The sequence below is a fragment of the Chiroxiphia lanceolata genome, chromosome 7, assembly GCF_009829145.1.
Source record: "Chiroxiphia lanceolata isolate bChiLan1 chromosome 7, bChiLan1.pri, whole genome shotgun sequence".
Lineage (NCBI taxonomy): Eukaryota > Metazoa > Chordata > Aves > Passeriformes > Pipridae > Chiroxiphia > Chiroxiphia lanceolata.
Genome location: NC_045643.1, coordinates 19,742,287 through 19,946,341, shown reverse-complemented (window position 1 = coordinate 19,946,341; position 204,055 = coordinate 19,742,287). Strand labels below are relative to the sequence as shown.

The following is a 204,055-nucleotide window of genomic DNA, read 5'->3' as shown; positions in this document are numbered from 1 at the left end:
TAGTCCTGCCCCTTGACAGATTTTACATTGCCTACTCTTGTCAGCTGATTACCTTCTTAAGTAATTTCACAGAGCAGGATGCCAATCTGTGCTCAGATATAGGGGAGTCCAGGATGGTTGTCATATAGGCTCTTTTCCACAGAGTTCCCATGCTGAGGAATTTAAAAATGTGAACACAATATTAAAAGGTATGAATGACACCAAATTAACATTGGTATGTGTAATGGGAATGAAGCTAGAATGCACGCTGAGCAAACTTGCCTATCCTGACTTCTTACTGGTGACTGCTCTCCCAACTGAACTGTAAGATCAAGAGGTCACAGCTCTGCGAAAAGTTAATTCCAGTAATCCAAAACCTATTTGTACAAAGCAAATTAATAAACCAATAACTATGTATTAACTGAGCACAATAATGGTGTACCTAAGGCACGTGTCATGGCAGGCCTAACTGTGCAGAGCTCTGCCAGTAGAAGATAACAGTGGCCACAGGATGCCCTTCCACCATCTAGCGGAGCCAGGAGCAAGGGTAAAGCACACATGCCTACCAGCTTGTACCTTATAAGGCAGCTTTATAGGATAAAACATGTTTGAGGAAAGTGTTTTATACCAATCTTCTCCAGCCCTGAGTCTGCCAAGCCCATGATGATCCTTGTAGAGGCATTGCTTAAATGCAGAGTTGTGTGCAACACTGACATGTTCCTAAGGTTTTGACTTTCAAATGTAATTGTTTATGTGTGACACAGAGCTGTTAGCTTTTAGTGACTGGCAAGTGCAATACAAAATTAAGTATTAGAAGGTAGTTGAGTATTGTGAGTTTGATCTGTAAGAGCAGCATGATCTACTTGCAGTGTTCGTGCTATAGTTCACTTATATGAAAAGGTAACGTACTTTAAAGCTACTGGCAGGCAAAATATATATTAACATTCTCAAATCAATGTTCTGTCATAGGCATCTGAAAAACACCATTGTGGCATTTTTCATATTTTTTAAACACTTCCAAGTGTAGGGTACTCTCCCTAGAAAATACTACACAGGTTATTTTTCACTGTGTCCCAGAAAAAGAACCAAGCAAGGTTCCTGTACAATTGACATATTTTTGCCATATTTATGCAACTTTTTGCTATCTCCCCACATAGAAAGACAATCCTGATATCCACAGCTGGAATGTGATCCTTCCTTGTTTAAAATAGCATCAGCTTTCTCACATTAATCTAACAACTTTCTTTCCCACTTCTGAGCTTGTTTTAAAGATAATCCCACTTTTTAACTCACAGTAATGGTAATTTCAATTACTGTTGCTCTCCTAAAGTATTTTTGAAAGAGCTGCCTCCTTCCAGAAAGGCTTGCTATTTTACAGTTATATTTTTTTAGTCTATCATCTTAATTGAAACTTAATTCAGCCAAAGCATTTAGGTGTTACTGTATCTCATTTTTATATGGAGTTTCTCTCTGAGCAATCTCCAGGTGAGATCAGTGCCCACAGCTGTTACTTTATGGGACAAGCTAATCCATATTTCAGCTCCAGAAAAGGATTTGCATGTTAAAAGTCTAGATTGCTTAAAGGTCCAACATTTGGTCCTTCAGCAACGTTGAAGAAGTGATGACCCAAGTTGTGGTACCCCCTGGAACAGGTGGATGTAAAAAGCAGCCAGGAATGCTGTCCGGACTAGCAGCAGCTGCCTCTTCACATGAAATTCTTTAAGTAACTGTTCCCTTTTAATACCAATTTCCTACCAAATCTATTTGTGAAAGAATTTTTGTCAAATAAATAGCAAGTGAACCATTGGAGTTGCATATAGTTAAGCTATGATGGCCTATGCTACTCTTGCAACTTGACCAAGCATCCAGCCCAAACACAGCTGTTTCACGTGGGAGAATTCTCACATAAGAACTCATCTATAAGATTTGACAGGTAACGATTATAGAATGCTAACTATATTATTTGGAAGAGGAAAAATGGGTTGGTAACAATGAAGGGAAACTTCAGCAGGAGCAGCTGAGGACAGTAAACCATCCTCATGTAAATTGCATGCACACTGAGTGTGAATTTGGTATTTTGATTCATTGCAATGCCATTAGCAGAGCACTTAATAAAGGTGGTCCCTACTGTATTACAGTCCTAAGCAGAATTATGGACTAACCTTACAGAAGGCTGGAGCCTAAAATGACAGGTAATTGCTGCAGAGTTGCAGTTGACAGCATTGAGAATTGCATGTCAGAAGAGCTTTTCCCTCTTTCCTTTAGAAACATGAATTTATCAGGTGGCTTGCCTGCCTTTGCACCAAGTATAGGAAAATATAGGCCAGTTAGTCATGCTGGTACAACTAATATTAAAAAAACAGAACTACCAATTTGCTGCATTGTCTTTCCATTAATGGGGTTGTGTCAGACATGGAGTTAGACAAGCAAATTTATTTCTTGTTAGCTTCGTTTGGAAAGTTAACTATTAGTTGTTTGCCTGTTTTTAACCTATGAGGTAAGCATTTACATTAATGTATTGTGCTTTAACTTAGAGAGCTAGTACACCACCCATGAGGTCACCCCTCTATCTCTTCAACCTACTCCTCACTTAGCCAGAAAGTTAATGTGTGCAGCCTGCTGTTAAATGCCTGGATTCCTTTATGAGAATTGCCATCAGTATAAAGTAAGCGTAGCATGCTTCTAAATCAAACAATAATGATGCACAGCTGGTGTTTGTTCATCACACCTGTTTCTCTGCCCAGCCATTTATTCCAGCTGTAGCTGTGATGCGGAAGATACTGGATAGTGAAGAACCGAGCTCGTGATCAGTAGCCAGTGCAAAATAATCCATTTAGGCAAGTCAAAGACCATGCTTCCAGATAGAGTTACCCATCAGTCACAAAACAGGTGAGTCAGTAGCAATTTGCATTGTTCAACATGCTGTGACTAAAGAGGAAGAAAATCAAATTGACTAATTGCATCTTCTTTCAATTCATTATTTCAGTGCATAGCTACTTTAAAAAAAAATATATATAATGTCATATAAAAAAATACCACACACTTCTCTGATTAAACACTATTTTTAGCACAATCTGTCAGTCTCCCTAACAACTTTTGGACGTGTTGCTCACTTAGTCCAAATTTGAAAAGGAGATTGTGTTGCAGCTATATCTGATCTTATAACGTACTTAAACTCAGCAGCCAAGTAAAGGAGAGAACTGCTAGAAGAAGGGGAGGCAGGGTGCAACCAGCGTTCTGTGGCTTTAGCAGCAGCCAAGCAGGGGCTAAACTACCGTAACTCAGGAGTGGTTCTATGGCTCTCATCCATAGACTCTGAAGAGCTAAGATATTGCAGTGAAGAGAATGGCTCTGTTTAAGGACAAAATCAGATCTATAGGAAATCAGGCTTCATTGCCATTGCTTCTGCTGCAAAAAATTGTTTATAAGCTCAAGATTCTAAAGGGTTCTTTGTGTGTAATTGTCAGAGTGATTAGGGATAATAAGGATGAAAAGAATGGAGTCTCACTGTCTGGCAATCAGAGCCATTCCTCCCAACCCTTCAGGAATACAATGCTATTGATGTAATTGGATTGCAACTATTGCTTTCAAAAAGGTAAGAGCATTACCATAATTATTTAGTATTGTTTATTCATACAGTTAAAACATGTACAGTAATCTCCCTGTGGAACTGATTTCTGTGTGCATGTCTGTTAGATCATGTTCAGCAGGGCTTGTAAAAAGTTATAAATCACTCACAAATGAGTTCACAGCAATGTTAGAGTATTATAATGACGCAACTAATTTAGACCATTTCAAGGCACTGAATAAATTCAGTTTATTGAACCATCAAATAAGACAGTAATATAACACAGCTGGAACATGACTGAAGCACAGCATAACTTCCATGTCTGTCTTAATTTTCACAAGTGGAGCACTAACACTAGCTGGTTGTGTGTCATAGTCCCTAAGCTGCATATTGCTTTTGAACTCAAGAGCTTTTCCATATGCTCTTTGTGGCATTTCAGACTATTTGTGCACTGACCAGTACACTGGGGTCTGTTGAGTCAGTATTATATTGTATTATCCTATTTGTCCTATTATTGGATATCACTGTATTATATAGTTTCATAACAAATAGAAAATTCCAAACTACTTCAGATCCAGGTGTGTGAAATCCTATAAGCACCAAGTACCTTTATTAAAGCCACAAAGGTTTTAAAATTTTAAGACACATCTTCCACTACCATAAAGGCTGTTTCATGGGAGTCACAAGCCAGTTTTACTTCCTCTTTTTTAATAAGCAAAGAAACTTTTGTGTACACTTTCCTAGCCTTTACCCACTTTTGGAATGGCTGGCTATGTTTTAGTGGAAGTAAGATCTGCAGCTGATTTGCCTTGCCAAATATAAGCAGGTATATTATCCACACTCCAAAAGGAGTTGTAAAGGTTTATATTACACACAATAAATATTTCAAACTTTTACTTCTTGCTTTAGGCATATGCACAGAACATTTACAGCCAGGCACATCATATTTTCTAGGAAATAATTTCTATGAATGTATATTCCAATACAGTAGTTGTCCCATATTTTATGCTCTGTGCATAGTAATCTTGACAATTCATTTTTTCACCAACTACTCATGCCTGAGCTGAACAAGAAAAAAATATGGCACAAAGTTTGAGCATTTGTCTTTGTTACTCAAGGCGTTTCAACTTCTTTCTCCTGTGAAATTGATGATCAAATCAGATACGCTACAGGGTATCTGAGCAATAAGTACACCCATAATGAATAAACAGCTCCGTTTGAAATCATGAAAATGAGATGGTTGTGTTGTCAGTCTTTGTGCCTTCATACAACAGCTGTAAAATGGTTGAGCATCCTGAAGTTCAGAGCAGCTAAGAGTTGCTTGGCACAGATACGTAAAGAAGGGCAGGAGTACGCTTCAAAATTAATAGTCATTCTGGATATGAGGGCAATGCCATTAGTGAGAAGGGATAGGCTTTCTGACATGGAAGGCAAGAGCTTCTGTACAAGGAAGGGTTGCCAACAGCACCCATCATGCCTGGGAGAGAAGTGGGAAGTGCAGAGGTGGCTCAATGCATTTTTTTTTAACTCCTGACTACATAAAGTGCCTACATTGACCTACATAAAGTGCCTACAGCATGCTTTTGGTGGTAGAAGCAAGTAATTGAAATAAATACCTCCTATTTAAATATTCCTTTATTTAAATAAAAGGAAGCAAATCTGCAATGAACAAGACCCCATACTTGAAGGCAGGCTCCCAGCCTGTGCCTCTGTCTGTCCCATTGTCGGTTACAGAATTCTCAGAGAGTGCACAGGGTTTATGGACAAAACAGAAATTGAGGATTTGTTTAATTACAGATGTCATTATAAAAGCACTTACTAATCTCTGCTGCCATTCTGTTCTAAAATTGCAGTGTAATCAGCTGGCACCTTTACCCTCCTTACTGCTAGTTTTGTGTATAACTGGCTATAGCAAAAGAAAAAAAAAACAACAGGGAATACCAAGGAAAAGGATGCGTTATTTAGAAAATAGCAAATTATGCCTTATTGGGAAGAAGAAATGGAAGATCATCTCTCTGCTGGATCCAATAGGGATTACTTTTTTTTTTCTTAAGTTGCACTCAGAAGATTAAGGGTGTGGTGTATCCATCAAGCTGTACCGTTAAGTCTAGACAAACCAAATGAATTAAAACATAGTTCACATCTGACCAGGAAATAGTAAGAGTATCTTATAAGCATCTCCACATTTAAACATGCCTAAATGGCCAGGTCTCACATACTAGTTTTCAATTCAAGTGGTCTTTTACTTCACTAGAATTTCTGGGACTGAATTTAGTAAGATTTTATTTGAACTATGTTAAATTATCAAATGAAGCTCTTTCTTGTTACAGCTGTCCATTTAAATATTTTGTAATAAGGAAAACACTTTACAACCACAGAAACCTGAAAGACTCATCAATGTTTTTGGAAAAGAGAGAGAAACTCCAGAAGGTACTTTATTTTGCACATCTTCCTGGGGTAGCTAAATAGAGATCATCACATCTTTAAGCCACTTGCTACTGGATCAAAACTTACATGTCTGGAGGCATTCAGTTAAGGGAGCAGTTATTATATTGTTGTTTGAAGAATGATCCAAAATGTCTCTAGATGACAGCAGACTACAATACTGTTTTCATTATTTTTCTTTATTTAGAAAACAGAGTAAGACAGGGATAAATACACATTTTCACAATACAGGAAGGAAACAAGAGTGGCTCTACAGCTAGAAAGAGAGGTCTGAGCTAGTTTTATGCAGACTGTTTATACGATAAAGCAGTGAAAGCTTTTCTGATGTTGGCAACAAATGCAGGAAAATTGTTAGTTTCTCTCACTTTGAGCTGGAACTCTGCTATACAGTCCAGAGCAGGAGTACAGGAAGTCACTAAAATGACAAAAATTTCCAAAAGATGAGACTTATTAAAAAAAAATAATATTAGTGTTTTCCCATGCTTCTGAAATACTAATGTAGTTTGTTATCTTTTTATGTTTTAGCTTCCACAAGTATTATTTTTGAGTAGCTTCATTTTCTGTCAGCAAGGACAAAGCCTCAAAATCACAACAGTTTTTCTGTTTTCCTGACTTCCCACTCAGTGCTGTGCTCCTACGTGAATTGTTACAGCAATTCCAAGTAATCCATAGCCTGGTCAAAAACTGAAACACATTCCTAAATATTTTTATTGCTCTGCCAGCAAGCAGATTGTAAACTGATGTAACCCAGTATGTGATGTACTTTTAACTTCAAAAGTTTAAATTTGAATTAGTAAAACCAGAAATCTATTCAGTCCATACCTAAAAGCCCCAATAGCATCTATCTAGACGCACTGCAGCACAGCACTTAAATTCTTCATAACTGAAGTAAGATCCATATTGCAAAACAAGCTTTAAGATCTGAAATGCTGTATCCTTACGGAAATCCAGATTGCTGGATTTCAAGTTTTATTCTTTTACCTATGTCACCCTGTAAGGGTTTCTCTGCCCTCTAGGCTTCTCAAATGAAGCTGAAATATGCCTGTCAGCACAGACACTGACTCTAGCATAAACAAACTACAAAATGAAGCATCCTTATCTCTGTATATCCTCTTTCTCCTGCTTTGCTTGATAAGAAGTAAACAGCATCTCCAAAATGGAGAGTGAAGATAAGCAGTTATATTTTCATGTAAGTTAACAAACATAATTAAAGAAACTACATTACCATTGCAATATTTGTCACTCAAAAATTGGAAGATAAAGGTTACAACTAAACTGCACTTTGCTCCTCTCCACTTTTTTCAAATAGAGGCATCAGATTCAGTCCTCTTGTGTACATATTCAAAATTCACATACCTTCATAATCTCCTTGTTCATTTATGGAAAGGGTAAACGTGTATGGCTTGTCAGGATCTTTGTGGTCAATGTGTCTGAATATAAATTGTAATTGTTCATCTAAAATAAACACAAGCAGAATTAATTAACACCATTAACCTCCGCTGGAGAGTCACAATGAAAACTAAAAATCACAATATGAAGTTAGTTTCAATTAATATTCTTAGAACATTTATAAATTAGGGAACCCTGGTCTCTTTGAAAGACAAATGCATTTCAACATATTTTGCCATTTGAGAAACAATGGTAATGCCTGGGCTCAGACAATTCATCAGGTGTGTACGCTGGTTCTTCACTGCACAATCCAGCATTGACCACATTGGATCAGTGCACACGGGAACTACAGAAACTACAGCAACTTACTGTGAATTCTGCGTATCTCCAATCCAAGACACTCCTCAAACAACACTTTAGACTTGCACAGTCGTTCCATTTTCTCCTTGACAGCTTTGTCTTTAGAAGACGTTACTAGAATTTTAAAATCCACCATAAGTATCAAAGGCAAAACAAGCACATGAAAAATATTTAGAACAGTAGAAAAGCCCTAAAGAACAACTGTTGAAAACAATTCCTCCTTCAATTAAAAAAATTTCCTTATTATCTGTTGCTTACTTACTTTCCATTTGCTTCACCAACTCTTCTTTTAACTCTTGGATGCTGTCAGTCAAGTTCTTCTGTTGCTCTGCTTCTTGATTTAGCTTAATTTCTGCCAACTGCTCTTCCTTTTCTGATATACATTTGCTCTGCTGGAGAATCTCTGAAAGGAGGCAAGAAAATATGAACACATACAGTTGATTAAGTAGGCCCCTGCTATTTAATACTTAAGTAATTTGAGATGATTTATTTGAATAAAATGTTGTGAAATGCATCCTATCTCAGCTGCAAAGAGAAGTCAGCATAATTACACTAAGAGTATCAAATAAAGTTTAGAGTGAAAGTTACTCCTAAGAGAAGCTACAAAGTAGGGAGCTGTGATACTTCAATCAGATGCAATGTTTTCTGGTGCCAGCACTGTATACATCTTCACAGCCTGAAGATCCTCTCCACAAATAATTTGACAGAAAGCGAAGAATGGACACACTGACTGATATTAGAGTTGCAATAATATTTACCTGATATTCTGAAGTTTAACTACAAAATTCAGAGAAGTTGACCCTGAACTGATGAGGTGACAGTGTGCTCTTACTAATATGGAAAAGGCATAAGTAACCTCACAATATTTAACTTTACTAAGCAATTTAATTTACTTTTTCTATTGAAATCAGGAAGTTTTGGTACTTTGTTGTTTTAAATACTTAAGCACCAAAATCACTATGCAGAAAACTGACTTATCTTTTTATACTATCAATGAAGTTTTTCAACAAATTTCTTTTGAATTGAAATTTACATCCTGTAACCAACCAAATATGTTTGGTTTTAATTCTATCTTCATTCTGATGTTACTATTTACCTTTTGAAATGTGAAGTTAAATATACTATTCAGCTGTATTTAGGTAATTTTAGAAATGTTAAGACAATAAATAAAACACCGTACTGTACCATTGTTATACTCCTGAATTTTGTCAATCATCAGGTCTCCTTCTTTCAGCTTCTTGGACCATTTCGCTGTAATGGAAAGTTACTTCAGTTATCTGAAGAAGTTGATGATAACTTGCAAAACGTAGAGCTAAAAGGAACATAGAGCCTTTTTACCTGAAAGCACGTCTATAGACCCCTTGCACGAATCTCTCAGTGTTAAAGTCTGATTGATCTGTTCAGTGCCATAAACGCTTTTAAACTCTATCCAAAACTCTTTCATATCTCTTTCAAAGAGAGTTATTTCATCTTCTGTCTTTGCATTAGCCATGGCGCTGTAACACACCTGTCAGTGAACAGACACAGCGTCAGGACACGGGAGGCAGTGCCAGCGGGGGTAACTCACGGAATAAACCCTCGGAGCTGCTTTGGTCCCCTTGCCTTGTTGTTGAAACCTCTTCCCGCAAGTTGTTATTTTTTTGTCACCACTGGCTCAGCGGGAGCCGCGTTCCCCTCGCTCCTCTCCCAGCGCTCAGATGCTGCGCTAGGGGAGGCCCCGCCAGGGTTCCGGCGGCACCGCGGCCGCTGCAGCCGGGGCGCCCTCACCCCTTCGCCGTCCCCCCACGAGCTGGCACCGAGCCGGGGCCGGCTCCCCACGCCGGCAGCCCGGGCCAGGGGCCGGACCGAGCGCTCGCCCACTCTGGCCCCACCGAGCCCCGCACCCGCCCGAACCCACCGCGTTCAAACCGCGCCGCCTTCCCGCCGCCAACGGTCCGCACGGCCCGCCCCGCAACAACCGCGCCGCTCATTGGCCCAGCCCCGCCAGGGCCCGCCCGCGCCGTTGCTGCGGTAACGCCGCGCGCGCGGGGCGGGGCCGCCGGGAGCCGGGAGCGGGGAGCCGGGAGCCGGGAGCCGGGAGCGGGGAGCGGGGAGCGGGGAGCGGGGAGCGGGGAGCGGGGAGCCGGGAGCCGGGAGCGGGGAGCGGGGAGCGGGGAGCGGGGAGCGGGGAGCCGGGAGCCGGGAGCCGGGAGCCGGGAGCCGCCAGCCGCCGCGGGTCGCGGGCCTTACCCAGGGAAAGCCTGTGGAGATAAACGCGTTTCCTGAGGGCCCGCTAAGGGCGCTGCGGCCGGGTTGCCCGCGGGGCCGGGACGGGGGGACAGCCTGCTCCGTACTGAACAAACCGGGCTCGCTCTGGGCAGCGGGACGGTTCCCTTTCGCTCCTCTGAAGCCGCAAGTTATTTCCAGTGTCTGTTTTACTCACAGAACATGGTCCTAAGTTTTGTGAGGCTACTGAATTGCCTTTTAATTCACCAGGTCTGAATTCTCTTGAGTGTGGATAACAATTTACCCCTTAAGGTAGATCGCAGTGAGAGGAGTCCGACCTGCACCTCTTCGATGTGAACAAACCCACCACACAGTAGCGCTGCCCGCGCCCGGTCAAACACTTGCATAAGCCTCTGTCATAGCGAATGAGGTCCCTATGACACGGTGCCTGTTTTTTCTCCAGTTCTTTATATTCCCTTTTGGCTCTTGATAAGCACTAGTTTGTGATCCCAGGTAGCAGCCTTCAGTTTATCATAATCGCTACTTTTGATCATTTTGTTACCACAGCTAATTATTTTCTCCTAGCTTTACTTTTTGCCGGTGCTATTTAGATAGTCTCAGAATAATGTAAACTTATTAAAGCGATGAGAATTACTCTGAAAGAATTAATTACTGCCTTCCCCCCACCGGACCTAAAGCAAAGGCTGAGGTGAGACCATCAACTATTAGTTGTGTTACTCTTGTATAAACTCATATAAGCACTTCTATCCCATTGTATTCCTGTCTCACTTGACTTGGACATCTTTTCTCTAGATTTCACAGTTTCCTCAGCATTAGTCCTAAAACTAATAGACCTCTGTTTCTTATCTGCTTTACACTTAAATGTACAGAAGTTGGGCTGTTTCAAGAATGATTACGTAGCCAAGTATAAATCTGGGAGAAGGAAGGGAAAGGAAAGGAAAGAGCTTCTTGAAATATTCTTCTCTTCCTAATTAAAAAATTAATGTGTATCTTCTCAGTGTTCCACTTGCAAAATATTTATACCTAGGAAAATAGCTGTCAGCTGTTGTATATAGTGTCTGCTGGTGAATTTAGTAAATTACTCATTAATCCTTGTGGTCTAGTGACAGTGGAAACACTGATGTGGAAATTAATGCTATTGTTCAATTAACTAAGCATAATGTACCAGAAAGTTAGGCCCAGCACACAGGCCTCCATTAACAGATTTCAAAGAATGTTTGCTTTGATGGCTTTCCCTTCTCTTGCAAACATTTACTTAACAACATCTGATAACAGTTATGTAATATTTGCTCTAATATGTAGGTGCAAGGGAGCTGTAAACATTTTATCCTCCCTCCAATGGATCATCAGCATGATTCTTGTTTCTACGTTATTACCAAGAATATATAAAGTCTCTAGTTTTGTATGTCTTGGAAAATAAAATAAATTGAGAAATTATCAATAAATTAAAAACTCTTTATATGAGCAGATGGCATTTTAAAGGTTTTTGCTTTGTACTAGGAACTAATTTGATCATGTGAAAGCCAAACCTTGGTTCTACAATATCAAAACAGGACAAAAAAGGTAATTGCATACACTTTCTGACCATTTTGTATAGATCACTAGTTTTCCTTGCAGTTCCACATGCTAAGCTACAGCAACTAGTTTTATTTCGTATATTATCTCAAGTGACTTTGAAATATTAAGTGCATTACAGAAGCATTTTGCAGGTCTTTGCATAGAAAATGACCGGGGGAAAGTTTATGAAGGAAATATTTCTCTGTTAGTTTAAACAAGTTATTAAATATAGTATTTCAAGATGTGTTTTGCCATCTTTTCTGGTTATTAGAGCTTGGGAAGTCTTTAGTGTCTCAGACTTTCATTGGTTGTGAAGTACTACAGGCAGGACAAGAGATGACTGGCATGTGAGTTGTTGATTGCCTCTTGGATGGAGCAGGATCATGAGTGCTTCCAGCTACAATGAAAACTGTCTCTTTCACAGAAACCTGCTTACCTATTCCAAAAACTCCCTGCTTTCTGTCCTGCAGATTGTGGATTTGTTGCCATTTTTTAAACATCCTTTGTAAACATGACTCCTCTAGTATCTCTAAGGTGAGAATGCAGGAGCTTCTGAAACTCTCAGAAAGAATATAGGAGAAAATGAAAGCTTTTTAATGTTTGCTGTTAGCTGTTAGTCTTCATTAGGTCTTTATCTTCTACCTAAGCAGCATAAGAATCAGCAGGAAAATCTTGAAAACTATTATCAGGAGGCCTTCAACATGTAGACTAGAAGAGGTTACTTTACTGAAACAAGGCCAGGATATAACTTCAAACATTATATTGACAAAGTTTTTGGAGAACCAAAGTGTGCCTGAGTGGTTCTGTCTGAAGAAGAGTTCAGTCTGAGCAGATGCATCGTATCCCAGTGGATAGATAACATGGGCGGGTGGGTTTGTATTTGTAAATAAAACAAACATGCAAAAAGTTATTGCAATGGTTCTGCACATCCTGTGTCAGAGAGGCAACTTTTCTGATACTATTGAGTAACAGTGGTGCCATTAAAGAGGGACCATAAAGGGTTGGTTATTACTTGGTAGACACTCTTTAAAGGACTTGATGGAAACTGACTGACTTACTGCAAAATATTTTTTCTTATAAAACAATAGTTATTTCAACTTAGTTAAACCAGCAACTATGATGAGGTTAAGTACTAAAAGAAAGATTGTTGTTATTCATCTACCAACTGACTTGACATTTACACTCACGTTTACAGTTAATTATTGTTTCTAAACTAGATTGAAAAAGAGAGGAAAAACTTAGATTCTCCACAGTTTTCCATGCTAACCTCAGACATGTATAAAAGAGTGCTTTTTATTGTTGTTATTGTAAGTCTTATTTGTCTTTAAAGGCAAGATACTTTTGCAGTAAAGATATTTCTAAACAAGTACAATCTTGGAAAAGAACTGGGAGAGGGAAAATTAATTCCATCTGTTCTTTTATATGACGGTTGCTTTGCTGTACACTGTAAAAAGCAATAAACTATAAGGGTTAGCAAGAAACAAACCTTCTCAAATATTTTCAGCTAAAAAGCTAGGAAATATTTATTGTTGAAATATCCTTAAATTTTGCTTTTGGAACAGTTTTCCTTGAAATCAGATGATACCAGTTGAAGTGAGTAATTCAATCAATGTAGAGAAAAATACTGTAGTAATTCAGAAACAGTGCATAGAATTTTAAATCTGTTTTTAACTTTAAGGTTTTCTGTTAAGCTCAATGCGACTGGTAGCAATAAACATATAGGATTTAAAACTGCTAAAAAGTTTCTAAAACCATACTATTAATAGGTAAAATAAATGGGAGTAAAGTAAATGTGAGATTCTGTCAGGAGGAGAGGTCTTCTAAGTCCATTTAATTGTCATGCCTTATTTGTTGGACCTACTTGATGTTTCCATGTGACTTCCCCAAGGACATATCATAAAGCCCTGGTGAGCCATTAAGTCCTTCTTCAGCACAACCAGTTAAGTAGTTCATATCTTTATCTCCACAACTTCTACAGTTTAACTTGAAGTGCCATGGAGAGAGCAGTAGAGGAAGTGTGCAGTGCATATATAGAGCTGCTTTTGTCTTCAGATTCTAATTGTTTCAAATACATAAATAATCTTCAATAGAAGATATGAATATGCTGGAATATGAGTATGCCTGATAAAGAGCTTGAAATTTTCCTCTTGCTGCTCTGATAATATCAGAAGATGGTATCATCAGGCTTTTAGTATCCATTTAATATCTAGTGGAAAAAGTTTTTTCATCTAGCCACCTCACAAATTAACATAATCTTTTCCTGTTCTACACTTATTAGTACTAATATTGATAAATCTGATGTGCTAATATATTATCTGTTGTAATCTTTTAAAATCCTGCTATGTGGCAGAATCTGTTTCCTCTTGGCTGTTTGCCCGGGATGTTGCCCTGTGCTTCACTTGGGAATACTTCAGGAAAGTACTCATAATCATCTATTCCCAACCTTGCTCTGGTTTGCAAAGCAGGTCTCATTTCTGCAGGGCTGGGCGGTCAGAAGTGGGGCTGCAACTCCTTCTGGAAAAGCTGTGTAGGGCTTGCATCGTGTAAGCAATGCACAGGAATGGTGGTACCAAATGATGACTTGGAGACTAAGCTTCATCTGCGTTGTGCCCTGGATTAACAGGCCTCTAGTGTGAAGGAAACAATTGTTTTTCAGTGTTTTAAGAATACTGCTGCTTTAAAAATAAATCTATAGCTCAACAGCCTCATTGATGTATGGATGCTGGTTGTATTTTCCGTGACTGAAAAATGTGTTGTCAAAGTATTAGTAGCAGCATGGTAGCCAAGTTCTATTTCAAAGTGAAATGTACAGCTTTAATGACAGTTCTGCAAAGATCAGTTATTTGTGTATTCTTTCTATCCTTTATACAGGTAACACTTAATGAAGTACACACATTACTAATGTCCATCCTGCAGAGAAATGAACTGTGAAAAAATTTAAGCAAACATGTTCCAACTGTTCATACAAAGGATTACATAAGTTATACATTGTGTTTCCACAAAACTTTCCCCACAATTTGCTGCTGCTCAGCACGTACTTCACTTAGCTTCCTCTAATTAAAATTTGCAAACAGAAAAGCTTTCCAGGGCTAAGAGACTCATGTGCTTTCCCGGAGTTTTGGAGCCACGTGTTTCAAGAATGGCTGGGTACACCACACCAATATAATATAAAGGCAACGTCAATCACCTTCTCTCACTTTTTAATAGCTCCCCTCCACAGTTCTCATTCTCTGTTACTAGAAACTTAAGATTAAAGGAACTTTACTATATTTCAAGTACAGTTTAATCCATTAAGATGGATCTCCTCCATAGCAATGGCGTGCTTATCATTCAGCATTTACAGAGGGACTACAGGGCTTACCAGGATTTCCTTAATTTTATGTCACATGTTGGTGATCCGCGGAATATATTCTCAATTTATTTTCCTCTTTGGTTTCAGCTCAACCAAGTGGTTGGTACTAAAATGATATGGGTGGCAGTCATTGGTGATTGGTTCAACCTCATATTTAAATGGTAAGAAGTTGGATTTATTTTAAAATTTGCTATTTTTAATGATAGTTACTGTATGTGCCTCAAGGTTAGAAAAATTTCTGTGAATAATGTACCAGTAGACTTTCCCCTGTTATTATAAAAAAGGAATTCACAATGCAGGTATTTAAGATATGTTTGAAATGACACCGTGGTAAGATGAGAAAAACCTGTAGAACTATTATAGAATAGTTTTGGCAATATAGCTCTTCATATTCTTTATAGGATTATCATGAGGCCTTCTTACATAAAAATATTTTCATTCAGTTTCTGCTTTATTTTATTTTATTTTTTGTCAGGATTTTATTTGGCCATCGCCCATACTGGTGGGTGCAAGAAACAATGATTTATCCTAATCAATCAAGCCCATGCCTTGAACAGTTTCCTATAACGTGTGAAACTGGACCAGGTAAGAAATGTTGGAGATTACATTGGTACATTTCATAGGTATAGTGGCTTTGAGGGAGAGAGGATGTGACTTATGAAGGTCTTATATAATATACAAACCTCAGAGTTCATATATAAAATAGCACCAAAAAAAGGAAGAAATACAATGTGACTGGTGTTTGATTGCTATATGACAAAATGTTTACTTCATTGCCTTTAAATAGTGCAAGGGAGGGGGATTTACTTTAAAAATAACTACTAGTAGAATGAACCAGCATATTGGAAAGGAATTTTCACAAAACTTGTGAAATACATTGTTTAATATGTTCCAAAACAGAGCACAGGGCTGTTGAGTTTGTGGGCCAGTGCACTATTGCAAGAAATATTCAACCCCCAAAAACTAGTAGGTGGTTCAGTGTATATAACAATAGTATCAATAACTGTTGATGTAATGTATCATGAGTGGAAAATGTAACCCCTCTTCCCAGAACCAGACACTGACACTAAATGTGTATGTATGCAAATATATGGGGGAAAATTATTTTTAAAATGTACTTTCTCTATGTATTTTCACTTTTTTATGTCTCATTATCTTTTCTGTGGAACTCAAATGCAATACTCCTGAAGTCAAATGAACTTGTGCAACCCTAATATGTGAAATAAGATGAATTTGCTTTGAGCTGACTGACTGAATTTAGTTTAATTCATTGTGCGAGAAAATCCTGACTGAGGAAATTAATGTGCTTTGCACCTCATCAATGCCACTGCAAGCTTTAAAGCAGTTTGCATAGCTGAATTTGTTAACAATATCCTCCACTGTGATTGTTCCATTGTAATTGTGAACAAGAAGTTTAAGCCCTTGTATGAGGCAGGGTTAAATAATGCCTGGTCTATATGTGATCTGCAGTCTCCTTCAAGTGTATTCATTTGGGACCTAACCCAAACTATTAAAGTACTTCAGATCTTTTCAAAAGCCTTCAGAACTGAGCCCATTCAGTACCATGTAGTTCCAAGCCCTGGCTAAGGAGCCAGTCAGTGGGTTTCATTCTATTCATTGAACCAGAAGATCTTCCTTCTTGTTACTTTCTTGCTGAAGTAACAAGTCATTCCTATTTCTGTTCAGTGGATACAACTGCCATATTGATTCCTTCTTTGCACTTACAATGACCACATTTTCCCCACCTCCAGATTTGCTCTGAACCATTGACAATATCTGTCACTGACCTGCTCCTCATTAACAAGAGGAGGTGCAGTCAGTGCAGCTGTTAAGAGCACACAGTCGTTGCATGAGCTTACATCGTACTTCACACACTTTTAAAATATGCAAGTTATATTAAAAGAGCAGAGGAGCAGCCACAGACATGAGAAAAGCAGATCCAAATATTGCTAGGATAGCCTGAACCCCAGACTCCACAGCTCAGCAAGAGGGAAAGCTGTGGGAACTGTTTCTATGACTACATGGCAAGCAGGACTTGAATTTGGTTTGTACTTCTGGAATTAGCTGAAATAAAATCCTATTGCCATTTTTTTCTCTGGTATTTTTAAGGCTTTAAGAACATAAACCTTAAAGTGGAGCTTATGCTGTTTCTAGTAGGTAATTTGCAGATGAACTATGAAACATTATTCCTAGATGACATTTTCCTAAATGACAAGACAGAGGAGCTTTCCCAGTGCTGACAGACAACATTATGGTTTCCTTATCAGTGACGTTTGTTCTGTTGTGAGGTTTAGGAGTGCACATCTGTTAGGCAATTAACAAAAGAGCTGGTAGAGTGACTCTAAAGATGCTGGCAAGCAGAATAGCAAAAATGAGTGCAGCAAGTCAGAAATCATAGTGCTTGCCCTAGGCATTCCTGTTTTACTACTTCACTGAAATATCCTATTGCTCTACCCACTGCTATATAGTTCTGGATCATAACACTTTCTGGACCCAAAATTATTTCTTCTGACAGTGAAATAATCCTGTCCCTTTTACTTCACTTTGTCTCCACAGAAAGCCAAGCTGTAGAAATACGGGATTGACAGATTTCAGTTATCTAATTTTCTCTCTTTCCCTGTTTTATTTTGTTGAATGTAAACTTGGTGAACAGGGGAAAAGAAGTGGCCAAGTAATTTTAGGAATCATTTCCCTTGCATCATGCCAGCATACTTTGTTTTTTGGTGATTTTCACAGTTGTAGGAACTTTTCTGAGGCTTCATATTGTTTCCAGTGAAATTAAAATCTGATTTGTTAAATTAAAACAAATTACATTTATATTATTATAACCTGGGCTAAAAGGAAATTACTGTTGATCTCTACATGAGAGTATGTTCCCTGTTACAGCAATTGGTTGGATATGTTACAGTATCATTTCATGTGCCAATTTCACCGATACTCTATTTTCAAGCTAGTTGATATGTATGACACCTTAAAATTTATAACATAAATCAAACTAAAGTATAAAGACACAGTTCTTCCATCATGCTTGAGATACATTTCTAAATGTATTACAAAACCACCCAAAATGTTAATTATCTGGATTGTGATATTATTAATGAGACACAGATCCCAATTTTTCACATCATGATAATTGCAGAAGCAGATAAAAGGCAGTTTGGAAGGGCCATCTAAAGTTACACTGTTACTTTAGTTTAGTTACAAAGAGCTAAAGCTCTCTTGCTCCCCTTAGTTATGAGGAGGCCCATTCAAACCCTTTCTCATCTGATCCTCATACATAACTTCTACATTCCATGCTACAGTCCTAAGGGAGTCCTAGACACCTTTTTTTTTTTTTAAATCACAATCCAAATCTAAATAATAGGAAAATACTATGTTTTCCAATCAAGATTCCACCCCACACTAATATAAGATAGTTAAGCTGTTACCTACTTGATTTCAGACAAATATGGCTTCCCTATAGATGAGAAGTTCATATTGAGAAAATTAAATTTTGCGAAGCAGTTGACATTCTTTCAGCCTTTGTTAGCCATTTCCCTTCTAAATGATTGGGTGCCTGAGTAACTGCCAGTTGACATTTTCGATATGACAAATGCTACAGTCATCATTCTTAAGGTGAATATTTCCCTTTTGTTTTTACTAGGAAGCCCATCTGGACATGCCATGGGATCATCCTGCGTCTGGTATGTAATGGTCACTGCAGCACTTAGCTACACAGTTAGATGGAAAGATAAATTAGCTGTTACCCTTCACAGGTCAGTGTCTTTCCATTCCTCTAACTCATAAAGATAATTCTTTGTATACATGTTATGTTTTTAATGGACTTAATTTAAACAAATATTCATAGTCTGTTCTATCCAGTTCATAAAAAAAAAAACAGCCCTTTATTATGATCTGCCTCAGCTAAAGAAAAAGTATATTAAGAGGATTTAGCCATTTGTATAGGTTCTTATTTATTAAATTACTGTCATTGCATACAATATCTCTAAATCAGCTCCCGCTAAAGGTTGTGTCACCTCTTCAGTATTGGAAATTTTTGATTCTATTAATTGCCATTATTTATTGGATCTTTTGGTTAGAACATAAATTTACTTTGATGGTCATCCTTCTTAGCCCATTTTAAAGCAAATGCACATAATGTTGACATAGTTCACTGTAATGTGTTACTCAGCTCTGCGGAAAAGTCTCATAATTGCTGTCGACCCGACAAGGTTGTTCCCACACTATGTAAATTTTATCATGAAATAACTGAACTTTTACATTTAGGTATGACTTCATGAAGCTCAGGGTACTAGTGCTAATTTAACCTACTATGCATGACTTTCATCACTAAAGCCACAGTGGTGTCTTGGACCTGAAACTGCTGGGGTCTCTTCCTATAACCACTCTTGATAATGTTTTAGTACTGGCTTCCAGGTTTTAATCATCTGATTCTAAACTGCTCTACTTGGTAAATCTCTGGCTGGTAAAAATATGAGCCTGACATGATGGGGCTTGGGATAAATTAGTAGATGAAATAGTTTGTCTTAATTTTTAACCATTTTCCTTTTCTCTCTTAGACTGACATGGTCATTCCTCTGGAGTATTTTTTGGATTATCCAGATCAGTGTGTGCATTTCAAGAGTATTCATAGCAACACATTTTCCTCATCAAGTTATTCTTGGAGTATTTGCTGGTAATGCTTTTCTTTTTTCTTTTTAACATATTTGTAAAATCTCAAAAAAAAGAAGTATGAGAAAAGACAAGAGATTTTTCATAGTGCTACTCATCTTGCAGCCCCAGTGGTGCTCTCCACTCTCTGGAAGGTCAAGGATTTGATAATAGTCTAAAGGTAAAATTCGCAAGGTTAGAATGTGCCTGCTGCCTTTGTAATTCACAGAGTGAAGGGAGTGAGCCTTTGTCCACTTGCCAGTCGATGCTGACTGTGTTATATCCACACTGCCTCAGACTAGCTCTGACTGGTTTGTACTGGCTGCATCCAATCTTTGACTGCGCTGCCTGTGTGGAAGAGATCAGAGAGGAAGTTGTTCCTATATGGCTCTGACCTTTCACCTCAGGAGGAAGGTATTTGGGTCACTTCAAATGGTGTCCAGGTGCAAACTAGCATGTGTGCAATGTGGACAAGTATGGGGTCAGAGACCTGGGGCAAAATAGAGAAAAAGGTGAATCAGCAGTAAAAACTCCCCAGGGTGATTTAAGAAGCTGAAGTACATTTTTCAGAGTTACTTAAGCGTGTTGCCAATTGGTATTCAGGGAGTTCAAACTATGAATAATCTCTCTAGTATCTATCTGATTTTATGGAGAGTGACCAAAGCATTGAGCAGGGGCTGCCTGGTCCTGTTCTCTTTCATGGATGCAGCGCAGCCTGGGTAGCCATGGCTAACAGCTTTCCCTCTTCACAACCAGGATAAAATGAGTATGAGAGAAGATAAGTGTGTTCTGTGTCTTTTCCTTCAACACTCAAAGCCTGTGTGGGAACTGGTATTGAATTCTGCATTGCTGGAGCCAGTCTTTGAGTGAGGGACTCTTTTGGAAAAGGAATGTTCCAGTTTACATCTAATATTTGATAGGTTGTCATCTGGGCGATGCAGTCAGGCCTTAAGGTATGCCTCATATCAAAACCATGTAGTGCTTGGTATTTAATTTCTTTTTTCTAAATTGGCAGTTTTGAGTGGGAGAAAAGGTTTTGTAATGTACTACAGAAGTGGTAAATTGTGTGTGTGTATGTGTATATATACACATAGATATGAAAGACATATTCTTCTGTCTTCGAAAGTCAAATTCTACAGGCACACTGTAGAAAGTGCTTCTTCAAAGTACAAGTGCGTTGTTCCCTGTAACACTGAGTTTCTAATCCACAGGCATTCTTGTGGCAGAAGCATTTGAGCATACCCCTGCTATTCAGACTGCGAGCTTGAGAATGTACATCAAGACAAACTTGTTTCTTTTCATCTTTGCCCTTGGGTTTTATCTATCCCTCAAACTTCTTGATATTGACTTGTTATGGTCTGTTCCAAAGGCCAAGAAGTGGTGTGCCAACCCAGACTGGATAAACATTGACACAACTCCATTTGCTGGACTGGTGAGGAATTTAGGGGCACTCTTTGGTTTAGGTCTTGGAATTAATTCTGAAATGTTTGTCACAAGCTGCAAAGGTAAAAATAGCTGCAAGCTAAGTTTTCGCATATTGTGTATAGCTGCTTCTTTAGCTACACTGCAGCTGTATAATTTCATTAAGATACCTACTCATACTGAGTATTTGTTCTACATTCTCTCCTTCTGTAAGAGTGCAGCTATGCCTCTGACTGTAGTTGCCTTGGTTCCATACTGTGTCCACTCGTTAATGAAGACAACTGAAAAGAAACTTAATTGAGGTTCAAAATGATTAGCAATGTGGGGATGGATATGAGCTGCTCAAGAACCTTCCACAAAGGCAGTTTTGCTAACTCATTTTAACCAAAGGGATGCTACTGCATCTTTGATGTGCTCCTGGTAAGTAACCAGTACATCCAAAATCAGTACACTCTAGAATGACTTTGGCAGCTCATAAATATTATTAGTTGCTGATTCCTAGAAATATTGCAATCACAGTGCAGTATGGTTAGAAATGGCCCAATACTCTGGGTCATAACAAAGTTTTAAAGTACAATCAACTAGTTTTATTTAGCTATATGGTGGTCTTTAAGTTCTCTCCATCTCTAGCTAGATGATGCTTCAAGCATCAGTTGTACATAGTGATACTCGGTATTTAATTTTTTTATATATAGATACTGTGTGTTAAACTGCTACATAATGGTGTGACAGTATCACACCACCTACCACTGGACTGTACGGCTGTACCCAGGCACTGTGAAAAAGGCCAGCGTAGTTATAAGCAAGGCTTTACATTTAACTTATTGAGCTTCCTGAGCAAAACAGCTTCTGATTAAGTCAGATGAGAAAAAAAAAAAGTTTATTTCCATTATACTCTGCAGAATATATTTTTGCATTACTATGTGGGTTTTGTCATTCTTACTTTTTCAAAGTGGTCACATAAATCATGAATGATACAGATCACGCCTTTGAAAGCTGTCAGTGATGAAATTATCTCAGTATATGACCTCAAGAATATTGTTCATGCTCCTATATTGCAAAGATAACTCTCTGCTAATTCTCTCAGATCAAGAAACACAAGCCTGAATCACTGTTAGTAGTTGTGTAAATCATGAAAATGTGGTTGCAGACTGTCATCGCAACTTTATATTCTTGTCAGCTTTGTTTACCTAAGCACACAAATAGCTAGTATGTTAAATATGTTTGCTCTATAAAATGGATGTTCTAAATAGGCAAAGGTGGGTACTTTCCATTTTTACTCATTATTTGGCATCTACTGTTGTATATTCCCTTTCAGTACACAATTTTTAAGCAATATTTTGCTGATACCATCTCATAATACTTAGTATACAAGCTGTTTATACATAGCCTTAGTATACAAGGCCATAAGATGAGTAATGAGGGCTGTGTATGTATGATCTGAAAAAAATAAGGCTGAGAAGATGTAAACATGATATTGTTTCCAGACTTCCAGTTAGGTGTGGGATAATTCAAACTGAAAGAATCTTATTTAATTTGGGTAAACAAGGTGAATAGTTTTGCATTGGCCTTTAGGAATAAACATTATACAAATTACAGCAGCAAATCTGAAACAGGCATCCTTATTTAAGAGCCTAGTAAGACTACCTTGACTTAAAAAAATGAGTCATCTTGTTTTAACAATTTGAGGAGTATTTTACTTTGTGTATCTCCTCATATCTTCTGTAATGGATCTCTGAACTCTTTTTCCTGCAGCAGCTGACTTGAAACCAGTCTTTTCTATAATTGTAATTCCTTAAGCAAAATTACTAAACTAATGGGACTAGAAACAAATAACCAAGAACAAAGACAGCCAAGACAAAGATCAGCTGTGTTAAGTTGCTCTGTGCTTTGTTATTCCCTACCAGTGAGGTGACCTACAGAGGCATCACAGAACACTAGCAGGTTGGTCTAGCTGTCCTTCTGTTTCTGGCTCCTTCTGGCCAGCAGTAGGGGATGCTTTGTGCACAGCTGTCGGAGGCTTTCACAACAGCATTTGGATTTAGTGGCAATGTTGGCAATTTTAAGCTGGGAGTTATGGGTAGACATCACATTTTTAAGCTTCTACCACATGAAGGTCTCTGCTTCCGGGCCCTGGCAAAGAATCTTGGTGCCTCTGTTGGGATAGACACAACCACAAATGTAGAATGACAACTGGCATTTCTGCACAAGACAGCAAATGACACCATCTACTGTCAAGACTAACAATTCAGGCTTGAAAGATGTAAGCAAATGCCTTTGGGTTGGCTCAGGGACTTGTCACCAAGTTCCAGGGCTGGGACATCTTGCTGTGAGGCAGCCATGGCGGCACGACCAGTCCAGCTCTGCACCGAGCAGTCCATCAAGGCTTGTTGCTCATGCCCAGACATACTGTGTAGCTCCACTTGAAATTTAATCCCTTTGCACAGGTACCAAAGGTCTTTATAATCAACTGGTTGTCAGTAGCACATAGAAATTAAGTGGCAGGAGCTGGTACTCAGGAATGTGCAACTGTTTGTGTGTGCTGTGAGTGCCTGCATGCTTCTGGAAAGTACCAGCATACTTCCCAACACTCAGCTCTCGATATTCCCTAGCTGCTTGAAAACAGGATGATGTTACAATGAAGAGCAGTAGCAGTGCCACCTAGGTGGGGCTGTGTCCCTGTGCTCCTGCAAGGGGATGACAGGCAGGGGCTAGTGTTTTTGAGCTGGCCTTCTCTGCAGCTCTGTCCTGCACAGCAGCCCCTTGTCACAGACATGATCCAGTTACCCAGAAATACCTGTTAGCTGGTGCAAGATATTCATGCGCCTGTCTGAAGGGTAAGAGAAGTGCTAAGGCACAAGAGCAAGTGAAAAAATACAATTCATTGGTTTAATTTGGGTCATGAAAATGGTGTCCTTTTAGGCAAAAGAATTATGAAATAAGTACACACAGTCATGGTAGTTTCTAATAAAGAGTCATTATTTTTCCATGGCCTTAAATACTAATATAAATTAAATATCATATAGGTATGTCAGTAGCTTATTCATACTGATATTTATATTGATACTCTGTCGATATTTTCAGTCCTAAGCCATCAAACTAATTATTGCTCTGTAACATAAAAAGGCTGAAAATATTAAAGCAAATAATGCAGCTTTTTTTTAATTTCTAGTTAAGGTTTAAAATACAGACTTCCTTGAGAAAACAGCCATTTCAGTGCCAGCTGTGTGAGTTCAGTAGGGACTTTGGCAGCAATTCTATTAATGGATTTGTACAAAAGTTGAAATGAGGTTTTGCTGCCTGGAATTAAGGGATGTATTCTAATAAATTTTCGCCCTTCCAGCTCTATTCAATTACTGGTACTGTTACATAGTTTTATAAGAAGTGGTGTGATTTTTTTATAAAGTGAGTGGAACCGCCTCCTGCCCTGCAGATTTTAGGACATGGAGAATGACTTTTCTGGTTAATACTCTATTATTCAAAATCAATATTTAAATGTTGGAACTGTAATTTATACTTTCAGTCTATCTGCTTTGTCTCCAAGATCCTAGTCACTAAAGCAAAGAGTGCTGTTGTGCTACAGACAATAACATATTTCAGAGAAACCTGCAGTAGATCTTGTAATAAACTGTGGTAGATACAAGCTTCTGCCAAAAGAAGCTCCTTCTTGACCTTTGTCATATCTGAATGCATTGTTGGTGTTTATCAACTGTATTTAATGAAAACAGAGATCTAATTATGGGGTTTTTTCCACCTTTACTGATTATGATTTCTATAAAAATACACATTATTGTCTTCCAAAAAAAAAAAAAAGAACTGGTTTAAATAACTGATGATTAACTGTAGGATTTTACATTAATTTATCCAAAACATGTATTCCTATTCGAAAATCTATTTGACAGCTTTGATTAGAATGGTGAGTGCTAGGTGGAGAGTGGTGGGCTAGGAAATGATCCTCACCACCTTCTGTTCCTCGCCTTGATTGCTTTCCTTACTTTTGTGGAGCTGCCTTCTTTGTAAGTACTGCCTGGTTTTGTTGAAGGGGCACTGTGGTGTCAGTGCTGCGGCCACACACGGGGGAAGTGCAGCCTCCTCCTCAGCACAGCTGACCTGTGTGGTACGACGGGGTGAAAGGGTGGGGGTTCTGTACCCACAGGAAAGGGATCTGCTGTAATCCTCTGCAGACTGAACATTAGGAGAGATGTGATCCCTTCATATGTACAGCATCATTCTTGGGATTGTTTTCACTCATTCAGCTTACCTAGAGAAGGGGCAGTTTCCAGAACACTGGAGCAGAGTCTTCCTTGATTGCTAGTTGAGGTATGACAGGACTGTGCAGTCTGACTGCAGCTCATGGCAATTCCACAGATCATCAGAAAAGATCCTTCCCATTTTCAGGCTTGCTTTCCCCTATCAGTGGGGAAATGCATTCCTGAATGCATTAGCCTGTGCCTAGTCCCCTGCATGTGCTAGACAAATGTGCTTGATGCAGAGAGCTACATACCTTCAGTGTTCCACAGGCCTCACAGTATTGTAGAGCACTTCGTAGCAAATGGAGCACCAACATACACATACCTACCATAAAGAGTTTGTTTACAGAAATCTTTCTAATTTAGAATCACAGTAATTCAGCTAATAGGGGCTCCAGTAGTAACAAGTTTCCAATAGGCTCCCTCCATGGCCATCAGTTCATCATGAGTGCCCCTTTCAATGACGAGTCCCTGGGACATCACGGCAATGATGTCGGCGTTCTGGATGGTGGACAAGCGGTGGGCAATGACGATGCAGGTCCTCCCTTCTCTGGCCTTATCCAGCGCTGCCTGCACAGTCTAAAGGCAACAAAGTGTCAGAGTGAAAATATGCAAACCAAATCAGGGCTCAGAGCTGCAGGAACCCAATTGCTTCAGATAAATTGGCTTTTAAAATTGACAAGTGAATGAGGCTAAATCAAAGGTTATGATACTGGTGTGCTTAGCTGGGTCATGAACTCTGTTCACAAGAAGCACAAAGGAGGAACAGGTAAACACAGACAGCAATAGAAATTAATGAAGGCTTTTACTCAGGTAATGTGCTAAGTGTCAGCTCAGTGTGGATATGGTTTTAAATTCCACGATTTCTCTAATCTCTGCAAGTAACCAAGCTACACAAATTATCGCCCAAGTTCTTAGGCCCCTCACTGCTGTTTTTATTGGCTAGTCAGGATTATGATTTGTATGCATTAATACATTTTTATTTTGCTTGTTTTTTAACGTACAGTTACATTTATGAACTATTCCTATCTGAATGCTTTGAAACCCAGGCAATTAGTACCTACATTTCTGAAAAAGTGCTGCCTCTTATGGACAGTTTAGGAGCCCTTGGAGCTGACTACTTTTTTTTATAGCTGTGCCTCCTGCATCTTTTGGAAAGATCATTAAAGATGGAAGTGCTGTATTCACAATATGGAATAATGTGCGGTCCTGTAGTGGAGTATGTTGGGATGTCTCTATAGAACAGAAAGGCTTTCTACACCATAAGCCATTGTATTAACTTTCCCCTATTGCTCATCACTGCACATCTACCTTTTCGCTTTCCGTGTCTAAGGCAGAGGTAGCTTCATCCAGTAATAAAATTTTAGGATCTCGGATGATGGCCCTCGCTATGGCAATGCGTTGCTTTTGCCCACGAGACAGCTGGGATCCTTGTGCCCCAACATTAGTTTCATATTTCTGAAAAATATACAAAAGGAAGATTTTATTCAGTTGTAAGCCAACACAGCAGTACACAGCCTGAAGGAAGAGCAGGAGGAGAGAGGCAAGAATGCTGACCACAGCTGCCTCCTTACAGAAGCCAGGGATGCAGAAACACTGCATGTCTGAGGAGAGGTTTCCAAGCCATGCTTTGCCTGCACGTGCTCAGAGGCCCAGGCAGCACAGTGATGAGCCTGAAAGAAAACTGTGACAGCAAGATGCTGGCTGATTTGTCTGAGGCAAAAAGAAATCCCATGCCCTAGACTCGGGAGAAGATGCTAAGAGTGATTTCAGAGCTTGTTTTGTTTGGGTGCCTAAATTGTATCCGCATCTTTAATGTTCTTCTGATTTATGTTGATATGATTTCAGTGCATTTAAATACTTCTTAAGTGGACATAAGCAGCCAGCTTCAAATACTTTTTTCTAAATATCATGCCCTAGTCACAAGGCAAATCTCTCACAGCTGAGAACAAAATTTATATATTTGCCTACTGCGTAAGAAGCCAGTAGCACCTCACAACCACAGTCTCAGGAACATAAGGCATGGTCATGGCACCCTCTTTGCTCCTACAGCTGTAAAAGGACATAAAAGGTGTACGTGTGTAGCAACTTTAACTGGGTTTGGAGCAACCCCCACTGCATAAGCACTGAACAGCCTGTCTGTAGTTCCACAGCCAAGGCCTCACAGGTACTTACATTAGGCAAGGACATGACAAAATCATGCAGTTGAGCCTTCTGGGATGCTTCTATGACTTTTTCCATGGTCACCTCTTTCATGTTACTGCCATATTTGATATTATCAGCAATGCTGCAGTCAAATAGCACAGGCTCCTGTGACACTATTCCAATTTTTGATCTAAGAAACTGTACGTTTATGTTCTTAGAGTCGTGTCCATCTATTAACTATAAGGAAATGGGAGAAAACTTGAAACATCATTAGGAAACAACAGCCTGCTACACCCAAATAGTTTATAGCAAAACTAAATGGTTGAACCATATTATTAAAATGCAAACACAACTGATTTAAAGTGATTAGAAGAATTGCTTATATTTGTCCTTTGTGTATGATGTGTATTTTGTGTTATGGCTTTCATTCAGCCAAATGTTAGACCATTTGCTCAATATTAAGTCATAGTGAACTATCTAATTGCTTGAGGTTAGGCACATGCTTTATTGCCTTCCTGACATTGAGACCACCACAAGGATTTTTTCCAAAGAAAGAGAAATCAATCTAGATGGGTATTTACATTAGGAAAATATATAAAAGCTTACTAAGCTATCAGTAATCAAGTTAAATCTAGACAAATTCAACCTGCAAAGAGGCTGCATATTTAGGGATGTTCCAGGCTCTTTGTTGCTCCATTTAGACTTGATTTTTGCTTGTACTCCCACAACATACAGCACACATTATATGTTTCATACAGGAGCTACAAAGGCAAAAGCCTATAGGGTACATAATGCATGAGTGCACCTGAGGCTTGTAGTTCTCTTATCTTGCCTGAATACATCTGAGATGATATTTGGGAACTGTCCAAACAGTCCATATCTGTTTGAGAAGGAGCCAAAGCCCCAACCTGCACATGTACACGCCACCACTGTTAGGCTGCACAGGAGGACACAGGCAGAAGGGCCCTAGAGCAGTGCTGAAAACAACAGCACAGAAACCATGTTTTCTTTTCTTACCACACTTCCTTTGTCAGGGTCATAGAAACGCTCCAGAAGCTGGACACTGGTGCTCTTACCACAACCACTACTTCCAACAAATGCTAAGGTCTGTCCAGGCTTAACAGCGATAGAGAGTCCTTTCAGAACCTGAATATCAGGCCGAGAAGGGTATGTGAATTTACAACTAAGAAATTCAACGCTTCCCTTGAAATCCTCCTGGTGAAAAAAAGAGAGAGAAAGATGTTACAATGACCTAAAGCTCAAAACTGAGAGTTGTAAGGTACAAAATAAGTCTTCTTCAGATACCATTCTGGCATCTCTTGTTTAAAATACGACATTCATGCTTGTGAAATTAGCTGAGGAAAAGGGATAAAAACCACACTGGAGTAGCTGTCCTAGACATGAAGCTATTAGTCATAACACTATTTCTCTGCTTGTACTTCCCCACATGGCACTGGTCAGAGCCATCAATTGATGGGATTGCCTTGCAAAAGGGTAAGTTTTTAATTTTAATACAGACACTCTGTATAAAATAAACAATTTGAATTTTCTGGGTCTGACTTTTCAATGCACCAGAAATTGAGCATTTTCATTTTGTCTGACTCAGTGATGCTTTGCCTCCTCATGAACACCCCCACTAGTTTGATGTGAATGGAAAAAGCATCCATTGTAATTCAGTGATAGTCAGGTTTGTGCATGAACTGTAGAGCAGGAAATAAAAACTTGTTATTCTGTGAGTCATCCAAATCTGTTCCATTTCAATGTACAGGTATTTTACATGCCAAATTCCTAATGGCCCACTTTATACTACTCTTGCTGCCTAGTACAGAGCTCACTGCTTCTAAAAGAGCAAAGACAAGTAACAATTATACAACCAGCACAACCTTCTTGTAAAGCAGTGATCCTCATTGACTCCTGAATCATTAGTGCAACTTCCACGCTTATATTGAGCTGAATGATATCACAAATTACTCATCTCCACTCTTACCCATTTTTCCCCTTTTTCACTGTAAACACTGATTTTAGGAAGCCGATCGACCAGCTGGAAAAAGCGTGCAGCAGATGTTTTGGCTTTGGCATAGTTTGGGGTATAGGAAGAAGCTCTTCCCAAAGCAGTTCCACTGGTGACTATAGCAGAGATCACCCTGTGGGGAAGGGGGACATGGTCATTCTTGGGAAGCCATCAGGAAACTGAACACTAGACCAAGCCCAGCACTTCTGGAGACCTGTTTGTGGCTCCAAGCAGGCTCTCACCTGAACACAAAGCTGTAATGGAGTCCTTCGGAGTCAACTAGAAACCCCCCGTATCTGTAGGAGACAGAGTTGGCAATGAACACTATGCTCTGGGCAAAGCCAAAGCAGAGCCCATAAACATGTGCTTTTTTGATTGCAGCTCTATAGGGCATATCCAGGTGCTTCTCAAAATTGTTGATAAACATTTTCTCTTTTCCTATCCCAGCTACAGTCCTGATGTTAGAGACAGCTTCACTGGCAATCTGGAGGAGAAAAAGAAAAAAAAAAACGGGTAAAAGCTCCAAATTTTTGCTTGGAAAAAGTTGAGTGTGCTTTCACAAATGCATGAACACAGGACACTATTGCAATATATAAATTCATTCAAACATGATACAGACTGGCCCAAATATCAGCCAGCCTAAAAAGAACCTTTCCTACAAGCAATTATCTACTGACATCCTCAATAGCAATGCTCTGCGTGCTCCACTGGAGCTGAGTTACTGTAAGTGCACTGAGGGAATCGGGCACATGCTCTCACTTGTGATTTATTTCACATAATGTGAATAAATGCGACATCCACAAAAGGAAAAATGTTTTTAGGAACACTGTTATTCCTAACATTAGGAAAGGTGAACCAAACTACTAAGAGATCTGTGTCTACCACTTCAGTCCAATCACTTCTGAAAGGTCAGTCACACTCCATGCAGCAACTGCTTTTGCAGTTAGGGAGTTCCCAACAGCGTTTCAATGGTTTGACAAGCTGAAATATTGCACCTTATTTGCAAAACATTGCCAGTTTACATTTGAATTACTGAGGATTCCAAATGACCGATTTTTCAACTACCCATGACTGCAAATATGAATTAGTCTTTTAAACAGCATTACCCGTCCAGTAGCTTCCAATGCTTTCTTGTCCTGTGAGGCAAATCCCGTCAGCATTTTAGCCTGCAGAGCTCCAGATAAGGCCAAAAATGGCAGGAAACACAATATAACTAAGGTCAGTTTCCAGCTGAAGTAGAAAGAAATGATCATGGCCACACCAATGTTAGTCAAGGAATTGACAATCATTCCTATCTGTGATCCAGTTGCCTTCGAAGAAAAGAAAGAGATGACTGACATACTCCAATAGTAACTTCAACAACCTTAAAATAAATTTTCCTATAAAACTTTAGAAAACTCTAAATTACATTAAAATATCATAAGGCACTAAGAGCTGCTGACTGCACTGAAATTTAGCCAGTTTGGATAGTCTGTTTCCAATTAATTGTATCAAGAGGAAGCCTGCAAGTGCTCAATATTCCTTTCATCCACCAAATTTTCTATTGAGAGTTCAGAATATTATTTCTACTGATTGTGAGAGAGATAATCTAGTTATTGAAATTAGTTCCCTTGGTTCCCTGAGGAATCACTCATCTGAATACACTGTTTAGTCCTCACATTTACCATCTCTATATAAATAATAAACAGGACCCTTTTGTAACAAAGCCTCAGCTGTGCTAAAATCAGTAAGAAACATCACTGAAAAAGCATGAAACAAAGCTGCATTTCTGCCTATCTTTCCTTCATTAAGGAAAAATTTTAAATATAGCTTTGACATCACCTTTGTTGAATGCATTCATCTTCTCCTTATGCACTTCAACAACACTATTCTTTTTAATAAATTTGATTTGTTTACTTAAAAGTTACTTTCATAGCAGTAAACAGCAGCCTTAGATAGGAACTATGCTGCTATGTATTAGAATAAAAATGTACATTTGATATCCTTGATGACTTTCGGTCAAATCCATTTGCAGGATGTGAACTTGCAGCACAAAATGCTTTATCATCTGTTCTCTGACCTGCAGCAAGGTCTGTGTCAGTCAGGGAAAGGTGGAGGGCACTGCTGCCCAGGTAGCTCTGTTCCCCCATTCCAAGCTGTGGATTGGATGGCTGTGCCCCACTGCTCTGCCCACTACTCTGCATATGCTTTGAACAAAACTATCTATTAGGAGGCTATTATATGGTTCACTCAGTGTTTTACAGGTTTATTTATTTCAATTAAAATATGCCCTGTAAGTGCCTGTAAGGTTTGCAGCTAGTTTCTCTGATTCTGTAGAAATTGCTGCTGACAGGGGTTTTGGAAACCTCTTCTCTCATTTGTCTTTTACATTATTAAAACCCTCATTAACAGTTTTTCAAAACTAACCTACCATGTTCAGTCAAGTTGAAACAGGACAGTTTTTGTAACAAAGAAATCTGTACATCTCTTTCTTTCTTTCTAGAAAATTGCTTGCGTTGGAGCCAGGTAAAATGGCATCTGACTCACACTAATCAAAGGATCAATCCAGATAGGATATATATATAACAGTTATAGCTCAACATGGTTTAACCTTCATCCACTAAGGAACACTATGCATGAACTTAGTGTTTCATTTTCCCAAACACTGAAACTGGCTGCAGGATTCCTGGCTGGAATATCAGCCAGTATTGCAAAATGTTTTTTCAAGTGGGCTCTCAGTTTAAATTGAAACTTCCACAGCATACACAATACCACGCTGAACACTGGAAAACATGGTTAGTGATCAATGTCACTAAAATACTAGTTTGACATGTTTTGGAAATAAACACTGAAGCATTGTGGCAAAAAGCTAATTCATTTCCAGGAAAAAAAAAAAATCCAGACAGGAATAATGGGTCGTAAATTGTGACCCTATTGGTGCTTTTAGGAAATACCACTATAATAGTTCCACACTGATAGTCTATGATAAATAGAAATAGCTTAATTGGGTGACCAAGGACTGATCTACACTGACCAGGCTGGTTCCACTCTAGATAATTTCTGTAACAATGTGCCAAAACAGGCACATTGAAAATCAGTGCTTAACAGTAAAATAATTCATAAGCTACCAGGTCTTACCCCTTGGACCTGTGAGGCATCTGTTGCAAGTCTTGTAGTCAAAGCCCCAGGGCTGTTCTTCCGGTCATCAAACCAGCCAATGTCTTGCCCCAGCATAGCCTGGAAGCCAATTTTCCTTAAGCGCCTTGTAAGCAGCTCACCAGACTTGGCAAAGGTGTATCCCTGGGGTGATACAAATGAGATGAGAACAAATATAAATACTGTAAGAAAGAGATACCCACAGAGTAAGGGTTCAGAAACAAAATTTAAGTATATTGGACTGCTATTACCTGTAGAAACTGTGTGAAAAATGAAAGAACTCCCACCAAGACAAAGAGCACACAGACACCATTGATCTGGGTATTTTGTTCTTCTTCATCAAGAATGGAGAAGGTCTTTGAAAAAAAAAATGGTGACATTGTATTAGAAGTGTTAGTTTTTCTGTGTGTGAAGTTTGTTCTTGACTCCCTATTGCCAAGTGCAGAAGCCCACCCTAGAACCAAAGCCAGAACACAGAGCTCTCCCTCACCCACTGCAAAGGCACCATTCTTTATTTTTCTAAGGTGACCTTGGGTTAAAACATAATGGGGTTTTCTCCTGTTGAACAACAAGTTTATGACACTCAGTGTCTGCAAACACTACTATGACTTGTGGCCCATTCCCAGTTATAACTAACCAATCACCCCTTACTCTAAACACTGATAACCAGAGAATTGCCATGAAATAAATAGCATAGCAGCAAAGCAACAGTACAGCAGCATCTCACCTCCTCTGTGGTCTATGCCATTGCAACTTATTGGGCTGTACAAAATAAAGTCTGGGTAAGTAATTACACCTCAGCATGACTTCCTGCACATTAACAGATGCTATAATTACCATAAGTAGGCTCCAAGAGGAACCAAGTGTCTTTTACTTCTGGAGTGTGGATACAAGCCATTCACTTACTGCTGGGCACTTGAGAAAAAGCATTAGTGCTTAAAGTATAGCCCCTTCACCCCATTCAGCACCAGCCTCCACAGCGGTCTTCTCTCACTCTTAATATCTGTTCTTTTTCAACACCTGCCAATGTTATTGGCTGTTGCTGAAGTAGTGGTCCAAATCTAAGTAGCCATCCTTTAGCAATTCCTTTCAGTCAGAGCAGTTGATATGTAGGTCAGTGTATCAATCTGAAGCTGTTTATCTGAACTATTTCTGCTTGTTGCAGTCAGAGCATATCTTCTGGTTGAGTTTCACTGGAAAGGATCCATTTCCCATACTCTGAGACAATTCCACAAGGAGAACGAAAGCACAAGTAAGAAGAAACTACTGAGAAATTTGTTCAAAAGGTACATATCCAGGATTATCCACTTCTTCATTGACTTTTGGGATTAATTTCTGAAAACTTTTAGGGCAGGTTCAGCTTAATGTATCCTTTTACTTAACAGCTGTGGAGATTCCCCAGCCTATTTGTCCCAGAGTACAAGTCCAGATGTTTGACACAACAACATTGCAGATATTCAGACAGATTTAAAAGCGGATGCATATTGTACCTGCCTGACTGCCTTGACACCAGGTAGAAATATTTTAAATTTATTAATAATAAACCACAGATGTTGGACTTTGCTCATGTTCACCATGGATTGCTTTTTCTTGCAGCCTTTCTCATTCTCTGCTTCAGAGCTAAAATACACATTAAAATGTTACTATAACATACCCCAAGAATCTGACTGAATAACAAAGCATAGAGTGGATTGACTGCTCCATTCATAGCTGCTGCCAGAGATCCAAGCACCAGGTATGGCCATTCAGAGGCATTGTATTTCAAAATTCTGGTAAATGATACAGGCTTGGCGTCTTCCTCCACAACAGATTCCTAAAAAACAGGTTGGATTTATGAAGTGAATGCATTCCCCCAGTGATGCTCTCCCTTTGACAGTGAGATCAAATAGTTAGCCTAGTTTGTTAAATGACCATCTCATGCCCAAACAGCTGCTCTAGCTTTGTACAGGAGGGGGAAAGACGGCTGCTCTCTGGAGTTCTTTTGTAGGCCTGATGAGTCACAAGAGGGTTACATAAATGACTACCTTTACTGACCCTGGAGAAAAAGAGAGAGATTCATGCCTTGTGGAGCTCTAATGATTCCAACTGAAGAGGTTATTTGCAACCGGTTTAAGATTTTCTGTCACTGAAACTCAAGATGTTTCCTTTTATCTACCTCCAGATGAGGTCTGGTGCAAAACCTAAATTTCTTCCTCACAAGCAGCTTTTTGTGTCACTCATTAAATCTTCTTAAATATTACTTTTTAAGTATTGTGGATGAACACACTGATCAGACTCTGCATCAAATTAAGAGGTATGTGATATAATTAAAACGAGAGATCTCACAGTGATAGCCGGATTCAGGCTTTATACATGCTAAGTATGACTCCCTTCTGTGAAACATCCTCAGACTATATGTTGAATTCCCATAATTATGCCCAGTAAATGCAGAATATTCATCATCAAATTATAACTTGTCCTGCAGTTTGATATTTGCAGAATTTTTGTAACACTTACATGCTCAGCCCTGCTCATGTCCCTCAGTTCATACAACTAGAAATGCCCAGACAAAAGAGACACTGTGAAGACTTCTCTGTTGGAAAGGAGGCAAGGAGGAGTGGGTGGAAGCAAGCATCTTGTATTTTCTCTTGCTTCTGAGCTAGTGACACAGTGACAGCACTAAAGCACTCTATTTATCCACAGAATTGGCTTAGCAATAGCAAGAACAGTGACTTCCCACTGCTGTTCTCTGCACTGAACAACTGCAGCCATGAAAATTGGTGCAGAGAGCTTCATAAGCAATTTGGAAACCCACTGTGTATATTCCTGCATATTCTGTGTAATTTTAAGGCCTGCTGCCTTCATTTTCTACGCCAGCTGATTGCAGGACACTGACAGCAAAAGGACTCTGGGTTAGTTGCAGTGAGGGGGTCTCTCTGCTCAAGTCCCTGGATGATTTTGAGAAGAAAGTGAATTTACTCTTTATTGAACAAGAAGCAGTGCCATTTGTATCACTGAGTGGCTATTACATTTCACAGACCAAGCAGTTTGCTTTTTGTCAGTTAATTCAGCTTTTATGAATATGTTTCTCAACTAAATCTACAACATGTATCAATTTACCAATAAGTCATGCTCTGCTGGAGATTTTGTATGGACCAATAAGCATAACAGACATCAAAATGCAGCCTAGGGTTTACACAGAAATAAGAATTGAAGCTGTGGTTTTGTTTAAGCAGAGAAGAGGATCAAGCCAAGAAAACACCTGCCATCAACTCCTACAACACAGGCACCTATCTATAGGTGATCATTACCAAGGGATATAATCTGATTGGTTGAAAATTTCTTAATAAGCTATTGAACCTGACCTTTTCTGCTTTCCCATCATCTTCTCCATAAGAAGACGTAAGATACGTAGACTCTGCATGATCTCCTCCTATAGATAATGGAGGCTCAGGGACCATATTAGAGAGCTGAGATCTCGAGCGCTCCCGAAGTGAAGCTCTGCAAAGAGGACACAAATGGCCTGTTCTTCACAGCTCAGTAACACAATACTTGCTTGCAAAGCAGGTACAGTTTTTATATCAACTAAATCAGGATGCACTGAAGTAATTAGTCAGATTCCCACAGACCTTTTCTTTCTCTTCTATGGTCTTTCGACTTCTTGAGGAAAAAATATCTCACAACAGGGGCAAATAATTTTCAAAATCATATTCCACTCACACCACTCAGACATTGTCTTAAATACACCACGCACTCTGTATTTGTTGAGTAAAATTGTGGTGTGTCCTACTATATTTGGGCAAGTTAAGACACCAATTCAAACCACCATTACCACTATCAGTAATTCAATCCAGAAAAACAGGATGTTGAAACAACTCATCTCTATCTCTGATAAAACATAACTCTGTAATGTAGGACATGTATTTATTTGCATATGTCTGACATGGGCTTGCCTGAAAGAAATAATAAGCATCTAACTACAAGGCAGTCTGGCTTGTAAAATGCTTTAACTTCCATCAAGCAGAAGCCATGATAAAAATGTCCTTGTAGATTGCATTGATTTCCCAAGTAATTGCACAGCAAGTCATTTTTCAAGGGACTGGACTGCAAGTGCATTAGATATTACAAATGTGGCTGTATGTTAGCAATAATAAAAACAGAACATTAACACAGTAAATCAAAATTGGAGAGAAAGTACTATGGATAGAAAGAGGAGCAAAATTAAGAGCCTTGCTATTTATCCATGGAGTTCAATCAGTAACATTAATACTCAAGCTATTTCTTTCCAAGTGAACTCTATCTCAGTAAAATGCTTGCAGTCCTTCAACCCTCTTTTATGCAGCATACAGAAAAGTCATTTATTAGCACTATTGGTATTTTGGAATAGTAGGATGAACCACAGAGATCTGGAAACACATTTTTAAGACTCACCTCAAACTGGCCCGATAGCTTCCTCTGCTGAATGACTGGACTTTCTCAAGAGTTGGCTCAACCACATCATCCTCTGCTGCTGCAAAATATAGTATATAGAGCTCTCCAGTTAGTCCTAAAATTGAATACAACCTAAGTTCACTGTGGTTCTGCAAAAAAGTGCAGTGTCTCCAAGTCATAAATGGAATACCTTGTAGAAGGCAAAGAATGTAATACAACCATGCTACTCAACCTACATGTATCACAAGGTTTATATTTGTATTCAACAGGATGAATTTGACCAAATTTTAGCCCAAGGACCATCTCACTTGAGATGTGACTGCCAAAGGCTTTTTCTCTGTTTGAACTCCATAATTTCTCTCTTATTTTAAGATAATAATATCCAATGTATGACATTTCACAAAAATACAAGAGATCATTCTATTAGACCTTAATTTCCAGAAGCTTTGATTCAAATCTGCCTCTAGCAAAACAAATAGAGTGGTTTCAGCATACTCTGTAATTTGCTTGAATTTCAAATGCAATAGGACTGGACTGTTGGCACACAATGGAGCTATAAAATGATGGGTATTGAAGGTCAGGACTACTATTTCGGGGTAGATCTATATTAGGAAGGTCATTCAGTGCATATGCAGCAAAAACACTTTGGCCAGGACTATCAATGTGTTACTTCTATGAATGATAAAATTCAGCCATAAAAGTAGAAGAAAAAAAAGAAACAATTAGTCCTTATAAAAAAAAAATACTTAAAATATTTTAGATACTTAAAAAAATCCATTCTGTGGATTTTTACCTAATTCTATAAAAGAAAACAAAATGTTTACTTTCTGTTTCTTCTGTAGTAGGTGCTGGGTCTCCTTTGCTTTGCAAGGTCACCAACATGAAATAAACCCCTTTCCTCTTCAAGAGTTCCTCATGAGTTCCTCGCTCTACAGCCCTTCCGTGCTCAAACCCCACGATGACGTCGGCGGCTTTGACGGTTGACAGGCGGTGAGCTATCGAGATCGCTGTGCGGCCAAGGCGAGCCTGGCGGGAAACAACAACAGTCTTGTTCCCAGGACAGCACATGGAAATGCTTGGAACCTGAGCCATGGAATCTAATGTCTGGTCAAATTAACAGGAGTAGTTCCAGCTGACTTTGATTTAAGCTCCATCCATAGCCCACAGAGCAAAGAGAGCTATAGATTTCTGTCAGTGTCCCAAAGTAAGCAAAAATTATTCTCTGTCAATAATATCAAGGTTCCACTTGTGCATACGAAACAGTTATTAAGCAGAGCTTCTCACTGATTTGTTGAAATTCAGCAACACTCTCTGCAGAGTATATTAAAAATAATTTCTGTCCTTTCAAGTCTGATTTTTGCTATACTATAGCAAACCTTATGAAGTGCTTCTTGGACAATAGCTTCACTTTCATTATCGAGTGCTGACGTAGCCATATCCAGTAGCAGGATTTTGGGGTTTCGCACCAAAGCTCGAGCAATAGCTATCCTCTGTTTTTGACCTCCACTCATCTGGCTTCCACCCTCTCCAACATGAGTGTCAAATTTCTGTGTGAAGGAGAAACATGAAAATGAAACAGATAACCAAAAGGTCTGTTAGGCTTCTGGTGAAGATATTGGTAAAATGTGTCTCAGATCTGTCCTTGGAGTACTTTAAAAAAATTATTGTCTTTGAAAGACAAAACCATTGTTAGCGCAGCATATTCAAAGGACAACTGGTGAAATAATTTTCTTCATAATGTACAACATCATTTTGCCTGAACTGAGCTTCCAACCCCAAGCCAAAAGTATGCACTGGTAAAAAGGTGAAAGGTTCTGGCTTAATTCAAAACAACTATATGAGCAAAAGCTGAAATGGAGAGGAATCACCCACCCACTTTCCCTCAGATGACTCAGAAGCAAACTTTCCACAGAGCTGGATTTGTCTGCTGATGACCCGTGACTCACGGACACTGTGTCTGTGATTCATGGACATCACATTCTGGTCGCATTGGGTTCAGGTAGTGAATTAAACAAACATGTAAAGCCTGGCATACTGAGAGACAGGATAATTATATTTACCTAGAGCTAAATCTCTTTTATTTCTCCATTTCCAGGAAATAAACATGGGCCTTTAAAGAGCCTTTCTATGAATAGTTTCCTGGAAGCCTGGAGATGCATAGATGAAGGATAAAAAGTATGTACTGACTGTTAATGGTACTCGAATCCCATCAATAACATTGACTGTTGTATCATGTCATTCTCAGAAGTTACTTGGCAAAATAACATTCTAGAAAAGTAGACAGTCCAGTACTATTCAATATGGGCTTTTTAAGGAGGAATTATTGAAGCCCTGTCATCGTAAGGGAAGGAACTGGAGAAGAGGGAACCTCCAGCTAGTTTACAAAGCTCGTACAAGGAGATTATTAGGTTGTGAGCATAAGTACAGATTATTAGGTTGTGAGCATAAGTACAGATTATTAGGTTGTGAGCATCTTCTACAACATATGCTGGCTACTGAGAGGCTGGGCTCTGCATTGCTTTTGGCCTGAGCAGAAACAAATCTACATACCATGAAAAATACATATTTTTAAATCATGCTATAATTATTACCATGATATTGAGTGTTGTGCATATGATTGAGGTTGGTTTTTTTTGGGGGGGGGGTTGCTGTTTGTTGGGTTTTTTTAACTTGAAGACATGCATATAATAAGACCTAATTAACTGTAGTCAAAGGAAAGGTTGCTGCCTACTATGTATATTAATCTTCTGCCCTTCCACCTGAGCACAAATTGCTGCAGAGGGGGAGGGACAAAAGGATTCTCTATTTTTTCATCAAATTGTGCCAAACACTTTACAAGGCAGAGCATACCTGTGGTAAGTCCATGATGAAATTGTAAGCATTGGCCTGTTTGGCTGCTTTGATTATGTCTTCCATGGTAGCCTCATCCCGACCATAGCGAATGTTCTCTGCAATGGTGGTGGCAAAGAGCACTGGCTCTTGTTCAACAATGCCAATCTGTGAGCGCAGCCACTGGATATTCAGGGAACGAATGTCATGGCCATCCAGGGTAACCTACAGAAGCCAATTAAAACACAGACATGAATTTAAGAAAAAAAAGGAAATTATCTCCTCCAGTTCAGAGACAAAGAAAGACAAGGAAATGAAGGGTTTGTGATGCTTTGTTTCCATGACCAGCATAAAAATCAGCTTGCATACACAGAAGAAGGCAATGCAGTGTCAGTAGTATTGGCTCTAGGAGTTGTGCTCTTTGATTTCATTTCCATTTTTGCTTGGCCTCAGAAACAAAACCAGGTGAAAAGTAATGACGAAAATTATGATTATATGTTTACAAAAACTCAGTTCTTTGTCTTTTATACATTTAAATAAAAGAAATGCACAGGAGGATATTTTGCTCATTTAAAAAAATAAATTTTTAAAAAAGAAGGAAACAAAAAGGGAGTTAGGAGTCTTCCTTTCCACCTTGGAGCAGAAACCATGCTATTCTCTCAAGTTCCTAAGACTGGAGAAACACATGCTAGGCTGGTACACTCACCATGCCTTCAGCGGGGTCATAGAAACGCTGGATGAGCTGCATCGTTGTACTTTTCCCAGCTCCACTAGCTCCAACAAAAGCTGTTGTCTCCCCTGCTTTAATAACCATATTAAGGTTATCCAAAATCTAGAGAGGAAAAAAACCAGAAACAGAATCTATCCATTCTAATTCTTTCACAGTCATACAACCAAATGAGTATACTCTGTGTCTTCAAAGGGAGATTCAAAGCAATTTTACAAAATTCAGAACAGTATTATGAAGAAAGAGGATAAAGTAACCTTTATGTATATGTATATGTATATATATGCATATGTATATATATGTATAATATGTAAAAACATATTTTTACATTGCTTGAAGAGTTTGTAAATGCAGAGTACTTATTTACACAACAGGCAAGCAGATTTAGATCTTTTTTTGTTACTGTTGTTCAACATTAAGAACTAGTCAAGTTAATACCACTAGAGAACTTGGCAGTAAATTCCCTTTAAAGAATACCGCATGTGTACTGTGAGGGCCTGGTAAAGCATAAATACTAAGAATGTCAGACTGAGATTCTGTAGAAAAATCTGATACTTCGTGTACTTCTGCCTCTAGAAGCAATAGGACTCATTTTCTTGTCCAATAATATGGTTTTCCAAGGAGAATTTGTCAATTCACACACAGCAATAGAGAAATTATGGAGTACACAGTCAATGTTCCTGTACCTTTCTTAGCATTTTAATGGTCACATGGCACATCCCCAGGATAATCGAAGAGTTTTATAAAATCTTCTTACACCATTCAGCTTTTTACTTTGTGTTCTGTTCTAGCAAACATTGATACAAATGTATAATTGATTGTAAAAGAAGCTGTACGCAAGTGAATTTGTCTGAAATTACTAGGAGTTTATGTTCAGCAGCAAGGAATATGTTGATGTGGCAAGGGATATATCAGAATGGTAAAATAAGCAGAATGGTAAGGAGAAGAACCCTTTAATAGAAGAATTATTCAGCTGACTTTTAAACAAAGGATCTGGGTTTCTAGAAAACGACCTCTACTGAAAATCTAGAAATTGCAGGCAGAATCAGGATATTTTGATTGTTTACAATAATTGTGTTCACAGGATGGATGATGAATAGTTACCTTTATGTCTGGTCTGGAGGGATAATGAAATGTTACATTATGAAATTCAATTTCACCTCGTACTTTATCCAGCTTGTAGCCATCTTCTGACATGCAGTCAATGGTGGGTTTCTAGGATAAAATTTATTATGTTATTTACTTGCTGTTAAATAGACAAGAGTGCTGCAGTACATAAACATTCCCAATACCATACAAAGCCATAGCACTTCTGTTTGAACAGCATTTGGCTGCATAGAGCCGGTTGCAGGTTCTGCCCAGGGACAGCACGCAAGGGGCATGAGATTGAGAGCCAGAGTGATGGGGGAGTTGTCCCCAGTGGACAGTATGGGCAAGAAGGATGCATCCTCTTCTCATTTTAGGCTGACTGCAAATACCACAGTCAACCACTCAGCTAGGTTTTGCTGGAACAGAGTAGCTGACTGAGCGAGGCATTTTGATTAAGTTAATTTAGCCAGCTCCCCAGGAATAAAATGGCACTAACCCTGTTCATATAAATATTCTCTCAAAGCACCCGACAACCAATGCATTGCTGAAAATCTGCACACCTCACCACTCTGCATCTAAAACATCATCCTAGCACACTCTGTCCTAAGAGCTGGAATACCGAAGTTTTCCTGTGAAGTGCTTTGGGTCTCACATATCTTTGGCCAGGCCTTGGGTATTGCAGACTGTTAGACACAAGCAGAGAACTAAGAGGAATTTGAGGAATTACAAAGAAATAAAATTTTCTAAGGGCAGACTTCTGAAGCATGGAATACAGAGAATGAATTAAAACTACAGCAACACCAATATTTGATAATTGAATTGTGCATGATTTTTTAAATGGCCTAACAGATTGAAAGGAATGTTAATACGAGAAATGTGTACGCTCTAAGATGCTAAGAACACCTAGAAGATTCGTTCCTCTTAAGGAATATATCATACTTAAATTCAGATACTAAGCTATGAAGTAAAGTTTCACTGATCCTGCAAATGGGAACCTCTGCATGACTGTAAATTTAATACCAGAAAAAATCTGTATCAGGGCAGAGATGTGCTTGCACTGACTAATCACAAACCTACAAATGCGCCAAGCAGATGGATCTAATTTTGTCACTCTTTCTCTAGACAGATGAAATCTCACTTTGGTTTGCTTTTTTTACCCTAAGGTTATCTGACTCAGCCTTATCTTGAATTTTGTGATTAATCCTTACTGTTGCAATTCTTTATGCTTTTGATTTTTTTCTCTGAAAAACAGTAACCTTGTTTATCTCTTTTTCAGTTTATCTTAGAGTTTTAGCTTATGAAATGCATTTATAAGGCATGTTTTATTGTTATTACAGAAGTTTGAAGGGTTACTAAAAAATCTATTATCATTACCACAGCCCCTCTAGTCTGCTTTATACACCCTTATGTGCTCTGTAAAAGACAAGCAGCATTCTAATGTGTTTACAGTTTTTAACACGATAAAGCGTGTCAATGAACAGAGATACTACCTACTATTAAGAAATCAACAGTACTTTTCCAACGACTAAATTTATAAAGCTATAGAAAGTAATCCCCATCAATAAATGCCAATGGAGTCTCAGGCTCTCTCATACTACCTTATTTCAAGTATCTGTCTGTTTAGATAATATTGTGATTAACATTTATGACTGCTGCATGACCAGTGCCTGTGCCTGTGCTCATTTGGGTAGCTCTGGGACAGGTGACAGAGGCCACCCTTGTCACTAATGCCAATAGTCACACCTTTTGATGCCATCTGGAGGCTGGGAGCTAGATGCTTGCTGCAAGTTTGATTGCAAAGTGACCATTACTGCCTGCCAGTACACTTTCCATCGGCCAGCACTGATAAGTAATTGTATGGCATGAGAAACAGGAATAAAGGACATCAGTAACTGAGGTAAAAATTCATTATTCAGAAGCAGGCCACTTAAGAAATCTGTTCAACATGTTCTTTGAGCCCATGCACATGCCACTAGACCTTTCTATTGGACAATCAATTTTTCTTTAATTGGACTCATTTTTCCTCATTTTACACAGTAGATAGAACTAGCATCACTTCAGGCTTATTTAATTATTTTTCCACTACAAAATAACATAGCTTAGAAATGCATTACTTACTTTATCTATTGTCTCAAAAATGTTTGCTGCAGCCCCACGACCGGTGGCAAAGGCTTCCAGACAGGGAGATGCCTGGCCAAGATTTAATGCTCCTACTAAAACACCAAAGAAAACCTGAAGAAGTGGAAAAAGAAATTAACAAAATACGACATCACATTTTTGTTATAATTTACAGTTTAGACATGCAAACCAAACTACAGTGGCTTGATGACTTCTCATGCATCTGCTGAACTGCGGTGATTCACTATATGAGCATTATTAGCCAACAAGAAAGCAAACAAATGCATTTTAGAAGGTATTTTCACTATTTTTCACGACTTTGTTTGAGGTCGAAGCAAATTACCCTATCTTATATTTGCCCTGTCCTAACAAATTGTGCATCCAGGTATTCACTGACATGCCAGTGATGTATTTTTAAGCCATCTCAGTTTGACTAGGTGCCTGTTCCTTGAAACATGGACTGGAACTGAACATCGGTGGGAAGTAGATTATTTTGGGAGTGTCTTTTACCAGTAAGCAAAAAGAGAAAGAAGCTTAAAACATTGTATTGCAACATTTGTATACTGCAGTTCCTGTCTCATCCAATGTTCAAAAAACTTACTTCTGGAGGAGGTACTAGCTGCAAAGAATACTTTTTTCTCTATCTCAGGAAGAAATGAACTGTAAGGGTTGCTACCAACACTGAATAAGCCACATTCTGAGATGAGATTATTCTACCAGTGCAGGTGGACAGTTTCTGCAGGTAGCACACACCCAATGTGCTCACTGTTTCAAGTCCTTTTCTAAGAACCAAAAGGAAGAGTTACTAATGACCCTCTTCTGAAAGCCCCAGGATCCCCTTTTTACCTAAGCCTAGGACAACACGAGAGAAAATGAGCCACAGCATCCACTCTTCCTGGAAAGACTGGCAGACAATAAAGGCAGCTGAACAGAGTATCAAGTATCAGAGGACACTTCAGTTCAAGAATTCACACAGCTTGGTGTCTGGCCTTGCAGATCAGAAGCAAGTGAAGCTGTAGCATATCAACCAAAATACCAAAAAATGTTTGTTCAAAATTTCCTAAGAGCTGCCAATGCTTCATTTCCTACAAAGAAGTTTTTATCAAGGTTCTTAAATGTAGAAAGGAATTGTCTAAGACTGAAAATGCTGGCAATTCTGATATGAGAGAGGGTCTTCAAAGAACAGGACACTGGAAGATAGTGAATATAAAAAGGTGAAGGCTTATTTACCACTTATACACCACATATGCAAATATATTCATTGTCTGTTCCCACAACAAAGAGTGAACTGCACTGTATAGTAAGTATAGTTTATTTTTTCCCAGTGCTACCATGTCAGGGCATGATTTTGAACAGTTTTTGAAATATTTTTTCCTAGAATTTACTCTGCTTTATTTCTTCTTAGTTTTTCAGTTACAGAGGTGGTTTGGCAGAACAGATTATAAATGTTTGGACAATGTCTTTGGTGCAGGCTTTTGGTCCATTTTCTTGCTTTGTTGTGGCTGATAGTTTGGACATTCACCCTGCACATTAGGAAATACACAATGTAATGTATAATATGCAATCCTTTGCTCTAGTTTGACCTGGGAATTCTGCTAAGAAGCAATCAAGAACTCAGCTGGCCTTTAGGATGCAACACAAACAGTAGTCAGGATAAATGGGGCAAAGTGTATAAGGAAACACTACTGCTGAGAAAGAAATAGCAGTACACAGGACTCAGTTCTCCTGTTTACTGAGGATAACCCTATAGCTAAAGTGGAGGACTCTATTGTACACTGTGTACTGCAAATATCTACACTGGGATGTATAGATTATGCCATAAATTCATACTCAGCTTTACTACTAAGTAATTTTTTTGTGTGAATGAGTGCCAAAGCAAGTAGGTTTTATGCATGTCAGAGTCCATCATGAACATAAGGGAGTAGGTTCTGTGCAACTGACAGAAGAGGAAAGGAAGGCAATACTTAGTGTATCTGAATGCAGTATGGCCGGTGGACAACACTTTTTGAGAAATCAGGAAAAGCATATTTATATGTTTTGTATCTACAAATCCTTCCCTCCTGCACCCTGTCAGACTAGGAGTGTATGGTAGAAAACATCAAATAGAAGAAAGATGACTGGAAACTCAGAGGAAGGGGAGCAGAAGGGAGAGTCTCTCCATTGACAGCTACAATTTTTCAGCTACAGGGTAGCTCCCCACTGCTTGCCATTTGTCATTTGGAAGCACTGAACGCCAGTTATCATGTGCAAGGCAAGGAAATTGCTCACTTTGTTTTTCACAGCACTACCTCGTATCAACTACTCGTGTCAAGAGCAGGTGCAAATGATTTCCTGTGAGGGACATCCTGCTTGAACAGAATTACTCAAGTTAACAATGTTCTCAGAGTAATTTGCCAAACTCTTAGCAGGAAGCTTTGCACTGCTGCTGCTGGTGGTTGAGAGCTGCGCAAGAGGCAGAGAAGGAGCAAAAATACATGTCTCATCGGAATACCCAGGACTTACCAAAGTTCGGGAAAAGTTTGCTCTGGGTTTAGACTGGAGTCTGCCATTTGGGCAGTCCTAGCTCAAAGCAAATAACTAAAATATCTGTGGATGTTGGTTTTGTTGCATTTAGGCCATCAGTGTCTAGAGCATCTGCTGTGCAGAAATGGATGCACGAGTGCCATGGTTTTTTTACATACACTGCAGGAGCCAAAGCCATGTGTGTTGTTATCCACATACATGTTTACATGTCCTTTGTAACAACAAAGCAACAGAAAATTTTTTTTCAAAGGAACAGAAAGTGTTCAAGAGAGAAAGGTTAGATTTGACAAAACTTTCTTTGCTTAGGCTTCTCTTTACCACAAAGAGTTTTTTATTACAAAGTTCATCAGAGAAGCCAGCATCCCAGAAGCCACATGCTGACTCAGAAAATGGGAAAGCTAGTTTCAGGCCTCTGACAATTGTGTAGTGGGCTCTCAAATGAAAGCATTATTCTGATCACAATAGGTAGTATTTAAAATCTTTAAAATAAACATGGATTTTTTTTTAAATCTTATCCAATTGTGTCATATACTTTCATACATATATTGAGTAATGATCTTTAAAAGACATACATAGTGTTTGTTACCACTGAGTCACCAGATACCAGAACACTACAAATATGTGTTTCAGAATTACTATTTTAAAGAACAGTCCAGCAAAGTTGCATCAAGCTAAAATGGGTACCTGCAGAAGAGTGCCAGGTGAATACTCTTCTTCTTCAAGGACAAGTTTAGAACCATACCAAAAGGCTAATGCATAACTTAGGAAAATTATACACCACATGTAACCAGTGAATAATCCCATTATTATTCCTTTTCGAATTCCCCAGTGCTGAGCAAACACTAGATTCTTATCATATCTGTAGAAAGAGAGAAAAATAAAAGGGAATTAAATCAATTTGACAGAAATTTCAAAACGAGCAAAGACCAACAAAATGAGGCATCTTTGGTGACAGCAGAGTGTACACATAAGGTTGATACAGAATCACTCTGAAGTGAGAGATCACAACTGAAACTAGCAATGCTCCCAGATTATGAAATCCGTGTATGTTCTAAGTGTAACAAGCACAAGAAAAGCCACACTCATTGCAGATACCAGGGGATTTGGAGCTTTAGCAGAGTAACACAGGATTTGACAATTCAGCCAACACTTCAGAGCACATCCTACAGCCATTGTTATGCTTTCACAGAATTTAAGAGAAATTTGCAGTTTAACATCATCAAATCATGTCTTGCTGAAACTAGTTCTCTTACTTAGCTTGGAAGTACCTAAATTTTTCAGATGTGCTGTGAGAGTGATATATCAGACAATGTTTAGGGGAAAACTTGACAGTATGTTTCTACAAGTAGGAATGAATTGAAGGGAGCATTGCTGACGTTTTATTTCACGGATAAACTGAGTTATCAAACTAATCTTTCAAATGTTACTTGAAACCTAAATTTCTGAAACATAACATGCATATGCATCTCAAAGCTAACAGACAGCCATAGCTGTAGAATATAGAGAATATAATGGGTGTGACTCTGACATGCATTACAGCATTTCATTCCTTCAGGAGAAAAACATCAGAGATCTTGCAGTTTGTTCAAACAAACCTTTCAACTTCTTTCTTCTCCCCACCAAAAGCAGCCACTGTTCTGATGGATGAGAGCACTTCATCAGCCACAGCTCCAGCTTTTGCATAAGCCTTTAATTCTCGTCCTGTTAGTTTTGCCACAGCCTACAAAAGCATGAGAAGTGCTGGTTACACCTGAACTGCAGGTACAGAGAAGGTCAGTGATAAGCAATGCTGGCTGTCACACTGTGCTGTCTGCTCTGCACAAGGTCACCTCCTGCACTCCAAGCAGGCTTTTATTAGGCACGCTGCACACTCGAACACTTGTGTCTTCTAGTACTAGGGCACATACCTTTGTAGCATAGGTTTTGCAACAGCTGTCTGCCCCAGATAGCTAGAAAAAGCATCTGGCAACATCTGCTTTCCCTCCCTGCCTCTCTCTCTGCTGCTAACTGTGCTTAAGCAGATTGCAGACTGAGGGTTTGTGCATAGGGGGAGGAAGGGGGAGCTTAAGTGGCCCTTCAGCCACTGTGGCAGACCCTAGCTTCAGAAAGAAGAGGTAACTGTAGTGATGGGGGAAGATGGAAACAGTTGTTGCCCAAAACTGTGCTTTGTTTCTTGTGCTGACAGCAAGCTGGCTCCTGCACAGCAGCCCAGAGCACACTGGATGCCAAAAGCTTACTTAAACTCAAAAAAATGGATGAAAATGTAGTCATGTACAATTCTACACAAAGATACCACATTGGTTTGAGAATGAGATAACATTAGAAAGTGTAAAGTGTCATTATTTACTTTCCCTCTTCCAATACCCTACTCCATGCATCTATTAGCCACTTTTGGAGATAAGAAACCAGTCTAGATTAACCTTGGGTCTGTTTTCATCATGGTAAAAAACAAAGACTTGGTCTGGAAAGGCTGGTAAGGAGGAAACAACGGTAGGTCTGTGAAAGGAAAGAGATGGGTACAGAGAATTAACAGTGGAAAGGGGGAAAATTACAGACATAAAAGGGAATGAGCTTGGAAAGGTATTGCAAATGAAGGAAAAGCATTTGGGGTTTTTTTTCATTCCCTGCCAGGATTCTGCTCTCCCACTTCACACTGAGTCATTATTCATGTCATCTACTTGCAGCCAGCACAAGGTGCTAAAGGAGAGCTGGAAGACAAGACATTAGTCAAGGTTATATTAGAGGTTTGATAGAAAAATGATAGCAAGCTCTTCCTGAAGCAAAAGAAATTAGATTCCCAGAGGGCTGAGCCCAACAAGAATGCAAAGGAGGAGCAGGAACTACCCAGCCCTGATGGGTGTGGTAGAGGAGGTGAGAGGGCAGTTTCCCTTTTCCCTGTCCTTTTTCTGCACAGTAACAGGAAGTTTGTAGGAAGTGGATGGAGAAGCAGAACAGGAACAACAGGGAGAAGGTGTAGCAGCTTCCAAGAGCAAGGACAGCTTGAGGTAATTTTGAGCAGTTATTTTCAACTATTTTACGTTTCTGAAACTTGATCATTCTCAAAAGTTGCCAATTCACATAGAGAAATCAAGTCCCATGTCTTGTAACCATCTAAACCAGGTGTGCAGTAATAGAGAGAAAGTAAGGGTCAGGTTCTGATCTCAGCAATGATAATATCTATCCATAGGACCCACAAGAAGGTGTGCTTATACTCCCATCTTAGAAGCAGGATATGTCATTCTGGGAAAGCAACAGTGGGAGCAAAGCCCACCTCCCCTCCACACACCCTTTCCTTCCCCTCCTGTCCAGTGCTGCTGTGACCATAATCTGCCTCTCTTCACTTTAAAGGAGTGTAATAGATTTTACCAATCCTCACAGCTCCATGGTATGATCTTCCCTGCCTATCGTTCCTCAAAATGAACCTTTCACAATTCACTTACCAAGCCATAGACAGCCGCTCCAATCCCAAGCAAAGGGCTGACTGCAATGATAACCAAGGTCAACTTCCAGCCACTGACAAATCCCAGTAGGAATCCACACACAAAAGTGGTTATGCGCTGGATAAAGACTGCTGCTTGGTCAGCAATAGCCTCATTAATTTTGTTAACATCACTGAAAAAAAATAAAACAACAAAAATTAACAGACAATTGGTGAGCATACCTTTTGTTTGTGTTACAGGTCCTGGCCGCATTTGGGTTAGTTGCTTCTCCCTGGAGAGGGCCCTTCCTCATCCCTATTCTTTACCATCACCCCTTACAAAGACCCTGGGCTACAGTGAGAAAGCCTTTGCAATGGCAGAAGGCTTTTAGACATGAATACTGCAGAGGTGATGGCATCCTTTCCCAGGAAAAGCTGCCCTGACAGCTGACTTATTCACTAGCTGGTTCTTACTACTCTGCCCAAGCTGATTCAAAGGACAGGGCAGAGAAATCCCAGCTGGATGCAGCTGTCTGATAATGGAAAAACAGCATAGCTGATATAGCATTCCTCACATCATGGGGCACTGAGAATGTACCATACCACCTTGCCAAGGGAACAGGAAAAGGGAAGAGGGCTCTAACTCTCTTCTAGTTACACCTTCCACCATCTCCCAGTTCCTCCCTCCATTCTGTAAGGTAGTTTATTCTCTAAAAGAGAGAGAGAGTGGGAAAATCAAGGAGGGCTACTTTAACACTGGAGGCAGTGGGAAAACATGACAGTTCTATCACATGGAGGATAGTGGTGCAGCAGCTGGCATCATTCAACTCCTAGGTAGCTGCAGAGTTCATTCGTTCTCTCTTAAGCATTGCCAATACAGAAAAAATGTATTCAAGCAAAACACTCTTGGCTACTACCTCATCTTTGAGATTAGAAGAACTAAGAACTCCTGGAATAAACAGTAGCAAGTGGGTACTACTAAGATTTAAAGTGCAAAGTTGTAAGCTCATTGATACATCAAGTGAAATTACAGTCCTCTGTTGAAAAATGTAAGTGTTGAGTAGAAGAATCATGTTTGTATTTCTTCTGGCAAACAGTTTTGCAGTCAAGAAGCTTTCTGCAGGTCACAGGACAATGTTGTTCAAAACCAAGGGAACTGTGTTATTTATTAGACAAATACATGCTTAGTTCCTACTTTTTCCGAAGAAATTCTTCACAGCAACATAAGCTTGCCATTTATTCTTCATGAAAAGAACACCACAGAAAGTAATAGATACCGGTGAGTAAAGGCAAATAAAATCCCCTTCAGCTACAGAAAAATCTTCTGCAAATGTTACTATTAGGCAGGCACAACTGAGAAGAGCCATCTACAGTCGGCATACCCACCCCGCAGCTGCCTGCAGCCTGTAAACAGGAACTACTAAGGAGCAAACCTTAAACTCTGCTTTTTTCAGGGCTAAATGTTTACCCAGGATGAGATGGTTTCTCCAACTGCCTTGTGTCCATATCTAAAGGTAAGAGCTTGTGTCTTCTTTAGCAGAAGATTAAGCAAGGCTCACTCTTTCCTTTTAAAATCCAACAAAAGCAAAGTCATGCCCCTAATGTAATTTTCTTTTCTGAGAAGTGAGAGAGAGTTCAGATCAATGTCTTCAGACCCAGGGAGTGTGCACTGACAGCCAAATTACAGATCATTCTGAAAGGACTGGGCACAGAAGGAGAAGGTAGGAGAAGACAAACAGGAAAAAAAAAACCTACCCCAAAAACCATGCAAGAAAACCCCCCAGATTTACTGACAGACAAGGCACAAAAGGGAAATAATTGTGGCTTAACAGTTATGGTACTCAGTTCAAAGATGGGGGAGATAATCCGTCTGGTTGCTACTCCCAGGAACACAGCTGTATTTGTATTAAAAGTTGTTTGTCAAATGCCTAATTTTTGGCACTCTGTGGTGTTTGGAAGGAATTACAAAATGTTTTCTATAGCATACATTTTTTTCTAGATTACTTACTCAGAAATTCGGGTGTTCAGTTCTCCTACAGATGTACAGTCAAACCAGCCTATATCCATTCGCATTATTTTCCTGAAATAAGCTTTCCTGATTTTCTGTATCTGACGAGCTGCAGACATAACCCAAAAGCAGATCTGGGAAAAGCATAAAGTGGTTGATAAAATGCAGTAAAAAGTCCTTTTACTCCCAACAAATGGGAAAATGCAATTTGGATAAAATGGGAAAGAGCAATTTGGCTATTGATAAAATTACTATTCAGGTAAAATACATTCTGGCTATATAGACATGCTAGTTGTTTTGATCTTTAAATAATCCAGCAATTTTATATAGCCTGTGGATCAAGCATTTGTCACAGTTCTGGTAGGATGAGAGGAGAGGCAAGTTAAATTATTTATGCTGTTATGTGAATGTCATATGGACAAACTTTTTTCCATCTACAGCTGCAAGTAGTACAGGGATGGTAGCCATCCTACCTCAGCAAATCTCTGGAATAGTTCTCAGGAAGGAGAATGACAAGTGATTTTTGTTATTATAAAAAGCTTCCAAAGCAGTGGACCCTATGCAGGAGTCGTCTGAGGTTCTGACTCAGTCATAAGGACTGAACCATTACTACAGAATACATAGGGTGTGATTCTTCTCCAACACCAGTTTTACACAAGTATTGCTCTGTAACATCTCTATAATAGAAACACAGGGCTCAACACAGTTGAGATGCCTGCTTGGAATCGGCATGTCCTTCAGCTGTTATTGTAGGAGGGCACGTGGATTCCATAGCAGCCACACGAGCAAGTATTGCTTGTGGTGTGGGTAAAACTTATCCTTTTGCAAAGGTGTGCATGCACAAATCCAAGGAGCTCTCAGATTGACAGAGCTAACATATTTCAGATGATAGAATGAGAACTGAAAGCATCTGTTCTGCTCAAATAGGTAGCTAGCAGTTAAAAGAAATATAATTAACATAAACTTCATTATTTAGTGATTTAAACTTTGAAATCAAAATAGAAAAAAGAATACTGACTTGGAGGTATCCTAACACGAGTATGGCACAACCAATTCCTGCATAGTATCCTGCAAATCTGGTCATTTCTTGTTCAATATCCAGCAGCCTGAAAAAAAAGGGGGGGGGGGGGAAAAAGAGTTAGCAATACTGTTTTAAATTTGATTTCTAGTCTGGTGTGTCCTCAGGTTAGAGTCAGGTCAGCTGGCAAATCAACTTGTTTTGCTAACAGAGGCTATCCCTATCAGGGGCTGGATTCCTTGCTCTGCCTGTTTCACAGGGCCAGGGAGCTGGCAGGGACCAGAAAATGCTCTGCCATCCTGCACTTTTTGGGAAACCCCCCAGACTGCATGCTCCAAAAGAGCACAGGTGAGCAGGGGTTTCAGAGAAAAACTGCAAAACAAGCTTTCATTAGATGTTGAATGTGCTTGCTTTGTGCCATTATACCAGCTAATAGCACTCAGATTTCAACATGGGGAGAAATGAGGGCTGCTAAAGTCAATTCAAATATTACTTCAAATGTAAGTTTCTAATCTGAAATGATTATTTGTTTTTGTTACTCAAGTAGGAGTGTTAAATTACTCATAATATCAGTGAAGGGCATTGAATTGCTGCTTTTGCATTTTGGTTACTTTGAAATAGGCAGTTAAGATTGTTTTAGGTTATTCTTTTAGACAACTTTTTAAAAACAGCCTGCAGACAGCAAATTCTATTCCATTTACCCAAAATTTTGCACACAGAACTTTTAAGCCAAAAAGGAACACTATGCATCTGACTTGATCTCTTGCAAAAAACAATCATGGAAGTAACTCAGCTGCCTGACACAGATATCCTGTACAATTTTTCATGTTTAATCAAGATCATGAAACAGATCCTCCTAGAAATTGTGCCAAGGTACATGATAAATAAGGAGGTGGCTGGTGACAGCCAGAATGTCTTCACTAAGGGCAACTCCTGCCTGACAGATTTGGTGGCCTTCTATGATAGGGTTACAGCTTTGGTGGCTGAGCGAAGAGAGACTGACATCATCTACCCAGACTTGTGCAAAGCATTTGACGCTATCCCACGTGACACCCTTGTCTCTAAGCTGGAGAGAACGCAGATGGACCACTTGGTGGATGAGGAATTGGCTGGATGGTCACACTCAAAGAGCTGCAGTCAACAGCTCAGTGTCAAAGTGGAGACCTGTGATGAGTGGCATTCCTTAGGGGTTGGTATTGGGACCAGGGCTGTTTCAGATCTTTGTCAGTGACATGGACAATGGGATTGAGGGCACCTTCAGCAAGTTTCCTGGTGACACCAAGCTGTGGGGTGTGGTTGACATACAGGAGGGAAGGGATGCCATCCAGATGGACCTTGACAGGCTTGAGAGGTGGGACCATGGGAACCTCATGAAGTTCAACAAGGCCTAATGTGAGATCCCACACCTGCTTCAGGGCAATCTCAAGCATAAACACAGGTGGGGCTGGCGCTGGATTGAGAGCTGCTCTGTGGAGAAGGGCTTGGACAGACTGGAGCAAGTAATTTGGCCCCAGTCACCTCTATCTAGGTATGTGAATCCCTTCCATGTGCTGTGAATTTCAAAGACCTTTAGAAAGTGACTTTTAATTCTAATTAAATATCTAATTAAGTGTGACTCAAAGATTAGAAAACTCTCGGAATGATGCACTGAAAAATGACTTTTAAGAGAGGTTACAGGGTCAAACTTGGCTTTGACAGATGTGTATCTGAATGAATCATCTAGACTCCATTTATTATAGTTCATGGATAGAAACAGGCTGCCTTATATGGTGGTTCATCTGACCTGCCTCAGAAATCCACCATAAGCTAATGAATTGTATTCTAGAAAGGCTCATTTCTCTCAATGACAAGAGTTAACTAACTTGCTCAGAAGTCATCAGGCACTACAGGTAACCAAGTCCTAACCAGAATGACCAGAAGTCATTATTATCTATAGTGTAATCAGTAAAACAGATTAATGAATTCAGATATATAATATGTATATCTGTTATCAGAACAATCATAATCAAAGAATATTCTTGCTGACATCTATAGCTGAAAGACCAAGACCCAAACTGACCTTCTGTCAGTGAAGGGCATTGAATTCACTAGATAATACCTCCAGCTCAGTAATGGGACTGTAATAAGAACCATGCCCCTTTTTTGCCTTATGAATAGAAAATATAAGATTTAAAGGCTGAACAGGACCCTCAATAGCAATGCATTCTCTGACAAACTATAATAACAATGGAAAAGAAACAAATACATTCATTACTTACCCACATCTTACTGTGACATTCTTTTCATTCTGATGAATAGTACCATTAATCCACACTATGGTGTTATTTACACATGTCTTGTTTGGGTCTTTAAGCTCTTGCATTTCAATGTCATATTCAATAAATGTGTCTGCCATTGCACCAAACACAAGCAACACAGCTGGTTGGGCTATTCCATGAACAACAGCACAGAAACTACCAACAACCATCATTAAAATCTCGGCAGATGAAGCAAATCGAAACTAAAGAGAGAAGAAAAAATATGGTCTCTGCTGAGAGGCAGTCTTCATAATGCTTGTATACTGATAAATCATTAATTAGGTGGATCAGATAAAAAACCATTCTCTTTAAACTTCAGAATTATCTTCAATACAAAAAGAAGACAAATCTCTCCAATCTAATCTAATTGCATCTGTGATTACAGCCTCATAAATTACTGAGCTCCATTTTAACATGTGAATGAATGTATTACCATGTAACATTAAGAGCTCAGTACTGTTCCACATTACCATCATTGCAGAAACTAGTTAAGAGATTAAGAACAGTAACTATCATTCATAGAGGGAGAGGGAAGGGAGGAAAAAGCCTTGGGGCATTACGCAGAGCCTCTGAATAGAGTTAGAGAGTTTCTCAAAAGTCTGAGGTGCTTTGGTGGAAATCCAACTAAACATCCCAGAGCAAGTTCCCATAGTTAATATTCTAAAACCTGTTGGCTGAGCCAGGCAGTTATGCATTGGCTCTTAATCTGGGAGAAATGTATAGAAAGACGACATAGTATGCAGCAAAAAAAGAGACTGAGCTAAATCCTATTACCTTACATTTGCTATGGGCTAAGAGTGTGCCCATGTGTAGCTGGTCACTTGGCAAAGATACAGTGATTTAAGCTACCTTTTTCATGACTTTTTGAAGTTTGATTCTCTGGTTGAAGTCAGGCACAAATATATAGTTTAAACTGTCCATATAGAATATCAGTTTCAAATGCTATACATTTTGAAATAGGAGAGTAAAGAGAAATCACAGCCTATTGAAGAACCTATCCAGGTTCTGCAGGTGCTACAATGTGTCTAAGAGAAGAAAGAGTGGAAATTTGAAGCACATGTGGAAAAGGGACCTTAGGGCAAAGACAAGATACAGTGAAAAGCAGTTAACACAAAAGAGAAATGAATAAAAGGTCTTTCCAAAAAAAAACCCCAAACTGTAACACTACCACTGTTCTGCAAACCTTGCTCATAAGAAATCCAGGAATTCCCTTGTTTAAAAAAAACTCCACACAGAAAATGCACAGATATGTGGTATCTGGTATCTCAGCACATCTGAGGCAAACATACTGTGTTAACCCACTGCACTTTAAATATCTCTGTAAAACTGCCTATGGAATTCAAACCTCTCTGCTTGAAAGAACAGCATTCTCTGTGGACAGACTGTTCTCTCCATCCAACTAGGAGTTGAGATACTTAGCCAGGTACAGTACAATGAATGTAACTGCACTAGCCCAGTTTTACAGTCAGGACCATATTAGTGTGGACACATTACAGGCTAATTGCCCAGACTACATCCAAAACAGAAGTAATAAGACCCCTTAGCTGCATGCTGCAGCTGCAGGGTTGGATATCTCTTCACTATATTAAATTTAAAATATATGTGCACCCTATAGAATTATATCAAAGGCTGGACATACTATATGTTATTGTGCATCCACAAGTTTCTATAGCTACCAAATCTCTGAATACACATGGAGCAATTACAAGGGAGCTAAATTATCTGCCAAATATCACACAGTAAATTTTTGGCAGAAATAAGAATGAACCAAGGTCACTTAGATCCCTGTTTTGCATCTTACCTCATTTCCACGTATCTACCTGTAGATTTAATATAATGTTTTTTATAGGCAATTTTGACATAAACATTGATTATCAATACCAAACTGACAAGATGACAAAGGGTTCTATTAAATTCTCATTGAATTTATTGGCAGGATTTCAGGCCAAAAGATTTAATCCTTAAAAGTTTGGCTTAGTCACAGCTATTCCCCAAAACAACCATATTGGTTACTGCAGCACAATACACATAAAATATTTATAGCCATTGCTTTCGTTACCAGCTGAAAGTAGCCAACACGAACACTGTTTTCTTTCTTCTTTGATGACCTTTCAGAACAGAAAACATAAAATTATTAACTTATATTTTAGACCATATTTTGTTCTATACACAAATATAAAGAACTGAACTTAACTCACTTTTCACTTTTCTTCTCTATAAAAGGTTCTTCATATGTATAGAAATTCCTGGCAAAAAGGATAAGATTTTACATTATTACTTTTAGTCTTTTGGTTACTTCTCTGAAATTACACTTTGTTGAGACATTTTCCCCAGGTTTATACTTAGTTTTATAAACAGCTCCTCAAAATACTGTTGCTATAATGTGGATTGTGGGTTCTCTGAGGTCAGTGAGAGAAAAATCTACCATCCAAATTGTTGGCTAATCCTTTCTTTAAGAGAGACAAAAGTCCTGTATGTCCATATTGCCATAGTGCAATAGAATCTCTTATCCTATCATAGTTGGGTTGATTTTTTTTTCCTCGGTGCTCACATTTTGTATAATCAGTTAAATCAAAAGGACTAGTTGCACTGTTATGGATGGGATCCATACATAGCAAGTAGGCATCATCAGGTGTGTGCATTCAGTGATGAATGAGTAGGGATATTCTATTTGTGGTGGGGTTGGGTTTTATCTGTTTCATTTGTTTTTATTTGGTTTTTAATGAAATAAATTAAATCAAGCTATATTTGTCATAAACTGATTTTAGAAACTAGATCCTGGAAAGCCTGAAGGAAGCTTTCCTTCAGGTATGTAGGACCATATATGTGTTATGTGTAAAAGTCCAACAGGACTTGGGTTTGAAGATAAGTGGGAAGACATGGTAGACCTTGAATACTGGCTTGGTGCTCTCTTAGATGGGCAACCTGATAAAGACAAAAATTAAGAGATGCTCTAGCTTCTACATTTTAGAAGTAGCTCTCAGACCATGTACACTGTATCAGAAAGAGCTGGCTCAAATTATAGCACCCATTGTCCAGCCTGCTACAGAGTTGTCCAAAGGTCTAGAAAGGAGCAGGCTCTTAATCCCATTTGGATCTCTGATTATAGCTGAAGGTCAAATTCTCTAAATCATTTCATATTTTAACTGTCCAGAATTCTATGTTTAAATCTTAATATCTGAGCTCAAATGAAGTGAGCAAATTCCTTTTGTTTTAAAACCTCACAGTTAAGCTTTAAGAGAAATTAATCAGGATTGATTAAAATTCCTGAAAAACTCATTTCTCAAATGAAAATGCACTGAAGAAAGATAAATTTGAATATCAAAAACATTTTCAAAAGGAAGACCATATTTTGCTGGCATTTTTGTTTCTAAAGGTTTTCAAGACTGCTTTGGTCTACCTGTTTCAGTTGTATCAAATAAGGCAGGTTAGCTGCAAGAGAACAGCTTTTTCAAAAAAAAGTCATATATTTTGTCAGTGTGCCAATTTGATCTGATGACATTAACTTCTTTGAATATTCCTAGAAATATTGATTGTTCCATTCATGTACATTACTTACTCTGATTTCTTCAAGCTGTTACCTGTTAGGGAAAATAAATGCACAGACTAGTTAATAATTATTGTTAAAGTACATAATCTTCTGTAGACATGTGAAATACAAACCCTAGAACCCCATGGGACCTGATCATTCCTAGGTTATAAACATCATATTCCCACTAATACCTATAGAAACCAGGGATATGGTTTACACTAAATACATTATTCAGGACATTTGTCAGAAGTCAACTCCTTTTCATTGCAAACTGTTTGCTAATATTCAACTGGTTCTCTTGGGAATGTTCTCATCAAGGAATACCACTCTAATGTCATTCTATGCATGCTTCCTGAAAGGATTGGTAGCTCTTCAGTCTTGCCTTCTAACAACTTAGAGACTGCAAATCCTGTGGAAGAGGGGCAGTTGTGGCCCTGGAGGGTACGATGAACCTGTTGCACTGATGTCTAGGCATTGTCTAGGGAACCACAGCTTAGAGAAATGGAATTATACTGCAAGACATAATTATGCTGTAGAGTAATTCCTTGGTCCCCAGAAAAGATTGGGATTTAGCTCCCTTTTAAAAGATGTTGTGAAAGACATCACACCTGAAGTACAGCTTGTGTTGTCAGGGGCCCCAAAAAATGTCATCATAAGGTCTGATGTAGAAAAGATTTGCTGTACATCACTTGAGATGACAATGAATAAAGAGCTAGTTTTATATCTACATCACAATTTGGATAATCTAGGGGCACTGAGCATATGTACTTCATTAATTTATGGTGCATTTGCCAGCTCAACATCAGAACCATGGTTTGCTTTTCAAGCACTGCCTTCCTTTCTTCACATCTGGTGACACATCACTGAGCATGCACAGGTCCGTCTCACAGAGTAAACACAGAGCAACTTTGCTTCACAATTCACAGAGGGTGCAAAAAAAGTCACTGCAACCACAAATTTTGCCTCTATGATTTTTCTACCTAGGGAAAGAAGGTTTTTCCACTATCTCCGGGGTTTTGCATTTGCCAAGAACACAATGTTAGATGGAAACAGTCTGAGTTTGTAACTCAGGGAATAGCTGATTACATCTCCTTTTTGGGGTTAATAAGACAACTTTATGTTGCTTAACAAGCAGTCTATTGGTTTTATTCTGCTCCCTTTGTTACTTGGGGATGGTAACAAAAAAACTGAGAAATCGGAGGCAAACTCACTTGATAGGTCAAAGAACCACCCCACTTGTAAAAAGAGGAATAGTTATGGTCCCAGTAGAAAGTCTTTTGTCAAAATCCCACAACAAGTAACAGCGACAAGTATGTAAAATAAACTAGTAGACAAAAACCCAACTCTATAAACCAGCAAGATAAATCTAAGCAAACTGGGAGTTCAAAGCAAGTGGCTGGAAGAGATGAACAGTTTTCTGTCCCAGAAGCAGCATATATCCCCTCAACCTATTCACTCCCTTGTTCTCATCATTTCTGCCCACCTCTACACCCATATTGGAATCCACAATGCCCCTTGCATTGAAACTGCTGCTAGTTAGCAGCCTAAGTGAGAGGGTTTAAAAACCAAAACAAAACACAGCAGGTGAGGTGAGTGGGGAGATCTGCAGTGCTACAAGCACACAGACAGCTGCTCATTCCAGCAAGGTGCAGAGCAGTGTGCTGGGGTATCAATATACACTGGGGAGAGAACACAATATTTCAGAAAACATTCACATGGGTCTTTTTACAATCATGAAGCTGAAGTTGCTGCTGCTATGTTGGAGACTTCAAAATGAGCTGCAGAATCTAACATGCCAGAAAGATATTTGATGAGGATTGTTAAAAACCAAAGAAATTATCTGGCTAACACAGAAGGTGGGAACATAACACCTTCTGCACATGAAACTCTTGTTCAGTTTCTAATGTCATAGCAAAAAACTGCACATGTAGTGTCTTCTAATGGAACAGCTGCTTTTATGTTTGCAGGTATCACTCAATCTCTACAAAGATAACCACAATCAAGGCTTAGTCTAAGCTCAGACTGAAAATTCTAAATGTATTCAGACTCTACTGTTACACTCACAGCAGTCCTATGAGACATCCTATTACCGATAAAAATTGGAAGGAAATCCCAAACCCAAGCAATGAATGATAATAGATTTGAAATACAGACTTCAGCTATGAAGTTTTCAAAATAGCAACAGACACCACAGATCAAGTTATAACTGGGACACTGCTGTTGTATGGCAGAAAGAGAAGCTTGAAGAGAGCCCTCTTATTAAAAATCAGCCATAGGGTCTTGTAAAAGTATCTTATTTTGTGAAATTTCATTATCTACTTGGTTATGTGAAGAATTATGCTGTGTGCTGCAAGTTTTAACAAAAGGTAGCTGTATGGTTCCCAAGGAATGAAAAACACTGAGGCTGGACTGTCTTAAACCTGAACTGTTGTCTAGGAAGGGGGAAAAAATCACTTTATCTCAGTCTAGTATGATTTGCTTTATTTTATTTTTGTTGGTGAAAAGTAGTTCCAGCAGAGAGGCACTGTATTTCAACATGAGTCTTCAGTTTCCTGGAGGTGATCTGTCATAAAGTATTTCAAGGGAAATAAAACTGCATGCTCTCTATTACTATCCAACTTGATTGTTCTAACAACACATCTGAATATTTAAAAGATAACCCAAGCTAAGAAAGCATCGCTCCTCCCCAAGCTGTTTTGTTCAGAGCTGACTCAAGAACGCTTATTTTGATGACGAAGCAGGTGAAATTGGGGTTGATTGTCACATTTGTAAAACCCAGTAAGGCCCTCCTTTAGAACACAAGCTATTTCATGCATGGTTTTAAGCTTTTCACTCATAAATGTTTTTAATGAAAATTTAAACACTTCCAGGATTAGGCTGCAGCTGTCATACATACAAAATGCATGTATGCTTAGGGAATCTGGTAATATTTGAGTACTGGAATGCTTTTGAGAGCACTTTTTACTCTATGTGAGGAGCAAGTACATTGCCATTCATTGCAATTTATCTTCCACTGTGAGCTACTGTTTTGTTTTCCTTTGAACTTTACAATCTGCATTATATTTAACACCCTCTTTTTTGATGGCTTTTCTCAAGTCATATAAACAGAATTGAAAATATTTAGCAGTTTCTCTTCATGTTTCTCCTTGACTCATGCTGCATTTAGACTGCTAAAATGGACATTGCAAAGGAAAAATGGAAAAAAGGAGGACAAGCTCTGATGAGAAAAAGGAATGCAGATCTTCACTTATCATTAGTTTATAAGAATTATGCCTATTATGACTACAAATAAAAGTGTTTGCTGAAAGAAACTATGGAAGACAGCACCTTTTTCTTTTTCACAGTAAAAGCCTTTTACTTGTACACCAAAGAGCTGAGCATAAAAACCGATGTAGATACCTTGAAATTGTTAGCTGACGTGTAAACATTGTCCATGAGTAGGGATTTTTATGTATAGTTTTTTACAGAAAAGTTGTTTTGCAGGCAGCATACCCATAACAGCAGATACCACATAACTCTATATTTATTCCACAGACAGTTTTCTTTGTATTCTGTAGACTATTTGCTTCACTTAGGCCACCCACCATCTATTTCACATGCTTTATAAAATAAGGAGGTGACTGAAGAATAAACTTCTTACATTTACCATCCAAGTCAAAAGCATAGTTATCCTCTCCCAATCTCTTGATGCTACGCAGAACAACTGGGTCAGACATGATGATTATTTACTTCAATCAGAAGCCCTGAAAAGAGATGGTGGGAGGGAGAGGAAGAATATCAGCATACATTTGTCTGCAAACATAAAACAATATTATGTTAAACTTCTACTTACCTCAGTTTTGCCTTCATGATCCCAGGACGATGTCTGGGATTACAGCACTGATTACAGCATGAGTTATAACAGAATAGCTGTGACAGACTCAGTGAAACTACAGAGCAGAAAAACACCTCAGAGAAGAGGGCTCAACTCACCCCAGAGTGCAAAGCCTCTGACAGGCTTCAGTGCCTCCTGCCTTGAGCAGAGCTGTTCCCGGGGCTTGTCAGCCACTGCAAAGAGTCCTGTCCCCATTAATGGCTCTGTTAAATAAATTACTGCCTTTGTGTGAGTGACATCTGTAGGCAATAGAGTGAGATATTAACATGACAGGTCCTGCCTCACTTATAAGGGAGCAGCAGGCAGGAGACCTCCCTTGCCTTGTGCTGTCCCAGGTGTCAGCAGCCGGCAGGACCATGACAGGGGACAGCTGGGGGACAAGGGTGGATGGAGGGAGGCCCCAGAGCCACACCGACACCTGCATCATCACCACCACAGCAGCACTCCCACAGCTCTTGGCTACCACACCTGCTCCTCTGGACAGTTTTATTCCTAACTATTCACACTGACATGCTGAGCAGATGTCATACATGAGAAGAAATAAGAAGACGAAGTTGGTACTTTTTTGTTAAAGAAGCACTTCTGTGAGGCAAAACCTGCCAGTAGTTAGGCCTGGCATTCAAGATGGCGCCCAGGGAAAAGTGCTGCAGAAGCCCTCCCCAAAACATGCCCTTTCACAACCAAAGTCATCTCATCCACATCTTTGTTTAACGTAATGTGTCCCAAAACATAGTTACAATATCTTATTCCAGTCTTCAAACATCAACATTTGCATGATTATACTTCTGTATAAACCTCTCATAACCTCTCATTTCAGGCATATTGCAATGCGTTCGGATAGCAAAACTTCTGTGTAAAAGACGCATTTCCATAGATTACTTGCGTTACACCACCTGACTTCCCAGCCAGCTGAGTTTCTACCTATTGAGCCCTCTAAAGGAACCGCTTATTTCCTTTTAATAGCATTAAAACTACCAAAATCCTTCATATTGGCAATAGCTGTGTGATTACCTACAGCCAGGCAGTTCCTTATAAGTGGGAAGGATTGAGAAGCAGATTGGCTTTGAAATTACCCAAGGATGAAGGAAATAAATTCATTCTTAGATCAAAGTGGAGCAACATAAGGATCTAGTCCAGTGGTTCAGGGTGCATATGTAACTTTTAATAATTTCACTTCCCATAATTGCCCAACCTTTTCTTTTTTTTTTTTACTTTTCTCTCCAATTTGGCTTTCAAGAACCGCTGACTCTCAACTCCAACTCTTTTTACCCTTTTCCCCTGAATTTTATGTGTACATCCCTTGGCACATCACTAAAACATCACTAAGTCACACTGGAAAGACCAAACTCTCTTGAATAATTCTAAGAATTTAATGCAAAATTCAATTATTCTTATTTCAGCTAATCTTAACTAACTTTAATGATCAAAGATGTCTGAAGCACTCCTCTGACGATTAGTGCTTCAATATCCTTCTTGCTAACATATTTTTTTCCTAATGTATAATCTGAATATCTTACTTCTTGTGCACCAGGGAGATGAAACATAATATTCCTTTTCACTTTGTAAGTAGGCTGTATTTATTTTAATAATACTAGAAAGTCACCCTCTTCAGATAAAGAAAGCAAGTCATTCAATTTTCCTTGGTAGGGTATATTTCTTAAACATCTGATAATTTCCACTGGTCTCCTCTGGATTCTAGTACATCTTTAATGGAGTGATGAGTGCATAAGAGCACTACAGCATCAGTCTTACCAATACTGGACAAAGGAGAAAGATTATTTCCCATGTCATGGATTATATTCCTGTTCACACAATCCAGTATGACATTTCGGTTTTTAACAAAACTATCACATTGCTGATTCGCATTCATGTAGTTCACCATAGCCACTAAATTTTTGCAAACAATTTGCTACAGAGTCAGTTGCTTTCCAAACTAGGTTTTCACATTTGATTAATCCTGCCTGATAGTGCCCATATTTAATTGCACCTTACATCCTTCAGCCCATTTTATACCTTTTATCCCCTTTATACCTGTTTATTAAGGGGATTTTGACTTCTAGTACCATTCTTCAGGAATATATGCAGAACACACCTGTAGTCTGTCCTACCTTTATGTCATAATTGAATTTAACAAGCATATTCTCCATTGTGTAATCCACATAATTATCAATATTACTGGATTATACCATTAAAAAGGCAGACCTCTGCAGAACTTCATTTAGCGCACCCATTCATTTGGACACTGGTTCATTGATCACTACTCTATGGGTGTAGTTTTTCTTGTCTAAAAGTTTCTGAAGAGCAGAGACAATCTACTCATCTGCTCGTCAGTAAATTCTGACCCCCTCACATTTTGTGACCCCCTAAATTGTGACCCAAATTCTCTTCTTAAGTAAATGTGTAAAGCCAAAGAACTACTGCAATAGCAAAATGTCTGGCCAGGACTAAAATAGTTACTTAGAACATAAAATCACAGGAGCTTTTAATTAATCCCCACATACAAATGAAAAATTTACAATTTTAGTCATAATTTCTCCATTCTCTGAGGCAGATGGCAAATGAGCTGAACAAGTTATGGTACTTCCTAAGTTGCAGTCTCTACCATGTGCAAATTTCCAAGTTCTCTTTCCGCTTCTGACCAGAAATAAAGGAAAACATCATCAACATATCACTGTTTCACATGGGATCTATATACAACTCATTAAATTTCACTTCAGCTGAGTTTGTATCAAACATATGGAAGAGGATTTAAAAAGGGCTTAATTTCCACATTACATTATTCAGTTTATATTGAAATAAAGGTAGGTTTCCCAAAAGAGCAAGCATATTCTCCTGAGAGCTTCAAGTCCCTTGAGATTATGTTTTCACTGAAGATGAGAGTGATATTTTTTTCTAAGTGGGAGAAGAATTTTCACTCACTTTTTTAGTAAAAATACAAAACTTATTCTCCTCCCTTCTGCCTTTTGCTGTGTTGGATTAATTTAAATAGTTTCAAACAGAAGATCTCCAAAACCTCTTCAAATCACCCTAAAGTTCTAGAAGTTTCTTAAGAAGAAGTTTCTCAGCCAGCTCATTTTTGGCAATTTTGTCAAAATGATCACATTCTCAAAACAATTTATTTTTACATGTCAATTCAGTTGTGTGGTTGAAGCTGGAGATCTGAAAACAAAGACTTTTTGTTCTGTTTACAGGGAAGTTTGACAGTGGTAGTACAGACGGGGGAGCCTTTCACAGTGATGTGATTTTAAGGAAAATGCAACTTAAATATGCAATTGCCCTAAGGTTAGCCAGGTTTTTTTTACTTTAAGTATATGTTTTTATGAAGGACACAGTTAAAGAAAACACAAATTAATAGATTGCTCAGAAAGCCATTAGTGTAAGAAAAATATTCAAATCACGATATTTGTATCTTTGTTAAAGCTTTTCAAAATTTTGTTCAAGTAGTTAAGCATTATTTGCTGAATTAATAATACCCAGCAGATACCAACTGCAACCATATTCTCATATTTTCTACTGCAAAAAAATAGTTTGTCACAACAGTAATTTTAGTAGCAATTTGTTATTAAACGTGAAGGCATCATTTGCAGCTCTATCTAGTACTGACTGCTTCACACTGCTTAGCACCCAAGTGATGTTACTGTATAAAGAAAGCTGAGCTACTACACAAACTGCTGACTTTGCACTGAAATTAGTATAATGGGAAACGTCACCTGGATTTTGAATACGTGTTCTTCTGGAGTAAAGAAGCAATGTTCCTACTTGTTCTGCTAACAAAAGAAATCCAAACTCTAAGGGTGGTATTTACAAATACTTTTTAGCAGCTTTAAAATACTTCATGACTCACAGAAGTATAAACCTACTTAAATTAAATGATATAAACCACTTGAACCATCCTACTGAGTGTGGATCCCAGTGAAAAGCCATGAAGTGGTTAAAAACCCACCTCACTGCAGTTCTGCTTCAGAAAGATTATGCATAATGTCATACTATAAAGTGATGAAGGCTCAAAAGTAAAGCAAAGCAAAGTCACTCTCTGCCTGTTCTTTTTCAGCTACTTGTTATTTGACTCTGCTGCTATTATTCTACTCTGTATTTTAACACTATGAAATGTATTTTGCAACTGATTTTTTAAGCCCAAATGCTGACATAGTTTTAAACAGGAATAGTGGGGAAAAAAACCCAATAATTGATAGACTTGAAAAAGAATTCTAGTTACAAAGACTTGCTAGAGCTAAATTTTCTGGAATTATGTCACTTTTCCAATAAAATTATGACTGTCTCACATTTTTGAAAGGAAACAGATTTTTCCTATTTTTTTCTAAAGCTCAACACATCAAATACTATCCTGTCTGGTAGGCATCATTCATTAGCTTACTGAAACAGATTAGTATAGTAGATAAGCATGCTGTATTAAATTATTAAAATAACCTTCTTCAGTGTCTGAATGTTTAACTGGGGATCACTTAGAACATATTGAAAAATACTGTTGCTGATGTCTGCATTTAAAATGATAGAGATAGTATAAGGCATTAGATAATTCTATCTACCTATGTGTGTGCAAAACACAACCTAGGAGCAGAGGATACCTCAGAAACTGCACTGAAGTGAAATAGCATCTTAACCTAGCCCAATACAGTATGGCTGCTGGATTTTTGATAAACAAAAATCTTTAAGGAACTCAAAATCTAGATTTAAATAAGTAATACTTGAAAAATGTTAATAAAGGAATATACCCTGTGAATGAAGCAACATTAGGACCTCATCCAAAGCCCACTACAATCTATTTCAAATAACCTCTTTATTCAGATTAAGATCTTTATTTAATATAAAGGGGAAGAAGGGAGAGAAACAATGAAAATTGGCCCTGCAAGCACTGTTCTTCATGTTTCTTTAAACCTAGGTTTCTCAGATATAAATAATAGCATGTAAGCAGAAAGACATTTTGCTTCAAAATAAAACTTGAATGCCTTGCTCTTCAAACAGTTCTATTAAAACAAAAACTCCAAAATTTAAAAAAAAAAAAAAAACAAAACCCAAAAACAAACAAACAAACAAACAAAACACAAATAAACCCCCCCACTAACTTGCAAAGAGAAAGCAGCATTTAGCTTAAACTGTCCCAAAGAAAAAAATATATGTACTTTTCAGTTCAGGAAGTTTCATCAGTTAACTCTGAAATATTAAACACGATAGATCTGTTACTCACCCGTGTCTGTGAAAAATCATAAAACCACAGACAAATTGCAAGGACCCTGCTCAATCAGTCAGTGAAGATCCCAACCATTTCCCAGCATATTTTCATTATTCTAACCCATTTGTCAGAACCGAATTTTTTAATTGGGCATTGGCTATTTGCACCTGGGTCAATAACCACACGGTCACAATGTGCACAGTTCATTGACATCCAATGGAGTGTTTAAATTTGACTAATGCAATCTCACAACATAAAGTCAGGGCACTTGGAAAGCAATTATACTTAAGGAGACCAGACATTCTCTGGAAAACAACTCACAATGAATTATTATAGCATTATTTTATCAGCATTAGTATCAAATTACTTAATTTGCCAGGCAATAATTTTGTACACTATTATCCCTACTATAAATAGCAACACCAGCTGAATAACACAACAATTGGTTCAGAGATTAAGCCAAATTCACATTAAAAACTTGCTCAAAAGCTTTGTTTTCTAACCCACAGCTTGCCTTTCTCCCCATGGCTTCTAATTTTTTACAATTTTTCCTTTGAAATTAAGATTTTACAGCCTGAGTAGTAGTGAATTCTAGTTGGAGATGAGCCCTCCACGGACTTTTCAATAAGGGACACTGATGAGGACAATGCTGTGACCTCAGACAATAACACCACAGAGTTTAGAGGGAAATGGCAGGCAGGGTTTAGTTCCTCTCTGAATTCAGTTCTTGCAGAGGGCCTTGACTGATAGGACAAGACAGAAAGACAGTGTTTTAGTCATAGTGACTGTCAGCCCTGCCCTAGTCGTCTGCGCCCTCAAACTTTCCATGATAAAGCCACATGCCCAAAAGTGCATCATGATTAAATGCTAACCAGAACTCCAGTTTTCCTTGTTCAGCATCATTATTGTGTTGACAGTGACAGCATAACTAAATGCAAAACTGGTGTCTTTTCCCACCATATTTATTCACCTTCGACAGCTTCTTGAGGAGAAAGTTGGCCAAAGGTAATTCAAGGCCTTTGCTTTTCAAAGTACTTGAGCAGAGCTCACTTGCACTTGCACACAAAGTTATCCAGCACCTCCAGAAAAGATGTGGTTTGCCAAAGACAGAATATAATTTTAGTTTTACATAAATTACTTCGGTCTTCTCACTTAAAAACTTTGCTCATCTAAGCATTCAGAAAGTGTATGCAGAGCGTGTTCCAAACTGCTAATGAAGCAGGTTACGGCAGTGATGAATTGGAGCTAAGACCATAAGCTACTACAACCCTTTTGAAGGGCTCTGCTCCCTTGTAAACCTCTGCTTCTTTCAAATCATCCTTACAAAAAATCCTGAAGATTGATAAATTCTGACCTGAGTTTATGACATCAGCCATAAAAATGAATCTCTGGTGAAAAATCACCCAAATCTGTGTATATCAAAGGGGAGAATATAAAACACTCAGTTCTGGTCCCACTACCACACAGTCATCTTCATCTTTTACAGCTGCTAATGGAAAAATTAGCCAAATCCACTCCATCTCCTCAAGTCCTCTTGTACTTTGTTTCCTTTTCTCCTTTCCAAAGATCTTTAGCAAGGGTTCTACAAGGAAACCTCTTTTTTACACTTAGGAGCAAGACTTCTTTTGATGGCTTTTATCATTTTTACTGCAAACAAAAAGCTGTACATTGATAAGAAATCCATTTCCTTTTTTTTTTCCTCAATCAAACTACATTTATTCATACTGAAATGGGGAATAGCAGACTCTTTCCTTACAGTGAAATCAGGAAAGTACCTAAGGGCACAATGGGGATGTTTCTGTGAACGTGACTTTCTCTTGTTATAAAAACTAAAAACTCCAAGTCATTGACTAATGGGAGCAGACACCTCCAGGTAGGAGGTTGGCTCAAAGAAGGAAACAAACTAATTTCTTCTCTCCTGGTCTAAATCATGATCAGAGACACCAAGTCATAGTATGCTTATTTCTTGGTCACAAAAATATGCTATACTGAAACTAGAAAATACTTCCTGGAGTGGGTGCAGCAGGAAGGCCAGGATGCAGGCAGCAAGGGACTTACCCACCTCTAGCAACTTGTCTTGTTTCTATACTTAGCCTCTCACCATCTGCTCTTGGAAATTACCGGAAGCAGGACATGCACTTATTATCCCATTGATCCTACACAAGTCTGGCAAGTAGTAAGGATTTCTTCTAAATTCCAAATCCTTCTGCAAGTAAAAATAGCAGAGATAGCAACAACACTTCCAAAAAAACCCACCATAAATTTTAAATGCAAATTATAACTTTTCTATCCAAATTAAGCGATTCGCCGTGTTAAAATAAATCTTTCAAAAAGACATTTTTCAGAGTGCCTGCCCCACCCTCTGGGCAACCAGCCCCACCTCACCTGTTCCTGTCAGAAGCTGGCATGTCCATGTGGGCCTGCCTCTCCCCTGTGCCTCATTTTTCCCAAACACTCTTGAATGCCACAAAACAAACACCTTTGGGGCTTCTGATCACTCATATCACTCTCCCTCCTGGAAATTACAGAAAAATACGTTTTTTTCTTGATGAGCCCTTTGGTTTGTTTTTGGGTTTTTTTTTTTGTTTTTGTTTTTTTAGTTTTGGTTTGTGGCCCCTATAAAAAATTGTAGGTAGATGTTTACATTGCAAAGTGGGACCACTGTGGATGGGCACTGGACCTGTCAGTCTCCCTGGCAGGCTGGAGTTAGAAACTAACTGAAAACCTTGCAATTTCAGCCCTTTTATTAATTTGACATAAAGTCCCACATGCCTGTTGCCATGGCAAAAAGAGGTCTTTTCCTTCAGTATAGCTAAATTAGCTTTTATTTGTATTTATTGACCAGATTGCATATCAAGCCAAGACTCTGTTTTGGTTAATTTACTAATTATAGTTTACAGTAGGGTGTGATGAAACACAGGTCTGCCTTTTTCTCTAGAGGGGCTGTTCTCAAAGTCTCTCCAATCCTGGGCCCCCAGGTTGCTTCCATGGCCAGACCTGTATGGGCTTTAGCAGGAATGAGGTACATCTGGCAGGGCTGAGGTCCCAGGACAGGCAGGTGTGGGAGGGTAGGAAAAAGTGCCTCTGTGCCAAGGAGGGCAGATTTCTGTGAGGCCTCCAGAAGCAAGACTGGCCCTGGCTCTGATGTGCAACAGCCACAGACTACCCAGAGTGCTAGTCAGCTGCAGGTGCAGGAGGGCTGCAAAATCCCAGTAGAGTAAGGGATATTATAAAGAGAATGGTAATTTTAGTAAGTGTTGCAAGAGAAGGAAAGCCAGCCTTTGTGCTGGGTCTGCTATGCATGCATACAAACACCACGGGAAAAATTTTCTTGTCCTAAAGGAACTCTGAAATACTACACAGGGATGGCAGCTACCTAATCACTTCTTCATACTTTATTCAATACTGATGCTGCAGAGGAAGTTAAGCAACAAAAACTAACATCTCTCAATTGCAACTTTTGCAACACGCAGGGTAACTTCCAGCCAGCACAAGAAGCTGCATCTCAGCAGCATACATATTTACATAAAGTACCATGAACAGCCACAGGGCTTCCAATAGAAATGGAGATATATTTAACCTCTCATGTCAGAGCAGAATGCAGATATACAAGAAGAAAATAAAAGCAGTGATCTTTTCCCTATTATGTTTAAAAACATGTCAGGTGTTTGCAATTTCCTTTTAAATTAATTTGCCAGAGGAGAATTTGACCATAGTAAATGCAACTTCATTGCATCTTGCCCTGCAGAGATGGACTGTCTGTTAGCAGTCTCTGAAAAGATCTGTACTTCTTTAAATCTATTTAGAATTACTTTTTTAGTCAATTGCATTAGGCATCTCCTGTTTTTCAGCCATGAGCATTCATGAAGAAGTGGAACTGAACTTGTTTCTCTGAGCAGAATTTCATCCATCATCAATAGTTACTATTAATAGTTCACTATTAATTCAATTGGAGTATAATCCCAGACATGCAGGCTCTTCCCAAATATATTTTTTCAGTATTGATGTTTTCACACTGCCTGAGCTTCAGTCCAGCAGATGAAGGATTCCAACCTCCACCCTTCTTCCTGTGCTCAAGGACCACAGGTAAACTCCCACAGCCTAGCTGGTGAAAATTTATTTCTTGAGAGACAAAGGGACAGTACTTGCTACTCTGCTTCTTGAGAGTCCAGCACTGACAACCAAAGGTTTTAGTAAAATAAAGTAAAGCATTTTTCCAGGTAGTATTGCTAAAGTATCTACAGTAACGGGAAAGGTTCTGGGTCCTGGTTGCCTTACTTGACCTTTTGTTGCCTGTTGGCCTCAATCTCACTCTTATAACATATTACCAATTCTCATTTCTGCTCAAGAAAGGGAAAAAAAGGTAGTAGAGTTTCTCTAAAAATACCATGCTACATTCACAGCTTATTTTACTTGACACTTGAGAAGTGTGTGTTTGTCACCTTTCATGGAAGAAAATCTCACTAGAAGGATGTTTTATACATCTAGGTAGTGGTAGATAAATATTTGGGAATGTGCTTAAAAAGTCAGGCTTATCAATGCATCATTGTCAGAACAGAAATCCAGTTCCCAGAACCTTCATTGGGACTGTTTGCACTAACATGCTTACATGGGTTATGGCACAAGTGCTCAGCACCTCCCATGCTGTGTTACCCAACTAGGGAACAAATTAAATAAATTCTGCTTCAGAAGCGTGGAGTGGTTTTGTTTTAAAATTTAAATACATGCAATAAATTACTTCTAAGTTATCACTGATTCTATCAAAAGCAAAAATCACATATGAACTTCACTGAATAAGTCTGAATATAACTATTTTTGAATACTGCTTGCAGATCATCTGAAAAATAGAAAAGCCACATATCTCTGACTCAACAAGCTGTGCAAGACAAGATACTGCTGCTGTTAGTGATGCTAATTGATTTCAATAGGGGTGGTATTGCAGTTGAGTTTACAAAGGCCCAAAATCCTATGGGCAGGATTCTGCTAACTTTGAGTCTTAAATCTGGTCTATTACAATTTGCCATAGTACCAATTATACTTAATGCTAAATTTCAATCTCCTTTTCACCTTTCATCTTTTCATAAAATTGTTTATAACTTGCCAAATTTCTTTTATTTGAAATTGTGATTGGTTTCAGGCCAAAAGCGATTTTTTTCCTCCCATGAAAAACTATGAGTAAGGTCAGACCAGCTAAAGTATTCATTCACACAACTCTAAAAACTGACACAAGAGAACTGGTTTTACATTTTTTTATTTTCCCCTCCCATTTCTGAGGGCTTAGAAATGTTTTTCAAATCCATCTAGTGTTTTTCCTCCACAAAAAGCCAACATCACTCCTTCCCAAAAAGCTGTGACAGGGTGAAGACTATGCAAAGGGTGATGGAAAGCACGGTGATAAAACCTGGACACTGAGAAAAAAGTTGAATACTGCGGAACATTCACAAGCACCTCCTTCACATCATTGCCTTCTCTGTCCCTCACTGATTTTCTGTGAAGTCTCTCCCATTTCAATTAATCTAACACATTAGGTTAAAATTTGTCCCTTGACTTCCTTCTTGAATTTCCCTGCAGGTCACTGGGGACTTGTCAGTAATGCTGGGATTATGGGGCCATCCGCTCCTACAGACTTGAATATTGAGCACTTTAGAGAACCAATTGAAGTTAATTGGACTCAAATATGCTGCAGTAAAGATGCTTGCCTTGACAAAAAAAGCAAAGAGAAGGATAGTAAATGTATCCAGTGTTGTAGGTCCTAGCACTTAGTGGTGGAGACCAATTTCCTTTCAAAGGATTTAATGGCAGCTTAAGGTATAACACTCCCTATGAGGAAGAACCACCCTTTTTCTTTCCTAAGGCTCATACACTAACTAAAAACTGGTATACATGCAGAATAGCAGTTGATTTACAATCCTGGCTCTTGGTATAAATTTGGAAAACATTATACACTTTAGACTTACACTTCTTCTGCCACTTTCGAAATGGTGCAAAGCCTGTTGGATACACAGGCTGTCCTCAAGTATTATTACAGTGTAGCTGGTACCCTTATGTACTCACAACTAATCTGTCTTGGTGTGCACAGAGGTCTTATTGCAGAGGAAGCTCTAGTCAAGCCTAGTCAATGCCTTTTCAACGTTAAGTGCACCTAGAAATTTCCTGCAGCCACCCACCCAGAAAAAATACATACCATTAGATATTGTGTGATAGCAACTTTTGTCTAAGCTTTCTTATCCAAACACTTCTCTCTTAATTATCACAATTGTTAGAGAGAGCTAGATAACACAGCAAACTAATTCGGGGACCACCATGGCAGCTTCTTGTAACTCAAACAGGGAGCAATTTGTGTGCCTAAAAATATACAGAGCCATTTTAGATATCAGGACACTCACACAGGACTGAGACCCACCAGATGAGACCAGAAGAAACTGTACCATCAGCCAGAGGTTTTCCCTAAAGAAGGGATTCCCTAATACACGCAAACTGGCTTTACATACTTGCATTTAGGCAGTCAGCCAATCTTTCAGACAAGTCAGATAATTAATGGGCTACTGCAAGGTGAACTAAGATCTGAAATACACTGTCAGCTACTGCGCAGTCACATGCACATTCTCGCTCTGGGAAGCATGTAAGATAGTTCACTCCTCTTTTATTTAGGGACAGAAAGCTGAAAGTTCCCAACCACGAATAAACCTCACAGTATTTGTGTTCTGGAGTGCCATATAAAGACAGAAATAAAAATGTTAGTACAGCAAAAAATCCAACACTTTAAATAGTAGTAGTGATAATAATAATGTCTAATGCAATTAAATCCTGCCATTGCAGGAGAGATATGAAAGTTTTTGGAGTTAAGGTTTGTTGCATTCAACCCAGACTGTCTAAACCAGCATTAAGTAATCCAGCAAAGATTATGAAAGAAAAGGAGGTGATATTAAGTTTCTCCCTGATACTAAAACGCAACTATGGAGAGGAGTATTTTCAGAAAGGTGAGGTAATGTCCAGACATTTGTGTCAAAAGAAGCAATACATTTGTCCCTGAGAAAGCCTTGCAAAGTATCATTATATCTCCTAAACATTCTGACTTTTTGGAAAGACTGTGATGTGAAAAATCACTTTTCAAATGCATCTGCATCACAATATGACTATCCACACAAAATACTTGGTCTGGGAAGATTTATTCAAATCTTAGTTAAAGATTAATTATTCGTGTTGGCTTGTAACTTTTGAGTGAACTCCCAAACAGAAAAACTTTTATCTGCTGATGTAATCAACGTGCTCAGTGTATTTTTCTGTCATTATTGTTTATTTACCTAGTCATCAAATAAGGATCGAGTCCCTTTGCTTCTGTTAGCCCCAGTGAGGAAGCAGCCATTCCGAACCTATCTGATAGACACTTGCCAAGCCTGCTTGAACAGGGACTCACTGTCTTCCGATCCTTGGACTTTTTTGTTTCACACCAAGTCTTTCTAGAAGCTAAAGCTTTTCATCCTTTCTCCACCAAGACTACTCAATCAAAAGTGATTAAGGAAACAAACTATGAAGTGACACCACCTACTCTGATCTTTATCTTTAGACATTTTGGTTTGGCTGGTTTAATTCAATCCCTGTCAGGCCACTAGTATGCCTTCAGCTGCTGTGAGACACTAGCACTGGAAATGTTAACATTCAAAGGAAAATACAAACAGGATTTGGGATAGGGCACACTAGCTGTAAACACGTTATTTAAATTAGAAATGCAGGAAAAATATCAGCTGCCTAAAGTATTACTTCTGTATAGAGGACCAGATTCTGCTGACATTTGCTCTCCTGAGACCAGATGCCTCATTTACTCAAATGCCAGCAACAAAAGCCAATGACTTCTGTAAATAAGCAAACCACAGTGTGCTCTGCTAAGACTAGCAGAACCTGACCTGTTCACAAGACTGTGAGGCAGATGAGAACATATTTAGACATATGATTTTAAGGAGTAGAAGGGACTTCTCATGGAAAAGACCCTTGACTTCCACAAGGTCAGAACACACTGGAGGACTGCACCCACAGGACCCAGCTTCGGTTAGTTTGTTAGAGTTAGCTTCAGACGTGCGCTTCAGAACCTTCACCTGTCCAGCAGGAATAGCATTAACTTCTCAGTTTTCCCTGGAGAACCAAATTTCCTTCCCCAATGTTAAGCTTCAAGCAATTTTTCTACATCCTTTCTATGAGTCAGGGATCTCATTACAAAATACACCTAAGAAATCAATGGGAAATCAGGCAGTCAAGACTGTCTCATGCTAAGCTAACAGAAAACTATATTTAGAGCTCACATTTTGCTTGTGGGGTTTCTCTTCCAGTAAGCTCCCTTACATGTTATGGTCTAAGAGAGTTGGAGAATCCTTTGTGAAAAGGGAACTTATTGGGGAAATTCCCAATTTTTATATTTTCTGAGATGCTAAACTGGATCTATTCAGCTTTCTGAAATTACTTTCTGCAGCTCAAAAGTAGTTTACTGAGAAAAAAAAAAATCAGTGGTAGAGAGAGAAAAATTCCTTTCACATTTTTCTCTCCTACATTTGTATGGCAAAGGATTGCTACCCACAATAGCAGGACTCCAGACCTGACACTGCTTGAGCGATGTCCCCCTGTGACAGGCTTTGCATGCTGGTGGAGTGCTGTTTTGTGGTCATTTCAACCACACCACAGAGCCTACCACTAGAATCAGGCCAGACAGGGCTAGGCAGGCACTTCTGTCAGGCTCGTCCTGAAGAGCAAATCTTTACCAGCCACCTGTTGAATCCCCAAGTCTCCAGCAAGCAGGACACACTTGACAGCCCAGAGAGTGCTGAAAGTAGAGTAACAACCAACACCACAGCTGAGGTTGGTGTGGCACTGAACAGTGGCAAAAGAAGCAAGAACTTCCAGGCCCAAGCCAAAAGAAGCAGGGAGAGAAACTGAAGGGGGAAGAGCTGCCCACCAAGCAGAGGATGATGTAACAATTCTGCAGCTCCTGACAGGGTAGTCAGACCAGGTGTCACCAGCCAGTCTGTGACAGGCTGCCATTGCCATGGTCCAATCAATTGTACGGGGCAAGATCACTTCCAGCTCCATCCTACCACCTTGCTTGGTTTCCCCAGTTTTAATTTCCTTCTCATTCAGTTAGTTTCAAATCAATTTTTACAAAAAAGCTTATTCATTCATTCTCCTGTTGAGAATGGTCTTTGCCCAAGCTTCCTTGCTTCCTGTAGCATCTGGCACTGCACAGCACTATGAGTGGAGAGACATGAAGAATGGGGAAAAGAAATTCTGCTGCCATGTTTATGCAGTAGTACTCAGAGCTGAATCAGAAGTGCCCATCAGACTCTGGGCCAAGGAGCAAGCAAACAAGTCTCCCAGCAATCATATGTTAGCATCTGTGCCCATGCAAAGTGTAGAGCTTTTGTTTGCACAGTTTGTAGAATTTGAGGTTTTATTTGAGAAACATTGTAATTGGTTTGTTTCTAGTATCAAAAAGCTGCCCCTAAACTAGTAAAAATAATTTCATCCCTGAAGGTTTTCACACACAAGGATGTCTCTTAAAAGATTAAGTCCTATCAACAATAACTCACTCACACGCAAGAGAAAAGGTAGAGGTCTGAACCAAGCTCTGTTAAGTCAATGGAAAGACTCCTGCTGCTTTCAAGACAATGCACAGATCAGCTAGTAGATTAGTTCCTTCCCAGCTCAGTAGATTAGTTCTCCTTAATGAGTCTTAACAGTCCCCCAGGCTCTGCAAATCACTATATATAGCCAGTAATGCTTATACAGCATTGGTAGAAGAAGCAGGCATAGAATATATTAATACCAAGTACTAAGGTAGACACATCACAGCACAAAGTCATTATCAACAGCAGGCAGAGGGGCCCTGCTCATCAGCTGATGTATGCCAGTTACAAAGTACCACCAGACACAGAATTTACAGTGAGATGTTTTTGGAAACTATCATGATGCGGGTCTTGGTGCACAAGTTTATGAGCGACTTGGGCTGTTTCTATGTTCTGACACTGGAAATGACTGGTGAAGGCAACTCGTGAACACCTGGAGGTACAGACTGAGCTTGCAGATGTCTCCCCAGAATGTGAGTAGAACTTGTGTCTGTTGTTACAGTGAGCAGTACCTATTGCAGCTAAGAGAACAAATTAAGCATTTTTTTTTCTAGTGCACAGACAAGAGAACATGTAGTCCTTTCCTTTCTAAAGTAATTTTAGCAATTATTGCTTATCTAGGCACCTACAATGTCCGAACAAAATGCTAACTCAGAATGCTCTTTCCAACATCTGGAATCTTTCCTTACTTCAATTTCTAATTACTGGGTCAGTCACCTAAGAGTTTAAAAGGTTTTGTTTTCCTGGGTCTTCTACCAGTCCTGTAGTAAACATCTGAAGTGCAAGCCATACAAGGAAGATACAATTATGGTGAAAAATCAGCCCCCACAGTACTAGACTACACTCATCTCCCTGCAAAATGCTGTATAAGAGAGTCTGGAGATATGTTTCTTTTAAGGTGACATATTAATGAGGATCTTAATTTATCTGTTGACTGCCAAACTGAATATACTGACATATTTACCCAGCATACGAAAAAGCACTCCTTTACCATGAAATGAAAGTGCAAAGCCCTGCACAATCAGGAATAGCTTACCTAAGACTGGAGATGTGATGTGTTTGTGCTGGCATATTTTTTCAATTCATTAACTAAAGACTAGGGGGCTTTCAGTTCTGTCAGGATGAACGATTAGTAAAGTTTGTGCTCCCTAGGCTCTGGGGAGCTGTTGGATGATCTCTCAGATCATTACCTGAAACATCTAAACCTTCCGCTGAGTGCTACATGAGTGCTGATTCTGAAGAACAACAGTCCTTAATTTCCCCTTGGCAGTTTTTCCTCAGCACGTCTGGCAGGTCACTCCACCCACTGCAGAGCAGTGACTTCTGGAAGTTTGCACTGCCTGCACAGTGGCGGATAAAGGAATCCAGAACACACCCAGACCCCAAACTTTGCCCCACCCTGAGGTTCTTTGGCATGACTACCAAAGCAAACTGCTGTAGGAGTAAACCAGGAACACCGTCCTTCAATACAGGGTCTATGTGCCTCAGTTTCCTGTAGTGCAGAGAAGCAGAGGAATGCTGTACTTTGCAGTCATCTAAAAATCTTAAAGGGCTCTCAATGCTGTCATGCTGCTTTTCTCTAAAATCAATTGCTTTTATAATGGCACTTGTCTAGAAGTAAGAAGCCAAGCTCTATCCCAAGAATTCTCAATTTGCCAGGCAAATATCAAAGTTTTGATGGAAAGTAAAATTTGCCTTCAGCTATTTACTGGCTACATTATTAATCAGAATTTAATATTTACAAAGATACATCAATACTCTAGAAAATCATGCTGACATCTTCTTTGGAAACACACTCTTGGCCACTCCACAAAGCTATTTCAAAATCAATATGCCCCTGGAAGACAAGTGGCTTTTTTAGTGCTTTACAATTAGTAAACAAGAAATATTTTGGATAACACTGTACATTCACAGAACTAGATGATTTTCTTGAAAGAAAACTTTAAGTGAGACCACAGACTCCTTCCAGCAGCAATAACATTATCTACCAGAATATGTGGTGGCACAAGGCTACAGCAGAGCAAAACCCACCATGATGCTCAGGACTGAACTTCGACATGTTACCAGAGAAGGAGCACTAGTACTCCATAAAAACGAGGCAGTTAGGAATTACAGTCTTAGTAACACTGGCCCAGGACTGATAGAGAAAAGAGCAGTGGAAATTCCACACACAGTGCTGCCACCTCAGCTGTCTCCCCTAGAGCCCTTTGTCTTATAGATCTGTGGCAATTATTGCTACCCAAACACAGTGGCTAACACCAACCAGAGCAATCGCAGCTGTTTTTCTCACAGAAGGCAGGTAGGCATCCTGGCCAGACACGCCAGGACTTCTTCACAGAGCCCAGTTTCAAATTTAACCTTCTTTCCAGTAGTGCAAGTTCACTGCCCACTGCCCACTGCTTCCTCCCTACAGCCAAGGAAGGAAGATGTGATTTACAGCTCCTGTTTCCAGTTAGATTAATCTTTTATCCAAATCTCTAATTATTTTGTTTCATTTTGTATTGGCACAAAGGCAAATTCAGTCCCAAAGTTATACATATCACAGCACTAGCTTGCCAAATAGCTTGCTGTGATTTATAGATGTGGTGTTACCAAAGCCTGCTGATAGTAAATCCTCCCTCTCTTTGTGTCTAGCTCTGCTCCAAGTTCTAAATCAGCAATCAAAGGAAATGTCATTGCCTGGCACGTCACTGCAAATGGACTGAGGGTATCTATGATCAGCTGCTGCAACATTCTGTTTTCAGACCTTGTTTTACAGCACAGAAGCTTGAATTATCCTCAGTGCTTTCACATAGTTTCAACGGCACTTTGTCAGAGCACACTCCGAGTCCTCTCAGAAAATAAACGTCACCAACAGAGTGAAACATTACAAAGATGATTCCCAAGTGCACACATTCAGGAACACTGCAATCCTTGTCAAACTTAATAGAGGCATTCACAGCAAAAAAGCCAAGTGTCTAAGTGAAGTACCTGAGCTAGAAGGCCAATCACATCAACAGCAAAACAACAGTGAGATGGGCTGCTAAAATAATCAGTGTAAGCACCCCAAAATTCAGTGGAAGCCCTCCTGCAGATGCAGTGGAAGGAGAAGCAAACTCTTACCTGTATATATTTGCTTAACTTTTTAAAATCAGAGAGCATTAGTCAATAACTCAGGAGTCCATATTGATGGCTACTGAGAAATTCAAATACATAAAATAAGATCATTAAGCAGCAATGAATGTTGTCACTGGTTATCCTTTGTTATCCTAGGTGACTGACTTAACTATTTAATGAGAGTTCAATATTCATTCACTATCAGATTTTAAGATTCTTTCCATTCCTACTTGGTGAGGTAACAGCAAAGTTTAGAATCAGAATAAATGAACTCAGAAGGAATAAGAACAATGGACAGGGTCTACCAAATAGGTCTAATACATTGGTTCTCCTGTAATATTCGTGTCTTGAGATAGGAAGAATGTTACGTAAAAAACAGCCCTTAAAAATCCCTCATTTTAAAGGTGAGATGTCTGTACCTCTACTCATATGTATGTAATTAGAGCCTGGGTGGCTGCTTAGCACCTGCAAAAAAAGTTTCCCTTTAACAGAAAATGCTTATCAGATTTATTTGCTTTAATTAATTATTTTAGTTTAATTCTTGTACAAACCAAAATTACAAAAAGAAAACTAGTAATCAATTATGAAGATTTTAGATGGCAAGAACTGCATTCTACATTTATAAAAAAGTTTCATAATAAACAAACAATATCTTCCCCAACGGTTAGGAAACCTTGTGTTTCCTCAGTGCCTCTTTTTTTATTGAGGGCAACATCTCCATGCATTTCTACATTTCTTTATACAAACACACTTGCTATGTAATATATTCTGCTGTGCTGTGTATCAGTGTTAAACAGGCAATGAGTGACAGAAGACTCAAGCACTGCCCCGAAGCCTATCTTGTCTATGGGGCAGAGAGCAGATCACTCATCATCACATAACACAAGTCACACAACAAATTAGTCATCAGATCCACCACCACACCTTACACTTCTCTGGTTGTTCTTGGGGTCACTCTGCTTCCATGCTACAGATTAGAAAAGCAGCCTGGGTGGCACCATACAGGTGGTCAAAGAGAACTGTCCTTTTTCCCAGAGGAATTACTCTCTCCAGTATCAGCACAAATAATGACTAATGCCCACAAAAAAACCCAGACACTACTTAGAGAATTGATGCAGTCATACCTTTCAGTCTGAAATGTCCTTAGAGGACAGGGCTGACTAGAAAGATTGGTCAGCAAAGCGTGAAAACAGTGGAAATCTATTGAAAAGAAAGACAGGGAAGGTTTTGCCAAGGCACATATTACTCATGGATCCCAATCACATTGTGCCAAAGCTTCTACCCCTGCTCTCCCCCAACATATAAGGGCTGCAGCCAGAAACAAAGCCCCTTACAGGAGTTGTGTCTCAGGAAGTTGAAGGGTTGGCTAAGCACATTTGCTTCATTGCACTTCTACATCATTAACTTATTTGCTTGTAGCTTTCATTTTCAGACTCACTGCACATAGCAATTTTGGCTTCCATATTTTCTCTTATAATTTACTGGCTCATCAGAGACAGATACAGAGTAAGAAACCTGAGTGGAAAGCATGTCTTCATAACAGGCTGTGACACTGGACTTGGAAACTCCCTGGCTAAATGGCTTGACAAAAGGGGATTTTGTGTCATTGCTGCATGTGCCACAGAAAAAGGAGGCCAAGAGCTACAGTCCTGCTCTTCACCCTCACTGAAGACAGTGAATCTGAACTTAGCAGACTCCAACAGCATTGCCAGGGCTGTGGGGTTTGTGACTGAAGAGACAGCTGGCAAAGGTAAGTGGCAAGGCAACTTCCCAGAAAAATTATTCAATACAACCAAATCTGGTCTAGCTAAAAAGTTCCATTCCCTCTCCACTCACTGCAGAGGCATTTTTCATCTTACTAATGAAACACATCCACTTTTCAGTTCTGTCATTTCTCAGTTCCGAGAGATTCCCTCCAGCAATGCTTCCCATTGCTTTCACCAACAGGGTGCCTAGCAATCTTGTCTCTCAGTCTGTCAAAACCGGATCATTCCCAGGTGTTTTTTAGACTCTTTCTGGTGCAGCTGAAGAATGTCTGTGGAAGGAGGGTGCTAACTGATACCAAAAAGAACTTTCTTGACAGTAAAATCACCCCACTCAATTAAACACGGGCAGCACAGGGATTCTGCAGCCCTCCTCTAGTAAGCAGAAGAGCATATTTTTGCATGGCTGAATAAGTCTGATGCTTGCATTGTACACAACAATTGCACCGACTGTAACAATTAAACTCAATTTCAGCCAGTTTTCTTGGAGTTGTTAGGTAGCTGCTCACTACTGCTATCATACACCTCTGAGCACTTGTGTAAAAGAGGAAGAGTTTATCCTTGGATACCTATGAAACATGTTAAAAAATAAGTGGCTTTGGCAAAGGGTGCTAAGCAGATTTGCATGGTAAATACATTCAACTGAGGCAATATGTGTTTCTTTATCTGCACTGATAGCTCAGATTAGACATTGCTAAAGGCCACAAAAGGGGATTCACAGCAGTGCAACTACCAGCTGTAACACAGTTATACCAAATATTCAATAGGTTTATAAATTAATTAACTACCTAAACCAGCAAAACATATATCTTCTACCAGTAGGACTTTCTCCTCAAAGCTTGTAAAACACCGCTGACCTTGTCATGAATACTCCAGACCATTCTTGAATGCAGAGATTAAGAGCAAGGTAAACAAAATTATTAGCACTTACTTCCTCCAGGAGGCTCCTGCTTCCAGCTTGGGGAAAGCCACAGGTTCTCAGTCAGGACAACCACGGCCGACACTGTCCCTTCAGTCTGTGAAACTCTTTATGGAGGCTGAGTGCTGGACTTTCAGCCTCTCCCCTCAGGCACAGGCTGTCCTCAGCAAACTCTTAGAAACGTCACTATTTATCTTAAGTTCCTCAAGCAATTTATAAAGGTAGTAAAGCAGTATTATCAATACACAGTGTTAAGCTAGTATCTTTAGAAGCATTGACTAATTCTACACATCTGGTTCAGACCTTTAGACCCCAAACCAGAAAAATTAATCTCTCCACTTTTATGCAGACTCTTTCATTTTCACAAGAACATTAAGTGCATATTAGGAGCCTACATACTTGAGTGGATCTGGACAATAAAGTCCAGTATGGTGGCCTGTATCTCCAGCCAAAGTAGTTTTCCTTGAATACTTTATCCATGCTCTTTTAGAGTCATTGCCTAAGGTCTTCAGCAAATTTTACCAGGTATACAGAGTAGATAATACAACCAAACCCCAGACAACTGTATTCATGTCACTGAGGGTTTTGCAGACTGGGTGCTTGCTTTCCAATGCACATATGATACTCCAGGGTAAGATATTGCCATATACTGAAATAAATGGTTTTGCAATCCTCTTAGGGCTTTTTGGCTTGGTGTGCAATGCTGAAGGAACAGCTCCTGTAGCACCCACTGACTGGCTGAGGATTGAAGACTTCCATTCCGTGCTGGATGTTAATCTGCTGGGATTGATTGAAATCACACTCAAGCTTCTGCCACTTCTGAAAAAAGCTGAGGGAAGAGTTGTCAATCTAATTAATGCCAAAGGCCTCATGGCTTTTGTAGGGGGTGGCTATAGTCTGTCCAAATGGGGCATGGAAGCTTTCTCTGACACTTTACGGTGAGTAGCCAGAAACACATGCATGAATCCAATAACAGATTCCAGACGTGCTGAGGAAGGGTGACTGTATGTTTGTCCCTCTTGATTTCTCTCTGGAAATCTTGCCTAAAGGGGAGAAGGAAAATAAGAGGATGTTGGTCACTTGTTTAGGATTTTAGTCTCCAGTACTACGAACAGACCCATCAGGGAACTGCACTGGGAAAAATTTTCATATCCTAGACAAGTTGTTAGCATGCAGCTTTCAGGCATGCGAATCCACTGCTTATATGAAAGTAAATCCTGGTCAGGCACCCAAAGTTTCCCAGGGATGCTGTACTTGCAGACTTTTTTGCTCTAACCTTCACAACAATCTGAGCTGGGTGATTCCAGACAGCAACCACATTACCAAAGGTAGTTGTAACTTCAGAAAATTAAGCTGAGCACCTGAAGCCAGTTGTGCTGTACTGCCTCCAGAAGGCTAACGCCCAGCCCAGGGAGTCAAGTCTTCACAAAGACTAGAAAAGTTGGTTTCAAACCATTATGAGAAAGATAAAGAAAGTATATATCTCAAGGAAATAGAAAATAATGGCTAATGTACATGTGGTCCAATCCTTTGTACACTTTAGAATGCAGCTGCCTGGGTCTCTTGAGCTGCGCAGCAAGACAAAGAGAGGCCATCTGCACCTCAAAGGAGTTGTACAGAAAATCAGAATTGCATAGAGGAAACTACACTACAAGAAAACACATTAACCTTTATTGCACTAACATTTAATCATTTAACCACAGCCCTTTAACCATAGGATGGAGAATAAAGTTCTAATACAACTGAAAATTTTTGCTCACTTTTACTTTTTCCCAGACACTTTAATAATCTGTTCCTGTAAACTAAAATGATGGAAAAGTATTTGAAATAGTCAAAAGTTTTAGTATGATAATACATGACTAAGATGCAGCTGGCTGCTGCATCCTTTTCACCAGTCCAACATAAACCACATAGAGAGCTGTGGATCTACTTGACACTCTTTTTTTTTTTTTTAATCACATTTAATTGCCGGCTGTTGTTTTGCAGGACAGGAACACTACTATGAGGCTAATTTGAACATCTCAAAATAATTCTGACATTTGAAGATAAGAATATTCATTTGTGTGACAGACTTACCACTTATGTTTAATAGTTAATGCCATTATTGGGTGGTTATTGGAGTTTTTATCCTTCCAGGATAGAGATGCAGCATTTTGGAGTGAAAGTAAGCGTTGTTGAGCATGGTTTCTTTAAGGCAGGAGTAGTTAATTCAGATATCACTGAGAAATACCTCTTCAGACTTTGGAACGGACTGACTCCTGAGACCAGGGACTCCTACGGAGAAGAATACTTTGTTGAATGTAAGTAGAAAAAAAATTATATGAAAGCTTAGGGGGGATATTATCAACATGTATAAATACTGAATTGAGGCTGTAAAGACAACAGAGCCAAGCTCTTTTTAGTGGTGTCCAGGACAGGACTCGAGGCAGTGGGCACACACGGACACACAAGATGTTCCTGCTGATCAGGGATCATATTTTTGGAGTGAGGATGACCAAGGACTGGCACAGGTTGCCCAGGGAGGTGACAGAGTCCCCAGTCTTTCGAGATATTCAAAAGCCATCTGGACATGATCCTGGGCAACCTGTTCTAGGTGACCCAGCTTGAGTAAGGGGGCTTGGTACCAGAGGTCCCTTTCAACTTCAACCTATGTGTGATTCTGTGAATATTTTCTGGACTTAGTTAACACTCATCAAGAACCCCTCACAGACTGTTCTGGACTACATGTATGCTAGATGAGGCCTGAGCTGTTAGTTCACACATAGATTGGTAAGATGTGAGGTCACACTACATTCCTTAGCCCCTCAATACTTAGAGGTAGGATCCCAAGTGGGAATGAATTGCTATGCCCACATGCTAATTGGTCTGAAAAGTTATGCTGTGTCACACCGCACTTACTGTACAGAACATCTGGCTCACAATATGGGTCAGAGAGGTTTGTGCTTACTGGGCTCCTGGGTGTTTTGCAGCCTTTCTGGTCTCTGCTCCACTGTAGCTATGCTGCTCCCAGCACTTGAGCCAGTAGTTTAAAGCAAGCCTGAAGCTGTAGCCAGACCTTTGAATACAAAGAATACTCTCACAGAGAATGTTGTGTATAAATGCTTTCAGGTTTACTTTCTTCTTTTCAGATGTAAAAGCACAAAGATCTTCAGTCAGAAGACTGTGTGACCATGATATTTCTAGTGTCATAAAATGTATGGAACATGCCCTGATAGCAAAGTACCCAAGGACACGATACAGAGCTGGATGGGATGCAAAGTTCTTTTGGCTGTTTCTCTCCTATGCCCCAAGCTGTTTATCTGACATGCTGTTGCGTATGATGTTTCCAGCTCCAGCAGATAGCGGGAGATCAGTTCCTGGAGTTCTAATTAATGTCTAGTATCAGTTCTGCACAAATAAATACTAATTCTGTCAAAATCAGGTGTCCTCCTTACCGGTTATTAGACTGTTTAAATTCCTTTCAGATGACACTTTCTCCATCCCCCACCCTTCCTTACCTGAAATTTCTGAGTTCACAGGTCAGCTTGTAAAATCCAGTGTGTTTCTGAAGGCCATTTTTTATGCTCAGAAATGATACCTCTATAGAATCTGCATTCGTAAAATATTCAGCTACAAAGCCAGTTGATGCTATTCACACAATAAAAAAATTTTAAATAAGGAAAATAAAATCACTAGAAGAATCAGTTTTTCACATTGACTTCATCAACACATAGGCTGCTAGTGATCTTGAAATAGAACAATGGTCTTTCAGAACACACACATATACCTTATAGAATGTATTTAGCCACATTTAGTCATCTATTTCACTGGCAGTTTGCTCATGGTCATATTCAGGAGTTGATAATCTTCAAAAGCTTCTAAGCACAAGACATGAAGTCAAACAATAACAAAGCCCAGCTAATGCAATATAATCCCAAAATTACAATTACGGTATTTGACCATGTCTAATCACCTGATTATTCAATTGTGTAGAACAAAAACACAAACTTTTTTACAGATATACAATTATGGGGAAAATCAAAATTCCATTGTACTATGCAAACAGCATATCCAAACACGTATTTTAAACTTCTTCCTAATATTAGTATAGTTTATGAGGAAAATACTAAAAATAATACGCCTTCACATTTCTTTCACCCTCAGTGTGCTCTGCAAATTACAAGTATTATTATTTCACTTATCAGATGAAACAGGTCATTAGTGTATGCTATGGCAAATTCTTCCAAGTGTGCAAAGAGTGCGTTCAGAATGGCAGAGCGTTAGCTGAAGTTCCTGTGCCTCTTGTACACTATTTCTATCTGCTAAGCTGTTGGCCAGAGGTTCACAAACTGGTGTCCCTAAAGATATTAAAATTGAAGGGGTAAAGGTTTTATTTGCTAAAGTGCTGTGCTGGTGATTAATCATTAATGTGCAATTCAATTAAGCTTAGAAAAATACCTTGTGCAGGTCAGAACTCCAAACATAAGAAGTTTCATCACTGCATGTGTGTAGGCTTGTACATGTGCAAGAAAAGGACAGAATGTAAAAAGTGTTAGCAACCTTTAAGCATTTCATTGAGGTTTTATTCTCTGACAAATGGTTTCAAGAATAAATTTATTTTACTTCATTTCATGATAAATACCTGATTAATATCTGGCCTGACAGCTATAAAGAGAATGTACATGAAAAAGCTCAATGGCATAACTTAGCAGCCCTGTAGTTGCAGACTACAGAGAGTTGCTGAGCTCTTGAAAAATCAGCCTTCTTTGAAAGAGTTCAGAATTCAAGAATTCAAGCAGGGACTGTCCTTCTGAGGGACAAGGAATACAAGTGAAAAATGAAGATAGGAGTGGAATCTAAAGCTTCTGTTGAACAAAGTACCAAAACCTAAATTTTACATAAACAGAAGGGTACACTGTGCTGTGCTACTGAGAGGAAGAGTCCCAGCTGAAGCTTAGGAATCCTTCACCATCAGGTGTGTTAAACCTACATACTCCTTACCCACACATTAACTCAGGGATAGCTTTCATCCACATCTGAAAAGTTATGATTAGTACAGGGGAAAAACACATCTCTGACATGGCTGACATAGTAGCAGTTTTCTCTAAGAGTAGTTCCAGATTTTTCTGTTGAAAAATACTATTCTCAAAACTTATGCTACTTTTTCTTGTGGTATGCAACTGCAGGCAAGTCTTGTGGAAATGTCAGCCCTACCTTCTACCTTTAAAAAACATTGTGAATTCTTTCCTTAAGAACAGCAACCTGTTTCTCAAAGACATCCTTACAGATGTGTCTGTTGTGCTGCAGACTCCGAGGAATTTTCTACATTAAAGCATTCAGATATTAAAAAATGCCTTTAAAAAACCATATAATTTGCTTAAAGCTAAAAAAAAAAAAATCAAAGCATCAAATTCTGACCTCAGATATGAAAATTAATTGAACTAACATTTTAATTACTTACATCCATACTACCTTGATGTCAGTATCTCAATAGTAAGAGTTTCCTGTTTCAAGGGCCAGTTTATTGAATGAGTGTAATGAGGCAGTTTTCACACTTACAGAGATGTCAGTACCAAGACATTTTATATCACGAACTTCAGAGAGTTGTGTGAAGCATGAAGCCCTATTCCTATTTGACTTGATCTAAAGCACTGGTGTTTCCATCTCAGAGTGCACTGAAGTCTCCTCAACTGAAAAAAGTACATAGAGCCTTGACACAAATTATGGAATAAGAATGTGATAAAATAATACATTTATTAGATTTATTCAGCAGCATAATTTTCCAGTTGTCTTTTCTAATCAAAGTATGTTACAAAGTAATTACAAGCATTCTAATTAGAAATAGTATATATTTTGAGAATTTAGATATAAAACAATCAAATAGCAGGTCTCAATTATTATAACTTTAGGAATCTTTTATATGAGTAGCTAGCCAGCAGCACTGAAGAATATGTTCCTGTAATCAGGTTTCCTCAAATGGTTCATGTTGTGAGAACTATCCTGGCTAATTAATAGAAGAGCTACTAAGATCAACAGTATGTTCTGATGGAAGGTTATAGAAACAACCAGATAACTACAAAGACTGCACTAGTAGAAATTGTTTCCCTTTCTATTCATGTCCACCTTAGGAAATAAATAGTCAATAAAATTACATTTTCACATTAAAAAAAAAACCTGAATAATTTCTTAAATGAACCAGTATCTTTCATATTTTGCTGTTTGGAAATAAGCCATTACAGAAATCTTGCTACTTCATTTAATAGCACAAATTACTTCCACAGACTCCAGCCAAGAACAGAGCTATTCCATTGATGAGCAAGAGAAAAATCTCATTAAGTAGTCATGGCACTAAAATCTAAATACATCCAATCTTTTTAGGAAGACTATTAATGGAATGGTGTTAATTGGAACCTAGAAGAAAAGTATGTGTCTTATAGATCGAGAGGAAATTATCTCAGGCAGTTAAAATATTGTAAGAACAACATTTTCCAAAGGTAACTATTCAGCATAATGATGCTGTATTGACTCTTCCATCTTTTGTTTGACACAAGATAAACACAGACATCCTTTTTTACATACAGTAGTATATAAAAGGGTGGTAAAGATGCCCAGAGCACCAGGAGAAGTTTTAAAAGGTGCTGTTACAAAAGGTATACTCTAAATACCCTGTATATCAGTAATGTTCCTATATTTGCCTTGTTTGGTTCTTTTTTTAGTTTTAAGCACTTATATAATTAATTTATCCCTAAATATATGACCAATTCCATACAAATTTCTACTAGCAACGTCACTGAACAACATAATCTTAGAAAAATTTACAAATGTACAATATATTTATAACATTACTTTCAGACAGCTTCAGTGCAAAGATATACATATAGTACATCATGATAATTGTTCACAAAAATAGAAATTGGCATTTGTCAAAAAACAAGGCATAGTTTCAATGTACATCTCCAGCCAGTGGCTAAGAGATGTGTGTATTTTTATAAAGCATTTGAATGTGAACCTTACTCTTCTGTTTATAAAAAATATATGTGCAAATGGATGTGTCTAATTTTCCCTAAATCAGTTACCTAGTTATACCACAGAGTCCTCTTTAACAAGATTGGCGGTGTCTTTGAATGTATCCTCTGTTGCTGTGTAAGCTAATGGTTGGTCTCTCTTCAGAATAATCTTGGGAGGCAGTGAAGGAGAAGGGGTAGGGACATTTTCTGTGTCCTGTTGCTGTTCCTTTTCCATCTGAAACAATAATCATAAAATCCAAGTTTACATTCTAACGCACCATACATCCAACCTTAATTTTCAGAAAAGTTAAATAAATATTCCTAAAGTCAAATGTCACTGTCAGTGACATTGCAGTTATTTCTTCAAATCACCACCTGTAATGCTAAATTCACCTCAGGTAGTACAGCTAAGTAAATACAATATTACAAGTTACTCTGGAACTTCTACTTTAATGCTTAGAGTCAGGAGTAGTTTGATATGTCCTTATGCACCCTGCATAAGTGTAGATATTGTTTGCAAGTGCTACATTCATTAGTGTTGGGGAAATGAATCTCCAGCTTTCTGAACTCTCTCACATTGTTCAAGCATTAGAAACCTAAATTCTTCACAAAAGGCAGACAGTTTTAAGTCACGTGACTTTGGGAAGGAGGTTCTTAAGTCACTTAGGCTATTTGGAAATTTTAAGCTGTAAGATGAAAAGGGCTGGAATTACTGGTTCAAGTTAGTAGAACTCCAAAACTTCATGCCAAGCCGGGGGGGAATTCCTTCAGCACACATACCACCTGTTGGCACACTATCTGAAAAGAACTGTCTCACCCAACCATATGGGTAAGAAAATAAGGCTGTTGTAGGAACAAGGCTGCAGTGCACAGAGTTATTGAATTTTTGTGCAGTGCTGAAGCCAGGACTGAGAGGACAGAAATAGACACTTCACTCCTGGTGCAGTAGAACAGCCTCCAATTGTGCTGGGTCCTGGATCTGTGCCAGAATGCACCAGAAAGCTGAAACCAGTCTCTGAGATCCCAGAGCAGGAGCGGACCACAGTGTTCGGGCTGGGAATGCAGGGAAGTGGGGAATGCAGCTGTGCTGCCCAGCTGAGCCTGCTCAATATTTCATTTTGCAGGAGGCTTAGTAACTTTTCTCACAATTACTTTAGTCCTACCCTAACCTGGACTGGAATTTCTGTGCTGTCTCACATAGCAGCAGAATCTACCCATAATCTTTATTCTATGAGAGCAAGAACAAAGTCTAGCAATACGTTATCTGAAAAATAGAATTATTCAATATTAAACAATACCTCTGCATATATTGGGTTTTCAAAATTAGTGTTTTGTTTCATTTTTCTCTTGAAGAAACGCCACTTTGATTCCTGAAACATAAAAATTATTAGAACTTTACACATTTTTTCTGACAATTTCTCTGAAAGCTGCCATTATAGTTGTTGGATTTCATTTGCACTGACTGCTAAAGCAGTGATTTCAGCTGGATGTTCTTACATTACCATGTTGTAATTCTAAGCATAGGACCCAACTTTCTTTTCTGCTAGATAACCAGTTATTGTTATCTTACCTAAAGCAGCATTCACACAAGACTAGGCAATAAAAATTACTAAATTAATTCATGGAAGTCTATCATTCCAGACATGTATATCAAAGAAGAAAAACTGTCTTGAAAACAACACAAGAGGGACGTGAAACTACAACAGGTTGACAGAGTTGTCATTTCAAAGCTCATCAGAGGTGCCTTTAGGGCACAATGTATGAAAACAGTCCTGTGAACAAGCCACCACCAGCTCATTCAGATGGATTTTAAGATACAAAAATGTATCTTCCATGAATCAGTAATAATCTAGATGAGACAATACTTTGATATTGATTGCTAAAATGTCCCGCAAGAACACACAGAACAAGTGTCTTAAATGTCCTTGCTAGCTCTTTTAAATATGGATAAAATTACAAGTACCTGCCCTCAAAACGTAGTACAACAAACAGTGAAAAAACCCTCTCTATTCCTATCTGTTCACTTTAAAATAGCTATGTAGGCCAGGAAGAAGAGGGGGTTTAATCCAAATAGACCCTTATTGTGTGCCTTAGGCAACCCTGTGTTTGTGATGCTTTTCTCTTACCAAGCTGTTCCTGACCAGCTGTTGTAAATCTTGTAAATATGGTACAGTTAGCTGGACTTGATGCAGATCATGTGCCAAGCCCATGGCATTATTTAAAAAGAGCTGAAACTGTACTGCAGCTTCCCTAACAATTCAGTTTTGCTGATCTGGAGCAGAAAACAAACAAGGCAGCCTTAGAGTATCTCTATTTCTTACCTGAGGTGCATCTGTACTCTGAGGGGTTTCCTTTGGACTGGTAGATATCACAGAGGCATACACAGGATTTTCAAAATTTTCATTTCCCTCACTGCCAGCTGCTGCTACCTGTAGGAGAAGAAGGAGAATCAACATTCTTCAAAGAAGAAAAGAAGGTCATAAAGGAAAATGAAAGGTGAAAGTCAAGCCTAAGTTTCTCTTACAAGTGTTGGCCGAACAACTGTAACTGCACCAGCCGTGCTGGCTCCGCCATCTCTGGTTGTATACATTGGATTTTCAAATGTGATCGGCTGTTTCCCTGACTCCACTGCAAAGTTTTCATTCTGTGAAGGAAAAGAAAAACTACAACCACTGCAGTGCAATAAACACTTCCATATTCCTAGGAATTCATTTATAGTCAAATTTTTCATCTTGGGGAACAACACATGTCTACTTTCATATAGGCTTAGACAAAACCTAGCGTCTGTTAAAATCATAACATCAGTTTACCATCCATTATTTTACTCCCTGACTTAGCGCCCTGGACCACTGGTACTACACTGAAAGAGAAGAGGGGGTAATTGACTTAATGTCTACCATATAAATCTTGGGAAAAGTCACATTATTTTGAAGAACATCTTTCATTTGTCCTTGCCTTCAAATCTATTTCAGGAAAGTATCGATCATTGTTCACATCTTTTTCTAGAATACATGTATCATTTCACTGTCATTTTTACATAAAAGGTTCTCCTCTATCAGCCAATAATTACACTAAAAGGACACAAATTAAAGAAATTATTTGAGAACTAAACCTTACCATTTGCATTGCTCTGTCTATAGCAGAATCTCCCCCAAAGCCAGAGACTCCTATGTCCATGCTCACATCTGCTCCAGATCGGAAAGTTACCCCATTGCCATTTTCATTAGATTTTACAAGACTGCTTAAACTACAAAAAAACCCCAAACAAACCAAAACAAAATAAAGAAAGAAGAGGTTATACAGAAAGAAGGTTTATAATACAGATTTTTCTACTTGTTCTTCTAAGTAATTTTTGCTGGCTATAAGCAAGCTAGCGAGGGCACCAGAATTTGGATTCCTTTATTAGTTCAACAGGTTTTTTAAAAAATTCAAATAATTTAAAATATATTTTCTTCATCTTCCTTTGATTTAAAACATCAAATATTTCACAAAGCTGGTTTTCACTGGACAGTATGACTGTCAGCAGAGTAGGTATTGTCTCAGGCATTGGAAACAGCTGGAAGTTCACTACACATGCACCATACTTTTAAACAGATGAATACAGTGTTGCAGATGAGCTCAGGTGTTCTATGTTAAAAGATCTCTTTGCCAGATTCTTCTTCTGATGAAGTTTTTTAAAAAAGTAAAACATGTAACTATGGTCTTTTGTATCTTTTTCAACTGAATATCTAGTTCCAGATCTGGTAAACAGTCTTGATAATTATTTTAAAGCAAATTTAGAATGTAGAAGTGTTTTACAACAGTCCCTTGTTACACAATAATGATCAGCTATGATATTGCTTGAATCAAAAATCCACTGGAACTGCTGCAACACTGCACTTCCTATATTCCACCAGAATGGGCACACAGCAAACAAACCAGATTTTTCAGAAATATTTAGAAACAAACATACATTTTCAGTTCATACACATTCCAGCTCTGAAAGCCTTCAAAACATACCTTGGTAGTTTGGGAAGCACTGGTAAAAGGGAGCCTGTTCGTCTGTAGTTAAAAAAGCCTCCAACCGCTAATACTCCAATTATTATGATCAGTATGACTGTCAGCAACACTGCTACTGCTGCTGTCAAAGACAAAAGAATAAGCAAACATTCAAGCAAGCATAGTTCAGTGCAAAAAAGGGCCTAGAGAATTAGAAGCTTGACCCTGAACAGGTATCATGGTGAGGTATTATACATTCTTTAGCTCAAATATCAAGGGTAATATATACTTGAATCTTACTTGTTCCAGGAGGGACTCCTTTTGACAATCCTATTTCACAATAATTCCCAGTGTATCCATAAGAACATCTGTAAATGTAAGAAGGACAACTGACTGAATAGCTTTTATGAAATTTAGGATATTAGCTTTATTATTATATTCCACGTGCCATAGATTTTAACTCCATGCTCAGTAATTATATATTTCACTGACTGCAAATACAGTATGTCTTCTATATTCACAGAATTAAAAGTGGAAATAAAAAGTGCTGAGTCAGAAAACCAGGCACTGAAGTCAAAAGATTTGGTTTCAGTGGAGCATTGGTGGCACCTGCTGGGTGTTCCAAGCTACATTTACTGAGCAGTACTTATCCACTGTTACAGTTTTTTGGTATAGCATTTTATTAGAATCTGTAGTGGTTTGCCTTCCTTTGGGTTTTTGGATTTGGTGTCTTGAGGATTTTTTTCCACAACCGATGCATTTACATTACTTATTTGTTGATATTTTTATGTATGTGTGTTTTTCCATGGCTGTTACAAACATGCTCCAGCAGATGTATGATGTGTTCTGAAGTATGTCCAACACATTTCAAAGAGTTAACTGTTTTGTGACATTAAATCAGCACAATCTGACCCAGGACTACCCTAACAACATACAGACTTACTTGCATTTTGGGAGACTGCTTTCATCTATATAGCAAGTTCCTCCATTCATGCACCTGCAAGCTGGTGGCATTGTGGGAGGGGATTCAATAGCTGCAAAAGCCAAAAGCCACACATGCATTGGCAACACATCTTCAACAAAATAAGTTCTACCAATAGACCATTTTATTTTTCTCTACAGAACTTGCATATGCAAACTCACTGGCTACTTTTCATAACTTTTGTTTTCAGTAGCACACGTGTTTGTTGCTCTTATCTCTATTTTTTCCTCCAAAACAGCTTATTTAAATTGAAGTAAAACCTGTTCTCAGAAAATAACAACTTACTCAGCAGAAGGTAGGCATAGTCAACTCAAGAGCTGTACGTCTGCTCCCTTTATTTTGCTCCTGCAATACAGCCCACCACCACCCTTCAAACTTCTCCATTCAGAAAGCAGCAATGCTTTATCTGTTTTGTCCATCCAGCCTGCCAGATGTTGCACAGAGAAGGCCACACGGGAATGCATTTACTTATAAGGGAAAGCATGGAATGGAAATGCACATACAGGAGGAGCATTATTCTAATGATGAGTCAAGTGAAAAAAAAAATCGTATTAGCCTTCGGTAAGGGCTCAGGATATGCTCTCAGAAAAGTGCAGTTAATACAGGAAAAGCTCTGATCTTAGCCATCATTATATGCTATAAATTAAGGATGGACTTTGGCAATCCATCTTACATGGATAAGTTAGATCATAACACTTTTGTACCAAAATTTTTATCAGCCAGAGGTAGAGGAAGTCTGTTGCTACAATGTTCCTTAGAGGTGAAACTCCCTTAAAGTAAATGGAGTACAAAAAAGGCAAATGCAGAGGTTTTACAGGCTGTTTCTCAGCAGCTGCAATATGAAGAAAGGGCCAAATAAACCAAATGTATATAGAAAAGCTATGTTTGGTCAGTACACAGGCACAGTTTTCTTAATTCCTACATGTTTTATGTGAATCAGTTTCAGCAAAGAATATCAGTGTCCTCAGAGCAATAAATAGCAATTAGCAAATGCAATCAACAGTGTTATTGATCCCTAATTTAAACACATATTGCATACTTCCATTCATTATTACATACAATTAGCTCCTCTTTCTGCAGCTCACACCATGTGGCAATAGGAAAAAGCATTAACAATTATTAAGAAAACGTAATTTAGAGGTAAGGTAGTGTAAAAAGTTATGACATTTTCTCTTTGAGTGCAAAAAGAATATAATTCAGAGAATATTAACCACAGGAAAGATGCCAGATATAATGTTATAAATCGTAATATGTTAAAAGATGTTGCAAAGACAAGTACAAGGACATCTGGCTACCACCCACATCACTGTAAGCTAAGAATGCAGACTCTCAGTCAGAGAGAAATAGAAATCCTGCAGTGTTATGATCTTTCTTCTCAGTAAAGGCTGAGAAGTTCCACTTGATTGGTGCTCCTAGAAGCACTGTGAGAGCTTTGCTGCAATGCAACAACAAAGCACAAAATTCTAGTTCTTAAAAGGCTTTCCAGAGTGTGCTATCTAGAAGTTATCTCTGTCCAAACTCTGAGTTTTGTAAGCTTTAAGTTTCTATTATATTCTATTATACTGATTAAACAATACCTTTTACCAAGTAGTAAATAAAATTGTTAAGAATAAGTTGTAAGAAATTCTTAGTTCTGAAATAAGTGCATTCTAAAAAAAGAAAAAAAAAGAAAATATTTTGGAATTTCAAAACAAAAATCAGAAACCATGACCAATTTTGTAGCTGGGTCTGGTCTGGCTGGAGTAATATACCTATATCCATTTTACAAATGACATGCAAAGAGATTACAGGAAATGCACAAGATGACCACAAAATCAGTGATGACTGAGAATAAAAGCCAGATGTCCTGACTTACCAGTGTCTATTAGATCATCCTTCCATATTTCTAATTCAGTAATGCATGTGCATTCCTAAAGAAAAGCTTCTTTTGCTTTCATATCCAGTTTGAGAAATTATTCTACCTGCATCACACTCTGTGCTGCTGCCTTCTATGAACCGAGTTCCTTGAGGACACGAGCAGGTGTACCCTCCTGGTCTCAGCAAGCAGAGGTGGCTGCAGACATCTTTACAAGGATTAGGCACTGGAAAAGTGATATAAAGACATTTGAAGAGCAATGCAGCATAATACAGAGGTGAGGCAGGGCAATTCCATCATCAGTAGTGTATCTCATCAACAACACACACCAAAAATCTAAACAAGTCCGGATCCAGTTTTTAAAAGAACTGATGTCCAAATACCACATTTGTACCAAAACCTTCTCTCTGCCTTTTCTTACATTCTTAAGGGAGAGACAATGACTGTTGGGAGCCAGTGTAGCACCAAGAAGACACTGAATATCCCCAAGCAACAAAGAGCTTTCTGACTGTGAAAGCTAGAATGCTTTTAATGAGGGGTATGCTGGATGCTCCTCTGGACATTCTCCTCTGTGATTATTGTGGACATGCTATAGCAGGACACCCTGCCTAAGTAGGGGTAAAACAGTTCAAATTTTACTTTGCAAAAGTCATCAGTGATTGATGGAGAAGAGAGTTTACTCTGCTTTTGGTGCTGAAGAATGCTAAAACCAATCTGACTCAACAAATCCCAAAATTAAATCTTCTGAGGCTGTGAAAAACAATGGTGTGGATATGGCAAAGTTACTGATAAAGGAACTGAAAAGTTACAGTACTGATAACTTACCTAAAGGCTGCTGAGCTGGTATAGCTAGCCTAGAAATATATGACTGACAGTCAATCACTTTACACTATAAAAACACAGTTCCACTTTTTAACGGCAGGGTCTTCCAACGTACTCCTTCTAGGAGTGTGTGTGGAGATTCCTACTTTGAGTGGAGAGGTCCCTCCAAGTTACTGCTGAAGGCTGAGTGAAACACTTTTACCCATGGTCATTGGTATGGATAAGCAACATCAAGCTCTACTTTATAATTATTAATCTCGCTTTGAAATTATTATTTCAATAAATAGTGTTCTATACTAGCAGTTATAGTTATGACTACCTATACTGTATAGTAAATAATTCTGATTAAATTATTTTATTATAATCATTATCACTATTATCATCAATTTAAATAAATATTTTATTCATATTTGGTTTGCCATCCTAAATCCTGCATGATGAAGTCATATAAAGGCTCAATTATGCCTATATAATCCTTTACACATAAACCACTGACAAGTCCAGGATAAGGATTGGAGCAGCCACACCTAGACTCCTTTCTGAGAAGGAGTTTAGAAAGAAAGGGGGTCCTTTCTGAGCCTTGTGACTCAACGGGAGGGTGTCCTGATAAACTTTACCTGAAGCTTCCATTCTGCCCACAGCCCATGTCATAGCTGAAATATCCCGCCTGGAGGCAGTATTAAACAGCCAGCACTTTGCCAGGATAAATGCATATTGTAACTGCCATCTCTATGACAACTCCAAGATGGAGAAGAAAAAGAGAAAGGACAAGGTCATAACTTAGAACTAAGGGACTTGAAAAAACAGTGTCTGGTGTTCCACTGTTGATTTAATTTTGCATGCGCAGAAAATACTTGTCAGCCTCTATTTAATTTTTAGGTTTTCAGAAACTAGTATTATCACATACTGATAGACACATTATCAGAAGATTAATAAGCTCTTTGAATACATCAATATCAACTTGGATCTCATAGCAAGGAAAGGCTCACTGGGATCCTGATTACCCACCTGACTGGTTGTATCTGTGCTGGTGATAGATGCGCACTTGAGTAAGCCAGGGATTCACGGTCAGCACTTTCACTTTTTCTCCATTTCCAAATTTATCTTTCTTCCAGACTTCTCCTCGTTCTTTAGCTATCCAATATAAATGGCCTTCAAAGACATCAAGGCTGTATGGACTGCCTACTTCTCAAAGGAACCAAACAATAGACCATCAGCAAGCAAATCTCCAGCACGAGTGACAAAACTGCTGTTCTTCAGCTTAAATATATTATCTCATCATTTAAGACATTTGCAGCTATATATTTACATCCTTATGTGCCTGACTACTTCACGTCACTGTTCCTGCAGACTGCTGAATTATATACTTTAAAAAAGCAAGAAGCCAATTTTCCACATTGTCTTCTTTTTGGGTGATGTAAATTACCCTCAGGGAGTCTAGTTACCAGGCATCATGAGCTCTGAACCTGGTGTGCCATTTATCCCTCTACAAAGAAGAAAACACTACCAAGACTTACTCTTCGAAAAGTTCCCAAATCTAGCCCCACTTGTGAAGCCCAAGTGCTTGTTAGCACACATCTTGGTTACTATTACATTAATTGCATAATAAGTTCTTACCTCCATGCAATACAATGGTTCTGTCTGTCCCATCCGGTCTCATAGATTCAATAATATTTTCTTTAGAATCACTCCAGTAGATCCTATCATTGTTCAAATAATCAATAGAAAGACCTGTTGGCCAGCCAAGGTCTTCAGAGATCAGGGTTTGTCTTTGTTGTCCATCCATCCAGGCACATTCAATCTTCGGCTGCCTTCCCCAATCAGTCCAATACATGAGCCTGAAAGGACAGAACCAGAATTTAATATAGTTCAGAATTTGGTTGTCATGAATATCCTTTGGAGTCTCATGCAAAAGATCAGTTGCATAACAAAAAGCTGTTCAGCATCCTATGTTTTGCAGATGTTTTTAGGAAGGTCACAGAGAGTTCACTGAACAAGCTTGTTTTAAGTAGAGAAGATAAATACCAAAAGAACATCCATCAGTCACAACAGAGCTGCAGCATCCAGGCGGTTGCAAGAAGCCATGCTGCTTTACCCCAACTGAGAGAATCACATATCACAGTATCTCCTAATCCATCACATAATACTAGTTGTAGCAAGCACAGCTGTTGAATGTACCAGTGCATTTACATTGCTTTCCCCTGCAAAGGAGCCTATTTCTGTATTGCTTGGAGCTGGTAAAGAGATATTCCCATCTATTTCCCTATTTCAGGAATAACAGAGAAGTTTGTTGGGCACACACAGACTCTTATTTGAACTGCCTGGCCTTGTCACCAACACAAGCATCCACGTGAAATCTAATCCAAAATACTTTCCCATGCAAACTTCGCAACATTATTAAAGGAATATTCCCAAGAATATTCCCTTAGTCTTTCCTGGAAAAATTACCATTGTAGGGGGTTTTGGGTTTGAATAGCATTGAAAACAATTCTTTTAAGTCCTGTAATACTTACCCACGTTTTGGATTGACAGCGATAGCTGCTGGTTGATCCAGTAGAGAAAAAATAAGCCATTTTCTGTACCGTCCATCTAATTTTGCCACCTCTATGCGATTAGTCCCTGCATCAGTCCAGTAAAGATGTCTGAATTATGTAAGACACAAAACATTCCAAAAGTAAATAGTCTACACTTGGAAGAGGAATAAAAAAAAAAATTTAAGAAGAAACAATATATATAACCCAAGCAAAATTCATATAATGAAACTGCACTGATTACATCTAAACTTGTTCAGTTTGGAATATACAGGCCCTAAATATAGGTGAGTTTAGCAAAAGAGATCTATTGGCTCACCAGTTTTTCCCTCTGACAAAGTTTCTGCAGCTGCCTCTGTTATCTGTCAAATAATCTTCACTGAAGGGATACTGAAAACTTTTTTCTTACTTTTAAGCAGAAGAGGTGGCTAATAAGCATCTTTAAAGACTCTGATTTCCAGGATGATGAGGTTCATTACCAGTAAAAATTTATTTACCATGTAATTTTTGCAGCAGCTCTGAAGGTGTCCAGCTTATTAGTTCACAGCTCCTCTCTAGACTTTTGTCTTATGACAAAGATACTAATGAATAAATTGTTACCACATCAGATGCAAATGCTTTTAGTCCTAATAAACAGGGCACTCAGTCTAATCCTCCTTGAATTTTGTTTATCTTTATCATCACGGCTTTATTATATTTTTGAGCCTAGATAATAAGCATTATTATGCACTCGCTAATCACACAGTGCCTCCTGATTGAATAAATTATTTGATAACTGGCTTGGGAATATGTGCAGACAATTAAACGTGGTCTTTTAAAATGAAAGTTTCAACATGATCTGAAGTCAGTGTAACACTATGCTTGAAGTGCTGAAGGTGCTAGCCTCACCAGGGATCCTTGTGATAGATACCCTTTATCCTTGCTCTCATGACCATTTAGATTTATGAATAGAAACTTAGACACTCCCTTTTGCCCTCAGAGACATTTGGTTTTCTAGGTGGCCTCCAGCTGACGATGCAAACAGCAAAATACTCTGAAGGCTATCCCAGACCTTAATATATCTTTCTCACATTTTAAAACTGCTGGAAGAAAAGAGAGAATTTTTCACTTCTTTTTCGCTATCATGATTTATACCAGGGACATCCAAAATCTGGCCACAGTATTCAGAAGATTGACTCATGTCTGTCCATTCAGCTTCAAAAAGAATCATAGACTATGCAGACTATGCAGATTTCATAGTGCCTATCTACAAGCACCAGGATCCTTTCATAATTATAGCAAATGAACTTCAGCTATGTCTGTCCACCACATCCTTTAAAAGTTACATTGCAAATAAATGATGCCATCAACACCAGAGTCAAACTCCCAGAAGTCATGCCTAACTTTCTCCCAGCTCTTTCCCAAGGTAGTAAACATAAGAAGTGATCTCATATTTCTATGATTAAGTTAAAAAAATTATCATGCTTTAGCCTAAAAAAATCCACAGCCAATAAAACGGAGAAAAAACTCATAAGAACATGATTACAAAAATGTAACCACTTTCTGAGAAAAGACATCTATTCACCAAACTTCAGAGCTGTTTCTGTTTTGATGTTGCTCATATAGTACAAGGTTGGTAAGAAAGGAGCAAAGACTGGGGAGGTTTCCCTTCCAGGGGCAGAAAAAGCTTGTTCCCTGGAGCTTACCTAAGTCATCAAAGAAGAATCCATCTGACATGAAGGCTGATATATTAGCACTTTACTGATGCACAACTGATCTGCCAGTTGTACAGTAAGGCAAGTTTCCTCAGAAAACATGTGATGCAGTCAGCTGCATGCACGTGACCTATTAACCTGCTGCCTGGGCAAGGACAGCTTACTGAACTACCTTCACACTCGACATCTTCAGAGACAGTTCATAAGCAAGAAAAAAGCGCATTTTGCACTGCCCAATCAAATCCTTGACACATTAAATGTACAGCATTTTTCTAGTTTTTCAGTGCACTTACCTTCCAACCCAGTCAACAGCCAACCCATCAGGACTAACTATGTATTTGAGATTCAAGTCAACTTCCTTTGTAGGATTGTTTCTACTGCTGTCAAATGTGGGCAGATAAGCACGTTTGATAGCTCCAAACTCAGAACCCTGTCCCAGAATGCTGAAGTACACGATACCTTCAAAAAAGATGACAAAGGTCTAGTTAATTCCATATTTGTTGAAAATTCTAATCTTTCTGAGGCTCTTATGTGAAGTTACCAGACCCCTTTATTTATGAATAACAGCCGTTCGTTCATTTAAATTACGTTGTGTTAGTATGTAAAGTTTTAAGCCATCCATCAAATATAAGATCCACATCTAAAGTCATCTTGATCTAGATTACCAAGAAATATTATGTATCACATTTTTCAAGAGTAAAGGATATTAGTTCTGAAGCCTTTACATATGATTGTGAAAGTAATTTAGAGTCTCATAACCCTGAGGAGCAAGTATGGCCCAGGACAGTGGCCCTGGGAAAATGGCCAAAAAAAAAGAACCTGACGAAGAGCCAAAAAATATAAGCTAATGCAGGGATCTAGTAGCCATTCCTGCTTAGTATAAAGATTAGTTCTGGCAAGACTTGAGCGAGGTTTGGGGATTTGAAAAGGTAAAAGAAAAGAAGGGGTTAATTTATAATAATCCTCTGCTGCAGCATAATCCTAAAGAGCCACAATTTCATAGCTAAACTCACACTGAAATGAAAGGAAAACCAGAGCAAAACATATCTAAACTAAATTAAATCATCAAAGGAAACCACACTGATGCTGCAGAATGAGCAGAAGGGAGGGGCAGATTCAACCAAGACCTGGCCAGTTAATCTAATTTAATTTTGACTTTCAGTGTAAATCAAACACCTACACTGCAGAAATGCATCTTTTTAAACCAACCACTGCATGGTTGAGTATTAACATACTCACTCAGGCCTATCCCTTCAGGGTCCCAATCATAATCCAGAGCTTGGATGCGCTCCTGATTATCGATATAGTCAGAGTACTGTTCTGATGAGATATTGTACCTTCGAATCCGCACATTATCTGGCAGCAGTAACAATGGAGGATTACCTGGGAAATGATCGTGAATTTATTTTCATGTATTTCTCATTTTAGAAGAAGCAGAAGAAAGTCACTTCTAGTCAAGCCTAAACTGTGATTTTCACAAGTCCTATCTGGACAAGAAGAACACAAGGCCACTTCTAAAGCTTCAGAGCTATTCAAACTTCTTGGTTTTGCAAAATTTATTAAAAGCTATTGAAATGCTTAACAGTGAGGATAGTATTATTCTTTTCACCATAGATCTTGTGCAGAGGTAATCATTAAGGGATTATTCCTTAAAAATTCTTAAACATTACATTGTTGGCATATCATCACTTCACATTTCAAAAATAGATTGCCACTACACAATATGCACTTCAACTTTCCTCCCTCAAAGTACAGGAAATGATTTTGAAAGTACAAATAGAGTGCCAGTACCCTATGACACGACCTGTCTGAGTTGTTCTACCTGAAAGTCTTTAAATCTTAATGTTTCCATATTCAGATGAATGTTCTCCTGCCCACAGCTTAATTTGGAGTTAGCCTAATAATGTCCCACCAGGGCCTCACTTATGAGGGCTGTGAGCTTGTACTGCAAAGTGTGGCAGAATTCCAGGCACACATAGAAGTAGAACTTCAGGTACAACAAATTTTGTTATGTTACCAGCTACAACCATATTATCTTCCATCACTTAGCCTTGAAAACCTGGTGTGTCTAGATGTTTCCTGAATAAATCCTATGAAGGAGGGTTTCAAAGAACTAGATTTCTGACACAGTCATATAAAGAGGCAGCCAGGCAGAAACTCAGGTGCAAATGTCCTTTTGCATTTCCAGCCTCATGCTCAGCAGCTGAATTTGCTGAATTAGGCCCCCGGACAGGAAAGCTGGAGACATTGTTTTCTCATAGCATTTTTCATAATACAAATAATTTTTAAGTTTCAAAATCTCCAGTAGCATGCAGGTTAGGTCACAGGCATTCTGTTCTGAAGATTTTACTATTCCAGTAGGCACACCATATTTCTATCATTTTTCTGTTAAAGCTGGTAAAGTGTAAATACTTTTCTAAATACAGTATTGTTTCTGTTTTATATAACACTGTCACTTTTTTCCTATCACCTCTTTATTTTTATTATTGCTATTCTATTACTATTATTTTCTGAATCAACTCTACCTATTCAAAGACTGCCACATGCTGTAGTCATTGCACTGAGGTATGATAAAAAGCCAATGATTGATGTTAAACATTGGCCAAAGTCCTTCTATTTGTGTGCATCAGTCCATGAACAATGAATGGCAACCTGTCAAACTGCCTTTGATTTGTACCAGCTTAATGCAATTTTTTCTGGTGCATTATTTTGTTGAGAAAACCTAAACTTCAGGAATAGGCAACATTAATTTCTTTGTGATGACAACCACAGGATAACAGGTTTTTGTTTGCAGAAAACTTCAGGAGAAAGGAAGGCAGGTATCCAAATCAAGGTATTATTTGTAATGTTTACAACTGGAAGGAGAGATGAGCACTTTTTTCCTGATTATGCAATAGGTGGAACACACAGATTCTACTATTTTACAGAATAAGGATTGGTTTTCAATATCCTCTTCCTACAGAAGAGAGGATTATACTCATTAAGTTGCTACATTCCACTTGTTCTTTACAGGTAGCAATCTTGCTATCAGTTAACATACCATTAGCTGCGCACTGTTTCCCTTGTTGATCACCCACAGACCTGAAGCCATCTGCACAGAAACACTCATAGCTTCCTTTGGAATTCTTGCAGTCCTGGGTGCATGTTCCAAAGATCTCACACTCGTTGATATCTGAACACAAGCAGAGAAAAGATTTCTAGAGCCTTCTTTCTTGTTTAGCCTGAAGGAGGCTCAGGGGGGACCTCATCACTCTCCACAACCACCTGAGAAGTTGCAGTGGGGTGGAGGCCAGTCTCCTCTACATACCTGCAGTGAGAGGACCAGAGCAAACAGCCTTAAATTGAGAGAGGAGAATAAATGGCCTTAAGCTGAGACAGGAGAGACTCAGATTAGATATTAGAAAATTTCCACTGTTAGGGTGGTCAGGCACTGGAGTAGATTGCCCAGGGAGGTTGTGGAGTCACCGTCCCTGGAGGTGTTTAGGAGGCATCTGGATCAAACCCCATCAGATTTCTGTCCCTTGGATTGCAAAGATAGGACAAAACCTATATGCTGTAGAGCAAAAACATGTATCTACAGCCACCAAAAGCTTAAAACAAGTCTGAACTGTGGAGCCAGTTCTTTGTTGAATTCGAGGCCTGTATGTTAGAAAACATGATTCAGCAGCAAAACTTTTCAGGAAGCATCTGCTAAATGAATAAAAATCCTGTTAGGATGTGAAAATGGATGGTCACAATAGAATCACGAAGTGACAGCTCATGGAACACTTATCAGTGAGAAGACATTTATAAGATTGAAAATACCATCACAGGAGTTTCGGTTAGTTTCACTGGCCTTGTACCCTGGCCTACAGGAACAGATAAAGCCTCCTTCATTCAGGTTGGTACAATTATGTTCACAGATATTTTCCGCACAAGTTCGCCCTGTTCCAGGATCTGAGGAAAAAAAAAAAAGCAAGCATATTATGGAATTATAATCAAAAAATGAAGTGATATGGGGAAGGTATAACAATTTTTATCATTACTGTAATAGAAAATAGTTTTCAAGTAGACAAAGTTAGCTTTCTTTCCTTTTTTCTAACTAAAATTAGAAGAGAATGGTAACCACTGGTCAAGAGGGCTGTCAACTGAGAAGCAGTTAACAGGGTCAGGATAAGAGCCATAACCATTAAAGCTCACCTTCCATAAAAGAAATTACATTCTACATTACCACCAATCTGCAGCAACTGCAGAATTTCTTGTTCATGCCATACCTAACCTAAAGTCAGCACGGGTCATTGCACAGAATGCACTGCCCTTTCAAACATGCCTATAATGGAAAAGCCAAGTCAGGGATAATAGATAGTCTGTAACAGATAATGAAAATTATACTCTTCCCAAAGTACATGTAGAATTCTATTGATTCTGACATCACAAAATACTTGAGTATTTTTACTCAATACTTTGAGTATCTGTTATATAAGCGGAAAAGATAGATAATATGTTCGATGACAGATCATGAGGAAAAGATACAGATGTACAGCAAAAACATTACATTAAGCTGATTATCTCCTTTATACATTCACATTCCACTGCTGACTAATTTAAGTTTAAACAGCTCAATTTCACATACATGTGTAGAAGCATAAATTACTTGTACACATATACACACATATATACCGTTTTCTCTATAGCAGGTATTTGATGTTGGGAAGGCTCTGAATGTTACCATCTGACCTGCATTCACATCCACCCCCAAACAGTACAGTGCTGACTGCCAGAAGGTATGTGTTTCACACTGTTTCATAGCATTTATAGTTTTATATTTTCCTCAAGTCATTGCATTAGGTTATATTACCTAAAGACCATTGGGATGGTAAGTGAAACAGAAAAATCAGCTGCTTCAAAATGGACTGTACTATAGGCTTCCAAGTTGTGTTCTGCAAGTCTGCTGGATTGCAAATCACCCGTGCAGCATTTGGCACACTTTCACTTGAAGCCATCACAGCCTGACAAATTGAAATTGCAAGTACATGCTCATATTATCATTGTGCACATTGATATAAAAAGTTAGGAGTTTTTGTTTCCAGATTCCATGGAATAATCTCTCTTCCCTCAAAGTTCAAGTCAAAGCTTTTGCGTCCAAATGGTTGCTAGTAAATTTATAAAACATAGTTAATAAAAGCTGTACAGGGGATTCGAGAAGGCAGTCAGGCCAATGACTGCCTGTCCTTATAGAATTCTGTGGTCATGTCTTTAAAAAGGAAATAGAAGCATCTCAATATACTTTTAACAGGGCTAGAGCAATGTATACCAGTTCAGAGTCTGCCCAGGAATAATTCCACAGGTTGGCCTATTGCAATTACGATTGAAATAGCTGCATGTTCTTGCCTCTGTAATGCAATTCATTTTAAAACAAGATAAAAAAAAAAAAGATAAACTCCTTTTTTTTTGGTGATACATAAATACCCTAAGCCTAAAAAAGACTGTTCAGAGAACTGATTTTCATAGAATCATACAACCATCTAGGTTGGAAAAGACCTTTAAGATGACCAAGTTGTACCATAAACCTGACACTGCTAAGCCCCACTAAACCACGTCCCTAAGTGCCACATCTACATATTTTTGTACAGACATGTACAAAATAATGAAAACAAAAAAGAATTAAACCAGAATGAATTAAAATAATGAAAGAATGAAAATAGAAAAAGAATAAAACCAGAAAATATTATCATTGGGTAATCCTAGCACAGGTTAATTTACACAGGCTAATTAAAAAGGAATACTTCTTAGTATGCTGTTCAGGAAGAAAGATGTATTGTTATCAGTTTCAGAAATTTTATTTCAATAGCATTGCAATTTTGTGTTCTACTGATATTATTACTTACTGCAGCCGATTTCATCAAAATGGTCTCCACAGTCATCGTAATTGTCACAGACATAATGTAGAGGAATGCAATTTCCATTATTGCATTTGAATTCTTCAGTTGTACACGGCCTTGGTGTCGGTTCTCTACCTATAGCCAAGAAGAGAAACTTTTCTCTGTCACAATTTCAGCTACAAAGTACCACGAGACAGCACTATTCCACATTGCTAATGGGGAAGCTGATACAATCTGGTAAAACAATGATTAGAGTGACTTTGAAACGCTGTAGTTAAAACCATAACAAGGACATAAACCTCCTGACTCCTAGTCAAATTCCTGAACTGAAAGAAGTTCCACTATTTTATTAAAAAGACAGAAGGAAAATTCTTTTTATTAATAGTTGATTAAACTTTCTTTTAAATAATGCAAGCCTATTAATATCCTTTAGTGATATACTTCATACATCTACTGCAGACTTCAAGAGATTATTGAGATACTAGTATTCTATTAAATTCTAGAATTTTGTGCAATAAACTCAGCAAATAATATCATTAACCAACTAAGAATATGATTAAACTTGATAATGTAAAAATCAACACAGTCAATGAGAACTACATAAGATGTCTGAGGGCAAAAACCTATTGAATATTAACAGAGCTTCTGCAGAGTGTGGACCTAAATATCAACACTATTAATATGTGCATAACAGTGCCACAAATTCAGAAGTAGCCATTCCTTTATTTTATTCATCCCATCTTAATTTTATGATACAGCCAGACTTTTTCTTCTTCCTTATTTTAAGTGGAGTTCATAGTAAGATGATAAAATTTAGCTGCTGGCTCATATTAAAATACAATATTGTTTTGAAAATCATGATCTTTACTTTTCAGACAAATGTTTGCAGATTTTTTCTACTTATACAGAGAGCCATAAATACTTAGTACCAATAACCGTAGTTTAAATTATTTCATACTATTACTTTCATAATTTATGTTTAATTTTGACATTTCTTTGGTATTAAATATTAATCACATCACAATTACTGATTTTGATGCTCAATTTTGTGTAAACATACAGTGTTCCTCTTTCTCGTCACTTCCATCTCCACAGTCATCCTCCTGGTTGCACAGCTCATGACTGTATATACAGCGATTGTTTTCACATCGGAAGCGGAATGGAGATTCACAAGCAATATCCACTGAAATCAGAGATCAAGTCAATCACACTTTGATACTTGATGCCATTGAGACACAAATTATTCCAATCACTTTTATCTGGTAGCATTTATATGCTTTGTCTATTTCAAAAGGTGAGAAGATATTCAGACCCAAAGAATATTTTCTGCACATTTTGCTGACTGTATGTTAGGACATTACACATTTTTTTGTCAGAAGACAGTACATCATCTTTGGCCAAAGGCATATTCTCTACTACATATAACACTGAAGTTTCTAGATTTGTTCATGAAGTATAGTGACTGAAAATCCAACATGCTATTAGTGGCTATATAGTGTACAACTGACAAAACCTGTTCAAGTAGCACTTCCAATAACTAATTGTTAGAGCTGAAGTCAGGACTCCTCAACCGTACTTACAAAGACACGGTGACAATACCGATAGCTTTAAAAGCTCAGCAACTTTGAGAATATACATCATCTGAATTAATCTTTAATTTCAAATTGATGTTCTTATTTTAGATAATCAACTGCAAAATGTGAAACAGTGTCCTTATCTCTTTGCTATGCTTCTCCCTACTTTTATAACCACATATACAAATATCTGCAAAGCAGTGAGAAACACATTGTTGGAGGATGAAGTGAACTTGCATATGAAGTTCTCATCCTGAAAAATTAAAATTTATTTTCTAATTGTTCTGTCTATTGTAGGTAGATTTATTTAGCATATTGTTCATTTGAGTATAATTTCTCTCTCTTACAGCAAAGGTGAAGTTCTTCATCAGAGTCATCTCCACAGTCATTATCACCATCACATTTCCAGTATGGCTGGATACAGACGTGGTTTTTACATTCAAACAGCATGGGCGGACAGTACGTACCATTAGGATACCGTGTTGCTGAAGAAAGGAAAATGATTATGACATTTGCATTTACAATAAAAATGTTATGTTTTCCTGAAAAATATTCAGCCCAATCCTATGTTATTTTTAAAAACCCTTCTCTCCATAATAGGAGGTACTACATGAGGCACTGCAAAGATGTACAGCAACAACAGACTGCAAGGACAGAGGACTTCTTGGTAGCGATAATGTAATTAACTCAGGTTTAAATAAACAGTGAAACAACATAACTGAACTAAAGGAAAGAAAACAATATGATTCTACCAACCTATATAAATAAACCATACCCTTGCTCTTTCAAGGGCTTCTCATACACTTTCTCCTCCCTTTAAGAACAGCCAAATGTTGTGTAACTCAGGTTCTGAAAGACAACTGTTGTGATGTACATTCCAGGATGCGGTTACCATCAGAAAAATACAGATAGTAGTGTGCAGATGCCCCTTCTTACTTGAAGCACCGGTGTTAAAATGTAAAGATGCACAGAAGTGCCATGATACCAACATAAAGAGTTCCCTCAAGTATTGAAGCCTAAAATAATGTGAATATGTAAGTCAGAACCAATACTTCAGTATCACTAAAAAGCTGATGTCAGTCAATGCAGATAGAGCAGAGAGACGATATTTTCATTCCAACTGTGAACACTACTTTCTGGTTTAACAGATGGAGCTGGAGCTTCATGCAAGCTACAGATATTTTTTCACAGTAGATTAATATACAGAAGGAAAACAGAAATGGAAAAGTATTTTATTTCCTTGGCTTCACTAATACTCTGGGAAACTTTACAGAAATTTGGGTATTATAAAGAAAAATCTCATTACAGAACCTTATTAGAATTTGGTACAACTGAAACAGTTTGGATCTTGCAGTGTCCATCGGATGGTCAAAAATTTTAATTTGATCGCACATGTATCTTCTCCTGGACCTTGTAAACACATCCATTTCCTACCATTAGGAATGTGTTTACAACTAGCATAAGAGAGGGCAACCTATTATATCAAAAAGCTGATTCAAAATATTATACTTATCTTGAATTTTTACTGACATTATTGAATGCTGCACAATTCTATACCTCTAAGGAGTCATCTCACTTAAAGATAGACAAAAGTGCAAATCTTTTTGGAAGTGAGAGCAATGAGCACCAACTGCAAAGTTTGAAACTCACGACAAGTTGCTTCATCAGAGAAATCAAGGCAGTCTGCATTTCCATCACATCTGAAGCGTTCTGCAACACAGTGTCCACTATCACACTGGAAATAACCTGGGTGGCAGGTCCTCAGCTCTGAAAAGATTCAGAAGCAACTTTTGAAATGTCTTCTTCTCCAAATCCAGATAAAATATTAGTTTTTGAAAACAACATTCTAAAAAATGCTGCAAAAGTCCAGACCATTAAAACTGTAGTATCCTCTACTTTTGGTGGAAGGACTAAAGTGATCTGGTGAACATTACTTCATTAAAGATGCTTCCCATAAAAGATTATTTGGCAGAATAATTTATCACACCAGAAACAAGGGTATGAATATGTAAGAGAGTACACACCACAGTCACGTTCATCTGAATTGTCTTCACAGTCATCATCGTGGTCACAGATCCACCGGGAAGGGATGCAGCGCAGATTGTCACACCGGTATTCACTTTCTGTGCATTCGCGAGGACCTTCATTTAAAATGAATGTACAAATATGAAAAGTTTCCCAGATGCACAGTTAAACATCCACACTTGTCTCACTAAACCAGACAAATGTAATGTGGGCAGACAATGTGGTAAAATCCTTAAAACTAAATGATGTTAAAACAGCATTCTCCCCCTATACTCTTTAAACATTTTACACATTCTATGTCCCCCTTGACTTAGAAAAAAGGAAATTCATTGTGGACTTTGTTTCATCACAGAATTATACAGTAGTTTTTAATACATATTAGAAAAAAAAAATACGTTGTTTAAGAAACTATATAATACCACATTTGCACATAGGAATTCAAATGTCACTTCTTAGTGGAAAACAGGAATTTGTGTTATTGTGATGACTGGATTTATCAGTGTTTTTATGTAACCAGGACACATCCTTGTGATATCAGTGTGGTATCAGCAAATAAAAGGTTGCAGTGTAAAATAACAGAATGGTTGCAGTTGAGAGCTGTCTGCCTTATTCTCATCAGAAATACAAGGATAGTTAAGTCAAAAACAGGACTATGTCATTACAGCTGAAAAAGAACTCACTGCAGTTGTGCTCATCAGAGTTATCTCCACAGTCATTCTCTCCATCACACTTCCAGCGCAGTGGGATACATCGATGATTGTCACAACGGAAATCTCCAACGGGATTGCAAGTCATCTCCTCTGTAGTGTAGGCAGTTTGCCAACAAAACAGCACACATTAGTACGGTCTTTGGATAAGACAGAATGCACAGATTATAACTGAAGTAGACAGAGATCTCTGCACCACAAACTGGGCCAAGTAATAGAGAAGTGATTAAGAAATAGCTGAAATAACTACATCAGTTGAGACGGAAGCACAAAGAGAAACTCAGTACTGTCAAAGGAGGGCATCTTGACATCATGGTGTGTTACATTTTCAAGTGTTTTCTGATTCTGCTACAGTGATCCAGTGATCTTTGTGTATAACTGTATAAGTGAGTGGTTTCAATATAAATCCAAAAGGCATTGTTATATTTCCCACACTGATGGTTTCACCAGCACAGGAGGTAAGTTACATAAATGTAGAAAATACTGGCAGTTTTAATACTTTTAATAGTTCAGCTCACGCACCAGTATTTCCTTTTCATTTGATGATGTATCAGGCAAAATAATTAAATCCTGATCTTCAGAGCTCATAAACATGTGAGCTGCACAATGCATTGCTGCACATAGAATTTCTCCTGAAGACAAATAACTAGCAGAGCAATTAAGTGATACCAAACAAAAAGATGCCCAGCTACATTATTACTGAAGACTTTCAGAAAATCAAGATGTTTGCAAATTGGATAAATATTTTAGGTACAAAGTTACATTGAAATGACCTTCTCCAAACTCACCACAGCCTTGTTCATCACTGTTGTCTCTGCAGTCATCATTCCCATTGCACACTGCCCACAATGGTATGCAACGGTAGTTGCTTCTACAGCTGAATTGTGTGTGATTGTCACATCGATAGGCAGGTCCCACTGAAAGAGGCATTTGTCAATGTTAGTTGAGTTACTTAGCCATTAAACTGTCCTTGCTATTCTGCCTTTCAAAATCTGTTTTGAATTATAGTCATTTTTTTCAACTAAAAAGAGCTCTCTGCTAATTTCAGTATTGTAAAAGAAAAAAGCATTAAATGTATTGATTTTACTATCTTCTCCAATCTATGCTGCTTGTATTCTGCATATGCTACAAACTCATCAGAGGTTCAAAGCATACACATAGTGTTTTCCCCTGTCTATTGAGATCTGGTAACAATGGCAATAGTCCCAAATCTGGAAGTTAGAGGAGGTGGCTTGTCCTCAGGTGGCAAAACTTGGTCACAAGTTCTTCAAGATGGCCAGTGGCTCAGAGAGACATGCTAGAGCACATTCGAAAATCCTGGCATCAAGCCAGTCAAAGTGAGATGCTGCCAGTTTTTGATAGTCTGACCAGCACAAATAGGCTTTATCTTCTTCAAGAATAAGTAAATAGGAAATTATCACATAGTTTGTGATAATTTCTGTCACACAAACACTATCATACAGAGTGTTTTCCAACACTCTTTACTACATGTATGCAATTAGCTTGCAGAAAATTCTTTTCCAATAAACTTTCAGTCTCAGGAAAATTAAGTAATGTGGTTTGCTCTGCTTTTGGTGCACTCAGAGTTCACAGATTATTCTGAGTTGGAAGGGACCCACAAGGATCATCAGGTCCAACTCCTAAGTGAATGGCCCATACAGCTGTGTGCTTACTGCATTCATGGAATGGCTCATCAGAGTTATCACCACAATCATCATCCACATCACACTTCCAGGACAGCGGGATGCAGCGGCCATTGTCACATTTAAATTGGCCCGGGGGACAGGTTCTACTTGCACAGTGAGTACTATCTTCATCTGAGTTGTCACCACAGTCATCCTCTCTGTCACACTGCCACGCTTCTGGGATACATCGTTTATTGGCACACTGCCACTGATGAGTTTCACACTGGTGATTAGCTGGAAGAACACAAATCAGCTGTTAGGATACCAAAAGTTATAGGAATGGTCTGCTGCTGTTATACCAATTGAGTCATTATCATGTTTACGACAAAAGTTAAAAAGAAATCAGTAAAAATTTAAAACATCCCATTTACTTGCCCAGTTAAGGCAGACGTTTCTAATGTCATGTCACATTTTTCCCAGGCATCTTTAGAAAAGCTCACCAAGATTCTACATTTTTCTAGGAGCAAGACAGATACTACCTTTTCCTAAAGCAGAGGGGAATAAACCCAGCATTCAACATGATTGAGGCAGGGGCCCTCAGTCACTTCACAGAGGAGATAAGCAGCATTGTGGCTCTGGCCATTCCATGAACTTAGATGTCCATTGCCTGATGAGCCTGTTCCTCTATGAATGAACAGGTCAGAAAACATAGCAGCAGACCACACTAATACCAGCTCCACAGCCTACAAAGGTGTAGTCTCTGTTCCCAAAAAGCAAAGCACTGAAAGCTGATGTCAGCAGTGCTGGCAAACTAGGGGAGCTCTGAAGGTCTATGAAAACAGGAGTCAGTGCTGACCTCTACTTCCAGACTTTGTATGTCTCACTGTACTACACTACTACTTTTTTAACATATACTGCCAAACTGTTCCAGAGAAAACAGTGTATTATAATTTCCATACATGTTCTAGACCAAAGGATTCTATTGCCATGCACAAGACAATGAGCAGAAGGAACTACATAGACCTAAAATGATTTTTATTGTACCCACTATGTTAAAATCACTGCATTACACAGCTGCCACATTCCTACTTTTTTAATTCCCCTGTGGCATACTTAAGAGCTTAGCTTTTGCAACTCAGGTAAAATTGACATTTCATTTAATTTGGTCATTTTTTAGAAACACTTTGCTAATGGAAGGCAATGACTAAACTATCAATTATCTATCAATGACAAACTATCAATTATACAACCACACTGCTTCCCCCTCCACTTTATATTAATAAGCTTGCAACTGTCAGAACCATGTTATGTACAAAAAGAGAACTAAGGATGTGGTTTTTTAAATTAGACATAAGTATGTGGAACAGCGTAGGTTTTTAAGGAAATAACATTATTTCATAAGCATAATTATGCTACATTTCTATAATACTGCTATCACATACAGCTTTCTAAAACAAATCTTCCCACATTGCACTGCATTTTGTACAATGCAGAGGGTGCAGTAATTTTGTCCCATCACACTAAGTGCTAAAATACAGGGAAAACTAGCACACCTGTTAGATTGACCTGGACATTAGAAAGCCTTAAATTCCTCTTATTCACCATGGTTTTACTTAGAACAAAACAAAGTGAGTCCTGTTTCTAATATTTTATACCTCAGATTGTAACTTACAACAGTGTAAATCTCTCTTAAAAGTATAGAAAATGTTTATGTTTCGATATAGTACATTTTTGCTCTTCTTTATCCTGCTTGCACTGAGGTGAATTTCTCTAGCAGGTGCAAGACTAGAAAAGACTATATTTATCTCACTTTTTCATCTTTAAACAAGCGATATTGATTCTGAAATTTTTATGTTGTTTACACATTTTATACTGGCAAAACACTTAAATTTATTAGTTGGAACATACCACAAAGTACAGGATCTTCATCTGATCCATCATGGCAGTCTGGCTGGGTATTGCACAAGAAATGTGAACTTGTGCAGTTCCCATCATTACACTGGAACTGCCCGACAGGACAGTAGCGGTGCGGACAGGTTGGGGGCTCATCGGAGCCATCTCGACAGTCCCTCTGTCCATCACATTTCCACCAGATAGGAATACACCTACAAAGAGAAAACAGTGTTTTCTTTGTTGAGGATATGGCTTTACAGATATACAACTATCCTTTTACAGCAAAAAATACAGTCTTGTCTCAGTGTTATTTCCTGAAACGTCCAAAACATCTTGAACTTAACTTCTTCTGTTTCATATGCCAAATGCTAATAAAATATGCAACAATACTGTCACCAGAAACAGATGATAAACAGAGGATACTGGCAGGCCTCTAGGAGGAATTTCACAAAAAATTAATAAGGATTTGATTTTTATGTATATTTGTGCTCATACTCTCTCATGCCTTTTAGATCACTCTTCAACTGGATTTTTAATGATGTAACATTTCAATAATTCACTTGAACTGTAGTACAAGAATTTCACCAGGGATTATTACTGTAACACTGCTTCAAATAAGCACACCTGCCTCACAGGGTCAGAGTGATACATCAGCACAAGAGCTCTTGTATCACCATTCCTCTCCCTCCACTGCTGTCTCAGAAAAGTGTTGGAAATGTGCCCTCACATCAGCTAAATGGCTTTCCTGAGCCACAGGCAGATAGCATATATTTGGCAGAAGCACATACATTGCAAAAGATGTATAAAAAAATAAGACAAGATTGCAGATTTTTTTAATTCAACAGGAAGCTGTATCTGGAGGTACATGTTTCTAATAACCCAAAACTTGCTACATTAGTAATGCCATATAACAAGAAGAAAAGTAAAAAAGTATTACTTAAGCAACCAGTCTAGAAGTCTTTTCTGAAATGTAAACCTGTCTTGTCTTGGTGTTGTCTTTGTAAGCACATCAAAAAGACATTGAAAAAGCAACAGTGAGCTGTGGACTTACCTCTCAGTGTCTGCACAGAGAAACTGGGTGCTGGAGCACATAGGAAGGCAGTAGGCTGTATTACCGAACTGTATTATCATGAAGTTATCGGGACACTCACAGGAATAACCCTGACCACCAGCTTTTATTAGACAAAGATGGGAACAGCCACCATTATTGGTGCCACAAGGATTATTAACTGGTAAAAAAGAAGAAAAATATTACCATAATTTGTAACTTCCAGAACACAAAGGTCTCAATCTACAATAGATTCCTCCAACACTGTTTTGAAACCTTAAATGTGAGAAATTGAAAAGCAAAACCTAGATAAGTAGGCACTTACTGAGAGAAATACATGTGATATCATATGCAGGAAATGTATGCTATTAAGCCATGATATTTTAGAAAATAATTTAACAATTATGCACTTCCAGTCATTGCTTTTCAAAGAAAGGGCAGTTTATAAATGTAAAGTAGATGCCTACATTTACTCTGTGCATTTTATTCCCCTCAGCAAAGGCAAAAGCTGGGTGCGCTCAGGACCCATTACAACTAGTCTCTGAATACAGCTGACCCTCTAAATGTAAATCTCATTCTGTTTTCTCACCAAATGGCTGTCTGTATGGATGGTAAACATGGATGTCAAATGGCCTGTGCGTGGTGTTCACAAGAACAGTCCTGTCTGATCCGTCATATTTATTTCCCTTTTCAACTGTCCTTGTGTTCCAGTCAGTCCAATATATTGTGTCTTCAAAAATTGTTATTGCAAATGGATGAGGTAAAGTCCCATCATATACTGTGTGACGATGATGTCCATCCAGGTCAGAGTACCTCCACAAAGAAAAATATGTGCAAAACATTCAGATAAATGCTAAAACATCTTCCCATCTTTATTATGTATGCTTATGGTACTTCACCATTGGTGACCAGAATCATGCAATGTAGAATTGCAGCTACTCAGTAAATTCAGTAAATTACCGTCCTCAGTAAATTCATTTTAATACATGGAGGAAAGTAAAACAGGCTATTTTAGGCAAATAAATGGAATAGAGCAACATCCACTGAAATGTATAATTCCCACAGAAGCGCACTGGCTAGTCCAATGAAATTTTGCACATTTACTGCCTTATAGCAAATTATTTTTGTCACACGAGACTAGCTTGCCTGGATAATTCAGATTGTTAATAATGGAGCACTTAAGACAATAATAGGCTTCCTATATTCCTAAATTTTATATATCTTTCTTATTTAGAGCCTCCTCTGATAAGCTGTCTTTGATAAGATTTTACATTTTTACTATCACCTTGCTAAACGGGGAAATTATCAAATATAAGAGAGAAAAAGAGAGAAACATACACATAATTAATATGTATTAAAAGACATTTTAACACTTCATCATAGAAAAGGCTGCCAGAAGAATTAATGTAGAGAAGAATAGAAGTAAATATAAATGTAAATGTACATGGAAATATGAATACAAATATAAACACTAACATAAATACAAATTATTGTTTTCAAAGTATTTCAATGTCATGACATTGAAACAGTCAGAATACTATTACTCATTTTTACTGATATTTAATTCTCTAATACTAGAAGCAACTAATAGATTTTTCTTGATTAGCAAAAAAATCCCATGTGCTAACAGGAAATTCCGTGTCGTACCTCGGGACATTCAGACATCTTCTAATAGTTTGTATACTATTTTATTAGCACACAACTAGTGTAGTTACAGTTCATCTCTTATCTATAGGCAGAAATAAGAGAATAAAAAACCAGGTATTTTATACTCAATTTTGCTTTGGTTCAGCCTGTATACTACATACAGAGAAGTTGCATATTTGAGTACAGAGTGTAAACCTTTTCGCTATACTTTTCGGACCACTTCCAGTGGAATCTAGGATGTGAATATAGCAACTAGGCTACTGTGTCTTCTGATGATACATATCACCTACTACTCCAGATATATATGATGCTTACAGCACCAATAAATGCTCCCACCAAAATCTGACATGAGCAATTATTCAGTTGTTTTAACCTTTTCTGTGTACATACTCAATATAATCTAGATGAGCATCTGCCCAGTAGAGCTTGTCATTGGTGTAGTCTATGGTAAGTCCATTGGGCCACTCTAACTTTGTAGAGATAATCACAGTCTTCTCCTTGCCATCCATGCCTGCTCGTCCAATATAGGCTCGATCTGCAAAGTCTGTCCAGTAAACCTGTCTGTTCAAATGAACACTTACAGTCAGAATTGTAGTAAAAATATGTTGAAATCAATATTAGAAGCCAAGTCTCAAATACAGTATTTCCTGTCACAGAATTAAAGCAGAGATTAAGGAAGAAGAAAGCTAATATATTCATTACTTGAATTGCTACAGCAGACAATTGTGCAATCACAATTGCCTTCAAAGAATGCAACTATCAGACCCAATATCTGCCAAATCACACACACTTTTATCAACCTTCTTTAGCATTGCAATCAAAACTTGCTAGTCCATATGGAACCAAATTCCACAGTGCCCTGCATATATACCTATGAACAGGCTAGCTATTAAGCTGCAACTAAGAACTAATGCCATGCAAATCTAAATGCAAGCAGGCAAAATTTACTTCAGATTTTCAGAACAGTGCAGGATTATTTGCGAAAGAAAGGAAAAGCTCTCTTGAAATGTCATACCCATATTTTGGATGAACAACAATTCCTCTGGGGTGCTGAAAGCAGAAAGTGTTGTTGGCATCCACACACCGATCCACCAGTTTTTTCCGGAATCTTCCATCAAGTTCAGAGACATAGAGACAATCTTTGTAGCCATCCACCCAGTACAATTTTCTGAAATGAAGTTTCAGAGTTATTTAATATTATTTAATTATATTTTTTATTTTGCTTCATAGAATCTTTAAATTTCAGGGTTTTTTCTCCAATAAAAAAATATATCCACTGTAAAGGAACACATACTCCACTGACATCTCTTCTACATCATGTTCCAGGCTGCCCTTTCACTCTGGTTGTTCCTGTAACCATGATTGTTACTGCCCAATTCAAACTTGCAGTTGCCTAGTTGAGTAATAATACACCATCTATCTATAAATTCCTAAACCCCTCTTCCCTTTCTGTCCTACCAGCAAGGGCCAGGAGCAGGAAAACAGACATGCAGTGCAATGGATTGTGACCAGGGCTGTAAAATACTGGAGAGAATCATCATTGTTTCATGCTGCCACCTCTGCTCTCATCAAACAGGTAGAAAATTCCTAAGTAATCTGACACCCTAATTTAAACTTCACCTAGAATTTTCTAACACTTCTATTACTTTGCCTAGGAATATACACAGCTGTAAGTAAAGAAATCATACAAGCGAAAGTGATGATTTTAAAAAGCCTGCACCAAAACAAAGCATTTAATTCACTTAGACCTGCAGCAGGGTACTTTGAAATTCTCTGCAGAGCTGGTCAGCTCCAGCATCCACAGGGTCATTCTAGAAATAGCCTGACAGATATAATCTCTGCCTACACCACCCTAAGCAGTGCCATTCCCACCAGGGAGGAGGACAAAGTAGTCTTCCCCAACCTGCATCTCATGGCATCCTCCAATCCTCTCCCTGCATTGCAAACAAGCAGAAAAATTCAACCATTGTACTGTCCTTCAGCCTTTCTGAAACACCTAAACAAAAACCAACTAAACTAAAACATATCTAATTATAGCTGAAGTAATTCAACAGCTGTATTAGAATGAAACAGTAGGACCACTTCAGCTAAAATTAGCCTTTTCCTTCCTCATCTATCCATGAATCATAAAGCATTTGAGGCTGTTGGCAACATTAATTATCATTAGGTTTAGAGACAAAGTGGTTTAAAAATATCAACATATTTATATAAACACTCTCACAGAAGTTCCAAAGTGACTTTTTGAATGATTCTCATTGTTCTGCAGTCCGATGCACTTTTTATGCTTATAGTACTGTACTCAGAAAGCAAGACCTGATGAAACACAGCCAAGAACACTGTCAGAGAGGGTACCATATAAGGACAGAGTTTCTGTGGCAGTCAATCAGACTACTTTTTGACCCATAGCAGGCAATTAAAAATTTGCCATAATGCAAAGTGCTTTCCAAATCCCTCACTCTCATATTGGTCTCCTGTCAGCAAATGAAGTGGATCATGTTGTTTATCAGTTAAAGGTACATTTTTCAAGAGCAAAAGAAATATGCTCTTCACAATCGTACAGGAGGTAAATTTCATTAATGTTTGTTATTCCTTACTTAACTGGAATCTAGTTACCTGATATAACATTTTGGTTATGCTAAGAGAGAAGCCTGCATCCCAACCCCAACAACTCCTAGCAAAGGACTGATTGATGAGAGAGCAAGTCTGATATAACCTCAATATAGTAGATATGAGAGTAATGAAAGAAAAGTGTTACGTATTAAACACTGATAAACAATTTCAGTGCAGTGGTGTGCACTGCATTCACAATCCAAAACAATTTCATGACTCATCAGAAATTTCATATGAAGTGGAGAAAAACCTTAAGATAAAGTCCTTCACACATCATTTCCTTAGGAGCCCAGAAAGATAGAAAACATATTTTCTTACCTGCCAACCCAGTCAACAGCGATACCTTCCCCGTTGGGCACATCATCACTTATCACTGCCTCCTTATTTGTTCCATTTAGGAACATTCGTTCAATGACATTCCTCCCCACATCAATCCAGTATAACCTCTTTTCCACCCTGTCAAAGTCCAGTGCCACCACATTTCTCAGTCCTTGCAAAATGAGAGAGTAAGACTGGCCATCTGCTGTGAGATTTCTCAGATAGTAACGGTTGCTAAAAATAAGGTATGGGGAGATATTACTATTTTGCCGGCAACTTTTTCCATCAGGCTCCCGGATATAGCCTGGGGCACACTTACAGATGTAGGAGCCAGCTGTGTTCTCACAAATCTGGCTACATACTGATGGAGTTTCATTGCACTCATCAATATCATCACAAGTCCGTTTATCAGACATAAGTTTGTATCCAGGATGGCAAGAACAGTAGAAACTTGTCTGTGTGTCTGTACAGTCATGATCACATCCACTGATTGAAGGGTCACTGCATTCATTTATACCTGGGGAAGGAAAGGAGTTCTATTCAAGGAACTGGATGCAGTACTAGGGCAGTCACTTTCCAGTGTGCTCTATCTCTCTCTCCCTGCTACCCCCTGAAATGCTGAATGTGAATGTGGGTTGCTGTAATAAAGGAAAAAGGAAAACAAGTTAATCAAATACGAAATTATTCTAGCATGTTTGAGATCTGCCACAAAACACCCTGAGTGCCAAGCATGGACTTCTGAATGGCATATTTTGGAAAAGTAAGGGTCATACATAACAACGAATGAACTATATTTAGTTCATATAATTAGCTCGTTGTCACAGTCTGTTAAAACAGCACATAAGAAGTATGACTTAAATACAACAAAACCAAAATTAAATATATACATTTCTTATAATTTTCATTTCTGAGAGACAGCCATGGGATAGACACAATTGTAATGAAGGAATTGCCTTACGAGTTCATTTTTTTAAAGCTGCTTATGTATATTAAATTAGACAGTACAAATAAATCTATACATACCACATCCTTTTTCATCACTGTTATCTAAGCAATCATCCAACCGATTGCAGACTTTAACCATTTCAATGCAGTTTCCATTGTCACATTTAAAATGGTGGGGAGAGCAGGTCGCTTCTGGTGTATTACAGAGATGTTCCAGCTCATCAGATTCATCACCACAGTCATTATCCCCATCACAGAGGTAGGCTTTGGAAATGCAGCGCCCATTCTGACAAGTGAACTGGTGCTGTTGACATGGTTCATAGATGCATCCCCTTTCATCACTGCTGTCACCACAGTCATTCCGCCTATCACATCTGAAGAAGAATGAACACTTTTTTCAAATATAAGAAGGAATCACTGCCGCTAGGGCAGATGGGTGGATACACTGTCCCAGTTTCCAAAGAAGGTCTATATTTTCGTTCCAATAGAAGAGACTTTCAGAAACCGGGGTCATATTATATAGTCTGATCCTGTGAGTCCTGCTCGTATTCCCTGTATGCATTACAGGCTGGACAGAGTCACCCCAGGATATGTTACTAGCCACAGGAAAAAGTATTAAATGCTAATGGTGAGCACTGGGGATATTAACATAGAAAATTCTGGAGCATTTTCAAGTCAAAGCTAATGCATGAATGAAGAGCAGATAAACAGTTTCACTACAACATGCAGATGTACTTAGAACTAAATGATGTGAAAAAAAAAGGTTGAATTAGCTGCTTCACACGAAGCCAATTTTGAGAATTTATACAGCTGCCCAGGTAGTTACAAACCTGTATGTATTACGGATGCACAAGCCATTACCACAGGTGAACTCATTTTCTGTGCAAGATCTTCGTGTGCAGTTCTGGTGTTCATCAAAAGCATCACTGCAGTCAGCATCACCATCACAGACCCAAGCCCGAGGGATGCACCTCCTGAGTGGGGGCCGATTGTTGGCACATGTGAACTCTGCTGCTGTGCAGTTGCGGTTTGCTGAAGGAAAAGCATGTCCACTAACCAAGTTATACTCTGTGTGTGTAACACCCTCCCCCCCACACACAAACGGCCTAGATATCCACCCATAATCCATAACACAGCCATGCTCTACTGCACATGCACAGATAGATATCACTGCACCTTCTCATGCACAAAACTGCATTACTCTTCATGGAAGCTGACTGGGAGCCAAAGCATTCCTTAGGGAATGCTGACATGTGCAGAAATCTGGATCTTATCAGCTTCTCAGTATCAGATTTTCATGTATCTGGCCACATTTTCTGGGAGCTGAACAGGTATTACGCCTAGGGTCTTTATTCCCTGTTTTCTTCAAGGTATTCTGTTCTTTAGGGAGCAAACAGAGTGAGCATCATTGCAGTTAATAAGGACAAGGACTGAAAGTGTATCCAGCTGCTGTCAAAAGTATCAAGAAGCAGGACCAGGCTTGGTGAACCTCCTTCCCTTTGTTCACCCTCTAAACAGACATATTTATTTTGCTAACTAGATTTTAAAGATATTATGCCAAAACCACGTGGCTATTAATATGCACAAGATGCAGTACATGACCATCAGGGACTATCTCCACTGAAGCTGCTATTGTTGCCCTGATCATACACACAATGCAGGTTAGTTGTATCTCCATTTGAACACATCAATTCAAAGAAGAGTAATCACAAAATTATAACAATGTTTTTGGGGGGGTTTTTTACCTGTAAAATATTCAATTTCAATTTGATATAATGAAAATGAAGGTACAGAAAGATTGTATCTCATGCTTAATGTGCACCTTTGTGGGCAGAAAAACTGGTAGTGGGTGAGAGTTTGGGGGTTGGCTGTTTTCTAAAAAACGCCCACAGGACAAATAAAGTGCAGTGTCTATTTGCATTAACCACCTACCACAATTATGTCTTTGATCCTCATCACTCATATCCCCACAGTCATTATCACCATCACAGATCCAAGTTGCTGGGATACATCTGCCATCATCACATCTGAACTGGTCACTTGAACAAGTCCGCAATTGGGGCACTTAAAAATGAACACAATCACTTTCTTTGTTAAACCAACCTGAACTGCCAGGAAAATCTACTGAGGAGTGTATTTTAGAGAGAAGCTTATGAGAGTGAAATGTAAGGGAGAAGCTTAGGCATAAAACAGTTAAGGTACAATCTGAAGACCTTTTCTTAAGCTAAAGGTGCAACTCCAGCAATGTGCAAAGTGAGCTACCAACCCTGCTTAAAACATAGAATAATCTATTCTACCTTCTCTTATGCTTACTTTTACAACAAGAATAATAATTATCTTATAATATCAATTCTCAGTGACTTCAGTCAGCCCTTTCTTTTCTTCCCTGGAGATTAGTATCCTTTTTTTTCACCTCCTACCCCACTCCTCTGCTTATTCCTATCAGTTTCTATTGTACATACAGGATTCTTTTACTGTAATACTAAGATATTCATATATTGTGTCAACACTATTCACCTCTGCTTCCCACATTCTTTTTTTCCCCAAATGCAATACTGCATGCACACTTTCTGTACAGCATGACATCTGTTTTTACATCCAAAACAATATCAAAGTACTTGCTTCTTTTTGCCACTTGATTCACAGTCTTACAGAGACAGGAGGTTACATAATAAGAGTAATCACACTACAAGCAATCAACTGTTGCAATTAAAAGCCTTCATATTCTGTACACAGCTTTAAGGATCAAAATATTCAGTGACTCAGATTATTTAGTCAGTGAATAAAGCCCAGAAGATACTTATTTTCTACACAGTCTGGATTCAAGCTACTGCCTACAAGAGAAACTACTGATTTGCTATAACCCCTCAAGTTGTACCCTCTGAGTGCAGACTTACCACAAGAGGCAGGTTCATCAGAGCCATCAGCACAGTCTATTCCTTGATCACAGTACCAATGAGCAGGAATACAACGTCCCGATGTACAGCGAAACTCATTATTTGTGCAAGTCAGTGAGACTGGAAGAAAAAACCTATGTATTATTTCTTTTTTTCTGTTACCTTTCCAACTTGTTTTAAGTTGCTTTGGAGTCCATTTTATGCAAAAAATACTACAGTCCCCAAAAAAGAAAGAGAAAAAATTATGCTAGGAAGGATGTCTTTTCTCAGCCTGTCTGTAAAGAGTTCATAGTACAAAGTAGCTTGATATTTGTATGCAAAAAAATGGGTTTAATTCTCTCCTTGGATATACATTCAGCTAATAAGTAGACAGAATTTGCCTTGGAAATAGGATTGCATGCAGCAATATGTTCTATATTTATACTTGAGATTTGTGCACAGGAAAATGACCAATATACTTATTTTTCCAGTGTTCAAACCAGGCGCAGCAGACTCAGCACCTTACAGTAAATCAAAATGTACACTAAAGAAGTAATATCTCATGGTACATAATTTTTTTTATTTTTCTCCCACCAATTTTTCTTCACCTGCTGGTAGGAATCTTTTCTTAATGGCAGTGAAGAACAAACCATAACACTGAGTAGTTCCAGCTAAGCATGCTACAAATATTCTTTCTGCACTTTGGCTGAGCCCCTCAATCCTGGCATATATAATGGGTTTGATAATTTCTTCAGTAGTTACTGATACTTTCCTGTACCCTCTGACAGTTTCAGAATACCAAAAGAACAGTCTGGCCTTTTAACTTGCTCTTCCATGTGCCTTTGATGATGAAAATCAAAGATAATTAACTGTTGCTCATTAATGCCTTGGGGTTTCTTTGCCTCTCATTCTCTTTCTCTCCCTCCTTCTTGCCCTTCACCACTTCTCAATTTAAGTAATTCCCCAGGGACATTAACAGTAGAAGGGACAAAGCACATCTTTTATGACCAGCACAAGCTCACTATTGCCACCTATCTTTGACACGTTGGGGCCCATAGATAAAAGTGGCCATGTTCTGGCTACAGAAATTGAACTGATATTTTAGAAAAATTGTGGCATAGTTAGTTCAAGGCATGTAACTTTAGGAAAATGAGCAAAAGCAAAAATAATCTATTCATGTAATACTAAAACCAAATCGTTATCTGAAAATATCCATTATGTGTTATAAATTGATCCAAAACATTTCATATGGAAAAAGTACTACCTAACTACTACCTAATATAAATGTCTTAGAAGTTGAGCTGGTTTGTAATTAAGGTGGATGGAAAACCAGATATTTCTATACACTAACTGGAAGCTACGATGAACAACAAATCATATGCTAAAGCATACATAACCACATGAAAGGGCTAAAAGAAACTACATTTGAGACTGTATCCATTTCATTTGTTTAGAAGAAAAAATATTTTAATGCTAAAGTTCTAGAAAAGACAGCTCACTATAATACTTAAGTGTCGAAACACCATGTAAAACCATAAAGAATACAGATCAGAATAAGCAAAAGGAACAACCTCTCAAACGCTTTATGAAAATGCTGCAAAAATTTATCACCTTTTTTATTAGATAAAATCATGATTTAGATAATTGAGAGATAATAGTGCAATGCATTAACTTCAGTATTACAAAAACAGATATTTTGAGAACAGTGTGAGTTACGTCAAGAGGAAAGAGCAGCAGAATAAATGACTTAAGTAAGGAAGGCCCTGTTAACTTACCACAGTGAGTAGGGCTCTCATCACTCATATCTCCACAGTCATTATCACCATCACACAAATACGTACGAGGAATGCAAATATTTGTGCTTTGGCACTTTGTAAAACCAGACTGGCAAGTACGTTCCGCTTTAAGGAGGGAAGAAAAAAAAGCAGAAGTTCTTTAGAGCTTTTTTAAATAACTGTTCCGCTGCATCTCATTCAGAGATACTTAACATTGTTAAAGAGTCCCACATCACTCAGTTTCTAAAGTGCATCACTCCTACTGCTCATGCTATATGGGAACAGTTAGATCATTGCTTTTATCGCAGAAGTCCTGACAAAAACATGATCAAAAAATGCCAGTACTACATGCTAATACTTGAAGGTGAGGGAATGAAAATTGACATGTATTCACACTGTAATGCCTGCATTTGCAACCAGTTGGTATGGTGTGAATCATCAGACCAACTACAAATGACTAATAGACCAGGAACTTCAAATATTCAAATTTCTCTGAGATCAAAAATAAAATTGCACAAATAATATGTTTAAACAAAATCAGTTCGCACACAAAATGGAGAAAAAAAATTCTCTAAATACATTTTCATCAATTTCTTCAACTCCAAATATAAATTTTCCACTAAAGATTTTAATCTTAGTGTATAGATATGATTATTTTGAGGAACTGCAATAGCAGTCAATATTGAGCTAATCACAGTTTACATCTTAAGGAAAGCAAACACGACTGATAACTTTTTGAGACCCATAAGGCATATAGTTTTAAACTGTGCCATTATGGAGTCACAATATACACTCCCGATGATTAAATCTAGTATAATTAATATAGCATGACACAAAGCCCGTTGTCAAATTCCAGGCTAATCCTGCTAAAATATAAACCCTGCATTTAATTTATCTGAAAAAATACTTGTGAAATCCATGGCGGATTGATCACTCACAAAAGTTAACATTAAGCACTGCATGAGCATTTGTTGCATTAAGGCAGACTCCCTAAAGCAACATTTATTATGTAATAATATTTTATATATATGTAAAATACTATGTATTCCAGAATATCTTTTAACACTTCTATTTGCTTCAAATAACACAAAGCAGCATCTGTAATGCAAATAAAGCAATCTTTTGTCCTATTTGCTGATTTTGTCACAATTCTTCACACAAAGCCACATCTCCCTCTTCCTTCGTTTAGAGTCAGACTCAAACAGGCACTAGGTAATAGGGCTAAACTTACGGCAATTTCTCTCATCTGATGTGCCATTATCGTAACAGTTGTTTACTCCATTGCAGACATACTGAAGGGCTATGCACCTTCCATTATTGCAAGTGAACTCTGTGTGGGAGTCACAGGTTCGGAACAAGCAGCCGAGCTCGTCGCTGTTATCTCCACAGTCATTGTAGTGATCGCAGCGGTAGTGGTAGGGTACACATCGCCCATTGCCACAGGTAAATGCTGTTGGCTGACAAGTATGGAAAGCTGCAAAAAATTACAATAAAAAAAAATGTGGATAAAAACATAATCTAAACTCTGACAAAGTAACAAGTAAAATCACAATATTTTTACCTGCCAGGGCAAACACAGCTGCAAAACGGACTGCATGAAAAGTAAAATACATATTTGAATTAAAAAAGTAGAAATTGGCTATACATGATAAAAATTCCATACTACAGTGCTTTTTGATTCTAAAGCAAATCACTAGTTATTCGGACCTCAAACCCAGGAGCAAGTAAGAGATTGTTTCCAAACTACAGCCATAAGATCCATGATCATAAAGCCACAACACTGACATAGAATACAGAACAGGCAAGACAGACTATACAACCACTTTCTAATGCAGTTATTTTAAATGCTTACCACACACGCTTTCCAACTCATCACTGCCATCAACACAGTCATAGTCATTGTCACATTTCCATCGCTCCGAGATACACTGTCCATTGAGGCATGTGAAGAAGCCAGGATCACACCTGGTACCATTATCCACAACACAGTGCTTGTTGTTATTTGCTAAATACCAGCGACCTTCAGAGGGGCACTGACATTCTGCACCAGCTGGACCTAAATTTATGTTTGACAGTTTAAAAAAGGACAAAAAAATTGAAACAAATTTAACATTGATTCTTTACATAGGATTCTATTAAAGCATTCATAGCTGTAACACTGGAAAAGGCAAAGAAATTTTCACAATTCCTGTATGACCTCTTTGCTTAGATAGTACTGTGGTGACTTAGCCAGACTTTTATCTTAGTCAAGCATATGCAAACTCATTAAATCCCACAAAAGTTATTTCAGAGTTCCTCAGAGGAACTAAAATTGGAATTTGGAGTGTCTTAGTACTTGCTTGTTGTCCATATAGTTTCTTGGTGGCAGCAAGATGGCATGTGATGCTTTCAATTATCACAGCTATACCCACTGAGACTTTTTTCCTCAAAAATCAAAACAGCTGTTCAAAACTCCTTGCACTAGACAAACTGTGCTTCTCAAAACCAATGAGAAGTTTGAGTTGTTTTCAGGCAAGACAGATTTGTAAAGGCATTTAAGATGCTACAGATGAAAACAGGCCCTGAATGAGTTTTTCAAAGTCAAGGATCATAACTCCCAAAAATTGACAACATATGAAACAGCTCTATAACACATATGTAATAAAGAAATAGTGACCATAAAGATTTTTTAAACATGTTGTAAGAAGCATCTGATCAGTATACAGTGTATGAGTATATATTCCTAAGGTAAGCATATCCTACAGCACTCACTTCATGTCTCAACCAAGAAGAAAGAAAAGTTTAAACCCCAGAAAAGAATGCTTTGGTTTGAATTAGAGAAGCTCATAATTTTTGTGTGTGAGGATTCTCAGACACAACCCTTAGGTGTGTTGGTAAAATACCATTATCTTAAATGGCAATCATTTTGACTGCATTTATAAATAAAATAAATATTAAAAATTTGGAACACTAAGAATTATTTCAGCTGTCCCCATGTGATTAAAACTGCTATAGTATAAACTCTATACAGGGAATAGCAATAGCTTACAGTCAACAAGCATAACAGCTTACCTGGTGCACAGATATGACTGCAGCCACCATTGAACTGGTTGCAAGGGTTGGTACACTGCTGCTGCTTACTTTTTGCCCAGACATGAATATCCATCGGTCTTTGTGGAAGATTCATGATCATTACAATCTGATCTGAACCATCGTACTTATTAGCTCGATAAATGCTTCGTGTGTTCCAGTCTGTCCAATATATGTGCTGATCAAACAGTGTCATTGCAAATGGATGCAGAGCAGTGCTAACAATAACCTCACGATTTGTACCAGTGAGAGTGCACCTCTCAATCTTCTGCCTACAATAACAAAGAAATTATTACATCTTAAAAGAAAAAAGTCTTTTAACTTATGTATAAAGCCATGCTCTAATTAGCCCAGCAATTCAGTAAGGCTCACCAATATTTAGGGTGCTGTTATGCTTTCCCACCTCCATTAACTGGAGTTTGAACAGAAAAGCATATGGTTTCATTTGAGATCCTGCATTCCCCTTAAAACAGATATCCCATTACAAGTGCTTGGCCCTCCTGCACATAGATGAATCCAAATAACACCTTCTTCCCAGAAGGGCAGAGGTCATAGAAGTTACTCCATTACAGACCACACTCTTCTGACACAGCAAAAGAGAAGTCTGAAAAAGAATTGCTATGCTGAAGGAGCCGGAGAGGAAAGGTATGACTGCTGCAGTGATCTCTCTGAGACTACAAGTGAATTTAATGGATAGAAAATTAAATAATTTTTTAAAACTCCCCTGATGACGCAAGAAATTCTGATGGCATAAATTCAAGGGCAGAGGTCTGTCTGGTAGGCAACAGCAAGAACATCAGGCCAAATTCCACAGGTGACAGGCATTAACCATGAATAATGTAAAATGTGTACTGGTACTGTATTTGCTAGAGAAGATAGCTATAAAAGTCCTGAATTGCATGTATGATAAACAAACTGCCAGCAGGTACAAATGCATAAAGCAGAGGACTATAAATCTACACTATGGCATAACAAAACTTTTTACTGCACAGTAGTTTCACATCAATATCAAAACCTAACATAGCATTGCTATTAACTAGCTCTTAACATTCTATACTGTCAAGTACCAAATTCAATTGAAATGCCAAAAAACAATTTAGAAATGAGGAAAAATAAATAATAGAGCTATTAAAAAATTAACCACATGTAAACCAACAAGTGTGTTATTAATACATACAGATTTGCATCAGCCCAGTATAGCTGCTGTTCTTCATAGTCCAGGGTAAGCCCATTTGGCCATACCAAACCGGTGCTTACAATAGGTGTTCTGAAGTTTCCTCCAAGTGTAGCTCGCTCTATCTTTGCATTTGAACTCCAGTCAGTCCAGTACATATACCTGTCAATAACATGATTATATTTTCAGCAAATAAAACTCACAAAGCTCTTATCTGCTCCAGGATATTTCCACTGTGGTGTCCCTCACTGAAGTGTGAAGTGCAAAACAACTGGAAAAGAACTTCTTCCTCTCTTTTAGGCCACACTGACAAGGGATTCTTCTAGCAGGGATCACCAGGGTCCACTGAAGTAAACCTCAGAAAATTTTTCAAGCTCTTATGTGAATCCAGTGATGTCAATTAATCCCTTTCTTATCTTTCTTAATTTTAAAGACATCATAATTAGTAACAAAATTAGAAGTACAGTATAATACAGTAATGCCCCCAGCCTCTCAGGAAATGTTTTGATATTGAAACAAGAATTCTTCTGAAGCATTCAGGGAATACAACAATAAAAGGCTCAGGGTTAGGGTTACAGGAAGTGTCTGGTAGTCTTTGTCAAAGTCTAAATTGTAGTTTCACCTGCAGTCAAAATAAAGAACAGCACATACCCTCTGCAGGGATCTAATACAACAGCTCTGGGTCGTGGCACCCGGGCAATCACTGTGTGATTCGATCCATCCACAGACATGGAGCTGATAGTCTGATTGAGGTAGTCACTGTAATAAACTCTGTTGTTGATCCAGTCAAATGCTATGCCATCTGGAGTCCCCAGGTCTTAGACACATGCAAGCAAACACACACAGCTCAGTATGATTTCCTAGATGCTGCAACACCCTTCATCTATTATAATTTGGCAACATCAAAGACTTCTTTGAAATGCCACTGGTGCCAGAGCAAATTTGTCCATTTAAAAATCCCAAGTAGTAATACTTAACACTCAGGCAGCCCTGTGTATGCTGTAGGGTTACAAACACCTTTTCCTCACATAAACATAAGTTTTGATTGCTATTCTCCAAGTAGCAGGAATCCTCCTTCACTTCATAATGTTAATTTACTATACATCATTTTAATTTATTACTTATTTTATATACAGAATAATATCTATCCAGTTTTATATTTCCATTTCATTGTGATCAAGATGAAATAAGACTCTCAGAAGAGGAAAAAATGAGGAAGCAAAAGGTACATTTCATTAGACATTTTAACTAAATAGTCTACCTTGACCATCCAGCACAAAAATACCTCCTTAGCTAATTCTAGGTGCCGCAGTCCATTTTTTTAACACCTAATTACATTGTATCACATTTCAGTGCACTTACCAGATGCAATTACTGTTGGAGAGGCAATTCCTGAGTAAATATTAACATAACTGATTCTTCCCGTCCCTGAAGGAAAACTTTGTGTAAAATATATTCGGTTGTTTATGCTGTCAAAATCCAGGGCCACAGCAGTTCTTAACACATTGATTGTGCGGAAGGGAGGACTGTGATTTTCGGGATCTAGGTGGATACTTCTGAGGGCATTCTCAAGAGCAAAAATCAGGTAATCATCAGTTGAAATGGAACATCTCTTGCCATCACTGCCTAGCGTTCCAAAGGCACAACCACATTTAGGTGTCTGCACGTAAGGGATGGCAAAACAGAGGTGAGAACAACCTCCATTGTTGTCCAAACAAGGGTTGTTGTTGACATCAAGGGGTGAACGTGACTGGAAATTACTGTCGTAAATTGTAACATCCCTTAGCCAATTAATGTTATCTCTTATTACTGTTGGCTGATCAGTATTGCCCGGTTCCTTGCTGGCTTGGAAGACTTTTTTCAGGTTTCGATCCACCCAGATCATAGAACTGCCAAAGACAGTGATACCATATGGAGTTGGATAGCGGCTGCCATAGCGTACAATTTCAACATCACCACCATCAGGCTGAATTCTTGCAATCATATCTAGGGAATCATCCACCCAGTAAACATAGCCATTGCTGTGATCTATGGCCAACCCACGAGGTGTGACAATGCCCTCAGACACAAGAACTGTTCTGTTGGTGCAGTCAAGAAATGCACGTTCTATCTTTGGATTTTGCCCATAGTCTGCCCAGAACAGATATCTGTTTTTTGGGTCAACCACTATGTGCCTTGGCATATCTATAGTAGTTTTAAGCAGCACACGACGATAAGTTGTGTTTAAGCGCAAAACTTCAATAAAAGTCTCCGTCAGGAATGCATTTGTAAAATAAAGATTTCCTGTATATTAAAAAAAAAAAAGAAAAAAAGGAGAAAGTTAATATTGACATCAATACCTGAGAAACACAAGCTGCTAAAAGAATAGTAAACCATAAAATGAATAGCCATCATAAATATCTTAGTAATTGGAAGCATAAAGTACTTGCCTACAATCTGAGGAATTAGAAAGATGATACCCAAACTGACAGCAGTCAAATAATTTCTAAATCCTAATGGATTGCCAAAGATATCAGTGGTAAAAGACCAAAGTGCATTAACTACAGTTGTCATTTAGGTGTACTTTTATATATATATATAAAAATATATATATAAAAATACATATATTTTTACCTTTTACAACACACAACAATGAAATCCATGTTATGACATAGGATTGCATACAGTAACTAAATTAAGTGTTTATAGAAGATAGTTGTCCTAAAACTCATCCCAACAAGCCTATCAATCAACTGAAGAACTTTTGCAAAACATATATACAGTACATATACATATAAAATCAAGGTAGTAATGTCAATGTTTGATTAATACTTTCTGAAGAGTTAATATTTAGTTAATCTCTAATATGTTTAAATAGGAACAAGAAATGAAAGTGGGGAAATTAAAGTTCAAAGACCAAGTATATCTTCTGCTTTTTTTACTTTTCATTATAATTTACAGTATTTATACACAGCAATCTGAGGGTAGATGAAAAGTCCTTTCTTATTTACAATGTCATCAGACAAGTTTTGTGCACTCTTCTCTGGTACATTTTTCACAATGGTAGTACACCAGATAACAGCAACTTACAAATGTACAGACAAGAAGAGAGACCTAAGACAAATACGAAATCTTTATGAGAGAAAAGACTCCATACATCTATCCTAATAAACTTTCATCTTTACAAATCTATAAAAAAATAAGAGCCATTCATTACTCCCTCTTGTTTTCAAATCAGTCCATAGAGACACAAATTAGAACCATGGTACTTCCATTAGGATCTGTTTATGTTAGTCTTAAAATTTTACAACCTATAAAGAGTAACATTCTCCTAAATTCAGCTGTGCTTACCTGCTACCCAGTCAATTGCAATGCCACGGATCCCATTTCGTCCTATTCCATTTGTGACAACATTTCTAAAGTAAGAACCATCTGGTTTAATTTTACGTATTGCATTCTGAGAAGAAACTGTGCTACTGAAGTCACACCAGTAAATGAAACCAGAAGGCATGTGAACATCCACATGAAGTGCATTTCGTCCTGAAATATTTTGAAAAGTAATAATTAATATTTTTTATATAAGCTAACTTATTTAAAATGTGTTATGCCAGAAAGAAATGCCAAAATACTAGGCATTACAAGATTTTTTCCTATTACAATATTCACATACCTCTTCCTGCCAGTGGTACCATGGCTTCAGAGTGATCTGATGTCTCTAAACTAAATCCTTTAATTGCAGAAAGCATAGATACAATTACAAATGAACTGTACGGGGAACAGGTTCTGTTATCAGGATTTAGCTGAAAGCCAGTAGCACAGGCACAGGAGAATAATCCATGAGGTACAGGCAAGCAAAGCTGCTGGCAAACTCCAATATTATTACTGCAGCCATTTGAGGAACCAGCAGAATCTGTGAAAGGCACAGATGGCAAGACATAAAAATCTGAACTGTATCATCCCAAACACCCACAGATATATATCCAAATTCATACATTTGTACAGTATTAACAATCAGTTGACAAAAATAAAGATCTTAATCATTGTTCATTTTAGCACAGATGTGTTAGCAAATAGATTTGTTGGTTTCTTGTCATCTACGATCAATGGGGTCAAGAATCAGATAAAACAGATTTGAAGCTAAAGTAACAAAACTTCTTATTTAGTCAACACTACATTGATAATAATTTAGTAAAATTACATAACCCAATAGATGCTTTAAGTAGATGATGGACCACCTCTTTACCAAAACCAGGCAAAATGCTTCTGACACTTTTCCTGAAAGCCAAATCAAAGCATTTCCTTTGAAAAGGCATACGCTCTATCTCTAAGGGAAGTCTGAGTTTTCACAAGTTGAATATACTGAAATATCTCTCTTGCAAATACTCACTGTCTCGGTAATACACACGCAGGCCTTTCAGTCTTGGCACATTATCTCTCAGTACTACTTTGTTTGCACCAGTGGATTTGTCAGCTCGTTCAATCACTTCATAATCTCGGTCAGTATAGTACAGAAATGTATCATACACAGCAATTCCCCACGGATGAGAAAGATGAACCACCAGGGTCACACGATTTGTACCATCCACATTGCCTCTCTCAATCTATGAAATCAATTCAAAGATTAAGATAAGGATTACATTTTTTATAATAAAAGTTCAATGTTGTAATAAAACTAAAATGTTATATAAAACTAAATGCAACACGTGCTACTAAAATCTCTTATGCATGAAATCTTTATGTACAAGGTAAGAAAGAAAGGGCCAGCAGTATATGATTTATGGTCATATACTTGTAATGGTATTTAATAAAACACTTATTCGGATTTTGCCTGGCCCCACAACTCCCAGTTACAAGAGAAAACTGAAGTAACTGAATCACTCATGTGAATCACAGATGCAGAGACAGATAAAAAAGTTATTATAAAAAAATATCTCCTACCACTCCTGTGCTTGTGACAGCCCAGTACAACCTTTGATCCTTAATGTCAATGGTAAGGAACTCTACATGGTCCAGGTTGCCAGTGAATAGTGTTTGTATGCCTGATCCATCCATGTTTGCACTGGCAATCTTTGCTGGAACTCCACTGTCAGTTCCTTGGTCTGTCCAGTACAGCCTCCTATAACAGACATTACCACATTTGTTAGCAAAGCTGATAAGGGAGATCAGTGGACCAGAGTCCCACTTTTCTGAGATTTTTTCACAATCATAATATCCTGAGATTCTTTTTAACTAAAAAATGTTACCATACAAATATATGGTAAATTAAGGAGAATGAACATCTACGCAACAATTTATGAAGCTATGCAATTATTGTATAGAGTTTAAAAAGAGTAAATAAATTCTGTACAAATACGAAAAAAAGCAAAACCATGTCAAATCCAGGATGAAATTTGAAGACCCTAAAAATTAAGAAAAATACGGAGAATACACTCATGAGCAAAGACAACTTTTGGAAATTTACCCTCTTGCTGGATCAACTGCCAAACCAATTGGTGTGCCAGCTCCCAGAGGGGTGCCATCATTGGTAATCAGTGTTTTCCTGTACATTACGTCACCGTGCAGCTTCAGGACCTATGCAAACATTGAACTCATAAGAGCATGTAATACAGAACTTACGGCACATTTTCAAATTACAGGAAGGAAGCCTAAATCAATAGGGAGTTGAAATTGCAGAAGACTTTCTCAAACACCGTGAAAAAAAAGCACATTTTTCTCTACTCTAAAATCTCCCTTCTCTTACGTGCACCCCTTGAATGAGCGCTGCTTGCAGCTCTGAACCTGTCTCTGTTAACAAGTATCCTAGGTATGAAAATAGTTCATTTTTCAGTTTCCATAATATCTTCAAAGTATTACAGCCTGAAGGGGTTGATGAAATGCTGATTTAGGATGTATCCCATTTCATTAGCTCAAATTAGCTGCTGTTTAATTTAATAGTACGCATTTATATTTTGGGACAAGGACACTAATGACTGGGTTTATTCACAGTCATTACTGCATTATATATTACTTATCCTCTATTTCCCTACACTAAAAGGTAATTTTATCCTTCACATACCATGAGATTGTTAGTCTCCAGAAAGCTACCTAATATGCTATCAAAGCATTTGGGACTAGACTTTACTGCATTCAACAACAACATTCCTTTACTATCAGAGGCACTGCATTGGGATCACTGATTTGAAGTGAGGATAGTAACAACAGCAACTCTAGTCATCAGAGAGGTTGTGTGTCAAACGCTAGAAGCCTAATGAGTTGAAGGGAAAAAGAAAAAGAGAACAGATCTATGCACAAATAAATTTTCCTGCTTTGTATTTCCTTGACTACGCCCAAATTTAACTTTATCTTTCAAGTTTATAAAGTATTTTTCTACAGACTGGTTGCACTTTAAAATAAACCTAATTTCAGCTTTTCATTAAATAAATATTACTAATTTAAACCTGTATACATAGCAGTGAAAAATCTAGGATCTTGCTTTCCAATTGTCCCTCTTAAATAATTACCTCAATTGATTGTGTCCCTGGGTTACTGTAATACAGGTTTGCAGATATCCAGTCCAATGCCAGACCAACAGGAGAACCAATAACAGCTGCTGGAGCGAAAACTGACCTGTTGGTTCCATCTGACCTCACTCTGTGAATTTCACCCTTGGAAAAAAAGATAACAAAAGTGAAATAATGTCAAGAGCAGAAAACACTGTTCTATTCCAACTATATGAGTACTTATTCTATATTGCAATCTTTTCTAATGCTAGCCCAGCTCAAGGAGGGAGGAGGTAGAGGCAGAAATAGAGCAGATCCAGGCAGTAAAAAATGGACAACAGGTTGCAGTTGCCATCTTAGAACAGGAGCAAGGTAGAAACAACTTTAGGAAAAGGACCCAGTGATCATATGGTCCATGCATAATCTTAATTGCTTTATTATCATGATATCAGCCTACTGTCTAAATATCTCAGTGCAGAATTGGAAATGGTGCTTCAGAAAGGAATCAGCACCTCAGATGGCAAAAAACTGAGCTCCAGGCCAAACTCACTGCTGACTTAAATAACTAAAATTTCTTAGACACCAGCAGTGTGCTGCTTGCTGAATCCAAACAATATAATGCTATTTGCAAATTATCCTCCCCTTGAATCCCTAGGCCTTCAGAAAAAAAGTAGGAAAACAGGATAATTTTTGGTACTCTATAAACCCTACTGTGAGAGTCTGATGGATGCGCGATGTTTACAACAGTGTCTAATATGATAGGCACTTTAAAGACAGTTATCCTGCCTATTATTGACATTTACAATTAACAACCTATGGAACACGATGGCTAAAGAAAAAAACTTAAGTGTTTACAAGTAGAATAGTGGGGCACTCCTATTTTTATCTCTGTTTCCCGAGTTTGCTTCAGAAAGAGTGAACAAGCTGGATGTTCACTTGAACTCTAACTACAGCTTCAAATGCTGCCAACACTGGCCCTGAAATTACAGCAACAAACTATGCAAGCGTAGGCAAACCCCAGGAAAAGCCAAACATGCAATGGATGGAGGCAAAATGTGGTGTTAAGGAAGAGGCCCTGTGGTAATGGACAATTAAGAAAGTAGGCAAATATGCTTCCATCATTAGAAAACAGAGAAACATCTTTTTCTCAGAGTGAGCCATGACTGACACAGGTGTCTCGGCACTGTTTGGGAGCAACAGAAGCCTGAGGTTCGCAGGTCAGGGATACAGCCACACATTTGTCAGGCTTTGTCAATACCTAACTAAAACAGAGCACATATCCACACTCAGCCTGCAAAGGCACCTGGCATTTCACTTGCCAGCACTGCTAATGGATGTATCAGCCCTTGACCTCCTACAGAACTGAAAAGGCTTTTGTATATGTCAGCTGTATCTGCTGGCTGAGGTCTGTCAGGAACATTTTTTCAGACTGCAGGAAGAATTAAATAGATTCCTGAGTATTTACCTAGTTTCTTGGGCAAAAGTTTGCTTAAATAGGTCTATTCAAATACTTCACTGGAACTAAATATTCTAACTTTAAAAGAATAAATAATTAAATAAATTGTAGTTTCTTTATGAGTGACAGGGAACAGGCTTATTAATTAGTAGTTTTTAAAATTATATTCACTTCAAAGATGCAAAATGTAAAGAAAACAAGTTGGGAAAAAAAACCAAAAATTGTGTGTGGATGAAACATAACAGGTTTGTGTGAATTATATAATTATATAATTATATCAATTTCCTTATCTACCATCATACTTCTCCAGGACCTAAGCACTGCTTTTCTTGAAAAAAAGAATTGTTTTTATGCTTCCAAGACTTAAAACGTACTGTTGAATCAGTAGCGTACTCTCTCATCTGCTTCCCAGACTACCATAGATTTTTTTCTTTTTAAGTGTCCATCCTGCAAAAATTTGGATTTTTTTTTTTTTTTAGTGGCAAATTAGGCTTAGGGAACACATATAATTTCCTTGTTCAGGACCAGCAATAAAAACATCTCATCAAACAATTATAATCAACTATTAAAAATTAGTTCAAATTATTTTTTAGATCTATAAGCCTCATATGTGCTATCTGGAAATTGTTGTGACTTTGCAACAATTTTCCGTTTAAAGGAAAAGGTGCCTCTCTACTGTGTTACTTCATCAAGTGCTCAGATCAGATGCATACACATTCATTCTAATATTAAGTGCCACTGTGTCCAGTGTACTACTTCCATGGAGAAGTGCTGTGGCCGTGTTCGCAGAATTAAGTCCTCAGTCAAGAGAGAGTAGAGAGAGTGGACTATAGTACAGCAGGGCTGAGAGTGTGGGTCTGTCAGTGCTTTCCAATATTTCCTGCTCATGTCTCTGAGCCAGAAAAAACATTAATCAAATGTTTCTACTGCCAAAGATAAGAACTACTTCATAAGAGAGATGAAGTTTCTTTATTTTGTCCTAGTGGGGAAAAAACCAAACCAAACCAAACCAAAAACCTAAAAACCCCACCATTGCATTCTTTCCTACTATTTTTATCAAAATTCTTACCAGCAATGCTAATATACTGCAGTCCAAAACACTCTTTAAAAATAAGAAGTCTTAATTTAATGCACATTTGGAACGCAAATACCAACTTACCGGATTTTCAACCCAATAAATCATCTGCTCAGAGTCATCAAAGTCAACATCAACACCATTTTGAACTCCTGCTATTGGAACCATAGCATCATTTGTCTTCTCCTCAGGGTTCAGAGAAATTCCATAAATTATATTATCTCTTACAGCAATAAGGAAAGGGTGTTCAACTGTGAAAACATACAGTGTAACTCAGAGTTGCTTCTGCTCAAGAAAATGTCATTATAATATGCTTTCCCGCTCCCACACAGAAGTTCCCTGGTGCTGAGAAGGGTTCAATTTTACCAGTGGTGCTTTGAAACCACTTACCTAGAAGTTTGATCCCTCACTAGGAGCGAGGTTATCAATTACTGAAATTGTTGTAACATTTAAAGTTTCAGCACTGGGCAATCACAATGCAAATTCTGAGAGGAAGGAAGTAAATAAAGTAGGATCACTCATTGCTAGTCAAGGGAAGAAGGACATCAGTGCAGCTGCTCTAAGCAGCTTTTACAAATCTCTGAGAATGGGAACCATCAGGACAAAGCTCTGAGGATTCTACATGACCTGATGGGAACCAGCCAGGCAAAGCTCTGAGATTCTGCAGGACCTGCCTGTGATGGGTTCTAATGGCTATTAAGCAGGACTCACAAGCATAGAATAATGTCACTGCAGCAACTGCTGATTTTCATTATTAAATATAACTGCAGTATTGTGTTTTCCTGTTTTATCTCTAAGGGAGCAGACATACTCCCTTATAGTATATTTACTTTCTGGTAAACTTGTTCTGTTATGCTTAAATCTTATTAACAACGGGCAGCTAGTCAGGTGATCTGAGAAAATGCATTGGAGAGCTGTAGAGGGAGAGTCAGTAACTGCATTTCTCATCTGCTAAGGAGTAGGGGAAGAGAATGTTCTAAATGCTGATTTCCCTCTTCCTTGTCCTTTTGTCTTTGGAGAACAAATTCTAGCCTCTTCTCCCCGTAGGCACAAGCTACCATTTAGTAGGAAAATGGGCTGCTGTAGCAATAACCCATTTCCTATTTTATAACAGATCAAAGACTTGTTTGTTTGGATTGGATTTTCTTCACTGGCTGCTTAATTGCAATATTTATATAAATTTTGCAGTGAAAATTTTGACATGAAAACCCACAAATCACAGCATCACTGCACATCTCAAAAATTATTCTCCATACTTCTCTCTGGTTGCTGGAAGTATTTGTCAAATTTGATTTACTGCTTTGAGTTTTACACCTATGTAAATCTATACAATCTGATTATTCCTCACTTTTAAGATAGACAATAGAGCAAATATGCTGAGCTATAGAGATTTAAAAACCTGTGTAGCTTCATCAGATAGACATTAATATAACTTCTGCAATTTTTAAACAATTTACATGACAAATTATAATCTATATAAAATTCATGTATTATATTAAATATGCACATGTACCATTTTAATATAATATTTTAATATACACAAAGTCACTTCTTTGTTTCCAAGGCAGCTTGCTACATTACCATCTTTAAAATCAACCTGAAACGCTGTTTAAAATAAGTGCAAAGGCAAGATTTCTTCATCTTATATAAAGCTAAAAAATGGTGCAATCCTACAATAAATGCCTTTCCATCCACATGAAGTCAGTAGTGTTTAATATGCAAACTAAGTAGGCAGAGACCAGCAATATCATTGTCTGTAGAGACACTGGGCAATCAAATGTATGCAGTGCAGTTTAACCTTTCTTCTGAAAGATTCTGCTGGCCTAATAAAGTAAACAATGACAGCAAGGATAAGGACAACAGTAAAAATTAGAAAAGAAATAAAATTGCCTACTCCCATGTAATCATGAAATGGTCTGGGCTGGAAGCGACCTTAAAGATCATCTAGTTCCAAGCCTCCTGCCATCAGCAGGGACATTAGTCATTAGCAATGATTAAGATATTTTACCATTAAAAAAATCAATATATTTTTTAACTTTTGCTGATGTACTGACCTTCAGCAAATATCCTTTTTTTTTATTCCCCACATCTGTAGATGTTTTCTACATACTGTTTTAACTATATAAATTCCATCTTAAAAGAATAAAATAATCCCATATAGTTTAAAAGAACTGTGCTTTACAGAAGGATACTTCTATCTCTTTCTTACACAGTTTATATTGAACAATAATGTGATTTCTAAAAGGGACACAACTGTACCTAAGCAGACAAAGGGAAATTTACAACATGCAAGAAATAAACAACTGTCAATAGTTCAATTCAGTGGCAGATTTGGGTCAACCTCTACATGTGCATGTGCTTCATCCCTGCCATGTTCCATTTCTTTCATTATGATCGCTCTATAAACCTGCACATAACAAAACAAGTGCAGATTTCTAAAAGAAACCCTCTTCAAATCTGCACTTCATTTCAGATCATATAAATTGGTAATTCCCTTGCTGCTGCTCAGAAAAATATGAATGCAATACAACCCTTTAAAGAACATACTGCGAAAGCAACGGGCAGGAAAAGAGCATGATATGGCCTTTAACATTTGGATAGTTTTAAAAGAAAAGGATTTTTTGATGGACAGAGATTTCTAATGTTAGTTTATCCCAAAGATAATTTCTACTTAAATTTCAATGTTTTGAAGCTTCCCTATACAGGGAGACACCAGTACACTTGATATCTGTACAATGATGAAAAAATTAATAATGAATGCTTCATCTGACAGCAGCAATGTGGTTAAATTTCTAGTCACAAGTTGCCTGCCAGTGCTTTGAATTTTCTTTTTAAATGAACAGGCTAAATAATTTTTACAAATCATTGTGGATTATTCAAAGAAAGTTCAGTATAACATTTTGACACCACATTTTGTTTGTAAAGATTATTTCTGTTACAGCTGCATCACATGTATGTACACATAATTTTAGGCTGTGTTTTTAGACCTTCTGCATTTGGCACACTAATATTTTACACAGGGGAGGGGGAAAAGCTCAAAATGAGAAATTCTGATATGAATTTCAAAATGCATTAGTTCAGATAGGCTGAAGAGAGTCATAAGAAACAGGGAGAACATCTCTCCTGATTAGAGGAAACCAAAAGATCATAACTTACTTCTTAGCAAAATAAGGCTGAGAGAGAATAGGACAGCCACTTCAAATATACACAACAAAACATATAACAATGCTAAAGGAGAACTACTAATGCTATTTATCCCGAAGGACAAAAATGGTATCAGAAATGGGAGTAAACTGGGAAGATATTACGTTTGAACAAAAAAAATCAGGTTTCCAAATACCAAATTGTGAAATTCAGTGAATTTCTGGCAAGAACTCATATTAATCTAAAACTTGACTGGTGAAAGAGAACATATGACATGAGGTCAAGGGCAAGAAGGAAACAAACTTGAGTAACTAAGGGAGTCCCCTCTAGTCCTGCATCTCAACATTCTTACAATTACAACTCTTAAAAACATGTTTCTGAGCTGAATACTTAAAATGAACACAACGATCTGCCAGAGTATGTTTTCATTTTTAACTGATAATAAATTCCTTCCAGATGTATTCCAAAAGTAAAACATTCAATGTGGTGAGAAATTTTAAAATGTGGCTTCTTTAAAGTGCTTATAAGAAAATTGAGTTCATCGATTTTCCCCAAATGAAGCACCTGAATCTCTGACTCAGTTGTTTCCCAAACCTGTCTCCAAACCTTTAGGTCAAGTACATTACATGTGTCCTAAATAAAGGCTGCCTGAAGTGGCCCCAAACTTTGATTTCATGAGCAGCAGCCCACTGAAGTATGCTTTTTGCCTAAGAGAGGGATATACTTGACAGCATTTGGGTCTTTTGTTATTACTGCCCTACCTCTCATGCAGTTCCTGTTATCAGGAGAAAGGATCCATCCTGAAGGACAAGCACAGGAAAAAAAAAGCGGTCCAGATGAAGAAAGCAAGCAGAGGTGGCTACAGGGGGACGATGCACAGGAATTAATACCTAAAATTTAAAAAGGAACTATTAGCAACTGTAACAATATGAGTGACTGGAAAGAATATTCTATCTCATTGCTCCTGGTAATATCAACTCAGCACTAAGTAAGTTTTGCTATTTCTTTAAAATTAAAAAAATGAAATCATTTCCAAGAACCACAAGCTATATAATACACTCATAACAGGATACAATTTTCCATGTAAAACAAGGACTATTATCATAGTGGTCTTTTCAAATTTTATGCATCATAGAAAATCTTTCAAACTCCATTTCAGACTTTTCTTAACTGCAACAGGAGGTCTACGGGATTTTCAGTCCTTGATTATTGTAACCCTTCTAGATGGGGGTTTTAAATTATTTACTGAGACTTCTTGGAGAAACCAAAGAGAAAATAGTTGGTATGTCTTGCTCAAAGACAGTGGGAGTTCAATGCCAAATTTCTTGGATCGCTTTGAAACTGCCAGTTTAAAGTTGTAAAATGCCAAAAAAAGACAGCGAAGAGGATCTCTCCTGGCTGCTATTATTACTGTACACTAAAATTCAACCTAGACCACTTCCACAAACTTGCTGCTAAAGAGGATTTTTCAGGATGAGTCATCTTCATAAGAAAACAAAAATCAGATTTTGAGTATATCCTTAGCAATTGCAGCAGACCTTATTTTAAGAAACTTGGAAGCTCCAAGAAATTGTGCAATTGTTCCTAAAATAAAAACCAGCAAGAACTGAAAACATGTTCTAAACATGACTGAGGAAGGTTTTGTTCCAAAACAAATACAGCACTGAAATTGCCTTACTCAAATGCAAGTCTCTACCCTCCCTGGTATGGGGGTATCTTTCAAGGCAAAAAAAAAGTAAGCCATTGTAATATTTATTAATTGGAAACACCTCATACACAAGAAATATAACAAAAGCTGAAAGACAATATTCATATTGATATATTTCCCACACTTCAAGTCATGCCATGAAATGAGGAAAAGTCTGATTTGAAGGATATCTCTACCTAACAGAAAGAAAAAATTTTATTTTTTTTTACAGTCTTTCAGCCCCAAAAGATCCCCTGCATAAGATCTTAGAGGGAATATTTAATGCAATGAAGGGGTTTATTTATGATTGTTATTGTTTCATTGAGTAAAATAATGCAGAAGTACTTTCAGAGAAGGTTGATGACAGTCATCTTTTCAAAAATAATTGTATTATTAACACATAAGAAATTGAGTCCAATATGTCAAACACAGAAATTTTTACAATTAAAATACTTTCCAAAAATGCTCCAATTGTCTTACAAAAACATTCAGAACAAACCGCAAGAAAATGACATATACTACTTCCCTATTATTCTTTTTGGCTAGTCATTATCCTTAGATGCTGCCTAGGTGGTTACTTTCCCTAATACCAGTTTGGTCAGTTGCAAGTCAATTGTTTGAATTATTTGCTTGTTTTAGCCCAGCCCATTTGCTGACAAGACTGATTCTCACTGTGCCAATGCATGATGTTACTGCATGTTATTTCTGCAATTACCAAAGTTGTTTTGATGAACTTACCATTAGGTTGCTTTACAGGATGGACTGCCACAAGCCCCAAAGGCTGGTGAATGTTATAAATCATAACTGTCTGGTTTCCTCCATGCCATTTATTGGCTCGAATTACTCGGTTAGTATAGCGGTCACTCCAGTACACAAAATCTTCAAAGACAGTTAGAGCATGTGGATGTTGCAATATCTAAAAAGGCAAGGTTGTTCATCAGTTTAGTTCTGGAGATTTGCATATTTAAAGCTTGCAATGGAGTAACAACAGAGCCTAGCATGTTTTTTAAATAAATAAATAAATATTGAAGTAGCCTTGTCTAAAAGATATTTTTCAGCAAAAGAATATGAAATACCATCTATTGTCTGAAAACAAGACATTAATTATGGGGAAAGTATAATTTTTTTAAAAAATTAAAATGCTATATGGACCCTGTGAGATTAATAGAATGAGGAATTAACACAGCAGTCTAACTATAGCGCAGAACACAGGGAACCAACAAGTAAAGACCCAACTGTAGATTTTCAGGAGCACAATAGGAAATGTCTAGTGAGAGTTACAGACATTTCAAAAACTTGTATCCCTGATATGCTCCCCTAATATTTACCAGAGGTTCAAAGAAGGCGGTTTATCTAAATTTCAGCTAACTAGGGAAAGATTGCCTCGGCTTCCATTTCATACAAATTGTCTCTCCAGTCAACAGTAAAAGCCCCAAGGGTCAATTCTTCAAAACATCCATGTGGTTATTTATACAAGTTTCTGTGTACCAACTGAACATGTGAACCACTGTGTTGGTACAAAGACAGGGCTACAAGCTGCCAGCAGCACTTCATTGAGAGATAGCCTGTAAGAGGGATGGTCTTCATGAAGATGCTGCACACAGCAAGTCCTGGTAGCACAAAATCCTTCAATGCCGTCAAGAACAGTAGCAATAATCACTCACAAGAACTGACTGGGAAAAGTTCTTTCAGGCTTTTTGTACATTCGCCTACAGCAAATGCACCACCTGGTAGAAGCAGTGCCAGATGTCACCTTCAGACTTCATGTGTGCAGACAGAACAGATAAGAATGATCTAAAGCACTAAGCCTACACACAGCTCCAGGTTCTGCTGAAGATCTCCCGTGAGACTGAATAGGATGCGCAATTCCTCTTTTTCCAGCAGCAGGAAGCAGCTAAAATACTTCACATCTGCTTCACCCAAGTATTTTGAAGGAAAATACATCCAAGTCTACAACTGTGAAAATACATTTTTAAGTACTATCAGCAGGGACATGGGAAAACAGCAGTTTCTCTTTAATGTCTTACCAGATCGCTTGCAACCACCTGTCGTCTGTTGTTTCCATTGTAATCACAAAAATCAATATAATCAAGATAAGCATCAGCAAAATAGAGAAGTCTATTTGGGTAATCAATGGAAAGTCCATTGGGCCAGTAGATTTTATTATTAATAATCACTGTGCGCATTTTGCCATCCATGCTGGATTTTTCAATCCGAGGGTTTTGGCCCCAGTCAGTCCAGAACATTACATGAGCACTGAAAAAAGTAATGTGTGGTTACCAATCTGTGAAAAAATCTAGCTGCCTAGAGAAATGTTACATGAAGACTCACTAGATCAAAAATAGAAATAACCTTTTTAAGAACAGTCCTACACAATGATACTGAAATTATTTATTTCAGCAATATGCTTACTTGAGATACTACCATAATTCCTGTTGTAAAAATTCTTTTAACACTTCTACTGCTGTTTCCATTTGTCAGTAATAGCAGCATATAGAAGCTACTGGTGTCACTGTTTTTCACTGTTGATTATAATCTGATTCTCTGGTTGCTATATAATAATTTGATACAGGTTTGTACTTTTATAATGTTAGTGACAATGCTAACAGCACTAAAAATGAAAAGCCTCATGTGGCTGGCAGTAAACAGAGTTCAAGGCACTGAAGACCGCAAAAAAAGTAAAAGTTTGCACATGGACAGTTCAAATCATCACATTTCATTAACTCTATGCCACCTGCTGTCTGAAATGGGAAGGTACTTTTGTGATAACATTAATACAGCATAGATAATTATTTCAGACTTGGGGCTATGAAGGGAGGCGTGTGACATTAAATCACATATAAGTTTGTGGTATACCACTAAGTGAAATGATACATCATAATTTTGAATTAACATTTCTTAACTAGGAACAAAATGTAGGAAAATCTTTTATAGGAAAAAAGCCATCTTGTCACAGTGAAACAGAGCAACAGATCACCAATAACTACCGCATAACTTTAAATATTAAATCAACTCTGCAAACACACTATTTGTAAAAATTGCTTTAAGTTTTCTCTTCTGCTTGTAATTTAAAATTACAATACAATTTAGGTAGATCTCAAATTTTAATAGTTGCATCATAAAATATTAATCTTTTCAAAACAAAACATAAAAAAATATATCTTACTCAGTTCTGGGATCTAACACTAGTCCCCTTGGGTTTGTTATATTTTCACTGAGCAGCACAGTCCTGTGGCTCCCATCCAGTTTAGAGACTTCAATTGTTTCCAGAACAAAGTCTGTCCAGTAAAGGTTACGACCTATCCAATCTACTGCTATACTTTCAGTCACGGTGACACCACTGTCAAACACCTGTTTAATAACAAAAAAAGGAGGAGGGGGGAAGTTGATAAATTTTTACCCTTCGTGGTTCCATAGATATGGAAAATGGGGAACCAAATCTCCAACATTTTCCAGGTCTAATATGCAGAATGAGTCACGATGTACATACTCAAAGTGCTGGCAAAGCATAAATCCAAACACTCCTACTAACTTCCTAAGGTCTACTGAAGAAGTTATCATTTACTAATAGGAAAATCAGCTCATAGTTTGATGTTAAAAAGGGCTTCTTGAAAGCATTCCGTTTTCTTTTTCAAAAAGCTGTACGAAATGTTGGCTTAGCATCTACAAAGTTGTTTCAATTTGTCTATGTTACCTCTCTTCTTACTATGTTTGGATTTTCCTCTTCCCCTTTGTTAACTGAAGAAACATTGTCTTCATTTTCTCTACACAAAAGAAAAGAAAAACTCAGCAAAACTTACTATTTTTCTGTCAGTCCCATTTTGATAAGCACTCCAAATTTTATCCTGTGTTGTATCAGACCAAAAGATACGATCTGTGATTGAATCAAAATCAATAGCCACAATATTGGTCCCATCCCGAACCAGAGAATAAATGCTGTGTGACTGAGAAGTGATGTTATCCACAACGATTTGGTTACGACTTGCCACCAGCAAAAGAAGATTCCCAGACTCTGTCAAAGGAATAGAAATTAAAATAAAACAATAAGCTACTCAACAGTAATTCCGTGAGAAAAAGAAACACTGAATAATTTTACATGACTTTATAGCATCAATATATACATATTGAAAGGAAAAATTCAAATCAATTCACAGGTCGAGATATATTATCATACCCAGTCTGTCCATCCTGACTTTTTAATCTACCTTGGCTTTTCTCCATCCTTTCTCCATCACTCTTTCCACAGACTTCTTTTCTAGGCTCATATCTGGACCTCAGGTCTTCTTCCCCATTGCCTAACCAGTTTGCTGCTGACATCCAACACTCATTTCTCCATAAACCTCTCTTATGTCCCACTCCTGATTCAACCCCTAAAGTTTTTTGTACCACAAGTTAATCTATGCAGCCTGGTTGTTCCTCCTTTGTAACCTGCCTGCTCTTTTTTCCCCTCCTTTAGACTGCATGGGAACAAGGGAAAAGAAACATTACAGGGAAGCCACAGACTGCTATGCAGCTGCTTACACTGATAAGATGCTGAAAAACTGCTGAAGAGCAGCAACCATAAAGACAGCAAACTATGAGAAATTCCCTATTAGTAAGGGTCAAACTTACATGCAGGTAAAATGCAAGCGTATTCTTTGACCTGAGTATATCCCTAAATCAGAAAACCTGTGGTGGCAAACTCCACTGGGTATATAACTCCTACATACTGCCACTATGCTATGTAAGAGACAGAGAACAACTGGCAGCAAGGCTGTTATCAGTGATGTTTGGTCTTTCGAAATGAGCAAAGTGCAGCGCAGGCACTAGGTAAGGCTTGTGAAACACTGGGATTTAAACACTTCATGAGCATCGAACTTTACAGAGAGCAAACTTTAACCTCTGGCTTACAGGTGTCTGACAGTGATTTTCTCCAGAATATTATTTTTGGTGATTCCAGGATTAAAAATTACACTGTTAATTTAAATATATTATTTCAAGGAAATAATAGTTTCCATTGAACTCCTCAGCTGACAGCTTTAATACTCAAGGTCATCTGCCAAGAACAACTCTAAATGGCTGTTTACAACAGCTCTTTTAAAAGAAAACAACATTAAAATGGCAAAGCTGGACAGTTTCCAGACCCTGTTGTCATTTTTTAGATTGACTTCAGTGTTCCTCACCTGCTACCTTACATGTCCTCCCATTGGTTTCTAGAATGTATCCTTCATCACAGTAACACCTAAAAGACCCTCTCTCATTGTAACAGTGCTGACTACAAAAGCCTGGAGGGTCACATTCATCAATATCTTCACAGGTCTTGGAGTCATTTGCAAGCTGGTATCCAATAGGACAGGTACACTGAGCTCCAAAGGGTCCTTGAATACATTCATGAGTGCAGCCAGCATTATTGTCAGAGCAGCTCTCCTGATCTAAAATTGGGTTGAGAAACGAAATAAGTAAAGAGTCAACAAAAGCCTCTTATGCTAAATTTAGTTCTTTACAATTGCATTACTGGCCTAAGACTGCTGCTAAACATGACTGCAGAACCATCAGTTATGCAGTGTGAGATTGGACTGCCACCCTCACACAAAATATAACACACACAATGCACATAAAAGCAGGTAGCAACAAAACATGTACTACTGAATCCCATCAAATGAATGCTGTCCAACCACTTCAACAAATTTTACAAAAATAGCTAGAAATACACAAAAATTTACTGTGCCACTCCAAACCTAAAATTGCATAAATTAATAATAATTTAAAATCGTTTATAATCATACCTGGCTGGGGTTCATCTGAGAATGTGCATTGATTAAAGAGAAAGAAGAAAGAAGGAAAGAAAGAAAAAGATTATGTTTTAATCAACTCATAATCAACATAAATACAAATTCTGGCTACACATGAGCTTCTAGATTTTTTTCATGATTCTTGAAGTTAGAAATTTAAAAGAGAATTTTAAGAATTGAATCAGATTTCATCTGCATTTAAAGCATACTATGTTTTAGTGAATGCGTTCAGGAACACAAAGCTCATTCCAATGTAGTTGTACAAAATCCTATACTTAAAGTCAGTAGAAGTCACACTGAAATTCAGAGCACATGATTGGACATAGCTAATGAATTCATCAATCATTGTGGTCTCCTTTCACTGCAAGCAAGTTCCACCAAGTAATCTGAGCTCTAATTACAGCGTGCTTACATTTCTGATAGAAACATTGCAACACTAAATAAAGCACGCTGAATATTCCATTTCTTTCTGAAGCCATAACACATAGCAGACTATAGTAGATGCCTGAACAGTAACTTACTGCACAGTGGGGATTCATCAGCTCCATTGGGACAATCAGCAGAATTATCACACACTTTGCTCAGATTCACACAGATACTGTGACCTGGACACTGCCACTGCCAGCTGGGACATCGAAAAGGTTGAGTAGGACAATCTCTCTCATCGCTCATATCCCTGCAGTCATTATCACCATCACAGATCCACGCCCGATAGACACAGTTGCCATTATCACAGCGGAAAAGAGATGGAGGACATGTTCTGGCAGGACATCTGTGGTGTTCATCTGAGCCATCTGCACAGTCAAGATGACCATCACATTCCCAGTTATCAGGAATGCAACTGCCATCTGATTGACATTGGAATTCATTCTGGTGGCACATCCCTGGTGGTCTTGTAGCTAAAACAGGGACATTTAACAGTTCAGAAGCTGTTTCCATTTTTGACAAAGAAGCAAAATTACTATGTTCAGTTAATTTCTTATATAACTACTTACAATACTATTAAGAACTGTGTTGCTTTTAGATCAGGCCACAGAGTCACAGTTAATCAATCTACATGACATTTCAAAATCTGAGCAATTTAACTCCTAATTTATAATGTGGCAAACAAGGCAATTTAACTATTGTTATATTTTGAACAAGTACATATGTGCTCTGACAGAAAGTGTGTTTATATTAGATATTAGGAATAAATACTGTGAGGGTGGTGAGGCACTGTAAGAGGTTGCCCAGAGATGCTGTGGATGCCCCATCCATGGAAGTGTTCAAGGCCATGTCAGATGGGGTTTTGAGCAACTTGGTCTAGTGGAAGGTGTCCCTTCCCACAGAAGGGCAGTTGGAACTAGATGATCTTTAAGGTCCCTTCCAACACAAGCAACTCTATGATTTTATGATACTCCTGAGCAGGAACCTACTGCGTTTGAAATTTCTGCTCAGGAAAATGACTTATAGACAGATTTCCCTAAAAAAAAAAAATAATTGAGGTTTTAAGGATAGTATTCAATATAGCAGATAAAGGAAATTTCCAGAAGCATCACCTAATAACTGAAGTCTTTCTTTCAGCATCAATATACTTACGGCAATCAGTCTCATCTGAGTGATCATTACAGTCAAAAACACCATCACACTGGTAGTAAGTGCTGATACACTGGTCTCCACTTAGACATTTAAACTCTGTGGCACTGCAGTTATATACTACAAAATTAAAGAATATTGATGTTATTTATTTATTTATTTTACAGAGCTAGACTGCACTGAGTTTACCTACAGGTGCCCAAGTTTGATATGGTATCAGTTCCACTGAAGACCATAATTTCCCTGAGACACAGAAAATGCAGTGACTTTGGTATTTACAGAAAACAGAGGAAACAGATTTCAACCCTCCACAACCAGCCTAGAGATCAAAGGGTTTAATAACATGGTAAAACAAGCATCACAAACAGGGTTAATTTATGGATAGGCTTATTATGCATTCTGCTATGTTGGAGCTGGTAATATGAGGTCACCATCAGACTCCTCAGGGGGCAAGAGTGAGGAAACAATAAAGAGGCATTCAACAAATAAAGTTACACTTACTGCAGTCATGCTCATCAGCACCATCTATACAATCTTTGTCTCCATCACAGACATAGAATGGGTCAATACAGCGATGGTCTGGACACTGAAATTGCCTGGGTTCACAAGTACCTGCAAAAGCTGTTAATAAAGACAATACATGCAGATGTGTTTTATTTCTCTTTTGAGATCAGCACAATACTGAAACAGTAGAGAAACTATCACTAACTTGCAGCATATAATGCAGCAACTAGCAATCATATAAATTACAAGCACTTATATATTAATAACAGGTCCATTCATATGTAGGTTCAGACTTACAGAAAATAAACAGAAGATTCCACTTAGTGGTAAATAATGCTAAAGGAAGTATACGAAAAAACTAATATCTTACTGCTGGTAAAAACTTCCAGCCTAGATTAGCTGACTACACCATTAGTCATTACTGAGATCACTCATGAAGTAAGCATGTAGAACATCTAAGCTTTAGCTACTTTTTCTGCAAATTACAGTGGATGACATTATGCAGCACTGTGACTGTGACTATCACATTTGCACCTTTCTATTTTTCTTAATTACATTTCTGCATTCTACTTGGCTCTGGTAGTTCAAATTAGACAAGTTTTCCACATCCTATGGACTACAAAATATTAGTCTAATTTAAATATTAGTTCTTTTTCCCAATTTCATTTATCATCCTTACACCAACAGACATATCTATGTCAATATACACAGTTGTTTATAAAAACAAGAGACAGTCACGATACTCACTGCAGTTTTTTTCATCTGAGCCATCACCACAGTCATTATCAGTATCACAAAGCCAGATTCTTGGAATACATCTTTTATTATCACAGGTGAACTGCGTTCCAGGGCATGAAGAGGGTCCTTGTGTAGGACAATGCAATTCATCACTGCCATCGAAACAGTCATTATGTTTATCACAATGCCAGCGACCTGGAATACACTGTCCACTGGAACAGGTAAAAGCTGATGAAGCACAAGTATTGTCTTAAAAAAAACAAAACAAAACAAGGAAGACATTTTTATAAAGATCTCCAAAACTTGCCATTCCTGACAGAGCAATCAGGACATTCAGTATACTTAAAGAATGTCTAAAACATGCATCAAATTCTAAAATGCACAGTGCTTAGAATTAAAATGCCTGTTAAGCAACATGATGCAGAACTGGACAGAATACTTACAAACTTTTTATAAACTGCAAGAAGCAATAAGAAAATTAAAATGTTAAGCCCTTCAAAACAATTTAAAGAACAAGAAAAGTAAATTCTTCAAGGAGCCATTGGCTTTATACTTTCCTTTTCCCCAAAAGACATTCTAGTTATTCGAAATAGCGCACTAATAAGAAAGAGTCATACTAGTCATACTAGCTAATCCTTTGCATTAAGGAGCACATTTTATTAATGTGTCCTACTTTCTTGTTTGTGATTCAAAAGAATTAACACTCTGAAGAAAGAAACACCAGCTATGTCATAAAAGACATAAATATCTTCAGTATCTTATCAACTCTAATTATCCCATTGTTCTCTCAATTTACTTGATCAATAAATATTTTGTGTGAGACACTTTACAGTAAAACCAGGAAAGGAACCAATGTGCATTTAATTCCCTTCATTATAAAAATCTCAGATGTAACAAATAGTTCAGCAGTGCCCAAATATAAAGAAAAACATAAAATTTCTATTCAGATGTTAAGTGAAATAAAAGGTGTCACTTTAATCTTAGAGGAAGGTTAGGCAATGCATATGGTTTTATTATATTCCTTATGGTGTTATTTTTTATGTCTCTTCACCTTCTGAAGACAGTTTGTTTCTCCCCATGCATCACAATAAGGCAAGCATGTGATATTCCAATATCTTTCAAAATTTACAAAAAACTAAGACTAAAGACAACATTTTTTATTTAGAAGATAAACTTTTGTTACACTGTAAATTGAATTTTGAGAACTAGTGAGATATGAATATTTTCATACATTGTTTAGGTAGCTAGTATTGAATCCTGTAATACTGTGATATAATTTCCAAAGTAACTAAGTATTCCAAATAATTTCCAAATTAACTAATCTCCCAGGTAGATTTCAGGATTAATTCACAGACGCAACCCTAAAAAATTGGGGTTTATTCCATCAAAGCCATACTGTCTCAAAGTTCCTGAACTGCAAATAATGAACACTAACTGCAAATTACAGAGATTACTTACTTGAAGAACCACAGTTTTGTTCATCACTGTTATCATGGCAGTCATCAACACCATCACACTGATAGTATTGTGGCACACATCTTCCATTACCACAGGAAAATGAGTAGGAGCCACACTGCAAAGTGGGTGGCTCATTGGATGGATCTTCAACACATGTCAGCTGATTTGAAGCCAGCTTCATGCCATAGGGACAACCACAAACTCTCTGAAAATTTGGTACTGGGAAGCAGAAATGGCTGCAGTCTCCATTGGGATTTGTTCCTCTATTACAGTAGTTAGAGCCTTAAAAAGTGATAGAGAAGATCAATGTACACACTAATAGTAACAGCCTGGGAACTATTAAAAGTGACTGTAAGAAAAGATGTTGTAGCAAATCCTGGTTTTGTACACACTACGAAACAGGGTCAGGTTCATGGACAGTAGTAACAATAGTAGTAGTAACAAACAAGAAGTGTCCCATTCTGTACACTCTTCACTGACACAAATGTTTATGGAAGATAACAACACATTATTCAATTTCATCCCATTTTCTGACAATTTTCAACAACTGTCTGGAAACAAGTAGACTACCACAAATGAGAAGATCTGTCTGACCAAGGCTGGGAGACCTGATCCAGTCTTTGGATACCAAATAGTCAGTGAGCCTTAGTACATGGTATGTATGTTTGAGGAAGGCATTGGGTGCTTTACTAAATTAACTACAATACCAAATCCTTGGTTTAGATCAAGAAATTGCATTGATTTCAGCAGTGAAAATAAGAAAAAATTATTTATGCATAGTAATTGCCTGAAGAATAGTAATTTGATTAATAAACATTTACCCAATTCCTCAAAATAAATAGATTAGTTTAACTGAAACTTCTACCAGAAAAAAAAAATGCAAAGTTGTAACTGGTGTTACAATTACACAAAATACAACAGAATCATAATTTCATTTTACAAGGTTATTAAGTAAAGTAACAGAGGTGGTGGAGGAAAATTGAGTACAGTCACAAAACAGTGAACTATCCAACGTGTGATTGCAAATGCCTATGCTGCCTCCCCTGTATGCCCCTTACGATTCAGTAAAGCCATTTCTGGAATTGAAAGTGGAAATCCGCTGTCCTGATATTCTGTTTCTTATTCCCTATTTCACATCTTTCATCTGTACAACAAAAGAGCTCACCTATTTGGGAATGAGCATCGTAGGCTTTAACATGCATAATGTTACTAATGCCCCTCCTAATAATAGTCATTTCACCTCCATCAGACTTCCTCACTCGAACTATTCCACCAAGTCTCCAATCACTGAAATAGGCATAACCTGTTTTGAAAAACGTTCAACATATTATAGAGCAATATAACATAAAAGATCAAACATAATGAGAAAAACCCTGGAAGACTTTTTATATAAATTTAACCATTTTTCATAACTGTTTCATGAAATAGACAAAAGGACTTTTATCACTCTAATGCAGTCAAAGTCAGCCCTTCAGTCATAGGCAGACAGAACTTAGAAAAATCAAACCTTCTCAGATTTCACTGAAATTGAAATACAACAAACTCAACTGACATTTCAAATTCCAAGACAATTTAAAAAGTATTCATTAAAACTACTTTCCAGAAAATTTTAGAGTATTTTTGAAAATATTTTTATACAAAACCAAAGGAGTCATATACTGACATCCAGTGATAAACTCTACATACAATTATTAAAATCCTGAAATTTTTTACCATCTCTATAGAGTTGTGATTTACTTTGTCTGTCTAGCATAAGTAGCCCACCTTGGAAGCTATAATTAGCACAGCATATCTGACTTGTTGCTCTGAATGAGTTGACTGACCTGCCTCAAATTATTTCTAGACAGATATACATAAAACCAGTTCTAAAAAGAAGCAAGAAGTACTAAACATATATTTTTAATAGAAACTTTCAACAATGCCTCTTTAGGAAAAGCAGTATTACAAAGGCTATGTTATCTCACATACTCACAGATCACCATATGAAAAAAAGTCTGTGACAATGATAGATAATATTTTTCAATGCTAGACTTACCTCCAAAAATAGTAAGGCCAAATGGGTGAGTCATCTGAGTAATATGTTCAAGAGTCCGTCTGTCCAGCCCATCAAAGGTGCTGTGCTCAATTTTATCAAAAAAAGCATCCACCCAGTACAGCCTTAGAGAGCTAAAAATAATGAAAATGTCATATTTCTTCAAATGGCATTATGTCAATTGGGAAGCTCTAATATTTTCCTCAAATAATAATCTTAAACCTGACAAGAAGCTATTGGGCTGTATGAGGAGGAATTCTGAGAAAACCTTACATTTTAAGGCTTTTCAAACAATGGAAAGTTCAGGTCTTCAGTGCAAAGTGCCAGTGCATGCAACCTGACACAATTCCTTTATTTTTAATCCCTAACAGTTTAAAGGAAGAAACACGTTCGCTCAAAAAGCTCCTCTGCCTTCAGGTTGCCCTTACCTCCAGTCAATGGCTAGGCCGTTAGGCCAGCCTAGCGTTGTATTCACAATTGGCAAGGCATGGGATCCATCACTCCAGGCCCTCATGATTTTTGCAGGACGGAACCAATCTGTCCAGAATATATACCTGAAAGGACACATGTCAAAAGACACATAAAACAAATTATGTAATGTGATTAAACAGAGAAAACGGCATTAACATTCTGCTTTGTACCACATCTTTCATATACCTAAAAAAAGTACATTTGTATGTTGACCCTCTCCCTCTCCTCAATTGTCAGTGGTACCAACAATTAATATTTATCCTAATTACACAACTTTCAGAATCTTTGGAAGTGGTTTGTCCCTTTAGATATTAATTATCCATCATCATGGCCAGGCTTCGCGAACGAAGATTTGGGAAGGCACTACCCACGCTTGTTGCAAGCGCGTTGGTGGCTAAAAAGGCCAATACGAGATAGATAATTATTCGTAAGTTGGTTAAAATTGTTAAGGTTCTCATTTAAGTACCGATAGGGAAAAAGAATCAAGAAAAACACATCTTAGAGATAAAACTTAAAAGGATGCATGAATATTACACAGAATTTTCTCCTGATCCATTTGTCTTACGCCTATAGCCAAGGAGTTGAAGCTAGTGTTAAATAACTTCACAAAGCAGCACACAAAAAATGTTGGGATACCCATGGATTTAAGTTCAACACTGGTTTTATGAGATTCCTTCCAAAATAGTGTATTTGGTTACTCATGAAAAACCAACATCCAGGAATTAAGAAATTCAGTAGTATGGTATTAGGAAGCCAAACAATGCTGTGAAACAAACACTGTTTTGGCATTGGCAAATAACAGAGTACAGACTTTGAAGGTAAGCATTTCCATCAAAGAAAAGCAGGGCTTCATTTTTATCATTTGTATCAAATACAGCCAGTAGTATCTAATATGTTTCAAATAAAGAAATTCAGACAGATAAAATTATGGTACCAATATTAGCAGTACATGGGAATTGAAAAAATATTAAAAATAATTTAGAAAAGTTTATCTTTCAACTATGAGAAATAGCTTTCTAATCTGAGTGATACAAAGAAACAAAATGCTTTTGCCTGTTTATCAGTGAACAAAAGGATAAGGAAAAAAAATGGTGCTTTTGAGTGCTTCTGTCATGTGGAATCTGCCTCACCTTGCCCCTTCCTCTGGGTGCTGAATCCTAGGCTGGAATAAAACAAACAAAAAAAAAAAGACAAGACAACTGAAAAGAGATGGTATTTTGAAAAAAACAGAAATCCAGAATCAGATATACATCTAATCTCACCTATTCTGCTTAAAACATAAATTTGTATATATAGGTTAAAATGAGAATCAATGCTAAACTTACCCAACAACAGGATGAACCACTATTGATCGAGGATTATTTAAATTCTGAACAATAGCTCTCCTAGATTTATCTGCCAGCCTCATAACACTAATGCTCCTGTATCGAGGGTCTGTCCAGTACAGATTCTTAGAGATCCAGTCAAAGGCCAAATCTTCAACACTTTCCACTCTATTAGCAGTTAAGATCTCTCTTCCTAGAATTTTTAACACACATGATGATTGTGAATGTTTAGGAACAGAGGAAATAACATGAATGCAGTATTCTATTGACAAACCTTGTGGTTCCCTTTCGTAAAAATGACGCCTCCGTGCTACTTGGTATAAAGAACAATAAAAAAGGGGAGGGAAGGGTGCCCTTTGTCCCAGACAAAGAAGGTGTATGTTAAGGAGCACAAAAGAGGGGAAATATGAACTAGCCAAAGATGAGAGAAAAATCCGTCACTAAGTTTACACTGAGAGGAGCTTTATGAATGAAGGTCAGAGGTCAGTAAGGTCAAAGCAGTAAGGACATCTTGCTCAACAGCCAGACTTTACCTACTCTTTGCATAGTAAACCAAAGGTCAGTTGCAGTCTACCATTACCCTGAGCCAAGGCAGCAAGCAAGCTCAGAAGACTATATGCTGATTTAACATATATTCGATGATCATTATAAACAGGAGAGAAACACTAACACAAATAGGATTTCCAGAAGTCTCACAAACATAATGTTCTTTTTCTATATTACAATGTCATAACAAACATCCTGCTCTCCAGACTGAGAAATGAAAATAGAAACTGAGTTTCATACTACTGAAAGGCATACTTGTCTGCATAAACAGGCTGGTGAGGGTAAAAATTAGTAGTGAAAAGTGCTACAAATAGTTAATTCCCAAACATATCCAACTTTGTCAAAGAACAGAAGACTTCAAAAAGCTTAATATGAGTTGTACAAACATTTTGGAGAAACATTTTCCAGGTTACTGGGACAGCACTGAGATTTGCCTGCATATCTCACAATGTGACTTTTCACGTTTCTCTTTAGAAAGACAAATTTTCTACTCTTCTTACCACAATTACTCTACAATTCCCAAGTATGTTTCTCACCTGAACCATCAGTTTTCTGTTTATAGATCACATCTCTACTTGTGTCTGAAAAAAAAATGGTGTCATCCTGAGCACAGAAGTCAATTCCAACAAAGTACGAAGGGCTCCCTGTTACAGGTATGATCACATCTTCCTGGGTGGAGAGATTGAAAGGGATCCCCCGCACTGCCATCTGGGATGAAAACAGCAGAAACTGCCGCACAGCTGCAAAAGATCAGACACAGTATTTACTTATCCACAAGCTTTATTTTCCATGCTAATAGCCTGCAAGTAGAAAAAAAGAAGAATCGGAAAACAGAGATTAAATACTCACAGACCTAAAAATTGAAGAAAAACAAAATCCAAACCACAATATTACATGATGTGGTCAGGTGTTCCTCTTGCATTGTTACTGTGGTCCTAATACACTTTTACAGCAAACATTACCCTTATGGAAGCAGAAATCATCTCCTGTGCTCGCCTCTTTACAGTTACCTATAAAAAAATAACTCACAGGCTTTGTGGAGCCTCCATACAAACAGATCGTACCTGGGCTAGCCAGATAAACACATGGTCAAATAGTAAAACTATAAACTACAGACAACATATCTGTCTTAATTTGCCAATAGACAGTCATAGTAAGCCTCCATCTGCACTCAAATAGGAAGCAGAATATCACTGATGGATACCCACAGCTCCAAAACCAAATCTCTTATTCTTGCCATGTGTGTTCAAAGGGAAAAGGCCAACCTCATCAGCACATTACTGCACAGGAAAGCAGGCTTTGAACACATGTGTTCAAAATAATGCAAAAGCTACATATTAGCAAGCATTCATGCTTGATTTCAGGATTAAGAGTTTAATAATACAGCTGTCTACACATATTCTGTACGTAACTCTCTTAAAATACTCATTAAAGGTGGTGAGTTTAAGTTGTGGCTTAAAATGAACCTCAGCAGAAATGATTACATTTAATGCTGTCAAAAAGAGTTCTGGTGAAAAACCATGAAGTCCTCAGGATACTGAACCCATAAAGCTATTGAAGAAAAGAAGGATGTTCTAGACATAATTCTAGAGCTAATGGAATAGTGCTATTTCCAACAATTGCAAGGCATTTTCTTACCAACACAGTGTCGTCCATCTACATGTAGATCAAAGCCCAGAATACACCTACAGCGATAACCTAGTCCATCATTATCTGTTCTGTGGCTGAGAATGCAGATCTGTTCACATCCCCCATTATTACTTCCACAAGGATTTCTTGCTGGAAAATAATACAGCAAGATAGGTTTATAACTTCCAATATTAACCTAATTGCATGATTATCTTGATTTTTCAGGATTTTTTTCAACATCCACAATAAGTCATGTGGACCATGTGAGAGTTACATTACAAGGAAAACACACCTCATCATTTCTACCCTGGAATGCACTGAAATCATGTCAGAGTTAACCATCATTCAAGGTATTCAGCTCAGTGCAGAGACACTCAGTACACAGCATTAAGGTTATAATTCGGGCTACAGTTTTCTGCATATAGACCTGTTTCAGAATTATATCTCACAGAATTCCTTGAATACTGATAGCCTTTCCCACTGCATTCTTTGCAGCGTTGAGGAAAAAAGTCCCAAACATCAATATCACTCAAGTGATATCAAACCGCAAGTTTGACTCTACCAAATATGACTCCAAGCTCCCCCTACTCTTAAATGTTGCATTTGACAGTTCATTAGCTACAGAAGCTGGATGAAACCATTGTGTGACAAAAATTAGCCCAGTTTTACAATAGAAATTTATGTATCGTAATTATTAGTTCTTTATACCAAAATAATAGTCTTATAATTTTTACCAACTTTTAGTAACATAGTTCCTAAATCTCCCTTCATAATCTACTTTCAATCTTACCATATGGCTGCCTGGCAGCATGGTAAACTGTCACTCCATAAGGTCTCAGTGAAGACTGGTAGATCACTTGAGGGTTAGATTCCGAAAATTTGTTAGCTTTCACCACTGCCATTTTGGTCCAATCAGTGAAATAAACACTGTGTTCAAATAAAGTGATTCCATATGGATGAGGAATCAGTGAGCCTCCATGAGCTACCGTTCTCCTGTTAGGAAGTTGATTTGAAAATTATTTACAAGATATTATCTAGAAAATAACATTATTAGTAGAAGAAAGGATACAATATTTTTCATTCATTCACCGGCTTTTGTTTCAACAGAGACGCTACCAAAGTACAAATGAAAAATACCAAATAAACTGAAGAGATGAAGATAAACATACAGGATTCATAAACATAAAGGATACAGTAGTGACAATACAGCAAAAGTAGTAGAAAATTCCAAGAAAACACAGTGAGTAAAGGTGATGACTCACAAATGCAGAAAAAGATTCATAATGAGAAAAAATTGGAGAAAGAGGCCAAACAGAGGAAATCAAAGACATCTGTAGCAATTTGAAATATTCAAGAAACCTTGAATGTAAAAAATGTATGGCCCCAACAGCCACTGGCCAAAAATAAAATCCTACGTATGCAGTAAAAAAACCCAAGCAACCAGCTAAAATCAACAACAAAACCACAAACGAACAAACCAAATCCAACTTCCATTGGATTTAATTACTCACCCATGCAAAACCAATGGAAACCAAATGCTAATAAATTGTATTTATTCTATGAAAGATATTGCGACAATATTTTTCTGGACAAATATTAGGAGATAAAAACAGACATGAAACTCCTCATACAATACATAAAAATGACACCACATTTTTATTTTCATAGAGTCATGAAGAAAGCCCTATGAAATCAGGCTAACTCTACAGCACTACTCTAACAGTTTCCTGGGTGATTTAGGTTCATGCTGTAGACATGTAAGATTTGATATAAGTGGACAGTAAGATCTATTTTAACATTTTTCACAGACTATGCCATTACCTCTTGCCCACTTGCACAACACCTACACAATTTTTGGTATTGCTGTGAGGGATAAGTTTTTATCACCAAACCCCAGAGATTTTACTAAACATGTCTTATCTATTTTACTAAATATGTCTTACAAACCCTAGTAAAAGTGAAAAGATAACAACATCATAATTTTGTAAGTGAAAAAAATACATTGAACAATAAACCTGTCAAGTGAGCAGGGGACTGTGTTTCAAGTCAGTATACAGAAGGTATGCAAAAGAGGACATTTTTTTTCTTCTCTTTGAATAACTGACACTAATCACAGATGCAGAGATAAGTAGGCTTCTAAACACTATACTGTCTGACACAGTCCCATAAAAGTTCAAGCACTCCCTTCTTGCATGCTGTGATTTAGACTCCCCAGCATCACAATAAGGGAGTGATGACTTAATTTTCGACAGCAAAGATTTATAAAATGTAAGAAGAGCATTTAATAGCCATAAATTGGTGTTTTGGTGTGAAATATTTCAGATAAATTCATTCATAAAAAAATGCAAAGAAATTATGATGGAAGACAATTAATATAATTGAAAAAATAGTAAAAAGCAAATGCTCTACAAATGTGTATTGCAGTGGTGGACTGTAAATGCACATTATAAAACAAGTGCAAGGGTATTCAAGGTAGAAAAAAGGCACTGAATCATGAATTAAGGACTGTCTAGAAGTAGCATAACACCACAGAGATGAAGGTGTATCACATTCTTCATGTTTTAATTTTCCTCCTTTGTGTATCTCATTTTGTTAGACAACTCTTTCTTTCAACTGGATACAAAATGATCAGTATATCCGTAACCTCCAAGAAACAATATTTCTCCTACCTTTGAAGTCCATCATAAGTTACAGTCTCAATGTAATCAAACCGGCTGTCAACCCAGTAAAGTCTCTTTGACACAATATCCAAAGTTATTCCAGCAGGCCAGCCTAATTTTGTTTTTATCAAATCCTGACGATTTGTGCCATCCATGAAGGCCCTCTCCACTTTTGGATCACCAGACAGACTGTCCCAGTCTGAGAAAAACAGGTAACTATAGCGAGAGGGGAGAAAAAAGAAAAGTGTAACATTTTTCCTGGAGATTTTACAAGAAAATCCAACATTTTACATGGAATTTAAAACCAGTACCCTTTCAGGACAGAGCTTGTTTCTCAGTTGGCATACTATGAAAACGTACTTTGTACCTTCTACACAAGAAGTAATTTGCATTTTCTTTTAAAGAATAAATCCAGAAAAAAGCATGCTTTCACCCCAAAGACCTCAGAAATACTGTTTGTTTCCTTATTAAATTACATACTTAAGTTTACTGCCAGAAATGAACCAAGTAGATGCATTATGAAAGCAGCAGCCCAGACTACAAGTCACATGAAATTCCTCTTCCCGTTTTCTGAGGATCCACGTTTTCACGGCTCACATACGAAGTGCACAGGTTAGGAGACTCTAACTTTCCTAGCTTCATTCCACCTCTTTATTTCAGACAGTTGGAGGTCTGTGGATGGTATTACAATAGAAATCTCTGAGGATAATTTCTGCTCCTCTGCAGGGCAATTCCACAGTTCCCATTTTCAGGGCTGCTCGTCCATGTACAACTCCAGCCATGAAACAGATTCCACACACTGGCAATAAAAGCAGTGCAGAGCTCTCTCATAACTTAAGGTGCAGAACAGGTTAGGATACAATGCAAATATTTAAAATATTTTATATCTGATTCTAAAAAGATCACTTTGCTGTTCTTAGTTGTCCTCTTTTGCATGGGTATAAAGGAATTTCTGACATCCTTTACCATTACCTGGCAAGTATCACTTACCCAACAGTTGGATCAAGTGCTATTCCTCTAGGATTTCCAAGATTTTCAGCAATAAGAGTCACACGGTTTGTTCCATCCAAGTTAACCATATCTATTCTGTTCACACTGGTCTCAACCACGTATAATTTATTGTTAACCCAATCCACTGCTAAGTTTTCAGGTGTGTCAACTGAGACATTTAATACTTCTTGGAAATCAGAGCCATCAATATTAATAGAAAAAACCTGAAAACAATACAAATATTGTCAGTGCCCACATGACATTTCGCTAATGGCAAGGCACATGGTACTTGTCTTTATCATCACATTGAGCATAGATCCATAATTGGCCACCAGCTACAACCAAGTTACCCACTAAGCTACCCTTTAGCTTAGAGTTTTTTGCAAAAATTTGAAAAACAATGCAAGAATTACAGGAAGCTTGCCTTCAACTAGCATTTCTGCAAAATGGACAAGGTAACAGACTAAAGTAGCCTTCTGCTTGAGCAAACGTGACTAATTGCTGGATTTAAAACAAAACAAAAAACAAACCACAAAAAAAAAAAAAAAGAGGAAAGTGCATCTTGCTTTTGTGGGATCAAGAAAAACCCAGTACTTTCATTGACTGACAACAAATGAACATGCTTTAGCAAAGCTCTCAACAGTGATCAGAAACAAGAGGGGGAGCTCTCACTACACCAACCATTAAGGGGAAATTGCAAAATGCAGAAAGAAAGGGAAAGCTCTCTGTCCTGATAGAAAGGAGAAGTCTCAGCTTGTGGTCTCCTTTACCTAAAGCTAATTTTAACAGCATCATGCTCAAGAAGAAATAGTGTTGTTATTTTATCAGCAAGCTCAGAGCTACATGAAGCAAACAATCCAAACACAGTGTTACAAATCCAGTAATCATGTGATTATAACACTGGGTAATATGAAAAGCTAGAAATCATTATTTTTTTGAAACAACAGCATGAGGCTTGGAATGCATTTAAATGAAAACACAGATTACCACAAGTAAATATATGCAAGAAAAATAAGAGCTGAAATAGTATCATTTAAAATATTATTCAGATTCAGGTACCAATAATCTAGACAGCCACTTGACAGTCTATTCTGTTCTTTGGAAACCCTGTTGATGAAAGAGCTTATGGGCATTAGGTTATCAGGCAGTACACTAAATGAGATAAAGATGACAGAAAACACAACCCACAATTTTCTGGCTTAGTTTACATCTTAATCTTGAAAAAGGACAACCAAAAATGCCCTAATAATGTTATTATTTTAAGACACCAGGTGAAAAAACATATCATTTAAGAAAATTCTAAATGTTATTGTTTTCATCTGGATATACTAGTTTGGACTTATTTAGATTAATTAATTGTAATTAATTAATTAGGATTAAACTATATTGGGGCAGATAAAAGGCAGTCCTGGCATCTGGGGTGTACAGTGAGAAACTCCATATCATCTTTTGTTTATACCTTTTACCGAGAGACAGTATAAATCTCCTGTCTGACCCTGACTTAATTCAGCCGTTGACAGCGTAACTGCAGCAGTGGGAACCTACTACAGTGAAAATCAAAATGCCAGAATTGTGAACAAGTCAAAAATTGTGCATACAAATCTTGTCCTACTTGACAGTTGTCCAGTGAGTGTGCCTTCCAACAGAACCAGCATGGCACTGTAGTATAAACTATAGCTTTTACTACACTTTTTATGCATAGATTTAGAATAATGACAGTGACACCAAACTGATCCATTCATAGTGTCAGCACAAGCTAGGTCATGGATCCTCCTTCACTCTGCATGAAAATCAACATGGAGTGGAAGATTGTGGAGTTTCAGCATTGGGCCTAGGACTTTTCTGGTTTCCATAAGTTATGCACAGAGAAAAAGAACAAGGGTGCCATCCAACTTCCACAAGACTCTCCAGATTGTTTTTTAAGTTGCTCTGCTCTACTGTATCTTCAAGCTAAAATAATTTCTCTTAAAAAAAAAAAGTAACACAATATTGGCTCATTACACAAAATACTGTCAATATTTGTTATCCAAGCTCAATTACAGTGCCATTTGAAGTATATGAAGAAATCTGATTTTTATCATCTTGGAAGACACACAAGTTTTACATTTTAAATGATCATGTTTCAAAAAATTACCAAGAAAAATTTGTTCAGTTTTGAAAGAATGTCTACTATTTCTCTTAATTAGTTTTTTGGACTCTGTCTCAAGTAAAACTAAAAGTTGCTCAAGACATTCCCATATAATAGGATTCTTTGTTTAATATGTCACATGTAATAGTATAGTTGAAAAAATGCAGTCATTAACATAAAACATTTCAAGGAGCTTTTTTGTTAGAAAACAAAAATACAGCCAGCTTTGGCTCTCAAAAATGAGGGTCTATCAACACATTCTGCCTCTTGCAGCTCTCTCCTTCCAGATACACAGAAATATATTCTTCTTGAAATTTCTACTCACCTTATCTTGCACCGTATCAGTCCAAAAGATTCTGTGCAGGTAAAAGTGAAAGTCCACTCCAACTGCAACCCCACGGTTCTGCGACTGCACCAAAGTACGAAAATTTCTTCCATGAAGATCTCCAATCAGTAAATCACGGCCATTGGAAAAAATAATTGATGCAACACCAGCTGAAAGCAGGGGTGACAAATATATGACTATTCTGCAGGCATGATACTTTGCAAAGGGGCACTGAAACATATACATACTGGTTCACACACACTGAACACAAAAGTCTAGATGGATGCTCAGACTACAATCTGTATAAATGTTTCTATGTGAGTACTAACTTCCTGTGATTTGCCTTTGGTTTCTACACTTGGAGAAAACCAGGCACAAACACATATTCAAGGCATCTAAATGCTAAAGACCATTTCTACTAAAGCTAAAATGAATCCAGTGGAACCGATTTAGAGCAAGTACGAAATTCTCCCATTAATAAGATAGAAACTCAACACACTTGCCCAAAAGACATTAATTTGAATGGAAAGCTTCCTGTGAAACATAGTGAATTTTTCTGGAAGCAGAACAATCATTCCAAGTGCTGGAACATGCATGTTTTAATACAGACATATTTCATTACCTCAAAAAGCTTCACTACCTCAAATGTTTTTTGAGGACATACTTGGAAAATTGTGAGATGACTGCTCTGCAGATGTGGCTGAAGAAAAAAGGATGAGGGAACTGAGCAATTTATGGTTTTCTAAGAAGCAAGGCTGCTAATCAGCTATGCCAATCAGGGACTCAGCTTCCCACTGATTTCCTGCAGGCAGGAACACCTGCCTCACACAAAAGCCTGTTAGGACATTACATCTCCAAAAGGAAGGGTTTCCTAGGGCATGCCTTCAGAACAGAGCAGGAGGTCAGGAGCAGCTGCTTACAGCTGATGGGGAACCACACTTTAAGAGGCAAAAGTTCTTGCCAAGTTCAGGCTCTGGAACACTGGAAGCCAAGAGCATGGCTTCTGTCACAAGCAAGTCCTTCATCTCACCATTCAGCAAAACCACCTTCTGGCGCAGTTCTAGCAAAAGCAAGGTTTCCTGATTTCTTGGTCACACTGACTTCCATAGAGAGCATGTCAGGAAACTGCCTCCCACAGAACAAGATTTTCTTAGTTCAGGTGGGCTCTGGCAGTGATCTCCCAACTCTGCAGAAGCCAGGAGTCCTGAGAAAGCAATGGAGCCTAGAAGACATTTGTTGATCTGAGGAGAAGCAGCCCTGATGAGGGTCAGCTCCACAAAAGACTACAGATGCCAGGACATGGACAGTTTTGGTACTTGCTGATATTCTGAATGCTATCCTGACCATAAGTTCTTAAGGGCAGAGTTAAGTTAAAATTAAACACAGTTGCATGGCAAAGCCATGAAAACTACCCCGCTTCACCTATCTATTTACCTATCTATCTATTAGCTCAACAACAGCAGGAGACTTGAAGTGCTCTGCACTAACCTGAAGTGTTGGCCCGACAATGTCGATGATGCTCTAGGAAATAACCTTCCACACAGTGGCACTGGTGATGTCCTACACGATCTTCACAAAGTTGGTCACAGACACCCCACATTTTACAGTCATCAAAATCTGTCAAGTGAATAAGGCGTATTAAAAAACAATGCTCTGTATAAAACAGATGTCATAATTAGGAAGCTGCAAATTTATCCTCTCTGCTTGCTTTATATCTGTTTGCAGAACTATAGCATGGAAGAAGACGTTTTGTATGTTTTTCCACAATGTTTCAATGTTTTTATTTCTGGATAACAAAAAACCTGATGTTTCCTGCCCAAGGACCTACATGCACCCTTGCCCTTCTGAAAAAAAACCAACCAACCAACCAAACAAACAAACCCAAACCACACCTGTCAGAAGAGAAAAATCACTGGAAGGGACATCATTGTCTACTTTTCACAATACAAAACACGTCTGTGCAGTATTCTTCCTGCAACAGATCTCTACACTTCGCACACATACACACACAGAGTAGGATTTAAGCCCACTCTGAAGGCAAGCCCTACCTTTATGTTAGTGCAGTGCTCAGGCCAGTAAGTCCTGCTAGAAGGCAGTGTTTATTAGCTCAGACTTGGTACCATGCTAGCAGGTGTCTGATTTACAATTAAAAGCTGGCTGTGGACCAGAACCAGACAGCAAAAGTACAAAGAAGTTAATTTTGACAAGTAAAATACCATACAAGTAGAGTGCACAGCTAGGATGACCCAGCAAGAACTCACAGATGTGCTCTACAAGGAATTTACAGGGTTGCTGCAGAATCTTTTACATATAAAATTGTGAAATATTTAACTAGTCATTTTCTTAAAGCAAAGATTTTTAAATGTAAATTACTTTCATAAAAAAAAAAGGCATTCAGATCTGAACACTGTCTAGTGTTTCATCCTATCAGTGGTTATTTAAACTCAGATTTCTGAAAATACTTAACACACAGTTTTGACATTAAAGTCTGCCCTACTTCACTTGAATATCTGAATAGAATATGCTACATTGCTGGAAACTGGTAATTCTACTGTTAAGCCAATAAAAAGGTGAAAATGAGATCTTAAATATGCTTCCTATTGGAACTTCTGGTTTTAAATGCTGATTAACACATAAGTGAAAATTAAATATTTCCTGGATAGTACATTTTGGTACTGAAAAAATGTTGTCCTCTGTAGCTTTCCAGCTTCCATGTGTTAAAAACCTTCAATCTGTAGTGACTCAGAACCAAATGAAGACAACTGAAAAGATTACAGTTTCAAAAAGTAATACACTTCATTAACACTATAGTTTCATAATTTTGATTTAAATTAAGATCTGGAATTATACACTACTGACCATCAGCCATTCCTCCATGCCAAGTCTTGCTGCCAATACAAATATATGCCTAGACCTCAGCAAACCAAAATACATTGACTCAGATTCACAAGCCTGAATCAGACAGCTAGGTTTACAGGGCAAAGAAAAACAGAAGACTCCCTGAGACTGCACCAGGTTTGGGAATGTGTCTTTCATGTACGTCCCACATAAGAGTAAAAGAATGGAGGGAATTTTATGCCTTACTCCTTTGTCTCTATAAAGAGCAACTATTCTACCATTGCAGCTTATACAGCCCTAGGTCACTCAATATTCCCAAAAATACAAAAATTTCATTAGAGGCTGAGCATCTGGAATACTTTTAAGAGTACAAACACCATAGCTTGGGTTGAAAATCCATAACGAGTATTTACCCCATTTCTTTTATCAGGCAGTGCTAACCTTCATGATTCTGAAGTTACTCTATTTCCAGCTACTGAGATAAATCATTTGTACTACCAAATTACAGCAGCTGCAGAATACAAATGCAAAACCAAAACACCTCACTTACCTTTACATTCTTGTAAATAGTCTTCATTTTCATGTAAATCATGTATGTACTGAAACCCCATAGAAGATACAGCCTTTCCAAAGGCAAAGCACCTTTTTATTTTCAAGTATAATGTTCTACTGTCTTAATATACAGCCACTTTTCAAAAGTACCAAACAATTAGACCTCATTAGACAATTACACATCACTAACTGTTTTTCCAGGCATACAACACAAATGAGTGAGGCAGAAACAAACTCTTCCTATCCAACCACTAAAAGACTGGTAAAAAATTTTGATAATAAACCAGCCATCCAACAGTTAATCTTTTTAAATCTAATCATGTTGTCACTATGTCTTTAAGGTCTAAGTGAAAGAGATCTTCATGATATCTTTCTGGTTTGTTTCTGTGTCACCATGCTGCCATTATACTACTAAGATTTTTATTCTTTTGCTGACTCCTGAGATTTTTTATTTGCCAGTACATCCACCCATTTAGAATTTATCCACCTTCCTGGAATTCAAACTTTCCCAATGAGCTGCGAGAAGGTACAAGATATCTGTAACGACTGTAAGATATCTGTAATCACTGTGCTTCACTTACCAATGCAAGTACGACTGTCATTGCTACTTATGGTATATCCTGCAGGGCAATAACACATCCCTCCTGACGGAGAAGAGTGACAGCGATACTGGCAACTCAGAGCAGCACAGCGGGACACGTCTGAAAAGGAAATGAAATATTTCAGAAACACAGTTTTTTCTGTTAAACACCTTGCTTTGCAGTCCATATCTGCTGTTGCTACTAAACCACTGAGCAAAGCAAGAGTGCTTTTTTACAATAAGGTTTAATTTTCTACTATTTTTTTCAACCCTCCTATTCCAAAAAGCATGATTTTGTTAATAAGAATTTTCATCTTCCTAGAAATTAAAAACCTAAAATACCCTGGTCCTTATTCCCAGAGGGATTCAGTGTTCATAAGAAATTAAGAGGAATTATGCATGCTCATTGCCTCCAACAGAGAAAACCCTGTGTACCACCAACTGGAGAAACAGGCATCCCAGGTGAAGATATTTTTGAAAACTCTAATCTTTAAAGTGAATTAGCCAAAGCTCAGGATACACTGATTCAATCCTGTGTTCTGATCAGGACAAAACATTCCTTCTCACTTACACAAAGGAAAAACACAGATATTTAAACAAAAGAGGCATATAGCACATCTTTCTCTGTCTTTGTGAACATATTTTAGGATACGGAGAGTGAGTTAAAATCCTTATTTGTGAAATTTTGTTTTACAAAAGGAATGGGGTTTTTTGCAGCATATATGCCTCTTTCAGATTATCCAGTCAGAACAGTGTCAATGAAAACAGCAAGCTTCCAAAATTTCAGTAGTCTTTAGGAGACAAAAGGTGAATATAAAAAGATATCAATGCTGGTGTTTCTGCTCTTCTGTGTATGGTTTTGATTCTAACACATACTGCAATGTCTGCCTGCGGTGATGTTAGTTTCATCTTCTCCTTCTGGGCAGTCTGCGGTCCCATCACACACTTTTCCAATTGGGATGCAGTGCCCTGACCCAGGGCAGGCCCACTCTCCTGGGTAGCACTCATGGCGACCACTTTCTATGGAAAAGAAAAACGAGTAATTGAAGACTATGTTTCAAATATTATTTAGAATTTCTTCTCTAACAACTTTGCAAAACTTCTCTATTCCTTAATTTTCTGTTTCTTGCACGCAGCTGGGAAAGACTATAAAGAAACATCATCTATACTTCCTTGTCATGCAAACAATACTTGTGCAGACAACACATTGTTTAGTTTTCTGTTTTGTTAGAAACAGTAAAACCATTTAGCTTTAAACTAACTGTTCCACCAGAAGTGGAACTATAGTTTTATGGTTTCAAAACACACAAATGCTGTCTGGATACAGAGAATAATGCTCATCATAGAAAAGGCCAATGAAAAAGAACATTCATTCATTAAAAAGTTTCTGTTTCTCACACAACAAATCTTGGCAGGAACTGAGTTATTTTCATTTTCAATTAGCTGCTTTTGGTTATTAGATGCCTCATGTCCCCTTAGGGATGACCTGAAATATCTCCACAGATAGGAAGACCAAAACAAAATATAAAAGAGAATACATAAAAGTAAAAAAGGAGATATTGCTATATGTTAAACTTAGTTGGTATCATACTCAGTATCACAACGATAATTCTCACACACACAGTAGTAAAAATATTGCATAAGTAAAAAAAAGAAGAAACAATTAAGATATAATTCTAAGGTTTTAACAGAAATAAAATGTATTGAGAACATCTTGATTGGTCAAAATTTCAAGGATGTAGCTTAGTGTGGTCTTCCTCTGAAAATACCATTAGAAGTTAGTAATAGCATGTACCACATCCTCTTTCATCTTCATTATCTTCACAGTCATCATCTCCATCGCATATCCAGCTCTGATGAATACAGCGGCCACTCGGGCAAGTGAAGAAGTTGCCTCTGCAAGTTGCATAAGCTAAGGAAAGAAACATGAGAAAATCTAACTGTTCTAAGTGGCTAAAAGGTTAAAAATAGCAATACTGTCTCAGCAATGAACAGTCATTTATAATACCTCCTGAAAAACTGAGGTAGTTCCATATCTTGTATATACTGCAAACACTGTTGGTTTGTTCTAGTTGTAGGTGTGAACTTCATTCTGCTCTAAGTCATTACAGTAATAAAAGGGAAGGCTAAATTTATCAATTAATTGTGCAACTAGATGAAGAACACCTTATTAGCAAGGTTCCTGAAAGTGGACATGATGATACTCAAGACTTCAGGAGGTAAAATATCTGTATGCCTTCAGAGTTAAAAAAAAAAAAAGAGCATTTATGTCAAAGCCTTCTATGCTAAGAGTTCAGAAACATTTATGGGTACTCCAAAGGACAAGCATTGCCAAAGACATAAAAGAGAAATATTTTGGGGGGGGTGGGCAGGTGGCATGGGATTATACTGGTGTGATGTCCTTGGTAGCACAGAGCAACTAAATGATAACATGTGACCTTCCCACAACACAAAATAGAAAACTAACTTAGATACTATAAGCAGTGGGGGACCTTTCTATATAGCTCACACAAGTGATAACTGCACAGCCATGATTCTGACTGGAGATGTAGTATTTTAGGATACCCTGATCGTGAAGAAAAGAATGAGCAAGAAATTTCCAGAAATGGAGCAGTCAATTGAAGACCTCACATGAACATCTCAAGGACAAGTATCTGTACAGTTATCAGTCCATAAAGTTGTACATTATAGTCACTAGGAATAATTCTAGAATATTCATTCCATCTATCAGAAAATAAAAATGTGAAAAGAGTCAAATCCATCTGGACAAAAAACCAATAGCATGCTGCAGCTAATTGAGATTTCAGAGCAAAGGAATTATCTCTGGGTCATGCTGAAATTAAGAATATGACAACAGAATGAAGAAATGAAACTGTATGTATTAAGAAGCAAACTGTCACTGAATCCAGAAAATTCAAATAGTAACCATACAGCCAGGGACTTAGCAGCAAAGACAACCTAAAAGAAGTATATCAAAGTAGTACTGCAATTTTGATCTTTCTATACAAAAAAGTCATTGTAGAACAGTGACTAGCTTTTGATGGCTGTATAGCCAAGCAATCTACTTCCTGCTATTTGCTTGAACCAGTTCTTAGTAAAACAGTTAAAGAAACTGAAAAAAACCCCAAAACATACTGCAAGAGTTTTCATCACTCCTGTCTCCACAGTCATCATCATGGTCACAGATGAAGGCTCGAGGGATGCATTCTCCATTAGCACACTGAAACTGCGTGCTGGTACAGCCATGGGCTGAAAGACATTATAGCACAGAAAGACATAAAGAAAATCTGTCAGAAAACTGTAGTCTTTAACTCTAAAAGGAGGTCTATAAAGCATATTTGTTTGGGATCACTCTGCACACGGTACTTACTGCAATTAGCTTCATCAGAAGAATCTCTGCAATCAACTTTGCCATCACATCGCTGGCTTGCATTAAAACATGCTCCATTTGCACATGATAACTGTTCGCATCTTGGGTAGTCTACAATAAAAATCCTTTAGTATTAGCATGAATGTTAGACTCTAATGAGTCATACACATTCAGTGTCAACAGAATATCTTGATTTAAAGGAAAACAAAAAGGTAATACAAAACTTCCTAAACTAGTACTGACTAACAATCCCTTTACTCTCTTCCCCAACACATATTCAAAAAATATCCTCTAGGCAGATGCTACAAAACCTTGCAAGCAACAAGGGAAAAATTAGATGCCCTCCCACATCCCAAAAAGATGTGCAACCCAAACAGTTCACAATATCATAGAAAACAATCCAACACAACAAGAGAGCAAGCAGTGAACATTTGCTTAATTTATTTGTACCTCTGTTTTACACTTTCTTGAGCTTTATAAAAGTGTTTAAATAGCAAAGGAATTCCAGAAATTTACAGTTCCTAGGTCCACTTAGAATGTCATGAGTTCTCAAACTCAGATATTTTAGGGGTTTATGGTTTTGTTCTAAATAAGCCAAGGCTACTAAACTTCCAGGTCCATGGTCAATGTTAGGACCTCTCTTTTTTATTACTTGCTTTTCTCCTTCAGGAAAGAAAACAGATTCTGCAGAAATAATGATTTTTCAGTTTTTTCATGTTCTACTTATGTAGATGACCTACAAGCCAATACAAGGGATTATCTGAAACAAAACCAATTCTGAAAATACTTCTTTATGCAAGCAGTCAGTGAGTTCAGTGGAACTACCTAACAAATTAAGCATAAGGTACATGGTAGAGCCGAGTGGGAGAAAATGAGCTCATAGTTTAGCTCATTGTCATATACACAAAAATTAATTATTTTGGCCAAATGGCAAGTATGAAAGCAAATAATTGCTGATTTTAGAAGTGAGTTTTATTGAACCCTTGTCTTTATACAGAAGATAAATGAACTCAAGACACGGAAGAGCCAAACTACATTTTGTACCTTTTAGATTTTTAGTTTGAATTCTTATCCCATTTTACTTCCCTGAGAGTTTGGAGCAGGATCTCACCTAGGCACATTTTCGTTCATACCCTTGGAATTCAAAACATACTACCTGTGGCCTTCTGGTGTTAGTTCCCAGAGGAAACAGCTATGGCAGTATAAGAATACTGTAAGTATTACAGGGCACACTGAAGAAAAAGAAGAATACAAGGTATGTGCTCGTAACTGCACTGAAGCAGAAAAGCTTCTAAGGGATTTATATTGGATAGCTTTGTGATTTTCTCCATTTTAGTTCATATGCCACAGAAATACCGTTCTATGCCGTTTCTGATGGACTAAATGTCAAGCAAATAGACAGCTGAACCCATTGCCTTGAAGCACCTGCTTCTTCAAGAATGCCCAGGCAAACTAAGGATCTAGTCAGTAATAAGATTTTCTCAAGCTTATATTAAACTCTCTTAGAAGAAGGAAGACATTGTCAACATCTTCTCTCCAGCAACAAGCCTGGCAATGTCCTCAGCCTGGAAAAATCTTTATTATATTATATAATCTAGTGTATTGTATAAATGCAAATCACCGTAAAAATATCAAACAGAACAATAAATAAAGATGTTTTGAAGACATTTGAAAATATACATTCTGACTAAATTGGTGTTTTACCAAAATGTGAACAAATGCTTCTTTTTCCTTATTTTCTTTTCAAATCTGCTTGGCATACAGATTCTTTATTTTAATTGTACTTGCACAAGCAAGAATATTCTTTGAAAAGCCCAATAGAGATTAATTTAATTTTTAAATTCTGTAATCCCACTCCCAATCCTCTGTCAAAAGGCAGATCTTAGTAAATTACAGTTCTGATCACAGCCTGCTCACTGATCTGAAAGATATTTTTCATTGCATTATGCATTGTACATTGTACCCTTTGTACCTTATAGCATATTATTTTAATAAAATGGTTTTAATTATTTTGGGCATTAAGAACTAATCCTCATGAATAATGGCAAAGTTGTGAGCTACACCAAAGGCTGTAGCCAATGCACTGCAGGTTTCAGGAGCATCTGTGCCATCAGGACAGTTCCACAGTAGCTGGGTTATTTTTATGTGAGGAGAAGTAGTAAAGGTAAAAGAATTAAGCAAGAAATGCTGGCTTCTGTGAGAGCGAACCACTTTGCAATGGTGTCTAGCTAAGGCCCCTATGGAAATCACACACAGGATGCACCTATGGCATTGTGTTTGTGGTGTCGATGCTGAGAGACTGAAGGAAGCCAAAACAGAACTTCATAACACTACTAGGATATCTGAAAACAAAGGAATGCCTGTCCTTCAACTGCAAAAAAACTGAACTTAAACTCCCTTTCTTTCTCTCCAAAATTTTGAAAGTATCAGCAATGAATGAGCTTAATTCTTCTACTCCTATCACCAAATGGGAACTTCTTAAAAGGAAAAAAAGAATCTGAACCTTAGCAGTGAGGAGGGTAGGAACGGGATGAACTCCCTAAACCAGAAGACCTATACAATTTAGCTTAATGAAAAGCTCTTTAGCAAACAAAGTCTGGAAACTGATTATCATGACATTTTGAATTTAAGTGGGGAGCTCTTACATGCTCTTAAACTGCTTTGGGGCTTGCACAATAAACATTTCCTAGCTTTTATTTGAATTTTTATTTAAACTAAGGTTTCTCTGCACACACCCAACTCAAGATCGATTCATTTGAGTATAAAAACCCACTGCTGTGCAAGAACTGACACCAATCAGAGAAACTGATGATACTGCCTCTGTTGTAGGGGCACATGGAAAGTCTCTGTGCTCTGTGAGTGACCTGAAAGGGTTCTCTTCCAGGGAACTGAACTTCTTTTTTTCTGCGTTGGTGACAGTTGAATTGGAAAGAGCTAAAAAGGAAGGCTAAAGTTCTGAGTTAAAAGGACAACAAGGTAGGTAGTTTGCACCCAAGGAGGTCTGAGAATACAGCTGTACAAGAGGAGAGAGTGAAAGGCAACAGTATAAGACTGAACATGGCATTAAAAGTGAAGGGACAGAAAAAATATAAACACTGTTTTCTTTCACCTTGCTTTTAATGGTCAAGAGCCTCCAACATGAAATTGTTTCCTTTATCATTCCTCCCAAGAACCTGTGGATAATTTTACAGAAAACTAAAAAGAAAAAATGTTTCCCTAGTCATCATAATTCCTAGAAGACAATATGTAAAAACAGAAGGAAATTATTTTCCTCTATGTTCATTCCCAATGCTCAGGAAGAAAGGGAGCTCTTCTTTCTCTCCCTTTCTCTCAGGCATCTCTTTCTTAGCCAAAATATTTCTACACAATTTGTCTCCCCAGGCATGCCAGCACTTCAGTTGCAAAACACAAACTGGCAAATGCCAGCACAAGTGACAGATGAGGCACCTTGTTCCTTTTAACTGTTTTGGGGCAACAGCTGCAAACCCCTTTGAAATGGCATGTTTCCATTGACCCGTGGAAGATGCTTGAAACCTATGTCACAGGACTTGCTAAACCTACATTATTTTGCTTTCTGTCTAACACTTTTGTTCTGCAAGCCGGAAATAAATCCATGAAAACAGCAACAGGAAACAGTTGCAAGTGGTTTTTGATTCAGCAGAAGCTAATTTCTGTCACACAGTCAGAAAGTGTAACCTTCTGTAATCCTAATCCATGTTACAAGTAGGAGAAATAAAAAAATAATAATAAATGGCAATTTCCTACTTACAAGTGTCTTTTATTGCAGCAACATTCCAAAACATTTTACAAAATAAAATTAATTAAATCCCTTTGACTCACTGCCATGAGTCACCACCTCACAGGCGGCAAAACATTGCCCAGACAGCTCACAGACTATTGGAGACACCAGGAGGAGGACTTACTCCAAGTCCAAGAATCCTGTGAGCTAGATGATGCTAAGCTGTGTTCATAGCAGGGATGCTTTCAGAGCTGGCAGACTGACTAGACTATACTCTCATTCCTGGCCTTAGTTCCTGATTTTGATCCCTGACACTCTCATCTCGGTTGCCTTTCTTATCACGATCCAGTTTTGCTACTTCCCTGTAGGAAAAAAGCCATGGCCCTTTTCTTCTTTCTTGGACTACATCCCCTATGATTTCTTCAGTTCTTGATCTCTGTTCACTTTCACCCTGATCTCCTCAAATTAATCCCAGATCTGGCTGCCTACTTCCTGACCACAACAGTTATTTAGCACAGCAAACAAGAGGCAAACAAGAGGCAAAAAGTAACAGGTTCGACAGTTGACCTATGGCAGCAACTCAACATGAAAATTAGAATCAAAAATATAGTCTCTAGGCTCACACTCAGTCCATCAGACTCAAACAACGTCTTTAACATACTTCCCCTTCCTCCCTCACAGCCTCAGAGCAGTGCTCAGCTGCCAGAGCTGTATCCAGGAAGGATACATTATTCTGTCAGTCACAGCAAAGCAAAATGGACAGGGCTGGGATTTTCATTTTTCAACTACGAAGTTGAGGCAGAAGAGAGAATTCTACCTTAAATTGAGAGAAATAAAGTATGTAACACAGAAAAATGACACCAGTATTGACTACTTACTCCCAAAAAGTATTTGCTACCCCAAATAGTCTCCTATTTCATTTTATGTTTCTAAAGTTTTAAAATTAAAATATTTGCTAGCTGCTGACTATTTTTAAAAGCTAGAAAAACAGCCTGATACATGTATTTAAAGAAAATTAAAACCCACAATTTTATGAAATTAAAACAGCTTCAATGCACTAATTAAATGACCTGTAGCTGAAACATTGTTCTGATGTTTATCTTAGCCTCTGCATGGGCAGTTTTCCCTTGCTGTTAATCCTATTAGCAGTAAAATGGACTAGGGCTCTGAATTCCTTTGTTCTATTTTTTTACACGTTTAATTGCAGAGTTACTTTATATTGGTGACATTTTGCATTTGACTAGTTTCTTAAATAGTGTAACCTATTCGGCAACAAAACTTTATCTTCTTTACAATCTAAATCTGCTTCAGGACAGATCAGTGAGTGCAAGGCATAAGTAAACAGACATACGTTTGCATTTTGTTATGCTCCATGAAATAACAGAATCAATTATAAATAGCTTTTTTCTTTTGTTTTTCATGGATGATTCATTTGTATTTATGAAACCTTTTAGTACATATTAAAGAAGGAAAAACTAATGAAAAATAAAAAGGCTAAAATAGTAATATTCCTCTTATATTGGTTTATATCAGATACTGTGGAAAAGGAAATGGACTAAACAGTGGGGAAAAATAATAGTCAAAGCAAGTATTAGAATCTGCTGCAAAAATCGAACTCTTACACTAATCCCTACTGTACAGTTAATCATAAAATCACCAAACTCTTAATCCTGTGTTATGGCTTCTGTTTAAAGTTTAAAGTTCCAGGCCTTGCAAAGAAAAAAAGGCAATAAAATTAACCAGCCTTCCTCAAGGGTCTTGTCATTACATTCTTCTTTCCTCTTGTCTTCAGCACTGTCACATTTCTTTAAACTAGTCCAACACAGCTACTTTCAGTGTTCCAAGTCACAGTCATTCTTCTGTCTTAGAGGGACTGTCAACACATAGCCTAATAAACCAGAGTAGAGGCTGTTGAATGATAGGAGGCAGTCCCTCTCCCTGGGGCTAAATATGCTGCCTTCACAACAGTCACAGGGGCCTACTGGCTGATGCAGCAGTGATGCAGTGGGTTTCCCACACACGAGTAGAGTGCTACTATTATCATATCTAGAGGGCTCCTTCCTAACTGTCTTTTTAATTTACTTAGATGAGAATGAAATTTTTATTTCACTTTTATTACGCACTTCAATTTTCAAACATCACAGCAGCTTCTAGTCTTAAAAACTACTACCCTTAGGACTTCCACTCCCAGCTTGCCATAGGTTTACTGCATTATAACAATCACACTGTGGCATCTGAGTGTTCCACACTCTATTCAATGACTACTCACAGGTTTCTCAGAGACGTTCAGCAGTTCCCCTTTTTTATCACAGATAGTGCATTTTTTAAACAAATATCTTTTCTTCAGGATTTTCTTTAATGTGTCAGAGATTTGTTAAACAAAGTTACCAATCTCTTTTCTTCCGCTAAACTTTGAGAGAAAAAAATAATCATCTACAAAAGATATTCTTCCAGCAATGGTATGGGGTACTTGGAATCTTAGCTTTTAGCCATTTGTGTTGGTGACTTCAGAACTGGCTGTGGGTCTACCACATAATAAGTTCCAAGCTGGATGACGCAGCAACATTTTATTCCAGACCACCATATAGTTCTAAATCACTTTTCAATCTACATAGTGTACCTTTTAGTCACTTGTGAGTCAGGGATAAAACACACTAGCAGTTGGCTGACCACGTAATACTCTAGTTTTCCTTTACACAGCATGTGCACATGCCCTTTTTTCCTCTAAGCTCAGCATTAACAACATTTTATTTCCTGCTCTCTTATCCATCCCTTAGCATCCTATCCTCTTTTCCTCACCTCCCACCCTGGGTCTAGTTCTGAGTGAACTATACAGTTATGTCTTTTTCCCAAAGGCACACTAAATTCTAACAGCTGGAATAGCAGCTTATGTGTTAGATGTCACTCAGGGTGTGTGAACGTTGTCCTTAGTCCTAACAATGAACAACAGTTACACACTGTTGTGTACATATTAGACAAAAACATTTCTGATCTCTATTCTGTGGCCAGCTTTCCTTTCCATCAGTATTCAACCTAGGCCAGGATCTAGGGAGACTGTCACCAGTCAGGCCAACTCAATTCTGGGGAAGTTAGATTGAAAAAAACTACTTGTACATCTACATGTTGTTGGCACAATATAAACAACTTGTCTGAATACAGTATGACCAAGTCATCTCCACAGGAAGCTGCAGTCTAGAATACAAATGCTTTTGAAAGGGTGAAAGTTCCTCAAAAAAGTGATTTGGAGTCAAATTCTGATTTTCTACACAGGTTATAACTACTACTGATTTCACAAGAAGCAGGAAAAAAGAATATGAAAAAATTTGGCAAAGTTAGCCCTGAATGTCCCAAAGCTATAAGTCAATTAAATATGGTTACTTTTTTCCAATGCAGTAATAATTATCTTTCAAATGATGAGAAACAAGAAGCCCCGATCCTGTGGTGGCAGTTTGCATTTGAGTTCTGCGATAAAGGATCTGTATCACTACACCAGTTTCAATACACAAGAGAATCTGAAATGAAACTCTTGTAACAAGAAGCATATTGTGGTCATCTTGTCTATCAACAGGCCCTTTAATCTTACAAATTTATTAAAATGCCAGAGAGATGAGATGAAACCAGATCTCATGCTAAGAGTTAAGACTTACGGCAGGCTCTTTCATCTGTTCCATCAATGCAGTCCTCTACTCGATCGCACCAGTATGTGCTCGGGACACACTGTCCATTTGAACACGTGAACTGCTCACTTGAGCACGTCCTTCCCGCTGCAAGAAACAGGCACTCCATCAGTCTTTTCCATCAACCAAGACTTTTTATGAAGAAAAGCGTTATCCTTCTTCCTCTTTAACTACTTAATCTTTCTCATAAATATCAGCACTTTCTCCTCTCATGTACTGATCTCTTCAGGGAGACTGAAGAACATTTGACAAGTACATGGCAGACAGGATAGCTCTGTGAGGCCTTCTGTAAGTCAGCAAGTTCACTGCTTTTCTCACTGAAGGGGTTGACCCCTAGGTTAAAAATTACCTCCCTACAATTGTTCTGCCAAAAACATTAAATTACCAATTCTCACTGATTTAAAGTTTTCTCTATTATTTTATTTACTGGGTCAAAATCTGTCAGTAACTAAGTTATTTGGTCAATCAGAATGTCACAACATAAAACACAGCAGAGTTGAAGGTAAGGCACTGCTTTCTAATACAGCCAGGGCCTCAACAGTCACAAACCGTTTACATTTATAACTAAGAGAGGATCAAGAATGATTATGACGGTCTTATGATGACAGGTGTCAGTGAAAAGCAACCACATAAAATTGTTCAATTCCACCTTGATTCCACTACAGTTAAATTAAACTTTCAGTTCTTTTTAGGCAAAGTAATTGAATATGTGAAGGTATAGCTGAAGGGCAAACTTTTCCTTCCCTCTGCCACCTGCACATGTTTCCTTCAAACTCATGCTATATCTCAACATCATCCCAGTCTATACACTGGCATTTGGGCATCTGCTGCTCTACAGGGGCTCTCTACACCACCATCTGCCAGCAGTGTTCTCAAAGTAAGATCAGCTACTGGGATACTAGGGTCATGAGGAAAAACAAGAGCAGACAGCAAAGTAAAACAATTTGTTTTAATTCTGCACATATGACTTCCAGAGTTGTCAGCTAGTTTTCTCAGGAAAAATTTTTAACACTTCAAGGAGGAAAAGCTCCTCTAGGTTTCCCAAACCTAGAGGGAGATAAAAAGTCCCTTTAGAAGAACAAGGACAAATACCAGGAGATTACTGAAAAATGGCAGCAGCACAGTGCCACTGTGTAGTTACTAACACTCATGATTAACTAGTACGTGGAGAACAATGTTACAGTGACCTAGTTCAAAAGTCAGACTCAGAGTTGTTGCTCATTTTGCATTTTGTATCTACAGATTCCTTAGTTAAAACATAACCAGCAGTTGTGCTGACACCTTCTCAGAGGAAGAGAGGAGCAAAAGGCAGTTAACTTTCATTCAAATTTTTCCATCCTCAGTGGGAACAAGTATCAAGATATAAAAGCACAAACCAAGTCTGTGAGCAAAATCCTTCCAAACTTAAAACTTTGAACCTCCCCAGGGGTTGGTGAGTTGCTCCAGAGCTGTTCAGTTTAAAGAAATTATAAAAAAAATTATACATAGAATCAAAATGAAAATAAATTAATCTTATCCTCATCAATTAAAGTCACTTCTAATACTAGAAGTAGCAGGAAACCAGTTCTTCAGAACACTCCATCTTATGCAATAATGCAGAGAATGTAATTTGGTGCAATAATCATTCTCAGGTTTTTTTATATATAGTTCTAAGATGCCAGTGGGAATTTTGTTAGGTAACAGATAGAGCAGACATCATAGTATTATGTCTATTTCACTGTTTTTAAAACTACTAAATTTTGTATCAAGTGTAAAACTAATATACACTGTTTATTTTTCTTTTTTTAATTAACTGAAACATCAGTAATTTTCAGATTTCAATATCTTTTGGACATATTTTCTGTATTCTATCTACTTCAGACTTCAGATCATTTAATTTCTAGAAACACTTTAGAGGCTCTTCAGTACTTACAGCAGGCTTGTTTGTGTATGTTGTCAATGTGATGCTATGTAAATTACCTTATTTCACGAAGCTAGTATAACATTAAACTTAAAATACTTACGACATTGTTGATGCTCATCTGAGCCATCTTCACAGTCTTCCTCATCATCACAAACCCATGAGTGTGGAATACATTCGCCGTCAGTCTGACACTGAAACTGATTTCCCTCACAGGTAGGTTGGGCTGGTGTGAGCAAAGAAAAAACCTGTCATTTCACGGGCACCATGGAAAGTACTTTCAGAGAAAATAATTGCATAAGGGAAAAGAAGGCTTAAGGTTCAAGTATTGATGAACTTTAAGTTCCACAAAACACATGAAGTGTTTAACAGATCAAAGAAAACAGACAGACCCGAGAGGGGAAAGAGAACCAGCAAAAGGATGCTCAAAGGCAAAACTCAGCTTAGTGAACTCCTGCACAGGAATGTTCAGCTTTATATCCTCTGCTAGAACCCAGGCTCCTCTAGAAGGCAGGCCCCAAAGAGGTTCAGGTTCTGAACTGCCCTCCAGCAGAGCCCTTTTTTTTTTTTCAGTAATCTATGGAGTCACACTGGCCTCCCTAATCTCACACGGGTCTGTTCAATTGCTGTCACTCCACCTCAGGTGCTCTATCCCTGGTAGGAAAAAGGCCTTTCAAGACAAGTTTGTGATTCTTCCCTGTGAATTCATGAGGAAAGAGTGAGGGCCAGGTCAGAACAATCTCAATTATTGTCCCAGCTCCACCTGGTACTTTTCAAATAGACAAACAATAAGGAACCCATCAAAGAGAAAGATCAAAATAAATGTTTGAAACTGTATTACAGCTTACTCTGTCCCTAGTTAATATTCCTGGGAAGAATCACTAGCACAACACAGTCCAGTAGACAGGAACCTGGTCTTAACCATCTTTTTTTCTCAGGATCATGTTTTTGAAGTTGTGCAAGGTCAACTAGAAACACTTTGTGCTCGTGGGATGATGTGTAAGCACATCCAATGTAACCAAAGCATCAAGGGAGAAGATTTGTAGATTTAGAGTTGCAAAGAACAAAATAACATTAGAGGTAAACTAACTGGAGGGATAAAATAGTTCACATACTAGACATATACTTCTTGCATACTTTTTTAATTCCTGCTTTGGGAACCAAAGAATAATCTTTTAATATGATTTTAATCTCAGACCAGTTTTAAACAGTTTAAAACTATCTTGCTACACCTGATGTGCCCTACTACCTATGGCACATTAACATACTGTTTTTAGAAGCACAATTAACTGAAAAAAATTGAAAAGTTTAATTTTCGTCTTCCTAATTCATCACATGCATTAAAATGAGAAAAAATTCATGTTTATAACTATGACAAATGTAGTAAGGGTCCTGATTTTTGTTGGGTTTTTTGTTTGGTTTTTTTTTTTATCTTTCACAAAGTCAAGATGAATTTTATCCACTCCTTTTTCAAAGCCCAGTGACTTCTTTTCAGTTGCAGTTCAGAACTAAGTTGAAACATAATATTATGTCTAGTTGAAACAGCTAGAAAGAAAAAAAAAAAAGCTATAGGACAACACCATTTTGTTTTGCCAGTTTAAAGGCATTCTTCACCCAGAACTGCACTGCTTTTTTTAAGCTAACTAAAGTGCTATGCAACAAATCAGACTGCCAAGCCATGTCAATGACCTCCAATTATTATATGGGTCAAGCAGCAATAAAATGATACAATGTGAAAAGAACTGACTAAATTAGTCTTCCTCACTCCCCATCAGCTGAGGGGCAAAAACTGGCCTAACCTATTAAGTGGGCTGATAACTGCACCAACACACAGGACCTCAAAAAACACTGCATCCAAGAAGGTAAAATGCAGGTGAGTTCCTGAAAATAGACTGTGGAAGAAAATTCTTCATCTTCACAGCTCTTCCATTTAGCTTGAGAGAATCTTTGTGCGTGGATATTACGGTCCATATGAATACAATTGTCCCTGAGCTGCTGGCACAGCACAGCCAACTCTAGACAGCTAAGCACAACTCTACTTTAGGTGCAGTAGGCAGAGTTTGTTTTCCAGGGCTTGAAAAATCCAAAGATTTGGACCACAAGTGATGCTGATATAGCTGTGTACACATGCAATATTCAGGATTACTGCAGTAATAGAATACAATACATTTCTACATCTACTTAGAACGTTAGTCACAAAATGAAATTGCATTATTGGACAGTCAGATTTCTAAAAAAAGATTAAGTCATGTTAGAAGCTGAGCAGTACTTGATTTTCTGACTACCAAAGCAAATAAACTCATTACATATGACTCAAAGAGATTCTGCAGTATCTCAAGACAACGAGTTTTCTCCCTCTTCAGTATTCATTCTTGAACCCCATGTACATTGGGATCTTATTAATTATATTACAAAAATGTTGCTCTGTATTTGTTTCACTTACGGCAACCAGCTTCATCTGTGTCATCCGAGCAGTCTCTGGCCCCATCACACCTCCAATCAGCAGGAATACAGCGGCCATTCCCACAGCGAAACTGCCCCCGCTCACATCCTGTGGTAAAACAGAGTAAGGAGCAGGTTGGCAGTACAGGCACATAAACACAGACAGTGACGTTCATTCCCGGTAAACAACTGTAATCTATCCATTGCCTTGTGGCACAGAAAGGAGAGAAAATGATATTACAATAGTACAAAAAATATTAAAAAGTACATAGATAAAAAAGATCTCTATACACCCAGTCAAACAAAAAAAGTAAATAACCATCTCTAAACATTACAGGACATTCCAACTAAATTGTCAGAAAATTTCAATAAATTTATATTTTTATATTACATAAACAAAACGAAAACAATTTTAAAAAAGGAAAATTAACCTAAACAACTCTCAGAGGAGCACCTACACTACAGAAACCTATTTAGTAGGAATGTATCAATGTTAAATTCCCAAGCAGTATAGACTTTAAATAAAGGTAGGGAATCATTTTGCATGTTATTTCTAAGGACTAAACATGTCAAACATTAGTGGTCTCCAAAGTCTATGAGGATTTAAAAAAAAAAAAAAATAATAATAATAATCCTTTTAGCTAATGTGGAAATCTTGTTTCAGCAGTAAATGCTTGAAAGTGTAGAAAGATCTCAGGTTTGTTTTGTTTTTTAATAATGTCCACATATTTAAAATCTTTTCTCTGAAGTACAAGGAAGCATGTCTCCAGTCAAGATCTGAATAGCAAATAATTTTTAAAAAATTAAGCTTTCAGCCATTTATGGCTGATCAAAAGCTGTCCTGCTGTCATTCCCTCCTGCTTGACCTACTAAGGATTAAGACCTGATAAAGAAGCATTCATTCCCAGGTGTAAATGCAGCTCGATCAGGCCTTTATTAGTCAACTAATGAAATCTCCAGTCCCATAGGAAAGAGAAAAGGCACTGTTTATGGCCTTTCATTGTGACTATGGCCTCATAAAAAGGGAGTGAACAGTTTTATAGGTCCCCAAAACAATGAGCTATAACATAATTAGGTTCAACAGTGCTCTGTTTCATGTTAATCTGTTGTCAGCACCTCAGAGAAGGGAACACTGAAAAAACCTGAGGTAGTAGCAAAGTCCAACTCTGAAGAAAAAAAAAGTCCTGTTTCCTGATTTAATTAACAGCCATAAGATAAAACTACATCTTTCAATTATTCTGAATGATTTGTCCAGAGAAGATAACCTCAGTATATATAAAGCACAACCACCTACTTCATGAATTTGTGATGACATAAATAACACGCTACCCTAACTTTCATGTAAAACCAGGCATATCAACACTGTCACATAAACACAGTTAAGTGATGTATTCCTAAGGGATATAGGCAAGCTACTTTATGCAAGGAATGTTCAAATCTGATTGTCTGGTAGTGACATCCTGATTTATAATGTATCCTGCAAATGGTCAAAAATTTCACTTGGATAAATGGTGGTACGGAGTGGTACAGGAGTATGTTCACCCAAATACCTTCTATAGACTAATGCATGATGGTGGTTGGTGGTGCAGGTCTGGGGTTGGTGGTGCAGGTCTCTTATCAACTACCTTTAAAACACAACAACCTCCCTTGCAAAAATGCCCTGAAGGAATGTACAAGTTCACTCTGGAATCCCAGGCCCTCTCCCTGAATTTTGCCCTACAAAGCAATATTTTCATATAAGATTAGCAGTTAAAGCTCTAATAAACACAACACATAAACCACCATTTATCAATTGCAATTACTAAGCAAAGCAAACACTAAATCTGCTTGTATATTTAATATATTATTGTTTTCAAAACTACTGGAATATTCATAGTCACTTACTTAAGAAGTTACAATAGAGAATTAAATCTGCATCCACATGATTAGAATTTTTAATTAAACACATGCTTATAAGCAATCAATATGAGTAATTTGTACATTATTTCTAAATAATAATTAGCTAAAAAAAATTCAAGCACTATGTACAACACTGGCAATTTATTTTCCCTATCTTGTATTAAGTTCCTGTAGTTAAACATACCCTTCTAGTGATTAAAATGAGAAGATAACACTGATAAACTTTTTTAAAAGCATTATAAACACAACAGTCTTTGTACAGTATGAGAAATGGTAAGTGAATGTTAACACAAAACCTGAGAATCACACAGTTCTGCTACACTCTGTAATACTTTGCAGAATCATAGTTTAAGTTGCTCACACCTACATACAGTAAGTGCTGTATCAATGTCCATTATACAATTCTTCAGCAGAACTGTTATAACTTATTTAATTATGACATTAGGCTTACAGTGTTATCTTCTACACTTATTTAGAACTGAGGCAAAGAGCTCTGAAATACCTATAAAAATATGAAAGACTGATACTTACCACTGTTTTATATTATCTTTAGAACAAAGAAAATGACACAGCAGATAATTACGTAAATTCATTAGAGACAATCTTTGAAAACAAATAATATGAAAGAAGCAAAAATATCAAGGGCACTTCTCACAAAGGTTCTAAAAAGCTTATGCTTCAACTGTGGTCAAAAACAATTCTAACTTTGATAAAGGAGAAAGTAATCAGGAGAAGAATGCATGATTACAAAATTACTCCTACAATACCCAGGAGAAATACCCAGAATGAAAGAAAAATAACCACGTCAGCAATAACCAGGTTTGGTATATGCTATGCAACATGAGCCTGCAGCACCTGGGTTTCAGCAAGAGTGGGGACTGTCAGAAGACAAGGGATATTAGCTTGTTTATGGATGTTATTTGAAGCCTCAATTCACTCAAGATTTAGTCATTAGTAATTTTTTTGAAGGTTTTCCTTTTCATAAGAGTTTTTGTGGGGCTTTTTTTATGGTAAGACAGCTCATTAATCAGTCAGATATTGATAAAAATTAATACTAATGACCTAATTTACATGGAAATTCAGATTTACTCTGACAAATGCTGATAAAACCAGACACTTCTTTTAGGCAAACAGAATGCTGTTAGCAAGATTGCTGGAGGAAATAACCACCGAGTTTTAAAAACAAGCAATAAATAATCAGTCTTCACTGTCATGCTTAAAATTTGCTAATAGAAAGATTTTGAGTGATTTTTGAAAGTTTGAATTTCAGAAATGATTGAATTTTTGGTGTTGCTCTACTATTACCATAATTCTCACTGTCATTAAAGCATTAGTAAAATACAGGCTAAATTGCATGGCAGACCTTAGGAATGACACCAGAATATATATAAAGAATCTCTGGGCATTAACAAAATAATTTGGAAAGGTAAGATCTGTTTCAACTGCTCAATATTCAGGAAGGACACCAAGGCTATAACAAATATATGAGATAATATTTAATATAAGCCAGTCTAATACTGAAAAATGCAAATCAGAGATCAGAACCATCACTGCAAAAATATAGCCCAAAGCCTTATTTCTAAACTTCTTCCTACACTTACTACCTTTGGGCCTTATGTTAACTGTGTCATTAGACTTTCCATTGTTCTCTGTGTCTGGGATTCTCTGTAAGAGATTCTGAGTGGATGTTTAAGATTCAGGAGTTGCTCAGGTAAAACAAGGTCTTACATTACTGGCTCTGGGAAAGCTGCTTGAACAAGATTATGTCAGGTAATCATTTTCCACTGGAATAAGCAACATGACCTGCGATTTTGCCAGAGCAAAGATTGAACAAAACGCAAAACTAAACAAAACGTTTATTAAAAGTAAATGCATCTTTTACCAAAGGAAATAATGCAATACAAGCACTATTCACCTTCTGTTCTGCAACAATTGCTGCCTGCATATGAATGAAGTATCCTATGGTAAACCACTGCCTAAGACAAACCCCACTGCCATTAGAGGATGACAGTCAACCTTTACAACACTAATGAATGTTACTCAATGTCACGGGGAACTGAAAGTCATAGGGAACTCAAGCAGAAGAGAGAGAGGTTAATAGCTTCATACATCTCACAGCACAATGCTCTAACCCATAGGGCTACAGTCTTCAATAGGAAGGCAGTCCACCACACCCTCTCAACCTTCACTGGGCTTCATTTGTGCCAATGTTTCTGTAGAAATATTTAGTTTGAGAATTAAATGTTAAATTCAATCATCTTGTATCAAAACCAGAATGTTATGTTTGACTTACAGTAGAAGCCAATACAGCCTTACTCTTTGCTACTCTGCATTACTTTAGATTCCTTACAGTTCCTTCCTGAACAGTTCTAGTCCTTTCTATTCTTTTCACACGTTTTCTACCTGCCCATTCAACCTTGAAGTCCCTCACACTTTTAACTCTGACTACAAATCTTTTGAATTACATTTGTCATCCACAGATTAAGGGTCATGACTGTTCATTCTGACTCCACAGAATAGGCCAAACCCCCTCATTCGTTCTCCCTTCCTTGTACTCACAATATCTTTGAGAACTGCTAACACTTCTTTAACAGTTAAGCTGAATGAAGGATTTAAAGTAATGAGGAATGTATTAAGCCCAGGGTAGATTGTACCACTCTCAAACTGTCCACTCAAAAATCAAACTTACACTGCTGCAATTACTTTACACTTTTAGGAATCAACTCCCTCAACAGATTTTTTTTTTTTTAATTTAAAAGAGTAATGTTCTTCAAGGCAATATCTTTTCAACTGAACAGTTCCACTTTTAATAAATCTTCAGGTTTTCAACAAGTAAATGCAAACATACTGGGCATTACAAACCTTCTCCACACGAACTCACAAAAAGAAAAGTAAGTGAGAAAAATAAGTGACAAGCTCTCTTTTCTCCCTTCCTGTCTTCCAGCTAAGGTATTCTCTGCTCCCATTTGCCCCCAAACAGAGCAGCCCATTCCAATGGCCTTGCAGGTAAAAGAATCCTGGAGAATCACCCTCCATACACTTCGATATCATATTTTTTGCCTCGCTTAATTACGTGCCAAACAGCACAAGTGTTTGGAATGCTCAGGGAGGGGAAGCTGAACCTCTGTAAATTCCATCTCTGTTCCCCCACACTAATGGAGGAAAGAAACAAAACCCATAGTTTAGGAAAAACCTTTAGCTTATTATTGTAATATATCCCTATGATACTGAAAAGCAGTATCCGCTAGAAATTACAATAGGCAAGTGACAAAATTATTTTAAAATATAAGAAAAAATCAGTCTGATAAAATTATGCTAAATTTCATATACCTTGAACAATATTTAACCTTCAATCTTTCTACACTCTTCAAACTTCATTAACTTTCATACACACTGTTCCAATTTACAAAAAACCGACCACATAAGCATTTATAGCTATTACAGAAAGTAGAAGATTTATCTGCAGTCTTCAGACCTCGCAACAAATAACAAAATGTCTTTTTGTATCTATGTCTCTAAACATCTATGTCTATGTACCTAGTCTCTAAACTAGGTTATATCAGACAAATAATTTTAACTGACAATACCAACAAAAAGACAGTACAAATGTGTGTCTGCACCCACTTCACACGGCTGCAAGATCTTAGTATACAGATCAACAGGCAGACAGGGGACTAGTCAAGGGACAATCTATAGCAGAATACCTGCAGTGCCAGAGAGACAGAAACACAGTGTTAATAGGGAAGTGTAGGATTTATTTTACTGAATTGTCATCCAATTGCATATAACGAGATTATTATTAGTAAATAATACAGCTGCTCAAGAACTCTTTGTGCCTTGTGCTGTACAATGATGTAACAAAAAGAAGGGTCATACCCAGACAGTTTGCAGCATAAAGACAACAGACTCGAACTCACCTGGGTGCCCCAATGCCAAGAGGCCAAGTGGCCCTGTTCTTCCCCTCACCAACATATAGTCATATTCTGTTGTCCCTCTGTTAGCACTCCAGAAAGGCACCATACATGAGAGGCACACTCTGTTAGAGTGTGTATTAGACAGTACAAGAAACAAGGCACATTTCAGATTATTTGGGGGTGGGAGTCGTGGGGCAGTGGTGGAAATGATAAAGGACAGAACTTGAAACAACAGATCTGGTTCTTCACTGACACTAGCTAGACTTAGTTTTGAGTAAACCACATTCTGTGTTCAGCAGAATGACAGGTATCAGAAGCTGTAATAAATGGATTCTACTCTGATAGGCAAGATCCAATACCTACATTTTAAATTACTGATTTATAATAAAAAGCACCTTAAAATTCAAGACCAAAAGTGAAAATACTGTCTTTCAATATGGACTTAGAAATACCACATTTCATTGAAGCATCAGCAGATTTATATGGTTTCCCTTTACTTGCCAAGCAGTAAAAAACCCAGCAAAATCTACATTATAGTCTATGCTTTGTGTCTGTATGTGGTACATGCAGACACTTGTCGATTAAAGCCATCGTTAAAACTAAAGCATCAATCTCATTTTAGTAATGCTCACATGCAAAATCTTTCACAAAAATACTTTAAATTAGTGTACTTTATGTTAAACTATTTGTTTTCAGATAATACAGTTATAAAAGGACTAAAGATTACTTTCTGCTAATGCCTCAACATTAATCCAAGAATTAAAGAAATTCAGGATTTAACCTACTGAAACTAAGCAGGAAAGCTTTCCTGCAAAATAAAAAGAGTCAAGTCTCTTGCAGACAACAAGTTCAAAGGAATGACACTGTAAATGCCTCCTAGCAACGTTAAAGATATTCATAATCCTCACACTCTCTACCTTACTTCAGCTTTATTAACTGAAAAAGCAACAACTGCAAACAGCCTGATAAAAAATAGAAACAGTTTATTAATTATTTTTTAACAAATCTACTCAATTTTATTTTTTTAAAGCATAAGCCTGAACTAATAATAAAGAAAAATGCTCCTAATTTTTTGATAAACTACATATGGACCTCTTAAGGAAAAAAAATCTCAGTTTTAATTTTTTTTCTTAAAACTCTGGTACTCAGAAGAAAATAAGCAAGGTTTCTACATTATCACTTTAAACCCCATCATTCTGTAAAAAGTAAAAAAAAGTTAAGATATTTAATATTTTAAAATTATTCATACTGACCCTAAAAGTAAAAAAAAAACTTCTTAAATTTAAAACCATGAGAGTTTATTTATCATACATGCCTCACAAACAGAACATATCCATACTATGTATCTTTTACATCCTACAGTACTATAAGCAAATCAATAAAAATTGGTCCTTTATAATCTTGCTTCAACTCACACACTTTTTCAAAGTAAAAATAAACTATTACTATCTTCTTAGTCCTAGAACAAGGCAAGAATGAGAAATATTCCCTTTAAGCAAGGGCTAATTCTAATAGACAGGAGGTGATACTCCTTTCTACTGATAAAGTAAATATTCCTTATACAGAACAGACCAAGTTCCTTCTTCCATTTAAGGTCACTGTCAACATTTCTTGTACTTCAGTGATAAACTGAGGATCAGCCATTAATTTTGTTGGACACTTTCTTTAATCTCAACTTTATATAAGTATTTTCCAGGATGAGACTAATAAAACCTATTTGTACTCCTTTCTTAGAGAATTTAGTAAAGGCATTATCTGTATGGCCAAATTCAAGAGAACCAGTACCTCCAGTAGCTTTCTCAATACAGAAATGTATTTCAGACACATTACATGTAAAGAACATGTTCTGCACTAAATTGGATAACCTCAACTAGTGTCTTGGCATTAGGTGTCTTAATCCACACAAATCAGTTGTGATTGTGTTAGCTGCACAAGTGGAGCAAGCCCTGTGAACTCCAGGGAAGCATACACTGTAGGAGCTCTCCCTAAATCTCAGAAGCTTCTTTTTCATGAACGGCACACTAAATATGCAAAAATCTGTTCTAATGACCAAATGACATAAAAAGGAAGAAGAACAAGCAAACACAGTAGAATAAAGACACCCTCAGTTACTCACAGAAGGAAGCATCCCAAGCATTTTCATAAGAATGAATCTTACTAATGCCCCCAAGGCTGCTGTAGAATAACAATTGGGTAACAAAGGAGGGGGGGAATATGACCAAACAAGGAAAATCTTCAAGACAAGGAAGTATTTACAACTACAGTGTGTGGAAATAGAAAAAAAAGTGCTGTAAACAACTAAAAGAGAACATGTACAGTACATATCACTAAGAAAGTCCAACAGATGCAGACAAACTTCTCAGGAAGTTCTACTCATTTGAGAGCTGTACTGGTTTTTAAGTAAATTTTCCAACTAGTGTGCTGTTTTTTTCTCAAAATTAGACCCCATGCTGAGATGATGACCTGCATTCAATTCAGTCATGCACTCCTGAAATCTGATGAGTCATTGCAGCAGAAAAGAATTTGCCTCAGTAAGAGCCTTCCAATGCAGTTTATGACAGTGAAATTGTGTAGTTTTTTTGATTTCTTTGATTTTCTCATTGCTAGAATGAAAATTGCTATGCAACATATAGCACTGCACCAATCATAAGCCTTACTATAATATTATATCACAAGTTAGTCAATGAAAAAATGAAACCTGTCATGCAAAAAATAAACCACCTTCCCTTACAGATAATAAAACACAGTAAGCACATAAAATGAAAGCTATTTCTGTCTTCCCACCACAGAACACATATCCACAACAAAATTCTTCACCAACATACTAGTAGGATTCCAGATTTAAAAAAAGAGACAATTTAAGTTATGTTCCCAAAGCTTTACAGGGCAGTAGTCATCATTTTGCACTTCAAAAATTGCGACTCTACTTGTTGCAAGCTAAAAATGTGAGAACATTTTCAAAAAAGCAGAACTGATGTTTCAGTATAGTAAACAGATTAACTACATACTGTAAGCATCTAGTGTGCCTAGATAGACATTCTAATGCTGCTTACTACTGCCCATGACATTGGGAACTACATATATTTCTTTGGATATGTTGTCACTTCACATTTCTCCCTTATACAGTAGTGAGACTGTTTCAGCTCGCAGCTAAGGGCTGATCACTCCTTATCAAGCTTCCTGAAAAGCAAATTCCACATGCTAAGGCAGGCCTGAGTAAATGAACAATCACAGAATCACAGAATGGTTTGGGTTGGAAGGGACATTAAAGATCATCTAGTTCCAAACTCCCTGTCAAGATCACCTGAACTGAAACAACACTGTTGTCCAATATGCTCACACAAAATGCAGCTTTATCTTAATGGACCTGAAAATGAACAGTAATAACTAAATCATCCTTTGCCTATTTCATTTCTAAGCGTAGTATATTTTCTTTACAGTTTTCTATTTAAAATAACTTTAAAAATCCTTTTACACAAATAGTAATATTAATGAATGTGTCACATTAAATGACAACATCCTTTAATTCATCAAAGGAGGACCAGATACAAGAAATACCATCTCCCACTGAAACATTACTCTTCCCGTCAACACCAATGGAAGCATTTTAGTTAGATCTTCTCTAACCATCCAAACTCTCTGTCAGATTTACTCATCCATTTGGATTTTTAAGGATGCTTGATTCTGCTGTTACTTTCTTTCATTGGTGGCTGCTAGGCATAATATTTTAAGTAATTGCCTTCATTATATAGCTAGCTACGCTAAGCAGCATTCCAGGCAAAGAGGTGAATAGTAGGGAAGAACTGCTCTAGCTTGTGTAGTTCCATAAGCCTACACTTGCCACATCCCTGGAAACACAAGCACATAAAACTACTGCACACTGTCTACTGCCCATTATGTCCTTACATTCAGAAGGAAGCACATAAAACAACAGGAAAGGCATACATTGTCTCCCAAGTATGGCAGTGGTAGTGCAAAACTACAAATAACATTGCTCAGAGAACTGCAGGCATTTGCCTGCAGGCCTGCAGCCTTGAAATTGTAATCCCTTCCTCATAGCAATAGTTTTCTATCAGTCTTTCACAACTCCGGCTAGAAGATTGCAACCATGCCTGTTATACTGCTGGCCAGAGAGTCAGTGTCTCCATACAGAATGCTCAATGACAAGATTTTTCATCTAGCAGGGTGGTAATTTGGGTCTCTCTCTCTCCCTCTACTGCCTTATGAAATTTCTTAGGATTTAAGTCTCCTATTAGAAAAAGTTAAATAGGCCAAGTTTAAAAGTATTGCACTCAGTTTCAGCAAGGCTTTAAAGTGTGTTCTGTGGCTGACTTCATACAGAAAATTAAAAACTGCAAAGGTAATACAAACAGCTCAAATATTCTTATGGAAGATACCACAGACTTTGTCACTCATTTCAGACATAAACTCGAGCTTGTTTCTTTCATATGAAATGGTTTTAAAACCACTAGGCCTTGCAGTAGTAAAAGTTATTTTTAACACAGCTAGAAGGCCAACAAAAAGTGCAGCAGCATTCCATGTGCTTGGTTCGTCCAGTTCATTTATTGCATTGCAGGTTGAGAACAGCCCTACACTCCTGCTCAAAAGTGAACATGTGAGCAGTCCCACTCAAGCCAAGCCATCTGTTTACACTAGACAACTTTATGAAAGGGTTTCTGCCAGCGCTAACACTTGTTCACTACAGCCCTGATGGACCACTCTTGATACCAGCATGCCAGCCAAGCATTGCCTTTTTAAGTTTTTAGCAGTAGCAGTAGGCAGTGGTTGCATGGCCAGCAGAGACAATTCACTGACTTATCACAGGAGAATCCAGTGTCTCTTTCTCTCCCTCTTTCCAACACCTCTCTTTCTTTCACTTGCACTCCCCTTCTTACTCTTTCTTTTCCGAAGTCCAGTAACTACCCCCCCCCCACTACTACCTGCATGCTGCTCAAAATCACTAAGCCACCAGGAAATCACCTAATTCCCTAGGTCTGGTTTAGTTTTCCCTCAGGTTTCTAAGTGAAAGCACCTCAGAGAAGGTCTGATGAGCAGTGGCACGCTAGCACAAAGCACACACCAACAACTCTAGGCTGGCAGTAACATGGGCATGGGATATTGGAGAAGAAGGGAAGGATAGTGGGGCATCCACTGAACTGTTCACTTGACTCATCACTTCTCAGAACCATGCCCTGAGATGGCAAAGTATGACAAGGGCTTGATCAGATCTAAATGGGGTCTCCCACTGGTGTTGAATGATAGGAACTTTACGTAGTAAATTTTGCCCCTGTTCTTTGGGACATATCTGAGGAGAATTATTGATATATGTCTCTACTCCAGTTCTGCAGGTCTTATACTTCCTCAAAATAAACTAAACTTTATACGGCATATTTATCTGAGTTGATAAATGTGCACCATGGTTTTTAAAGATAAAAACCATTACCTAGATCCTAAATACATCAATGAATGTATCAGTTCCTGGGACATCTTGTGGACTATGCCTTTTTTTTTTTTTTAAAGAGATGCCACAGAAGACAACGAAACCCCCAATCTTCTTGCTCCACAAAAGAATGACCTTGTAATCCCCAGCAAAGGGAGTCCCAGTTGGAATGGACCCCCACTCTCTGACTCAACTCAGCAGGTGTAGTATCATGACCTGCTTGTGCAAGAAAATAATTGGGTTGACACATGTGCTGTAAACAGTGCCCTTTTGCTGAAGATCTGACTTCTTGATTGTAAAACAAAGGCAATTTATTCATGTTAAAAATATAAAATAAACAGGTCACAGAAGTAGGACAATTTCAGTCAACTTTTATATGTCATTTCATTAATCCAAACCAAAACTTGTAACAGTGATCCTTGATCTCTAATCCACTTTAAGCATGCAAAACAAAGAAAACATTAAAAGCCTTGAAACCAACAGTAAAAGCTTAAGGAATCCACTACAGGCTATCCATTCCATTAGGCATTTCTATGCATACTAATGAAACTCCATTGTCTTAAACTGTTCTAAAAGTGCACTGAGATATGGAAGCAAAACTGGTTAATAAAATTAACATTATCATAATAAGTGGACTTCAAAATTGATCTAAAACAATACCAAGCTATTAAAAGAGATGTTTAGTCTTCCTGAATCCTATTTTCTGTCTTAGACCAGTACAACTCAGGGTAGTTTCTTTTAAATTAAAGGAGTCACACTGGGTTGATTCAAAAGAAAACTTATTATTCCTTCATCTAGAAACAGCTCAAGTACCTTTAAGAATAATGTGTTGTCATGAAATTATATAAAGAAGCACATTAAATAATTTCAAAAGCATCTTTGTGCTTTATCTGCCACATTCAGCATAAGCTCCTAGACAGAAACTGGCAAATTATCTGATTATCATCACTGATTAGCCGCAGTGGAATAAAAACATCCACTTCTCTTTAAATAGAAGTCAACCTGTCAATCATTAATTAGAAGGGACCTTTAGTGTCAACAATGACAACTTCTAGAAAGTGTAATTTCTGTTGAAGCATCCAAAGTCCTATATGGTTCCAGTATGTTTTAAGAAGAGCTCTGAAAAGGAGAGACAACTCCAGCTTAAAAAAGTGATAGTACAATATGATTCAAGCTACATATTTGTCTATCTGAAAAGTTATCACAACCTCTCAGATCTAAATTAAGTATTGTAGGAAGACTAAACAGATTTTGTTCCAATATTCAAAGATAAATTGTACTTCCTCTACAATGTGCCTGCTTACAGCTCAATTAAAAATAAGAGTATTCAGATTTTTTAAAAAATATATATTGACAGAAAAACCTCCAGGTTCAGTGCTAAAGAATGAGAAGTTAAAAAAACCCAAATACCACTAGACTTTGATCTGGCAATAATCTAAGAGTGTAAGAAGGTATATGGAAGGGAAAGGCTCCAAATAGTATGACTGATTTCATGTCAATCCAGGAAGCCCAAAAGGAAAAGAATTAAAAGGCTTTAATGAAATTGCATTCTACCTTTCCCCCAAATGAATCTTTGCTCATTTCCTGCAAAACACATGGCAAGTAAATCTGGATTAAAGTAGGATTTCATTGCTCAAATTTCCAATCAGCTCAATATATGAAAGAAGGTTTTGATTTGTCTTACAGGCAAATAGAAACATCGCACACATCATACATTTATCTTAGTTAAAATCTCCTTAGATGCTCTTCTATTTGCCTTCACTCCTGTAAGCTTAATTATTTACTGTAATCCTAGCATTTGGCATAGAACCTAAATCTAACCAGGTGTCATCCAATTACTGCTTTCAATTTTTAACTAAAATTCTGTGGTTTGCTCCACTCTTTGCTTTAGCTGATTACTTTGCAAATACCTGATATGCTTCACTGAATAGAATACAGAAAAAGGGTAAATTATTAAGAAAATTCAAGAGATGTACTACAAGTGGGTATTCATTAAAAGGAACCAAAAAAAAAAACCCCAAACCTGTTAGTGCACAGAAATACTCATGAATTAAATGCGAGAAGACTATAATGTGTTTCACTGATAGGTACTTTTAAACTGTCAGACCTCAAGAAATAACCAGTTTAAAACCAGGTAGATGGACACTCAGTGGGATTTTTGCTCTTGATTTTGTGTGAGAACATCTCCAAGACAAACCAAGAAAATTGCACTAGTGCAGGATTATGAACACTGCAGCCCACAGGTCATGCACAATACCCTTTCAATTGCATGATTGCATTGCAATATTCGTTTTTCTTGCCATCCTTTCTCCCTGCTCATTATTTCCAAATCTTCAGTCTCCAAGGAAAGTCTCACTCGAGGTCTTCAAACACTAGGTCTTGGCAGGGGTGGAATCTAACAGACAGGCTTCTCTGTCATTTAAACGTGCTCAGTGCTGTAGTATGAATGCTGACTGTGGCCTGTCGCCTACAGCAACGTCACTCTACATCACCCTACAGACAAACTAAACAGATTTGAGTGAAGACAATGCCTAAAAACCACTGAATTATTAATTTGGAAATTAAACTACTACAATGCCTGATGGAAAAGTATGTTTCTCCATGCCATTCTAGAAAGAGCTGCTGTACGTCTTCTCTACTCGAGTCTTATCATACCTATTTCCTTTCTGGCCTGTCCCACTTCGTGCAAATGTTCATGGTGATCTCTGAGATATCACATCATATACATTCATTCTTAGAATAGCCTTCATTCTCAGACTAACAGAGACCTTATAATGGTAACAATTTTACTCATATTGACCTGGGATGCATTTAGCTGATGATTTATCATTGCGGAGATTTAGGATGCAAATCAAATTCGGTACACTAACTTTCATGTTACAACAACGTTTCTGGACAAATCACATTTTGCCAGGATGCATACAGAACAGCTAATTTCCTAAAATAAAGAAAACAAACAAACAAACAAACAAACCCACCCCAAGAAAAATCAATAACAGAAACCTTTTAAAAAATCATAAACTATGAGTTATTGAAAAGAGAAGCAAAAAATAAGCACTAGAAGTCAACAGACCTGTGATCTTCTGGCCTCTTAACAGAGAATGTACAATTCAAAAAAATTTCCATATATGTAGTGAGAAAGACCGTTAATAGAAATGCTTGCATTTCCAATTGCATTTCCCAGAATTCGAAAGCTTCCATGATTATGATTATGATTATGAGCAAGGAAATACACAGCATGGCTAAGCAATCATTGATCTCATATAATTCAAAGTAAAGTGAATTTATCACCTACGATTCTATACATAAGCATGCTAAAGAAATAAAAAGATTCTCAGAAGTATCCACCAGAAAGAGAGGAGATGCAAACAGAAATGTAAAGATTGTAAACTACACAATACAGTGGAATCCTGGCCTTTACATAGCAATTTGGTATTTTGCAATAAATTGCAGCAAAGCCAGAATTTCAGTGTAAGTACATGCAAGTCTGGAAAAGATGATGCTGCCGCTGTTTGTAACTTGCACTAATTTAACAGAATTTGTGACAAAATTAACACCAATGTCCTTTATTAAATAATTAATATGATTTTAATACTAATACATTTATTTTCTGGAGGATTTACATCATCTCAGTGAAAGTAGGTAATCAGGACCTGAGGGACACCAAAAAGCAATGAACGAAATTTAAGTATTCTGAATTATACAGGTTACAGAAATACTAACTATATTAAATTTGTGAAGAATGTTATTCGTACTTTGTGTCTAGAAAGAAAGCTTCTTTTTATAAAGAAAAGCATATTTCTATTAATTAGATATTATTTTTATATTAATTGTTTTATAAAGAAATAACAGTACCTCTGATGGTCAACCATTAACAAAAAAAATTCACTCACGGGTACTAAATCCTCACCAAAAAAAAGTACAGCAGGCCTTCCACGTTAGACAAGGTAAGCCCAGTAACAGATACTATGTAGAATATTGCATGAGTATATAGATCTAGTATGCTTTGTAGTAACATTAAAGAACTCATGGTTCAAATGTGAAGTTGCCCTAATGATCTCATTTGCTCTCTGCAAAAGTGCTGACCTACAACATCCATCCATTGTCTCTAATTTATGACTGAGTGTGAAGCACTTTGATATTCCTCAAAACAAACATTAACCATAGTCCCATGATGCTCCTGCTTGACACTACCCTCACTTAACCAGTTTTTGAGATTCCAGAAGCAACTTTTTCTGAGAACAATTACCCCACAGGCAATAAGACTTATAAAGGTTGCAGAACCACTCTGTACTCCTAGCAATAATGAGAAGCAGCATTTTTTTCAGTTTATAAGCTGTATGTTCAATTCCAGTAAAATCAGAATTAGGTAAATCAAGGAAAAGCACTATCATTTACACTGCTTCATTCAACAGTTATTCTACTGTGAAGGCAGGGGGAAGGGACGGGGGAACAGGGAGACATCATAAAAGTAAAAAAATTCTGTACTTCCACTACCTATGGATACTAGTTCAAATCTTCTCTCTGCTTATTCTGTCATGTCATTTACCAGCCACGTCCTGAACAATCACAAGCAACTGTACAGCAAAGAAATAAAGTTTTAACCTACACTGCAGCTTCCATTCTATCCAATGTAAAACAGTGCATAGGATTAACTCTGCCCAGTGTGACCTCCTTGGCCAGAGCTTTTGCAGGTCTCCTGCTGCACATTAGCTATCTCTTATTTCCCTGCTCAGAAGTGGGAGCTGCTAGCAGCAGTTGCAGTATAATTACTTGGTTGATTCTGTCTAAGGAGCTTAAACTAAGAGTTGAGCAAGGAAAGCAGATTAACAATTTGAACACACACGTAATACACAGAGACACAGAGAACCAGCAGGACTGCAGGTCAATACACGAGGTGGAGGAAATGCACTTCAGCCACTCTTGCTCCAACAAGACAGGCTTGATTGGCACTGCAAGGCAATTAAACTGCGGGAAGAAGGGGAAGGCAGGAAGATGGGCTGCAGTCACAGGCCGGAGAGAGGACTTGGGGACACGGCTACTCCATCCCTAGCAGCCAGATTAGTACCAGAGGAGCAGCACTCAGCCTGCTCTGCCCGTCACATGCTCCTCGATGTCGCCTAGCAACAGTAAAGCCCAGAGAAAAAGTTCTCCCTCTCTCAACTTCAAATCTGCGTCTGAGACCGACTGAGGGGCTTATTGTGCTCCAGACTAAGCATCTGTTTCTTTCTTATAGCCTTCTGTAAATGACTGCATATACCACACGTACACAAGCGTGTCCATGCATAACCCGCCCCCCACCCCAGCCCAACCTGTCTACGTGCAAGTGCCGCAGCCTGTGCACTCATCAAAAACAACTCTAGGTACAACTTTAGTGGTCACCAAACCAGCTCTTGGAATGCAGGTGAACTCTGCTCTGCAAAATCACCCATACTCCAGTAGCAAGAAGGGCACAAAGATCACAAGGAAAAAATGCAAAAAGTCTGGGGTGGGTGGTTTTTTTGCCTCATCCACAGCCTGTAAGCAGTACTCGCTACAGGAAAAATTGCCCACTTCCATCTCTGGAAAACTGCGAGTTTATACAGTGGAGTTGTAATGTCTGAGTTGCCCCTCCAAATTTAGCCACATTTGTGTGTTGCTGCCTTGTACAATCAGAAAAAAAAAAAAAGTTTGTACAAACCAGAAAAACAATCACCATCCTGGGATAATTTAAAACCAAGATAAAGTGAAGGTAAAGAGCCGGTGGCGTTTGTGGTATTCTTAAGGCGCTACTTCTTTTTCCACAACAGAAACCGACTCCGTCAAATGACTCCTGGAAAGAGCCAACTGTCTTCCCTAGCTATTAGAAAGAACTCCTTGAGTCAGCGCCCGTTAACCCTCTACTTTCAGGCACTCTTTTTTTTTTTTTCTCATAGAAGTCCCCGGAGAGGGATGTGCTCCTTGCAGTGCAAGTCCCATTCCGGAGAGTCTGGAGCATAGCGCTTACCTTGGCAACTGCCCCGCATTATGCATGCAGTGAATAATATAAGCAGTTTGCAAGCAGTTGCTGCTCTTCCATCCATCCGATGGTGAGGTCCCATCTGGGCTGGGATGCTCCAGCTTCCTCAGAAGCTGGCTCCTCGACTCCGGGGTCGGGGTGTGATCTGCACAGCAGCAACACAAGGAGCCTGGTGTCTTTTTCTTATCCCGCTAGTTCCAGGAGAAAGGCGTGTTCGCCTGTTGAGACATCGCGTTTTCTATAAACTCCCACCCTCCAGACATTGGATAAAGCTCTTTATACCCGGCGGCCCCGGAACTAGCATGAGGGAATCAGGCACTGCTCCAGGCCCTGCAGCCACAGGCTGCCTCTGCCCCTCCTTCCACACTTTGCAGGATAGGCAAGATGCTTCCAAGTCCCTGCACTTTGCAGACTTTGTATCAGAGTCCATTGGTGCTACACTGTGTTTTGAGTACTCAAGTAGTTTGAGTAGATCGGGGAATTGCAGACGGCAAGTTAAATATGTCCCAGGTTTTAGCGTCCCAAAGGCATGCTCCAAACAAGAAAAGTAGTTTTGATAACTCTGAAAAACATCACATCTACTCATCAATGCAGGGGTAAAGCTAACAATTTAGTACTCCTCACATAAATACTGCGAGAGGAAAACTGTAGGGATGAAACTTACTTCTGCACTTTCTTAGCTGATGAAATCAGTTTGGTAAAGTGCTTTGGCTGTGAATTCTTAAGATATCAGCTGGAGACACCCTACTCAAGTTTGAAGTCTCCAACAGTGTGTGCAGCACACATGAAATGTCTGCCTGGGTTTTACTGCTGCCATTTCAGGAACC

General features: G+C 37.9%; 5 protein-coding genes across 23 annotated transcripts; 2 read left to right on the top strand and 3 right to left on the bottom strand.

Moving 5' to 3' along the window:
- Positions 1-6,043: 6,043 nt before the first annotated feature.
- SPC25 (SPC25 component of NDC80 kinetochore complex) lies at positions 6,044-9,752 on the bottom strand. 2 transcript variants are annotated; one of them, XM_032693923.1, is made up of 7 exons: positions 9,344-9,550; positions 9,080-9,248; positions 8,927-8,992; positions 8,004-8,144; positions 7,751-7,855; positions 7,349-7,447; positions 6,044-6,407 (listed from the first exon to the last, which is right to left on the bottom strand). In XM_032693923.1, exons 2-7 carry the CDS (start codon positions 9,231-9,233, stop codon positions 6,274-6,276), a joined length of 699 nt encoding a protein of 232 aa, XP_032549814.1. In that variant the 5' UTR covers positions 9,234-9,248; positions 9,344-9,550; the 3' UTR covers positions 6,044-6,273. The 2 variants fall into 2 exon arrangements, with proteins under 2 accessions (XP_032549814.1, XP_032549813.1); XM_032693922.1 differs by lacking the exon at positions 9,344-9,550 and adding an exon at positions 9,639-9,752 and having other exon boundaries at positions 6,047-6,407.
- A 207-nt stretch (positions 9,753-9,959) lies between these two features.
- Positions 9,960-24,748, top strand: G6PC2 (glucose-6-phosphatase catalytic subunit 2). 11 transcript variants are annotated; one of them, XM_032692667.1, is made up of 9 exons: positions 9,960-10,390; positions 10,532-10,655; positions 11,468-11,530; positions 11,796-12,058; positions 14,964-15,037; positions 15,352-15,461; positions 18,520-18,631; positions 19,436-19,551; positions 20,738-24,748. In XM_032692667.1, the coding sequence occupies exons 4-9, from the start codon at positions 11,927-11,929 to the stop codon at positions 21,247-21,249; spliced, it is 1,056 nt and encodes a 351-aa protein (XP_032548558.1). In that variant the 5' UTR covers positions 9,960-10,390; positions 10,532-10,655; positions 11,468-11,530; positions 11,796-11,926; the 3' UTR covers positions 21,250-24,748. The 11 variants fall into 11 exon arrangements, 8 of the variants coding, with proteins under 8 accessions (XP_032548558.1, XP_032548559.1, XP_032548563.1 ...); XM_032692668.1 differs by lacking the exon at positions 10,532-10,655; XM_032692672.1 differs by lacking the exon at positions 10,532-10,655 and having other exon boundaries at positions 9,961-10,390; positions 11,995-12,058.
- Positions 18,214-67,675, bottom strand: ABCB11 (ATP binding cassette subfamily B member 11). Of its 7 annotated transcripts, XM_032692659.1 has the most exons (30): positions 67,539-67,675; positions 62,099-62,201; positions 58,486-58,507; positions 57,125-57,172; positions 56,986-57,034; positions 54,888-55,129; positions 52,630-52,717; positions 51,612-51,745; positions 49,626-49,797; positions 47,781-47,905; positions 46,870-47,044; positions 43,663-43,776; positions 41,560-41,670; positions 40,435-40,560; positions 39,750-39,953; positions 38,276-38,446; positions 37,724-37,925; positions 36,900-36,978; positions 35,834-35,969; positions 34,144-34,302; positions 32,741-32,845; positions 32,472-32,633; positions 30,461-30,664; positions 29,597-29,838; positions 29,331-29,487; positions 28,361-28,558; positions 27,374-27,580; positions 26,510-26,656; positions 25,538-25,777; positions 23,914-25,478 (listed from the first exon to the last, which is right to left on the bottom strand). In XM_032692659.1, the coding sequence occupies exons 2-29, from the start codon at positions 62,172-62,174 to the stop codon at positions 25,577-25,579; spliced, it is 4,056 nt and encodes a 1,351-aa protein (XP_032548550.1). In that variant the 5' UTR covers positions 62,175-62,201; positions 67,539-67,675; the 3' UTR covers positions 23,914-25,478; positions 25,538-25,576. The 7 variants fall into 7 exon arrangements, with proteins under 7 accessions (XP_032548554.1, XP_032548550.1, XP_032548549.1 ...); XM_032692658.1 differs by having other exon boundaries at positions 23,914-25,777; XM_032692660.1 differs by having other exon boundaries at positions 23,914-25,777; positions 62,105-62,201.
- An 8,452-nt stretch (positions 67,676-76,127) lies between these two features.
- On the top strand, positions 76,128-86,291 carry DHRS9 (dehydrogenase/reductase 9). The gene is made up of 5 exons (XM_032693277.1): positions 76,128-76,370; positions 81,650-81,980; positions 83,592-83,850; positions 85,049-85,212; positions 86,041-86,291. The coding sequence occupies exons 1-5, from the start codon at positions 76,128-76,130 to the stop codon at positions 86,289-86,291; spliced, it is 1,248 nt and encodes a 415-aa protein (XP_032549168.1).
- A 2,321-nt stretch (positions 86,292-88,612) lies between these two features.
- LRP2 (LDL receptor related protein 2) lies at positions 88,613-203,463 on the bottom strand. Of its 2 annotated transcripts, none has more exons than XM_032692907.1 (79): positions 203,217-203,463; positions 185,979-186,086; positions 183,639-183,761; positions 181,606-181,722; positions 174,220-174,330; positions 173,985-174,098; positions 172,645-172,761; positions 171,726-171,869; positions 170,851-170,970; positions 168,368-168,496; positions 166,880-167,049; positions 164,427-164,650; positions 163,446-163,652; positions 161,567-161,769; positions 160,786-160,926; positions 159,684-159,887; positions 158,602-158,794; positions 157,234-157,359; positions 156,809-156,939; positions 155,939-156,076; positions 154,774-155,055; positions 153,325-153,564; positions 152,575-152,694; positions 152,077-152,193; positions 151,020-151,397; positions 149,890-150,138; positions 148,528-148,739; positions 147,894-148,078; positions 146,755-146,983; positions 145,466-145,643; positions 143,802-143,930; positions 139,981-140,147; positions 137,387-137,530; positions 136,348-136,457; positions 135,825-136,002; positions 135,274-135,487; positions 134,557-134,796; positions 134,238-134,426; positions 132,270-133,190; positions 131,559-131,724; positions 130,911-131,069; positions 129,716-130,005; positions 128,517-128,720; positions 127,896-128,138; positions 126,665-126,790; positions 124,911-125,030; positions 123,946-124,077; positions 122,844-123,045; positions 122,092-122,387; positions 121,069-121,585; positions 119,156-119,308; positions 118,531-118,701; positions 117,083-117,306; positions 116,497-116,674; positions 115,461-115,657; positions 113,601-113,846; positions 112,716-112,844; positions 111,901-112,020; positions 111,220-111,336; positions 110,846-110,962; positions 109,543-109,680; positions 108,682-108,804; positions 107,628-107,756; positions 105,565-105,696; positions 104,801-104,932; positions 103,000-103,143; positions 102,054-102,219; positions 100,049-100,177; positions 99,153-99,373; positions 98,544-98,720; positions 96,820-96,939; positions 94,820-94,910; positions 94,177-94,244; positions 93,898-94,018; positions 93,016-93,145; positions 92,423-92,542; positions 92,220-92,327; positions 91,197-91,268; positions 88,613-90,133 (listed from the first exon to the last, which is right to left on the bottom strand). In XM_032692907.1, exons 1-79 carry the CDS (start codon positions 203,308-203,310, stop codon positions 89,972-89,974), a joined length of 13,986 nt encoding a protein of 4,661 aa, XP_032548798.1. In that variant the 5' UTR covers positions 203,311-203,463; the 3' UTR covers positions 88,613-89,971. The 2 variants fall into 2 exon arrangements, with proteins under 2 accessions (XP_032548798.1, XP_032548799.1); XM_032692908.1 differs by having other exon boundaries at positions 93,898-94,015.
- Between the last annotated feature and the right edge of the window lie 592 nt (positions 203,464-204,055).

Excerpts from the sequence above, each read along its gene's own strand:
- SPC25 (XM_032693922.1), bottom strand. The coding sequence starts at position 9,233 with ATGGCTAATGCAAAGACAGAAGATGAAATAACTCTCTTTGAAAGAGAT. Across the intron at positions 8,993-9,079 it reads GTCTATAGACGTGCTTTCAG|CGAAATGGTCCAAGAAGCTG; the intron begins GTAAAAAGGCTC and ends TTTCCATTACAG. Across the intron at positions 8,145-8,926 it reads AATTCAGGAGTATAACAATG|AGATTCTCCAGCAGAGCAAA; the intron begins GTACAGTACGGT and ends GCCTCCTTTCAG.
- G6PC2 (XM_032692666.1), top strand. The coding sequence starts at position 14,820 with ATGGATCTCCTCCATAGCAATGGCGTGCTTATCATTCAGCATTTACAG. Across the intron at positions 18,632-19,435 it reads TTAGCTGTTACCCTTCACAG|ACTGACATGGTCATTCCTCT; the intron begins GTCAGTGTCTTT and ends TTTCTCTCTTAG. Across the intron at positions 19,552-20,737 it reads TATTCTTGGAGTATTTGCTG|GCATTCTTGTGGCAGAAGCA; the intron begins GTAATGCTTTTC and ends TCTAATCCACAG.
- ABCB11 (XM_032692658.1), bottom strand. The coding sequence starts at position 62,174 with ATGTCTGACCCAGTTGTTCTGCGTAGCATCAAGAGATTGGGAGAGGAT. Across the intron at positions 37,926-38,275 it reads TCCAAGAAGCACTTCATAAG|GCTCGCCTTGGCCGCACAGC; the intron begins GTTTGCTATAGT and ends GTTTCCCGCCAG. Across the intron at positions 26,657-27,373 it reads TTGTCATGTCCTTGCCTAAT|AAATATGAAACTAATGTTGG; the intron begins GTAAGTACCTGT and ends TATATTTTTCAG.
- DHRS9 (XM_032693277.1), top strand. The coding sequence starts at position 76,128 with ATGTCCCCCTGTGACAGGCTTTGCATGCTGGTGGAGTGCTGTTTTGTG. Across the intron at positions 81,981-83,591 it reads TGAAGAGACAGCTGGCAAAG|GGCTTTTTGGCTTGGTGTGC; the intron begins GTAAGTGGCAAG and ends CAATCCTCTTAG. Across the intron at positions 85,213-86,040 it reads AGAAGAATACTTTGTTGAAT|ATGTAAAAGCACAAAGATCT; the intron begins GTAAGTAGAAAA and ends TCTTCTTTTCAG.
- LRP2 (XM_032692907.1), bottom strand. The coding sequence starts at position 203,310 with ATGGGACCTCACCATCGGATGGATGGAAGAGCAGCAACTGCTTGCAAA. Across the intron at positions 181,723-183,638 it reads AGATGAGCATCAACAATGTC|CGGGAAGGACGTGCTCAAGT; the intron begins GTAAGTATTTTA and ends TGTTTCTTGCAG. Across the intron at positions 98,721-99,152 it reads AACCATTGTATTGCATGGAG|TAGGCAGTCCATACAGCCTT; the intron begins GTAAGAACTTAT and ends TCCTTTGAGAAG.